Consider the following 255,186-nt stretch of genomic DNA (forward strand, 5'->3'; position numbering starts at 1 on the left):
CCAGCTGGGCCATTGCCTTATCCCCTGGCCTTGCCATTGTTTCCCCGGCACAGCTCCAACAAGCCTTGAACGAACGAACGGCTGTGCGAACGGCTGTGTGGTGCTTAGCTGCCGGCTGGGGGAAACCACGATGACAGCAATGTAGTCATGTAACCAAATTAAAGCCAAAACTTTCAGCCTGGTCCTTGACCTGAATAGGGAGTGAGGATCCAGATCCTGGCATTTATACATGATAGTTTATATGCAGCCAAAGTAAATACTGCAGTCGGAGGTCATGGCGCTAGATTTTGAGAAGTCCTGCATAAAGAAGAGATCTCAGAAAAGCAAATTTAAGCAACATTAATGTCAAGTAAAGTCTTTCTGATTGCTATATTCCTTATCTGTCGTGACTAGACAGATGAAAATCCAGGACGGCAATTTTGTCTTTTAGGTCATTTTCTTTTTTTCTTTTATTTATTTCTTCTCTTTATTTTGATTTATCTTATTTTAACAGGCTCCGTACTAATTTTCCTCACAGAATGACTAGCAGAAATATGACCCTTACATGCCTTTTGTAGTTAATTAATTAGGTCAACTCTAACCACTGAGCCCCTTGTCAGGTTCTTTCTGTTAGCAATAAGGAGCAATTGAACCTTAAACATTGAAACGAGCTTGTTGAGCCTATTCCACAAGGTCTCATGACTCCACACATGTGAAGTGAAATCTGCCAGGTGGGGATCATTTGACCTTTGCTATATAGGAAGCATGAGGAGTCATGTGAAGAATTGCCACTCCAGGGGAGTTTGAGGTTCAGGTTACTTAGGGTGCTTTTCTACTGTCGTGGAGAAATGGACTCAATGTTCCAAGATAGACTGCTTTTTCATCGTGTTTTCTGGCATCTCAGAGAAATAGCTTTGGAGAATCTATGAGCTAGTAACATCGGCAGTGACAACTCAGAAGAGGAAAACCCTGGTGGTGCTACTTCCCTGTGAATTTGACAGTGAGTCAAATTCAGAAGCAGGCAGGTAAGTGCTTTGGGGTTTAAAATTTGATTTGGGTTGGGTTGGGGAGCTGGAGGACTTCTTTCACCTTGTCCTGGTCCCCAGGCCTGGTCCATTGTGGCATCCCAAGCAAACTGCTCCAATTTCTTTCCATTGACAGAGGTGAGACTTACTGACCTGTAGTTCCCAGATCCTTTTTCCTGCCCTTCTTGAAGATCCAAATGACACTGGCTTTCCTCCTGTCTTCAGGCACCTCACCTGTTCTCCAGGACCTTTCCAAGATGATAGGGAAAGTTCAGTGATCACATCTGACAACATCTGACAGCTCCTTTAGCACACACAGATCTAGTAGATTTGTAGTAGACCCCTGCCATGGTGTCTCCCATACCAGCCCACCCCTTTTTTTTTTAATCACAAGCTTTCCACCTGTCCATCACCCTCCCCCAGCTGCAGCTGGGTATGCTCTAATTGCTCCCTCACATAAAGGGCAACCCCACCCCCTTGCTTCCCCAGCCTGTCTCTTCTAAAGAGGACATAGCCATCCATGACTGCATTCTACTCATGTGAGCTGTTCCACCACATCTCAGTGATCGCACCAAAATCATGGCCCCGCAACCAAACACAGATCTTGAGCTCATCCTGTTTATTTCCCATGCTCCGTGCATTGGTGTACAGGCACTGTAGGGAAGCAGCAGGTACAGTTACCCTGGGGGGATGTGAGAAGAATGTACTGGACAGGGGATTGGGAACGCTACCTTCTCTGAGGAGCCCTCAGACAATCCTATGGGAGAGCTCTGAAGTTTTTCCCTGTCTTCAACAGTGGCAGTAGTGTGAAACGTGTTCATCCGATTTGTGTCAATATGGAACAATGCTAGGGCCGCATGGTGTGATGAATGTGACCTTCTGTCCTACAGACCCTTGTATAACCACAAGTCTAAGGAAAAAGATTGCTTAATGTATATAGTTCTTGTACCTTGCAAAGGAATGTTTTAGCAATTCGTGTCAATAGAGAGCTTGAAGGGAAATGTATTTGTAGGCTTTTCCTTGAAGTCTCTGATATCTGGGGGGGTCAGAATAGCTGCTAACTAGTATGACTGTTGCATGGGACACTATGCAAGTCTCTGATATCTGGCCAGGAGACTAAGGAGATGGGGAAAGCTGAAGAACAACTAAAAGACAAAGCTTGCAGGGGACGCTGCACCAGTCTCTGCCATACAGCCAAGTTGGACAAAGGAGAAGGACAAGAGGTCTGAGATAAGGAGGATTGTTCACAAAGGGACAGGTTATGCATATGTACAGGAGCATTGGGAGACTTCATGTATATGTAACTCTTTACTAGATATAACCAAAGCAAGTTGCCACATTAGGCATGCACAACTTTGGTGGGACTACCCCCACCATGCTGCCCAGAACTGAGTAAGCATGCCTACTTTACAATCTTACTGATCGTGGAGTCAGCTTTCTGTGAGTCATTTTGTCATCTTTCTGTGAGCCAGGCAGGAGACACTCTGCTCAGCTGTGGGATCGGCTGCGGAGCAGACGCCCCTAGGTGCACCCCAAGTGTTTTGCTTGGAGGGGACTCCACTCAGCCGCTCACTGCAGGAGCAGACAAAGACCTCCTGAAGCTGCAGACAAATGGTATGTTTTCAGCTGCTGGAGGGATATTAACTGGAGTGTTAATAATTGTGTGTCTTATTCTGAAATGTCCAGGTATTTTGTGTTGAAAGTATTTGCATAAGTGGAAGGGTTTGAAACAAAGTGTTCCAAGTCGCTTCACGAAGAACACAGTCAGAGACAATACTTATTTGGGTTGGTTATTATTCTAAATTATGTTCTTGTAGTATGAATGAGATGCGCTAGAGGCCTCTTTGTGTGATTGCATGATTGTGCAGTGTGAGTGAAACACAGCATCGCCGCAAAATGAGTGCGGAGTTTCAATCCGCGGTTCCGTGTTCTCTGCGAGGGGACTGGGCGGAGACGAACGAAGTGCATGACAGACTGAAAAGAAGTGCTGTTTTATCCAAGGTTTGATTGGTGGTGCCCAATATATGGGCCTGGCGGTGTATCTTGTGAGCCTATTTTTGCTCTTAAATGCTTTGAGTGTGACAAGAAGAAAAAGGCGGGAGCATTATCTAAGTAACTAACAGTTGAGAAGTGTTGATGTATTTGCTGTGGTGTTTGGTCAGTTTCCCAAGTACTGTGGGGGGAGGGGGCTGACTGATTATCAAAGCAGAATTGAAAGAGTCATTTCTTTGGTGGTTCGGGCTTGAGCCCTGGGAATTTGGTAAGAAGGGGGAGAGCAAATTTATTTAGGCCTCAATACCTTTTTAAACCCCAATATTGACAGATACACAGGAGTGATTCCTTGTTTTGTATGGGCTTGCTATCAAAGTGCTTGAGGAAAAAAATGGCATTCGGCTCGAAATTCGGTCCTGTTGAAACATAAATTTTTGTGGAAAAGGTGGTAATGTTTGTCTAGAAGACAGAAGGCTGAGTGCTTCAGCTGTTTTCCTGAAGTTCCATGGATTTATGATTGGAACAGGGCTCATTAATAATCTGAAATAGTAAAGTTTGTATGTGGGAAGAAGCCTTTAATCCCAGAGAGCTGGGACACTGGGGAAGATTAGAAAAAGTAAAAACCTGCAGTGAAAAGGTTTGTGTGGAAATTGAAACAAAGGACAGTAACTAGTAAGGAATAGTAATAAATAAAAGGGAATGGGAAATCAAGGAAATGAGTAATATCCAAAACAAAGATGTTTTAAAGAAAGCCTCCTTGGGTGCATATTGGCACGTTGGAAGGATATTGTTAGAACTGGGGGCACAGAAAGCAAGAGGACTTTCACCAAGTATTGCAATCACTGGTAGCCACTGTGTAAACTAAATGGCCACTTTATGGATCAATCGACCGTAACGCTGTCTTGCAATTAATGTTTTGAGGAGAGAAGGAAAATACAATGAAATGTATTCTACTGACGTTGTTCCAGCATCTTAGAGGGAAAAGGAGTGGAATTAAGTTGACCCCTGACTGAGCCTTTGGTGTTGGCATGAGAAAAGTACAGGCTGGAGAAAGATAAAGGAAGGGTTAAAAGAGTTGTTGAAGGTGTTAAAGGTGTGGCATGTAGTATTTAACAGAGCTGTTTGAAGTACCAAATGGTACTTCAAAACTGTTTGGTACTTACCAAATGGTAAGTACCAAAATCTGGTTAAATTTGGAATTGAGAATCTGTTCCAACAAGATCCAAAAGAAACCCCTATGGAATTTCTGGACTGACTCTGAAATGCAATGAAAAACAAAACAAAGCAAACAAAACCGGAGAAAATAGGGGCTAAGTTAGAACAAGGAAAATGGATGCTACCAGACAGGTGAGAGAGATTGCCAAAAGCTTATGCGAAGCAAATATTGAGACGTTTGCATGCACAAACACATTGGGGTACAAAGGCATTAAGTGATCATTTACTTAAACAATTTGGTTGCATTGGGATTTTTGAAATAGCAAAGCAAATTGTACAAAGTTGCTTAACTTGTCAGAAGATAAATAAGAAAGTGTTTCGACAAGCAGCCACGGGAGGGAGAAAAAACAGCTTATAGGCCTTTTGAGAAAGTACAAGTTGATTTGACTGAATTGCCTAAGGTAGGGAGGATAAAATATCTATTGGTAATAGTAGATCATTTAACACAATGGGTAGAAGCTTATCCCGTAGCACGAGCTACGGCACAAATGGTAGTAAAAATTCTATTAGAACCCCTGATACCCAGATATGGGATAATCCAGTACATTGATTCCGATCAGGGCACACACTTTACTTCTAAAACAATAAAATTATGTCAATCATTAGGTATTCAGTGGGAATACCATACTCTGTGGCACCCACAAAGTTCAGGGAAAGTAGAAAGACCGAATCAAGCAATAAAACAACAATTGGCTAAATTAATGATTGAGACACAAATGCCATGGTCGAGATGCTTACCATTGGCACTTTTAAACATAAGGACTAAACCACACATTGAGACTGGATTGTCACCATATGAAACAATGTAGTTGAGGATCATAGCATCCAGAAACTTATAATTTATTGGAAGGAGATTACAAGAGCTAAGAGAAATTTGAATTGTTATAAATGAGGTCTCAAGTCAATCTGAATATTTATAAAAAATATTTCTAAAAGGTATAAAAGGCAAGTAAACAGCGCTGGGTGTGCGGGGAGTCTACGTTCCACCAACATGCACACACAAACATCTAACATCCTAAATATACAGAACATTGCTTAACATACTAAACACAAGAATGCCTATACATATGTGAAATCAGAAAAGGTAACAAAGAGTCCTTTAAGTTCCATGACTTAACAGTCTCCATTTTCCATTCCTTTTCTTGATTACTAACAAGTCTCCATTTTCAATTCCTTTTGCACAATATGTCTCGCTTTAAGTTGCCAAGCAACTCGGTCTTCAGGCCTTATGTATCCTGTTCTTCCCGAATTGAAGAAAAGCATATCCATCTCCTTTTCAAGGCCAATAGGCCTGGGTCAAAAGGCACGTCCAGGTCAGCAGGGGGCGTAACAGCAAAGGCCTTCGATGGCTGTAGCAGCAGAGGGGCCCATGGCGATGGCATAGCAGTCGGATCAATAAAGGAGCCCGCAGCTCCCTCACTATTTGGCAAGCCACACATTTGTGATTGTGGCTTCACATGGCTCTTTAAGGCCTTAGGGATAGCTCGCCAGGTGTCCAGCAATCCCACTGCAACCTTGCCATTTTTAGTTGCAGAGTCCCTCACCTTGACCTCAGTTTGGTCCCATATTTCAGGCTCATAAACTGTCCGATTTTTAATAAGTAGAATAAACTGTAAGGTTACCAGGACAGTCTTTGTTCCTAAGGACGTATGATTCCCCATAATGCGCAACTGCTTACCAGTGAGAGGCAGTTGTGTGCATGGGTCCGCTTCTCTCCAGCTCCAGTGCGCCTGTTTCCAGAAACTTTCTGTATGAGCTTCTCTGAGCAGTTTGAGTTTGGCCGAACCTATCTTCATGAGGCGATCAGTGTGCCTGTTCCCGTCCTGGTCTCCATTCTCCCAGCCTGTTCCTCTTCACTTCTTTGTCCTGCTTCTTTATTGATGTAACTTCATTGTGCTGCCTTTTTCTTTTTTTCTTCTTTTTTTTTTTTTATCTTGAGGGCAGACTCCCCTTGTATACCCTTCTCTCCACAGCAGTTCTTTTCAAAACAACTTTTCATTGGTCAAACAAATTTGAATGTAACAACAACAGCAAACACCCAGAAACATCCATGCCTTAATAGCTGGAGAACAAGAGAACCACCAGGAGAACAAGAAAGCAGAGACTGCATGGAGTCTCCTGAATCACCCTTCTTTGTTCCTTCTAAACTCTTTTATATTCCTGATGGCCTCATCGTTAAGAGTCTAATGTTATCTCAATCATGGGGTTTTCCAACACCCATGGCCACATTCCCAGATCTCCCCCTTCTTTATTAATATCAACCATTTTCTCGACACGAATTACCACTCCATATATAACAAAGACCTCCAGGGATGGTGACTCCACCACTTCCCTGGGCAGCCTGTTCCAGTGCCTCACAACCCTTTCGGTAAAGAAGTTCTTCCTAACATCCAACCTAAAACTCCCCTGGCGCAACTTTAACCCATTCCCCCTCGTCCTGTCACCCGGCACGTGGGAGAACAGGCCAACCCCCACCTCGCTACAGCCTCCCTTGAGGTACCTATAGAGAGTGATAAGGTCACCCCTGAGCCTCCTTTTCTCCAGGCTGAACAAGCCCAGCTCCCTCAGCCGCTCCTCGTAGGACTTGTTCTCCAGGCCCCCCACCAGCTTCGTCGCTGTTATATATGGAGTCCTGGTCCCCAGTCCGTGGATTGACTGATGGGAAGTAGTGAATTAATTCCCCTTTTTGCTTTGCTGTGTGCACAGCTTTTGCTTTTCTTATTGAATTGCCTTCATCTCAGCCCATAAGTTTTTTTTTTCATCGTATTTTCTCCCCCCATATGTCTACATACCTGAACATAAATGTGTACTCCTCTGAGCTAATTCACTTAGTAAAAATAGGCCAAAAAAAAAAAAAAAAGAATCATCCTTTCAGATAGTGAAAAAAAAAATATCTGAAACTTTAGGTTAGAGAATTGTTATCAATTCCTTGAACTTGTTATTATTATTGTTATTGCACTGCATAGAGCTCCCAGGGAGATAAGGGTGATAACCATGACAGATGTTGGCCAAATATCAGTGAAATACAGTCCCAGCCCCAAGGAGAGCACTGGCCTTGGTTGCAGGTCCCTAAGCAGTCAGGTGGCCCATGCTGTGCCATTAGGGACACCTGAGGAGATCTGTCAACATAAGTAATGGCAGCAGAGCCCCGAGTTCAGTGTGTACAAGACGTGGCAGATGGAGTACAAAAGCAAATAGGATGGCTGGCAGCAGGCATCTTGGTAATGAACCCTCATGCGAGATCCTCTCCCTCTTGCCAGGCTGTGCTCCAAATTGTATTTGCACTTTTTTTTTTTTTCCTTAAGTATCTGCAAATGTAAGCCTGCTAACCTCTTGGATAAGATAAGTGTCTCTTTAACTTCTCGGTGTCTTCTGAGTTTCAAATAGAGATTTTTTTATTATCTTAATTGGTGTCTGCCTGTTTTAATTAGGCATCACATTTAATCTTACGCTACTGACATGTGTGAATTTTGGTGCAGAGCAAAAGATGTTTTGTTTTTGGCATTAGCAGCAGAAGAAACATGAACTGCAAGAAACAAGATGACCATGTTTGCAATCCTAATTTTTCATTTTTTTTCCTTTCACCGTAGACATCAGAAATTCTCAGATATTTTATATGCTCATAGGTCCTGGCCAAGACATTGTATGACCTTAGAAAATGTTTCATCCTTTTGCAGCAATGAGAAAAACATTTCTGATCTAAACACCAACAGGCAGAAAGCAATGGTCTGTTCCTCTTCTCTGAAGGTCTCAAGCCTTTACCTGTCCAATTTGACCTAATATCAAAAAATAAGCAAATATATAAATGTAGAAATAAATCACCCCTGATCATCTTGTTTGGGAACATATTGCAACTTCCACAGGAGCTGGCCTGCATTCATGCCCCAGGGGGCTCAATGGAGCCTCCACAAGAGTTGTGTGGCTGATGCCAAAGCTCATGGAACTTGCCTGCTGAATTTGCTGGCTGCCAGAGGGTGGTGAGGAGGTAACCCAGCACCTAGGAAATAGGTTTTATTTATATATTAAACAATAGACACGCTCAGTGATAAAGCTGAAAAAACACAAAGGGGAAAAACAAACAAACCAAAAAGCCTTCAGAACTACTTGGGGATAAAAAAAGGGGGTAATATTGACAGAGGTGGGGGACAGATTTGTAGTGTACAATGGTGCACAAGCCAGGGCAGAGCAGCTGTGATTAGATTTTCGCATGTGCCTGCATCTGTGTCCTTTCAAGGGATCTGAGCGGTTACAAAAAGCATTATGTTTTGCTGTTGCTTTTTAAGGCGTGCACTGTGGACAGTCAGAGACACAATAATTCATCTCTCGCCCTCCGCAAGGTCATGCTGGAGCTCTTATTCACCAGCCCAAATTTGACAGGACCGTCATTTGTCCTAGTGGGAAAGCGCAGTTCCCGTGCTTTTCCCTCAGTAAAGTGCCATCATTAAGACTGCAAGAGGTAGCATCCCATCTGTAGGCAATTTATCACTGCCTGAAATAAATCTTCCAGCTCTATCTACAGCTGCCATGCCATGTGGCCCAGGGAGAACAGGTCACTCATGAAATCTGATGGGTAGGTACAGGCAAGCCAGCAGAAGAAAAGCCCACTCTGGGCAGGTAAAGCTCTGTGCCTCCAGCACCATCCTGTAAAGTGATGTTTTCTTTTTCTAAGAAAGGGGTCCTGGGAGCCAGGCGTTGTCAGAGCCAGGCCGTGAGAGGTCAGGCAGGCCCGCAGCCCCCTCCTCCTCTGCTGAGTATGAAGGGGCTGTGCAGTGACTTGATGGCATGTCGTGACTGCTAAGGCAACACGTTAGGGCTGCAGTCCCAAAAGCCAGTATGAATAGAACAAAACCCTCAGCCACAAGTAAATGGCTGTTAGTTAAAAGAAACCTGAAGGGTTTCCTGAGTATATTTATGTGACGGAACAAGTTGAAAACCTGATTATTTTCTTTGTTGTTGTTCTTGCTGTGGAAAAGTCTAATATGTCTGCAAGAAGCACGTTTCAAGTGAGCACAGGCAGTGAGCTCAGTCCTGTAGCATCTGAAAACCTGGTGTGGGAGCAGGGTGAAAGCCCAGGCCCTGGGTGCCCCAGCTGCATCAGCCACTGCTGGCAGGGGGAGGGGAGCCCTGGCTGCACCACAGCCACCGTGAGGCCAGGAGGGCCCCAATACCCTGCGGCCTGATCTGGGCCCATGGATGCTGCCTGGGAGACAAACATATGAGGTTATATCTCTGCATGAAAGCACAGAGATGTGTCGTTGTAATACACAATAAATGTTTGTTCATTGTCTTTTGTGTTATAAAAACAAGGAGTTCTGTTTGAGGAACGGGAGTTGTGAAAACTCCCTGCTGAAGTAAGGAGCTGTATAATGCTTGGCTAGACACTATGAAAATTCTTTTGCTTAATGTAACAAAAAAGAGAACCCCCTCCCCTTCTCTCCTTCTGCATCTCAGTTGCCTCTTTTGTTCAAAGACCCTGCTGCAAAGCTCATGTAACCATCTCCTGATAAGTTGCTAAACTAGTGTATCAACATCCTGCCTTCCTGTCTCACGCTGGGCCAACATGACCAAATAAAAAAAGAAGTTGAACCACAACGCCGAGGAAGACTACGGCCTTCATCTTCACGACCACCAGAGGGACAGACGACCCCCTAGCAACAGTGCGCGCAGTCGCAGAATATACCAGGATGTGCTGCGTAATCCCGGAATTACCAAGATATAAAAAGGGACCCCGGCGGGGGTGAGGTGCGCGCCGTTGGCGGAGCCGAGACTCCCCGGCCGCCCAGCGCTGTTTTGCTTGCTGTTGCTTACTCAATAAATTCCTTTCTATTATTAATGCAATGCTCTCTGAAAATTAATTAAGGGGGCAACTTATAACATCGTGACATTGCCAGCTTTGACAAACAGACTCTTTTTCACAAAAAGTGAGATTAGTCATGGTGGCTCTCTGCAGAAACCACTTACATGGGGATGCATGGGCCATAAATAGAAGCTTCAGAGTTTCCAAATGTAAAGGCTAGAAGTGTATTTTACATACTTACTGATCCATTTTCCCATTCTTCCTCCTGATCTTGATAAATACTAGCAGAAATTGACTGTTTCCAGTAAGAAATAGCTCAATGAAAAAAAAAAAAAAAAGAACAAAGAGTTAAAAGGGGGAAAAAAAAAATGAAAGAAAATAGTCATATTTTGCTCAAAGGTGTCTGTGGAAACAGTGTAAAAACCAAAAATTTTTGAAACTGAAAATTCCACCATGTGTGCTGCCAGTGTCCCTGTGGGGTCATCGGTATTTAGGGACAGGAGAACAAAGTGAGAACGCAGGGGACTCAGGACAGTCCAAGGGGCAGGCAGCAGCAATCCCTGCCACACCAAGCCTGCAGCTCCAGGACTCACACCCATAGCCCAGGGCTGGATCCATCTCACTGCATTTTAACTTGCAGTCTTGTGTTCACTTCTAGTGTTATGGGCCTGACCACCGCTGTCTTATTTAAGCTAAGACTTCTTAAGAGTAAGCACAGGTTCTGAAAATGGAGCAAGACACGATTGAATAAGGCTTCTCGGTTTACCCCCTGCTTTTTCCTGTATTAATTTACATAACCCTCCCTTGCAATCTCATGGGAATGAAGCATTCCAGGAATGGCCAGGCTGTACTGGGACATGATCCTGAGCCACGAAGGGTGACTCGCTGCCCAGCCCCATGTACGTGTCCATCCGTGCACCATCTGCTGCAGACCCGTAGGTCTTCCCATGCAAGGTCTGGCTTGCATGGTGTGGTAGGAGAAGGGAAGATGGTGTTTCTGAATAAACAAGTTTAGTGCAAAGTTGCATCCTGCAGTAATTTATTGCCTTGGAAAGCAGGAATATGAGGAGGAGGAATATGGGGAGGAGTATGAGGAGAAGATAAAACAGATGAAATCTGTTTATTGCTGTGTTGTTAGAAGTTCAGAGTAACTGCACTAACTCCAGAGACGTTAGCAGCGCAAAGTAGCTATGGAAAAGAGTTTTAATATAGAGCAGCTCAAGGCAAATTCCAGCCTGATTTATTCTGTATAAGCCCAGAGCCACTCCAGTGATCCTGGGACAGATAGCTTAAATCGAGAGTGCTGCCACTTATTTCAGGGGAAGCCCTCTCTGCCTGCAGGGACACAGCTGAGACCAGAAATCTTCCTCCTACGTGTGTCTCTAGGTTCCTTCCCAGCCCATGTGAATGACCAAATGAAGCCCTGGCCATAGGGGAGCACCTGCAGGACAGAAGGGGCAGAGGTGGTGGGGCAGCAGGGCTTGGGGCAGGTCCCAGAGGTGCAGTGGTCCCTGGGGGATGCAGGGGTCTGTGGATGTCACCCACCAGGGAAACACTCAGTGAGGGGGGTCCATCAGAACCATCAGCTGCTGGCACCAACTGCAGAAAGGTCAGCGTTCGGGGCAGGTCAGTAGATCAAGCAGCACTTGAGGGCCTCCCCAACACTGTTGCACCATCATCTGTAGTCAGTACAAAGCCGAGCTGCCCCTTCCGCAGCCTCTCTGGGCCGCTCATTCACATGTGTACAGGCACAGTGTGGTTGGGGAGGAAAGTCCCCAGAAATTTTGGTTCTGCTCCACCTGGAAACCCTGGCAGTGGAAAGCAGCTTCACCCGCCAGCACACCTCTCAGAGAGCCCCCAAGATCTCCCCACCGCTCCTGCCTCTGGTTTTCCCACTTGCCCTTCTGGCTTCTGGGGTTTTGTCCTTGTTGGGGCTCAGCAACCACGACGACTGCTCAACGTACACTGTGCGCAGTGCCACTTTCCCACAAGTGGTTCAGGTTTTTTTCAAGAGGAGGAGGAAGCGGGTTTGCCGTTTTCACAATGACTCTCAGCTGTCACGAAGCAGGGGAGCAAGAAGGCATTAGTTCATCCTAGAGGATTTTAGATGAGGGTCTGCAAATTTTAGGGCATTTCTGAGAGGTCTGAAGAAACAAAGGTCCGAGATTTTTAGAAACTGGTTTAATTTTCAGGTTGTGCTGGCTGTTGCCAGCTGAAATATCCAGCCATGTGAGTCTCTGCAGATGGCAAAGTCAAGTACCTGCAACCCTCTGAGGGATGTAGCACCTTGAGAGGCTTTTCAGATGAGTAAAAACATCATGTGTCATGGCTAGCCCGTCCAAGCAAGGGTGACTAAACTCTGATTTTTCAGTTTTTTTGATGCTGACCACTATTAGCTAACAGAAGAGTTTGACTTCTCTGCTAGTTTCAAACAGAAAATCTTTTGGTGCTGGAGTTGTTCTGCACTCTCAGTGCCCCAGATCCCACTGCAATGTGCACACAAGTGAGATTTTTTTCAGATTTTGCCTTCCATTTTCTTGATTTTGGCCCTTCTTGGTCCATATGGTCCAGTCTTCGTGCAGGTCTCTTTGCGTGGATGCCTGGGATTAAGTTCATGCCTGGGATTAAGTTCACTTAGGGAATTTTATTAAATAAGTGACTCCCAGTGAGTGCACCTGAAATTATGAAATCTGCAGATGTTGCTGGCATTATCTATTGTGTGTATTTGAGTGGGAGCGGGTTACACGTGAGAGTAAAAAGGGCTGGAGTTTAATGGGCACCAAGATATCTCCCATGAAGCAAGAAAAGATTTCTGTTAATCAGAGGAAAACTCCTGAAGAGACAAAGTGTGATGTAATCAGTAATCAATACTGGCACAGATGGGTTAAATTCTCAGCCCCTGGACCACAGGGTGAACTTAATTCAGCTCCTCCACACCTGCTGCAGTTAAAAGTTACATGTAATTTTTTTTTCCCACCAAAGTAGCAATAATTGGGAATAAAGCTTTTCTACACAACACAGCACCGTCTGGCTCAATAAAACAAATGAAGGTGAGCACTGTCTGCATGTAATTTGAAGAGCAAACACAAAATCCCATGGGTATTATTCTGTCCAGGCATTGCACTGCCAACTTGACTGTGTGGTGCCCACCCATGCTGGCTTCTTAAGGGGTTTCCAGAGAGGGCAGGGAGGTTTTATGGGGAACCACACAGGAGGCTGGGGAGCTGAAGATGCTCAGTCACTGTGAAGAAGCAGGAGGGCTGGGAAACATTGGTGCAGCAGTCCTGGGGGGCTGCTGGGAATTTCTCAGGGAGCTCTTCTTGCACTGAGGAGGACTCAGGCCAGAAGGAAGACATGTATGCTCTGTGCGGGAACACTTTCTGTGCCCCATCCCTGCTGCTGAGCCTGGGGAAAAGATAGAAAGGGCAGGCAAGCATCCTCCTGGAGCCCTGGAAGCCAGAAGGGGCTTGGTGTCCTGATATGACATTGGCCCAGGGGATTGCCCACAGCAGGGTGTCTGTCTCTGGCTCTCCTCCCTGCAAGAATGACTGTGGGTTCATGCCTTAGCTTCTCAAGAGGTCCTCAAGCATCTCATCTCAGAGCCAAGTCTATCTTGTATTTGGACTGGGAGGAAAAACATCAGGTCTGGTATTTTAACTGGTGCCAAAATGTGTGCGTGCACACACGCACATGTGTGTGCATGTATAACTTGAAACATATTGCTCATTTAATCCTTATTATACGTACTTGGTAGACGACATTGTGCCAACTCCAGAATAGCAGGAATAACAGCACCAGGAATGACTAGGTTTGTACAAATTCAGCGAGAGGAACAATCTGTTCTTCCCAACAGCAATGTCTCCCTGGTGATCCACCATCCCGGGCACCAGAGCATCGCAGGGAAGGCTGTGACTCCCTCAGCAGCCCCCCACATCTGCTCTGTGCAGAGCATGCCGCCAGGCTTCCCTAGGTGGGTTCAGGAGTGTTTCCTGACCAGTCTCTTGGTACCACTCGCTGGTTGCACTCAAATAGGATGCCATGTTTCCCCGTGGGCAGCTGCTATGGCACAGACCTGTGATTTAGCTGCACGCTGCAAAACCAGTGATGGACAGACCATGCCCCACACAGGTATCATATTTTAAACTGGAGATGCTTTTCAAGGAGCCTGCAGCACCAGTGCACAGCCTCCCCATGCCGTGCTGTCCTCTGCCATGAAGCTGGTGAAGCTGCCCCAGCATGAACAGAGCTCGTCCCCTGCTCTTAGCCCCAGCCCCAGGCTATGGTCCTGGTGAGCAAAAGCAGGAGGACAATGCCCCAGAATATGTTTGGAAAGAAACCTTTCCCCAAAACACGCTTTGCTCTGTGTGCTCCACAGTGATGGCTGTGAGAGCAGCTCTGGCTGCATCACGTACTGACCTTTTGTCAAGCAGCTGACTTCAGAAATCTTTATGGTAATAATGAGTCAGTGTTTATCAAAGAAAAACCTCCTGCTCTGATAACAGTAACATGTACGTAATAAACAATTTTAATGTCTGCGTTCATTTCTCTGACTTCTGATTTTGTGTTTTAAGGTGTTTTTTGAAATCAGGCAGCAAAAAAAGGCCATGGTAGTGCAAACACGGGTGCAACCGCTATGCTCAGAAGCCAGCTCTGCAGGTACGAAGCAGTGTCACACTGCTACTGCCTTCACACACACAGAAAGGCTGCATAGTCCCCGGGGGTAACAGAGGGCCAAGGACACCAGTGTGCACCAGTATCATCCCCGTGTCCTCCCACAGACACAGGGACACCTCAGCCTGCCTGCTCCTGCCACACCTTCATGGCAGCACATGAAGTGACACCACTTCTCCCCCTGCTGTGTGTTCTGCCCTGCTGGTACCACAGCCAGGAGCATCCCTTGGCTCCCCCGTGGGACCACGGGGCCTCTCCTCCACTTCTCCTGGGGCAGAAGACCTGCAGACACGGAGAAGAGGCCTTGTCTGCCTGTTGTGAAATGAGTGGGGTGGAACACCACTAACAGCCTTCGGAGAGGTAAGTGAAAGCTGCTGAAGTGCTGATGGATTTGGGACAAAGTTTTGATAAAAAGCAGATGGCACTTTTAGTCATTCCTTTTTTTTTTTTTTTCCACACAGCAAGTGGGGCCAAACATTCAGAAAGTTGTCTGTAAACATATCACTCTGTTTTACAACCACCTCAAAAACTACTGTGAATATGGCTTTAATAACACAGGCGTCCCCTGCGGGCCATGGCCTGCCCTTTATCGGCCTCATGTCTGTGCTTGGCAGCCCAGCACCATCACTTGTCTTTGATGCAATTCTGCCGTGCCAGTTGTTCCTGAAATAGCCCTGTTCCCTGGCAGTCAGGCTCAGTGCACGAACTTTATCCTCTTCCCATGCATGCTTTGTAGCAAAGATTCCTTTCCATGCTCAAAACCCTCACCTTTGTGGGAGCTCTGCTGGATGATAGAAACTGATAACACGTTCATCCTCATTTTCAGCCCCTCAAGACCGTTCCTGCCTGCTGGGGTTCGGCACCATCACTCTTATTCAATGCAGGTTTGAGCAAGCCATGGCTGCCTTCAGCCAGGTGTGTACATTGGGTGCCATACACACAGGTCCTTGGTGCCCAGGACCAAGGCAATGCACCTCGACCTGCCTGTGCATACATCGTGCATCATTAGCATCAGCATCCTGCATTAGTTATTAGTTATTATTAGTTATTAGACTGCAGGCTGGCTGTAGCAGGTGATGCTTGCCCAGTCCCACACTGTGGCTTCCCCCAGGCCAACTCTGCCTGACCGCAGGGGTCTGGGGGTTTCTAGCTAGAAAAACTTTGAGTTGTTGAGCATAATGGGGTTGGGGTATGCTGACCTATAAGAGCACTTGCAGTTAATTATTCTTCATTTATGCCTGTTTTTGGAGTGAGCACATTTTCTGCATTAATTTCTTGACATGAACATCAGGAGCTGTCAGACTGCGAGAAAGGCTGGGTTTAACACATTTTGCTTTTTCTGGAAACATTCCTGCTTGGAGCCTGCACAGCAGCTCTGCTTGACACCTCCTGGTTTGCCATACAGCTCTATCTCGCAGCCCGGAGTCATCCTGCAGCCAGGAGGGACAGGTGCAGCTCAGACACTGAATAAGTGTGTAGGAGACACTTCTCTGTTTCCTTTAATGCTGTAAATTACTATGTGATGCAAGCCAAAAATAACTCATTCCCCTCCTAAACCATACAAGCTCGGGGAGCAGAATAGAGGAGCTATCTGACCCTGCAGGGAAAAGGGGCTGACGAAGTCTCTATAGGAGGGAGAGCAGATCAGCATCCCTGCACTGGCTGGTGCTGGGTGAGTGTCTGGAGGGGCAGTCATGCCCTGCTCCAGTTCCAAGTCCCTGCCTTCTTCAGCCTCCACTGCTGGCTTCAGCAGGCAAGTGGTCTTGGTGCTCCATTTACCTACAGGACCTTTCTCTCATTTTTGCATTTCTGCCAGAAGCATGGTGAGGGGGGAACTGCCACCTTCCCTGCCCCAAGTCTTGCCTCCACAGCCAGCTTGGCTGCCCAAGGAACTGCTCTAGGCAATGTGGGCAAGAGAGTTGGGATGATTTTTGATCTGGATCTGCTCCCCTGGATGGCTGCCTGCTTCTTCTGCCCCTAGAGGTGGTGCTAATCCCACCAAACAGCCTGGGCAGAGCCTCAGCTGCTTCCCTGCCACCTGCTCCACAGTGTTAATGGCCACAGAGGCCCCGAAACAGCTCCTCTCACAAGAGGAAGTATCGCTGCCACATTTGGGTCAATGAATACACCAAACCCCTGAGGTGCAGAGGAGGCCTGAGTGAAAGTCAGTTAACCCAGCTTCCTCTGAGCCACAAGCGCAGTCCCTCCCTGAGACCTCCCAGCCTTGTGGCCAAGCTATTGTTGGCTTAACCATGGCGTGAAGCAACACAGGAGGCCCACGAGGCCCTAAGGAAAGAAATGTCTTTTGTATTCTGTAAAAGGTTGCCTGCGTGACAAGATGTCCCATCAGTACTGATATGCTGGAGTCTTGAGGCAGTGCTCCAGAAGTGCTGCCTGCAGACATGTGCTAGGGCCTCTGCACCTACAGGGGCATGCATGGAAAAGCTTCTGTTGCACTCACTAGCAGGGAAATTGCCTCAAGTCAGAGAGAAAAACCCACCTGCAAAAAGCAGTCATCTTTCAGGATTCAGAGCCATCACAGCTAAGAAAGTGGAGTATCTCCTGATTTCTTCTGTGAACAAACGTACTAATACCACAGAGAACTTGGTGGAGCATTACACTTCATAGCTGCTTGTCTGCTGGGATGAATTTCAAGTGGAAGCAAAAGGTTTCGTGATCCAATTGCCAGACCCATGGACTGTCCAGTCCTTAGGGTTCCTGGTCTCAATGATGATTTTCCCTTTTCCCTGCACAGGTTCACAAGCTACTTGAGTGAGCAAATGCAGGTGATTACAGCAACTGAACCATAATTCATTTCCAGAAAATGGATGAGTTTATTCACCTTGCAGATTCAACTACCTAGAGACCAGTTTTCTTCAGCTCTCAAACCAATTCCTGCTGTAGTAGCAGTTCCAAATTTGAAGAGTGGTTTCTTGGGATAAAGTCACTGCAGGTCTGGTTTCTGGCTGTGGCTTCAAATGCAGTTAGAGAAGATGTGAGGAGTGGCATACTGAAGATGGCACTGAACTGGGCTTTCAGGAGAGTGAGGCAGGTCTGATTCACAGCTTTTTTTGGTGTGACACTGGGAAAGTCACATAATTAACCACTGTCAGCATTCACTGAACCTCCCTGCAGAGATGCTGGATCCCATCCCAGCACCGAAGATCTGATTCCTGTCATCGTTCGACCACATTTAGTCGCCTTTTGTTTTTTCGTGTTGTCGTTGTTTTTTGTTGGTGTGACAGACTTGCCCCGCCAAGCTGAGAAAGCTCGGGGAAATAACCACATGGGTGCAGAGAGGGTGAGTCATGAGGAGCCCGGGGGCTGGCAGCAGAGACCCCTGTGTAGGGCTGTGGCTGTGGGAGGTGGGGACATGGCTTGCTGGCCGCAGGGATGAAGTGGGCAGGTGTGGGTGACTCAAGTGACGGCTGCTGCTAAACAAGAGCTCTGAAGGTGAAATCGGGGGGGGGGGGGGGGGTTACTGGTAACACCCGGGAGTTTTATGGGTCATCTCAAATCTTCAATTTCCTTTCTATACCCTCCTCCTACTTGTTCTTGAGAACCACACTTCTTCTGCCCTTCATTTTTTTTTTCTTCATTCACTCTTACTCTCTTCTTCCATGTTTCTTCTTTTCTGTGTTTATTCTAGCTAAATGCTAAATGCTCCTTCTTTAGCCAGCTGATGAGTGTCATGTGAGTTTTCTTTCATAGACAGACTGGTGGGAAAATAACAAGTGAAAAAATAATCCTATTACAGCACCAACTTCATGGAAGCATAGTGGGTAGGGTGCTGCCTGGCAGGGGAAGTGTGGGCCTCCATCCCCTTCTCTGCTTATTAATAACATAGCATTCTCCCTGTTTACTAATAACATAAGTAATAATTACCAAGCACTTCATATTAATTGAGAGCACTTTACTTGAGAAGCGGTTTTGTGAAAACAGCCCTGTTTATCAACATCTCTGCACACATACTAAGCTTCTTGTGTTGGTTGATTCAAAACAGTTCATAGAAACTGTTCTGATAAGAAACTCAAAAGCTGGCTGACATTATTACAGAAGACGTCTTTGGAAATATTATGCTTTCGTTGAAAATAAAATATTAAAAGTATAACCCAAACTAAAAAGATTTTCAATGGGGAAAAAAAAAAAAAAAAGTCATCACCATTACTACAGACTTTAAAGCTTTCACTCTACCCATTTTCCAACATTTCCATGAGCTCTAGGTACTTGGCCTGTGCGACTCTCTTTTGTGCTGTTAATGTATTACAGTTTCATGAAAGCTGCAGTACAAATTTGTTCAAAGAGCACCCAAGCCATGTTTTCACATCAGTAAAGCTAGGCACATTTTGAAGCAGCATGGCACTGCCACTGCCACCACACACACTTATGGCTCAAAGACCAGTTATTGGCAGCTGTGAAGTGTCCGGGTTCCCCACAGATGCAGGGAACCATCCCATCAGGGCATTCATGAAGCTGCTGGAGGGGCTTCAGGTGTTTCTGCCCTTTCCCTACTTGTCACCATTCCCCTTCTGGACCTTATAGCCAGCGATAGTGAGTGGGAGCTCACAGCCCTGGCACTGAGTCCGCTAACTCTGTGTGGTGGTGCAGGGGTTTGGTGGCTGAGCTATGCTGGAGGTTTTCCCCTGCCGAACATCTGGGAGCACTCGTGCTCTGCTTCACCTGCGGGCCCAGGGGAGCAGGGTGCTCACCTCGTGGGCAGGACCCAGCTGCTGGGAAGCACCCGTGTCTTCCCTGGTGCAGAACCGCACCTTGAGCCACACCGGGCAGTTTCTGCTTCCACCAACACAGATAGTTTTAAACCAACAGTGTCGAACTTTCATTATGCACCCAAGCCTCCGTTGTAACCTAGCTTATCCCTAAACAGCGACCCTTTCATTTTGTTTCAAATTGAAACTCTCAGGCAAGCCAGAAAAGGTTTTTCAGACCTCTTCTGCAAACACACAGCTATTCCTCTGTGTGTACAACAAGAAGTGTGCAGAGACGAATGCAACATCCTTGCTTCTGTGGGACGCATCTAGGACTCAGCTGAGCCCACTGTTATTTCAGACATCTGGGGCTATCACATCTGTATCCAAAAGCACTCCATGGCACTCACAAGCTACTTTTAGAAAACAAGGTTCTGTATTCTTTGAAAAGTGTCATAACTAGAAAAGAGACACTGTGAAATACTTTAGTAGGGTGGTGTCTTCAATGCTGTGTCCCTGTCAAAGGACCAGGGTGAGAAGAAATAGCCTCAAACTGAGACATATGCTGACAAAAATCAGGAGCATTGCATCCGAGGTCTTGATAAAAGCTAATTAACACTTGTGACAGCTTACATCCTGTCTGACGGTGGAAAGGAAACACACTGTAGGCGTCCCGATGCTGACATTCATGCCTGGTATTTCCCCAAGCTATCACTACCGCACATGCAGCATCACCGGCAGTGTGTCTGCGCACAGGCTGCCCACACCTCCTCCGGGCTGGGACAGCATCTTCTGTCTGACAGGGGTCTCAAAAGGGCGAGGTGTGTACAGCCCTGCCAGGCCCATCAGGAGTGTCAGTAGCCCTAAGCATTGCTTGGGGTGTGCCAGAAGCTCCTCAGGACCTCCAGCCAGGTCCTCCCCATGCTCAGCAGCACAAAGCTGCCCATGGAGGTTTGCTCAGATGTTCCTGGCATGGCTCTGCCTGGGCCAGCAGCTCCCCAGCACCATCTGGAGGCTGGCATGAGCTGGCAGTCCCCAGCAAGCAGCCTGGACTAGGTCTCCCTGCTTGGCAGGGCGATGGCATTGAACAGCAGAGATGTCAACAGGTCACCCCCGTGCCAGGTCGCCCCCGTGCCAGGTCCATGCAATGTGCCAGTGTTGCCATGGCTGGAGTTTGGCATCTCCCTAGCCTGCAGGGGAGGGCACTAGGAAAGACATCCTCTGCCATGGGCACGGGAGGATCTGGACATGCTGCTGGTACATCCTCACTCTTGTTATCTCCCTTTCCCACACAGTAAATTCACTTTCCCCCTGTTCATTGCATGTAGTTCCAGACCTGGACATGAGGCTCATGCTAGGGGAGTGTTCAGGAGGCTAGGGACATGATATCAGCACTGTCTGCTTACTGTCACTGGGGCTGTATGCAGCACCACAGCCCTTCAGCAGGTCTTGCAAGACTGCTCCTCATGTCTCTGGCACATGACTGCTTCTGGGGCATGTAGGGCAACCGTGGCTTCTCCACAGATGCTGGAGACTTTCACCTTGATCACTGGCAATGCTCTCCCCTGTGGGGATGAAAGGTTTGTTACCAAAGGCAAAGACAGAATGGTTTCCTTTTTGAAGACACATCACAGAGCTGCATGTTTCCTTTGCGCTCACAAAACCAGTGCTTGCCTCTTTCAACGTCACTGGGCACCAACCCCAGGTGAAACCAGAGCCTGGTGGAAAGGCAGGCTGGTGGAAAGCCAGGCTCTGCTCTGCTGGCTCTCATGGCAGTGGGCTAGGCCCGGTCACCTCGGCTAGGCCTGGTCACCTCTTGGCTGAACTGAGCCATATAACTCTTGTCCCCCCCTTGCTCAGGACATGGTCCCTCAGGCAAATGCCCTCTCCCTGACAGAGAGCTCCCAGTGCTCACTGAAACTTGAAGAGCCAGGCAAGTGTCATCTCAGCAGGGTGAGATAGGTCCAGGCTTGTTTGGGGGTCAGACTCAAGCTGTGCCATGGTGTCAGCCCGTACAGGCTATTTCAGCCACCAGCATGAATGGAGCCAAAGGATTTCCACCCACTCCACTGCTGTGCTCTCACATCTGGCAAGCTTTTAAGCCCCGTTTTAAGCAGTTAATCACTGCCAGACAATTTCCTGCCAGCTTAGCATCCAAACTCAGCCAAGCTCAGGTGCCTGCAGCCTCATGTGGCTGCGAGAGACCCAGACAGGCTCAGTCTGTAAGAAGACCAAGGTCGAAATGGGTAAGCATGATCAAACGACTCTCATCACTACATGACACCTCCTACTCCTACTCCTTCTCCCATCCACAAATCACCTCCCACAAACAGCATCTTTTGCTTCAGTCTCCACAAAGCTGGCTGATAGTAAATGTCAACCAAAGCAGTGAAACCTTTGCAAATTTGCCACAGGCCTGAGCTCCCTGACACCACACGGCCTGCACTGCAAAAGAGGCTCCAGGAGGAAGCAGCACATCCCGTACATGTGGGTGTGCTCCTCTCATTGCACGAGGGGAAGGTGTTACTGGAGCATTGCTTGTGTCTCTCATGCTGCATATGACTCTGTCACCTGTTCTTCAGGGGGAAAGATATGTGGCAAATTGTGGGTGAGGCGGGGGACAACCAAATGAAGCTGAAGTTTTCTGACGTGGGCAAACTTTCATGTGCCTTGAAGGCAGAGTTCACACCATATTGCCCTGACTCTGCTCTCTTTGAGGTCCCTGAAGATTTGAGTGTTACCAGTCAAGGAAACCACATATAAATGAGGCAGAAATTCCAGCAATGCTTCTTAACCTCCTGCAAAACAGACTGGGAGGTGTAGGATCCCAAGGCAGAATCAGCCCAGTTCACAACATGCTGGAGGTTCTCCTTGCTTCTGCTTCCAAAGATGTGCCATACCTATGGGATGAATGATGGAAGGCAAACAGGGAACAGAAAAGTGTCTTCAGCTATGAAGCCATGTGTGAACTTGCTGGATCAGGTGCCAGAATGGAAAGTCTTGCCATCCTTCTCCTCCTTTGAGGTAGTAGCTGCATTTTTCTGCCTTAATGTAACTGTCTATTGACTACCCAAGCCAACTGAGGACCCTGGCATAGTGTGAGTAGTCCTGCACTTTTTTATTATTATTATTTTTAATGGAAACATAGGATCCTGAGCTCCTCTGCAGTGACCACGTAGAGGCATCCTGGCACTGGAGGGTGATGGAGAGGTGCCTCCTGCTCTTCCTTGAGTCCATTGCTATTGCCAGGTTCAAGTGAGAAGATAAGAGCACAGCTGTCCTCCTTCCATGCCACAGCTCATGACCATCCCACAAGGCTTCCCTTGCCTTGCATTCACCCAGATGTTGCAGTGAGGCTTCCCAGCTGTGTCTGATTTCCCAGCATCACCAGAGCTGGCCTTTATCTGGTGACTATGGCAGCGCTATGTGTTGAGCAGGTGTCCTACAGTCACTTGGCCCAAGCAAAAGGTCTCACACTGTAGTCTCAACATAAATCCAGAGGTGTGGCACTGAATTCCTCCAAATCAGAGGTTGGACTTGATGATCTTGAGGTCTCTTCCAACCTAGAAATTCTGTGATTCTGTGATTCTGTGAAAGGAACTGGCAGAACAAGGATAGGAGTGCAGAAATTAGCCCTATAAAGCTGCAGCCTGAGGCAATGCTGCTCTTTTTGCACAGGAAAGAAATGGCAGTCACCAAGATTTCAAGCACTTGGTGCAAAGCAAGGGATTTGAGGAAGTCTTTGAGCAGGACAAAGTACTTCCCAGGTGCACAGCGTCTGGATGGCTATTTCATTTTAAACCAGTTACAGGCATAAAGGCAAATTATTCAAATAGTTAAAAAACAACAGCTTAAACTATTGTTTTTCTAAGCCTCTTGTACCCACTCTGATCCCAGAAAACTCATCCAAAAAGACTCCTTATCCCTGTCCTTGCTGTGTATCAACAGCATGCCAGTCCTTTCATTCTTAGAAATACTCTTGATCAAAATTGCTCATCTCTATGAGTCTTCATCTCTCTGCACTGTGCCTTCATATAGGGGAAATTTATCAACAGCTGTAGGTTCACTTTAGGTTTCCTTGAGATTGCAGGTGTGAAGCTGCACAGAGGTCTCCTGAGCCTACAGGTCTGTCAGTAACACAAAATGGGCTTTGCCAGAGGGTGGCACAGAGCTTTGCCCCTCCTCGTGTTGGCTGTCCACAGCCTCGTTTTAATTTGCATAGATAAGGGAAGCAAGGAGAGGCTACTTATTGTAAAGTCTCTTGCAGCTGTTTATTAGCAAAATAACTACTTTCAGTGAAGTCTCCTTTGATTTTACCACAGTCTGTGGATGGGCAGCCTGCAAATATTAGCTGTTTTTACTGCCTACTGCTCCTTAGTGAACTCATGGGGCTGTCGATGGTGCCTGGTCTCTCTCTCCTCAAAAAGACTTTCCCCCTCAGTGCGTGAACCTGTCCAAAATGGGGATGTGCAAAAGGGATTTGTGAGCCATGACACACAAACTGAATTATTGTGATGTCCTGTAGTGTCAAAACCCTGATGTTCAGGTGTATAAAAAACAATTAGCAGAAGTATAGAGACTAATTTTAGCTCAGAAATGTGTTTGAAGCATTGGATGTGAAAGACTGTGGACACTCTGGTGTCTGCACTTTCTAAAGGGCTTGGAAATTTGGCAAAACTGTAGAAATATCCCATAAAAAGCTGCTGCAGGCTTTGATAAAGCTCTGTAATGAGAATATAAAGGATATCAGCCCAGGTAGATAAAACAAGGAAGGTTAGGAGATGACTCAGGGTATGTGTGTGAATTTACTCACAAGGGGGAAACATCTGCCACCAGGACCTCTTGAATTTAGCAGAGGCAGGCATTAGGAGAAGTGGCAGCTGTCTGAGCTGGGAAAAGTAAAATATGGAAATAACCACACAGGTAATAAACAGAAGTATTTAACTACAGCCAGTGACACTTTTTTCTTGGCTCTGGATCTCAGGTCCAGAAACCTAGTGAGAAGCACCTATCTGTCCTTGGCTAACACCAATAACCCTACTTCCATGAAACAAGGTATATACACTGATTATGTCTCACAAATATCAAGTCAAATCGCAGAATGTTTTTTCTTACTTCTTATACTTCTGTATTTTTATCTCTAAAAATAGTCCCTGAAAGCCCCTACCTTAAGTGCTTTTTCAAAAAATAACAAAAATAACAAAAAAAAAAAACCACCTCTCCAGTCAGTTATAAACAGAGGATGGGAAAATCCTACACTTGACTAATTGTAGTACCGCGACCTGACTTTGTCTTTGGGGATTTCTCAAAGTTCAGCTTCTTCATGAGTTAAGAGCCAAACTGAAAGTGAAAATCTGGCTGTGTTTGGTTGGAGCTGTGTTACACGAACCGCAGGTGAGCTGGGCAAATCTGCCACTCCGCGTTTACTGACATGAACCAAGCAAAACAAACAGGTCTTTTTGGAGCTGGTTTGAGGAAGAAACTTGAAAAGAGTCCAATTTCTTAAGAACAGCTGGCTCAGAATCTCTGTTTTTGGAAGGCTGCTGGGGACTTTCTTGGTGAAAATGGAAGAGGTGCAGGAAGTTGACTTACATGGTAAATGGCTGGTTTTCAGCTGAGGAAACCTTAATATTTTTTTTCAGTGAAAGGATTTTTCATTTGGTTAAACCTCTTACAATGCGAAAGTCATTTCCAAAACAGTTTTAGTCTTCCCTTCATTTTGTAAAGAGACAAATCATATGAATTTTCCCTCAACACTTGTGTCCCTTTGACCTGGCTGGGGCTCAGCACAAAGCTGTCCTGGGGGAGCACCTGCAGCATCACTACTCTGCTCATGGACCCAGACCACGCAAATGGACACACTACTGCCCCCATCTCCACCCCACCAAACTTCAGAAAGCCTAATGCAGGCTTCTCTAGGCTGTTTTGGTTAGGTTGTGAATATATTCCCCAGGAAAGCAGTAGCAAAATCGTAGTTTCAGAAGAATTACTGATGTTACTCAAAGCTGTAACCTTTTTGCACCCGCTATGCTGGGGCTATAATCTGCCTACACAGCGACCTGGTCCCCAGTTAGTCGTGGTGCCCTGGTTTGGCTGAGCCCCAGGCACTGTGCTATAATAAGCAACATTTATAATAATTATAGCAATGACTAGATCAACATGAGCGTCAGTCAACCATACCCACCCTCAGACCCCCAGAGCAGTCTCTCTATATTTAACATACTGACACAGTCACCTTTCATTAGCAAAACAGTTGATTGACTCTTTATCTAGCATTTAACCGTCTGTCACTGGCTTTCGTATCAGCCATCTGATGTTGCCCATTTTATTTGTGAAAGGCAAGCATTCATTTCTGAAGGGTGACTTGTACAAAGCCTGCGCTCACTTGAGGAAGTCATTCACTGATAGCCACAGCTCTTGCACTGCACAGTCAGTCATGGGCAGCTCTTCCTCCTACTCCACTTTTGTGTTGGGACTTCTCCATTCAGACCCACATAACACTCTAGTCCAGATGCTACCTAGGGAGCAGGCCCTGCCAAACAACTGGGTGTGGAAGAAACAGCAACTCTGCTTATTTTATAGAGATTTTGAAGCATAATCATTCAAGAATATACTTAAAGCAGAAAGGGAATTTCCCTGGACAGGCTTGGTCTGAGGGGGGCTGCTAACAGTCCTACTAGGGAATCCACAGCACGGTAAAGTAAGGTCAAACCTTTAAATAGATTTCATCTGCTTCACAGACCATAAATGTTCCTCTGGATTCTGCCGAGTAAAGTGCTCATTCAGGGTCCCATTTGTTTGTTTGTTTGTTTGTTTGTTTTTGTATGTTTTGTAAATGGAGGCAAATGAAGAAAGCTAGGCACATGGAGGGAAGCTATGCTTCTTAAGCCCTTTATCCTTACAAAAATGCATCAAGAGTCTGGTACACTGTGTAGGTCAACATTCAGAAAATGCTGCCACTCAAGCCAGGTGCCAGCTGGATTCCTAGTAATCTAGTATATAAATAGAGCTGGTTAGGGACTTTCAGCAAAGTATTTGCCCAGCGGACCAGGACAGCTCTTTTGTAGCAATAAAAGGAAAGGTTTTCTGAACCCTAGCAGACAGCATGTGTTATGAAGTACAGTGTTCTCTAGCATCTAGGGGAATTTTTTTCTTCTTTGCATCTGCTCAGTATGTGCGTTTCTAAAGTCTGCATAGCTCATACATCTAGTAAAAATGATCACATCCTCCTTCTATGTCCTGTCCAGGTGATTGTTGTGAATGCACCACAAAACAGGCTTATTTCCCTGGCAGCACGGGAGAAAGGGACTCTCTGTCTCCCTGAAAAAGGGAGGATGGGAGAATCGATCCTGCCTTTCAGAGAGGGCTCATCTCACACAAGGTCCAGCCTTACGGTATTGATATCCTCACCTGGGCTGGTTACACCAGCTCCCTTTCTAGTGCACAGAGGGAGATCCCCACCTTTAAAACTTGTTTTAGACCTGCTTTAGGATGAGATGATTATAAACAGCTGGCTGGCCGTGTTTTGTTGTGTGGGTTGAATGCCTAAATGCATGCATGTATGGGTACACACACAGCCTCCCACCCACCCACACACTGACAATATGGCAGTGTACAGCAGCACACTCAGTGTTCATGTTATCCACCCTGGAGAAGATTTTAGCTTCCTACAGAGCTTCCCTGCATTCTGCCCTTTCATTCTTTCTTCCCCTTTGCTCCTTTCTGGCAGGAAGGATCTGCTTTTATTCTTGGGAAGACCCTCAGCTGGGGTAAAAGTATCAGCTAAGCTCTAAATCCTGGGGGGAGAAAAAGATACCAACTTTCTGAAAGAATTTCTGCCATGGTCTGACACTGAAAACACTTTTAGACAGCCTTTCTCTTTGCAGGGGTAAACATGCAGCCTTCTCACAGGTCAGCTAGCCCACCACAGCTCTCTGAGTTATCGCTCTCCTCCTACATTCAAACAAGTTGGCGTTTCTTCATCAAGCCTGCACTTCTCAAATTACTCAGGGGGAGCTTAACTTACTGGTCTGAAGGTCTGGGAAATAACAGAGGCTACACCTCCTGATTCAGCCTCAGTTGTACTAATGGACAAAGTGGCTCTTGTGTTTCTCATCAATACTATTCATTTCTGCTGAGAAGTGACTTGGCAGGGAGAGCTGACTGAAAAAGAGCAGAAAGATCTAAATGTATTCCTATCTAATTTCTTCTCAAAGTCTGTTCAGATGTAGTTTTTCATTTCCATTGTTTGGGGTAATTAAAAAAGTTTCAGTTATTGTATTAGATAAACTTCCCATCAGAAATCCCCTGATAAGCAGAATTCTTACAATTGATTTGCAATGTCACTTTTGTGATACTGAGATATGGCTTTGGTCTTTTTTCTGCTTAGAAGCACAAGGAGGAGCAACAGTCTTTCCTGGATCTTTAGTTGTGTTTTTGTTTGTTTGTTTGTTTGTTTGTTTGTTTTTTTCAGTAGAACTGTCAACAGTTGTTAATTTTGTCTTTGTTTTTCTTGACCTCTTCTTGGCTGACAGAAGAAGGTGAATGAAAACATTTTCATCTACCTTCTTGAAGCAGACACATGAAAAAAGCTGAATTTTAAAGAGCCTTCAAGGAAGAAATTGAGTAATTAAACACAGAATTTTGACTATATGGTAGTTCAAGCATTTTTCATCTTGCTTATGTTATGTGAATGAACTAAAGCAATAGTCAAACCCATTAACTCACTTTGTTAGTCATTCTTTAGCACCACAAGCACTGTTTTCTGTATGCTGCTCTTCAGAGAACAACCAATAAAGGTCTTTCTGGATATGACTGAGAAAACTGAGTGACATGGAAAACATTGGTTTTGGCAGAGAAGAAGCTCTTCTGCCTACAAGGACAGCAAACTCAGAGTCCTGCTGTGAATATTTAATGCAAAAGGGCAGTGTATGTGTCACAGGTTGAATAGATCAGACAATCATTTCTTCATTGATGCTCTTTGGAGGTAGGATAAATACAAGAAAAATACTCAGGGTCCCTACAATTAATCTGTCCTTTGAACAATGTCCTCTTTTGTGCACAGGACAGAAGCTGACATACTGGTAAAACTGAAATGATCGCCAGCATTATTATGATTCCTTCTTTTTAGGCAAATGGTTCCTAATTAAATAAGAACCTAGTTCAGCCTTCTCTTATACTTCTTTTGTCAAGAGAAAATAATGCTAATGAACCAGGGTCTTGGAATAAATAGTTTATTTGTAAAGACATGAGCATTTAAGTATTGCATCTATTTCTGAAGCAAGTAACAATAGTTGCCATTAAAGGTAGAAACTTGGATTAGGTGGTTCATCAGTCTGATACGATCTGCTCACTCCCACACTCCTACGTTTTACGGACACTTTTTTTCCCCCATGAGATGGCTTAAGCCAAAAAATTCATCTGTATTCAAGTCTTCCACAAGCTGATGATTATCTGGATACAGAGGTTAGCTGTGGTCACCTGTAGGGGCTTCCCACCACCACACGTCTTCAGAGATCTTACTTTCAATTGCAACTACAAGCAGAAGTTCCAGAATAGCACAAGAAAGGATGTTCCCCAAACTGTTTCTAAAATCAGGAAGTAGAAGAAAGCTGTTAAGACCTCCAGAATTAAAACAAATGCTAACCTCATTCACAAGGTATGCATTCTTGTTGGGTGCTTCTGCTACCCAGGCTTTTGGGCTTCCCCACTATTAAGTAGCTTTAAGGCTTAAATACAATGTGATAGGACCATTCTTGGCTGTTCAGAGAACCACAAAGCCTCATGATCAATCCACAGAACAGGAGTCTGCAGATTGTTTGAACCTGTTGCTTGGGGATTAGCTCCATGGACACCTCAACACAATCAGCATGGAGAAAGGTCGGGGTAGTCCCCTTACATGGGCTTTGTGTGGCTCAGAACTGGTTATGCACTGGTTTCATCTCCTTTCCAGCACAGAGCGTATGGGCTCAGGGGCAGGAGGTGTCTGGAGGTACCAGATAGAGCTCCCTGACCTTTCTCCTGGCCCTGGGTCCTGGGGTCTGGCTGCAACTGCTTCTAGGGTAGGAAATACTTGCAAAAGGCATGCAGGCCTGCTAAGTTTCATACTCTGGAGAGATTTGTTTGACTGACCTCCTCCAGTCTGTCTCCAAGGCTGTTTGTCTCAAGACTTCACACTAAGATGCCTCATATGGCAGAGACAAGAAGCACAGAGAGGTCTATGAGCTGGCTGGCAGGTCCCCAGGGACCATCCAGGACTTGAGGAGACCTAGAGAAGAGTGTGGCCACTCTGTGTGTGTCTTTTTGTCACCTTGCACAGCCAATCTTCTCCATCTCTCTTGTGTCCTGGAGGTGCGAAGTATGGCAGAGGTGCTGCTGTGCTGAGGTTGCAGTCAACGAAGTCTGTCAAGCAAGGGGAGGCTGAGGCTCCTCAGGAACACGGCAGGATGGCTGAAGTGCCCCAATGAGTTGGCTTGCTCAACACAAACCACACTCAACATATTTGAAATGCAGTCCGCACAAGTGTAAGCAGTAATCTGCAGAAGAGTTGTTTGTATCTGGGTTGACAAATACAGGTTTTCAGAATTTCTCATGTGTATTCTGATTTCTGAAGGTCTGCAAAGGCTTAAAGTCATTTGTGAAAGTAACACCACAAGAGTGAAAAAATTCAGCCAGGGGTGATGTTGACAGGGACACGAGAGAGAGAGAGATTTTGCTTCAGTTTGGGCTGACTCAAAGACATTTACTGAAGCATGAATTTGGCAACTGTGGATTTTTGTCTGAGATCCCAGCTAATCTGAAAACCCATCTCTGGCTTTTTCAAATATCACTGTGATTTGTAATTCTTGACTAAGTAGTCTGTTAGAATATATTTCCAACTGCACCCATGCTAGTATTTCCCAGCCCCAACGTGCAATGTAAAGCTAGCAGCTGACCCTGCCCCAGCTTTTGCCTGAGTGAACAAGAAGAACATCAAGTAGAAAACACAGCCCTAGGTCTGTGTGCACAGGGCTCCCCAGGACTTTCCTGAATGCTGACAGCCACGGGCATGGACTCAGGCAGTGATACCTCAAATTCCTCAGCACAAATGAGTTGCAGTGAAGTTAATCTCTGGCTGCAATTTTGTCCAGGCCTAACACTGTGCAAGTAAGTCTGACCCTTGCTGGAATAAACCTGGTAAACCCTGCCACAGCTGCTGTGAGGATAATGAATGATGCCCAACACGTACAAGCAAATGGAGAATTCTGGTCATGGGAATGGACAGGGATTTGTCAAGTTTCTCAAACAGCAGAAGTCGCAAAGTTGTTTTCAAACAAATAGCACAAGCCAAACTGAGTTATTTTACAGGTGACAAAACGAAGAACTCATTTAAAAGAAACCAGGCATTTAAAAGAAACCAGGCATAGCTAAGTTGTAGTAAACTTCAATGTTTGCACAATAAGCCACCAAGTACTGAAGCAAGACACCAACCAGCCGCCATGTATCACATGATGCTCACAGTCACATGAGCCAGCATTACAGAGAAAATCTCTCTGATGTTCCTCTCAGGCACATGAGTCAGCAGACCTGCTGCCACGGCCCTTGTGGAAGGTTATCTTCCCCATTTTGCAGCATCATGTATTCTCAAACCCCTATTTCCAAGTATCCTTATAAAGAAAGAGATATGCAAAGGCCCAAACAAGGGGATTACTCTTGACACAAACCTTGACCAGAGAGGAAAGATCCTTTCTTACAGCTGTCACTGAAGACAGAGGTCAGGGCTGAGTGGGCCCCCAGCTGCTTGCAGCTGCAAGACCATTCCCAAGGGGTTCCTGATGAGACTGCTCTAAGGTGGGATCCAGGATCCAAACATGGGTAGTAAAGGGTAGAGATAAGAAGAAGGATACCATCTCCTCTCCTTCTTGCTTCAGTGACTGGGGGAGCACAACAGATCTTTTTCAGCATTCATACAAATGAGTTGCAACAGGCACTGATGCTAGGCAACTATGGTTGAGCACTGGAGAAAATAAGGAGTCCACAGAGCTACAGAGACTGTCTTAGGAGAGCTGAGTGTTGGATGTTACACCCACCTGCTGAGAGGCATTTCCATGCCTCCTGCCAGGCCTTTCAACCTGCAAGCCCAACACAGGGCTTACCTATGGATGTGGCCTTTGTAAGGTACCAGCACAGTCTCAAGACCAGATGAAGTGGTATGAACAGGCTTTTCCAAAGAAGGGGAAGTTCACACTATTGCACTCATCATTCTCCCTTGGCCCACCCCAACAGTTCCCAGGAGTAAAAGGTAGGCAGACAGCAGCAGCAGATTTGCCATTATTTTATTCCCAAGCAGCTATTATAAACCTGTCAGGAAAAACAAACAAACAAACAAAAAAACACCCACCATCACCAAACCAAAAATTCAACCTAACCAAGACATGGGAATCCAAAGCTTCCTTTGTCATAAGGGAGGCATGAGAGCAGTACAGACCAATTCCACCGAAGGGAACCTTGGTAAGTAAATGAAATGTATCTTGGTGCATAAAAGAAGAGTGAGAACTACTGCTGAAGAGAGCAGTTTAAGAAGTTAGAGTTAAGGTGGAAGGAAAACAGTTGTGTTATTTCACTAGAGCTGCACAACGAGAATGTCCTTTATCAGGAACTGACAGAAGCTCTTTTCTATAGAGAAAAGCAAGATGAAGACTTCATTCACTTCCACTTTATTTCTTCATCTGAAAGATGGGCTTACTCCAGTTTTCCTCTTAGACTGAAGAAAGCATGCTGTGCTGTGTATGCTACTCTGAGTATACTACATGCGTACCATCCATGTATGGTGCTGTGGGAAATACTCAGTATCTGAGCCAATGGTGCAAGCCCCTTTGTAGTAAATGGGAAGAAAAAGTCATCTCCAGCTGCAGAAACCCTCTGATCTGACATAGGTTCCTACCTTAGGAGGCATGGGTTGCTTTTTTTCTGGACTGTGGAGGAAGTCTAGCTGATGAACTTGGATATAGATGTATCAGCTTAGACAGAGGAAATACCTGATATGTGTTATGCCCATTACCTTTTGCACTGGCACATCAGGTCTCTTTGGATCCTCATAACACCCCATTTTGTCAAAGGCTGAGATTGGCTGTGTCCACAAGCAATCTCAGACTTTGCATCCTCTTTGGGTGAAAGCTGTTATTTTGTGCTCGCGTTTGAACAGCACCTTGAGCAAGTAGAAGTTTGGTCTTCTTTCCTTCATCAGTTACTTTTGCCACACACAAAATTGATTATAATCATCATGTCCCAAAATGGAAGTATATGTCTCATGCTTCTGTGATTTCACTGTTGGGATACCAGAAAATGGCAGGCCGGAGAAAAAAGACAGAGATGTGTCATAGGTCAAAAACCATGGCAAAGCCAGCCAGCCTGTCTTCATAGCACCAACTGTTGTTGATTTCCACCACCTAAGACTCTGGGCATCCATTCCCAAGGCTCTGCCTCAATAAAATCACCCTCTAATAGAAGGCTGCCCTAAGAAGGTGACCTAGAAGTAAGTCCCTGCTGCTCCTCTCTGCAGATGTGACATGACTTTCTGCCTGAAGCACATGCTGGGTCCTGCTGAGGTACGGGTTTTGTGCAGTGAGATGGCAGTGCACAGATGTGAAGAGCACTGGGTATTCAACTTCAAATGTTGCAGTTCTCTTATCCTTGCCTGGCTCATCATCTTCTTTACTGTTATTTTCTTGTGAATTATGGAGTTATTTTGCACCATTGTACTGGATTGTATAGCATGACGTTTATCTACCATCCTATCTGGGCTATCTCAGGCTGGTGTCAGAATATGGGAAGTGAAAGTAGAGGCAAAACTTTTATTTTGACTGTGATCACATTATTCTGGATTGATCTTCTCCCCTTTGTAAACAGCTCATGCAGCAAGTGTGAAGCATCACAACAACAAGCCAAGTTTGCAGGTGGGATAGGCAAAGAGATGTGCATGTGTAGGCAACTGGAACAAGAAAGGCAGATGTGCAAGGGTGCATCATCTGTTTACTCCACACCAGATGGAAAGTGGTCAGTCTTGGTCACAGAAAACCACATAGTTGCTTTCTCTTAGGAGTTTTCTAAAACCAGTTAAGTACCAGTCAACATCATTCCTCTTAGCAATCCAGTCTTCTTCAATTTCAGGCTGTGACAGCTCTGGAAGAACTGTACTCCCTGCATAAAATCTAGAGAACATGACAGAGCTCACCAATAAATGGGATCTATACAAGTTGTAGAGATACAGGACTGAAAGAGACTGGAAAGACTTCTTCTGGCTTTATGCGCCTTTGCACCAGACAAGTCTTTAGTCATTTTGTGATTTGCTGCTGTTAATGTGCTAAAGAAGGACAAGCAAGTCTGCCTTTTACCCCACCTCCTTTGTCCAATGCCACGTGCAATGGAGAGCACCTCTGTGGGCACGACATTTTGGTACCACTGAGATGTGACCATGGTCCTGGTCTCCAGCCTCCCTTTCTGTATGATCAGGGAGATGACCCCCTGTCTCTGTTCCCCATTTGCATGTGGGGATACATGCAGAAACCGAGGTTTTTCCCTCCTCCAAAGTGCTGTGAGTTGAGAGGTAGGAGTATGCTCTCGGAGCACATCGCACCACAGGCCTTCCCCTACCCTTTAGCCAGCAGCAAGGTGAGGAGACTTTCTCTACGTAAGTATCTATGGCAGTCAGAGCAGAGCCCAGATGATGGGCTGTTGCTCACTCAGACATTGCTGTGACTGATCTAAGGTACTATCCTTACACTGCAGGCCTGGCAAGAATTATATGGATACAGAGAGGCTCAAGGTAAGCAGCAGCCTTAAGTTCAGCAGAAGTAGGAATGGGGAAATGGAAGGGAAAAGACTGTGTGTATTTCCTGCCTAAAAGCAGTGCTCCTTCATCCTGGAATGGGACTTGGCTGGTGCAGGCACATCCAGCACCAGCATTGCTCCAGGAGAAACTTACAGCAGGTGCTCGGAGCTGAAGGGATTTAGATTCACTAGCCCTTGGTGACTGGCATCCAAACCCAATTCTCCATGGCTTTTTTGGCCCCTATTCAGTGAGGAATTCCTGATCCTGTCAGATATGGGAGGAAGAATTGGCTGAGGAACACTTTATCTACCCCATGAAAAGTTTCTGAGTTGTAACATTTTTCAGAAGAAAATTGTATTTGGATCGGACAAAACTCCAGTCTTGCAAGGTATTTCCCAAGAAACAGGAAGCGCATATTTAAGAGCTGCACTCAACTAAACAACAGTGGGAAAACTAGGCTGGAGAGAAACTTAATGCCAGTCCCAGAACAACCACTATTGGGCCACTTCCCCGTCTTTTGCTTCAAACTAGAAAAATGAAAGTTAAATTCACTGGGTGCGTTTTTAATTGCAACATCGTTTTCTGTGATGTCGGTTAATGGATGTTTGTTACATTGGGCTGTTGAGATAAATATCTCCACAAACTGAGGAAGTAACTGCCTTACTGCCCTCTTGTGAAACATGTTCCAGGAAATCATGAGGGAAACAGTAAGTCTAGTGGGGAATCCATTTCCAGGAAAAAAATCAGTTTGGATGGGCCACAGACAAGAGAAGTTGAACAGTGTGGAAGGCAAACCTAATCACAGCAAACTGTGTGATATCTCAAAGCAAGAATAAAGATGGGTTAGAAAGCATCGCATGGGTTGCAATGAGAGGTATTCAAAAGTTCTGAGCTAAGAAAGGTACAAATATTATTTGTGTTTATCTTAGGCCAACTCATACATTCATTTCAAACACAGAATGTGACAGGGATCTTATGAAAAAAAGAGATATCCAGTCATATAACTGGAGGCATTATCAGAACTCATGGACACAGGACAGCTAACATAGTTTTGCCCAGGCAACCATAAAGTGAACGTTTCCCAGTTTGGCTCAACAGCCAGAATCACTTTCTCTTTTCAATGCAATTTCCCAGGTCTTTACTAGTAAGAAACGAAAGGTGTCTTTATTACTTTGTTTTGCAGGTACATGAATCCTTTTACTTCATCTTTCAATGTCTGGGAGCCTGCGTTTGAAAGCTGCATATCATTATATCTAACTTTCACTAGCATCTAATTTTCTTACTCCACTTACCCTCAGACCATGGTCTGAAAAGAGATGAGAGAAAAAGAGAAGAATATCACATTTTCATAGGTATTAAAGAATTACTTTTCTTTTCTAACAATTATTTGTCATATCCCTGAAGATGTCATCCAAATGCCCTTGTCACAAGCCCCCCCACTATGCACCATCTGAGACACTTGAACCTTTCATCATTGTAAGGGTTGTGTCAAAAACAAACAAACAAGTCATGGTAGCTCACACCAACCTGCTGTCTCAAAAATAAGAATGTGTATTTGCATCTGAGAAGTTAGCCCGCTCCTCACCCAGCATCTCTGTCAGTTGCTGCCTCCCTACCTCATGGCATTATGTATGTGCCTGAGTACAGGTGGAAGCTGTTCAGCTAACCAAGCCATCTCCCTCCTCCCTGATCTGTAGTGGCTGTTTTGACATCTCTCAGATATTCTCAGATCTCAGATGTCTTAGATCTGAGACATCTCTCAGATATGTGCTCAGATATTCTCAGCACAGCAGCTGCTGCTGTTGCTGGATTGGTACTGACATGAGCTTGGCCTTAAAAGTTCCTGCATTTAGTTGTTATTTGGACAGGCTGGTGAATAGTAATCATGTTAGCCAGTAACAGTGAGGTGAGGCCCTGCGATGACTGGGGAGTCTACAGCACAAATTAACTATGACACGTACAAGTGCTGTTAGGCATCATCAGATAATATTGGTTCATGTTTTTCTCTACATTTCTGTTATTGTTGTATATTTTAGGGGCACATCAAAACACCTCCTGAACTCCTGTGAATCTTTAGCAGGATTCATATTTTGCTCTTTGTATTTCAACGCTACTTATTAAAGTAAATGGTACGTTGCTCAATTTCCTTTTAGCACGCATATCACTTTACTACATCAGGTTTGTGTAGAAGGAAGGACTTCTTCTGCTTGTGCACAAGATAATTAACATGGTAAAAGTCAATACAGCATGGCACCATGATAGAGACATGACTAAGATCTCAGAGATCCAGTCTCCACTTATGCTAAAGGAAGCTACACTAGGGGAAACATCTCACTGTGCCCCCATATGTTATTCTAAGGCAGGGTTTTGAAAGTAAGAAATATGTCAAGACAATTAAGTTCCCAACTCCTATTTAAAATCGAGGTGCTTAAGTGATTAAAAAGAAGATATGTCCTCAGATATTTTGAGGATCTGGTCCTTGGCTCCACTTCCTCAACAGAGCCCTCAGGGGTAACTCCCCAGCACGATGTGGCCCGTGGCTGCCAAAGCCAGCTCCAGCCTCCTCCTGCTGAAATGGTGCGGAGGGCATGGCAAGGGAGATAAGATCCCACAAGTGGGTAAATACTGTTTCCATCCCCTCTTCTCTTCTAAGGAACAGATATTTGGCTATATAGGGTAGAACCCTCATGTGTATCATTGTGAAAGAGTCAGTAGTTTCTAATGGAAATCCCCCATTCTGAGGACAGAAAAAAAAAAAAAAAAACGGTCAAAATACTAGAATATTTCAAGACAGAAGGTTTTTATGGGTGTCCTTTCATAAGAGCACAACCTGACAACAAATTTTGGGATTTTTCCCCATTTTTGCTGTCACTTTTCCCTGTTTAAAATTAATTTTGAACACTACCTACATCAGAATGGTGGCACTTCTTTATCTGGGTTGCATGGGGACCAAGGCTGCAGGAGTCAGGACTTTTTCAGTTATACCTGCACCAATACAGACACAGCAGCACAAACCACTGTGAGGGAAGGTATTTTTGGCGGGAGAATTAATGCTGCAAAATTTCCAAATGTAGACAACTTGTGGTACCTTTCATTTTGAGAAAAAGAGAACCAAGCAAATTGCCTTTTGGGGAACTAGAGCTAGGATCTGCTAAGCAAAAATAAAGAAGAAAGAAAAAGAGAAGGAAAAGGAAAAAAACATAGTGTCTGACTGTAATTTCCTTTTTAGAGGATTACCACTGTGTAAGAATTTAAGCAATTATTTCCAAGTTGAAGATTATTTTTTTTTCAATCAATATAACATAATTCAGCATCTAGAAACCAAACCAGAAACTACAGACATCTTTTTTTCTTAGTTTCTTTAAAATCACTTTATCTACACAGAATACTGGCCAAATCCTAGCCAAAATTCTCTCAGTCTTTTTTTTCTACACACCAGGCACTAACTTCCAAAGTGTTTGTAGGAAATTCATTGCTTTGGAGAAGAGTAGATCACTTGCCTGTTGTGACTGAAATTAACCTATACACTAAAACTTACTGGGGGTGGTAGAGGGTAAAAGAACAGCTGGAAAAGAAGTGGAGTCACATAACTGTTGCCTGTGAAACTGGGAGCCTGAGATTAAAAACATAAAAAGGACAAAATCCAGCTAACTCTGGTAAAAGTTTTGTTTGTCTGAAGATAAAGATTTTGACATAGCCTCTGCTGTGACTGTGCAGGTATCCCTGTGCCAGGTCCCAAACCAAAGGGCAGGCAAAGGGAGGGGAGTTACCTGCAGAATTTATATAAAATGGTTAGGTCTGTTACCGTATTGAATGGTCATTTATTTGTGACATTGGTGTATTTCCTCATGACAATAAGCTGCATGCTTAAAATAAGTGACCATTTGATTTGGCTAGAAGGTTTCACATCACATTTCGATGTGGTAAGTAGAACTGCAAAGACCCTGAGGGACACAGGTAATGCCTAGAAAGTAACATATTGTCCTCACGGATGATGCATTTAAAATGCTTCCATTTGTCAAAGATTTCTCAATAAGGTTAAAATTAAGGTCTTCTCTTTGCTATGTGGAACATAGGAAGCAGAAGAGGCAACAGCTTCCAAACTCTTTACCAGGTTCTCCTGTATGTACCACTTTTCACTGGTAGATATCAAAGCATCCTACACTGTGCAGTGACCTTTTATTTTCTGCATGTTATTTAGGAGAAATTGAGACAGAAAGAAGGCAAGCTCTGTTGTGCAAAAAATCAAGGGCAAAACAAAGCATCTCCTAGAGTTAAACCACAGAACCCCAATGCACTGATGTAATTACAGTTTTTAGCTGGACTAAAAAAACTGTAATTGGGGTATTACTGAACTATTTGTTTCACGGGTAAGCCTGTTTAAGTATCATAGTAACTACTTGTTTTCTTGCCTGTGTCATTCTTTAGGATCTTTCTTTAAGGTCAATCCAGAAATATTATCTGCATTGCTTATTCATGTCAGTCTCACAGTTATGACAGGTTTACATTGCAGCACACTCTCATCCAAAGAAAACTCTGGGAATGTGCAGTTCTGGAAGTAAACAGAAATGTTGCAGGGAGGAGGGACCACTGCTGGGACATAACGCAGGCCTCCGAAACTCCTCTTCTAGCACATCTGTCTCTCTTTAAATAGCACAGACAGGAGTCAATTACAGTGATATGTTGCATTTCAGTGCCTGAGTTTAGCAAATGTTTTAGCTGAGTGTAGCATTGGAGTTGACTAACTCAGAGCTATCATAATTTCAGGGTGTTATGTTTGAAAGATACACTCTGGGCATCTGTGTGTACTGCAATAGCACTTGTTACCTACCGAGTGGAAGTAAGACCACCTTTCAAATGTAACAGCATCTTAGGTTTGGCATGACTTATCGAATAGTGGGTGTTCATTTTTACTTTCTGAATATTATTCTATTAACCTACACAAGGACAGGGAATACTAACACTGAAATGATATGGTATTTGGCCTACAGAAATATTACAGTCGTTGCTGGACTCCACATCTTTTGGTTTAGTATCTTGATATCTGATGGTGTGTAGAGGTAAGGGGGTTCAGTCTCCCTTTGGAAAAGGAGTAACTATCTTGTTTCTAGTAAATTTCAGAGCATTTACTCTCAACTTGTCTTTAGATTGAAGACAAGTAGGTGCTTCTTTTCAGACCTGGGAAAGGGCCTTGTACCTATATGAGTTGCTCTGATAAAAGATATATCCTCCCCATTGCAAACTTTCTTGCTAATACTAAATAAGGCAGTTCATGACTGTAAGACCACACGCAGTGATTGTTTTCAGAGTAAAAAAAATCCCAAAGAAACATGTTAATCTGATAAATTGGTGAAAAGGTAAAGGTCAAACAAGCCTTTAAAAGGAAGTGGAAAGGGAGAAAAAAAAAAATCTTCCATTCAAATCTCAGCCACCACTGAGCTGGCAAATGGACAAGGTGGCAAGTAGTTGCCTTCTCTTCATACTCCTTACTGTCATCTCTGCAGGACTGCAGATCTGAAAGCAAAGGCAGGGTTCAGAGCAGGAACACAGAGTGGAATAAGCAAATACAGACATAACAGCACCTGGTCTGAGTGGCAGCAGCAGTAATTAAAAGCCAATTTTAAGGGATGCAGGCCTGAACAGAACAGCTGTCGGGCTGAACCCTCTCGAGCAATGAGTCAATACAGCTGAACTCATCACAGAAGACCTTCCGACAGCCCCTGCTTTGCTCTCACTAGAAGGCAATCCCAGATCCTGCTCGGAAAGACCCTCTCTTTCCAAGAGAGGAAATCCTCTCTTGTTCCCAGCCTGAAAGAGCCACTGTGCTTTTGCAGATGCAGAGGCTGAGATCTGGCTGCCCTGGCTCTGCATGGTTCCAGTCAGTGCTGGTGCCTGAGGATGGTCTGCTGTGGTGTGGGGCACCTCCATCCTCCCCATGTCCCCTCTGCAGAGCAACAGGTCCCCTTTGCCCAGAGACCTCCCAGTACCCTGTGGTAGGAGCCAGAGCCCATGCCAGGCGAGGCACTCGCTTCATGAGATCCTCATAAGGTAGTCCCGCTTCAAAGTGGGACAGCAATACAAAAACGGAGTGTTTATAAAAAGCAGCAACACAGCAGCTGTTGCTAGTAGCAACAAAATGGCAGTCACCAGCTAATATGGAGATGTTTGCCTTGAATTTATCACCAGCTAATATGGAGATGTTTGCTTCGAATTTATCATCTTGATTTTGATGGGCGGCCAAAATTCATGAAGAACATTTTATTTTGCTGTGTGTGGATGTGCATACACAAGGACAGAGGGCACGACAGCAAATAAGGCTCCCAAGTACAGGACCAAATGTACTTGGGGGGGCTTGATTCCAGCCAGCAGAGATACGCTTGGAAAGATTTACCTTGCTGATGCTGCATTTGCCTGGAGGATTGAGTCAGGTCTGTGGTCATAAATGTTTCCATTCATGGTTCATTTAGTGCTGATGAGGATCTGGCATTTCTGCCCATTACCTAGGAAGCAGGTACAACACAGGAACAATGCACTCACAAGGGCATCGTTACAATGAAGAGTTTGGGGATATTCTGTCATAACGCCAGGGCTCAGGGAAACCCAACTGGAGATGAAATTCCAGCTACTTCTGGTTATTCCTCCTGGGTGCATCCAGTGAGAGCTGTGTTCAAGGAAATGGGCAGTTTCTGTGCCTGGAACAGCTCCCGTGCTAGCACTGGATCTGGGAGGTCTTGCCGCTCCTGAGCCTGGTTTTCTTCTCTAGCTTTGTATCTGCGTGATACATATACAAAGAATCCCAAAATTACACTCAGAACAAGTTTTCTTGGTTTTATTCTGGACTGGTTCCTAGGGCATTGGCAGCCTGCAGAATTTTTTTATATGTGTGTGTGAAAGTAGGATGACTTACACCTGAAAATCATGTGCAAGTCAGAAATCAATGTGAAATCCAGGTTCTCTCATTTCCACTGATTGCCATTTTGAGGTTTGAGATTGTTTTGATGCTGAAATTCAAAGCAAAACACAAAGTGCAGAGGCAGGAGAGATACAAGCCTATGTCAACCAAAATCTAAAAGGAAACACTTGCATTAATCCTGAAATGCAAAATCAAGATTCACACCTCTCTGGTTTCGGTAAGAAGTAAGATCTATACCTGAGAGCAAATGAACCTAGCAGAATAGCACCATAACAGTTTCTGATTCATGAATGGACAACAGAAAGAAGCAAAATAAGTGAGAAACCTACTGGAATAGCATTACCACCAACAAAATGAGTAGCATCCCACTTTTGATCCTTTTTGAGTACCTTCAACCAGAAACCTCAAAGAGAATTGAATTGAAACCTAATTACATGTATTCTCTACGGTTTACTTTTGTTGTTGTTTATTGTAAGTGAGCAAGGGCTGAGATCTGCATCTTCTCAGTCAGAAATAATGGGCAACCTAAATTCATGGAGGCCTTAGTGCTGGCCACCTCAGGCAGCCCAAGGAATGAGTGGCTCTCAAGTGCCTCTTGAGATATACCAGCAAGCTGAGCACCAGCACAAATCCTTTGAAAAATGATATAAATACACTAGTTCTCCACATCTAAAAAACACCCTGTGGAAATAGTCAGCTGATAACTTACAAAAATCTTTACAGCTGCCAAAATATTCTTGGGGGAGGAGGGAGTACCCATGAAAGATCAAACAAACCATCCTGCAAAACAAGAGCAAACAAGAAATGGGTGTCACGGGAAGGGCACAGAATACTCCCCAGACTGTATCTACAGCATTATTTTTGTTCTGTAACTTCTTCCTGTGCAGTAGTAAGCCAGCATACAGAAGGGTGGTGCACCCACATTGCAGTCTAACCCTGATATCTGATTAAGGATAAAAATAACAGAGCAGATCTGGGAAAAAATGACAGCGGGTTTCACTTTCCAAAAGCAAGGGTATCATGAACCCAGGTCCCACATGACTAAAACTGTAAGAATTCAGCATCATTCGGCTTCATGGATCTGGCTTTGAACTATTACTGGTAGAGGGTAGGGACTGGTCTGATTAGAGCTCAGACCATGCTCTTTTCAGTGATCAAACCTTGGACTGTGCCTGTGGGATGTAGGCAACACACTCTGGAGAGTGGCAAGAAATGACAGCTGCATTCAGAAGATGTGTAGAAATGTGCCCCATTCCCTGCAATCCTCACACTTTGTTCTTTGACTCAGTGCACAGATCATGCAGAGCTTTCATCCCCCTCTCTCCCCTCCCCAGAAGAAAAGAGAAAAAAAAAAAAAAAAAAAAGGAGAAGAAGAAAAAAAAACAACTCTGACTTCGGCATAATTGCTTTCCTTATTTTGGTAAATGTTCCTACTGTTCCCTTGGGAGACTGCAATTGTGCCAGTGAAGCTGAAGCTGGAATACAATTGGTTTTCTGTATTGAGAGGCGCTGGTGCTGAACTTGGCTCTTTCTGTGGGATTATATACGGGCTTGAAAGAGGCAGTGCTCCAGGCACATCTTGTTGTGAGCTTCTCACAGCTATACTTCTGCTGTTTTCTTGCTGGAGAGACGACAATGGCAGGTTTCAGGATTTGTTCACACACTCCCCCTTTTCTAAGAGCCGTCATGTCAAACATGCAGTACTGTGGTGCTGAAACAAACACAAGTGAGCTATGGCTGGGATTTTCCCATTTGTGGTTTGATAAGAAGAGAAGAAAAACAGACATTTCCCAGCCGCAGCAGATTAGTTGTGTCTTTGTTCTTTTGTTTACCACCAGCTCTTGATTCTTTCCTTCTCCCAGCTGATGCTGCCTCTTCATTGCTACAGCGCTGGGTTCTTTCACGAAGCCACTGCATGGGGTTGTTGCAGAGAGAGAAAACGTCTGGTTTGATTGCAGTTAGAAAGATTTAGTCACCATTTGGTCTGTGTTGGCACCGAGTAATGTATAAACCCTCTCTCCAAAAGCTGGCTGGACAAAGTGCTTGGGAGTGGGCCACAACAGCAGCCATGCCCTGGGAGGGAAAATGGGCTGCCTGAGCATGGTGGGAAGCAGAAGCATCAGTCTGATGTCCTGGCTCATACACAGACAGTACCTCAAACCCCTGTAAATCCCCCTGCCCCACGTCCTGACACTTATGTCAATGTGCCTGTGTCTTTGAAGGGGAGTGCATTCACTTAGGGATTGCTTGGGAGAAAAACATCACTCGCAGACAGCTCCAGCTCCGTAGCGTTACTCCATGGCTTTTCAGGATGCCTGCGGTTCGGATGGGCTGTGCTTGTTTGCAATGAAATAATCTGCTTTAAAATCCTTCTGGCACAAGTTGTATGTTTGTGAAACACGGCATACAAGAGTCATAAAAAACAAATGAATTCATGAGGGTGAAAAAACAAACAAACAATTTCCATATGTACAGGCAGGCCTATACACATGCCTTCCATGTACAGTGGCCATTATATCCCCCAAATTGTTAATAAATGGGAACTAATTAGACAGAGATACAGAAGAGCGTGCTAACTGGCAGTCTAGGATGTGCTATCAATACACCCCTCATTACCGTAGCTCTCCTCCTGGGAAATTCAGAGCATTATGCCCTGTGTACAGCTGTGTCCTATTTGTAAGCTGAGCTTCTGGCCCAGCTAATCACCCCCCATTAAACTCTCATTTTCTTCACCAGTCACACGTTTTCCAGATCAAACCCTGTGTCTTAACCGTGGAACAGGCTGAGCTCAGAAATAGGTCTGTATGTGCTGCTGGAAGTGAGGGCAAAGCAGAACTGAATGACAGAGGTCCCCTATCCCTCCTAGATGCTTAACAGACAGAAATATTCAGACACACACTTACCAGACACGTACTGAAAAATAGATGCTCCTTGTCGCAGAAGTCCTGCTGGGACTGTCAGCAGGGGTGCTGCAGCTGCCACCAAGCCTCAGAAAAAATCTATGAAACCTTTCTATGCCTCTTTGAAATGCTCAAGAGGACCCTGTGCAGGATGGCAATATTTTCCTAAGGATGTAAATCAGCCCATGGAATTTAGTAGGAAAATGACATATGTGCTTTAACATCTAATGGGGCTCTTAATTAACAAAAAATCAGTTACAGCAGTAACTAAACAATCACTATTAAATACGCAGTTCTGTAGAGTAATTGGTTTTGACTCATCTAACTCAGTTTTATCCCTAAACAAGACTACAGAATTGTGTACCTACAGAAGCACAGGAATTATGACTCTCCAGAGGACTTGAAAGGTCAGCCCCACCACCTCCACAAAACCAGAGTAGCTTTCCTTTTCCCCTTCTGGATGCATCTCTGTCTAACCAAAAGTGAATTTTGTACTCTGGATTTCTGCCAAGCAGAACCGAGCTGAGACCAGCTGTCTGCTTCACAGAGATGTACCTGGGCCAATAGTCCAAGGGACAGATCTGATGTGGTTATGCAAAGAGTGGCTCGCAGGGTGAATTCAGCAGCGGATGTAGCCGTAACGGGCTACAACACAGCCTCAGCTCCGGCAGATATGAAGCAGAGCATCCTCCGGAGGAAGCAGCAGAGAGACCACAGTTCCACACGCCTCCTTCCCTGCTAAATCCACTGCTGAAACATTCCCAGCCCTTTGGTGCCCAGCTCTAGCCCTTCTGCTTCATTAGAGGAAAAGACTGGTACCCAGAACACTGTATCACAATTTGCCCGTGTCAGGGAATCATCAGAGCTCACTCCTGCATTTTACAAATCACGAGTTTTCATGATAACCCTGTAAAGTAAGTCCTGCTGTCATTATGTCCCTGTCCCTGATGGCTAAACTGCAGTAGGGAAGTGAAGTGCCCATGCTGGAGGGAGTCAGTAACAGACCCTGAAAGGTACAGGGAGAGCACAGGCAGATTTCTCCTGGATTTTTTTGAACTCTTCATCTGAATTAATTATTTTTTATTTGGATATATACACACAGTTCTAAGAAATATTTTATTTGAGAATTTTTATTACATACTGTTATCCATTACTGTATTATTACATAACATCACTTCTATAAAAATAGAGTAGCATTTTAAAATTGGAGTGTTCTCCTTTTCAGTCAGTTTATTTTTTAAACTTCACTCATCTTCAGCAATGAAAACCTCACCACCCAATGTAACTTTATCAGATAATCCATTTCCAGCCTGTCCAGTCCTTGGATACTCAAGAACTAGCTGGCACTTGCAAAGTGTGTGCCTACATTTGCTTTCAGACATTAAGCCGTTGCCAATAGTTTTGCAAAAAAAAAAATATATATACAAAAACATTTCTCCGAATCTTGGCTATTCCACCCCCCCTTCTTTTTAAATATTCTAAGCATAAGTTGATTTGTCGGCGTGCCTTTATGCTACCAAATCTCAGGTCTCCGGGCAGTCAAAGAGCAGACGGCACCCGCTGCCCTTTAGCAGTGAGCAGCTGCCCACACTGCAGCCCCCTCTGCACATCCCACCTCACTGTCGTGATGCAAGATGGAACCTTTACCTGGCAAGTGTCTCATCTTTTCCATGCATAACAGCTACAAGCTTGTCTTTTTTTTTTTTTTTCTCTCTTCGTCTTCTTTAAGGAAAAAAAAAAAAGAGTAGCTCCTCTAAAAGGAAAGAGGAAGGCAGAAATTTCACAGAATCTCAGTCCTGCCCCATGATGCTGCTTCCTGCCTGTGAATTTCCACCTGCTGTTGTGCGCTATATAAGGCAGCACACGTGGGGTAGAACTGTTTAGTCGCCTCCGTCTGTCCAAGGGATTAGTAGCAGTGGGGAGTGATGCTGCCTCTCCTTTCCTCAGCAGTTTGCGGGAGGTGAAGGAGCTCTGGCAGGACTCGCTCCTTGGGTAAGTAAAGCCTGGGGATAAACGCGTGGTGTCGGGGTGTAGCCAGTGGGGTGCTCCAGAAGCAGCTGTACAGAGACACACACACAAATAGGGGTCGGGCAGAGGCACCCACCACAAAGTGCAGCTCGTAGGCAGAGCTGCCTGGCTTGCTCAGCCTTGTGCTGGCACGTTAGCAACAACCTCAGGCAGCTGTCATTGCCTGATCGCTTTTTTGCATGGATTAAAAATGGAAAGTCACTTTTTTTTTTTTTTTTTTTGATTTAATCAAGAGGCGCACAGAGCACAGGACTGGCTGCCTTACAAAGACAGGCTTCCAGCGAGCGCTGGTTTACGACTGACTTGGGTGGGATATCTTGCTAGTTTGGCATCATACTGAATTGCCAGCCTGGATTGCAGGGGAAAAAAAAAAAAAAAAAAAAAAAAAAAAAAAAGAAGGGTGAAGTTTTACAAAGCTCTGTGTCCATTTCTTTTTCAATAAACAGGCAAACAAAAGGACCTAAGGAAACCAGAGCATCCAGAGATCCCCCGATTAAACTCCTAATGAAAGTGTTAAGCAGCTGTAATACAGTGAGTGTCTTTATTTTTTTCGGCTCTGTCAACAGAGTGACTTTGAAAAGCCCTGATTCTAAACTGTAGCATTAAATTACTCACGCACGGTCTTTGTTTTCTTGCCTAGTCAAAGACACTAAATGCTGGCAACATGGAGAGTTTGATCGAGTGCCCGTCAGAGGTAAGCAGCCTCTCCAGACCCCAGGTCTCCTCCAAAGGGGTGGCCCCTGGGGGAGCGCAGTGGGTACGGGGCAGGGAGGAGAGCAGGCAGAGCCCTTCGAAGGTGGATGTGTGCAGAAGAGCCCCAGGCTCCCGGGCAGTTTTGGGCAGGATCCTAGCAGGCTCTGAAGCCAGTGAGGCAGCAGCCCCCTCCTCACTGGAGAAGTTGGGGAGGAAATGTCCAGCAGCAGGAGGAGGATGGAGAAGGGTGGGCTGTCCAGCTTGTTTCCAGCTTTTGTGGGTCAAACAGCAGCCTAAAGGAGCACTGGGGTTGTGAGTGGCTGGGCAGGTCAGGGGGGGCTGGCTGCAGCATAAGCCCTTGCCACCACCACCACGGTTGGGCAGTGAGGCAGTGGCACAGCTGGGCGCAGGGGTCGTTCAGCAGGTGTCTGGCTTGCTCTGGTCGCTCCCTGGAGCCTCTCATGTTTTTCTGTGTGGCTGTAGCAGCTCACTCACGGCCCTCGTGTAACCCCGGTGCTCTTCTTGCAGGCTGATGCCAAGAAATGCCCCCTGTTGGGACCAGCAGACCCCGAGGATGGACTTTGCCACCTGGCTGGTGAGTTTTAAAAACAGAGGAACTGCTTTCTTGTACAAAACGCTTGCAAGCTGGTGCTCCTGCAGAACTGCCCGCTCCACCTCCCCCGGCACAGCTCAAGCTCAGCACCGTACAGGGGGCGGCTCAGCCCCCGTGTGCCGCCGCGTGCGGGCGACCTCTCTCCCTTATGTACCGTGGCAGATGGCAGTGCTGGGTGCCAGCCTGTTCCTATTCCGTGCTCCTCAGAGCAAAGCCTGATTGTGTTGGGCAGCAACAGAAAGGAAACGTGCTGCTTTCTGCCACGAGCATCGCCGCTGGGGCGTGGGCCTGCCAGTGAGGGCCGCTACCAGCGGTTACGCTCCAGAGCAAATAAACCCCGCTGGCAGCAGCAACCGACTGCCTGCGCTTGTTTTCTCTCACCCTGCAAAACCTCAGCACCTGCAAAACAATCTGGAGGAGACCATTAGCAGGGCGGGTCTGGAACAGGCTTGCATGCCACACCATTTCTCAGGAGAGTCAGAAGCAAGGGTTTTACATGACCCTAACATTGGGTTACTTTCTCACAGCCTTTAACCCTTGACTATCGAGGACTCGTGCTAAGCCACAAATACAAGTCCTGAGAATTTGTATAACTTCATTTTGGAGTAGAAGACAAGTCTTTTAGAGTAAATTTGCAGAGGGCAATGCTTTTAGAAAACTTTCTAGCAAAAGGATTCTACTGATAGGGAAAAAGCACAGCTCTTAGCAATACAACCATCATCTCCAAAGTCCTAGCATGCCCTCCTCTTTAAGGTGCAGATGCAAAACCCATGCTATGAGATTTGTGACCCTGAAGCCAATGAGGCCCAACAGTGATGATCTGGAGCAAGTATCACTATCCAGTGGCAGACTGGCAGGGGGCAAGCTCTGTCAGGACAACTCTCATCGCAGCACTGCGACTCTGGAGCTGGCAGAGCAGGAGCCACGTGTTGCCATTGCAGCCTGTGGAAAAGGCTGAAAAGCACGAGTCCCGAGTTCCAGCCATGCCCTTAGACTGAGCATGGTCATGTCTGCATAGTGAGAATTGTTGCCATTGCAAGCTGCCCAAGTGACATATCTGCCTTAGATAGTTATCACAGAAACCTCTGCACTATCAAAAATCTCTATAAACATCAAATATTTGCTGTTATTGCTGTGCCTTTTGTGTCCCCGTTCTCTAAGAGGAAATAGTGACTAGAGAACAAGAAAGAAAAAAAAATCAGCAAAAAACCAACAGGAAAGGTGGTGTCCTTGGAGGGACGGTCACAGCCCCACAGTTTCAGCAGTGGTTTCCTTAGCAACAACTTGGTTTTCTTTTGGTTTAATTTGAGTTGCTGTTTCGACATACATCTCTGCTCTTCATTCTGCACCACACAGCGCTGCACACAGATGAAAGGCAGCACAATTGCATAGTTCCGTGTTGTTGTTTTTTTGTTTTGTTTTGTGTTTGTTTTTTTTTTTTTTCCCAGAAAAACATGTTTTTTTTTGTTTGTTTTGCTTGCAGCAGATGGAATGAAGAAAAGAAAGAAGGTGATATCGTGGCCGTTTGCTCTGAGACGAACTTCTGCCAGTGGGGATTCCCCAGGGCAGCTGGACTCTGGCCTCAAGATTGCTCTGTTTGGCCAGCCTCTGGCAATTATTTGTGGGGAAGATGACACGCTGCCCCAGCCAGTCCAGGTAGGCAATCCTGGCGGTACATTTATCATACTTCTGGCTTTCAGTGGGATGAGGGATCCCCAGCACTTGTGCTGCAGTGCTCAGGAGATGAGTGATTTTGGTGTTTCCCCTTCATACACACTTCTGGGAAGCTCATGGCCCATCCCAGATGTAGAAAGAGTTAGGTCTGTGGGTTTTGTCTACCCCGTGCAACTTTCACTGGAAGTAACTTTGAGTGGAGACAACCCAGGACCAGGAATTGGAGAAGCAGATATGCTGCTTGGTATAAACATCTGTGATTTTACAGAAGTCATGTAAATGAATCTCTCAGCACTATAAACATACAGAGATTTCTATATTTTCCCCAAAACTTGTTCAGCTATGGACTGCCACTGATAAATAACTATAAACTATCTTCTAGTTAAAAAATGATCTTGTGATAGTTCTCCCACTGAGATGGTTTTTCAAATTTTCCATGCTTTTTCCTCTTCTAAGCAATATTTGCTAGGCATTCAGCCTGGCTTGGGGTGGGGGGGGGGGGATTTGAGCCCAGGTTTCAGATTTGAGTCTCTTGTTTCCTTCTGGAAGGAAACAGGGATGGCTCCACTGAGGTTAGTGGAATTCACTGGTACAAAAGAAGTATGGATAAGGGGGAAAACAGTTTATTACCAGTATAATCTGCTTGGAGATAGAACTAGATGTTGACCTGTGTAAAACGAAATGTACCTTCAATCAATTTTTTTCTTCTACTTCTAAAGGAGTGTTCACCTGCCAAAGGACCTTTCTTCATTCACAGTAACAGTTCTCCCATCCCTGCCTGTTTTTTTTCCTGCAGGATCTCCTCACTATTTTGTATATGAAAGGACCTTCCACTGAAGGGATATTCAGAAAAGCTGCCAATGAGAAAGCACGAAAAGAGTTGAAGGAGGACCTAAACAAAGGAGAGAATGTTGATTTGAAAAGCAAAACTGTGCATCTGCTGGCAGTGGTCTTGAAGGTGAGTTGCTCTGACTTTCTGCTGTGGGTAACATAGCTAATCTGCACAGGCACAGTTTAGTGTTGCAATTTGGCTTAGGTGGGGCTCCAGGGTAAAAAACAGAGTGAAATCAAATGAAAAGTTTCAGACATGGGAAAGTTCGGCATTTCCCTTTTCTACTGGCTTTTCAGCTCCACTTCTTCTGCCACTGATTTCCTGTACACCCACAGGAAACTTGTTTCATTCTTCTCCTCAGCAAGGAATAGTCAGATTTAGGGGTGAACAAAAAGCAGAAAAGAGCCAGGACCTCTTAGTGTACCAATGCAAGTGTACTCAGCATGTACTCATGAAGCCCGCTGCTCCCCAGTGCTGATGGTCACCTTAGGGAGCAGACAGCTCCTGCTCCTAGGGAGCCCAAGTTGTGGTGATGCTGTCTGTGTACACAGAGGAAAATGTCCAAAGCTTCATCTGTATCTCTTGGCCTTGCAGGACTTCCTCCGAAACATTCCCTCCAAGCTCCTGTCAGCCGACCTGTATGAGAAGTGGATGCTAGCACTGGAGAAGCCAAGCAAGGAGGAAAAAATTGAAGAATTGAGAGAGTAAGTGTTGTAACCAACATGTTTTGTGACCATCCTCCTCTGGGAATCAAGCCTCATTTAAAATCCTGTGGTGCTGCTCAGCTGCCCTGTGGGGCTGGCTCAGAGGCCAAGTGGCACAGGGAGGCGCTCCTCTCGCAGCAGCACCTCCTGAAGGCATTAGGGCTCACCCTAGGGATCGAGAGGCCCAGCAGGAGGAACAGGCGTGGTCACCATGCAGGCCACGAGGTCGGCACATGGGGCCACCTCTGTGTAGTGCTCCTCAGACAGAGCTGAGGTGGAGGCTGGCCAGAGGGCTGTGAGAGCCGTGGCACGACCGCAGGCCTTTCACGTGCTGTCAGGAAGCCTCTGGTGACACCTCCTGACGCCACCTCAGCTGCTCAGCAGCACGGACGCTGTGACGCTGCCCTTCGGTCAGGACCGTGCAGTGCGAGACCTTGTAATTAACCGCACGCAGCTGCCGCTGGGGATTTCTGAATGGTGCCTCTGCTCAGCAGTGGAAGAAGCGCACGCCTTCCTCTTTCTGGAGGAAGCGTCGTCTGCCTGAGTTTAACTGAGACTTGCTCAAACCAAGAAGTAGCGGCCCCCGCACCACCGATTAACATCCCTTTGTGTTTGTGCTCACTTAGGGTGGCCGACAAACTGCCCAGACCAAACCTCGTCTTGCTCAAGCACTTGCTCTCCGTGCTGCACCGCATCAGCCAGAACGCCGCCAGCAGCAGGATGGACTCCAACAACCTCGCCATCTGCGTTGGCCCGAACATGCTGGGCCCGGGGACGGACAGCACGCTGCCGCTGGAGGTGCAGAAGGAGATGAACGACAAGGTACGCTGGGACAGACCCGAGCCCTGCACAGGGATCCCGCTGCCAGTGCCAAAGCCACACAAAACAAAACCGCACCGCTGAGAGGTGGGGGTGCCCCAGGTGCCTGCGGCATGACAGGCCAGGCTTCCCCTCCTCTGAGCACAAGCAGAGGGTGCCCTGCAGCCCCCTGTGCTGCACCACGGCTCCTGGGCACCTCGCACCCAGAGAGCACAGGGCACCCTGCGGGCATTGCCACCCACGCGCCCTGGCTGATGGCCTTCAGCTTGTATTGGGACGGGCCAGGCTGGGTGCACTGTCAGGCCTCACACTGTAGTGTGGACTCGGTCTCTTACTAGGCAAGGATTTTTGACCATCCTTCTCTGTGCTGCCTTTCATCTTACATTAGGCAGGAACAGGAAGAACCGTGCAATATGTTTTCAGCACCTTTGACTGAATTATGATTTTCTGTGTGCAGGTGACGGTGTTGGTAGAGTTCCTCATAGACAACTGCTCAGAAATATTTGGGGAGGACATTGCCTGGCCTGCCAGTGCCTTGACTGAGGAGTCAGCGGAGCACACAGACAGCTCCACAGGTAAGAGAACGGACTGGGGATTATGACAGACTGGTACTGCTGCTCCTAATTCTTTAATTTTATGTGGGAATACGTCTGTGGAAACATAGAGTGTTGCAGAGGCTTAAAGACACTTGTTCTGCACTTCCACATGAATATTTTACCAGTAGTTCCCTTTTATTCTCCAATGGTCAGTAAAAACTAACAGCTGCTTTGTCCCCACAGAACACCTATGTGCTGCTCATCAGAATGATTCCGCCTATGACAGCCCAGATCCTGAAGCTGAATGCAGCTCCTGTACCTGTGAGGTGGGACATCCCAAAGGGAGAAGCACTGGTGTGAGCAGAAGATATCCAACATGCATGTCTGCCAGTTCACTGACTAGCTGTAAAAATGACATCAGCACGATGGACAGGAGGTACTCAGAGCCAGACCTGTCCTTTCAGAACCGCTTTGAAAGCAGGATAAGGAAACAGAAACTAAACAAAAGTGAGGACAATTTTCCAGTACAGCAGAAACAACAAGGATTGGAGAATGCGGCACTGGAAAAACAGCTTGCAATCTTACCTTCCCAATTATCAACAGACTCTCTACCCAAAACATCCTCCAGTTGCTCCCTGGAGAGCTCTGATGGCTCAGTCTTCACCAGTTCCCCAGTAGTTTCACCCTCTAGTCCCAAAAAAACTTTTTTAAATAGGCCTCAGTCCTTTTGCACCAAGCCCAATGAAGACTGCAGCACACCTCGGCGAGAGATCAAAAAGCACTCTATGTCATTCTCTTTTGCAAACCACAGGAAAACACTAACAAACCCCCTGAGCTGGGGACCTGGAAAAAACACAGGCTTCCAGAGAGACAGTTTCACAAAGAAAGATCAATTCTCTTGCAGAATTGTCCAGGAAAACAGCCCTGAGGATGACAAACCATTGCCTGTGCCATATCAGCAAAGGCCACGTTTCAGGTCAGCTGATGAGGTCTTCAGAGAGGTAGACCAGAGGAATCCTGGAAGACCACCGTCTTACGAAGAAGCTACTAGAAACTGCCTGGCCACTCATGTTCCCTCCTGCAATCTCACGGTTCAAACTATGAGGTTAAAGGTTTCAAACCAGGACGCTTTGCTGCCTGACCCGTGCAGCAGCTGTGCTCAGGGCACAGCCTGTGCAGCTCCAGGGGATCTACCCAGTGAGAGAGTTCCTGCAGTGAAGGATTCTGATGGAGAAACTGAAACTCTCAGTGTTACTGTTGGAATAAACTCCCGCGTGAGTTTACCTGTGACCCCTGGAGTGTACCGACTGAGAGCTATGTCTGAATCCTGCCAAAAGAACAAACATGAGTACGTGGCTCGGAGGTGCAGCCAGCCAATTTTTGAGGTAGACCAGATCCAGTATGCTAAGGAATCCTATGTTTAAAGAGCCTATCCCCCCTCTTTGCACTGTGCAGAGTAAATATTGTAAAAACAGATATCTTGCTCATCCTTTGTAAGATTTTACTTTCAAGGGACCAAGAATAAGCTAGCTCCATATGAACTTTTTTTTTTCTTGGAGGCTCTTCTGAACTGTTTGTTGGTTTGACGTGTCACATTCATCCACCGTACAAGGTGGGGTGGGGGGAGACCTGTGTGTATTATTATGTAAAAATATGAGTAAATATGCTGTACATAACCTTTTGTGTTTGAAAACTAGTTCATAGTTGATAAACAGCATTGTATTTGTATCCATAAAAGGACAATTAAAAGGTAGGCAGGTCCAAAACCTGCCCCACCTTCCTTTTCTTCTCTGTATGGTCACAGGCTCTATGCCATGTGTGTTTGTCAGGCTGATACAGTGCTTTGCTGATTTTCTGCATTAAGAAGTGGGTTGGCAGTTACCCCAGCAGGGGAAGAGCTTTTCTGTCATCAAGGCCATTTCTGCACTCTTCCCTAAAGCCCTTTGTACCTGCTGCCATTCCTTCCTCCTGCTTGCTGGTCATGAGAACGATCTGACCACTAACCAGCATTAGTATTGTGTACTGAGCCTGGGTTTAGAGCCACCGAAGCCCTACAGGGTCGTTATGGGCATGTATCAAGTAAGCCTCATGTGGTCTGAGGTGCCTTTAGTTGAAATGAACTCAACAGCTAATCAGACAGAGAGAACATCTTCGGTTTTGCTCTTATATGAAAAAAGAAGAAGAAAGAAATCTTGTAAGGAAACATTCTAGATTCCAGCTTTAACTAGTCAAAATTACAGTTTATTTGTAAAATGAAAAAGAAAGAAAGAAAGAAAGAAAGAAAGAAAGAAAGAAAGAAAGAAAGAAAGAAAGAAAGAAAGAAAGAAAGAAAGAAAGAAAGAAAGAAAAAGCAAAGAAAGAAAGAAAGAAAGACATTTCCAGGTATTGTCCTTTTAACCTTGTAAAATGACTAGAAGTGCAATGTGTTTTTACATGTAGGAACTTGTTTTGGTTAGCACTTACTTTTATGGCTCAGTAAAGCCTTGAACCAGGAGCAGGCAGACTTTTGTTTTTCTCCTGTGTAACTTCACTACAATAAAACACTTTTCTGCATGACCACCACACTGTCCATTGTCTCCCTTTAAAACACTCAGGCACTGCAGGTATTGTACCTACTTTTATACTGTTTCATGGCACTGCAGTTGTGTGTGAATGACATGACATCTCTAAGTGGGAAGGAAAGAAACTGACAGGCGGTATCTCTGTTAGTGATGTTGTAAGAGACTGCAGGCTAGATTTTGGGAACAACTCTGTCAGGAAAACAAGTTACACTGCCACATAGCAGCAGCTGTCAGTAAGAAGGAGAGGGAGTTACAATGAGGTGATGCCGCTCTGAAAGTGGCTGGTTGGAAAGCAGTGCACAAGCATCTCAAACAGGGTATTTGCTATGTGTAGCTGTTCACAAGACAGAGAGAAAAGGGGAAGGGAGTCCCTGGTGTGACAGGAAAAATGATGCAAGGGCCATAAGGGTAGGTTGCAGCTAGAGAACATGCCACCTCACTCAGCCCCTGAAAGCAGTGGCACTCTGCTCCCAAGGAAGCCAAAAGACAAGGCTCTGCTGTGAGCTGCAAGAGGCACTGGCATTTTGTGGAATCCACAGCTCTTGCCTCACAAAATCACAGCATGGCTGAGGTTGGAAGGCACCTCTGGAGGCCATCTGGTCCAACACCCCTGCTCAAGCAGGGCCACCTACAGCTGCTTGCCGAGGGCTGTGTCCAGATGGCTTTTAAAAATCTCTAAGGATGGAGACTCCACAACTTCTCTGGGCAACATATTCCCATGGCTTCCAAAGCAAAAGAATGTTTTCTTGTTTTCAGATGGAATTTCTTGTGTTTTAATTTGTGCCAGTTGCCTCTTGTCCTGTGTCAAACAGAAATGCCACCTTTGTTTTGTAAAATACACAAGTGTTTTGTGGTTGTGGCAGAATGGGTGTGAGAAAACAATCCACATGCAGTGGAAAGACTCAGAAGGCACTGAACAGAAAACACAAATTTCAAAATATACTTAAACAACAACCCAGCTACTTCTTCAGTAGCTGACACATTCTTTTTGACTGTGAAGAAGAAAGGATTCCAGAGAAAATTAAGGATCCCAGAAAGAAGAACTCTTTCTTTCTGGCCCTATAACCACACCAGAAAACGCAGAATAAGTACAGACACTTCACCAGAGAAGAGGAAAGTCTCCCTTTAGGTCCAAGGAGGTGCCCTAAGACAGACATGACAATCATACTCAGAAAGCTTACCTGGGCTCTAAATACTCGATACACACGGGACTAAGTCTTTCAGTTTCTGGCTAAGAAAGTCCATTCAGAACTTGTTTTAGGGCACTTCAACAGAGGGGAAAAAAGGAAGATGAACATATCAGAGAGGAACTCTACACCTTGTTAACAAACAAGGGTAAAGTAAAGGAGTTTTATAAAAAGACTGGCCCAGTTCCCCTCACCTTGCTCTTGTATTTCTTCAAATCCACGAAGTACCATATGATTAAACAAAATCTGAATGTAAACAGACCCCAAAAGAGATGTATTCCCTCATTAGCAGACAACTTTGGTCTTCCTCCATCTCTGAAAACTTGCCTGTTCAATCAGCATTATTTTCATGTCCTGTCCCTTCACACAAGTGGTTTCTCCTCTGTATAAGCACTTAGGGGGCCTCAAAAGGCTAGGATGAAACACAAAACAGAGAGCTTTGCTTTAGCACTTATTCATCTGCCTTCAGCTCAGAAAATAGCTTTATCTTGCTACCAGTGCACCCTACTGCATTCAGGGATCCAGCCCAACCTTCCTGGCATCCAAGAGAGGAACATTTAACTGCAACATCTAACAAGTGAATTATCTAAGTGACTCTGCCAAAGCTACCTTTGACTCCCTAGTTAGAAGGATTAAGACCCCCTTTATAGCAGGGTCAGCTGGAGCTGGATTTCAACACAAGAGATGAGTGATAGCACTAAGGACCCTATTTTCCACATATTATTCCATCATTGGTCTTGCATCACGTGCTTCACACATACAATTTTCTAAATAAGTTTCCTGAAGACACTTCAAATATACAAGACATATAAGACCAAAAGAAGAAAAACAAAACAAAACAAAACAAAACAAAACCCACTATATTAAGTAGAAGTTCCAAGGCTTTGGATTGTAAAAAAGATGATGAAATTAAGTTTAATGGTGCAGCTTGAGTTCAGTTTCTCATGTTTGCATCCTGCTGCTGTTTTTAATCACATGCTGCACTCTGTTCTTCCCCACAGGATGCACCTGTTCCGGGGAGGAACCTGCACCGGGGAGAAACCAATGTTGTGCGGCAAAGAAGAAAATTTTCAGCCTGGGATTCCCCAGAATGGTTTGCCCAGCAGGGCTTTGGACATAGAAGTACGTCTCATTTCTAGGATTTGAAAGAGCCAACAGAAGAACAAAGGAGTTCTTCATGGAGCAACACACTGCTCTCCTTCCTTCCACATGTTGTGCACCAGTGAGCTGCAAACTCTTGTTCTCTGCCACTTGAATGAGGACTGCTACTTAAAGCAGAAGTCCATTATCATCAACTCTACGGCCAAGCATTAGCGAAGGTTGTGAGAAAAACCATGCCTGCAGGTTTCAAAAGCTTTTGGAGTGGGACTCAGGTGCAGAGTGCAGGCCCTTACATTTAGCTATCCTGTGTGCAAGCATTTGTGTGTGCTCGTGTCTCATCATCTGCATAGCCTTCAGTTGGTGATCCCTCTGGATTCCTGTGACTGAACTGAGCACAGGTGAAATTCTCTTGCCTGAAAGTAGGTTTCTACAGTCATTTGGGTATCTTAGGGCACCTCGAGGAATTTTTTAAGACATCAAAAGTGGATGCAGCTCTGAATGTTTAGGCAACTGAATCCTTCCCGAAAATCTTCTTGAATTGTGATGGGAACTTAGATATAGGTCTCTATAATCTAGGGCTAATACCTACCTTTGCTGACAGCAGAGAAATAGTAAAACTTAGGATTTTAATCTCCATCCAAGTCCTCAAAATAAGTGTTCTCTAGCTGGTGTAGGCCCTCCTGCTTGTCCTCCCACCAGAGCTTGAGTCCCTGTGTTCCACCCTACCCCAGACAAACCTGACTCAAGTCTTCTTGTTTCCCACTGCTGACTCTCCATCTCTGCCTCATTTTCATTGCCTCCCCACTACCAGGCTGCATTCCTCACCTTCACAAATGCTATTTCTCTCTTAATTGAACCAAATCCAGTCTATTCCTGTGGACTCACTGCCAAAGGTTTAATTCCATTTCCATTCTCTCCATTCTCAGACCCCCTCTTTTCAGTCAGCCAGTTTCAGTTTTCCACGTCCAATTCTTCCACATTTTTCCCTCATGTCTGCACTGGTTATTACTACAGTAAGCCCCACCAACACTTATCCTGTCTCAGTCTCACACACACAAACCAGTATCTTGGAGTTTTCCTGCCCACACTTTGTGTTTGGCACTTAGTTCTTTGCAATACAGACACACAGATTTCTTCCTTCAGGTGCACTTTGATCTTTAGGGTTTCTTACACTTCATCTAGCTTGGTGATACAAGGTTCATAGTTTTCTTCTTTGGAAAGTTTTCTTCATAGTTTTCTTCTTTGACCTTATGGAAATGGAGGACAAGACTGCATTCCCTGCATTGACCGGTATCACTTGGAGTTCAACAGTTAATATTAGCGAAGGTAGGGCATGGTGTTTGTCACCCAGAACTCTGTTTCTTTCAGGACTAAGCCACTCTATAGGATGTGGCTGTGCTCCAAAATGCTAACATCTAAAATAAAGACAAGAACATCAGATTTTTTATTTATTTATTTATTTATTTTGTAATGAAATTCTCTCTCTTCAGCCTTTTGTCTAGAAATAGATCTTTATATTTTCCTGTGGCACTGAAGTCAAAATGGTTTAGGGATTCCTGCCTGGACTATATATGATTTTAAAATGGTAAAAGCTAATCACAAAATTGCTGCCTTGCAATTCAGTGACAGATTGCAGGGAGTTCCATGTGGTCCATTTTCACCATAATGTTCCCTTTTGAAATCTGCTATCAAGTGCCTTCAATTACAAGAAAAAGAAGTATCATGTGAGACAAAAAGCCACCTAAGGAAAAACGGTATCTGATTTTTAGTCTGGGAACAGTTCTCGTTTCTCTACTGCCTGTTCTGCCTTTGGTGCTAATCCATCACAGGAGAGCGGTTGGTTTGCTGCAGTACCGCACCACCCCTACTTGTTCCCAGGTTGACTCATTCCTCACCCGTACACCACAAGTCACAATTTCAGCTTCCCCTTGCTCCCAGGCAGGTCTCTTGACTCAGGAAACAACATCGTTGCCATACTGAGGCCCAGAGATTACACCACTCAGTTAGCAGAGGGGTGAGCTTTGAATGAACAGGTAGGCAGCTTGGGACCCTGAATGACAGCCTACAGCAGATAAAAGAGTTATCAAATTAAGGAGCTACTAATTTCCAGTGCCTCTTCTCCAAGACCCTTAAGGGCAGGTGTTCCCTAAAAGAAGATATGATTATGGTGTCAGGAATCATCTCCTACCATCTGAATGTATCCAGAGACACTTCTTCCCACAGGATTCCTACAAATGGAACCCCTTCTACTTCATTAAAAAATAATAAATAAATCCTGAGTGGCTCACTGCCAAAACTGTGACAATAACAGGATCTTTCTTCCCTGAAATCCATTAATTTATTCCCTCTCTCAGGAAAAGAGGGTGTTTTCAGGTGTCATTCTTACAGTTCTGCATTTTTGTTCAATGTAAGTCTTGTTTTCAATAATGTGCACGAGTTATTTCACCTCCCTACTACAACATGTTCCAGACAGCAGTCCGGCATCTCCATTGCTTTGCAGACTCAGGGGGCAGTAAGAGCTGCATGGAGCAGACACGAAAAGCTGCTTTTTTGGTCAAATTCCCTCTGTAAATAAGAATTTGTTTGTCTCAGATGGAAAGCACCATAGAAACTCATTCATCAATCTAACTTGGAAACTCAGCCATGAGATTGACCAAGTTAGCTTTGAAGTTTGCTTGGTCAACTGTGTGACCCAGCAAGCATTTTATATCCAGAACTGATCACATCCAGCTGCAAAATTCAGGTGATTATAACGTGCTGTTAAACTGCTAGCTTTAGCTAGATCACAGTTACTGCGACTATCATGTGTCTCCACAAGGACAATTTCTGACTACAGGAAAAGGAAACCCACCTTGGTTAGGCGCTCTGGTTACATTTTTCTCTGAATTTTCTTACCAGTCAGTTCTTATCGTGTGTGTCATCAGAACAATGAGTGAAAACTTTAGAGGAACTTCTGAAGGCTAAAAATTCACAAGGGGAAGCAACTTTTTCAAATGGTCTAATGATAAAAGAAAGAAAAATCCAGGGAAAAAGGGCAACTAATAATAAAAGTCTAATGATAACAGAAAAAAATCCAGGGAAGAAGGGCATCCACTGCTGAAGAAATGATACAATCTTCATATGGGCAGCTGACTCTCGTGTATATAGAGACCGCAAGTCTCTTTTATTTTTTTTTTCATTTTTTTTTGTCTCTTTGATACTTAGAAATGCTAATTATCTTGTCATTTTTTTTTTTTCTGTAAAATGTGTCACTTATCATTCTAAATCAACCTCTTTCATTTGATGTGATAAAAATACAAATTTAAATCTCACTTCTGAGTGAAACTTCTACAAGGGTAGAGGAGATCAGAGACCATTTTCTGCTTCTAACTTGAGGTGCTGGCATGTGAATCTGAACAAACAGCTCACAAATCCTGAACGGGGTTTGACTCGTTGAGGTCTGCTTCCTCTGCTGGGTAATAATAAGAAAAGGTTTCTATGAAAGACCTGACACTTTCTAAACAAAACTTGCTCTTTAGCCAAACAGCTTTTTACAGAACTGATCCAACGGCTGCTTGAAACTCTTCCTTCCTACAACCCACAAACCTCTCACCAACTTCCTTGACAGATGCTACAGACCAAATCCCAGCCCTGCACCTTTAGTATTGCACAGGTCAAGTTTAAAATTATAAAACACTATTTTTAAGGTTTTACTTTATTTAATTTTAAGGCCAAGCCCAGACAGAACCCAGGTGATCAGAGAGGATAATCCTGTGATAAAGATGAGAGATTTGCCTTCTTTTCCTCATGCTTCCTGCACAGTCTTGGGCCATGCAATTCAACCTCATCATACACAGGGAATAGGCCTGTATGTTCCTCCATCCACTGAAGAAGAGGTTTCTTCACTCACCTTTCCCCCTTCTCCTCCAGGTGTGAATTCTGTCTTGCTGTCTGTGGTGGTTTTACTCAGGTGGGCATCTGAGCTCCACCGCAACTGCTCTCTCACTCCCTCTCCTCAAAGGGAAATGTGAAAAAATCTAATGAAAAGGTCTCAAGGGTTGAGATAAAGACAGGGAGATCACTCAACATCTATTGTAATGGGCAAAACAGACTCAGCATAGGGAGATTTGCAAAGTTTATTGCCTATTACTAACAAGCTAGAGAAATGAGAAACAAAGGAAAGAAACTAAAAACACCCCCTCATCCACCCTCTTCTATGTCCTCCCCCCAAGTGGCACATGGCAACAGGGGAATGGGGACTGCGGTCAGTCCTTGACGCTTCACCTCCACCACTCCCTCACTGTCACTCTGCCCCTGCTCCACGCAGGGTCCCTCCCACGGGATGCCATCCTTCCCCATCTGAGCCTGCAGGGCTGCCCACAGGCAGCAGCTCTTCAAGCACTGCTCCCACACGGCTCCGTCCCACGGGGTCCATCCATCCCCCAGGGGCAAACTGCTCCAGCACGGGTCCCCCACGGGTGGGCGGCAGCTCCCCCCAGACCCCCTGCTCCTGCGTGGGCTCCTCTCCACGGGCTGCAGCTCCGGCCCGGGGCCTGCTCCTGCGGGGGCTCTCCATGGGCCGCAGCCTCCTCCAGGCCACATCCCTCTGCTCCCCCTGGGGCTCCTCCACCCCTGGGGGGGCTGCAGCGTGGAGATCTGCTCCATGTGGGACCCATGGGCCGCAGGGGGACAGCCTGCTCCACCAGGGACCTCTGCACAGGCTGCAGGGGAACTGCTGCTGCCTGCCTGGAGCACCTCCTGCCCTCCTGCTGCACTGGTTTTGGGTTCTGCACAGCTGGTTCTCACTCCTTGCTCTTCCAGCTGCTGTTGTGCAGCAGTTTTTACCCCGTCCCAAATATCCTCTCACAGAGACACAAACAACATCACTTATTAGCTCAGCTCTGGGCAGCAGTGGGTCCCTTTGGAGCCGTCTGAAACTGGCCCTTATCTAACATGCGGCAGCTTCTGGATTCTTCTCACAGGAGACACCCCTGCAGCCCCCTGCTAACAAAAACTTGCCATGTAAACCCACTACACTGTCATAAAGTTGTAACTTCATTCAAGTGCAGCTGGAGAGCTTTGCATGCGATTCACCAACCAGTTCCCTTCAGCACAAACAGCTATGAGGTGAGAAAGTAACCACAATGTCATTCAAAAATTTTGCAGAGCCCTGCACTCAGAGGAGTACTTAACATTACAAGGTTAACATGACAAGGTATACAAATGCATATTTTCAATTTGCATAAAAGTAGCTCCTATGAGCTACAGACACCAGAAAACACAGCACTTGAGAAGTTTTTGGGTGTGTGAATGAGAAGAGCAGTCACTTTTTAAGTGATTGGGAACGTTGGTCTCGAGATAAAGGCTGGAGACTTGTTGTTCAATTATTTGATATCAGGGTCTATGCTTTCCACATGCCTCCTGCACTCTCTTGGAGTGTGCAGTTCAACCCCAGTAAAGCAAAATAGTACTGCTCTGTCTCCCAAGGGCAATTTATTTCCAGACGGAAAAACACAGATGATGCAGTGATGGGGCAACAGAAGCAGATCAGTCTTCTGCAGGTTCAGTGTAGTTGAACAACTACCCACAACTACTCACAATACAGGGAGATGGAAATTAAGGCAGAGCTTTCTGGGCAAAAGGAAGACAACTTGGAGTGCCTTGTTCAAGGAGGGTTCAAAGAGGCTAGAGATGGGGTAATGGTGCATGATTGACTCGAGTTTAAATAGGAAAGTCACCAACAATTGATTTTCCAATTAGCGGTTTAATGAATGATAGTTTAAAATTAAGTGTGCACCACTCCACCCTCTAAAATGCTTTCTCACTCCTCCCTAATTCTTTCTAGTCACTGTGTATGAAGTCCCAGGGTGGAATAGGGCAAGGATGCAAGCCTTTTAAGCAAGTTTGTCATACTGAAAGGCATACTTGTGGGGAAAATTGAGGGAAAATGGTGCTCAGTTAGAGGTCAAGTGGTAGGGGAAAGCAAAATTGATAATGGTGTCTTGAAATCATCAGTAATAAAATACTGGCTTTGCCTAGTCTTGGAGAAATGAAGGCTTTCAGAATGGGAATTTCACAGCCCTGCCCAGCCCCATCAGTACTGGGGTTAAGATAAAGCTGTAATGTTACAGAGACAAGGAAGTTCAACTATTTTGGCTTGAAGACACGAGTGATAGGATCTGCACTTTTTTCCTATCAACAATTGCAGATCAAGATTTGCAACCCAACTGAAAACAAAAAACAGTAATCTCACCACTAGGACTCGAGTTGTTTAACGCAGGTAGGATGGTGGCTTTTTTTTTTTTTTTTTTTTTTTTCCTTCTATGCCTCTCATTTGTCCAAATTTGCAAGCTTGCACATATTTTTTAAAACTAAGAGCCTCAGTTAGGGCTAGGCCTATGTGTAGGTAGTGGCTGTGTATCACAGACACATTAAACCCAGTGCCTAGAAACAGCAGCAAAGACGATATCTGAGGGCTGACAGTTACCGACCGTATGATACTGGAGCAGTATTGCTGATTCCCTTTGATCGTGTCACTGCAACAAGACAAACGCAGGTTTCTGTGCACTTCTAGTAATCGATGTCCAAAAGCATTGGGGCAAACAATACACATGCCCTCATCTGGGCTCTGTGATTCTTTCATCTTTGCAGTCACACCGATGGCTTCCCATGCTTATACTGTGTTTTTACGTTTCTGTCAGACATCTCAGGACATTGCTTAGCAGCAGCACAACGCCTTCCAGGATTTTCAGTGCCACCCCAAGCACTTCTAACCCTGAAGATTTGCAAAATTTGGCAGGGTAAGGCCCTGAACAATGTGATCTACCTTTGAATTTGTTCCTGCTTAGGCAAGGGGCTTACACTAGAGACCTCCAGAGTCCCTTTCAGTCTGGATTGCTTTATGATTCTGCAATGCCTGCTTGACACTTGCACTGTGTTCCTGCAGCCTCCTGTCTTCTTGTCCCACCACCCCGCTGTTAGCCATGCAGTTCACACGACTCCCGTTCCTGCACTGACTGCCAGCTGCCCGTTAACTGATTATGAAACCATTCCTTCCTCTTTTCCCTCGCCTCCCACACTTTGCCTTTGCTTGTGGTAGTTTTTATTTATCTGCTTATACATTTATTTTCTACATGGCTCTGTTACTACACAGCTTCTTCCCCCGTGCCTTGCAGGCTTCCTGTGAAGTGCTCTCTGCTACTCGGAGTCCTCATCTGTGACTGTCCATGGGGTGTTGTATTGCAGCACAGATCCCTGCCATAGTAACATAACTGAGGTAACGTAAATAGCTTTTCATCAGTGAGTTACGTTTGAACCAAAGATTTCTGAAACAAAGGCCATGGGTATTTCACATACTCAGCAAAGTTATCAAAGCTTTATATCGCTACCCACACAGATTAAGAAGGAGCTATTGTTATAAATTAGACCACACAATTTACTGGTCTATTGAAATTATTTTATTAATCAAGTAAGCAGACACAAGCAAAACAGCGCTGGGCGGCTGGGGAGTCTCCGCTCCGCAACAGCACACACCTTCCCTTTCCAGGGTAGCTATTTTATAGCAGTCGAGTTCCAGCTTATCGAGACCTATTGAACTGGCTGAGGCTGCGCAGTTTATTGTTGAGAGGGGGGGTCGTTGTTCCTCTGCTGGTGTTCACACGTTGTGCTCGTATTCAGGTGGGGGTAATGAAGCGGCAGACAGGATGTCTGGTTTCACTCAAGGATGTGTATCCAATACTCCCTCCTGTTATCTGCTTGCTTTAATCCTCCCCTTTACCAAGGCCGTTAATTTGTACAACCTTATCTCTTCAGCAGTTTCTCCAAATTCCTCAAAGACAATGAACAAACCCCCCACTAATTTATCACAATCCCTCCTTTTTCTTTTTCTAACATATTTTGTTCATTGAATTTTTGCAATATTTGCTTGCTGAGCATTAAAGTTTCTGTGTCTTCCTTCTCCTGCTCAAGAAATTCATACTCAGCACGCACGAGCATAAGATGAGCTGCCTCTAATCGGCTTTTCACAATTGCGATTACTCGATTGAATATACATGGTCCAAAAGTCAGTGCTAATATTAATAACAACAAGGGCCCCGCTATGGTTGATAGCAGGGTAGTAAGCCAAGGTGAGTAATTAAACCAGGATTCATACCAATTCTGACGAGCTTCATTTTCCTTTTTGCGTTTTTCTAATCCTTCCCTCAATTTAGTCATTGTATCTCTTACCACCCCAGTATGATCTGCATATACCCAACATTCTTCACGTAGGGCTGCACACAGTCCTCCTTGTTGTAAGAAAATCAAATCCAACCCTCTACGGGTTTGGAGTACCACTTCGGATAATGACCTAACCGATTTTTCCAGAGCTGTTATTGATTGCTCTATACGGGCCAGATCCTCATCTACGGCAATGCGTAGAGAAGTAAATTCCTGGCTTTGTTTTATCAGGGAAGCAATTCCAGTTCCTGCACCTGCAGCCCCAAGGGCCATTAAAGTGGCTAAGGTGACAGCTGTAATAGGCTCCCTCTTTACCAGATGGTATTCAGCCACTGTGTGATAGGTATACATATACTCTTCAGTGTGGTATAGAATCCTTGGTATAATGACCACCTGTACACAAAAATCATGAGATATGCTAAACAATTTTAAAGATAGGCAAGGAGTGACTCCCAACAATGAACATACCCACCTAGTGTTATTTGCAGGAATTAACCATTTGTGTGTTTGGTACACATTTTTTTTTTTTTTTTTTTTTTTTTCAGTGGCATGGCACAGATCATTTTATCTCTTGGAACTGTGCCGATACATCTACCTTTTCCCGTAACTTGGGTCAAAGTTATCCCGATTTCCTGACCCCAATTGCACTTGGAAGAATTTGAATATGGGGGCTTAACACTTACACATAGCCAGTACCCTTCAGTTATCTCCTCGGGTACAACCCCTTTCTTTTTTTCACAATGCTTGGAAGCAGTGTGGGAAAGGATAACTGTCAACTTATTAGAAAACACTGTAGTAGGTTGGGCAGTCCCAGGTATATTTACAGTCTGAACAACCAAACCTTCCCCTAGTAACTCTTTATTAGGCCCGACTACCTTGGAAGTCTCGGGTTTTCCCTTCTTTATTAGGATGAGTCCTCCCCTATCTGTTCCGTGTTCGTAAAATCTGACATTTTTCCTAGTACCCAGCTAGTATCGTCCGAGTTTGTTATATTTATATATAGAACCTTGCAAATTTCTTTATTTCCGTGGAAGGTTCCTGTATACCCTATACCATGCCCTCACCACCTGTAACGGGGATCCAATTGTCGGTTACAACTTTGCAGCCCATATCCCACTTGTAAGAATTTATCCCGACCAGCCCCGAGTGTCCAGTCTGTAGCAATGGTTTCACACCCCCGGTATGTAAAATAATACACGTTCAGGCATTTACAGTACCCCCTTCCCAGGTTAGAACTTGGGCAGAAATAAAATCCCACATATTCCCAGCATCGGGGCCTCGAGATCAGCTGACATAGTGTAGAAGTAAAGCTTGCCCCCCTGATCTGGGTTGCAATAACCTGTTGATCTTCGAATCGACTTAAAGTCCATTTAAAAGGTTGGTGAGGGTGGTGTTGAGTCGCTATGCAGGATGAAATCACTGCGAGAACCCCCAAATACCAATAGGAATGGCTGAGGCCCATTTCTTTCCCCACTTATTCACTCCTCTGCCTCACTCGTCAGTTGGGTTGCAGCCAACTACGAGGTTTTAGTTCTTCTCGGCAGCAGTAGTGTTCTTCAGGGGAGAGCCTCTACCTTAACCCACGGTACCTGTCGAGTTTGTCGCAATGTGAGCTCCAGGTCTTTGTTTCCTGGAGCGATCTCCCACTTCTCGTCACAGATGGGTCCTTTAACATGGCTGGCATGTGTCCATCCTTTCTCCGCAGTCCAAACGGCTGTTTCTGTAGTAAGCAAAACAACATGGGGGCCTTCCCCATCGTGGTGTTAAAAAGAGTCTCTTTCAAAGTCTTCATTAGAATTGAGGGTGATCAAGTGGCAATTCCAAGTCATAGGGCATACCATATAGCATTTCAAAAGGAGAAATTCCTACATCAGTTCTGGGCTGCATCCATATGTTTAACAGTGCAAGGGGTAAGCATTTTACCCAAGAAGCCTTAATTTCCAGCATAAGTTTTGTTAGTTGTTTCTTAATTTCACCATTCATTCGCTCTACCTTTCCATAAGGGGAGGGGTGCCAGGGGCTGTGAAAATCCCACTCAATCTCTAAGGCCTGCTTTAATCCTTGCAGTAAAGCTTTACACTCATTCAGTCACGTGGTCAATTAGGACAAACAAGTAACTCAGTAAAGTCTACCTGTATACTTTGGAAAGGTCAAAGCCCTGGCTCCCGTCCCCCTCTAGATAGGTTACAGAAGACCTTTTTTATTTACCTTTTGACATATAGTACATCCTCTGCATGTGTGCTTCCCTAAAGTATATATTGCTACACAGACATGCTTTCTTAGAACAACATCACACATTGCTTGCACCTCCCAACGACTCTTCTGATGTAAAACAGTTAATATTTGCCTCATTATCACTTTATTCAGCATTTCTCTCCCATTGGGGAGTATCCATTTTCCTTAAAATGATCCACATATTTGTAACATTAATACCTCCTTGGGAGGTTGTAATTGCTCCAAAACCTTTTTAGAATTTACCCAAATAGATAGGTGGCCCCTGTAAACCCCTGAGGTAAAATTGTCCACCTATATTGTTGCTTCCACCCCCATTTCAGAGTCTTTCCAGTCAGAGGTGAATATACGTTTGCTCTCAGGGCCTGAGAGCACTCCATTAATAACACTGTTATTCCAGTCTAACAATTTACTATTTGAATGCCCAATTTAATCATCAAATCCCTTCCCAACAAGTTAGTTTCCGCCTTGGATACATACAATAATTGCCCAGTGATCATTTTATCCCCTGGTCTCAGCTTAGTATTCCCCAAAAGTGGCACTGTTATCCCAGTACCTTCTACCCCCATCACATTTAGGGTTTCATTAGTTAATTTAATCCCTGAAGCTTTACAAGTCAGTAATGCCTTAGCTGCCCCAGTGTATTGGGTTTGCTGGCAAGGTTTGGGGGGGGGTGTGAGGGGTGTGAGAGTGGGAAACTTCAGTGGCAGCCCCCGTGAGAAAAACCCAGAAACCTCCCCGTGGTAGATAAGGGACAATTTCATCTGGCCCCAAAGAGGCCCACTGCTGCCCAGAGCCAAGCCATGAGCAACACAGTCCGTGCCTCTGTGAGAGCACATCCACGAAAACAAACAGACAAAGAAACGAACAGAACCCTGCGGCTCAACAGCAGTTGGGAGAGCGAGAAACCCCCCCGCAGACACCAAAGTCAGTGCAGAAGGAGGGGGAGGAGGCGCTCCAGGCGCTGGAGCTGAAGCCCCCCTGCGGCTGCTGGAGAGGCCCCTGGTGGAGCAGGCTGTTCCCCCCTCCCCGATGCTTGGGAAACTGAACAAACATCACAGCAAATATGCAAATATACCAAAACTTCTAGACTGTTACTTAGATAATGCCTACATCACCTTTCCCTGCTCATTCAATTTCAAACAGCTCTGTTAAATACTACATGCCACACCTTTAACACCTTCAGCAACCCTTTTAACACTTCCTTTATCTTTCTCCAGCCCGTACTTTTCTAATACCAACACCAAAGGCTCAGTCAGAGTCCAACTTAATTCCATACCTTTTCCCTCCAAGATACTGAAACAACATATCAATCAATATACCATATTTCATCCCATTTTCCTTCTTTCCACAAAAACAACATTAACTGTAATATGGTGTTATAATTAATAGTTCCATTTAGGGGCCACTCCGCTCCATCCTCTAGTTTATAAAGTGGCCACCATTGATTACAATATTTGATAAGAGTTCTTTTACTTTCTATACCCTCTCACCCCACTATATCCCTCCAATGTGTTAGGATACACCCTAGGGGGCTTTTCCTCGGGGTTTCTTTGCTTTGAACATTTCCTATTGTAATCTACAGTGGTTAATATTCCACTGTTTTCCTAGAAGCTCTTTACTAGTCAATCCCAATCCCTCCAAAATTCACAATATATAGACACACAAATAAAATCAAACCACTGTAAATTAACTGCCTGTTGACAATTACACTGAGGACATTTAAACCTGATGAGCCGATAATATGCCTGGGCAAATTTTGTTCCCTTAGACATACACCTCAATGGCAGTTCTTATATTTACATATTTACATATTAACATATGAATAAAAGAATACTTTAACAAAAATGCCCGGGCTTTTATATTTACAATATACAATGTACAGTTATTATTCCAGTTAGAATTATTCCTCAGCAGCTGCAAACACTATGCCAGTTGCCATTAAAGCTTGCTTACCCTCCTCCTGTCCTTTTCTTAAAATCTCGGACATCCCCAGAGTTAATGGGGATGGCCACATATTCCATTCCTGGCTGGGGTCCCCCCATCGCTATTTCTCGTAGGGGATATAATCCCTCCCTTAAAGCAGATTTCTGATTTCTTGCCCTGCTTCTGGTTACCGGCCCCTGTGTTTCATGATCCGATTCCGTTTCTCCTGAATTTGCTAATTCGGGGAGTCCATTAAGGACAGGAGCCGTTGGTGCGGGCAGTGGAATATAGGGCGGGGGCGATGTCGGGACTTCTAAGTCCTTTCTCTTTTTATCCCGCCCTCCTTTTTCTTTTAGAGGATATAGATGCGTCCTCGTATCTGAATTTATCCAGAGGTGCGCATATTCACTTTCTTCCAAACTAAAGGGCTCCTTAGAGTTAACATAAATATTGAGGGCTTGGCATACCCAATCCTCAAAGGAGCCGAACGGGGGCCAGAAAACGCTGTCCCCTTTGATGGGCTTGTTGCCCCACACTTCTATACAATAATAAATCATTTTAACTTTACTCTTTCCCCGCCTAGAAGGGGAATCATCCCAATTCTTAATCATTTGTCCTAACGGACTATCAGAAGGAACAGAGGGTATCCCTACAGCATTGGATCCCTCCCTCATGGGGCCAGAAGGCTTACTTTTCTTCTGTCCCATCTTCCGGAGCACCTTCACACACACACACACAACGCTTCCCCCTTTTCGTGGCCCAGTCCCTCGCGGGAGGTGGGAACCGCACTACCGAGGGGTCCGCACTCGCTTCGTCCGCACTTGGACGTCTCAAATGTCGTGCTCCGGGATACCCAACCCCAACCGAACGGAACACCGGCCTATACTTACCCACCCCGTGGGTCTTCGTTCGGGCTTCGTGCACAAAGGTTGCCTGGGGTTTACCGGTTTTATTTGCTTGTGTCTAATTTTGGGTTCGTCGGTGAAGGGTTTTGATTGAAAGTAGTCCTAGCGAAGGCCGCTGAAATCAGCGGGGCGCCCCCTCCGAAGGTCTTTCAATCAGATTTGCCTTCATCCGAGTCACAGCCCCAAATTGTTATAAATTAGACCACACAATTTACTGGTCTATTGAAATTATTTTATTAATCAAGTAAGCAGACACAAGCAAAACAGCGCTGGGCGGCTGGGGAGTCTCCGCTCCGCAACAGCACACACCTTCCCTTTCCAGGGTAGCTATTTTATAGCAGTCGAGTTCCAGCTTATCGAGACCTATTGAACTGGCTGAGGCTGCGCAGTTTATTGTTGAGAGGGGGGGTCGTTGTTCCTCTGCTGGTGTTCACACGTTGTGCTCGTATTCAGGTGGGGGTAATGAAGCGGCAGACAGGATGTCTGGTTTCACTCAAGGATGTGTATCCAATACTCCCTCCTGTTATCTGCTTGCTTTAATCCTCCCCTTTACCAAGGCCGTTAATTTGTACAACCTTATCTCTTCAGCAGTTTCTCCAAATTCCTCAAAGACAATGAACAAACCCCCCACTAATTTATCACAGCTATGACTATGACAGTAACACTTAATTGCTGTTATGTTTCACTTTGTTTTATTTTGTTTTATTTTGTTTATTTCACAGAATCTGCAAACATATTCTCGTCGCTTGCCATGACGGGGAGTACAGCGGGGGCACCAAGCGACGCTCACTCCCCTATTTCCTACCACACTACATCTTCGCCGTGTCCAAATCCCACGCCGCTTGGTGTGCGGGGAAAACAACACAGAACAAAACAAAATAAATAAATAAATAAAAAACCACCTCGGCGTGTGCGGAGAGCATTTTCGGCTGCCCTTCAGGCCCCGCCGTGCGCTCCAGCAGGCTCCCACCCCCTGGCACTGCGGATCAGGCTCAGCCACCGCCACAAGCTCACCCCGCCACCTCCCACCCCCTCGGCAGCTCGCCCACAGACGGAGGACCCACAGCGCCGCCCGGCGCTTCAGCTCCGCACTGCCCAAAACCCGCCCTAAAAGCCCGAAATTCGAGCCATTTCCGCGGCCCTCCCTCGGCCCTGAGGCCGCTAGGGGCGGCTCGGGGCCGCTGCCTTGGAGACGGTTGCGGCGGGGCGAGGCCCGAGGCCGGCGGCTGCCCGCCATGCTGCCCGCCCCGCGCCGGGGGGCTGCGGCCCCGGCCGCCGTCCCCTACTGCTACTGCAGCCCGCCCCGCGCCCTGCCCGCCCGCACCAAGTACCGGCCGCCGCCCGAGGCCGCCCCGCAGTGAGTGCCAGCGGGCTGCTCGGCCCCTGCCCGCGGGGAGCCGAGGTTTGTCGGCATCTCGGAGCCCCCCCCGGCTCCGAGGGGTTGCGCCTCTGTAACCGCGGGTGTGGTGGTGTTGTCCTTGCTGCAGGGAGAAGGAGCCCGTCCGCTATGCCAACCTCATGTACGACCCGAGGGTGGTGCGCGGCAACACGTACGCCCTGCAGGTCATCCCCGCGGTATGGTTTTGGTTTTTTAATGTAGGTCATACGAGCTAAAAGCTACTGCTTCTGTAGCATCACTTCTCGGGAAACTTAAGTCTTGGGGTAAACTCAAAGGAGGGGACTGACCCCCTCTGCTCTGCCCTATGCTTTGATCATATAAGAATTTAAAGTAGTCTGGTTTTAAAAAGTGATTTTGTGGAAATAGCTTTGTGTTGTTTGGTAGCTGTTTCTTATGGTAAATTTCACATATGTTCTGTTTACAAAGCTCCAAAGGTGTTTTCCTTTCAGTTGGCAAACACAGTACTGAATTTAAAAGTGAGTATGGGCTTCTTTTCCTTCATCAGCAATAAAGATCTTTTATCTAACAAACAACTGGACTTAAGTCCATTTGACCTTCTTAAAGGGTCACCTAGATACTCTCAACTGAACAAGAACATAACATTTTAATATGCTTTATCTTGCAAAGTTCTGTATATAATATCCACTTCCAAATAGCAGTTGATAGTTCTCGGTGTGAGATGCCGTTAGTACGTGCCTATAGGTAGCCACCAGACCTTATTAGTTTCATGCCCTACAGTCTTAAAGGGAGCTGACACTGTAGGGTCAGTCACCATGAGAAGCAAATCTGAAATACTATGCTTCTTGTGTTAAAAACAACAATGTTCATTTACCAACAGAGAGAAATTAGTAATATTTCCAAGTACAAACTGTATGGTAATGTATTTTTTACGTTCATCTCTGTCCAGTGTACCCATCTTGATCTGTTTGAGATTCAAAGGCAGAGAGAAGCACGGAGAAAAGCACTGGCTAGAAAGAGAGCAAAAGAGCAAGTGCAGCTAACACCTGAGCCTGTGGAAGGCAGAGAGCATGTTCACGTGCAGACAGGTAAAAGGACGGATTTTCTTTTCAGATCAAATTTTTAAAAAACTTGCTGATCTATATTCACTTACTAAGTGGATGATGCAATCAGTAGATTCACAGACAGCTAAGGTTCTCTAAGCCTCACCACTATAACCCCCCTGTTTTTAGTACTATCTAGTTATTTATAAACCATCTAAATAGAGTGACATTTTTGCAGAGGTTCTCTTTTTCAGTTCTCAGCATACATTCATGAACAGTAGTCAGGATTGCTTCATTTATTCTTTTGTTTTTTACTATCTTCAGAGATGTTCTGAATATGCCACAGGTAGAGGTGTGTTTTTTTTTTAATCATTATTTTTAATTTTTATTTTTCTAAAGAATGCAGTCATATCTAGGAATAAGATCACTATTGAAAGTTAATGGGGAAGGGGTAGGAGAAAGAGGATGGGCAGCGGCCCTAATTTAGAATAAGAGACTGCCCTATATGTGAGAAAATAATTTTATTTGTTGCAAAGCCAAAATATGGAGTAATCATGGGGTAAGTGTAATGCATTGCTATATTCCTCTGAAAAGCATTTCAGATTGGGCTGACTTACAAATGGTCAAACAGCTGTGGCACGTGCTAATCAGATATGGCCTTGGGTTTGTGAATGTTCCCTGTCCCCCAGTGCCACTGAACCTCCTATACCACCTCTGATGTATGCAGCAGCTTTTCACCATTGAAAAATGCAGAAGAAAGCTATCTGGTGTGGGTATCTTGGTCTCTTATCCTTCCCATTGACTAATGCTGATAATCTTAAGTCCTCCACAGACCTCATTTTATGAACCAGGCTATTTATCTCTGTAGTAGAGGACAGGTATAATTCAAGTTACGTGCATGCTGTTACAGATGTAACACGTGGTTACCTCAAGGTCGATGCTGGTGGGGCAAGAAGTAGACAATCATTCTTTAAACCCAACAGACACAGTGTTTTTCATACAGCGGAGAAAAATGTGGGGTTTTGTTTGTTTTTGTTTTTGTTTTTTTAATATTAATGGTTGGTAGATATATAATCATTGTCCCTGTTTGAAATTGCCATATCCCATTACATCTACCAAGAAATGTTTATTCTGCAAGGTGGGCTGAAATGGTCTAGACACTCCTCTGAAACCTGGTGATAGAAGTGTGTTTCTAGGATTCATTTCCAAGAAGGACGGGAGACATTACGAAGTACGTGTCCTCAGATGGCCTGCGCAGCAAACTGATCTATGCTTTAGGTCAATTTTTTTGTTTGTTTGGTTTGGTTTGTGTTTTTTTTTTTGCTTTATGGAAGACATTTTACTGCACTATTTGGATATAATTCACCCTGTACAGTAATAAGGAGCAGTTGAGACTTAAAATAAAAAAAGAATCCTATTTAGAGCATTCATTATGCTTTTATTTCTAGAGCTGTATTTGGAAGAGATTAGTGACCGGACAATAGAGGTTGATATGGAATGTCAAACAGATGCATTTTTGGACAGACCACCCACTCCTTTCTTCATACCAGCCAAAACAGGAAGAGATGTGGCCACACAAATAGAAGAAGGAGAGGTATGAAGCAAAGTGGAGTCCACAGGTAGTGTCAAAACATGTCTCCTATATGAAACAAGTTTGAGGCAAAATTGAGGCAAAATCAGGAGTGAAATTCTCCTCACAGAACATGCAAAAGAAACCATGCAAAACTAAGGACAGTGCTTCTCCATGTGCACTGGTTCTGACGCTTTCAGCTAGGAACTACAATGCTGAGAATGCTCTCCCCTGCAGAAATAGAGCAGAATAGCCCGAGAGGGGATTGGAAGGGCAGAAGGGAGCAGCAGTAGGGTGTAGGTGAGAGCTCTGCTTCTCCCTGGCAGTGCCCCGTGTGGCTGCAGTTTGGGGTGTGTGGTGTCTCACTCCAGCCCACTCATCACTTAATCCTGGGTGGCATTCACGCTTCCTGCCTTAGCTGACACTGGGCCCCCAGCTGCACTTCTCAGTACCCCCTTCAGCACAAGTGCTTTGTTCATGCTCCTTTGCTCCTTGCTGAGGTGTTGCGAGGGATTGTGCTCAGGGGTCATTTATCTCTGTCCCGCTGCCCCCCATCCCCAGCTGTTTGACTTTGACATTGAAGTCGAGCCGATCCTGGAAGTGTTGGTTGGCAAGACCATGGAGCAAGCCTTGCTGGAAGTCATGGAGGAAGAAGAGCTGGCCCAGCTGTGGGCACACCAGCGTGCCTACGCGGAACTGCGCAATGCCGAGCTGGCGGAGGTGCAGCGCCTGGAGGAGCAGGACAGGCGATACAGGGAGGAGAAGGTAAGGCTTACGAGGAGCAAAACAGGCCTGCCTGGGTGCCCATCAGGCAAGAGGAAAACACTTCCAGTACTGAAAGACAAGCTGTGAAGTAAGCTGGATGAATATGAAAGGGTATTGTCAAGCTTGATATTCCTCTAAGCAGCTGCACTGTTTGCTTTCATGCGCCAGCACTACCGTGCTGTTCTGTTCCTTTGGAGCAGTCATACTCGAGCAAACTGGCGTACTCAGACACCTGATCAGGAGGCCAAACCTGACAGCGTTTTCCTCTGTACCTGGTGCAGCTGTTACTCAAGACTTTCTTACGATAACTGCTAAATGGATAGTCAGAATGCTTGAAAATAAGAGGCACCTCCTAGACTTTCACTTTTCACATACCTCTCAAGATCTCCAAATGCAAAACTGCATTAGTAATATCTAGCAAGTAGGAATAAACAGCAATGGCAAGTCTTCAACAACCTTATATATTGGGGTTCTGAATATTTTCCTGGACCAATCTGAGTTTTAGTTTTTTCCTATGACAAATAGGATAAAAAATAGAAAAGATGAAAAGTTTAGGAAATCACCCAACCTCAGCTCATTCCTAGACCAACATTCAGCTCTATCTGCAATAACAAAGTAATGAGTCGAAATCAGTGCATGATACAATATCAGAGAAGGATTTCATTTAGCCAGCCGCAAGGCCCTTATTTAACAGACTTGACAAAATTTAAAAAGGTACACCAAAGGAATCCTCTAGTCCTTGTGGTACTCCATAGATTGAGTACAGGCTTGCTTTCTGTTGCAGGAAGCACGGCCGAAAGTACGACAGACACCAGTAGAGTCAGATCATGCTCCATTTTATTGCCTGAATAGCCTAACTTTTATAGTGAACTTAACAGGGGCAGACAGTGCTTCACACAAGATTTTTGGTCAAAAGCACTCAGACAAACAACTACAAGAAAACAACCCCACCTGCAAGAAAACAACACCCTTGTGATTAGCAGTCACATAGACCTTGTCTATGAAGCCAGCTGCTGGTCACAATATTTTTCTGAATTCCTCAACTGGGCGATGTGGGAACAGTCATGGGAACTTCTCATAGTTGCCCTGGTAGCTTGGTTTGCTCAGCTACAGCAAGTCATGGGATTTTTGCTGTTTCAAAAAATCCCTCAACAGCTTTCAAGCACTCTTTTTTTTTATGAGTTTTTGTGAAAGTAGGAGGCCACAAATACTGGCCTTTAGCTCAGGAGTCTTAAGTATTGGTACTCTTGTTTATCTTTACTATTTATGAATTTCACACTGTGATCATTCTTCAAAATCTGGATCAAAGGAGTAGCAGCTAAAGGGCTGAAAGTTTTACGTGCCATACTGTCTTGACAGGAACGTCGCAAACTCCAGCACATGCAAATGCTACAGAAACAGAAAGAGACGACAGAGAAAATTGCAGCTTGGGCGTTTGCTAAACGCTACTTGACTGATCTCATTCCTTCAGTCTTCAGCAATCTTCGTGAGAGTGGGTTTTTCTATGATCCTATAGAAAGAGGTTTGTCTTTTTTTTATTATTATGTGAAGTGAGTAATATGAAAGTCAAAACAGCCTTAGAATACAGTTTATTGTCCTATTATTTAGAATAATATAATAAGATTTCATTCATTTACATTTGTGGCTGCACAGATAGTTTTCAAACTCAGAGTTTTTTAAAAAGAAACATTATTGTTCACCTGTACAAGTTATCAAGAATAAGCAAGAGCTTACAGTTTTGCTTTAATGAGAAGAGGTGCTTTTGATTTGAGAGAAATAAATGGGTGGTTAGGATTGGTAGAGAAAGAAAGAGGGGTCCAAATTGTATTAAATGTATTTTGATAGGACAGACAAAGGACAGACATCATTCTGAATCTTCTTTAATGATTACCAAAGCAAAGGAAAAATAGTCAATAAGAATTAGGCTCTGAAAATAATTTTGGAGTTGTACCTCTGTGACTTCCAAGCTTTTAGAGTCAGCAGCATTTCTTATGGGCTACCTTGCTGCATCCCACTTCCCCAGTCCCTGCACGGATGCCCAGACCACAGCTTGGGAATGGAGCCATGGAGCAAATGCAGAAATAAGTGTGTTCTTCAAGCAGGACAGGTTTTGGGACCACTGCATACAAAGAGTGTGACTGGGGGAAGCAAGAGCTCCTTAGTTAGAGGGAACAAACGTTTTCAGCAGACCAGAAGCCAGATGTACTTGGAAAACAGAGCAGGAAATGTTATTCTCCTGACTTGTTCAGGATAGTTATTTTCATCTGACTGGAACATTACTGTGCTGCTCGTTTGTGCTTGCCGTTCGAGGGTGCCAGGCCCCTTTGAAAATCAATGGAGGTGAGAAGACTCTGGTTCAGGTCCGTAATAAGGAGGAACCTCAGTAAAGGAGGGAGGAGATAAGACACCCAGTAATGCCTGAGAGGGTTTCATCTGGCTCTTGCAAAGCAAGTGCTTTCTGGCAAGGATGTGCATCCCTTAACAATCACAGCAAATGAAAAACAGCCTTGAGATCCTGTTGTTCATCCTTAATAAACAGATACTTTTTCTTGCTTTCCTCCTGCCAAATTCATACAGATATTGAGACAGAATTCCTTCCATGGCTGATGACAGAAGTGGAAGAAACACTAGAGAAGAAGGTTCTGGGAAGGATGATGCTTGACTGTAAGTTACCAGATCCTGGAATATAGTCTGGGCTGCTTGTTTGTGGTTGTTTTTTCCCCAGTCAGAACAAATATGACATTTACAGGGTCAGTGTGGACTAAAGAAGGAATTAGGAAGAACTCCAGCGGCCAAGTGTGTTATTTTGTTTGTTTGTTTTGTTGTTCTTGTTTTTATTCTCTATTTAAATATGTTTTTAAAGTAGGGAAAACCACTGTGGCAGCCATCTGGATAATTGATTCTCAGCTGAAATACTGGAAGTGTCAGACATGCTGCACTACTGGCTTTATACTGTTAGAGATGTGTTGCTGCTGGAAGACACAACACCTCTGGCAGAATAAGAATAGTTAAAGCATGCCAATTCTTTTCTCTGCTATAAAAACTTGTTTTTCATGTGTGTTACACAGCCATCGTTGCTGTGTTGCTTTCTGTGTGATGCCTGATTTTGCCAATGGGACCAGAAAAGCCCACCCTTTCTAGAGCCACATGTATAACATGAAAGTCTGTTAGTGCATTTGTGTGAACTCCCTGAGCTACAGAGTAATGTGCTACTCCTTTCATCCAAAATGAAAGAAGAGAAGGATAATTTTGGCCATGACTGACAGAGAAGTCAGGTGACTGACACTTCTCATCAAAACGAGGGCTTACTTCTTCAGCAGTCAATAATCATGTCCTTGCTTTTGAAATAGATTTAAAATATCACTCTCTGCTGTCTTTCAGTCTAATTCAAGCTAAGTATGCAGGTTTGTCTATTGGTCAGTCTTCAGAGGCTGCTTTGAATACCTGGATAATATAAATTCTGTCTTGTGTAGAAGCACAAAATTATGATGAGTTTGTGTCCACCTTGGTGGCCCTAGGTCAAACCGCTTCTTATACTTGCATTGTCTTTATTCTTGTGGTTTTACCTCTGGCTGTGATTTTAGGTTTAAATTACAATCGTGTTCATTTCCTCTGGGTTAATTTTCAGTTTAACCAGGACCCTGAATTTCCTTTGTTGAGGTCCAGTTTGGATAATCACATCTGGCCTGTTAGTATTTTATCCTATGATACATGTGCTTATATGTTTACTCAAGGATTCTTAAAGCAGCTCTTCAGAAGGGAGGGAATTTTCTCTCATGTTAAGTAAGAAGTATTGTATGTGACCACTAAATAAACATCCCAAGGAAAATGTTGCTCCAGAATGCAGTCTTGATGAGAACATCCATCATATTCCTGTTAAATCTTTGTTTAATTTTTACTGCCAGTAACCCTGGTCTTGCACCAGTTCTTAGAAGTACAGAGCAGTTGGAGCAGGCTAATAAGTAATACCAGCAGCCCCTGTTTTGCTACTTATCCTTTGTGTATCCTGGCTTATACCCAATCACGCATTGTTGAATAAACATTAACTCTGCAAAAGGAACTGTGGATTGCCTTCTCAAACAAGTTTTGTAGAGGCAGACAGCCGCAGCTGAGATTGTGGCTTCTTCTCCATCTTATGCAAAAGCGTAGGAGAAATCTCTAAGGATACATTTTTAATCTATTTGAATGTAGAAGCTACTTAAATGGTTTGTTTATCCTATCACCATCCAATTAAAAAAAAAAAAAAAAAAAAAAGAACTACAAGGGAAGCACCCACAGTCTAAGGTGGCTGTGTTTGCCCTCTGATGACCATTCCTTCTTTTACTTGCGAAACTCAACCCAAGAATTAACAATGGAATTCCTTTTGGCACCTGTACATTGTCTTCTATATTAACACCTTCTTCCTTCATTGTTGGCCTTGTTATTTGCCATATTTAAATTATGTATTACAAAGTGAGTGTTGAGCTATTGTTGTGTTCATTGATTTGGAAGACATATAATGTTTAAAAAAAAAAAAAACTACAAGGGCTAAGTATCAAAAATAATAAAGAGCAGATGTTTTACAGCTGCTTTTCAGAAAGAGAAAATCTTTCTGATGACTCCCACAGTTCCAGTATTACGCTGTGCCAAAAACATCACACTGTACACAACCTGGCTGGTCCCCTTTCCTGGCAGGGTGACCTGCTTGAGAAGTGACCAGACAACAGTGAGGAAATGAACAAGGCAATCCACGTGAGCCATTTCAAATCACTGCTTTCAATGCAAACTGCTCATTTGGTTTCAATTAGGCTACAGCTACAGGGAAGATTTTTCTTATTCAAGTATTCTTTAGTTTTAGTGTTATTTCTTTTCTTTTTTTCCTTTTCCTGCGTAAGAATTCATATGTCAGTAACATATAAATAATTTCAAATTACAGGTTTTTTACACTGTGTTCGTTAATGGTATTTTTCTCTGTTTCAGCCTTGATTCGTACAGTGGTTGAAAAACGCTTGGATGCATTTAGCCAGGAACCTCTGTCTGGTCAGACCGAGGCCCCTGCTGAAGAGCCTGGGCCCATAGATGCAGCCCCGCAGGAGGCTGATGAGATAGAAGCTGCTGACCTGCCAGTCACAGCGAGTGAAGAGAGCGACCAACCTGTTGCTGAGGAACAGCTTTCACGTCGCATCTCTTTCCAGTTAGAGGAACACGATCAAGCAGAAACAGAGGACCTGGAAACTGAGTAACAAGGAGGCAAGTCATCGTCCTACCTATTTACAAGTGTCGTGCTGCTCATCCATTCTGAAGGATGAGCTTAAGCCACAGTAGAGCATTAAAGGATGTTTTCCAAATATTGGCCTTGCTGATTTCAATCTGAAAGAATCAAGGGAGGTTACTAGAGTAATGAGTGGCAGTGAAATACTATCCTCTTCTACACAATCCAACGCATCAAAAAACTGGGACATTTACAATTGAAAACTAATGCTGTCCTACAACCCATGCAAGGACATGAGAAGGGTGTTGAGAGCATCCTAGCAGCCTCTGCGAGTGCTTTGATAATATTTTCAGACCAGATGTCCTTATTTTGCTTACTTTGAAATGTAACTGCAAAATGTTACATTTTGTAACATGTTCTACAATGTGTAGAAATGTTCTGCAAAACTTAAATTTTCTTTCCACTCATGTTATTCTCTCTTCCCCTGACCAACTTCTATGGGCATCTCAGCAGGCGGTAGGGCAAAGGCAGCTCTTCCTGAAGGTCTTCAAGTTCAAAGTTCTGCCACTGGGCACTTGTGTCAGTGCAAAATCCCCTTCAGCCTCCTCCTGACGCCTGCAGCACTGGTGAGGGGCTGGAGCCTCGCGCTAAGCCCAGCCTCAGATTTCCTTCTAACCACCCTTCCATGCTGCTCCTCCACAATGGTACCAGACACAACTGACAGAAGGCACCTGCACTGCCACACATCCCTGGCTGCTCCCCAGGCAGCTTTACAAGTGGGGCATTCCTGCTCATAAATGTGCATCAGTGCTGCAATGCCATTTACTCTTTCTTTCCAGCACTTCTCCCAAACCAAAGCCTTCTAAGTTGCACCTCAGAGCACGAGAGAGGTGGTGGAAGGTGAAACACTGGCTGATGGCATTCTCCTGGTGAACAAGGAGATCTGAAGTTCTGTACTTTGGGTTAGAAACACAAAGAGGGGAAGCCTGCCAGTCTGTGCTCGCTATGCCTGGAGCTTTTGTGACCAAGTCCCCATGTGGACATGAGTAGAGGAGGCACCAGGTCCTGCAAGCTGCTGTTCCCAATTCCTGTGTGCTGCAGGGGGCCCACCAGACACAGCTGAATGCCAGAAGGAACCTTGTGCCTGGTTTCTGAGGGGGCTGGGAGGAGGACCCAGAAGCACCTGCCCTTCTGGGGAGAGTAACTCTGGTTTTAGAGCAGCTGTTATCATCCTCGTCCATGTTCAGGGTCCTGCAGCCTCCTGGTGCTGCAGTTTGTACCAAAGGCACTTGCTGAGGGTGTGCACCGCCTGTGTACTGCCACCAGGGCTGGGGTTTGGGCTTTCTGGGTCACCCTGCAGCACTTCAGTTTCACAGACACCACGGGGTGAGGGTGGGTGCATGCACACGTGTGTGCCCTCCCGTTTGTGTGCTGCCTGCTGTGTGAAGCTCTGGAGATTGTATCAGAGGGCTGGGAGGTGTGATCAGTTGATCCCTTGGCAAGGGTCCCAAAGAGAGGTGATGAGATATTTGTGAGAGAGTAAGTTGTCATTAATAAGGTGTCATTACTGTATTCCTTTTCTCAGACATGTTAGGCATTCATTGCCATTCATTCAGATGCCATTTCTTGAGAACAACCAACAGTCTGGTGGCAGGATGAGACGCTTTGTTCACCAGCCTCTATTCTTGGATGTTAACACCTGCTCTTTTTAACTTCACTTCTTTTTTATTTTTTTTAATTGAAAAGCAATGCCTTTCATGTTGGATATCTCTACATGTGTTTGTACTCACCCAGAATTCACAAGTGAGTGAAAACTGTGACAGTTACTGTCATTCCCACAACTAACCCGTCTCTTGTCTCTCTCATCTCTTTCAACCCCTTCTTTCATCTTTGAACTCCCTTACCTCACTCATCCTCCACAGGTACCTCCATTCTGCCTACCAAGAGGCTGTAATTGCTGGTTGGCTTTCGTGCTGAGGGTGATGAGGAAAAGAGGAGACATCGCCGATGAGAACCAAGAACACATGAGCCTTGTAGCTGACTTATAAGCATTCTTTATCAAACACCAGGAGCTGAATCATGCAAAAATCCTTGAGCAAGATTATCTCCTCTCTATTGCATTCAGGCTGCTGCAGAGGCTCTATCCTTCTGTTGTATTTGTGCAGACCTAGTTTAGACAGAAATAACTTAGCCAGCATGGCCTTGAAAGAAAGTTGAGAATACTTTTTTTTCTGTTTTTATAGACTTCCCTTTTCTTACAGGTTTTTAGAACCGTACTGCAACGTGCTCTATTTATGTCTTTGTTCTGATTTTAATGTATCTGTACCATTTAGGCATACTATTCTGGAGAGGAAATTGATGGTGTCATTTACTATTTATTGCCTGTTTCTTCGTTTGGAGGAAAGGAAAGAGGGGCAAAGGCTAGGTGATGAATTCTGCCTTGAATTGTAAAGGCTGGAAGGGAACTTTGGGGCGCTGAGAATTTAAAAACCTTCACACAAAGTGAATGTGAGGGGGGTTGGACCAATTACAGCCTTACCACAGAATGAGGAGGGCTATTTGAAGGTGGGAAGAAGCTCCAGTTGTAGAATGGAGCTTTACTTTTGGTGTTTGCATTAAAATCAAACACAGTGGATACAGTCACTACTCTGAGGTAAGTGATGAGCTGGTTTCCACAGGAACAGAAGGGTGTCCTAATGTGACTGGGGAGTATCAAGGTTAAGTTTGCTGTAATAGGTTATGTCTTACGGAACCGGAAAGCCATGGAGCAGAAACTTCATCAGACTCCTTATGATACTGTCCCCTCACAGCAACTCTCCCTGATCCCTGTTTTCAGCAGGAGCTCCTCATTCCTGATACCTGCTCACAGCCCCAGCGACGTCACACACGGGTGCGGGCAAGGGACATGGGGACAGTACATCTGGCACTACAGTGCAGGACAGGCTACAGCCACCCCACCATGACAAGGTGCAGGCGGGCACTGCTCTGACCTCTGGCAGGGTGTTCATCTGGCAGTGGGGGCTTTGTGCTGGGCCCTGGGTGTGCATTGGCCTTTTGCAAAGCCCACGTATGTTTACAGCGTGAGGAGCCAAGAGTGGTCACCCAGCAGAGTCCTCGGTGAGATCGTGGGATTCTGGGCTTCATAATTAATAAGCAACTTGATCAGTGGCACATTGGGTTAGGATGCAGGCTGTGGGTGCTCTCCCTGGGAACCACCAGAAACCAGGCACACCATTCATTTTGGTCAAAGAACCAGCTGTAGCTGTCAGGTACCCAGCGGGGTACTTTGGGGGTCAGTAAAAGCCCCAGACAGCTGCATGCATGCCCAGTCAGGCTGCTTGTCTTTGCATGTCTTTCCCAAAAGCTGCTGGTGACAATAAAACTGTGTCCACGTGGTTTCCATCTCTTGCTTTCTCTGCAAAGCAGAGCCAAAGCATTGCTCCAACAACCAGCTCAGCAGTTTAGCTTCATGTTTACTTCAGCAATTGTTTGAGAAGTAGGGAAGACATTGAGATTGCTTGTTTCTGATTCCGTTTGGAAATCCTCTTGAAATCCTCTTGATGCGGACGGACCGAAGCAGACTGTCCATTTCTCTGTAGCACAGTGACAGGCTGGGAGCAGTCTCAAGCCCAAAATTCATGGCTGGCTTGCTGCTGACAGAACCCACAGGTTTCAAAGAGGTGAGGAGAGAACGGATAAGGAAAATACGCCATGAAAACGCTTGCTAATATACACGTGCTAAATACAAATCTCGCCTTATCCATCCTTAATGGCCACAGCCTTGGGGGCCCGCAGGAGCTGCATTGCTCTAAGAGCAGCATGCAGCAACGGACAGCACTGGCTGTGATTCCTGTCCTGCCCTGCAGGAGACACCTTTACACCTCTGTGACGGTGCTTAGTGCCTTGAGATCCTGTGATCCAGTGCAGTTTCTCACTGCCGGGGTAGCTCCACTGGTACAAGGCAGAAGGTAGATATGGCCCGACAGCTCACTGCTCACTACAATCCCCGCGGCCGTAAACCTGCGATATTTCTACTTAATAAATAAATAAATAAATAAATAAATAAATCCCAAAACTTTCCAAACTGAGCAGGGCCCAGCAACCCCCCCCCCCCCCCGGGAGGAGGGGAGAGACGAGGGGGGAGGAGAAGGGGGCAGGCGCCTTGTCCCGCCCGGCCCCCTCCGCTCCCCCCCGTCCCGGCCCCTCCGCCGCCGCCCCGCCGCCAGGCGTCTCCCGGGGGCCGGGACGAGCCCCGGAGCCTCCGCTGGAGCCGGAGCCGGAGCCGGAGCCGGAGCCGCCGCTGCGCTCCCCGGCCCGGTGCTGGGGCAGCGGGCGGCGCCCGCAGAGCCGGGCCATGAGGTGAGGGGCGGCCGGGCCGGGCCGGGCCGGGCCAGGAGGGGCCGGGAGGGGCCGGGAGGGGCGGAGGGCCGGGGGCGAGCACCGGCCCCGGGCACCTGCACGGCCGCGGGGAGGCCATAACGCCACGGGAGCCCGCCGTCGGGTTGCGTGGTTTTGTGCTTTTTGCTGTTTTTTTTTGTTTTTTTTAAAACTCTTCTCCCCTTCGGCTGCCTCTGCCCCACGCCGGGTGTAGCGGGTGGGGGCAGCTCTCGGTGCCTCCCCCGGTGCGGGCTGCCCTGCGGCACGGAGCTGCCCGTGGGCTGGGGTCGGTACCAGGGGCAGCCGCGGGCTCAGCCCCTGCCCCCCGAGCTGCTGCCGGCTCGCCTCGGTCCCCATCCCTCGCTGCCGCCGGCCCCCGGGGGAGACCCGACTGCTTTCCGCAGGGGGGAGGAGGGATTTGCCGCACCGGACGAGTCGTTTGGTTGTTTTTTTTTGTTGTTTTGTGTTTTTTGTTTTTTTTTGAAGGGTCTAAGTTTGTTAATTTTTAACTTTCAGTTTTGTTTTGTTCTCGTTGCTCTGTGACAAGTCTGCGTCGCGCAACCAAATGACAGTTTGGGTTTGTGGTGGACAGGTGAGTGCAGGACAGCCAAAACGCTTCCCCAGGGGCTGGTTCCCGTGTTTGACCTGAGCATAACGTGCATGGATCTCCTTGCAAGAGGCTAACCACCTTTGTAGCAGACATTTTAATTATTTGATGAGAGCACAAAGTTGTATCTGTCTATAAAACGTGACCTTAAATATGATCTTCCACCTGCAGCTGATATCTTTAGATGTATGAAGGACAAAATCCAAGTTATGCTTTGGGTACCTGATACACGTGTATATATTGTATATATACATGTCTATATGTATCACCTTGATGACCAGTGTCTTCAGTAATAAATACAAATACCACCTACATCCTCTTTCCGAAAAGTGCCAGGAGAGGATGTGCATGGTGTTACTGCCAAAAGATTAGCAAATCCAGCTCTGGCAGAATGAGGAAGGAAGAAGCTCCAAATCTGTAGAGCACTCAAGTCTCCCAGCGCTGCAGTCACAGAACTGCCATCAGCCTGTGGGACCTGAATCTCTGTTCTACCAGTGGCTGGCAGAAGATGTGTTTCCAGTCTCAGATGCCTAATCACGTGCGGCGACGCAAAGCAACAAGTGGTGCTGCAAGGATTTGGCAACTTCTCTTAATTTCTGTGTGCTGGAGCCCTTGGGAGAAGTGGCACTGTGTGACATTGGTAGCACGAAGTGGTATCGTGATACTCCCTAAAGGTTTTGGATCAGAGGCCAGTAGGGTTTCAAAGAAGAGGTCTTGCTTCCTCTTCCCTCAACACCTGCCCTGACCCTCAGGTGATTTCTCTGGGGGGCTGACCGCTGTCCAGGGGGCAGGTTGACTGCAGCACTAGGAGAGGGCACGCACCTCTTCTCCTCCCTCACGTTGGGCATGGCATACTTCTCCTGCAAGACACCAGTATCTCATTTTCTTGCAGTGCCCACTGCGTTGTACTGACCCACGTGTGCAGCACCTTTGTTGTGCCCTGACCCTTCACTGGAGAGAAATACAAGTGTTGTCCTTGGGAATTCCCATTCACTGGTCCTTCCCATCCCAGCGAGGGCTTTGGAAAAGCTGTGCATCAAGCACCGCTCCACCCTTGTGCATGCCCAGCTGTAGCACTGTAAAACCCAAAACGGGGCTGTGCCAGGCAGGTGGCTCTGCATGCAACATGAGCAATTCCTCCGGACAGAAGTACGGATACAGTGACAGGGTCAGTGACAAATTGTGTGATTATTATTTGATATTGCGTGCGTTTGCTGCCGTGGTGCAGCTATGCATTTGGTATATTTTCCGCCATTAGTGTGCACTTACTTGTCCTGCATTGTAAGTCAAAGCAGTCAAAATCTCGTTTGCAAACCTAATGGGAGCTGGTATAGATCCTGGAGCAGTGTAACTGCGTAATAGGCCAATTGCCACAGGGTTCTCAATTTTTGCTCAGTGTCAGGGTGCATCTCTGACATTTGAACAGGACCTGGTCATTCAGAATTTATGGTAAATACTGATTATTTACGTAAGAGGTAGAATATGGGTTGAATGGGAATAAAAACAAGAAACAAGATCAGAAGAACTACTGGTTTCTGTGGCCCTACACGTCACAGTGAGAACAGCAGTGGGAGGTTTGGAGAGTTCTGTGCAGGAAAGCACATAAGCATAACAAGATAATTATTTCTTGAAGGAAGAAGGGGCTATTAAATAATATGCTTACACCTCCAAGTTTAACCAGGTTGAAGCCTTAGATTGGCTTCTTCAAGATAAATTAAAATTGCTCTGTTTTTAAAATATGAAGAGTTAAATTGCTTTGAGTGCATTGCTTCTAGGTAGACTTTCTGTTTTTTAACACAGACACTTGTTTAGCATTCATTTTGCAGTAACGTAAACCAGCAGGTCACAGATTGATGCTCCCTAACTAAAGGCAGCAACTTCTGTTTCCTCTCAGTTCAATAATCCGCTCTGCAGTGAGGATCTCCTTGTTGTGAGGATCTGTAAGCACACACGTTTCTTCTTTCCCTGCCTGCCCTTTTGTCAGGATGGAGCAGCAAGGAAGCAGCACGAGATAATTCCCCCCTGACTGTCACGACACGCTTATTCTGCAGTGTGTTTCAGGGGCTGGGACCTGGGCCTCTGCCCCTTCTGCTCTTTCCCTCAAGCACTTAATTTCTTGGCTGATTATTAAAAACCAAGCCCATCAACCTCCACCCCTCCCACAAGTGAATACACGCGCTGCACTTGAGGCTGCCTGTGCTGGTGTTTTGTATGTTTCATTTGCTTGAGCACTTGACGTTACACCTAACTTTATGGACATAAATAGTCCTCTTCACTAAGAGTAACCCTGCTCACAAGATGTTTGCAGAACCGGAGCGTATTTAAAGCATGCATTGCCAGCTAGTTCCCTACTGGCTCCACCGAGTTTTTATTTTAAGATGTTCCTGCTTTCTAAGATAAGCATGAATCAAATGAGACTGCTCCAAATGCCAAGGGAACAGCGGTCACACACCTACTTAAGCACATGCCTCCATACAACTGACCACACCATTTAATTGTCACTTAACCCAGAAGAAACTGTTTGTTCTTTTTCCATGTGTGTGTGTGGAAACAGGTAGGAAATCTCTTCAGAACACTGCCAAGGATACTGCTATTTTATGAGAACTAGCAGGAAATGACAAGGCTTAGGACAGACAGAAGGTCAGTCTCCTTGAATTCTGCATGGGGAAAATCCTGAAAGTTGATCGCAAAATTTAACTCTGCAAACGTCCTGAGAATAATCAAATATTTTGCTTTTAGCTCTGTTTTGCTGCTGACGTTTCTCTTTCTTAAATGCGTTCTTCTCAATGTGAGCTATTTGGATTTCACTCTGAAAGCATGTTTCGGGTCACAGATGTCTCTACATGAAGATGTAAAACAGACAGACCTTTCCACTTGTCCTTATCTGTGTGTGCCTGATATTTGCTCCTTTCTCTTGATTTTTCTGTCTGTACTATACAGATTGAGCACCCCTTGTAAAATGGCATGAGTTGCAGTGCTAAATCAGGATCAAGGATGGCTTGGTAAACTAATTCTGTCTTGGAGGACAGGGAAGATCTGCTTTTATCTTTCTCCTGCGCCTAGAACACTGTTTTAAGGAGAAGCTGTTTCACAAACAACTTGCGACAGGGAAATCTGTACTTCCCAAATGACATTAACTATTTGTAATTCCAAAATGGAATTATGATACAATTATGATACAGATTGCTTTATAAGGCACTGATTTACAATTGTAATGATTTGGAAGGGGAACTTGATCACACTGATTACCACCCAGTGTTTTCTCCCACTCATAATATGAGATTTTCAAGGGACATCCCTGGACTCGCTGACACTGTGTGTTACCTTGCCTAAACCTGTTAAAAACTGCAAGGGGAATAAAATGTAGAACTACAGAACATGCATTTCTAGTCCTTGTGGTGAGTTGTAAAAGTGTTTAAATTATTTTAAACAACCCAGCTCAGTCATGCTGAGTTGGTAATTCAACATCTGACTTATTTTTTGGTTTTCATCTTTTTTTTTTTTTGCTACGGAGAGGCTCAATTTCAACTATAGAAAAAAGGTCTGGGGATTTGAGTTGATAACAAATCTTTGAAGATATTAAGCAAATATAAATGAAAACTCTAGTTCTTGTCTGTGTCAAGAGCCTTGATGAGTAGCTGTGAAGCGTGGGATCTGTGTGCATTTCATCTTGCTCATCTCAACTTTGGTGCTGCTATTAGAGTATAAAAGAAAGTGTAGGGAGCATCTCAGGCATATCACTGTGGTCTGCTGCTAGGAACAGCACCTGGTCCTGACTCTCCAATGATTAAGTGCTGGAGAAGATGACCTCCCAGCTCTGCCTGACCTACAGACCTACAGGGTCAGAGAGTAAGTGCTGACATTCATCTCAGCCCAACCGCTGGGACTCCATCCTCCATGTAATGTGGGTGAATTCCCCATCCCGGTCATTTTCTCCTCCTCCTGTAATTTGAGGGAGCTAGGAATGGGTCTGCCCTAGCAAGATGTTTCTTCATTGCCTGTTTTATGTGTATATCCTGGGGAGGAACAGGGAATTTGTCTCTTTTGTATGTTGAGATATGATGGGAGAATGTCCTTCTCTTGCAATACATCCGTCTTGTCTGGCTTGGTGGTATTCTTTTTGCCTTAGGTGGGGCACTGGGCTCCTGTTGGGAAACTTGTGCACATGAGTAAGGTAGCTTAGCTGGTGGCTAAGCTGGTCCAGACCCCTGTGTTGCACATAGAGCAATTCCATTATGTTGCACATAGGCAAGGAAATATCCCTGTAGTCCACTTGATGCCTAGACCAGACAAAGGCAGTACACAGACAGCATTTCCTCCGAGTGTTGTGACATAGCCTTGTTCCTCTGCTCAGTCTCTTGATTCCAAGTCCCTGTTACTATGAACGGTGCTGAGGGACTGTTGAGGTATAAGCAAGGGTAACTTCTGCAAGAGTATCATTGATGTATTTCAGAGACAACTGCAGCAGCATAAGTCCCACGTGCTTTTTTGGTCATCAACTGTCATGGCTATTTTCTTCATATAGTCTAGCTGGAATGTTATTTCACTGCAGCCTTAGATGAACAGCATTTGTCTGTCCTGTCCTGTCCTGTCCTATCCTATCCTATCTTACACAAGTAGGTAACATTAGAACCAATACAGCTCTTTTAAAGATTAAAATGAAGAAAGTGCAGCAAGGCTGAGCAATAAGCAAGAGATTTATGAAGCATTACAATTCTGTTTTGCCGGTACCTTGAGGGATTGACACCCAAAGACATCGAGTATCTAAGTGCTATATTACCCTGCAATAATAAACAACTGAGGCACCAGTGAAGTCCACGTTAAAAACATTCTTGAGCTAGTTCAAATTTTGCCTTGTCCCCGTAGAGGTGGCTGTTCCTTCTGTGCCAGGTAGAATCACCTCCAGAGCCATCTCTGTTTGTGGTGTGCTGAATCTGGGGGCAGAAAGTCAAGGTGGATGTGAAAGGAGGGGAAAGTGTGATGACAAACAAAGGTTTGGAAAGCGACAGTAGGCATGAAGCAAAGGAAAGTTAATGAAATATAAGGAAGTATTAGCTGAAAGGAAGCAGTTACTAAAAACATAACTGAAGTTGGACTGAAGAATCAAAAGAGAAACTCTTAGATGGAAGAGCAGAACAAAAACAGATCTGCTTTTTTTCAATGTAAGAAGTTACACTTGAATTCAGTTTTCAGTTAGTCTGAGCAACCAGCTCAGCTTTCTGTCCAGAGAGGTCTCTGGCAGCCTTTTTTAATGTTCTAGAAAGTGACAAGCTCTACACATGCAGCCCAGGATGCTTTCTGGCCTTTGATTTTTTTCTTCCTTGTTAGTGGGAGTCATGGCTCACCTGCATCGTTGAGTAAATAGAATGCATTAAACCCTTCCCAATACTACTAATGTTTTAAAGCAGTCAAGTCAAGGAGCTAAGATCCATCATAACTCTTTTCTGCTTCAGCTCCTCTTAGGTATATCGTTGATCACTGATACTAATTAAATAGGTGACTCAATACGTCTCACAATGAAAGCGAGGCAGGTGATTTGCCTTTTGAAACACTACCTTTTTGTGTGCTCAGTGCTCATCCAAGAAAAGCGTTGGGTTTCTGGCCAGAATGAATCCAAATGGAGTAGAATAAAAGCACTCCTCCTCCTCCTCGTTCTTTCAGAACCCTTTCCGTGGAGGAGAAGTTTCACAACTAGTACACGATGTATCCAGGGTGAATGCATCACTTGCTTCTTGTAGACCTGGCAGCCAAAATGGTCCTTCCTTGTTCTGATGGTGCCAAGCACTGAAAAGGGATCGCTGTTCTCTCACAGCCCTCAGGGTAGGTGCTGATGACATTAAGAAAAACAGTGCCAGGTGAGGATTTCCATACTTGGTGGGGGTGGTTGTATCCCCAGTGAAGGAGGGTGAAACTAAGAATTTCAGCAAAACATCACACAGCCAATAGCACTGCTTCATCACAGTCAGTGAAACCAATATGTTTCTGTAAAATGTTTTAGTTTCAGTATCTGAGCACGTTCAGCCAAAAATAAGCTTTACTGGAAATATTCTGACTGGTACATGACTCATTTGTTTTTACAAACCTAACGCTGCTTTCCTCACAAAACAAGTAAATAAGCAGGCAGAGCTAGCACAAGTTTACTCTAAAATCTGAAAATCTTGAAAGTTGGTGCCTCTAAAAAGTACTCTCTGCTTTCCCTTCTGTCAGCTCAACAGGGGTAGGAGGAGGGATGATGGTGAAAAGTTTTTTACTGCTATAATTTCATTCACAATGTCCTGTTTTGGAGACTTGTTGCGTTGGATTTTAACTTATGCTCAGAACAAAAGCTTGCAGAGGAATTTTCAGTATTTTGGAGGTTGCAGATGGATCTTAATGATATTCTTATCACTGTTCATGCCCAGCAAGGCTTCTGGGCCTTATTACTTCTCGCACAACAGCTGCCAGTGACGAGAATAATTTTCACGCTTGGAAATCATCTTTACTTGACCTGTGTGCATTTCCATGCTGTTCTTCTCTAAAATATTCTGAGCATGAGTGATAGAGAGAATCATCTCCCTTTTTAATTCATGAGCTTGCTCTACAGAATTTTCACTGCATCTGCTAAGATACGCGGAGCTTTTTGATTAAGAAAAATGTTGTCTAGTTTTAATGCATTTATTGACTAAAATGAAGAGAGGCTGCCCTGGTCAAACATGGACAAAGAAGAAAAGAAGGATAAATAGGAGAGTAAAATGATTTCTCCCCCTTTATCTTATTCTATGAGAAATTAGAAGACTGTAACTGATTTTTCTCCTAAAGTTGAGCTTAAAGCTTTGGTGATTTGTCAGCACTAAAGCCTGAATCTCAGAACAGTGTAGTCTTTACATGCCTCAGCACCAATACGGGCAACTATTTACAGGCCTCTGTGAAAAACAAATTTTAGGTTCTGGACCCCTGACAAAGATGAAATCCTGAGTTACAGAGTGCATGCAAGTATGTAAGAAGTCATCAAAGTGACTTAGTTAAGAAGGGGTTTGGGGTCTTAGTTTTTATTAAAAGAAATCTGTCAAACTTTTACTAAGTTTTCCATAACATCTTTTATTACCATTTAAAATAGATTAAAATTGTAAGGAATTTTAGAATAAGACATTACAAAAATGACTATGGACTCCCTAAGCTAATTTAAAACAGTATAAAAATTAAGTCATTTTAAATATTTTGTACGCACATCAGTTGAACAGTTCACAAGATATTTGAAGACAATGCAGCATGTATTTTTTTAATTTATTTTTTTAATCTGTAAAAATATTAGGAGGGTATTTTTTTTTCTTATGAAATTCATTAATTCTTTGGGCTATATAAGTTTCTAAATTTTCTTTATTATCTGTAATTTGCACTGATTATTTTATTAATCAACTAATTTAATTTTTAAAGTTATAACCATGACTTTTTCTAAATTCCAGTCTGTTAGCAAAAGATGTTGTGGACCTATTTGGGTGCTACTCTTGCTGTTACAAGTCTAATAACATATTTTGGTTTCAGACTCTTAAATTGTAACAAATAGTCATTTTTCAATCTTTTAATTCAACAAGGGTGATCTTCAAAACTTGAATCTGTGGAGTTTGCAGGGCAACATCCAGCATTATCTTTGTGAAAAATGTGAACTCTGCCTTCAGCTTGTGCCTGCAGAGCACTGACATCATAAAGATTCTCCACATGAGAATCTGGTTTGCTTATCGTCAGTGAACAAATACCAGAAATCCTGTGGTGTAGGGTTTTTTGTTTGTTTGTTTGTTTTTGGTTTTGTTTGCTTGTTTGTTTTTTAAAACATTTTAGTGGAGTTGAAGACTGGTACAACAAGAATAGTACACTTAAAACCATCTAAGTATTGGATTGTGGACACTCTTAGATAGCCATAAGTTCTTCCACCTGCAGACCTTTCATCCGATATGAACACCTCACAGAATATGTTCATAGAGATTTTATAAATTGCTAAAATGACCTTTTGGTAACTTGGGGTGCAGATGTCAAATGTCTGAGTGGATTTGGGTTTTCATTAACTCACTGAACCATGCTGAATGAATGTTTCAGATGTCAAAGTTGAAGAGGTCATGCAACTGAGTGAAGAAATAAGGACAAATGACCTCTTGGTGAACTTTCAATGAAAGGCTGGAGATCACAGGATTTATTTTTTCTAGATTATCATTACAAGCTTTTCTGCATCAGGGCAACTTTTAACCAAAGAAATGATGTATTCCTGTACTTAGCATTCCTCCACAGTGCACCAAATTTCATGTAACTAATTTAGTATTGATATAGGAGTTAATGGTCACTTATTTTTAAGTGTTTTCTTCATTCTGTGGAGCCAGTGGCTGAGAACTCATCCTTTACCAGCCTCTACAAGACTATTCAGCGTTGGCCTTGTTATTCTGATTTCCTAATTCCTCTTGCATACTCCAGCACTGAAAAAAGAAGCTTGCTTAGGCAAGAGCCAGCCTCCTTTCATTTAAGTTTCAGTTTTGCCAGAGAAGACATGAGGACTACATTGCAGGATGAAATTACAAGGCTAAATTTTTAAACAAGCATTTAATGCCACTTTTCTTTTTTTGGCTTCTTATTTGAGTAATGTGTAAAGAGTGGCACAGGACCCAAGGGGGTTTGTGTACCATACAGTTACTAAGAAGGCTTCCAATCCAGACCTCTGAAAGGAAGAGGTCTAATTATAACTCTGTGCTACAAGCTGTCAGTCTGGGAAAACAAGAGGCTCAACAGATCAGTAGCTGACAGTGGGGACCAGCTTTTTCTCTTTCCTATACCTCTGATAGAGGTTATTATGCTAGATAGGAATGGTGATTCATTGTAGTGATTTTGTGCCCATATCTACATTTATTTAGCAGTAATCTGTGAGCTGCAACTTGCTGATTTTCAGGATCATTGTCTGGTTTCTGAATGAAATGAAAAATGAAAGAAACAGATAAAGAACATTTGGGAACCTGTGCAGCTTTCATTAGTGAAGTACATATGCAATATTTGGAGGATTTGTTTTTTTTTAGCATTTAGGGTTGTGCAGTGCAGGCATTGCAAGCATACTATGAAAATAGAACCCCTAAAATGAACATACTCTTTATGAGGAAAAAATAAAAGAAAGAAATCACTCCTTGAGTATTAAGCCCTGATGATTTATTGTACTCCAGCTTTGTAAACTAGGTTTAATAATTGCACTTTGCATCTGTATCGTAGGATGCAATAGATGGCATTTTACATGAAGTATCTCACTCTTGCCATTCCACGCCTGCAGATTGGAGTGAAAGGAAGGAAGGTTTTTTTGCTGCAGAGGTTGCCGCTGGCAAATCCAGCAGCTGCTGCTAAAATCTTAGGTTTTGCAGGTTGCAACAAATAGTGTGAGGATATGACAGAGAGCTTCCAAGCAATTTTTATTTATTTATTTTAAGTTTGAGTCCCTAGATTGAAAACAGGGAATATAGCATTTGTAGTAGACGAGATGCTGTTAAGAAACAGTGGGGAATATTTGGGAACAGCATTAATTGTGGTTCGATACATAAGTTACATATAGGGATGTCCAGCTTTTACAAAGCAGCTAGAGACAAAACCTCCAGACCTGTAAGACTTGCTATTAAGACCGCATGCTGCATCTAAAATACCTGTATAAATACCAATATTCTGTACCTGAAGTCCTTTTTCAAATAAAAAGTTCCTTAGTTTTAGTAATTTCTGATTGAAATGAGTTTCACAGGATTGAAAATTAAAGCTGTTTTAAGAGTAAGAGCAAGATTCTGAAAGTGATATTTGACCAAATAATTTGTATATGAGTATTTACATAATTTAGTAGCGATACTACATTGAAATACAGTGGTATAGGACACATCTGGATGATGTAGGTATGTGCAAAGTTTATGAATATCTGAAGCTGGGAGATTTTAAATTACCATAATCTAAGCAAGATGTGTAAGGTAAAATATTGGCTTGCAGATGATAAATCTATTTTAAAGCTTTCCTGAAATTTACTTCTGTTGCTGAAGTACTTACCAAATCCATTTACCTCCTTTCTGGTCACAGGTGTGATTATGGCTGTAAGTGGAAACGTGTGGGCCCGCTGACTCGTTGGCCTGCTGTAGGTTTCATTCATCATTTTTGGAAAGCTGGCAGCTTCTAATATGTTTTACTTGTAGTGAGCTTATGAAAGGAGATAGTGTTAAAGCCAAGACTTTCGTAAAACCTTTTTTAAGCTCCAGGAGGCTTGTTGACTTTTTGTGGCAGGCTGCATAAAGAGAATGCAGACAAGGAAGGGAAAATCTCTCTATCAATCTGCCCAACTGTCAGTGGCTTCCCTGGCCAAAAGCGGGTGCCTGTTCCTAAAGGGAAGATTGGAATTTGAGTCTAAAATGATGAGAATAGCTTAGCCAGTGTGTTGAGAAAGAACGTCTCACAGGAAAAGTGCTTTTTCACATGACTTCATACAAGTGGGTTTTGTGTTTGTTTTGTGCCAGCTCAGTCCTGAGTTTCAGCTAGTAGACCAGAATCCTCTCCACAGACTCATTGAAATGGAAATGTTTCTGCCCTCTGCTGTGGAATGCAAATTATTTTAGGAATGTTCCTGGGTCTTGAGGCTTTTTAAAACTCACACTTTTAAGATTATTTTTTTTTAGCTCTTTTTTTAACTGATTCTCAGAACAAAACAAGCATCCAGAAAGATGATTGGTGCCTAGAACTTGACCCAGCAAAACACAGAAGTGTAGGTTTGTCTTCACATGTACAAATAGTTCCCTGTAAGCCGGTGGTGGTAAGACATGGGAAATGCAGAAATGCTTTGCTGGTTCACAGTCAAAGTGCTGAGTGCTTTGCAAAGCCAAACAACACAGCAGCCCTCAGAATGGAAGACTGGTATGAGATACTATTTTGTGTCATTCCCTAGGATTTGGGCTACCTTTTTTACTATCTTTTTTAAAAAATACTATTTCATAGCGTTTCTTTGCACTGGAGATAGGTAAAGACCTATACTTGTTGCACTGTCTGCCATAGGTCTTTTGCTGACCAGAGTAGACCAACATCAAGTGGTACGATGTTAGGAAAATGATAATGAGAGACACTGGTGTACTTCAGAACAGAGAAAACTTCCTAAGGAACAAGACGTGGGAATTTTTGGTCTTTGTGTTTCTAGGGTTAAGACACAGAATATAAAATGATTTGCTTTAAATCAATATTGTGAGATATATTTTTTTTAAAGTTAAGGTAGACTTGAATAGGTTAGGTTTACATATGGACCATATTTGATAGTGCTACATGTTGAGATGATCATAAGCAGGTTAGAGTATTGATTGGTTGGTGCAAGGAATGGAAAGACAGGACTTTTTTTAGGTATTCTGTCCAAGTTTAACACTTAATGTAAGTTGTTCGAAATAAGAACCAACTGATCCAAAAATTGTTGAAGTCAATTAGATGTCTCTTTGCCTGATCTCTTGAAGTCACTGGAAATGGACATTGCACTGGATAGCTTACATAGGGAGGCATTTAATCCTTAGAGATGCTATAAAGTATCCTCCAGCAGCAGGCCTAGTTTATATATTTGTACCTGTGTGTGTGCACACATGCTTTAAAAGGATATTAAGAAGCTATACAAAGTATTCTCAGTAAACGCATTAGAGAAACTGTATCCTTGAGTGCATTACTTATTCTTCACCATCTCCCTTAAGATTTTGCTCCTTATTCTTTTACCTCTGCTTAGTCCTTTGTAAAAGAGAAATGTTCCATATGTAACTCCTGACTTTATTTTTTACATTCACACATAAAACTTCCATATGAAGAACTTCTGCAATGTCCATGAGCCAGATTTCTAGAGATGGGACACAAGTGTTGATATGTTGCTATATCCAAGTTATTTTCTTAATCAGGAAAAGATGCAGAATCCCATATAATAAAGAAAAATATTATAATGGTAGAAGAGTTGTACTGTTTTCTAATTATAAAAATAATTCCATGATGTGAAAAAATTACATAAGTTTATGAAAGGGACTCCATATGTGGTAGATATGAAAAGACACAAAATTTTACTGTGGGATGTGTTTGGTGAGTTGTAATCATCATGTGCCAAATCCTGATTTTGGGTGCACATGTGGGACTAATACTAACTTCAGAAAGTCTGTGTAGGTTTCTCTGAATGGAGATTTTGGTCCTTCGTATTGTTTCCTCCCCTGTTAATACTTAAATCATTTCTGTATCACTGAGATTTTCCTTCCTGTTCATGAATTCAAGAGAATAACTATGTCAGCAGAAATGCCCAGCACGAGAGCTAGCGACAGCCAAAAAAGAACAAGTGGGCAGCACTAATGGGATTCTAATGCGGTGCAGTAGATGCCTTGTCACCAAAAGGTGTGCTTTCTTCTAATGGATACAACTCGAGGCATAAGGTATGCTGACAGTGAAGCCCTGGCAAACAGTTTCTGTCAGGGGGAAGAAAGAGTCCTTCCTGATTTAATCTTGGTGTAAGTAGGTTAAGTGTGGTTTTCCTGTCACGTCTTTGCTCGTGTATTTTAAAGACATCTGCAACCGCGTTACTTAGCTTAAATGGCTTGAAAGAAAATGCTTTTACTTGCATTTTACCTCCGCTCAGTTAAAATGTCATGAACGGTACTTGGACAGTTACAAGCCATCTATTTTTACGTGGGGCTGTTGTGAATCTATAAACAGGTTGTACAGCACAATTTTCGGAGTATCTGAAATATAGCAGTATCCCCTTCACATCTCTATGAAAAGGGTAGAGAGATGGCTTCACAGCATCAGGAAAAGTCTTCCAGGGACTGATGAACTAATGCATCTCTCTGACATGCAGCACAGCACTGAGGTGCATTTTTGAGCCATGTAACGTCAAATCATTAGGCAGTGCCTGCACTGGTAATTAGCATTGGTTTTTGAGGCAAACTATTGTGCCGAGAGCAATGTAAGGAGCTCTGTACTAACCTTTGAGGGCTCAGGGGGTGGGAGATGGGAGGGGGGGTATATTCTGTAGTAGGTGCTGACTAGTTCAGACCAGCCAGACTTCTGAGCACAGTGGATTCATAATTCAGAAAGTATCATACGGGTCTTTGTCTCCTCAAGACATGAGTTTCTTCTGCAGACAGCATGTTCTCCTGCCATCTGCAGATGGCATCACGGTGCAGACATACGAGTAGCACCCACAGCATAAGCATGTTAAGATGAAAGCTTTTCCTGTTGCTGATACTTAGCTCTGTCCATGTCTGTGCCTGCTTTTCCTCCGACTTTCTGGACCATGATGCCAGGGAAGGCAGGTGTACATTTTCTGAGAGAGTCAGGTCCTAGGTAGAGCCCTAACACATGAGCCCATGTGACAGTGCTGTGGCATTGCATGCAGGACAGCTGTCTCGAACATTGAGCTCTAGGCTTATGCTGCAGATGTTGCAAAGGCTCCTCTCAGTCAGAGCAGTTTCCTGGCCTGCCTTGCAGTGGAGTTTGTCATCTCTAGCAAAGGCTTTCATTGAGAATTGCATTCAGAAACCTTAACCAGGTGCCACCATCGTATTTTCCAGGCACAGAAGGACTAGAAAGGGGAACTTCTGTTCCCCCTTTTGCTGAGCTGAGCTGTCAATGCTCAACCACTGGTATGCAAGGTAGTTTTCTGTTGAGGGATTTTCTGAAACAGCAAAAATCCCATGACTTGCTGTAGCTGAGCAAACCAAGCTACCAGGGCAACTATGAGAAGTTCCCGTGACTGTTCCCACACTGCCCAATTGAGGAATTCAGAAAAATATTGTTACCAGTAGCTGGCTTCAAGGACAAGGTCTATATGACTGCTAATCACAAGGGGGTTGTTTTCTTGCAGGTGGGGTTGTTTTCTTGTAGTTATTTGTCTGAGTGCTTTTGACCAAAAATCTTGTGTGAAACACTGTCTGCCCCTGTTAAGTTCACTGTAAAAGTTAGGCTATTCGGGCAATAAAATGGAGCATGATCTGACTCTACTGGTGTCTGTCGTGCTTTCGGCCGTGCTTCCTGCAACAGTTTTCAAGGCCACTATAGGCAGCCCTCACATGTCTTATCTGTGAACAGTGCCAGAGGTCCTGTGGGGGCTGGTTTCCCTTGCTGTCCATTTTCTTGTGGATCTCACCTTCCTTCTGGTGCAGCAGGGGCCCTGATCCCCACTCAGGGCCTCATGGACCATACCTGGGAACTGGCTGGCTGATTTAATTTCTCCTGCATCCTCTGTACCAGAACAAACAGGGGAACGGGTGCTCCTTCCCAGTGGGGAAACTGCCACAGTGTACACCCACCCCAAATCACACATGCTTGCAGAGTACCCACTGCAGTGACTTGCAAAATACGCTATGCATATTCTGTAAATTTTTGGCAATAGTAGAAAACCTAAGAAAAACAAAACCTGAAATCCTGCCTGGCTCATATACCAATGTACCAATATACAACATGTCCTTCTCCTCAGTAGGCAGAACCAAATGCACCTTCCATTCCTCTTACCAGTGCATAACCCATGTTTACCACCACAAGGCATTGAACTTTTCCTCATCCAATATGCCTGTAGTCTGTGCTTCGCTCTCTGTAAACATTGCTAACCATCTATCATACCATCAAGTCCTACTCATCTTAAATTCATAAGCCGATTTCCTGATACATGAAAGCCCTCAAGAACCTCAGAATGTTTTGCCTCAAATTAATTCTCGTGGCTGCAGTTTCCAGGTTTGGGAAACATTCCCCTCTCTGTTCCTCCTCCTCTTCTGCGCATCCACTGATGAAAAAAGACAGTATTTAAGGGCAACCACAGTCAACTTCTGGTTGTGTGGGCATCATAGCAAGTTTGGCTGATATACGTGCAGCACTCATGTACAGGCCAATATGGTGTACAAGGAGTAAAACCACAGAAGACTGGCCAACAGGAATGTCAAACTGAGGCCAAGGTGGCCAGAGGCCAACCACCCAAGTTTAGATTGACGAGTAGCCAACGTGGCCAGAAACCACCAGGCACTGTGCCTAGCTGGCACAGCAGAAGTGGCTGCCGTGGTTGTGCATGTGCCATTCTGCATGTGCTGCAGCCCCCTGGGACAAGGGGCAATACAGCGGGCAAGAGGTGCCCTCATGCACCAGAGGACTGGCCTTGAAGCAGGAGCAGGATTTTGGTGGCTGTTCTCTGTGGCTGGGACAGGAGCTTCTGGGTCTGTGTTGAGAGTAACTGCAGGGAAGGGCTGGCACAGCTTATGAAGGAGCTTTTAGTTCTGGTTACACTCCCTTGCCTCTGCAAATACACCTTGCTGTGCTTATCTTCACACCAGCAGAGATAACATGACCGGCTGCTGGAAGAGGAGCAGGTGCACCCACTGCTCTACTGCCCTGCAAGTGGCTTGGGTTGCTGGGACTGGGATGCCCTCAGGAGGTGTTTGCTCTTGGTTTGCACTCTCTATGCCCTCCCCAAGTACGGGACTTGGGCACTGTGGGGTTGCTGCTGTTAATGCTTGCTCACCAGAGCACCGTACACAGGAGAATAGAGGAAGTTGCTCAGGCTTTTGGAGCCTATGTAGAAACACACTTTGGTGATTTATGGTTATCTTCTTCATAGTGCCCTCATTGCCTGGGTTGAATCTTCCGCAGCAGTCTTGTACCTTTGGCCACATCCTATAAGTGTCACTAGAGTGACAAAGTCACTAGAGTATGGCTGGGTGGCAAGCATGTGAGGGACAGGGAGAGGATGGATCGAGGCTGGACTTTTTCCTGGCAAGAGACTGTTGGCAGACCAGATGTGGGAGGATGAAGGTAAACTGCTGACTTACACTGTATGGAAGGGGATAGCTTCTTGTTTTGTGATGGTTTGCCAGGCAATTGCCCTGCAAAAGGAATGCCAGCAAAATTAAATCATTTTGCCTCATAATTCAGTGGGGGACTGAAATCTTTATTAGTTGATGGCACTGCTTTGATAGTGATAACGTAGTCTGCTGTGTTTGGGGGTGACAAAGGTTGGCATGTGTATGGTCACATATGGGTGCCATTAAAGGCCACTGTTCCTTCTGCAAGACCTAAATTAATGGAAATTAATACCACAGACAAGGGCCTCACTCAGAGTGGAGTCCAACTGCAGAGTAGTTTTGTTTTGTTTTGTTTTGTTTTTCAGAATTAAAGTATTTTCTGGTTGGTGGAAATCGGGAATAGAAACCCTGCTCACAGCATTACTGTTTTCATCTGGGAAGGAGGACTTGTTCACGTCCTTTGAGCATCTAGGCCCCTTTACTGCTTCTCTCTCATGTCTGCACACAGTCCTAGTCTGAGACGAAAGCAAGTCTGTACCAAGCTCTGTATTCACTGGAGACAGCTGTTTTGGCAGAAGACAGAGGTTACAGAAGAGAAGTTGATGTGCAGGCACTTCTGTTTCATGCCCTGTCCTCAGTCTGCTTGATTTCAGAAATGGTGCACTAGCAGCCTGGCTGTTCTCAACCTGGCATCATGTAAAATGAGAAACAGCAATACTGTAGGACTTGATTCATTTGCTTAAACATAAGCGTCCAGTGAGTGCTGTCTGAGCTGCCCTGGGCAATCCTGCCTGGCTTCGAGCTCCTGGCCCAGAAGGGACTCATTTTCCTGCATAACCAGTATGATATCTATCAGCCTCGTGTGGATGCTTCAGGTATCCTAGCACATCTCAAAGGGCACTGGATGCTTGTGTGTGAGCAACTGAAGCATCTTTCCTTGTAGTGTCTTCCCTGCTGAAGGTCTCTGATGATCTGCTCCCCATCAGTTTTATCCCCTTGATGTTAGGGAATGTATGCTGCCCAAAGGTGGGAGGAATCTTTTTGGTTTTGTGTTGAAAAATCTGAATTTTCAAGAATAAAGACTGCAATATACCCATCAACTACCCTTCACACCCACCCCTTTAAAATGCAAAATATGTACTTGTCATCTATTTGGTGAAGGCAGCATAGGCTTGAAAGACATGTTTAAGCATGTGGGAAGCGAAGACTAGGCAGCTGTTCATATTTCAAAGTCAGAACTCTTCCAAATTCTAGTGTAGAGCATCTATAAAATGTATTTTCTTTACGTATCACCCTTTATGCTACGATTGACAATTTAAATCCATGGTGGGTTATGTTGTGGTGAGAGACGTGGTAAAACAGCAAGTCTGATTTACTAGCTTTGTGTGTCATGGTTTGGGGTTGGGTCAGTGAACACTCACAGATGAGAATATGTATGTTCACCTGTTGCTAATTTGATAATGTCATCATCCAGCAGATAGCTGGATCACAGCTTCTTTCTTGGCGTATTCTCATCAGCAGACCTCTGACTCCTCTCTACTTCATCATCATGCTCTGTCTTCTTCCTATCTCACCACTTCTGTACTCCCCTGGCGTCCATTTCCTCCTCACTTCCTCATTCTTCCTTGCTGTCTGTTTTTCCTGCCATCTCTATTGACTTCTTCCAGGCGCCTCTTCCCTCAGTTCTCCCAACTAGTATCGATTCATTTGGAAGTATCTGACTAAAAATCGTGGTAGTTTTGGCCAATTCCAGTCAGCAACAAAATACCCTTGTCTTCACAAGGGCCAAGTTTTCACCCTAAATCATGTGCACACACCTTAAGTCCCTGCCTGAAATTTTCAACACTTGTGCAGGGCAAGGCAAAAAGGTATATGCTGATGAAATTTTTACTGTTACTTGTGAAAGTACTATTATTATTACTTACTATTACTTGCTTTATTATTTCTGTTGCTCCAAGCGGTCTCATCCATGCATTGAGATCCCACAGTGTTTGAGACTGCAGACAGCTACAGAAAAGCACTCTGCTCTTACGGTAAACTCTGCCTATAGTAAAATTTCAGGCAAAAAAAAACAGTGGACGAATGAGAAGGGAACCCAATGAACAGAGTTCAGCGGGAAGCTGGAAGTCTACAGAAGTCTTTCAAGAGTGCAAACAAAATGCCTTATCCTATGTGTAGTTAATGCTCTCTTTGACTTTGCTGCTGTGAGGACTCTTAAGATGAATACCAGAAATAGCAGGCTTAAACATAAGATGGCATGCAGTGGGGTAAAATATGCAGCAACTGAAAATTCTGTTTTTATAATAAATATCAATGAGGAAGTGGGATGTAGTGAATTGTGCTGACTTAATTACTTTGCATTACTTTAATGTCGTCAATTCACATTGTGAAATGGACTCATTTGTTCTCGAGTTAATAGATGGATTTACCCTTTTCCTCCTCTAATTTTAATTATTCCTTGCTAGATTTCCCTGGATATGTTCTCCACATTTCCTAAAGAACCAAAAAACTATGGATATGATAACTAGCATGAGATTTGAATATGAATGGCACTAGTTCATAAAACTGATCTTTCTTTTTCATTTATTTTACATAGGTTTCCTTTGCCTGATCTGTAAACATGTCCACAGACCTGCTATGTAAGTACATTTCTCTCATCCTGCAGTAATTTTTTTGTACCATATGTTTATATCAAATTCCCAGATGTGCTCATGGTTGATGTCTTTTATCTTAAGTATGAAGTCTGCTTTTACATATGCGTTTGTTCTGAGACATCTGTGGAACAGTATTGCCATCATAATCAATGGGATTATTCTTGGAGTAAGGCATGACTTAATGTGAGTAAAATTGTAAAAATCTGTCCCCTGTATAAGAACAGACTGATTCATTGAGGCTTTAAAAATCACAATTCTATTTTAAATGTTTTATCTATCATTGGCACAAATGCCATCTGGGATTACTACCAAGTGATATGCTTGGGAAGTTTTAATCGCTTTGTGAATTTAACTCTTGTGTTTCCAGGGCATCATTTTCCATGTCACATCCAAATCTCACTCACATCACTGTTACCCATTTTTCTTCTTCAACAGTAAATAATATGCAGGCATCATAACTACTGCAAAAAAGCTATTTCTCGGGTCTCCTTGATACTTGCACTCTCACTACAGCTTATCTGCAGCATTAAACGTGTTTTCTATGCTTATTGCTCTATCTAAGTACGTTCTTTTGGAGTCTCTCCAGTGCTCAGCTGCCATTTTTTAAACATTGCCTCCAAGTGTTGCCCAACTGCGTGCTGTACAGTATAAGAGAAGGGGGATTTTGGGAAACCATTTTATCAGTCTTCAATCCTTCCTAAGAAGGAACAAGGAAAATTATATCTTTTTTGGTCAATAACTTCAATCAATTGTAATCAATTAATAAATATAAAAGCATCAGCAGCTGACTGGCAGATAGCACCTGTTTGCGGAGGCAATATATATAGTTCAAGATCAAGTTATTTGAGAAAGTGAATTTTTCAACCTTTGTTTGCCAGCTGGCAATTCTGGATTGTACTTAGGTTCTGTTAGATATAGAGAGCTCTAAAAAAGATGGATAAGGAAAGTAATATGCCTGACTGTATTATATACAACAGGCAAACAGCAGGAGTGTAATGTTAAAGACAGGAGAGAGGGTAGGGTAGGGTAGGGTAGGGTAGGGTAGGGTAGGGTAGGGTAGGGTAGGGTAGGGTAGGGTAGGGTAGGGTAGGGTAGGGGGACTTGTGCAGTAGTCCTGGTCAGATTTGCTTAAGACTCTTCAACTCTGCTTGGTCGTATAAGCTAGTTCATCCATTTCAGCTAACTTATGCTCTAGCAATTTCTTTTTTTTCCTCTTCAGCTCAGTGTCAGCACCACTCTCCTGCTTTCCTTAATGATCAGTGGTTTGAGATCACTGGAGAAGTGAAAGCCTGGGGGAGCTGATCTTGTCCACAGTATAAAAACATCGGTTATGGAGAAGAAGGTGGAAGCACTCTCTCCACGAGAATGCACCATGGTGGTACAAGAGGCAGCAGCCACGAGTTGCTTCAGGGAATATATATATTGCCTCTGGATATAAGAAAAAAATTCTTAGCCATGGGGTCAATTAAACATTAGAATAGACTGCCCAGGGAAATAGTTGAATTTCCCATGCTGGAAATATTCACGATGTGGCTTGACCAGGCCCTGGGTTGTTCTAATCTAAGTCCCTTGCTTTCCGTAGGAGCGAGGGCCAGTTGACACTCGGTCATGCTATTAGGACAGACACTTGTGTCACTCAAAGGTGTGTGAATAGCAGTGCTCAGGGGACTTTCCAAGTTCCAGCTGGTGGAAAAACATACACATGTGGGGTTTGTGGCAGCCAGGTAGTGCCTTGGAAAAATGTCAATACAGAGAAGAATGCTAAAGAGAAACATAGGACATATGTACAGATGTGAATTGACTCTAGATTTTTATGCCTGCTTTTTTTTGCATAGATAGCACAGAGTCAGGTCATGAGCTTAGTAATTATGGTAAGATGCAACACCAAGGTGTATTTTGGGGATAATGTCTGCCAGGCTCTGCTCCACGTAAGGAATTTGGATGTAACCAACCTGTTTGTGGCAGAAAGAGAAGGCAGAGGGAGGTGTTTAGACATGTGGACCATGTGCCAGGTGGTCTCGGCACCAGGAAGCAGTCTCTGCTGGTAGCAGTAGGCATGTAGCCTTAACAATTGGTCCCTAAGCTTAACCACAGTCTGTCACCAATACGTGGTTCAATACAAGGTCAAATTCTAGGACTAGAAATCTTGTTCCAGATCACATTAATGAAGACTACGTGTATAAATAAAAATACAAAACCTAACAAAATATAAAACCAGAACAACCCCCCTTAGATTCCTAGAGAAAAAAATACTGCAGGTGGGGGCAAATTACACATGGAAAATGTCAAGGCTACACAATGCAAGGGCTGCCAGGCCTGAAATTCCAGTAGCTATCTCTTCAAGCCCATGGAAATAATCCAGAAAAGCCAGCATCCCAATGAAGTTTCATCACGACAAATTGGAGATAGTGAATGTTTCTTCATTTCAGATGGAGAAGCTGGGGGCAAAAAGGAGAGGGGAGTTTATAAAATGTCTGGCAGCTATTGAGGCTCGACCAGTCAGGGAAGTAGCGGACTTCCCTTGGAGCTTGTTTTTCTTTTTATCCTTGGATGAACTAGCGTGCAGTACATTATGCTGCCTGAATGTAGGGGTTTGTCACGGTTGGCGCTGGGGCTGTCCCGGGAGTGTAGGAAGGCGATGAGTGTGAATGGAGCATGCGGTGGTCGCTGGGGCTCCAGCCCTGTCTTCAGGAAACCTGTCGCTGCTTCTCTGAGAGCCATGCAGGAAAGGAGGTGGGTCTTTGATCCCTTTGTTGTTGCTGCTCCCTGGGAATTTGCTGAAATCAATGCCCTGTTTTCCTGGAGAAATGAATGGCTATGCCTAACTAGCTTTGTGAAGCTCTGGGGAATTCACTGCCTCTGTTTATTGACAGCTGAAAAGGAGCACATGGTGCTGAATGGGTCCTCTTGTGAAAACAAAACAGAGCAGAGCTAGACTTAGTTGAACGCAGGGGCATTGGGAAAACTGTGCTGAAGGAAGATGGCATGTTTCCTGCCACCTTCTACTAGAATAGTGTGACTTTCTACTAAAAGTGCAATTTAAATTAAGGTAAGGGCTGTTTTGAATTCCTACGCGTAGTATGATTATGAAATGTTTGCATTTGTATTCTTGAGTGCAAAAACAGTGTTTGCATTGTGTTGTGTCATGGGAAACACCTTAGTGACTCTTGTGCTGTTTTTAGCCTTTGTGTTATGTTCACTTATTCTTTAATTAACAGTGGTTAATGAATATGAAAAGTAATAGGAAATAACTTGGTATTTGAGTCTTGCAGTCGGGTCCTTAACATCAGTCTTTTATGTAGGCTATTATATACAGAGCTTTATGTCTCTGAGAATCAACTGGATTGCATCAGATGATTTCTTGACCAGTACAAATCACTGTGTTAACACTTATGCACGCAGCAGCTGAGTAACCAGTGGCCCTGTCTGGCAGAAAATCTGGGAACCTAAAATCCCTTGAAATGTAAGTGCGTATTTCCAAACCTCCGTTTCTGTGCGTCGACTGGAAGGCAAGAGATGGATTTACCTTTATGTTTGCTGATTTTAGGGATATGGGTTTTTCATAAAGACAACAAAGAATAGCAAGAGGAGGATGGTAATGAAGAAGCAGTATTTGCTTCATGCAAGTCCAGAACAGTTTATCAGACCAAAGGAATTTGGTGTGTAATTCATATGTAAATTTTCTACTGAAAACAAGAGAACAGATCACCAGAGTTTCTATATTAGTTTCTGCAGTGACTGAAGAAGAAAGTTTCTGAGCTCATGTAGCTACAACATTCAGGTGTGGACAAGTTCTGACTGCAGGAATAAAGTTAAGAAATGTCATCTCTTCATTTGTGGGTAAGCTCCGGGTGGAGTACTGACTATCACGCAGCCTTGTTCTTGCAGGGCAGCAGGAATTGCTGTTTTTGTGTTGTAAACCTGATTCAAAGCATCTCTGTGTGTGCTGTTATATGAAAACTTTTGGGTAATCCCATAATTTCAGTGGGAGTGTTTGGAAAGTTTCATGTTTTATTGCAGTTGCTTGTGTTGCTCAGTATGGCATTTTTCCCTGAAGTGACTTTAAGCTACTAATCTTACTATTTTTGTCTCATTTTGCTCTTCTCTGCAGCAGATAACTTATCTGTTTTCCTTGGAAGCATCGAGGCTGCATATACAAACATGCTTTCTTTAGAATCCTTTTGCTGATCCTGAAAAGGAAAACATGTAGTTTAACTGTAAGCCATCAGCATTTTTGCATGTGGGTTCTGCTTTTAAACTTCCAAGATTTTCAGAGGAAAAAGCAAAAAAGCAAATTCATTTACGATTTTGAAAAAGATATAAAAAATATTGATGTGAAGCAGCCTGATATTTATATGATATTTATATCTGTGAGCTGCCTAATAACAATTATTGTTATACAAATGTTTCTTTTTTTTTTTTTTTGGACCGCATATAAGTGTATTCATAGTTGGAAGGCATTGGAAGGCACTAAAATTTAGAGCTAAAACTAATTTAAAGCTTAACATTTAAATTAGAAAGCAGATACATTTGTTGGTTGGTTTAATAACATAATCTAGATATGTTATAAAAATATTGGCCAGTGAGGGTTTTGGTTTCTGGGTAGTTGTAATGGTGTAAATAAAAAAGAAGCACGGTCTTGGAAAGCTTAGTTGATCACAGCTTTTTTTCGTGAGTATAAGGGAAAGAAAGTACATTCACATATGACACAAAAGTTAGCATTTGTGTTTGGTTAATTGGGTGATAAGGCAGGGAAGAACCACTTATGCCTAACATAATTGACTGGAAAGCGTTTAGCCAGATGTGTGAAGGAAACTGCATGAGGATGTTTTGGCAAGACAGTTGTATCTTCTAACTTTAGGGATCTTTGTGAAATATTAATATTGCTGTGATCTATTGGCAACGTTGAAGTACAAGGCATATAAAATAATTTATGTCCAACCAATAGAATAAGGTATACTGAATACATCGTGGAGTATGTGACCATATACAGCTCCAAGTACATATGGATGTTAAATGTTCGCGTTATATGAATACATATCTGAGGAATGGTGCATTTCCCCCGAGATAATGCCTTTAACACCTGTTGATCTTATTCTTTGAGTTAGCAAAATACAAAAATGAATTGTTTGCAATTTTGCTTTGCAAGATTGCTTCTTAGATTCCAGTAATAGACACTGTTGTTTTTATATATATATATTTTTATTTTTAGAAATAGTTTAAAGAAAATAGAAATTAATCAGAAACAATTGTAGATGGAGTGCTCGGATTTTATTTGGTCACAAACTAAGACGACTGTCAACAGGAGGATAAGTAGGGCTTTATGGAGATACGTTGCAATCTGAGTTTAGAGTGCTTCATCTGCAGAAAAAAATCTGTAATCATTTCTAAACTCACAAATTTTTGCAACTTTTAAATGTAATTCTCCAATAATACTCTAATTGTGTGCTCTGTAATTCTGTATTTCAGAGAAATAGATTCAAGGTTGTCCTTATGCCTGAGGAGAAGAATTATTGTAAGGAAAATATATTATACTGCTGCCCAGTCTATTTGATGCTATTTTTAAAAACCTTTTCCTAATCAGTCTATTAAAGAAGCTCAGATGGATATAATTTCTTTACTACAGTATCACTTGAGGTATTAGATAATTATCCTTTGGTTCTTATTGAAAATCTTCAGGGTAGAACAAAATAAGTTTGTGTTAGATCTCAGGAAAAGATAACAAGTAAACGGAAACACAGATACGACAGTTGTATGTGTGGATGTTCTTTTCACAGCAATAGAGTCTTGTGTTTGTTCAGAGGCAGAGCTTCCCAATGTCTATACTTCTTAAAGAAATCACATCATGCCTTAGAAGAGGAAAATAATGGGACCATAAAAGCTAGGTTTGAGGGTCTCCTACTGACTTAATTCCCCCAAAATGGGGATTGAAGCATCCTCTGTGTTCTGGAAATCAGAAAATAAAGGCGCTTCATGCCATAACAGAAATTGTTTGCTATGTCCTCTGTTATTCAGGTGATGCAGAGTAAGGGTTAAAGATGTTCTGCTAAGCAGTTAGTGACCCTTCATTTATAATAACAAATCTTTTAAAAAGGTACCTATATTTCAGTATTCTAAATGTTTTTCAGGATTCATGAGCTCAAAACAGAATTTGTTCTTTTGGATGAATTAGAAACCTCCCAAAGGAGGTTTGGAATGAGAAAATTAACTGGTTCCACAGTTTTATCCACACTGTTTCTCTTAAATGTGGTGCAGGTAGTGAGTATTATTTCAGGTTTGGCCCTCCAAGGTCTCAATGCCACAACTTGTCCTAAGTGTCCATGTATTCACTTCTCCACATCAACTTCCTTTATTCCTAATGTGGCTAGTCACACAGCAGAAGAGCTAAGCATATGGCCTTCTGCCTGCAGAACTGGGTCCCATGGTCTTAAGACTGATTTTATTCCCACTAGCTGTGCCTTGCTTCATTTAGTTAAAACTGTCCTTAAAGATTCCAGGTGCTCCAGCTGCAGGATGAGTAGAGCTTCTTTGTCATGCAACTCTTCATAGAATCATTAAGGTTGGAAAAGACCTCCAAGATCAGCTGGTCCAACCATCCCCTACCACCAATGTCACCCACTAAACCATGTCCCTAAGCACCAGGTCTAACCTTTCTTTGACCACCACCAGGAACATTGATGCCCTCATTATGTCCTACAGCAAGCACGTATTTCCTTCTGCAGAGTCTGTCTACCTGCTTCATTCTTACTCCCAGGAGAGACAGATTATGTGAGCAAGCCATCTGTCATTCTCCTCCGGGCAACATCTGAACTTGATGGCCAGTAACAACCAAGTTCAATGGAAAGTTTCATGACAGTGTGTTTCCACATAAAGGAGAGAGAGACCCAGTCTAAGGTTCCCTTTTAAGGGAGTGTTGCAAGTGTTGGAAATATTTCAACAGATTAATATGAGGCATTAGTCATTAGAATCTCTACACTTCATTTATCAGAACTGAAACCATGGTGTTGACCAGCTGTGAATAAAGTTGTTGGCCGCATTCATGCTCTTGATACAGTGTGTGTGGTTGTGTGCATGTGTATTTATACATGCATACATACATACAAGAAGACATGCATGCTTTTTTGTTGTTCTTTGTTAGAATAAAAAAAATAATCGTAGAAATTTCTAATGTCTCTGTTAAATTACAACAGTAGCATTAGCATTATCCGCTAAATGATCTCACACTAAAATAAATCAACCAGCCTGCCAAAAATCTCCCCCAAAGAAAAGTGCTCGAGACCAATTAAAGCCACTTCTGCTGTGGGTGGTGAAACCTCTGCTGTGAGGGGCATAGAACAGGGAGTCCAAAATGTGCCCCCAGAGCCACGAGGTGCTTACGAGCAGTTTGGCTGTGACTTCTCTTGATGGTTGCCTATGTTTCTGTGGATGGAGGGATTTTATTTCTGCTGTCTGCAGTACTGAAGCAGTGTGGTTTGGGTGGTGCTGGCAAAGACCTAAAGCAGGGAGGTGGCGCAGCCAGGGGCCGCTGCCTGCACCAGCACCGGCTGCTGCTGGCTGATATGGGGGAGACGGGAGGACTGCAGCAGGGAGCGTTTGCTTGGCATTTTGTGGGAGCACGCTGCACGGGCTGAGGCTGTTTCTTGTAAAAAAAAAAAAAAAAAAAAAAAATGCCAGTTGTTTCTGTGAATTTGCTGTTAACCACCTTCTCTGTTTCTGGATCCAATTTTATATGACTTTATGCCAAGCCAGTGGAGGGAAGAGAGAAGGAAAAAAAAAATCAAAAATCGAACTGCATTTTTCAATTTGATTGTTTGAAATGCATTCAGCTTTCAGCAATGAGAGAAGTCTCTTTGTTCATGCTGATTAGAAGCTATTACATGTAAAGTACAGGAAGTGACTTCATTTGAACTGTACATTCAATATATGGATTCTGATAGCAACCAAACCAATGTGGTGTACCAGAAATGTGACACATACATTTTAGTCCTGAGACTAACCAGAAAAAAGTGTGTGTGTTTTTGTTTTTTTTTTGAACTTAGCTTTCAATCAACCAGTGCTTTTATGTGAAGTCATTTTAGATGAGTGAAGCTAACAAGAACTTTGATAAGCTTGTTGTTCAGACTGGAGAGTGAAGTTAAACTCGATAAACACTCCGGCGTGCTTTCCCTGCTGTTTATTTTTTCTTTTCTCTAAGTTTACAGGAAAGTCCTGCAAGGCACTGCCCTTTCAGGCATTCAAACAGTGAAGGTACCTTTCAGTTTCTCCTCCCCGTGAAGTTTGTAATATACAGGAGAGCACAGGTATCCTGCTGCTGCGCAGCCGTCATGAGACCCTGCCGAAGCTGCTGTGTGCAGTCCCTTTGTGAATATCACAGCCCAGTTGTGCTCCTTGAATCTTCTCTAATTATTTTGCTCCTAAGACTTGCTCGACGGAAGGACCACAGTAGAAAGCCTCGCAGGGGTCAGTGGAAGGAGGGCCTTTTACGGGAGGCTGGGTGAATTCTTCCTGACCATGCTGGTGGTAGTACTGCATCATCACCAGACAAAAACCTTACTGCTCCCAGATGTTCTCAACTGTCATTACGGTTACTCCCTCTTAGGAACTAGGAATGAATCACAGTCACTGTTATCATTTATGTGTTTGTATAACACATAGTTTTGGAGTTCTGAAAAGTTTACGTGCTTGCACTCATGTCTGTCAGGAAAATGCCATGCATGCTTTGCACTGGAAGGTTTCCTTACAGCCAGAGAGGAGCTCAGCCCCCCTGGGTCCTTTCTCAAGCCATCCTTTCATCACAACAACCGTGCGGGACAGGGTCATACCTTGGTAAGGCAGGAATGGGAGCCTGGGCTGATCACCACTGTTGGGGTACATGGAGGGTGTGCACTCCATACGAGTTGTCTTCCTTCACAGGCAGGGGCACAGGGGCATGACAAGGGCGATGGGAGGGAAGACATCTCTCCAGACACGTATCGGTGCTGAGGCCTGGGCTCACCTGCAGCGCTGCTGGTCCTGGTGCCAGGGAGCAGGCACAGCTTACCAGTCCGACCTGAGGCCTGGGGTGGCAGTAAGGCACGTTTCTGTTTTATTTCCATCTCCAAATATAGTAACTCGTTTTTTAAGTTTTACATTTTCGTAGAATGAGGTCATGTTACTATAAATGTGCTTAATGTTAAGGACGATTGCTGGGATGTTTGCAAGCCAGCCACCCACCGTTCCCTTCCCTGGGGTGTAGGGGCCCTAAAAAAAGGCAGAGGCCCTCATGCTCACAGTGCTGCTCATCCCTGCAAGAGATCAGGACTGCTCCTCCACTGAATTTCCCAAATAATACAAATTCACATGTGTATGAATGTGCAAGTCTGCAGTCTTTGCTCAGGTGAGCGGTTATGATTGCAAAGTCAGCCCTGACTGTGGTTTCCTGATCCTTTTTTTTTTTTTTTGTTTTGTGTAGCTGATCAGTTGCATCTGTCTGCTAACACAAGGTTTTCTTTTATGAGATAGAAGTGATACAAAAAAGAGAAATTGAAGAAAAGTTCACCTATTTTCATGCTGGACTAGAGATCAGTTATTACAGCTAAAGACTGAAAGTCAGTAGAAAATTTAGCAGGACAAAATATTAGAAGGTAAACTTTTTAATAAAATTCTTATATTCTGAGTTCTGGTAATTGTAACTGGAGTTCTACTTTAGTATAACATAAACTGGATGAATTATTTATCAGTTAAGATAAATAATCAGCTCCCTTGTAAATGCACTTTCTACATCAAACTTAGGACATGTAAGGCTTCTTTCATAAAGTTTTAATTTTTTTTACAGAGGAAATGTGTGGCAGTGGTCCACAATAATGGGAAAATAACTTGGGATTAAGTGTTTGCTAATTGAGTACTTTGAATTTTTGCCAAATAAATAATATTCTGGAACAAGCTTTTCAAGCTTGTCCAGCAATGGGTGCTTCAAAACAAAACACAGAGCAGGGAAACCTCACATACTTTTATGTAAGAAGAATCAAGAATTGCATACTGCAAATGCAATATATGTTAGAAGATTTCAGTAAGGTATTTATGTGGCGTTCCTCTACATGAAAGCCGCACGAGGGTAATGGAGCAGTGCAGTTTTACTTTGGGGTAAATTACTGTTGTTTGCTATGCAAATCTTATGACTGTAATTAGACTTGGATTTGGAGTGCTGTGTACACTGATCTTTGTTCCCTCCGTGCATGGGAGCTAGTTTTAATGCTGCAAAACAGCACAGCAGATCTGGAGCACTGCTGGGCCAGACAGTCACTTCTCGCCACGCATCGTTGCAAGCAATGGGTGTTGTAAGAGGAATGGTTTGCCTCCATGCTCACAGCACACACGTGTAGCACTGCAGACGCCTTCTGAGCCGCTGAAGGATTCAGGTACCACCATGTCACTTGACAGCAGAGGTTGAAGAAGATGCAGGAAGGCTGCCCTGATAAGGATCTGGTTGTTAGCAAACCATTTTTTAAAAAGTTTTGCTCTACGGCTGATTAGCCAAGGAGCTGGTGGTATGCTCAGGCTCTCCCGGCAGAGATTGCTGTTCCTAGTATAGCTATGTATAGCCCCGTTATCTCTGCAACCGGACTTTGTGTAACCGTGGCCCGTGGCGCCTTGCCCACGCTAATGAGCTCTCCCTTGAGGCCGGGCTTGTGCCTGTGGGGGTGGCACTGCACGGGGACCGTGCCGCCGTTTTGGAAATACGAGGTTGGTAACCGTGCTCGAGCCCAGCTGGCTGCTTCTACCTGCAGGAGCTCGGCCCCAAGCAGGGCAGGCGGCCCTGTAGTCATCCGGGGGGAAAGGGAAGCAGGCTGGGCTGTGGTCTGCAGTGCTGGCAGAAGAGAGCTGTCACCTCCACCTGGAGCAGGGGCAAGCACCACCACGGTGGGAAAGGCGCAGGTGAGCCACGGGCATGGTGTTGGTGTTGCGGTCAGCCCATTGCGGTCAGCTGGTGGGTGGGAGCCTGTCCCGTGGGCACTGTGGCTGCTGGCAATGCCTCCTAGCAGCAAGGCAGAAGCTGGCCCCATGGCATGCAGCAGAATAAAAATCCTACCAGGTACGGGATCTGCAGCTTGTGCTGTTTCATCTGCAGGTAGCTAAAAAGGGCATTATTTGGATCAGTGTAAGAATCTTTACAGGCACAGAGAAAGAACCAACAAGTACCCTGTAGGGGACAACATAGCACTGCTGCTCTGAAGTTACAGTAAATGGCATGATCTGTTTTTTGGTGTTTTTTTTTTTTTTTTTTTTTTTTTTTACAGCTTGTAGTACGTGTGAATTTGTTTCTATTATTTTTGTTGCCTACTCATTTAAGTAGCAGCAAAGCAGAGGAACAGAGGCAGTTCTATTAGTCCCTTGCAGGCTTGTACATTATCAAGTATTTCTGTAAACATGACACGGAATCCATCAATCTTGTTTGTGTAAATATAAGTTACGGGAGCAGGGAAACTGTAAAACCACCAAGCAATATACGAATGTTCCCAACAAAAAGCAGAAAAAAATCTTCACTAAGAGTGAAGAATTTCTATCAGACTGCATTTCATACCTAGTGCTAATGCTGCCAGGTGTGTGTCGCTCCTGTAACAGGATGCTTCATGGTTCTGAACACCTTAGAGGGTGTGAAAAATATATATATAATGTTTTACCTAAGCAGCCAAGTGAAAACAGGGCATAAAATCTGTGTGAGTGTTGCAAAGTGGTGCCACAGTGTAGCTACAATAGCCGATACATTTTTTGCCTTGCAATTTATCATTGAAATACAAGGGATCCTGACTGAGCTGGTCCTTAACTACCTCCAAGGAAGATCATGAATTTGACAGTTTTGCACTGTTAGTTATTGGGGAAGAAATAGCAAAGACCCCCACTCCTCAGGGGAACTTTTTAAGGCAGTAGGTGCTCTCAGCAGTTATACTTGCAGTGGCCCAATCCCATGTTTCTGGCACACCCAGCAATTTTCAGTGTGCAATACATTCAGAGTCTGGCTACCAGCATGCCAGCGTGGGGTGAGAAGTACTGTGCGGTACATGTAATTCCAGGATGGCTGTTAAACTGCTAAATTAGCTGGTAATCTCCACATCCCACATCAAAACACAGGCAGTCCTAAAGCAAGCGTTGGGCAGGTCTGGGTGTTTTGAGGTGCTGCACAGAGACACCGGCCCAGAGTCACCCCCAGCAAGGTGCTTAACAAGTACATGAACCCAAATGTACCAAGCTGCCAGGGTGTTGGCTGAAGTGGGTGGGAAAGCTAATTAACTTATAGCAGTGTCCTAACTCTGAGCTGCTTCCAGCTATGGAGTCTGCTGTTTGGTCATGTTCTCCAGGCCAGCACCCTGGTGTCCCAGGTTTTGGCTAAGCACCTTTCTGGCAACTATTTCTTTGCGCTAGCCTTATTTTCAGTTTCAGGGAGCATCCTCCACGTGTGCGTTTTAAAATTCCATGTGAGAGTGTTAGATTTCTGTTTTGAAACCAAATCCTCCCCCAGTGTGGACGGAGGCTGGTTGGGAGGTCAGCTCTGTGGTTGTGACGGCACCTGCAGGTGGTGGTGAGTGCCTCAGTCAGGAGTGGGGGTGTCACCACCCATCAGCAGGGCCTTCACCAAGCTCATCTTGTGGTTGCTACTGATATCTCTGGGAGTATTTAATCATGAGCTTTCCCAGTCAGGCCACTTCAAACCATACCATCTGCTTGCATGGCAGCAGAGTTTAACTGACAGGATACCAGTGACAGATTTGGAGGCAGGTTCAAGGGAGGCCTGCTGTGTTCTTCTCCCCTGCTTTCTGCTCCTCGTCTACCCGCTGCCTGCCCTGGGGCCTCCATGGTGGCACTGCCCCGGGAGGGCTGCAAGGTTTGCTCAGGAGCTGGGCATTCAGGCGATGAATCACAGAGGCATGGCAGGGAGTGATAAGGTCGTGTACTTTATGATTAGATACATCCTCCCTCTAACAGCGGCTCTTTGTCTCCCTTTTGCTTTTGGTAATGTTTTTCGGCTATTTGCATACAACAATTCTCCAAGCAGGAGCTGTGCAACTTGAAACAAAGTCGCTATTATTCTAGGTAAGCCTAGGGAGCTGGTAGAGGACCCCTAATAGCTTGGTTGCCCTCAGAAGACATAGATTGTTGGTAATTTATTTAAAAGCCTATTATGTTAAATCACCATGAAAATATTTTATTTTCCTTGCAGCCTAGCTGTAAAGGACCTTCAGGTACATAAAATGCTGTGTAATTAGAAAAATCTGTCCTGCGGCTATATTTAGGGTGGGTTTTTTTTGTGCATTTTCAGTGATAACTGAAAGTATGGCATTTGGTGATGCCACAGTGATGACTATAGAGTGGCATGTTCTTTATCTGTAACAGTAGCAAAAAGAAAAAAAAAAGTCATGGATTTCAGTTATTCGTAGTGCTGGTGTGCCACCTGGGAGCCATGACAAAAGAAAACTATTATATGGTCCCCAATGTATTGAAAAATATGGACTACTGCCATATTGTCTACTACTGTAGACTGACCAACATTTAGGTCTACCTCCTCATTTACAGCTAGTGGAGACACCAGAGAACTCAGTAGGAACACTTCAGACTTATTTGGGGAGGTTTTGGACCAGACTCTTGAGGTGTGTCTATTGCCTTCTTGTGTTTTCAAATGGAAACCTTTTGGAGCCACACTGAATATTGCATCTGTGTCACTACCATCCTTTCTCTAAGCCTGTCTTCAGTGTCTCTCCAGATGGTGTCTTCTGAGTGCTTATGCTTCCCTGAACCTCTTTGGCTACTAGCTCCCACCTGTAGTGAAGCCTCATCTCTCCCAGCCCAATCTTTGCTACAGCTTCCCATGGCTCCCTTGAACTCTCTTGGCTGTCTTGGCTTCCCCCTTCCATTGCTTACTGCCACTTACTTGATCAGACTTGCTCAACAGAGTTGTCAAAAGTAGAACAAAGCAAGGTGGTCATGGATGACCAACATCATCTTTTCCTTTTAATCATAAAGTGTTGTTGGTTTGGTTTCTACTGTCTATAAAAAGGCTTTGTGCAATGTTTTCCCCATCACCCTGCATAACTCCACTGCCTGGATGACTTCTGCTGAAGAGTATCATTGCTGGGTTGTGTCCCTGCTCAATTCAAGTTTCCCTGGCAACCAGTCTGAGCTACACTGTGCCAAAAATACCGTACTGTGCTGGGAGAAAGTCAGTGGTTGCAGACATGTATTTCTCATTAGTGACTTCTCTGGATGGTTTGTATGTCCTGCAGATGTGATTACTAAGAAAAGATCACTGGGAAATGTGGTGTGCCCTTGTGTTTTCCATAGGCTGCCCATGCTAAGAAGGCTACCTTGTGTGGCTGTTGCCTGAGTTGTGGCTGTAAACACCTATCATATTCATTTCTGTGTTACACCAAAGGTCTCATCTCCAACTAAAAAGGGTCTGTGTAAGCTCACGAAGTCACAGTGATCTTTCTTGGGCTGCTTGGATCTCTGTGAGTTTCTTTGGTTATTACTAGTAACATTGCCTTTCTCATATACACCTTGATTTAAAGGTGTGCATACTGCGAGCTCCAGTTTTCCTGTCATGCTGGTCTCCAAAGGGACTGTTTGCAACACCTCAGAGTGAGCTTTGTATAAGTTTTGGAGTCAGGACCTACCAATGCGCACAGGAGGGAATGCACAAACTGGAGGTCTTATTTCAAACCTTCCTATTTCATTTTTGGTTTGCAGATAATCTTTTCACTACTTAATGTAGAATAGTGGTATAAAGAGGAAAAAAAAAAAAAAGGAAAAAAAAAGATAATTTAAGCTGTGTTTTCAGGTGAGAAAATTAGAAGAGACAAAATTGGAGAGTAGCACAGCATTTTAAATAATGTGTTCTCTTTTCTGGATTTTTAGGGTGTGAGGATTGCGGTAAGAGCCTTATAGGAGAATGCAAACTCCATGGACCACTCATCAAGGCTAAAGACAGGGTTATTCCTAGCCGAGCCCGTCTTACCCTACCTCATTACCTTACTTTGCGAGTGTTGGAGCTGCGAGCTGGAAACCAGCAGAGTAAGTATTGTTGCTCTTTTCCCCACATTTGGGAAAGAGGAGGCCACTGGCTGTACTAACACTTGCTTGTTTTCATGAGTAACTTAATTGGGTATTGACTGTGTGAAGCTGATGTTACCAAAGCTCACACTCAGCTACTGTTTTTTATGACTGATTGCTAGTAACCTCAATGCATAGACTGATGTCAGGACATTAGCCAGAGCTGGTGTGACATTGAACTGTGAGCAATCAGTTGGTTCTCGTGAGGTGATATGCGTCTAATGAATGTTGAATTTGTATCTAATGGTAACAGCCATGTACTATATTACCTATCTCTTTTTTCCCCAAGCATGCAAAACAGGAAAGAGTATTCAATAAAAGGCCAGAAACAAAATGGTAAATAGCATCCCTCATCCACCACCCACCCCCTGCAGACTCAAAAGAACACAAGGTGCTAATGTACCTTTTACAGCATCTTCTGTTCACATTGTTGAAAGACAGTTGTCTGTTTTCTTTAGATGGCAGGACAGCTCAAATGCCCACATTTGAGCAAGGGAACTACATGCTCAAATCTTGCACAGATACCTGTGTAACATAGTTTTGTGTAGATAACATTTCATAAAGAGAACGGCAAGATTCCTGTTGTGTTGCTTCATTGGTATTAGAATGGGCAAGATGGATAATCTTGATTTTTTATAGATCCTCTCCTCTCATACTGGGAGATGACAGCCTAGTCAATTATACCAAGAAGTACAGCACTATGATAACATCAGCTTGTACATTGAAGAGTATCAGCACATTTGAGCATTGCATGTTAATGTTTTGTCATGGGTTTTATGTACTTTTGCAAATTGTATTCAGTGTAAGTCCCATTTTTAAAAAGCCTCTTTAAAGACTGGGATCCTTTCCAGACTCTTAGCCTTTGAATGATTTACCTGGTTTATTAGTTTAGAAGAAAAACTAATATGTTCAGCACTATTGTGTGTCTCCATTTTCATAGTTGTAATTACACAAGAAATAGCTCATTACACCTGTATTAATATTAGACTGGTCTTGTTTGTTTATTTATTTATTTGTTTGTTTGTTTGTTTGTTTGTTTTTCATTCACAGTCCTCGGAGTATTTGCGAAGAAAGTAATACAGAAGAGAACACAGTTTGGTCCTTATGTTGGTCAACTGTCTACAAAACTGACCCGCTATGATGAGAGTAGGCTAGTCCTGCAGGTAAAAGCCCTATGACTTAAAGACACATATGTACTTCATGTTAACATTTCGTATTCATTTTAACCGGGCAACTTGCCTTCTAATCTATTTAATTAATCGTACTTCTGATCTCCATGTATGAAGTTAAATCATATTACTAGATTGCACAGCATAGCCTTTCACCCTCCAAGAGAGGCTGGCAGCAGCTGTCCCACGACATGCTGTATGTCTTCCTTTGAACTTCCTCAGAAGCTTGGGACTGGAAAACAGTCTGCTGTGGAGGAAGCCATAGATGCAGATACTCCTGTAATTTCATTTGAGAATGAAAGCAATAGTTTCAGTAATTGCTGTAGATTTCATTTTTGCATGAAATTCATGTGAGTGGTCTGCCAGGAAAGGAATACTATTTTGCTGTAGGATTTTCCTTGCACGTTGATACCAGTTCTTCTCCATAACTAAATTTCTTCCATCCTTACATGATGCTGTAATTCTTACAAATGCAGAAAAGGTACATCTCTAGTGAGTTCGTGAGCATGGATGAGCTAATCACCCAGTTCCTTCCTCTCCACCAAGCCATTGTAAACCACACCCTATGCTCTATCAGTCGGCCCAGTTTGCTTTAAAGTGTACTCTGATAAGCACAGCTCTGACTGATGAAAGGGCTGTTTCTTCACAAAAAGAGACTGCAGTCCCAGATTTTCTACATGACAGCAGTAGCTACCTTGGCATTTCTCTAGCAGCATTTTGAATGCAATCAAACCAGGACCTGACCGTCAGGAAGGTATTTTCATTGGAAACGTGACAAAGTTAGGTAAAGTAGTTCCCAGAATCAATGGAAATGAAACTTGTTTTGCAATTAATTATTAGCATAGTTACAGATTAGAACAGATACATGCAGTGCTGACATCTGTGTTGCAGCTTCAACTGTCCATGTTCCAGAGAGTGTGAAAAAGCAACTGTCTTGTATGAAAAGGTCGGAAGCATTTGCCTTGTAGAGGCATTCTCTTGCAAAGGAAAGGAGGAATGAAGTAAAGCAAAAAGAAGGATCTTTCTGGCACAATTGTTCATTTGTATTTATTTTTACATTGTTAAGGAGAAAATGAGATGACTGTTAAAAAGTCATTATATTGTATGTTGCCTCTTTGGACTTATTACACAAGCTGCATGATTGTTCAATGCAAAACACAGCATTAATGCATCACTAAAGTTTGAGATTATCAAGTACTCAGGAAGTACATTAAGGCACAAAGCTTATCTTCCTACCTGCTTGCACTTAGTTCTTATAATACTATCTTTATGTAACATAGAAAAATGAGAAATATAAACTGGAAATACATACAAAGGCCTACAGCTATTGTAGTGGTTGGGCGCCTCAGAAGGTACTCATTCTTCACTTTCTTTTGCACATGGTGTTCTCTGAAAGTGATCTATTTCAAAACAACCATGATTTCAGCAAATGTATCTCTGAGAGAAGGTAAATAACTAGTAGCTCTGACTCCAAGTTAAAGAAAATTAATATTTCTCTGTACAGGACTGGGTTTTATCCTGTTCTTTCTCCCATCCTCCACCTTAATTTCAGGTGTTGAAAGATGGAGGGAAGTACTTTCTGGACACTCCCAATGAAGACTGTGGAAACTGGATGATGTTTGTCCGGCTAGCCCGGAACCAAGAAGAACAGACCCTTGTGGCTTATCAGCACTGTGGAGAAGTCTACTTCACGACTGTTAAGGTACTTAAACCCATATTGCTTCACCTGTCACTCACATGGCAGTTCACCAACAAAGATTCTGAAAGACCAACCCTTTTACAGATGAAAGATTTATTATATTCAACTGGAGCTTTACGACATACCACCCTTTATGTCACTTAATCCATAGTAAAGCAAGCAATCTATGGGGTTTTCCAGTAAAAGGCAATGTGTACATACTGTTGTGGGCAGTGAAGAAACTGAGCAGAGAAATACCATTTGTGGTGGAGGTGTTTAAATATAAATGCTGTAAAGTCTTACCAGTCTTCAGTTCCTAGTAGGCACATGGAGAGATTATCTAGCAGTGTTATATTCGACAGTACTTTTTCTAGGAAAGCACACACACACTTCTGTCCTTTATTACATTGTCCTGTATTACAATGTGTTTTTGGACACATTGTACGTTCTGATCACATTACCAGGTGCTCAGAAACAGGATACTAAATAGCCTCTTTAAGTATGATTTTCCAGACATATTTTTATTTTTATTTTTATTTTTATTTAAATCAGAACTTGAACTTTTAATCAGAACAGAATTTCTAATCAAAGCTTTTTTTTTTTTTGCCTTTTTTTTTTTTTTTTAAATCAGAACTCTTTCGTTTAGGAAACTGAAGTCTGTATTTTGAACGTTCCTTAATTTCCTCTTTTATATTCTAAGTAAATACCTGTGTAGTATAGTGAGGAACATAAAAGTAAGTATAGGATACTAGTCAAAAGAGGTTACTGTGGGAATATTTATCACACAGTGATGGTGTGAGAGTAAGTAATGGTGATAACACTTCAAAGTCTTTTATAACAGTGTTAGGTATATTTGCCTTTTGATGAATAATAAAGCAATTAAAAAATCAATGTAAAGCAGTATATACCAATCTGTGACAATGTTTAGGCTGTGCTTCAAATTATGATACAGTCAATACCTTTTCAGATTTATGATGTGATTTTAGATGCACGCTGTACATGTAAAACTGATAGGATTAATAATACTGTATTTGAAAAGCATGCACAGCTGCTTTTCTAAGAAACTGTAGTTACAAATTGATAACGTAAAGTTTCTGTTTCAATTTAAATACTGTGTTGAAACAGCTCACTGCTGTTTTCTACAGTACTGCTCATTGGCATTAATGGAGAGTTGCATCCTATATATTAAAATGAAAAGTATTTTAGGATGAGCAATGTGTTTTGGAACCCTTACTATGCATCATGGGGAGTTACTCTCCTTTTCTCACTCCTAAATCCCAGTACCATTCATGGTGCCATCACATCCTGCAGACAGTGTCCAGGTCAGTAAGGTGATGGCCTTTTGCTACACTTAGGCACACCCTGCTGGTCACATTGTGAGGCTGCCTTAGGGCTGGTTATGAAGATATTTTCTCAAGATATTTTGAATATATTCTGTTAAGTTGGGAGTAGAAGTATCGGCTCCTCTCTCCACTTTTTTTACAGAGATATCAGTTTAGAATAAAGGTAGAAAAATTTCAGTAACATGAAACTACAGCACAAAAGCATACAGGTATGTATACGTCTAAGTGGCCTACTGACAGCACTGTTGGTGTACTTGCTGATCTAATGACTGCAGTCCCTAGAAATGAGCGGTTTTTAAAAGCAATGAATTAATTATGAGGAAGTAAAAATAATCCAGGCTTGCTGTCTGTTTGATCACAGGAGAATCTCCTGTGGGTGCTGTCATAGGTTTCTGTTATTACCGCAGGTGAAACTGTGTAAATGATATCCCGTAGAAGATTAGGACACTAGAGGTTCAAAACTGAGATTAGGGCTTTCACCTTACTTGATTATTTCTCACACTCATGCCCTTGCTTCCCCTACAAAGTCACATTTGCTAGGTCTCAACTTCCCATGGGGGAGATCGCTGCTGGTCCAGGAGGGTCAGGCAGGAAGTCCTGGCGGTACCGTGCTGTGCAGCCATTTTGTGGTGTCACAGCCCCAGACATGTGTCTCTGTGGATCTCCCCCATTTCCAAGTTTCTCTTCCTGATGGCTTAGTTGTCTCCATCTAAAAAGACTATGCAGGAGCTCAATGCGTGATTGGCCTCCTAATTGGTGGTTCTGCTTCACGTCCTTTATTAATTGGAAGATTCACCACAGACCACTTCAGTTTAGACTAGGTGTTATTAGAACATACAGCCAACCCATAATGGCTGTAGTTAATAAGTAGGCTTGTGCCTGGGAGTTCAAAAGTTCAGTTTCGGACATTATGCGCACAATTATCTGTCACCGTTTAGTGTTCACAGCCTGTTATCTTTTACCTGCCATGCTTATGCCATACTGATGTTATATAACAAGTGCACTTCAAGACGTCACATTATGTGAAATAAGGCTTGGCTGCTGTCCTTCCAGGCTAGTTTGTTCTTTTCAGTGGCACAAGTTTAGTTTAGCTCAAAATAAAACTACAAGTACAATGCAGATTGGCTGTACACCTATTACAATGTTGTGTGATTGCTTTTTTGTTTGTTTGATTGGTTGGTTTAGTTTTGATGATAGATGAATAAAACAGTGTACAGGGCCAGGAAGTCATAAAGCCTTTCTCCTTTGCATCTAAGTACATAATGGATTTTTAGCCAGTGAGTATAACCATTCACCTTTCTTTTTTCTGTTTGCTGTATAATTGGCTGAAAGCATTTGTAAGAGGAGGTCATAGTCCAGTCCCAAGAAGATCTGTGCAGGCATGACTGGATGGGAGACTGCAGAGTATGGGCTCCCTTAGTCCTGCGTAGGAAGGCTTCAGCGAAATAAGAGCAGAGGTACAATTAGCACGTGCGTAGCAAGCCTGGCCTATTAGAGCCAGCAAGTGTGAAGAACTTCCTTAGCTGTCTTGCCAGAAATGTGCAAGTTTGACTTGCAGTTCACATACTAATTCTGCACCCATGCTCAGTAAGTGTGACACATCCAGGAGGCATCCAAGCTATTGTGCATTCACTCTACATTTTTCTTTTTCCTGTACCCGACAGTTAAGTGTTATGTCCAGGGGGCTTCAAGATATCAAGGAACAGGCATGGCATATTGCTTAGAAAGACTGCTGGATGTCTGGACATCCCAGACAAATACTTCTCTCTGAGCAACAGTCATGAGGCTGAGGCACCCTTACTTCTACTTCTCCGCGTAAAATCTCTGTACATACTCATATCTGCTTTTAGAAACTGTGAAAGTGTCAAACCCCAGTGGATAGTAATGCTCACAAAGCATTTGACTCTTGTAACTAAGTTATCGATAGTTTAAACAGATTCAATTGATGCAGCTTGGGTAATGATAACAAATTGTACCTTCTCCTCCCCCCAGTCTTCACTACAGTGTTATTTTTTAGTAGAAAAATTCACACAAGTAAATGTGAACTATTTGTTTTCCATTCACAGCCAATTGAACCCCACACAGAATTGAAAGTATGGTATGCTGCCGATTATGCCAAATTTATGGAAGCTTCTGCAGTCTTCATTAAAGAAGAAACTGATGTCTGTCCTTTGCCTCCAGTAGCAGTAAGTACCTCTAATCTGCATTCAAGCCATCGACAGACATAGTAAATTACAGCTTACTTACATGCTCAGTCTGATTATGAAACTCTGGTGATGTTAGAGCAAGTCATAGAATAGGTGGCTAACACAAAGCCAAGAGCAATTTTAAGCAAACGGCTATGTGTGGAAAGGCTGCTCATCATCTCCTGTGTTTGTTATCCAGTGGAGCCATTAGAAGTATCCAGAAGCAGTGATTCCAGTGGGATGTGTTGGAAAGACTTAAGTTTTTTAGGTAACCAAGCTGTCCAGCCTCAGACTTCTCTCACCAGTTCCCTTTTGTTACACTGTGATTGGTTGGACAGATAATGTATTGGTTATTTCAGTCTTTCCTGGGTTAAAAAACTCTTTTAATCCCAATACCTTTCCCTTTGGATGATAGTAAGAAATCCTAAACTGATGCAAAAGGTACCTAAGTATTGAAAATGTGACTGTGAATATTGATACGTAAACTAGAAGGAAATGCTAAACAGGGAGTATGATTGAATGAGGAATTCAGAGGTGCTCCATGGAGGAAAAGTAACCCCATTGATTCATAGGAGCATAGAATAGAATCACAGAAACATTAAGGTTGGAAAAGACCTCCTAGATCATCTGGTCCAACCATCACTCTACCACCAATGTCACCCACTAAACCATGTCCTTAAGCACCACGTCCAACCTTTCCTTAAACACCCCCAGGGACCACCTCCCTGGGCAGCCTGTTCCAGTGCCTGACTGCTCTTTCTGAGAAGAAACCTCTCTTAAATTCCAACCTAAACCTTCCCTGGCACAACTTGAGGACGTTCCCTTTAGTCCTATAGCTAGTTATCTGCAAGAAGAGGTTGACCCTCAGCTCCTACACTTTCCTTTCAGGCAGTTGTAGAGAGCAATGAGGTCTCCCCTGAGCCTCCTCTTCTCCAGACTAAACACCCCCAGTTCCCTCAGCCGCTTCTCAGAGGACTTGTGCTCCAGGATGCACTTGCATTGAATTCACTTGCATTGAAGGTTTTATACGGTCTGCAAAGAAGGACTAGGAGGGCCATAGCATAAGACAGAAATGAGAGAGAAAGGCTCTGTCTGTGAACAAAGACAGAGTGGGCATAGCGTTACCATATTCTCTAAAGCAAGCTAACCCGAGAGCAAGGGAAAGCAAAGACGCTTTATAAGAAGCATGAGTGAAATACAGAGACAGCTAAGGAAGTACACAGTTGTGTATTGTTTCAAAGTCTATTTCATCAGTGACTGTTGGTTTTATAGCTTTTTACAATTGTTTTTAATTTGAATTTTTAAAATGTCTATATTCAAAGTAAATTCAAGCGAATCCAGTAGAGCTCTTATTTCTACAGAAATAATAATTCCAAATAATACGTTGCATAAAATAAATTTTTAAAAAGTTGTTTTAATGCCTTTAAGCTAGGATAGGTTTGATATCCCCAATGCTGTAACTTACTGAGTTTAAGAAAGTCTAATGCCAAATGTCAAGCTGAGTGAAGAAATCTCTCCTTGGGGCATTGACAATTGCTTTCTGGTAAAGGGGCAAGCAGCATGGAGTCAGCCCAAAACATAGAGAAAACGTGTGTGGCTAAATTACATTTGTGTGCAGGAACCCATCCAATTAGACAGGTCCCAGCTCTGGGATTTTTGTTTGGTTGCAATAGCAAATAAATTATGTCAGTCCAAGGTTAAAGTACAATTCTCAATTGCTTTTATAAGTAATTCCATAATAGGAACAAATAGACTTTGGAATTCAGTACACAGAGATGAACAAATGTGAAGGACTCAGTACTACTGCAGTAAATGCTAAACAAAAATGTGAAAATCAGTATTCAGCCAACCATTTTCTTTTTTTTTTTTTTTCATAGTTGCTAGACTCCTAGAGAGCATCCATTTCCAGCTGAACAGCTGTGTGGTAGTAAAATCAAGTAAATATCACTAAGGACAACAGGTCTTAGGAAAGCCCGGGAGAAGATGTAGTGTCAGTGAGAAGAATATGACCTTTCCTTAGAATGGCTAATAAGAAAGACCTGCTTCTGTTCTCATTGCAGAAAGAGCCTGTAGACCCTTGGATATGCTCCAGTTGTAGAAGCGCTTTTGCAACTTTTGCTCTGCTGGAATCTCACCAGTGCATCAATAAAGACCGAGTCCTTACCACAAGGTTCAGACCACCAAATAAATTGGGACCTGTAAAAGCAAAAAGCAAACTTAAAGGGAAACTGAGAGGATCGGCATTAGGCAAAAGCATCACTCAGTGCTATGGGACCATTTCTTGTTCCTCGGCTGCAAAGCTTAGCTGTGCCAGCTCAGGAAGCACTTGTGATGCTCTTGTGAGGTTTATACCTAAATGGAGAAATGGCCGGTCTTCACTGTTGAAGGGAAAAGAAGTGAAGCAGCCAGACAGTTACTCTTGCCGACTTTGTGGGAAGATATTTGATTCCATTGAAAAGCTCACAGTCCACACTTACGCGCACAAAGGGGAGCGCCCCTACAAGTGTCCACAGCACGGATGCACAAAAGCCTTCATTTCCAAATATAAACTGCTCAGGTACAGCTCTGAAGGCAATCCTTTTCTTGTGGGTGTGTGGGGGAAAAACAAGGACATCTTTTGTCTCTTGAGTGTCTTAGTGGCAGTTAATCACAGAGTTCCAGTTTTCATATTCCTGCGTAGGAAGAATTGGTGAAAAGTAGTCTCTCTCAATTGCAGTTGCTACTCAGATTATGTTGAGCAATTTGAACTTTCTCTGTGCTTTATGATTAACACAACTTTAAAAAAAAAAAAAAAAAAAAAAAGCTAGGCTTTTTACTAATAATTCAAGAACTTGCGAAAATGCCTTTCTTCTTTCTGTTTTTGAGTCTTGAGCTGCATTGTGTACTAGAACAAATGTAAATGCTGATAACACTTTTTTTGTGTGTGTGTCTTAGGCACTCAGCCACTCATTCTCCACAGAAATCTCACCAGTGTGGCTACTGTGAAAAGACCTTTCATAGAAAAGACCATCTAAAGAATCACCTTCAGACTCATGACCCTAACAAGATGGCCTTCAAGTGTGAAGAGTGTGGCAAGAAGTACAACACCAAGCTAGGTTATAAGAGACACTTGGCTCTTCATGCAGCCACCAGTGGGGACCTTACCTGCAGGGTGTGTGCCCAGGAGTTTGGCGGTACTGAAGTTTTGTTGGAACACCTTAAAAGTCATGCAGGGAAACCAACTGGCAATACCAAGGAAAAGAAACATAAATGTGACCACTGTGAGCGTCACTTCTATACCCGGAAAGATGTGCGACGGCACATGGTGGTTCACACGGGTTGCAAAGACTTTCTATGCCAGTTTTGTGCCCAAAGGTTTGGGCGGAAGGACCACTTGACTCGCCATACTAGGAAGACTCATCCACAAGAACTGCTGAAGAGCAGGTTGCAGAATGGTGACTCAGTAGGTCTCCTTGACCAACTTTTCCCATTCAGACTGAAGGAAGACACCAGCATACCATCCCCTTTTCCTGAAAGAGTCTCCGCGCAGAATGGAATTTTGAATAGTCCAGAACCAGAGGAATACAACTGTTCACATCTTCATCCCCAGCCAAGCTTACAAACTGCTCTTCCTCTTGAACCTTCTCCTCATTTGCAAAGGATGGGCTGTGCAGACAGCCTCGCAGCTGTCCATCCCACACCGTGCTCAACAGCCATTCCTGCCAACCTGAACCTTCATCAGTCTAATAAATATGACCTTAGTTCTACCTCATTTGCAGCAGGATCCCTCAAAAATCTTCCAATCAGAGTGGATGTTAAAGGTTACAATGTCCATCTTCTAGAGGACCTGCCATTACCAGAACCTCAGTCTCTCCACAAAATCAGTCTGGAAGAAGCTTCCTCAGGGCCTGTAGGTGATACTCACAAGTACGCAGTGCACAAGGAGACAGAGACAGCAGCTGAAACTACCAGCATGCCTTTCATGGATCTCACTCATGTGATGAGTTTCTGGCAACTCCCACCAGGTGACAACCAGAACACTACTGGGGACATCACAATGGCATTTGGTCCAGAGGAGCCATCACATAGGCTGAATGGCCAGCAGCAAGGTCTACAGCTAGCAACTGGTGGCATGGCCATAAACCAGCTGCATCATTTTCCTCGCTCCTTTCCATCCACTACAAATTCTGTAACGTTGCCTCATTTTCATCATGCCTTCAAATAACTATGCCTTTAAAAAAAAAAAAAAAAAAAAAAAAAAAGACTGGTTTACTTAAATCTGTTAGGAGAGGGTTTTGTTTGTTTATTTGTTTTCATTTTGTTTTAAGAAAAACTGTCCCAAATGTTTTTTAAAGCATGTTATGAACACGGTAGTTCAATTCAGAATGTTAATAAACAAGAAGCTCTATTTTTCATACTACTATTAGTTTTTAGCATATGACAATAGTAGGACTAACATATTTCCCTCAACATCCTCTGTATTTTTGTTTCTTACCTTTCAAACAAACAGCTGAATAAATATCTTCAATAATAGCAAAGCATCATAACAGGCACAATGAAACTTTGGCTGCCGCAGTAGGAGAAATAGGTTTAGGGTGAATGGGAAGAAGGGGGAAAATCACAGAAAAATAATTTTAATGAGCCAAGAATCACAATAAGTGTATACACATGGAAACCGTAATATGAACAAGTTATCGGTGTGATATAGATTTCTGTTAAGCACTTAATTACTGAATTTTAGGAATCTTTAATTTAAATCCAAATAATTCCAAGAATAAATCTTATCTCCTTGTTTCAGTCTTTTAAAATGAAGAAAATTACTGCTGTGATTATGTTTAACTAGATTTCTTTTTTTTTTTTTTTTCCTGAAGCACACTAGCACACTTCAGCTGTGTGCATCTCCTGCATTATTCCAGTGGCTCGAAGTAACTACCACTGCTGCATGAATGTGCCAGAGCAGCTGTCTTGTATGGGTGTGCTTTTCAGAATGGGAAGTGAAATTTCTCAAAGGTTAGAGCAAACATTAATTTTCACTTAGAACATGATCATCTAGCAAGATACAGGAACCTGGGTCTCACGCTAGCAAAGCACTTAAGCATTTGCTTATATTTAAGCATGTGTAATCCCATCGGGTCAACAGCTTGCCTGATTTAACACTCAATAAAAAATAATGCTTCCTACCTAAGGGGCCTTTATTCACCTTTTGTTAATTTTTTTTAAAAAAAGGCTTTTGTTTAGCATGGGAAATTATTCTTAATCATAGCCATCAGACATGGACGCCTTGACAGAAAGCCAACCCTGGCAAGGCAGCCTGCCTCCATCCAAGCTTAACCTCCATTGAGTCAGGGGTAGATCCCTATGCAGAAGGCTTGTGGTAGTTACCTCAGGCTGTGCCCTGGTCATAGCCACAGGTTGTGGCTATGCCTCAAAACCATCGTATGAAGTTAGTGGGTATGGTAATGGTCAAAGCCATCTTACTCATGTTTGTTTTGCTCATTAGTATTTGGGCAGTTAGAGCTGGGCGTTCAGCCTGTGTTTCTTCCAAAGCAGGTTCACAGGGACTTCTCTTTGTTTCCTGTGGTAAATTGTCCTTGTATGTTTCCAGTTTCCAGCTGGAAAGTGGTGTGACAGTCCCATCACCTGACCAGTATGTTAGCAGAAATTGCAAAAAAATCACATCTCCCAGTAGATGACATTAAATAATAAATAGATAAATAAAAAGCCTTCTGAATTTACTTTCTTGCCTGACCCATACTTAAAAAAAAAATAAAAAAAATCCCATTTTACTGTATGATGCCATTATTAGTGGATTTTGTCACAGCAGAAACAGATGCAGAATTTCTGAATCTGAATACACAATCTCTTCCATTAAATTAAAAGGTAATTAATTGTACCTAATGATCATTACAGATAAACCATGAAACAAGTTTGTTCTCGTTGCCCCCATTAATCACAGAAATATTTCCAGATAAGTTCTAATAAATATTTTTTAAATGATTGCTATTTTGCTGTTAAAGAACTATGACAGATATTAATATTTTTACAAGTTTATAATTATTTGGATTATGGAAAGGTGGTATTACTGCAGTTTGTGCAAGAATATGTTCTTCAGATCCATTTTTATTTCAAATGTTTTTGGCATAGAACAAAACAAAAGGAATTTTTAGATCATTTGAATTATGAGAATAGCAGTAGAAAAAGTGGGTAGCTGCACATTCATGTCCAGCTAGGAGTTATTTAAATTGCAAGTGTCAGAATAGTGAAAAAGTTTAAAACATGCACAATTTACAACTCATCTCATAATTTTATCCAGACTTGGAAAGGTGTGTTTATATTCATTTACTGCATTGTTTGCCTTGTTCATGCAAATTGTACTCAGTTGCCTTTGTTCAAACATGTACTTGTGAAAAAAAAAAAAAAACACATTCGTGTAGCACTGTCTGATCATGTTATTAGTAGACAATTTGTCCTTTTGGTTTGTGCTTCTATAAGAGGTGTAACTAATTATGAAAATAAGTGTCTTTGAATTAAAAAATGATGTTAAGAAGGAACCATTACACAAACATTAAGCTAGCCTGACACCCACGCTCTGTGAGCTGCTCGACTGCAATCAGGAACCAGAGCACTGGGCTGCCAAGAGATGTGTTGATCCCTGGTCACAAGCTGTTCTGAAACATGCAAAGTTATGTTAATGAGAGGCGTTTATCATATGTAACTATGGGTTAAAGACCGAGTCTCAGTTAAGCAAAACGAAAAAAAGAAGCCTTGTAATATTAAAACTCTTTAAAAGCGCACTATAATGGGGTCTACAAGTAAAACACAGAAGCAGACCTTAAATAGGTGGTCCTGTTGGTTTAGCTCTTCAGTCTATTCAATTTTTTTTCCTAGATTCTCGACGCTGTAACTAAGGGAGGTGCTCAGCAGTATTCTGTATACAGCATATGGTAGAAATACCCTAGTGTGCAGCAAATTAAAGGACCTATTTTTGCCTGCAGTTTAGCTGTTACCACTTCGTTATAAGTTTTTATTTATCCATTACAAAATTGTGTCTGCATTAGAACGTGGCTTATTCTAGGCTGACATGAAAAATGCATGTAGCCAAATTGCAGGTCAAATATATCTGTATTTAATTTTGCACAATTGTGGCTTTGGGTACATATATGCTATGCATACATCTCTTCCTTAGACCAAGATAATTGTCTTTCAAAAGTATCCTAGCACCATCACATATCTACTTCAGAAAAGATTATTCTATTCAGGCTCCATTCATTAAAAACCATGGTCTGATCACATTAAGCCATCTCAGCATAAACACTCAATGACAGTACCCTAATATAATGGTGTTACCGTGTTTTTGCCATACCACTATCTGTGTCCTTGATATCATTAGGTCTTGTATCCCTAATATCCCTATTGCTGTAACCACGAGCACAATTCCTAGAGGCCAAACAGAGAACTATAACAGTTCAGTGGTCATCTCGTGTTTGACCACAGTCAGTGCCACATACTCCACACACAGACGTGCTGCAAGTTGTGCTCATGCTGAGCTCTGCAAGAGTTTTGTGGCTGACGTCAATGTAAGCAGGAGCAGATTCCTGTACTCCAAGGCACAGAGTGTAGCCCCTTTGATGCCCCATCCCTGGAAGTGTTCAAGGCCAGGCTGGATGGGGCTCTGGGCAACCTGGTCTGGTGGGAGTTGTCCCTGCCCATGGCAGGAGGGTTGGAATTAGATGGTCTTTAAGGTCCCTTCCAACCCAAATCATTCTGTGATTCTACTATCTTGGTTTTATTTCTCTCCTGGAAAAACATTACCTTCCTTTAAGAAATGAGCTCTTAAAAGCACCACATTCTGTGCACACTTTTGGAAGAAAAACATTGGGAAAATATTTGGCTCTGTAGATAACTGACCTGCAGAACAGGAAGACCTGGTCCAGGTCAGGCAATGACCTTCTGTAACATCTATGGTTATCTTATCTCACATTGTAATAAAAATGAAAATAGTTTATATATCTATCTGAACACTGCTTGGAAATCTGTAGAAATAGTGTGATCTGTGGCAGCTAAACAACAGAATTACTACAATCAAATCCTGAAAAATTGAAATCTTGGTGAATATTTGCTCTCACAAAAAGAAAAAAAAAAAAAAGTAGTACTCATTTAAACAAGAACATGGAAACATGGAAGCCACATAGACCTGTTGAAATAATGTTAAGGAGCTAACACTATATTATGTGGAACAAAAGAATCGACAACCTCTGTGCACACAACTATTTCCCATCCCATATTAGAAAACATGTTCATTTCTTTTTTTTCTTTGGTTTTATTTATGAATTGTTCCTGTCAGACTCTCCTTTTTCTTAACCAGTGGTTTGCTGTTAATTCTGAAGCATTTTTTTTTTTACAGTCAGTCTGAAATCGCTTCATATATTGATGACTGTGTGATACATTTTCTGCTAGCAGAATTTTTAACTGTTGTTGTTCAATAAAATATTTCTGCCCCTAGAATTCGGTTTTCTGCAAGACATGGGAAAGTGATCTGTGGAATCAACACCAAGAAGTTCTAAACATATACTAAATATACAGGGGGACTAAAAAAAAAGACATAGAAGCACTGCTTTAATATTCTTGGGCTAACTTCATGCCCGTTGTATATTTCTAAGACAGTCTAGCTATAGGAATTGCACTGATTTCAGTGTCATCCTTTTTATAGTTACCTAATTGCTATTAGCTAGTCTTAGACTAAAGTCTCATATGTTACTGCTGTGTCCAAGTACTTTTCATCTTCATTTGCTCTATAAACATTTAATAGGAAAGAAAAATTCCTTATGGGTTTTAAGTGAAAGCCTTATTGGGAATTGTTGGGCTAAAAAAAAAACAACATACTGCATACTGAAAGTTTATGCAAGGTGGTCTAAGGCTGCTAATAAATGAGGTGGCCAAAAATTAAAGGGTGATGTGATCCACCATATTTCTGGCTTACTACTAATCAATTTCTAATAGCAATTACATTTTTTTTTTTTTATGGGAGAGTGAGATTTGGTTTTCGGCTGAACATGAAGTGCTTTGAAGCTGATGTACAGCATATGTTCCCATATATAACTTATTTATCATTACCATTTATCCTTTATTGGAAGATTCTATAAATACACAACTTCAAAATGTTCATTTATCTTGTTCAATATATTCAAACCAAAGCTTTAGGAAAAAAAATGCATGACACTGGTTCTTACTACATTTTGTTGAAACTATTGCATGAAATACTGGTAAGATCCATCCCCTTTTAGGTGATTATTTAATTAAATTTTGTCATCAACTGCAGGTAATCTCACAGGATAGCCTAATAACCCTTTTAGCCTAGGAAAAAACAAAGGAGAACAGTGAACTTCAGTTTGCTTTCTTTTTAATCGAAGGTGGCAACCATCTTGTTATTATAGCCGCCTTGCAACGTATTGAGCTTTAGCACTCAAAGTGAAAGAGGAGCTGGAGGATTGCGTTGTTAAGGTCTGTAATGCTTCAGTAGAAGGCCTTAACACATCCTCGGCAAGCAGCCACTCTATCTTCTGTTGTGCATTTGCAGTCTGAAAGCAGCAGCAAGCCATATACTTGTTACTTGTATAGACACATTTAACTCCATTTTACATAAGATAATTAAACCAAAGCAATAATACATAAAAAGGTTTACTTTTAAATATTAATGGTTAATATCTTTCAAGCAAATGTAAGTATTTACTATTTTTTTTAAATGTTTGGCATTTAAGCTTTTAATGGCTACCCTACATTACTTCCTCTAGCAGTCTTCTTGCCCCTTCTCAGATGTTTGCTGCGCCTTCTCCCTCCTCCAAATAATTGCACAAAGGTTAAATTCATAACATTTTTAGGTCAGTGAAATCAACTTTATGAAACCTTTTTTTTTCCATTAGCTTAAATACAGTCCGTGAGAATTAGACAAGTCTAAGAACTGGTTGTTTTTGTCATTGCCTTTCAGACTGAATAGTCCTTAGAGAGATTTGCACTACTCAAAGCCATTGTTTCTCACGTCTGCTTTCTCAGCTAAAAAGCACTCTTGGTTTGCACTGAAACTTAGCTCTTAGTAGCCCAAAGTGCTCTCTAAAGCACCTGGAAAAGCTCAAATTTTATAGAAAACACAGCAGTTTCCAGCAGCCCACAAGGTGACTCTTCATTTCCAGGCTGGGGGGAAACTGCCCACATTCATCCCCAGTGTCTCTGGCTGTGACTTCCCACCCACTGCTCCAGGGCTTGGAGCAGCAGCAACTCAGCTCTGTCCCAGACAAAATGGGAAACTCAGAACCAGGTCCCTCCTTCACAACATGCCTGGGAGAACAGGAGTGGGGACATGCTTTCTTCCCAACACTGCATCAGGCAAGTCCACGACCATGGCATCTCTGGTGTGTGTTTTCCATTGCTTGTCCCATCGTGATAGCCCATGCACATAGCAGCTAGCAGCCTGGACAAGTCCTTCTCTGCGTTATTCCATTCCACAGCCTACACAATTTCTAGCAAGAACATCACACCACACAGATGCTGTTTGGATGGGACAGTCACTAATAGCCCTTCAGAAGAGAGAGAAGGGGCTGAACGCTTGGCTAGTAACTGGCATGGGGAGGTAAAAGGTGATGTCTGAGATGTGGAAAGCAGAAAGGAACACCAGAGGGAAAGCACACAGTGCCAACGGACAGCAAGAGAAAAATATTTCACATTCTCTTTCATCAGTGCCACTAGGAAAAGAGGAGCCTTCTCCCCGAGGCTATCTAGCCAAGAGTGTAAGTGTTCAGTGACTAAACCCTGAGAATGATGGTGGTATCAATAAGTCTCTGTTGGTGGTCTGTGAATCCCTGCATGAATAACCATGAGTTACTGCACTGTCCATATAGACACTCTACATAGATGGGCCCTGCGAAGACTTCAAACTTGAGTTCTTGCAACAGAATGTTCTGTGTGCATTCCTGGTCATCCCACACTCTAACAGGAGTGCCTAGGCACTCCAACAAGCTCATCTCCCAAGCTCAAAATATCTTGCCAGATACAGGGAATCCTTCTTGGCCACATTCTCTGCCAAGATCTTGGTTTCTGCTCTGGTGGGGGTGCCAGATGCCGATCATCCGAGCCGTCCCCTTGTACAATGGTACCGCCGCCATCTTAGGCAGGGTCTGTGAGGCCTAGTGGCTGATCTGGAGTGGCTCTGCCTGGACCAAGATGGGAACAATTCTGACTGCATGATCTAAAGAGCAGAAGCACCAAACATCATGGTTTGGGAAAGGAAACAGTGAGGAGAAGGAAGAACCTCCACACCATCATCCTGATACCATGATAATTGAAAGAGATACTGGCATCTCCCTCAGACAACAGAAGCACAACAGGAGAGCACAAGACCAGCTAGAGAAGTCTGCATTGTCAAGAAACAAAGCCCCTCGAGATGGCTATTAAGGCAAAACATGGTCATTGCCTACTTGAGATGAAGCTGCTCCAAACCAAAGAACATTTCATACCAAAACAACAACTCTCAGCAGCCTACACTGGTGACACGATTTGCTCTGCAAAAGTATTTCAGTGCAACCAACTGCTTTGATTAAGACAAAAAAAAAAAGTTGATAATGTAATCAGTGCACCAGAATATTGTATATACACAAAAGCAAATGAGGTAATACTATGTTATTGTGTTGAAATAACAACAAAAAAAAAAAATATATATATATATATATATATTCTTACCTGAACTCTCCTGAAGATTTTTTTCCAGGAGACACAGCCAAAGGTTTTCTGGGTTTTTGCAGTGTTCCATGAGGAGTCTCTGCAAATAATTTTGTAAAAATATTATTGGTCATAAAAAAATTCTAACATACATAAATTCAACATAAACTCCAGAAAGGCAGAGGTAAATGATATCAATATACAAAGATATTGATTTGTATTGGTAATACAAAGAGCAGTATATATTATCATTCATGGATTACATTACAAATAGCCACTAAAATTACTTCATAAATCATCTTCTAAACAGACGGAATGCTGGTCATGATTACAGTGAATTTGTACAGTGAATGGTAGCAGTGAATACTAGCAAGCATATTTTGTCAATCCTATTTAAAGGGAACCATTTTAGGGATGTGGTGGTATAAATTTTAAGACTGAATCAACAAGGGAGAGTCCTATCAAATGAATGACATGCAACGATGTACATGAACATGAAATGAACGACGTGCTACACCTAAATGAACTTAAAAGAGAAAGAATGTGTAATAAATCTTATCATCAACAATTAACATTTATGGAATCATTTATGGGACAGAGGGAACTGGACACCCAGACTGCAAATTTTAGGTTTATGTTGAAACTTCTGTTTGAGAACCTCTAGTCAAAAAGCTAAGTCCCTTCTTAGAACCTACACGAAACCCTCTATCTATACAGTTGGTGCAACGGACCAGGATAATGACTTGTAAAGCCATTTGATATCAACAACTACCATTTGGTAGTGGTAGACTTTGTTGTAAGACAAATATAAATATGGTTGGTTGAACTCCTTACCTGGACTAGGTTTATCTGTATTGGCAGCTTCTTGTACTCTCTTCTGAAGTGATAATGCTGCAGTTGTTAAGGTTGGTTTTTTTCTCTGAGTCACTGGTTGCTTGCCCTAGAAAGAGAGTAAGATGCACAATGCACACTTAAGTCTAGCAGGAAGTATATGGAGCCCAAGAACAACTCTCTAAATCATTGATAAAGCACCAATCATTGATGAAGCAGTGCTAGGAAGGAACAGGAAAAAGTGCACCCCTCCCATTTGGAAGCTGTTTTTATGCCTGAAATAGATAACAAGGTTTTCAAACATCTTTTTTATTATAATTATTATTTTTATTTTTTATTTTTAATCACTATCCTCACAAAGGAAATGCTTAAATATTCCTACATATATATTTTTAATTACACTAAAATAGGAGCTTACTTCAAAACACTGCCAATAAGCTCCACTTTTCTAGTTCCCCAAAGGGGACTAGCTCTTTGGCCTTGAGCTTAGTGATCAGGAAGTAAATCAGCTATACATTTGCAGGAAACAGCAAACCTGCAAACAGCAGGGAAACCTAATGAATAATAAGATATATCAATATCTTGCAAAAGCTGCCCAGATTTCCATTTCCCTGCAATTGTTATCCTAGAATCCATTCACAGAGGAGGATGAAGAAATTGTTGTCTAACATTTTCATACTATCATATTCTATCAGTTTTTATATTAGACAAAGGACTCCAGTTTCAGGTAACTCCTACCTATCTACTCCTATCTTGTCTTAAGAGTTTACCAACTTTCCTCTAACCTTAGGTTATATATTAATACAGGTCTTCACTCACCATAAAATACTTTTTGGCAAATCTGTCTCCAGGACAATGCAAGTATGAATGTGTTTGCTTACCACAGCCTGTCTGGTGGTCTTTGCAGCAAAGGCATGGCGAGCAGCTTGTTCTTCACAAAACTTGATGTGCCTTTGTGCTGCAGCCTCATTAAATCTTCTTGAGCAGTATGGACATTGAACATAGTCTGATCATAAGAAAGGAAAAACTTATGTCACAGCTTATATACTGCAACAGAGGAATTGCCTTACTTTACTGGAGCACTCAAGATGCAGTTCAAACCTGGCTCCATCAGATATCCCAAACTGGAAAATTAGAACTACAAGAAAAGCACCTGGGACCCTAAAACCCTTGCTTACAGTATTAATACAGCAAACAGTAATTGCTTCCAGAAAGAAATCTCTAGGGATTAATAAGAGCAAATTTTACTATCTTTGATGTAGACCCCTCCCCTCAAAATCTCATAATTAAAAAGTCTGCAGGAAAAGCAATATTTAAAAATTCCTTGAATAGTCAAAAATATTTCAAGACTATTATTTAAGGGTGGTTATTAAGATTTTTATTTGTTTTCAAGAAATGCATTGCCTTTGGACGCTGGCAAAATGCTGCTCAAGTTGTGCCTACCAGACACCAAAGAACCAGGTTTCTGGGTGTGAAGCAGTACTGTAAAGAACACACTGCAGTGCTTTTGAGTTGCTTTTGACAGTGCTTCTGCTGAAAGTTGTTGACCTACATTTAGTACTGGTGCAGTCCTACTCAGTTCAATGAATGGTCAGTGCTCAGGGTCAGTGTCCTTTTAATTCAACACAGTTACGTTTAGCCCTTGCTTTGCACTTGTCATTCTCAAGTTATTCCTACCTGCCCAACACCTTTCACAAAAGTATCTCAGTTGTTCTTATCTTAATATTATTTGGTACAAAGCCTTTGCAAATCACTTTTCCAGATCAGCTGCGTGGGCAAAATGCTTCTGAAAACGGAAGAGGGGAGGGAGAGAGACAAGGCAGCTGTCTAACTTTGGGGTTGTGGTAGTGAGAACCAGAGCAACCCTCTGATTCCTTTCTCCACAACTCCCCCTGCTCGTGCACAACTCCAGTTTGCTCAAAGAAGGATAAGGAAAGGGAGGGGTTTGCTCTTGGAGTCAGACAAGAAATAACAGAGTAATTAAACAACTCAACAGTGGAAGTTCAGAGGGGAGCATGACCCCAATCAAGGAAGGAAAATGTGTCCTGCTGCTTATACTGCATTGCTGTTATCTATAAGAGGAGGAAGACTGGAGTCCTCACAGCTGGTTTTGATATCAGTTGTGAATTCCTGCTCCGTAAGGGAGCCGAGAGAGCCCTCTGTCCCTCTGCCTTTATTGCTCAGGAGGGACCCCACAGAGATCCTTTCCAAGATTGCTCCCACATTTCATAAATCACTCATCATGAGAAATATTGGCTGTATATTTCTGGATCCGTAATTTCTAATACAGTGAGCTCTGCATAGAGACCACACCTGCTATTAGGAGTAAAACAGACTGTTTAATTCTTCTAAATGACTTTCCCTTACTGCAGTTGGGGTGGGGAGGTGATAGTGGAAAACCTATCTTATGGAAGTGGGGAAGCCTGTGTACACTACACGCAGTTTGATCGGTGAGGGGATACATGTTGTCTTTTGTTATATAAAGGTACAGTTCGTGCTAGAGTACAGGCATCCCAGCTTTATTCCTACAGCAGGAATTATCAGACCCCAGACTTGCCACCTTCATAAGCTTAAAAGGTATAATTAGTTTTCTCATCCTCTCCACCACCTCTTCATTGCTCTCCCACTCAACTTCAGCCAATACAGCTGAAAAATAGAGAGTATGGATGGAATAAATGTTTGCATTGTTTTCTGCAGGGAGGTGCAAAACTGAAGCCCAGCTGTGAATAACAAGAGCTGACTGCTTTGCTAAAATTCAGTACAAGATTAATAATTAGATAAACCAAACCACAAACCTGGATTGATACTTGGTGGGGGAGGAGGCGGAAGAGGACGGCCTTCTTGCATAGCTTTTGTGACTTCTTTGGCTGATTGAATAGCGTTAATAAAATCCTCATGCTGCTGTCTCCAGTTAGATTTCTTCACCTGCTGATTCTGTAAAGGAAATAAAGGAAGATACAAACAATATTTTCTCCCTGCAAGGGGCAGAGAAGTGTCTTACAGTGAGGGTTCTTCCTTTCCAAGAGAAAGGAGAAAATGTTGCAAACAAAAGAAACCTGATTTTTTGAAAGGCACGGGAAAGCTAAATTAGCCCTTTGCCATCCATTGACAACACCAGAAGATGGATAAAAGAATAATGTCTTCCAGCAAAAATGCTCTGTTTATAGCAAACCAAAGGGTGCTTAAAAGGGAATAGAAAAGATTCTGTGACGAGTGCCTTCCCTTCTTCCCCACTTTTCAGATTCTTCTTCCTTTAAACTTGTGTGCACTTCTATTTCTTTCCACAACTGTCTTTAAAGGATATTTTACAATGTCAGCCTGCATGGACACCAAATCAGCAATCATTTAGTATTTCAGGGTAAAAATATACACATATATGTACATGTGTATTCCCTCATCATCGCCATTACATGAAGAAAACCTTGAAGAGGAATATGTCAGAGATTTGTGTAGTCTTTAAAATACATAAATGTTCCTTTCCTAGAAAAGCAAAGACATGCTCCCAGAGTAGTCACAATACCTACTACTTTGGCTTCTGAACTAAGAAATGTTTTCAAACACTAGCAGCACGGAGAGGGGGAGGAAAGGATTTGGCACTGAGTCAAGCACATATGTGAGACTCATCCACAACATCCAGGCTTTGTCCTGGGAGGAAACAATAGTTTCGCTGAATGAAAGACTTCATATGGAGATAACACACACTCTTCAGTTTTAACCATACCTTTTGTGGGGGCTGCCTCTTCACAGTACCGATTTCTGTTCCCTGCAGTCTCTGTTTAAAAGAATTGAAGGGCTTGCGCTTCTTGTTGAAGACTTTCTTGCATATTGGCTCATGTCTCGGCTGGGATGCAAAGAAAAATAATTGTTCGTGAGCTGAAGTCATGCTTTGTTAATGGTGCTGCTTAGGCTTTAAAATTACTCGTATTCGGGGAGCTGAGGCAGTACTTCTACCGAGTTCAGTTTTACTCCTGAAAGAGTTCACCAAAACTTACAAAAATGTTCAAGTACAGCTGCAGATTAAAAAAAAAAAAAAAAAAAAAAGAAATTGAACCCATTTCCAGTTTGTTCTGCTCAGTGACATGCTGGAGTAGAGCACAAATAAATATTTGCAGAGAATACCAGAATGGGACCGTGAACAGGAACTCTCATTGGACTCTCTCCCTGGCCCTGCCACAATCAGTTTTCTTTCTTTCTTGGTTAGGAGGGAGAACAGACTGCTCCTGTTCGAAGGGCTGATATTTACATTATTAGTTCTTTGAGTTTAGATAAGTATCCCAGACTCAGGGATCTTCTGGCAAACAACAGCACTGTTCATCCCATCAACGCCACTAAAACAGGGACAGCCACAAGCTGAAAGGGAGCAGCTGCTTAACAGCATGCAGTAACCTGACAACTCAGAATGTCATCTGTAACTGGAAGTGTACAGAAGTTTTAAATTTCATCTGCCGGTCTCTTCCCTACCTCATTTGAGTTAAGCCTCTGCCTGAGCAAGGCATTTCAGTTCCAGTTCACTTGGGCCGAGAATTGCCTCTTTTTACCATATCATACCTTTCTAATTACTCATTTCCCTTTGAACCTTTCTACTCTTGTGCTTCAAGTCCTCACCATCTGTTTCTAAAAGTGCTCATAAAAACAAACAAACAAACAAGAAGACGACTCCTCTGCTGGGCAAACAGGGTAGCAGATACCTGTGTCTTGCTCACAGATGAGCACACCACTCCTGTATCACCAGAGGCATTGCAGGGCTTGTACCTCAGGCTACTCATCCTGACAAGAAACTTGCCCCCTTCCCCCACCCCAAAACCACAGAGAAGCTGTCTGTTAAAAGAAATTAGCCAGATTAGGCCATCACATGCTTCGTGCATCTAAGGTACCAGATGGGGAACTACTGGTTCCACCTTTGCCTTGATGCTCACTGTTACTCAGTTTTGCTTTTTTTTTCCCCATCCCTTTTTCTTTTCTTTTCTTTTTTTTTTTTTTTTTTTTCTAATTCGGTTTTTAGTTATATCACAGAGCTGATCTGAGAGGGGGAGGGGCGCGTGCAGAGCCAGCCCTTTCAGAAAAATCCTGCAGTTGGGTTGTTTTAGGCAAATTGTGAAGCCACCCATTTAGCCTGTAATCCAGGGATCAGTGAGGTCAGTAGGAGTCTTTTCTTTCACTTCAGCAGGCTTTGGAACAGAGCCTGGTGCCTACATTATGTTGTCAAAGGGACTACTTATCAGATGGTTTATTAGTCTATTTTTCCCAGGAAGCCTGAAAAAACAAATTCTGTCTGGAAACCTGGAGCACAAAGGAAGCTCCAGGTTAGCAATTGATGTCTTACCAAGAGATAATGCAATATTTTAAACGTGACACGAAGCAGGCAACAGTTTTTGGAAGAGCAGGTAAATTAAGATAGCGCAAGATTGCAGATGGAGTCATGATATTTTTATGAGCACTCACCTATTCTCTAATCAGTTTTACTAATGAAAGCAGCTACTGGATCATTTGCTCTTTTAAACATGTGTTCAACCTATTTCTCCACTAATCAGCCACCTCCTCCTTCCCCAGCGCTCACCACCCCCTTCAGCTAACTGCATTGATGCTCCCCTTTAAAAGAAAAGTATTGTTTTACCAGAACATCTTGTGCAAAATGTCTTCCACAGATTCTACAAGGAACCAAGTCTTGACTTCCGGCAGCTGTATGAAATTCAAACCAGCAAAGTCTCAGTTACACGGTACAGGACTGCAATAATATCAACAGTACATTCGATGTTCAGCCCTTAAGGCGCTGAAACCGATTGTTTCTCGGTCAGAAAGGGACCTCTGCAGTCATGTGCCAGGGCTCCTTTTTGCACAACCATGTTATCATCTTGCTCCCACGAAACACAAGCTTTCCCTTACTATGAGTGACAGCTTTTTGTTCTCCACATGACTGCTCAAGCACGTCCTTCCCCAGTGGCATCACAACTGGGAGAAGGGATGATTGAAGAGGAAAATCAAGAGCAGGCCATTTGCACTCAGGTTTCTTTTTTTCTTTTAGGAAGTCATTAAGTAACAGCAGAGTAAACATTTACCACTCCAGAAGCTACCAGGTGTCACACCGAGTGTGACACCACCTTCATTCTGAAGACAGAATGTTTCCATGAGGCACTTAACAGCATTCCAAGATGATCTTTCTTTCTAGATTATTTTTTTTCTTCTTCATGCTCTTAAATCAGTAATTTTTGGGAAAACAAAAAACACAACCTAAGTTGTATGCAAAGTAGTTCTACACCTTTATGATTCCACAGCTATTTACATATTCTCTTTTCACTGCAGGGATGTTTCCTGTATTAAACAAAAACAGATAGCTCTTAGAAAAACTTGAATTTAACAAAGAACCCTTTTCACAGGACTTGTAATCTAGAGGGAAGGACTTATACATTTAAGTGTTCTTTACCTGCTTTTGCTGAAACAAAAGAAATCTTTGTATTGCTGAGCAGGAGCAGATGTGTGACCGCTTTTGTTACCTTTTCATTCATGTTACCATACTCCAAGGCTCAGAGTAAGGTTACTACAGTAATTTCACTGATTAGAAGCGTAGATGAACAAAAGCAATTCTATGACGTTTTTGACTCTACTACCTGTTTAAGTTTCATTCCACTTTTGTTTTCAAGAAATCTCTGTGGGTCTATGCGTAGTCCAGACTACATTCTCCAAGTGTCTTCCTCTACCTTTCCCATTTGTTTTATCCTGCTCTCATCCCCTCAAATTTTGACTGATACAACTTACTTTTTCAAACAAACTTAGGTACAAGCAAAATATCACCGTTACCAGCAATGAGAAGTGAGGAAAAAGGACAGCCTGCTTCAAATGATCAGTGACCTTAGACATGTTCAGTAGGAGACGAGGTAAGGACTAGTAAAGAACACGTGCACCATCTTCAGTAAATGATTTTCCTTTTTAGTAAATCACAAAATTACACTCCACTTAAACCACTGAACAGCATCTGTTACTCACATGTTCCGTTTATTTCCTTTGCTGGTGTCTGACTCATCGTAGTGTGATAGTTTTTCAAATTTACTCTTCAGCACTGCTATCGGAAGTCATGAGTGCTAGGTGGCCAGCCTTCGTTACTCAGAAGCTCAGAATTTGTAGTAGCTCAAGTTCCAGGCATCAGCAAGCGCATAATAAACAATTATGACATAGGCAGCCCCTGCTAAAGCTTGTGAAACATATGAAAACTAGCACATATATAAGCTAATTAAAAGCCCCAAACTTTTTATGTAGCAGATAATTTCTGCTTGTTTGAACTTCAGCAACTCTATAAAATGCTTAATTTTGATGTTAATACTGACACTTCAGTATTCTGAGCAGTGAGGAAGAAACTTGCAGACTTAGTTGCCTCTTTATTCCTTCTGTAAAACCACATTACTTTATCAACTATCTCCAGAAAGCTTTTTTCCCCAATATAAGGAAGTACTTTGAATGCTTTCTGTACATTAAAGGTCCCCCAAGCCCTTCTATTACCTAGTCCCTATTTAGTATTCAGAAAAAAACAATATTTAAGATACTTTGAATTTAGTAGTATTTGACCTGCTCTACTGATGTGTTGGTTTCTGTGTTTCTTACCAGTAAAACAGGTAACTGCTCATCCAACAGCAGATTTCAAGGGATTGACTAAAAATCTTGTTCATTTCATTCAAGTGTATGCACCAGTCACAGTAGTTCATATGCATTATAAAGAAATATAAGATCATACCAAATCCACCATACTCGTCTTCTGCCCACCTTCAGAAAGTTTTTACAAAAAATGTGTTGGGTCACACATTTGTGTTTCAGTGAAACCACACTGAATACAAGACTTGAAGAATAGTAGTTCAGGAAAATCAAGGCAATGGCTATCTGCAACATATTCTTCTAAACATTTGCTGTTCATTACACCTTGTTTGCCACACTACTTGGACTGGCTACTTGCAGCAAAGTTGCTTTCAAAAGCAACACTAACGGTTGACTACTGCAATTGCAATGCTCATTGCAACAGCTTTTCAGATACCTGTTTATAAAAGGTTATTTTACCTCTTTCATTATAGTATCTAAATTATAAATAAACAACCTTAGAAAGAACTAAGGAGTGGGTGAAAAATTATTGATTTACAAAACTGTACAATATCAAAGCACTATATTTAACCATCAGTATAGGGGAGAGAAGAGAAAGGGATATATTCTGTACAAATTCAAATAATTTAATAGAAAAACCTAATCAAATCAAATCTGTAGGATTCTGCTGATGTGCTGAACACATTCAAAAATATATGAAACTTTTTGTTCAGTGACAGCTTATAAGAAAAATACAATTTTTTAATTTAAATACATTTCTAGTGTAATGGAAGTTCACAACAGTTGCCATGTCACTCGTGACAAAATAGACATTACTAGCGCATTGTTTCAGAAATAAATTCATTTCAGAAATTCAGAAAGAATGACAAGACTTCTGGTTCTCGTTACAGTAATATCTGAATAACCCCCACTGTAAGTGACTGGCAACTCTATCAGTTAGCAGTTCCTTTCTTGATACAGATGCAAACTTGAAGATGTTTCCACAATGAAAGTTCCTCAGTTTCATTAAGACAGCTTCAGTCCTTGAATGTTTTGTTTCAGATTCAGCAACTCTTTTTCTTGCCTTGTTTTCTCCACTTTGAAGGCTAGCTTGTTGGCTTTCTTCTCCATTCTGCGCTCCTGTGCATATGAACGATTACAAATGTACAAAATAGAAAACATTGTAATTAATGGTTCCAGATCATGAGAGCAGCCGCCACCTGGCCAATAATCTTATTTATGGCATTATTTATTGGTAGATTAATCTGTTTACCTCCAGAACTATCATCTTTAATTCGCTGAAGTTTCTAATATGCTTACAATTTCTGGTCCTAGATAAAACAGCTAGTTTATCAATGTGGCCAATCAGATTTTCTATGTTTCTTTTGGAAATTTTTCATTTTCTGTGATATGAAACATTACTACTGTTTTCTTTGCTTCCTTAAATAAGTGATATAAAAGGTCTCCTTCCAAAGTTACCTACAAAATAGTGGCCACAGTAACAGACCCCAAATTTCCATATAGTAAATTAGAAAGCTATTGTTATAATTCTGACATTTTTTTTTTTTCTTTTTTTGGTCTTCTTTTGAGAAGAAGCAATAATTAGCCCTTCTGACCAGGAAATTTTGCCCATTAATTTCTAGACAAAAAAACAAAGGGGGTTTAAGGTTTGTGAGACAGAATTCAGAAGGTATAACACGTTTTCATAGGGTTCATTTAAAATAGGGCATACCTTTCGCTCCTCTTTTATTGCCTGTTTCCTGGCTTTGCGCTCCTCTTTACTTTCATTTTTGGAACGAGGCTGTGTTGATGCTCTTGGCAGGTCACTGTCATTAATCATTTGCATTCGCTCAATCTGCTTAGCAGTGAGACCTTTCTGAGGCAAGACATGTAGAGGAATTCCAGTCTTCTGGGAAATCTTTATTGGTTTGGGCTAAAATAGAGAGTGCGTATGTATTAATGATCCCCCAGTCTTCTCTGCAGGAAGTGTAGATTGCACTGCCTTATCTGCACAGGTTAAGATTACTGTCAAATCTGAATCTAATAAACATAGCATGAGGAACCTTGTATGTTCTTCCCTCAGAACGATGTACATTAATCTCGAAGTAAGAAACCAAACACACCTGTAAGCAGAACCTGTCCCCCAAAACCAAAAAGTTTTCTCCCTTTATTTGAATATTACTGAAAAAGGACTTAAGCAGGCATTTAATATTTCCTTCATAGAGTTTCAAGAAAAAGGTTTCCTTTAAAAATCACACAGCTGGAACATCAAGCTGTGCTCTACTTCTGATGGGGAGCTTCTGGACGGCCAAAGAACAAGAGTGCATTGTTTCAAACTGTAAAATGGAAATAGAAACCTATTTTCAAGAAAATAAACTTAATATGTGGTTGTAAGAAATAAAATTGCATAAAGTTGTATCACAGAGAGTGACACAACTTACTTCCTTGTTAAGTTTCTCCTTAGCTACTAAAGGAATTCTGAACTTCTAGTGATATAATCAACCAGGTCTTAGTCAATTTCCCTCTACTGTACCTTTGATATGTTTTATATATATATATAGCCAAACCCTTCTTCAGTGAAGAGCTAATACCATAGGCCAATAACCTACCCAACCCTTTTTTCTGCTCACACCTTCTTTTAAAAAGAGACATCCACTGAGAAAGCTATCACTTCTGTCTCAAGTTTTCCCAAGCCACAATGTTACTTTGAATAAGTTTAATGATTTTACCTTTGATGGCTCCATAATAAGCTTCGGATGATTATATAAGTTTGAATATGTACCTAGGTCACACACACAAAAAAAAGTAGCAATGAAGAAATTAGACAAATATATTATGAACTGTAGTACTAGTTAGACTTTGAAGGCATAAAGTTGCAAGAACTCAGTAATCCACATAAAAGCAATAGTTTTATTTAGCAAGAATTCTTGCTGTTGTGCCCCAGAAGCATATACTATTTTACCTCCAAAAATTGTTAAAAATTACAAAATCACCTACCATTTACTTTGAAATCATAAGAACAAGTAAGAGAGCTCCAAAATACTTACTCAAAATGGATTCACAATCCCACTTTTCTTTTGGTTTTTCAATAACTAGAGTTACTATTTCTTCTTTTTCTTCCTCACTTTCTTCATTTGTAGGAGAGTCTAAATCTTCACAGGGTTCAAGAGAATCAAATTTCACACAACTTTGAAGAATTCCAGATAAAAACAGAGACAAAAGAAAAAAAAAAAAGTGACCAAATTAATTTGACATTGGAAAGGAAAAAAAAAAAGTTCACCTTTTCTTGAAAACGCATGATTATGTAAAACCAGTCTTCCCTTAGCAAGACCCCAAGCCAAAGGCAAGCTATTCCTAATACAACTTGCAACAAAAATAAGCATATTCAATATAAACAAAAACTTTAGGCAAGAGACTGATGACAAAGTAACTACTTCTGCATATCAAAAGCATCTGGCACAGAATATTTGTGAATGGAGGGAAGGAAGAAGATATACTTTTTAGTTTGTAAGCACTGCAGTGCTAGAGATAATTATGTACTCCACTAGTGACCAGTCATACTTCACTACAAGGGACACATTACCTTTCACTCCCAATCAGGGAGCGCAAGGCTGACATGTGAACGTTTAGACATTTAGCTGTGAGATAATATCACTTGTTTTTAAGAGGAAGTGAATATACTGTGGAAATTCAGTACATCAGCATGGGGCTGCTTGGCTACGCTCCAGTTGCACAGGAATAACAGTCACCTTGGAGTTTATAATCACCTAAGTAGGTACACAGTGGAATCAGCTGCGTACCAGCAGTGAAAGTATATACTTAGCTATAGAGTCTGTTAAGTTTCACGTTATAATGTAAAGTTTGTTTTTAAGTTACACTAAAAAGGGTAAGGAAGAGTGCCTTTAGACCTTACTTATACCAGATGAAATAAAATTATACAAAAGGAGCATAATGTCATATAAACCAACAAGATGTCTCCACTTAATTTTATCATCTACTAACTTCAGACTGATATTTAGTGACAAAAAAAGGGATAATACTGAAATGAAAAGGTTTTCGTTGTGGTATGCAATCTTCAAGTCCCTGCACAGGAAATAACATACCCAAACTTTCAGCACAAATCTCCAATTACATAACTATGTATGCAGAGCAGTACACCTGGGATTACATACTTCTTTGCTTTCTCTTTGTAGTAATCATTCAAGACTTCCTGCAACCGAGCATTGTCCGTGTTAATATAGCCTTCTAATTCCACATTATCCAAGGCTCCAATTTCATCTTCATCAAACTGTTCAAAAAACTAAAATAAAGAAGTGGATATCTTTAATTAGACCACACTCATCATTTAACTTGTTGGTAACTTAAATAATTACATGTTTCTTTGTATTTGTCCCTTTTTCCTCTCCTCTCTCACTTGCTGAACACCTATCGAACACATCTGTCGTAGGATTTCCTTCTTACTGACTATATTTTTTCATTATGGGAGTAATAAAGTTACTGCTAGATAATATATATTATTGGAAGATAGCATGTAAGTCAGCTTCTGCAAAATGTTTCTTATTTTGATTAATTATCAATTGGTACATTAAAAAGCCTGTCACTACTCAGAAAGAAAAGTTACACCCTATTTCCACTGCTCTGACATCATTTATTGAATGTATACTCGGCACAGTGGGGAAAATGGGTGAAAGAAGTGAATCCGCATCAGAAACAAACATTGTTTACTGTGCCGAACGGAGCCTCCCAAAGAGAAGTGTAACAACAACTGTGAATGCTGATTATAGTCACCAGAATAATTTATCAACATTAGACCTTTAACACCGCAACCTATTTAATACAAGCCACTTAGTGCGCACAACATTAAAAGCAGAGTATTTGCAGGTAACGGCTGATAGAGGCCCCACCTACAAAAGGCAGGAAGAATTGGCACAGGCACACAGGACACCACCTTATGAATGACCCAAAGAAGCGTTAAGCACCCTTATGTTTAACAGTTACATTCCTGAGCTGCTTTACCTTCTCAAATCTGTCATCCAACAGGGTTAACTGCTCGTTCCTTCTCATTACTGAAGATGTCATAGAATATTCTGTGAAACGACTCTTGGTTTCTTCTTGCATAAAAAGAAATTCTTTTCCCTGTCCATTAACCCCATCATCTGATAAAGGACCTTCTGAATCATAATCTTCATCATTACAACTATCCTTTTCATCACTGTCATCCTCCACATCTTCCCATTCATCGTCATCCTCAGCATCTGATCGCCTAAATGAGAAGTATGAAACAGCTTTAGAACAATACATGGACCTTTCCACAACAATGCCCAATGTTAAGTTATCTGATACAATATGTCAACTACAGATTTAAGTTTTGAGAGGCAATGATTTAAAAAACTGATTATTCTCAAGCCAGTAAAAGAAAAAAAAACTAGCAATGGAAGTGTTGCCACAGTCAGCATACTACTTTTGCCTGAAAGACAGAAATGTTTCTGGTAACTGTTGGATCACACATCTGTACATTGACAGTAAGGTTATGTTTACTTTCTACTAAATTTGTCAGAGTGGAAAAAAAATACTAGAACTAGTAAAATTTATCACTGCTCATAAAACGTTAAAGATACCAAAATAGAAACAATATGCAGCGGGGTACAATGTGAAACATTTCTAAAGGTCCTGGAAATACTAGTATTATTGATCAAGACTAACAGAAGTACTTTAAATGTGACAGATAGTTGTTTTTATATGCAGTTCAGGAAGCCTATGACATACAATACGTATATCATACATACATATGTAAACAACTACTCAGTGTGTGAGCTCAAGGTGCCAAGGTCTCTTAATCTTGGCTACCGTATGAAATTTTGCTTTTTTAAGCTACTACCCACACAATACATGGTAATACTTTATTCCCTTGACATACATGTATTCTATTTGAAATCTGAGACCACTCTTGCTTCCTACAACATAACCACAAGAAATACCAAATAGTATCATTCCTATTCACTTGTGGCATAAGCAGTTTTACAAAGCTGCACCTTTTCTTTGGTTCATTTGCTTGTAGAACAAAATCATCTTCCAGAATATTTTCTGGATTGTCAAAGTCAAAATCATCGTCAAGAGCTGCAACAATATCAGGGTCAAAATCCAGCCGCGGTCCTAGAAAGTTAAAAAGAAAAAGATACAAGTATATAAGTTGCTGTGATATCATGAAATTACTTTCCTGTATGAAAAGCAATCCAACTAGACTGTTAATTTGCACTAGGAAAAGATTAAGCTTAAGAGTCAAAATAACAAAACATTTGTAGATTTGATTCAAATTGCTAGGCAAATCACCACCCTCTTGTCAATTTTCCTCATTCAGAAATGTCTTAACCTTCCAAAAATGTATTAGAGGTTACTTAGAGGTTACTTACAATATTATAGAAGAAAAATTATCCAAATTAAGAGTACTGTATGACCAGTAGATAACTAGCAGTGTGGAACTGCCAACCCTAGTTGGCTCCTACCCTCTAAAATCCCTTACTTTAGGAAAGGTCAGAAAGTATTTCTCTACTGCAATTAACAGAAATGTCTCTTAGCACCCTGCTGTAAAGACAGAGAGAATGATCACAATTAAATACAAAAAAAGTAAGATAGCTCAAAAGTGAATGTTCAGTACAAACATATATTCATAAAAAGCACACTTTAAGCCTGTAACACTGAAATTATAATAATGAAGCAAAGGAAACACCTTTCAGAATTTAAAAAGGGGAATTTTGAGTAAAAATCCAGTTCTGCACATGCATTCAAACAGATTGAGCAATAAATCAATAGCATTATGTATAGAGCAATGTTAGAACTATAAGACAATTTTTCCCTGTTCATATCTGCTACATAATAGTAATAACTCATGGCTTTTTTCTCCTCTAAGCAATACTGAAAAGCTATTACTACTGACTCAGAGAAATAGGTCTCAAATGGAAACGTAGATCTCCTATAGTTTATTCTTTATGTCTACTCATGAGTCAGTTCTAAAACAAAATTAGTAGCACTGCAATCAAAGCCGTAATTACCGAATAGTACCTAGATGGCAAATCATGCTATAGAAAGGTAAAAGACTTTCACGATACCTGAAACGGGAGCAGCTTTATTTAGCAAGCCCACATCCTCTTCAAATTCTGTGGCAAATACTGAGGAAGGCAACTTAATAGATGGAGCCTTAAAACAAAAAACAAACAAAAAAAATCCATACCACAATGCACCTGTTCTCAGTTGAGCTCACTTAACAACATGCAGATAATCATGTGACCAAAAGAAACTCTGCAAGTGCTACTTAAATATTACAAGAACCACTACTTCATTGGTGTCAAATTTTCAAGTTATTGAAAATTTTTATTTAAATTTTTCAAGTTATGCAATGAAAGCTAGGTTCAGCATTGGCAGTATTCATTCTGATATAAATATTTTCTATGTACTGAGACAGCATTTTTGTATCTCTGAAGATTTTTGAGGAATGGAAAGCACAGAGAAATTTTTAATTTTCTTTAGGAGAACAATAACATACATTTGAAATTACCACTTTATTGTAAGGCTTGCTAACATGCACCTCTAAAGTAACTTTAAATCTTACACAGTGTCACCAAACCATACCTGAAAGGTACTTCCAACTAAGAACATCACTGGGGACTAGAAGTACAGTATTTTGTTAAACCACACTCCCTCAATTAAAAGCGACTGACTGGCAACTGCATATTTTATTGCTTAAAATGACATTTCCCACTCCAACACGATCCAGTTATGCCAGCAATAGAAAACTTCATTTATATCCTCTCTGGGTTTTGATACACTCCATTAAAAAACAAACAAACAACAGGTTATATTAGCAGTACCCCATATTCCTAACTCCCAGAGCATTCAAAAGCTTTAAAATTCTTCAGAACAAATGCCAACCCCAGAGCAACATAATTTGTTCAAATACCTCTGTAAGAGGTCAATACTCTATCAAGAAAAGCTTATCATGAGCACATAAGATGTTTTAACACTGGGGTAGCAAAATACTGACCATCAACAGATCTTGGCTTGTCAACTTTTATTTTTACTTGGAGGAAAGTCTGACTGTGGATCAAGAGCATCCTTCACGTATAGGCCACAGCCACCATAACACCTGTTGAATATGATTAATTTGTCTACAGGATGCTACTCTCAACAGTACAAAAATAAGACGATTAGTAGCAAAGTACAACTTACTGCAATTCGTTGAATTTCATCCTCTATGTGACCCTCATTCGTGATGATAATTCTGCTTTGCTGTCCACGCACAGAAGGGACAAGCTCTGAGGGACCAGAGGCTTCTTTCAGATGCTGCAAGTAATCATAGTCATCATCGAAGAAGACTCCATACTTCCGCTGCTCTTCTCTCCTCCGCTCATCTTGACCCTCGGAATTGTAAGAAAAAATTCAATTAGTTATTCAAGTCAATTTAATACTTATCAGCAAAAAGAAGAGCAATGCATCCACTAATAATGCCACTGATGATGACCAACCAATTAAGAAAAACAAAAACCAACAACCACCCTAGTTCCTCCCTGCTGAAAAAAGCTTTTGGAGAAAAAAAAAAAAAAAAAAAAAGCAGCAATAAAATTAGGTTTAAGATACGTACATTGAGAAGGAAGCCCCTGATTAAAACAGCACTGGTTATGTTCACTTACGTGAACAAAATGTATTAGGAGTAAGAACTAGAGTACTGTGAATTGGATCCAAATGAACTTGGAGGTGAACTTGGATCCAAGTATGCTGACTCCACAGCAGTTCTTAGTCACCTCTCTGCTCATTATGCTAATACACTGTAAATGAGAATGTTGTACCCATCTGCTTCAGCACTTAAATAACTCCTTCTATACACAGCAAAACTAACAAAGCCTGTTTTTTCCAGGCTGGGTTGGTCAATGTTTGTGGATACGAATGTATTTTAAAAAAGAAATAAAGCCATGCCAGTTACCCCTCCTTAACCCATCAGTGACTCACAACTACCAAATCCCTACCAGATCTCCTTCTTTTTAATAAGCTCGACTAAACCCTATCTCCTTTCAGGCTATGGCTTTGAGCTGTCCGATTGCGCAGCACTTTTCCCTCCTGCAGCCCTTTTTTGCCTGAAAAGAGCCCGAGCGCCGAAGCCCAGCGGTTACTTTCTGTGCGGGCAGCAGCACTCTCTGCGGCGCGGTGTCATCAGCGGCGAGCGGGTCCCGCTGGCTCCTGTGCACCAGGTGGAACGTCACCGCCTTCTTCTTCTCGATGAACGGCCTCTTCTTCTTGTGAGGCTGCGGGAGGACACCTGGTTAACCGCCGCTAAAACAACACAGACAAGCGCGGGCCCCTCGGCGCTGCCGTTAGGGAGCCGTTAGGGGGCCGTTAGGGAACCGTTACGGAGCCGTTAGGGAGCGGCACGCGCCCCCCCGGTACTCACCATGGCGGCCCGGCCCCGGCCCCGGCCCCCTCACGCTCACGCGGCGCCGGCCTCAGCACGGCCGAGCTGCGGCCTCCGGTTTGGGAGCAACCACCGGCCGAGAGGGGGGAACCCGATACGGTGCCACTGTGGCAGAGGAGTCATTTTTCCTCAAGGAACAACAACGACGAGCTTTTTCTGAATAAAGCTGATATTTAAATGGAGAGCGAGCCCCTTAAACTTATGAAGGGTACCTGGCCAATCTCCACAGATACATCTTCCCCCACTTCCCCCCCCCACAGTTAGCAAGGAATGGTTCCGCCCGCGGGCGGGCCGCAATGGCGGAAGAGGTGGAGCGGGCCAAGGGGCCAAGCGCACGCGCAGTCGCGGGAGGGCAGGGGCGAAGGAAGGGGCTAGAGCGGGCCGATGAGGGGGCGTGGCTATCCGCCACGGGGGCGTGGCTTAGTACTCAGGCCCCGCCCCCGCCGCACCTATTCGGAGTGGTGCGGAGCGGGGGTGGTGGTGGTGCGGAGCCCCGCGCCCCGCTGGCAGCCCACCAAGGGCCCTGAGTACACTGCCCACAACAGAGCTGCCAGAAGCCTGAAGGACTCCCAACATGTAGAGGAAGGTTTCAGGGACTTCCTTTCATTTCATTTCCATGTAACTTTTAATTCCACCTCTGGAGATTGCTTCCCAGCGAGGAACTGCTCTCTGAATGTAACTCCCATTACACATACCCATGTGCTTGCCAGAAGATTCAAGAACAGAAATGTTTTCTGTAAAGATTTTCTGAACAATTTTATTGAGGTAATTTGCTTCATTTTATATTTACTTATATTCATTCATATATCTCTATAAATCAAAGAGCTTGTCTAAGGCACTTGGAGCTGTGCACAGCAGAGTATCCCACAGTACTGTACAACTAGGCAGCACATATTTTTTTGCTTGTGAAATAAAAACACCATAAAAGAAGCATAGTCTATGTCATGTACAAAAAAAGATAGTACATATTCTATTTTTCAGATAACATTATTGGAATATATTTGTGTGTATGTGTGTATGTGTTTATAGGTATATACTACTGTACAGATAAAACCCCAAGAAGCAGCTATGATTTGTAACATTTCCAGTTATTTACATTCACAAATATCCATACACCTGTCTAAAATGCAGTATCAGACCAGCCACTTCTTTAGAATTACCATATTCAATCACTTTAAGTCAAAGAGCTAAAATATAAGTAAATGCATTAATTTTATAATTCTTATTTAAAACACCCTCTGCATAAGCTGAAAAGTTTGGGGGTATTGATTCTCCATAGCCTCCCATCTTCTGAAAGTCATTGAACATGTGGAAAGTACATTTCAAAAGGCCAGGTACATTTTTTATAGTCATCAATAACTATCCAGCGTGATGAGCAGTGGGGAATGAAGTCAGGAATTTTGTTTGCTTTATTTTACTTGTAAATGGGAGCACCTAGTGAAACTCAAGCAAATTACTTTGAGCACAGTTTGTTTCTATTATTATTCATATTAATAAAAACATTAAAGAACTGGCCCGATGCCTGTTGGTAGGTGACAGTCTCCATTACATGCTGCAAAATACTAGTTCTGATGACTTCCCATGAAAAGGCAGTACGATCAAAATTTCATCTCAGGCAATTGTAGCCACAATCCTCCTCACAGTAAATTCAGCATGTAAGAACCTCCTGGCTTTACCAGAACTTCCAAAGACCCTGCTGGAGCTGAGCCACCAGCACCTGCAGTGGATGGGTCACCCAGCCCTTGGACTGGCATCACCTCTCAGAGGTGCCCTCGCAGGCTGGAGTGAGAATTGAGGGATCAAGGGTGCTCAGTACTGAGCAGTGCCCTGGGCCTGGCCATCAGCAGCAGCTCTGCCACAGAAAACAGAGGTTCCTGAAAGCTCTTTTTTTAAGGTAAGTGTGGGTCTATGAAACATGGCATATTAATACTGCTTTACAGAGTAAAGCAGTTGGATGTGATAGTCTTTGTAGGTCCTTTCCAACTGAACTATTCTATTCTATTCTATTCTATTCTATTCTATTCTATTCTATTCTATTCTATTCTATTCTATTCTATTCTATTCTTTCTTCTCTTCAAGCAATTGCTCTATAAAAAAATGGAAAGGGACATAAACTTGAGCCACCTCCACACCCTTCCCACCCCAAATCATCCAGATGCCTGTTGAGACAATCCATTGACATCTTTTAGTTTTGTTTAAAATCATAACAGCTAAAATAATTGTCCAAAACACAGTATTTCTTTAATTCCAAAATTTATACAAGTTTACAAATCAATATACCACCACACAAAGTAGTGAAAGGAAGAGAAGATATGTTTAGAAACATTTTACTATAACAATGCTCAAATATGGTTAAATTTGACATAGTATTGCAAGGCTTTTTATATAAAGAATTAATGATTGAACAAGGAGATACAGAGAATACCATTAATTTCTTTGTTCCTATCCAATGCAATATTTAGCTTCTAGAAAACAATGAAATATTGGTGAAATGGCGTATCTAGTTCGTATGAGCTCTATTTCCATTAAAATCCTGAAACGAGATGGGAACACTGACAAAATGAAACAAGACCTCATTAATCATTAAAGTTAATAAATAGAAATCTGTCAAAACATTACAGTGAAATGTTTTTACTCTGTTCCTCCCTTTTTCTATATAGATACACTTCCATATTTTTTCCAGGTGCCTGTTAAATAGAAACTTTGATGTGTTCTGGGGAATTTACTTTTCTTTTTATTTGACCCTTGAAATATTTTAGTATCAACCTAATAAAAACTTTCAGAATTGCTTTTGTTTTTGTTGTCTATCAAAAGCTAGGTCCCAGCAGTGAATATTGCACTGAGCTTTGTACAATAAAAATACAGATAGCAACAATAACAGAGTTAAATGTGAGAGCTCCTAAAGGCAGGAGGCAAGTTTATTCTGTTTTTCACCCTGAGTACATCTTTATTTTAGTTCACAGCAGCGGCACAGGTCTTAACTCCATGAGATACAAATAAAAAATTATGATGTGAAAGCAGTAAATGTCATAGTCCTGGTATACCTGGCAACTTAATGCAAATGTAGGCTTTGAGCTTGGTTTATGTTACAATGAAAGCATTAGCATGCACGTGAGGAGAAGGGCTCTCATCCCTACTTTGGACACCAGCAGTGCTCAGCTGCTGGGGGTCCCTGGGGTGCGGGCTGTGGGCACCCAGGCTGCCACATCCCAGCCTGGCCTGATTAGACATGATGTTTTAATCATCTGTTCTGTTATGATACAAAATTGGGGCTCAGGCCATATTTATAACCAGGCAGAGAGCTGCCCGAAGTACCACCCTGCAGCAAGGAGCAGGCAGAGCTGTAGGCAAATGATAAATCCAGCAAATAAATGCAGCCTTGCAGACTGGCAAGTGGCTGTGAATACATTCAGTGATTTGGAAGAGACACAGCTCCTGGTCCTACATCATTTCAAACCATGGCTTGAAATGGTTTTTAGCTTAAATAATCACTGGCATTTACCTTTTTTTTTTTTTTTTTTTTTTTTTTTTCCCTACTTCTTGACTCTACACATTTATCACATTCCGAGGAACTTCAAATACTCTGTTTTTCATTTGAAATAATATATTTCAATTATAAGGACTAAATATAAGGACTTTCATACTACCTGAAAGCAGACAGGCATCCTAGAATCATTTCAACTGGTTTTGTGAAGAACAAATTAGGATTCGCCTAAGTATCCATTCCCCTACACCTACAGCTGCAATGCACGATCACGCCAATAAACATGACCCAGAGGGTTGGTTCAGAAAACACAATTTCAGGCCACTCGTTTTCTCTTGTGTGGGTGTAGACATCTGAGTTCATATCTGACTTTGTGGAACATAAGTATGTGCATAAGATTTCTCACAGGTTTTGGATGACATTTAAATGAACCGTCCAACCTCGTAAAAATTAACATGTTGATCTCTTTTAGCCAGCTCAATGGTACTACTTGTTGCATGAGAAGTGCTGTTTTTTTCTTTGCCCTTTCTACATCTTCTGATTTTTTTCCACAAGGATTGCTCACTCAGGAGTTTCTCGGAACTTGTCCTGATTTTTCCCTGCTGACAGGCATGCAGCATCATGGAGAGTTAGTTACATTACATGTTCTTTCCAACAGGCTGTTGTAGCAACTTGAAGATGTTTAAAATCATCAATTCAGAGGACCAGAAGATACAGCAGAAGCTCTGCTTTAGGTAGATCAATAAGGTAAAGCAAACTTCATAGTGCTTCATAGTGACATACCAAAATCTTACTTTTTATTGCACGGGTAACATTTTACATCTGTTGCTGTCCTGCCAGTTGATATTTAGAATACAAAAATAATATGTACAATTCTAAGCCTGTGCATGAGTACAATACACAATGGATAGTTTATAGTTCTGATTCTGCATATATACTACATTTTTTACAAAGGTCCCAATAAAGGCAACTCTTTTTGTCCAGTTACATACATGTACATTTGCTTAAGTAATTGGCTGAACCATGGGCCAAAGAATGCATCTGATTATTTATCATGGAAGTATTAAGAAATTACATGAGAAATAAAGGATAACTCAGCATCTCCAGCCAGGCTAGTACCCTGCCTGTAGCAGTGGCTTGTAGTGAATACTTTGTTGTTGTTGTTTTAATAAAAAAAAAAGAAACCAGGAGGAGGATAGCCTAAGTGATGCCTCACCTATGTATCCTCATGCCTTATGGCAAAACACAGCTTGAGAAAGCCTGTGCCAGAAGTTGTATCCTCATTGCTGTGTCTTAGTTCTGAAATGAGAAGGTGGCATGTTTCTTGCTGTCCATGTTCCTGGTTTGGTGTGGAGGAATGTCTTCTTGCAGTGTCACTTGGTTCACTTCATCCTAGTAGCCTAACAAATGTTAGTTCACTGTTGTATGCACTGCTTCTTGCATACCCTGGCATGTCAGTGAAATAGCTACCTTTTGTCAAGCTGATATGGTCTGACCTGACCTTGGCCAAAGCGATTGGTCTGTACCCCAGCTATCTTTCTGCCTTGTGTATCTTGGCTCCTTCCAAATGTTTGAAAGTAATTAAGGCAGCACTGATGTCTACTTAATTGTTCCAACTTGTTTTCTTTGAAGTATTGTGTTTTATACTTAAAAGTCAACATAGTAGACCTTTATAGGATTTTGGACACACACTTCCAAATTTGGCAACAAAAAAAAGAAGCCTTAGGCAGGAGAATTATTTATTAAGTGCTAGTGTAAGCTTTTAAGTTTGGTCTTCAAATTCTAAAAATAAGAATAAGGATTCTACCAGAATTGCTGACAAACCTTCACTCTAATGCCCTGATCATTTCTGTATAATTTAGTGCCAAAGAATACATTTTCACTGCTTCCTTGATGTCAAAGTGGTGTTTCTATATTTATAAAATGATGGGACACGCAGAAGTTGAACTCTTTTCTGCAAATGGAATCCTAATGCCTCTCATTGATTCCATTAAAAAAGGAAGGTGCTCATCCCTCTTCTTTGCTACAAGCATGTAGATGGCTATTTTATTTGGTTATTGATATTTTTGGGTTGTACGTCATTGGATTTTTACTCAGATGGAAGCAATCCTAATAGTTATATAAATCTGTTGTGTTTTTTTTAAAGGTTTGTCAAATCATTTAAAAATAATGGGATGCCAGCTGTTGGAAAGCACTCTCCTGTTACTTCAAGTGCTCTTTACTAAAATAATCCACCACATTTATGCAAACCTGATCTTGCTGTAAATATCAGGAAAGAGGGAGATCTAATTAAAGCAACTAAATTGCCTTCCTGCCTTTAGGCTGACATCTAAAACAACAAAACCGTCAATTCTATAACGTAAAAACATTCCACAAGAATCTACTGCAGGTTCTGAGGTAAGAATCACATCTACACAGACCTTTTATTGCCTGAAAAAGAAATACTTACACTTCATAATTAAAAAACTAAACAGGGCACATAAAAGACAAAAATAAATTGTAATATGTACACACATTAGAAAGGATAAATAGCATATATACTGTAATACTGCATTAAATGTATGCATATGTGAATTCCAGGAACCCTCCCCCCCCAAATGTTGTGTACATTAATTCAAAGGATAAATAAGTGCTAATATATGACAGAGAATTCCTTAGTGTAAACAATGCCACAGGCTTTTTAATAGGCTTTTGTGCCAACTTACAAAAAGCATGTATTGCCTTTCACACTCCATACCACTTAATTTGAATAGCACTGTCTTCACATACACAATTTCAAGATAGTATAAAAAATTATGGGTCTAGGAAGCATTCTTCACACTGAGCAACAACAGGCCGCAGATGCTCTAAGGATTTTCGGTTAGCTTTCACAAGACCGCGGGCTGAAGACACAGATTCCCCCGCGAGTCCTTCCTAAAAGCAGTGCAAAGGTTCTTACATGTAAAACATCACATCAGCAACCACTGCTCAAACCTGCCAGTAAGGACTTCTGTGCCCCGTTCCAATTCTAAGTTCAGACTCACGCTAGCGTGATGTTGAAGCTGCCACTACTGCCTGCCATAGGTGCAGAAGATAGCGATCCCTCTGGTTTGAATGACAAATGACAGGTGGAAAGGAGTGTTTCTAAACACGAATCGCTTCATTGCATTCATAGTGTCGCGTGTCCTTTGTCCTTCGAATCCTGTTTACGTATTTCCGAGGATCCAGAGCACATCAACATTAAAAAATGAAAAATATATGACTTGTTCTGTATGAACATTCAATGTATTTTCTTGAAGCATGCTCATCAGGATTTTAAAAAAGACATCTGAGTTATAATAGGACTAATTTCTGGCAACTGTATTTACTGGCACCAGAGAAAATTACAGTTCTTCACTAAAGTACTGATGACATGAGGACTTGTGGCTTTCTGTCTTTCTCAGACAGGCTGTGGCCACTAAAAACTACATGCACAGCTGCTCATACTCTCCTTTTTCTTTTTGTTTTTTCTTTTAAATGATTCCTCCCACTGGCCAAGTGCATCCCTATGCAGTGCCACCCACCCCGCTGCTCTCTGCTGACTGACAAGGGAAGTCTCTCCCCCAGCTCTCCCAGTCCTTTTCACACTCCCCTGTGAGTTACCCTCAGTCACAATGCCACAAGCTCTGATGAGTTCTTGGCCGCAGGCTCTCAAGCGATTGTCTTCTGCTCTTCCTGACTTGTCAAGCTCCGAGGAAAAAGGCCATCAACGTCTCTCTGTGGGGTGGCCACAGGACTACGCTCTGTCTTAGCATCAAGATGTATCTTTGTTAAAACAAACACTTCATATGGGTTCTGCTCCTAGTCAAATCATTTGTTCATTGATAAAGACAAGGGCCATATCCTTCATTAACCTCAGGGCAAGCTGCAAGACATGCTCACACTCAGTCAAGTTCCAGTGCAATCTCGGGTCTTCAGGACGCAATGATTTCCCCAAAGAAAATTGTTACATGAAACATGGGATGTGGTCGAACAATTATGGACGATGAAACCTGAAATGATAAACCATTCAGAATTATATTGCTGCAGCCGACACAGGGCTACGGTGAGGCTCAGGAACCAGAGTATGTCTGTCCATATCATACTTGAGGCCGCACCTCAAGTACTTCAGTTTTGGGCCCATCACTACAAGAAGGATATCGAGAACTTGGAGTGTGTCCAGAGAAGGACAACAAAACTGGTGAGGGTTCTGGACCACAAGTCCTGTGAGGAGCGGCTGAGGGAACTGGGGGTGTTTAGTCTGGAGAAGAGGAGGCTCAGGGGAGAGCTGACTACACTCTACAACTTCCTGAAGGGAGATTGTGATGAGGAGGGGGTTAGCCTCTTCTCTCAGATAACTAATGATAGGACTAGAGGGAATGGCCACAAGTTGTGCCAGGGAAGGTTTAGTTTGGATATCAGGAAAAGCTTTTTCTCTCAGAGTGGTCAGAATCACACAGAATCACAGAATTTCTAGGTTGGAAGAGACCTCAAGATCATCGAGTCCAACCTCTGACCTAACGCTAGCAGTCCCCACTAAACCATATCCCTAAGCTCTACATCTAAACATCTTTTGAAGACTTCCAGGGATGGTGACTCCACCACTTCCCTGGGCAGCCTGTTCCAATGCCTCACAACCCTTTCAGTAAAGAAGTTCTTCCTAACATCTAACCTAAAACTCCCCTGGCTCAACTTAAGCCCATTCCCCCTCGTCCTGTCACCAGGCACGTGGGAGAACAAACCAACCCCTACCTCGCTACAGCCTCCCTGCCCAGGGAGGTGGTGGGGTCACCATCCCTCGTGGTGTTCAAGAAGCACCTGGATGAGGTGCTTCAAGATATGATTTAGTAGCTACAAGATATGATTTAGTAGCTTAGTGGGTAGTATTGGTGATAGGAAGACAGTTGGACTAGATGATCTTGTAGGTCCTTTCCAACTTTGTGTTTCTGTGATTCACCTGTTACCATGGTCCCTAGCACAGCTTTGCTTGCGTTAACCACCACTCTTCCAGACGCTGCCTCGGCATGGCGGGGTGAGCGCAGGCCAAGGGGCAGACTGGACATTGGAGGACACCACGACAACTTGCCTGGTGGTGGTGGGGAAGAGGTTAGCCCCAGGAATTCAAGCCATGCCAAACCTGCTGGCCTTAGGGCTGGAGAAGAGCTTCCAGTCCGCTTTGTCTACCAGCACAGCCTGAGTCACATTGCACGTACTATTTGGAGATACTGTCAGTAAATCAGAAAAGCCTTGCTGAGCCATAAAACTTAACTTTTAGTATTTCAATCCTTCTGCCAAATAAGGCTAACAAAATATTTTTTAAAATTATTTATTTATTTATTTTTAAGGAAGAAACAGATTTTATAGCACTGCAAATGCCTTCTTCCTATTTTTGCCAGCTGTGGCAGATAAAGACCCAAACATACCTTGCTGTTTTTTTTAAGAGTTTTAGGTAAGGCCTGTACATCACTGTATGAAGGACAGAGAGACGTGGGTTGCACAAAGGGTGTCACCAATCTTTTCTAGAATAAGTTGGGAGCCTACTTGAAAGGCTTTATGAAAATTTTTAACACATTTTCTCCTAACAGATCCAGAAAAAAGAAAACAAGCCCCACATGATCTCAGCGATGTGGTACAGCACAATACAGAGATGCAGTTTCCAAATACAGGAGATGCACACAAAAGCTGACATTCACAAGGATGCAGCTCATCTGCTACGTGAGGGTACAGTGCATTGCAAAAAAGACTCAGGGTTTTTGTATTTGTGTAGAACAACAATATATTGGACTATATATAGTATTTCCATTAGAAGCATTTTATAAACATCTGCTAATGTCCTCTTCCCAAACTTTTGTTTATTCCTGTATTTTTAGAAACTCGGTTTCTTGGATTGTGTTACAAAATAACAGAAGGAATCAATCTAAATTACTAGTAGAAAAACCATTCCACTGACAGTCATTACAGTAAATCATGAAAAATGAAAAACAGTGGCTTTTCTTTCCCAAGTTTAACATCAAATTTGAACAATTCAAAGATACTGTGAATAGTGACTATAATAATAGAGCTTCTTATACCGATTAATTAATTGTATGTTGTAAGACATTTTTGTTTAGTAAGAAGCTTTATTTTTGTCTCATTCTATCACAGAACTTCACAAATAAACATTTGTTAACCTGCTGCACATGCAAGGTTGCATTATCTCAGTCATCATCCTTCAAAACATTTTTTTTTTTTTTAAAAAAAGACTGACTTCTTCTCTGGCTGGAGACTTTTGTCTACTGTTTTCATAAACAAATCACTTTATTGTTGCATCAATACAAATATAATTGTGAACTACATAATTTTTAATAAGAGGTCCAGGAGGAAACTGAAGCTCTATATGTTCAAAACTGCAACTGACTTAAAACATCTGCATTAATTTAACTACCTTAATGGGCTTTTCCTAGTGTGACTCTATTTAGAGTTTTGTACAGTGGCTCCACAACACATCCAGTGAAAATAAAGGGTAGGGAGGGAGCAAGGAGAATCTGATCTCCCTCAGGTTGAAATTCCTCCAGGACCCTACAGATTCATTGGCTGTATTTATCACAATCTGGCCATGCCTATTTTTGACTCTATTTTTCAAGGCCCTCCTCAAAAAAAGTTTTCACTTAAAAAATCCCTGAGATTTTTGGTTCAGCTTTCAAGAATACAACTGTAACCAGTCTCAACTGTTTTCAATTCTAGTGAAAAAGTATCTGATTCTTTTTGTGTGACTCATGCATATCCACACTTATTCTCCTATACTGCAGTGCAACTCAGAAAATCAAACAACTTCAGCAAGAGGTTGCACTTCATCTCTCTCAGCACACAGAAAGATTTCTATTCCTGCTCATTTTCCTTTTTTCACTTGTGAAGTCTATTTTTTTTTTTAACTACTACTGCTATCGTTCTGAAGAAGATACAGTTCCTACTACCTGAAAAGATAATGACCCCCAGAAGCCAAATGAGAATATAGAAATCCATATCCAAATCCAAAAGGACATTTTCTAATTGTCAGAATGTGACACTTCATTAAAACCCTGCCTCTTTTTTCATCTCCTGGCTTAGTTTTGCTCTCTGTGAAAGTGTTTTATTTTTTGAAAATTATTTTTTTCATATTATATCTACATGGAAGTGTGTATATATTATTACTTAAAAAAACATTTTTTTTGGTGAAAAAAGATCAGTAAAGTTGTGAAACCAAGCTCTAAATTAGGAAATGCCAGAAATCACCAAACACCCATTTCTCGTTGTGAATTTTAATTTTGATATTCTCTTTAATTACAGGATTCACACTCACCTCCTAGGATTTTAAATTTGACTGAAATAGTGAGACCTAGTCTAGGCCAGCTGTATCTGCTAACTCTTTGTGAAAGTGAAAATAGTAATACTATGTTTGCAATGTTGGTTGATCCTAACAGCAAGTTCTGCTTGCTGGTGTCAGTTTTCAACCTTTATAATTTCAAAAGATATGAACAGATGCCATGGAGATGGCAGGAAGCACCTCTCTCCTCCCAGGAATAACTCTGCCAGTTTTGAAGTCCTACTAAAAACTATGGACACTTAAGAGCTCTTTAAACAATAATGCTTCAAACAACATCTTGGTGTTATCTAAGACATAGAATGAAACAAGTCCTGATTAAAATATTACAAGCAACAAACAAAGAAAATTAGAGTCTGCCTTGTTTCACAGAAACTGCTGTCAGGAGTCTACATGACTCATAGGAAGCTCCCCATAATATTTTAGACTTCTCTGAAGTTCAACACATCATCTAGTTTTCACTTACCAAACATATCTGCAAAAATGCATACTTCCATCACCAAGGCAGTACTTCTGGAAGACCCTTTTTTGTGCTTGAGTATTGATAAATTCATCTGGGAGAAAAGCTGAGTCCTTTCAATCTGTTATTGTGTAGGTTTCCCAATCTTTCTCCATTTAGCAACTAATCCACTGCTGTTACCTTCACTGCCCTACCAACTTCAGGGACTGCATCAGCAATACTGAGCATCCCACCAGAATCAGCAGTGGAATTCAGCTGGAAAATTCAAGGAGACTCATGGCAGGAATGTGTTGATGGAACTAGTTATGAGACAACTGCAGAGGACCTGTAGAAAGGCAGATGGCAGCTGTCATCTCTCTGACTTACGCAAAAAGATGGATTCACCCACCTGGTAAATTGCCGACTTTCCTCATGTACTTCCATTTCTGTGCTTTTAAATTCATTCAGTTCTTTCCTTATTGCTGCCTGTTAAACAATAAATATATATTCAACCATAAGAAACATGAATTGTAAGGAAAGTACAGAGTCTGAGAGGAAGCTAGCCCTACTCTGGTAGCTCTCACACCTTTCTGATCATAAACATGAATGACTTCTTTCCACTTACAATTATTTGTGGCAGTACCTTACAAAGAAAACCAAAGCATCAAACAACGACAAAGAAAGACAAAATCTACTGCAGTGGGCAAGCCAACCTCTCACTGCAATATGGCACTTGGCACAGATGAAAAAAAGGAGAAGGGACTCTGTTACCTTAACAGTCACCTGTTGAGTATGCACCTGCAAGGGGACTGAATCTCCATGCAAAGCTCCAGAGGAGCCAATGAGTCACAGTTCCTGCATGACAATTGTACAAACAGCAGGATCCTTGTATCTCCCACTTGGAGACAGGACTTCAGGGATGCAAGATGAATAGCACTTTTTAAGTGGGAATTGGCCACTTGGCTTGATTAATTTTATGAAAAATTGCACGAAATATTTGAACATTTCAGGCTTGTGTTTTCAGTTGGCAAATACTAAAGAACAGCAGAAATTTAGTGCGCTTTACAAATGCCAGTTCTTGTTGCTTACATTAGAAGAATAATAAGCAATTTACTTCATTAGGTAATACATATAATTTCTGAAAAATTCTAATGTATATTGGGAAGGTCTTTGTTTCTATTACAAATGATTTCCTACCTTCACTGCTAAATGAAATGCCAGTTTATTTTTGCTCCCTCTTTTCTTTCCCCATTTTAAATAAAAACAGTATCATTTCATTAATCCCTAAAGAAATCTCATCTGGCATGCAAGCCTTTCAATGCAGAACAGACACAGAGTATGATAAAATTACAGCATCACCAGACTGGGGTCTCATAAATGAGAAATTTCATTTTAAGCAGGGTATGGTTCTGTTTAGCCACAGCAGCATGCTTACACGAGGCTGCTGCAATAACTAGGAAAGAGAGTGTCATTTCTGAGCACCAAATCAGCAGCAAAACCACCAGAGCTCCAGTTCCATAATATTGTTACAGTACTATCTTCTGCTCCCACTGGAATTAGAAAAATGAATTCCTTGGGAGAAAAGGGCAAAGGAGTTTCCAGGCAACCCAGGGTCTTTGCCTTTCTGCTGAGGCCAATGAGCACAGGGATCAGAAGCAGCCATGGACATCTGTTCCTTACAAAATGAACTGAGATTAAAACCCATCACCCTAGAGTAGACAGGAAACTCCCCTCCTTGTTCTAGTGAAGCTACCCAGGTTTTCTGGGAAGGTGGACCTCAGTGAAAGTGGAGGTGCTGGGTGCTCTAACCTCCCACAGAGTATATAAGGACTAGAGAGAGCTCAGTACCTCCCAGAACCAACATCTTGAAACATCTTTACATACATTTTTAATGTCTCCACCTTGACTTGCTATGAGATTCTCCCTTGAATATCAGATGAGCTGTCATTAATGCTAAAATACAAGCTGAAATAAAATCAGTGCCTCACAGTCCTCATCTAAAAGACAAGGGATTCTTGCACACATAACTTCTCATACCAAGCACATGTCATAGGATTTCCATAAAAGTTGTTTCAAATCCAGTACTAAAAGGGTCAGAACTTTTTGAAATGTAAATCTAACATATAAAACTTTCCTTTTATGAAGTGGTGTAGGAGGAAAATGGAAAATATTTTATGGCAATCTTTGACTGATTTATCCTTTAAAAGGGGAATCATAACATAATTTGTCCCATTCCTTGTAGTTAGGCAGAGGAACTATTAATTGCAGTATGTTTGGAGCAAACTTTCCAAGGACTGCTGCCTACGTAGAATTATCTAAGTTTGATAGTTATGGCCAAGAATGCTTAGAAAGAAGGAACAGCTTCTACCTTTTACACTTGAATGGATGGCAAAAACAACTCTTGGTGATATTGATGCAGGCTTCTGCATGCAGAAACTTTGCCTGAACTCCAATGATCATGGCTATCTTTGCCAACAGCATGTACTTGGCTTAGCAAGGCGTTAAAAGTGCAAGAAATTCTGGCCTGCTCTGTTGTAAAAATGCTGGCAAACACACCCTTAACGGGCACCTGAGTGAGTTTTCTTAGCTGCAAGCAGTAAATGCACAGCACCATGTCAATTTTGCTGCCTCCAGCAGATGCCGCACATGATGTTTGCACCAAGAAATCGCAGATCAGAGGAACGAACCAAAAATGAAAGATGTAAGAATTTAATTATAATCTAAATCTGCCCCTTGCCTTGTCTGCGGGAGTTAACCTGGCCCAAGGCTTGTCTGCACGACGATCATAATCCGGAGAATCTGTGACCTCCACGTACTCATTAAATCGCAGGATTCGCCTTGCTTGAAGTTCGGCCACTGTAGGCCTCAGGCTGAGCTGTAAGCGGGAGACAGAAAATAGTACACTTAATAAGACATAATAAAATAAAAGCTGAGGGTATGATGTAATCTCTAGAGAACTTTAATGATGTTTCTAAATAGGGTCACTTTCAGGTGTCTAAAAAAAGGCACCACCATGGGAGCACTGCATGGGAATGGGGGAGCAGCATAACCTAATTTCTTCAATTATAAAAATAGTCTTTGTCAGACAGGTCACAGAGAATCTTGACAGTTATCCCTGGAATATTAATTGTGACTTTGCAAATGGCACTCTGTTTACCCCACTAGATGATAGGTCTGCATTAACGATTACACTCTCTGCTATGTTCAACTATAATACAGAAAATAAGCCTGATATGGAGGGACCTGCCCAACTAAAAAATAAAATAAAATAACATCTGGTGGTCAGGCATTCTATCTTAGTCATTATGATGCCCAGCCACAGGGTTCCAGTCACCTCAAACAACATTCATTTTAATCAGCTAAAGACAATCACATTAAGGAAAAAAATACTGTAACTATTTTTGCAGAGAAGGACAGACAAAGGAGACATACAAAAATCTTTCCCATCCTCTCCCACAATGACACCCCCAAGCTAGAATAGCACATCACTGTTTTGTTTTGTTTATTTATTTATTATTTTTATTTCGCAGGGACAATGAGCACAATCTCATCTGGAGCAGGCAAGCCTGCTGATGTGGCCAGGAGAAGGGTGAAGGAATGGGCACACACTGCTGTGCTGCCCTCTCTGCTGCCCAAGGGAAGAGTGGATCTATAGGTGTGGCTGCCCTTGAACATATGTGACAGTGGTGGTCATGCTCAGAGGAAACGCCCAGATCATTTCTTCCCCCTGCTTACATGGACAAATATTAAGCATGGGCAGACTGTATGCTTTTTTTTTTGAGGTAGAGGAAACTGGAAGGAATGGGGTTTCTTCCTAGAAGGATTTGGCTGGTACTGCCTTTTAAATGGATTTCTAATACGAGGACATGACTAACGCATATTTGCATTAATGTATATACACTGGATTTTTGAATCTTACAAAAAAATAATCCTATGCGCACCAATACACAATACAAAACAAAACAAACAAACAAACAAAAAACACATCATCACCTTTCTACTGAGTCTACGTTTTATTTCTCTTTTGGCTTCCTGTTCCTCTTCTTCATTCTTCTCTGTTTTTGGAAGAGATAAAAAGCAGTGAATATTTACGTATTATAACTTCACATACTTAATTCTCTTGGTTTAAAGCTTCAGGACTTCAAATCTTGGCTCATGCTTGCTCATATTTTGGGGTGATTCTACACGTATTCTCTACTTTTTGATTTTGTGTGCTCTCATTTCTTTTCCCTATCCTCGTTTCCCCCCAGTTCTGTAGATACCTCGAGTCACCAGGATGAGTCAGGAACGTAGCAATGAGAAGGCTTCTGTGTAACAGTACGAGAGAGGTACTCTGAAAGAGCTGTCTAATGTTTCAATTACTCATCCTAGTATTAAAATCACTATTACTTTTACTTCCAACATGCCATCTCTTGACTAAGAGTCTAATTATCCATAAGGGTCAGAGAAAAAACTTTGCTCTGAGTATCTGAATCAGCCAAGTGTCCTCTACTGCTACAGAATGGAATGAAGCAATGACAATTCTTTTTAATGCCAGCTGTTAGTGCAAATTACTTTTGTTACTTTAACATTTTTTCTGACTTTATAATGAATGTATATGATTCATTACTCAGATATTCTTGGTTAAGGTCCACTAGCTAAACCAAATGCAATGTGTAACTTCTGTGCCCTGAATGGGTACAACACAAAATTGCACATGCATTTTCTCAATGTACTTGGGAACAAAACTGAAATGTGCTATTAATAAATTTCTGAGCAAACCAAAATTGATTTCTTGAGTGCCACTGACAAGAACACTTAAAAGGGCACATTCATAAGGACTCAGCATTTTTTTAATTTGATGTGTGTTCTGAAGAATATTATCTAATTTATTGATCCACCTCATAGTTACATGCAAGCTTAACTTCAATGTGGCTGAAATATACCACCTAGAAATATTTTTAGAATTCAGATCCTGTTTTATTCAAGGTTGGTGGTTATGGATTCCAAGCTGTAGTTCAAGGCTAACTATAAAGCTCATTTGTCTATTGTGGATGCAGCCAACCTGCATAGGCGAAAAGGCACTTTTAAATTCCAGTGTTGTTCAACACTCTGTCTGCTATGGCCAGCCTGCAGTGTTACTACAGGCAACCTAGCTGCAAAAAGGTTCCATGTTATGGCTGGTACACTGGACACGTGTTAGGTGACACGTCACCTAACAGCACTTGCACATTTCATTGCTCTCATGTAAGAATAATACAGTGGAAAGAAGGACAAGTGACTTTAAAAAAAAAAAAAAAAAAAAAAGACAGTAACAAGAACCAGCCCAAGAACTGTTCTGGGAGAAGATCCCAACACCAACCCCAGATTTCTATTAGCAAGATGCAATTGCAAGGGCTTGCAGTGAGAATTAGGTTGTATCTATTGTTGATGGTGCTTTTATTGATACTGAAATGTGAACATAATTCATGGTCTATTAATAGCTTTTCTCTTAAATCATGAAGAAATGGATCTGTAAGGATCTGTAACTGAGTAAACTGAAAAAATTGAGAGTTAAAGATAAATTTACTTAAACTTTATTATTATTATTACTGACATACCTAGTAATAAATAAATTGTGTATATTTAAGGATTTGACTTTAGATAAGAACTCTTTTTATGACATCTTCACCTAACAAAATCAAAAGCTCTCTAGCTTTTTTAGGACAGGTAAGTCATCTGTAGGGTTTTGTTTAAGCAACTCAATGCACAGTACTTAAGCACAAATTATTAATCTGGGGTTCCATTTATCTGGAATTTGTTTGACATACAAATTTTTGCCCCTTCAGGAACTGAGTCACTTCAGTATTACCTCATAGAAATTCTCCAGTAGCAAAAAAGATGCAACTGGATAATGCACATCAGTGGATATACACACACAGTTACATATTCAAATTGACTTACTTCTAGAAAGAAAACTCAAGAGCTGAAGTAAAGGGACTGAAATCTGGTGGCTGCTGTTTATATTCTGAACGTGCTGTTAGGCCAAAGGCCGCTAGTTCCTGGCACTGACCACTCTCCCTTGTACCTAAAGCACTTATTGCATCTCTCCAGACTGCTGAGCACAACAGAAACACTGCCCTGACACAAATTCTTACTAAGAATAACACCTATAATGCATTTTTTTTGTCTTGTAAAGTTTTGAAAGTTGCCACAGTGATTTAAGAAGATGCATTGAGCTAAAAATAATGGGCCTTGTGCTCCTTCTCCTTCAGGTGTCATGGACAATCCCACCCAGAGGCTGTTCCAGCTGCAGGTATGAACTGACTGACTTGCCCAAACAGAAACACATTAACACACTGAAACACCTTTCTGACTGCATTCCACCTTAAAAGCAGATCTGATCTGTAGGATGTGGAGAAGGAAAACATAAACAGTGTGTTCCCAGCTCCAAGTCCCCTCCTCAAACTGCTGCGGAGCCGCACTGGCAAAGGACCAGCTGAGCAATTGCCTTTTGCTTGCAGCACTCTCTGGTCAGGTCCCAGCAAGCTGTGCCTTTCCTCCTTCCCTGACTGCAGCTCCTGGGAGGCACAGCAGCACACAGGTCAAATGGGCACTTGACTCCCAGCTGAAACCATTTTATTTAGTATCACGGTCTCCGGTTAAAAAGCCCAGTGGTCAAAGTAGAATAAACGGCTTCCCTGGCATCTATATGTTATCGCTCCTGCAACGTCTGCCTCATTAAATCCTGTCAACTTCTGTTTCTGCAGGACATCTGCTTCACAGCAGAAGGGGGGAAGAGAAGAGAGGATTTGCTCTGCCCGAGGACTGTTCTGCTCTTGACCAGAAAGCACTCCAGGAGCATGAAACTGAACTTTCCATTGTGTCCCTGTGGGGATTAGCTATGTTTAGACTTCTCTGTGGGCTTGCTGAGGAAAGAAAAAGAAAAGACAAACAAAGCGCCTCCCTCTTGGAATGCTGTGGAACACAGAAAGCGGCTTCTCTTTCCCGGTTTTACAAGAAAAGACAATCATTAATATTCCCTAACTAGCACCAAGGGCTAAACACTGCTTTCTCAAAGCCAGTACTGGCAAGTGTGCAGGTGCACCGGACAAAAAGTTCACTATCCTTTACAGATACAGAAAAAAATACAATTATCTTAATCTAAAATTCCTGGAAGAATAAAGTGTTTTTTTTTTTTTTTTTGTTTGTTTTTTGTTTTTTTCAATAATACAATACTATAAATACTACCAGCTCAGAGCCAGTACACAAGAAACCTGTCTGCACTAAAACCACAAGGCTCTATCTATTCCTTTGAGTGGACTCTTCAGCTATCATAACTCTGTTTTAGTGTGGGAAGACTCAAAAATTCAGATAGTTTTACCCAAATTGTTTTTACACAAAGCAGCCTGCAATGTTTTGCAGTTTTACTCAGTTACAGGATTTTCAGCAACTGGTTTATCTGGTAATATTATCAAAACAAATCTTGCAACACAGATTTCCTCATTTTAAATGGAAATACAGAAAACATTCAGACTTTTTCTGAACCTCTTGAAAGATTTGGGCTGAACTTAATCCTGAAATAAACATTTGGACCTTTACCACTTAATGTAACCTCAAAGTCTGATAAATATTACTCAAAACAATACTTTTCCTTGGTTGCAGTTTACATACAAGCAATAATTTTCCCCACGCAATACTTAAAAAGGAGGAAGGAAACTTTATGAAAGGAATCCCAACTTATTCACAAAAGTTGCCTACAACAACAAAGGCATTTAAGAGATGTAAACATTTCTGAATGATCCACAGGAAGGGAATGCCATAATTTTGATAAATGATATGCAGGTTTTAGAGCTGAGAGAAAACTTGCACACTCGAAGGGCTCTGAGTCAGACTGTCATCACAAACACTGTCTTTTCTTGTGTTTGCTTTGCTTTTTAGAGATTAACTTGAAATATTTTATATCTCTGTGATGAGCAAAAAGCAGTTGTGTATTCTACATCTGCTTGTCAGTGGTTCTGCTTTTATTTATTTATTTTCCACTTATACGCCTGTGTTTCAGCACTTATTTTTGCTCTCCCTTGCACCATTAAGCCAGACACAGGGAAGCAGCAGGGAAGGATGGCTGGCTACAGAGGAACAGCGAAGAGGTATTGAGTGCAAAGCATGGTTTGCTGCCAAAAACATCAAGTAAACAAGCTGAAACAGGAGTAGAAATCTATTAACTGCTTTCCAGTCTTGAGCTACTTATTGCAAAATCAGTGACCAGAATAAACAGTGGCAAAGGCGATACTAAATACACTATAAATATGTTGGTAGATCAGTTATCTAGAGATTAGCTAGACAGAGAGCATAAGAAGCCCAGCTGCTGTTCTCACCTCAGTGTCCATATCCTGAATCACCAAAGATGTTTTGGAATTACCTTTCTCACCTAGTTCAGCGTGAGCTGCTTGTCACGTAAAATACTTCTGTATTTCCCATTTTATCTTTATTATGACTATGCAATGTACAGGTTAAGAAATTATGCCCTTAGAAAGCTCATTCACATTATGGATTGGACAGGAGTCCCTTGAACTTGTGCACCATAATGCAGAAACAGTAGCTTCCCCTTTTCAATAAGGCATGACACTATTTGACTTTGAAGAGCTTGCACAGCAGCAAAATGATTTTATTAGCGCAGATAGTTGCCCTAAAGCCAGTAATTCTTATTCCTCCTTGATCTGCTGGCCTGAACAGGTGACAGTGATCAGTCCGTAGACTTTGTCAGGAAAACAGCCTATTAGCTTTTCTTCCCTTGGCATGCTGTGTGACAGGGTTACACAGACGAACTCCATAGTTTTTGAAAAATTGTTGGAAACAACTGCATTATAACTGCTCTTTCAGCTACATCAAGTATAGAAATTTATATATATATATCTATATATACACACACACATAGAATAGATGAGTTCTGAGATTTGTTGCTATGTGTGAAACACTTCCAAGTGCATTTTCTTCCTTGTAAATGTTTGTATTGTTTATTTCTTCATCAACTACTAGCCTCTCCTGCAGAAAGAATACAGGGCTAGCTGGAGCTGGGCATGGCAATTGTTACAGTGCATGATTAGATAATATCTATATTATAAAAAGATTCATAAAGACAAAAAATGTGTGTTCTAAAGAGTTTACCAGCCTAAAAACAAAAACAGCATAACTAAATTGGAAAGTAAGTATAGAATGTAAACATCTAGTTTTCCAAAGATCTACCCCTATTTGAATCACAGACTTAAATTTTTCTACAGGGATACTGAAGAATGATTAAATCATCAGAAAGATATTAAATAGGAATGTACTATCCAAGTTTCAATACACAAGACAAATAAATACATTTATTTCAGAAATGGATGTAAGGACCAACATGCTGAAGCAGTTGGCATATGCCTGTCCCCTTTCCTCTAAATACTTCACCTTTCTTCTTAGTTCACTTTCCAAACTCTGTCCTTGTATCCCACCTCTAACTCCTACTGATATTCCCTCTTCCTTCTCAGAAAAAATAGGTGGAAGTTTAACCAGCCTTGAACTACTTCTAAGGGGTATCTAATTCATTTCTGGGCTTTGTGACTGGTTTCAAGAAGTGGGATTGTGACAAGAAAAATGCAGCATCTTGAATATATGCATTTTTCACAGCTACAGGTTAGCATATAAGTCTAGTGTTGACTTGTGATTTTAAAGAACATAATTACTCTCCAATTATGGATCTAACACTAGAGTAACAAGGACCAGGCCACCATATGAATCCAAAATATGCTGTGATCACTTTCTAAGTATTAACTTAAACCTGAATAAAATACTTACGCTTTAGGATATTTCTTTGTTCTAGCTCTTCAGTTGTAGGCCTCTGGCTAAGTCTCCTGTAAGAACAAAGTAGGTGACTGATTTTAAACCAGATCTAAATAACACCTGATGATTTGTAAAGCAGCTTAAAAGATGTCTTACATAGCCATTCTTATAAAGCTATTCATTTCCAGTTGAGGTATTCAACCACAGACAATTTCCACATGTAGTTATAATACCTGGGCATGTAACCTCACTACTGACTGGGCATTTATTTTAACATTTATATTCTCACCACTTGAACACATAAGTGATACTTGCACAATATTACAGAAATTGTACCAGCAAATTTAAATTCCTCATTTAGAGGTATAATTTTATGAAAGAGTTCATAAACCTTTTTTGTCCCCAGGTATCACAATTATGATAAGCTGTGCAAGCATAAGATTATTCTCAGGTGTTTTGAATGCAAATCGTGTGTGTTTTGTTTTGTTTTATTTTGTTTTAACAAAACATAAGCGGAGCATTCCTCATCAATTTGCAAGCACATTGAAATTATGGAGTTTCTATCAACACTTGATTTTATTTAGTTACTTATATATAAAAATGACCATTTAAGAAATATCTGAGATATTCATTTTCTGGTCTATATAGTACAGAACGTGGTGGATGTTGTCTTTGTGTTTAATAAACAAGTTCACATGTTTGCTTGAGAAAAGGAGCAAGAAAAATTTCAGCAGTAAAACTGATGTTGCAAATGTCTTAACAGTTGGAAATCCCCTCTGCCCAGCAATCCTCCTAGCTCACTACAGACCATTTGTGGCCTCATGAAAGCCACCTGATTCCAACAACCCTTAGCATTTCTGTGACACCTGGAGACAAAGAGGATGGTGTGGAGTGTGCTTGTGGCCATCAAATGAGACTGCAGAGCTGAGTTTTGATTTAAACAGGGACTTTCTGGTAAGGAATGTAGAAAAAACACTGTTATGAAGAGACTGGTTTCCAGTTACACTATTGGGGGGATCATTTCTGGTAATGAACTGCTTCAGTAGCAGACCTTCTATTTTTTTTTTAACAGCTCCAGGTCTCATTACGTACAAAATTTCCATTGTGTTCATGTGATTTTCGGATTGTGAGGAGGTTTGAAAGGAGTGAGCAAGCCCATGCTGCAGGAAGTTCCTGACCCAGCACTCACTGGGCTGTGGGAACAGGACTTCCACTGCCTTCAGATACTTTTCCACCAGATCTCTGCTCTTAGGTGCTGACCACGACATTGGGAATTTTAAAAGAAGATGCCATAAACTCAGTTGTGATTTCAAACCTCTCAGCACAGGTATTGCACCTGGCATTGTACCAGGCACCATAAGCTTTACACATCTATTTTATGACTGTGTGGTGAGGGTGCCAGCCTGGCAGAACTGGCAATGCCAGGCAGGAGAGCTGAGGGCAGGAATCAAAGAGCAGCTTGTTCACTGTAAGCCCCAGGGGGAATACAGATAGGCAGGATGTGATTACCAGAGCTGGAATTTGGTTAGGAAAGCACTGATAACAACCAGGCTTCTTTATTAGCAGGAGAAAAATGACCTTTGGGCTCTACAAAAAAGATGTATGCCTCTCACAGTTAGGGAATGAAATAAATTATTTAGCTAGCCATGCAATTCACAGAGCACCTCAGCACATGTGCTAAGTGCTGGGCCCGGGCTGCTGGGCTTCTGTACTGGAGTAGCACTGGCTGTACTGCCCAGTATCTGGAAATCTAACAAACACAGGACATCCTCCAAGCCTGCCTGAGCTACATTGCTGAGCACAAGAGAAACAATGACAGGCCTGGGAAAATCCACATGTATTGTGGTCTGTTCTCAGAGACTTTAAAAAAGAAAATTAACACTTTGGATGATTTTTTTTAAGGTTTGTAAAAATAAAAGTGAAAACTTTTTTTTATTTACTTGAAAAATTTTTTAACGCAATGTTCTCAAGTTCAGGAGCAGAAAGTAATGTATGTCCCACAGCAGTTAGGAGCATGAGAAAGACATGCTCAGAGGTGAGCACACTACTGATCTGCAGTCAGTCTCTATTTATTTCTTCTGTTGGAACCAGTACATGAATAATTAATCATTTAGAGAACAGGAGAAGGGTGGGAAGGAACATAAGGGAAGAACATGCACAGGCATACTTTGTGTGTCTGAAACTATAACTCTTGACTAAGAGGGGGACACATAAGTTCAAGTCCTTGCTAACCAGCATGAGGAAATGCTTGAACCATGGCACCAATTGTTCTGGAGTCATTTTTATTCCTATATAAAACAAACAATCAAACAAAAACAAACAAAACCAAAAAACAAACAAACAAACAGCCCCTGAAGCTCTAGGTTTGTCTCCTGCAGAACAAAAATCTAAGATGGACATTTTAAAGTTTTGTGAGAAATTAAAATACAATTTTAATTTTAATTTTTCCAGACAGTTTTACCATGAAGATCGTGCACTGCATATTGGGCTGAATTTAAAATATGAACCTAATGTTATTCACCATCTTCCTCCACCTCCACCCAGTAAAAACACATTTACACTGCAACTAATACCTCACTAGCTTTGTTCCAATCTGATGTCTGATTTCCTGCCTCTCCTCTTCAGATGTGCACTGCAAGATGTTTTTGTCTTCTAATTCTTTCTTAGATGGTCTGTTGCCAAGTTTGATAGCAAGAGTATCCCTACGACGAATTTTACTTGCCAAAGAGCCTGAGGAAAGGAAGAGGAGGGTAAATTTAGTTCATTCATGCTTAGGTTACAAACACAAACTCTGAGTAAGGACTTTAATACCTCCCCAAAGCAGCCTTGTTCCAACATGCAGGAGAAGAATTTTAATTAACATCAAAAGGGAAATAGTTTCAACTCAGCTCACAACAATAAAAAGTTGGAAGACTTGCATGAAAAAGCTAACAGCCTAAATGACAGAGGAGCTTTACAAGGACAAATTTACATTTATGTGTCTTTGAAGTCTGATACGTTACAGGTTGATTTATTTATCTACTTAGTACTGTTAGCAAAATGCTGCTTTCTTCTTAATCTTTAAATGAAAATGAGAACAAAGTCTTGTTCTCTCATCTTTCTCATTCTTTTCTTTTTAGTCCCAATGTAATGCTACTTATTTCTTGTATATTGCTTTCATCTTTAAATTGTTAAAAAAAAAAAAAAAAGTTGAATAAAATGAAAAACTCTCTGAGAACTTGTAAAGTATTCTAGGCAGGATGCCCTAGGCACTGAAGCAATCTCTTCACCCATAAAGCAGATACAGTAGGGAAAACAGACACACCATCTTGCCTGTGTTAGCATCAGCCAGCTGTGGAACAACTTCCCTTGTCTTTCATTATTCTGACCGAGAGGGCTACCTATGTCCTATGATGACAGAATTTTATGATGTATGACAGTTTGTTAAGGTCACAGGCTCCCACTTCACTTCTTATTAAGACACTGCTGCTGTCTGAATTGATGAATTTTTAGTTGCTACCACTTTGGATGGTATTCAGACCAAAGGGAGAACTGCAGAAGACTTCAGTGTCTCAAGCTATCTGGCACTTCACCTTCTGCTGCACCAGTGTTCATGCTGTTATGTGCCTTGCCCTTGGATCTCCTGCAGGACTTTCCAGAAGCTGCTGAGGACTGTCCAGTGAGAGCCGGTCCTCTTGGAGGCAGGTGTGCTCCGCTGTAAGCAGCAGCCTGGAATGGTGGCTACATGATGCTGAGCCATTTGGGGGCTCATGTAGCATTTGGGTTGCCATGTAGCAACTTCCCCAGTCACCTCATTCCCACAAGATCTCTAGTGCAAGTCAGTTCAAAGCCACACTGGTGCTTTAACGGTAAAGATTCATTACATGGGCAAGCCCCGATCAATAAAACTTAGGGCTGATGCCCTAACGTGGAGGCCTTGTCCTACCCTGTTCTCCTGAACCCACTACTTCCACCTCCACTCCCAACTATGCAATGCTTGATTTGGGGCCCAGCAGGTTTTTGATCACAATTGTCTGGGAAGGGAGAAGGATACTCATTTCTCATTCACCACAAGGTACAACACTACATCATCTAAAACCATGCCATGCAGCCATATTCTCCTCTCTTTACTTTGCTAAACAGGGGTCAGGCATGGTCACATAATGTAATGTGCAAAGGGTGGACTGCAACGTGTTGGTGGGATGCCCTGCAGTAGCACCACATCCTGGAAGAGAATCACCCACAGACTGATAGGCCTGCTTGCAGCTCTGTCCCAAAGTCTTTGCTCTCTTGCAGGCCACAGCTTAGTGGGGTCATCTACACAACAACTCATTGGGCGTAGGAATCATGGACTGCATGCAACCAGCGAGCTCCAGTTAGCAATCTGGCAACCACAGCAGCTAAGCAGGCTCCCTGAGCCAGCCCAGGACAACTGGATGTTAGATATACCGTAAGATGGCCACCCCTCCCCAGCATCCTCTTCTTGTTAGGGGCTTACTTTCAGCACTAGCATTATCATCATCGTCGTCATCGTCATCATCTGTGTACAGGATCGGCCCGTCAGAGTCCGAGTCGCTGCTGTGGCTCTCTCTGCTGCTTTCACTCTCAGGAGGGGCAGCAGCATCAGATGCCTCCTCCAGTGGTTCAGAGTGGGTCTGGTCAGGTGCCTCTGCTTCTTGGTCATCCTTGGTAGCCAGGCTATGAATTCATAAGCAGACACAGTGTCACATTAACACAAGCAGTAGAGAACATGAATGGGAGAGAGCCTGCATAAGCAAGCATGAAAATAAAAGTTCTGCTGCTCAAACTAACTTCTTTCTCTAAAACTGTATGTAGGTAAAACATATGCAATGTATATATATGTGCATGGGTGTACATATCTGTCTATGGATAAGCGTGTCAAGAAGAAAGATGCAAACAGTCTAAAAAGATGAGCTGCAAAGTCTGTACAGAAACATCGTTGTTCTTGTTTATTTCTTGTGGGATAGTACCAGCTACATAAAAGCTAATGAGAGGAGAGAAACAGCTCATAAAGTTGGGGGTGAGAGGACTCAGTCAGAGAGCAGGCAGGATTGCAAAGCTTCCTCTTCTGGAAGCCTGACTCTATTTACTGCAAATATAGTTTTATTGCTGTTGGGTGCAAAACATTCATTTCTATCACTGATGAATATGGAAATCGGCAGCAGAGGGCCCTCTGCCTTGGGAAAATCCTTTGTGTAAACGAAGGGTAGAGAAAAGGGAGAAGCAGCACAGGAATGCAACATTGGCACAGATGTACCAGCAAGGCTCCCTCTATTTCAAGGAAACTCTCTCGGTCACTGGCATCTAGACCAAAACCTCTTGGGTTGTTATGAAAGACACTGGATCTTGTGGCAGGGAAAAGACAGATTAATAAGCTAGTTGCTTTTTTGCTGCCAACTATTTTGCGTAAAAAATATAATTATGACTTTGTTCTTGACTAGATTTTATAATATCTGATACTTAGAAAAGCTATTAGGCAGTAACAGACCAAACATTTACTAACCAATGCTTAAAACTGTCATTAAGTCTGCAAGTGAATTTAGCTACTGAATCGAGAGCTTTATCAATGAGATTTTAAATGATATTCCCCCCAAAAAAGATATATATATATATATTTTTAAATAACAAACTTTTAATTAAGCATCCTTTCTTGCTTGCCTTTATGAGAGAGAAATAAAAGTGTTATCTGTGGCTAGCTGAGCTGTTGACTGCAGTGGTCAGTATTCAGCCAGGCAGCAATACAGGTGGCACATGATGAGAAATGCCATCATGGGGAATCATTAAATATTATGGGTGAATGGCTCCAAGATGTTCACAAGGGCCAAATTGTGCTGGGATGCCCCTAAGAAATGGACACACATTACCAGTCAGCATGCCTACAGCATCCTTTATGCAAAGGTAACACTAGAAACGTGGGTTCCTGCAGGTTTCACCACTTACCCATGACAGCAATGACTTACCAATGACCATCTCACCTTTTTGAGTCTTCTCCACTAGCATCTGGACCACCGTCTTGGGCTGTACTGCTCAGGTTGTCATTTGTGCCTTGCTCAGCCTGGAGAAGAGGTTTCATGTCTGATCCAGGGATGGATGGCCTGGCTACCGAGCCCTCTGGTGCATCTTGGGCATCTGAGGAGACAGCGGGCTGACCAGCTGCAGCAGGAAAAGGAGGTGGAGGTGGAGGAGGAGCTGTGGTGGGAGGAGGGGGGACAACCAGCTTGCTCCGTTGGTCTACGTCCTCTGTTTCAGAAATTACTATGGAAGGCTGCTCAGGCTCAGATTTTTCTGCCTTCACTTCCAACCTGTTGGCTGTGGCACCTGAGGGGGAAGAAGCTGCCCCATCTGGTGCTGTTCGTGGGGCTGACTGCTTGCCAGCTTTCTTCTTGCCCCTGGGAGTCCCTGATGTGCCCGATTTGCTGGAAGTCTCCTTGGAGGCTTTGGAATGAGATGATGTGGACGAAGGAGATGGCGATGAAGAAGACTTGGAGACTGGTGCTTTTTTAGCATGTGAGGAACTAGAACTAGCTAAAATAAGAAAAGAAAAAGCATTTTACAGTCTCGCAACTATGCATTTTTTGCACCTTTCTGCATGAATTGCTTTGTATGCAGATAAAAATGAAAAAACTACACTTGATACTTCTATAACTCTTCATATATATGCTTGAGATGAGTAAAGGTTGGAATTCACAATTCAGCTTTAGAGATGGGAAGACTGAAATGATGAATACTTGTCGAAGATCAGTGAAGGGGATCAACCTTAGAAATAGGTGAGATTTTGATCCTAGCATTCTGTGTTGGCCCATTAGAAGTTGCCTGGACATCATCCACTACTTTTTTTCCAAAACGTTTCTTGCCCTAGTTAAAAAATAAATAAAAAAATGCTACTGGACCAAGAAAATTGTCTGACCTTTTCTATTATGTGATTTTTATGGTCTGAGCAGTAGGAGAACAATATGATTTTCCTCACACCTTTCAATGAACATCAGGACCATTGAGAGCATCAGTTAATTACATTTCACAATGTTCTTGCAAGTGGCATGCTCTTAGTTAATGTCAAGCAGCAGAGGGACAGTAAAATGAGACGTAATTTTGAGTCCAGATTGGTATGTCCATAAAACAGAGTTGGAAACCAATGATCTCATTCTGCACAAATGATGTCCAGAAGGAAAGAGGCACTGCAGGCCTTCTGTATATACTGGAGCTCTTTGTCTTGACAGTGACCAACTCAAGTAGCCTTGAAAATGTGGTAACACAAGATTTTGACACTAGTTGCACAAACTGGCTGGTAATGTTTCTGTCTGCTGTTGTGATACTATACTGAAGCATATATGGTTGCACCTTGGCTCTAGTCAGTGCCCAGGTTTGCAAGAGAGCTCAGCTAGCAAGGTATGCCCCATGTGCATCCCAGCCACGTTTCTGATGGCTGTGTTGATGCACACATCACTTGGACTGGGAGCTTCAGAATTCTGACTTGCATTTAAAAAGCAATAAAACTGACAACCACCTTAAAATTCAGTCCTCTTCATCAAAATGCATCCAACTCAAACACTTCTGCTGCAGTAAAAACGCATTAACCTCAAGAGCGCAAATGAAAGCATTATAAAGCTACACGGCAGCCTTGAAGCTAAGCTTACCGAATAAAACAGAAAGCTGTAATAAAAATCTGCTGAAAGGCCTACTTTACTTATAAGCATTTAAATAAAAACAAAACCCCAGCAGATTAGGATAGAATCAAAATACAGATACAGGCCATAATAAGCTCACGATACAAAAATAGCTTTCACAGTGTGACTGCTCTTAGTCTAAAAGAAGATGGAAAATAATTCAAAAGACACATTACACTGTTCTCTCCTGCAGCAGAATGTTATGGTTTATAAACATTTATAGAGCCGTGTGGCTTTCAGTACATCTGGAAAAATTTGCAGGAACTCATGGCTTCAGGCATATCAGTGTCCCTCTTTGTGCCGTGAGGTAACTGTACGGGGCACGGCGTGGGATCTACTGATACTGCAGTCACCAGCCACACCGACTGACTTCACTTACCAGCAAATCAAAAGGAAACAAAGAAATGGTACAGGCGGCAGTTCCTAGTTGCAATGGAAATAAATGGTGGCTCCAACCTGTATATTATTTAGCAGAAACCTCAGTGAGTAAGTAGATGGTACTAACAAAGGGCTCTGGTTCTGATCCAGCAAAGCACTTAAACACAGGCCCCAGCCAACAAAACCAGTTATGTGCTTAAACTTAAGAACTCCAGCACAATACAAATATACAGCTGCACTATAATTATCACTGGGAAAACGTCAAAAGATGTTTCCATTGAATGAAACCTTACATTATTCTCAGAACCCTCCTGGACTTGCAATCAGATACAAAAACTTGAAAGAATTCTCCCAGAGAAATTCACCCCCACACACTTTCACTCAGGTCAGAAGTGCTATTGCTATTGTTGCTTTAAGCTGGGCTGCCTGACAACTTCCTGTCAAGCCTCTTTTTCAGTAGAAAATTTGAATTTTGATTAAACACAGAAATTTCACGACCATTATTTGCCTTTTGGCACAAGTACATGCTTACGTTCATGTCCCCTTTCTCCCAGCTATACTGTTTCAGTTTGGAAACCTTCTGAGTAACCTCAGTTTCTCAAATCCTATTCTCCTTCATGGGACTAGATCACTGGCTGCACCACTTGTTCACTTTCATGGGGATCTGATAAACCTTGTGTATTAAATACTGTTCCCGATACGTTCTCCTTATGAATCATTGCCCCTATTTAAAATGAAAACAATGTACCTAATGCTGAAAGAAATTACTAGTAGAAAATGTACTATTTTATACAAGAGGTACATTGATATATTTTATAGCTGTATGGTCTCAAGTACTGCATGAAATTTCAGCAAGGCTACTAAAAGACAGATCTGGAAATCGAATGTGTTTTAATTTAAGAACTGAGGTACCTGAGAGCTTGTTACCAACCACTTGCCTGAGCATTTCTCTATCTGATGGGTTGTTCTGTTTCTTAAAGGTCTGCTGTTATTAGGTTCCTTCACCTGGGAGGAACTGAGTTTTCCAGCTGCAAGTGAAATACAAGGAGCAAGTTCTGGGTTTTCAAAATGTTTATTCTTGTGGTCTATTGATGTAGTAGGGACAGTTAATACCAAGTTAATGGATATTTTATGGCAAAGTTATTATTGTAACTTTAGCAGTCTTGCAATGTTTTCAAACAATCCTCTTCTGTGTGCTTCAAATACAAAACTTGCCAAAATGTACAAGTTATGAAGAAGTATACTTGGAGAGAAAACTGGAGTGACTGAAGGGCTTTGAAAGACTCAAAGAGGATCGAAAATACAAGGTTTGTATAAGTTGGCCAGTGCACATATATATACAGTCCATTTGTCATAATACTTCTTGCACTCAAATTATATTTGAGTGTTTTCATTTTGGTTATTGTCTAAATTTCAACCACTCAAACTCCAGATCAGTACCTTAGAACAGCTACCTATAATCTAGCATCGTTGCAGAATTTTGGTTAAAAAGTGCAGTAATAAAAACATCTATTATGTGCCTGATGACTGACATTTTCCATTCTCAGTGCATATTTAGAATCACAAGAAGCTATCAACAAGCTCAGCAAGTCTGACTATTTCTAAGGATTTATAATTCTTATTATTTATTTATTTATTTATTTATTTATTTATTTATTTATTTTTCTCAGTTAAAACAACCACTACTCAACAATCTTTAAAGATCTCTTCCTGGTTTTATCCTTTACCTCTTTGAAATCTTCTCATCTTTTCATGTTAATTGAAATAGTTGTTACTTCCAGCAGAAAGTTACAGCAAAACCAAAAAAGTTTTACTTTGGGGCAACTCAGATGTATTTGTTTTCAGAAGTCGCCTTTTCCCCTGCTGATTCTTTGGCAGTTCTCTGTGTTGTTTTATTACCAACACTTACATGTCACCTGGGAATTCGATATAGTCTCCGTTGTGCTTGGTTTTGTGCATACATTTGTTAGACAGCGAAGTGATTCATCTGATGTCTGGGGTGTTTGCAGACAGCAGAACCAGAGCTCAGTGGGAAGCTAGCTAAAAACATCAGAGGCATGCTCTTTAGTAGCACCACTATTTACAAAAGCAAAAGTTCTCACCAGACAAAGTCAAGCACCCCCATGCACATGCACCCACTGCAGCAGGCACGGCCTGTGCAGTACTCACCAGCTTCCCGATTTGCACTGTGACTTGTTGGCTTTGGAGGTGGGAGAGGAGGCTGCTTAGCAGGAGCCTTTCCCTTTTTTTTAGCATGAGATGCTTCGTTACTCTTATGGCTGGTGGTGGTTGAAGCAGCAATGGCATTTTTTGGTGGTAGCGGAGCTTTTTTAGATTTAGGCTTAGACTTGGGTAGTGGTGGAGCATGGGATGCCGGTATTTCTGGGCAGTGATCAGTAGTGCTCTCTATGGATAAGAAAGTGAATAGAAGCCAACTGACACAAACATATGCCACATACATTTAATAGCAAGCTTGACAATGACTACTTTTTGCTGCTTGAGCTCTTGGGAATCAGTACAGACTTCTTCATCTTCTGAAGTATTACTTCAGAAAAAAAAAAATCGCCATCTGTCTCCACTCAAGTCCCTCTCATTGAAGACTTTTGCCTGGCTCTTCTCTCATTCTCGCCTATTCTAGATCTCCAAGAACCCTCCTTAACTCTCAACATCCCCAACTAGACTGCTGCCTGCAAACAAAGCATGGGAAATACATGTACCATTTACTCCTCTCACAAATTCCCTTAGATTCTTTCCAGTCCTCTTGAGATCAACAGGCTATAAAACCCAGATTCATGTGAATCTGAATGTGAACAGGGCCATTCCCTCAGCCACAGGTTCAAATATGGCTATGCAGCTGAAACTATCCCCTGCAGGAACCCATTCTCCTAAGCTGCAGAGTGCTTGCTCAGAGAAACAGCAAATTTATTTTGGGTATCTTCCCCAGGGTATTTCTACTCTTCAGAAAGAGATGAAGCTAAATTAAATAGGATGTCATTTGCCATGGGAATGCTCTTCTCTCCTGCGTACTCCGAGTACTGTCACCAGACTGCAGTTTTAAGAATCATCAGTACTTAGCCCATGAAAATCCCGACTTTATCTACATCGTGTAGTCCAGTAGGAATGGCTCTGCAGGGTGAAAACTGGTAACACTGAGGACCCTATAACCCCAAGTGTGTACTTCATGAGATTTTATGTTGGACTAGCTTCAGCCTGGTTCTGTAAACCACATGCCCAGATGCGGTGGGAGCACCACCAGTTCCTGAATGCAGCTTTGGTTTTAGTTTCATTCAAAGGGAAGCTGGTTTGTGTGCTCTGCAAACCAAAGAATGGTAAGCAGGGATGATCTGGAAATTCACTTTGGAACTGCATTCCTAGCACTAATGTAGATGAGCCATTTAGAGTCAGCACAACATTTTGCAATATAATCTCTACAGTTGTTAGACTGTAGCTGGTAGTCAGATGGGAATCTTTATTTATTCCGTCACACCAACTCTGTGCCCATTTGGGCTCAAGATAGCCTTTCCAAGCCTTTTGGAAAAAGGATGTTATAAAACCAAGAGCATAAAATCAAAATCATATGGGCTTTACATGCATGTTAGTATAAATTACAATGGTCAGGGAACAAAGAAGCCAAGCACATATCAAAATTACTTCCAACAATCTCTCTCTCTCTCTTTTTTTTTTTTTTTTAATCACTAAAGAGGAAACCAATTCACTTCTTGAAGTATGTTCCTACAAAAGCCTTACTCTTACACACATTAAGTGGCCATTCCTGGATCTTCTGTCCATTCCTCACCCTTTTCCTTCTTCTGTTAAAGATTCCCAAGAGATAAGCAGCATCTTTTCATTTTAAGATTAGTAAATGAAAAATAAAAATTGTGTTGGACAATGACGACATTCTTTATCTGAGAAACAAAGCCTTTTCAAACTCTAGTTTAAGGATTGTTAATATGAACCTAATGCATCACCTGCAGATATTAAGAGCAACATGCACATGTGTCTCTTTAACAACCAAAGAAATTAACAGTCCAGCATCTTCCTCCTTTATTTCCAGCCCAAATAATCACATGATAGACTAATATGTTTTTGCTAATGTTGTACAAGAACCATTGTTTTACAGTTAGCAAGTAGATTCTTTCGAGTACAGATCCTTGTATGACCTCTTTGTTTTCCTACCTCTTTCTTCTGGACCAGAGAAAGACTTTGGAAGAAGAAAAAAACATGTTTGTTACATTTTGCTTTCCTCTTTTATAGCAAACAGCATCTCCTTGTGAAACTCTACTTAACTTCATTCAAAGTTGAAAACCTGATTTAATTCTGAAAAAGCAGGACATTTTAAAATTTTCGTTCCATTATAGTAACATAGCAAGAGAAGGTAAAATTTTGAAGGGCATGATGATCAGAAATAATTTTAAGTGTAAACCATTCCTTGATATACCTTTTCCTTATGGGTCCAGCATGTTAAAACTTTATTTACTACCAAGAAACAACTGTAAATTTGTGTATTTATACATTGCCACTGTGTTCTGCTTCCAGTCATATTCATACAAAAAAATCTTTAGGAGAGAATAATAACCTATTAAAAAGAAATACTCCACTCACCATATTCTAAGGAAATGCAGTGCAATTATTTAGAATCTTGGTCGATTAACATTCAACTATATAAGTGATTAAATAATGTGTCACAGAATTTATCTTATGTATTAGCAAAAAAAGTACAAAATACAAGGCTAAATCTTTACTTAGTTGCAAGTAAGAATATCTTAATGACACCAAACCAACAATTTTCAGTTCTGTAGAAAAATAACTAAAATGTATAAATGAAAAACAAAATTAGAACAGTTCATTCAAATCAAAGTCTCTGCTTGCAGACTTAAGTTGTAATTAAAACTGGTAATTTATATAATATTGATTTTAACTGAAATACCTCACCATCACTGGGATATCATCTCTTTATCTAGGACAGTTCTTTCCATACTGTTATGTACATCATAACAAAGTCTGGCAGACTCTTTTTGCACAGTAGAACCCTATTTGCTCAGATAGTTACAGCTCCCTTTGAATCTTGACTGCACCTTGATTACATATATGCCCTTTTCTTGGCCTTGACTAGTGAGTCATCTTGTATTCACAAGGAAAGCCATGGTGAAGAGAATTGCTCTTCCCATTGCTTTTACCATGTCGTATTGCCATATTATCTTTGTCTTTACTAACTTTGTTAGCTTCACTTTTTATCTCATCAGGTACAAGCCCAAAGGCCCTCAGCGTCAGTCTGATCCTGCCCAAACTGCTGTTTCTCACTTACTCTTGAGACACTGATTCCCAGTTCCCACCTGACTAGGCCATTACACTAGCTTTTGCTGCCAATAAGCCGTGTGTTGAAGTAGACAATATTTCATTGATTTTCCTCTGCTGCTCTCAGGTTTGGAAGGCTCTCCTTGTCAACATTCACAAATATACCTATCAACTGTCGTCTCCTACATTACACTCTATTATGATGCCAAAGCTATCAATTTTTAAGCTGCTGGCATTGTGCTTGTTTTCCTGGTGTAGTGTCCTCTTGTTTTTCAGTGTGTCACTGAAAAAAAGAGAGGACACCACTATCTTTTACTGCAAGTCCACTGGAACATTTCTGTGTTTTTCTGTATTTATGTAAGCCACCATAAAATAAATTTCTGGTCTATGTGTGAGTACTGCAGTAGTACAAACAGCTAATAATAAAACACTGGCATGCTCTTGAACAGCAACAGGAATGGTCTGATGTCTGTAAATGGCTCAAGATAAAATTATGTTGTAATTGTACCTCCCTAGCATGACTGCTTGAATATGGGTCCTTGGTCTTCAAGCCTGTTCTTTCTCATCTCAGTTGTGACTGTCAAATCAAGGAGCTGGCTGAATCAGCTCAGTTCATCTATTTGTTCAAGCCCATCCTCAAGGTATCTCAGTACCAGCTGTGATGCATTTTTATTGCTGTTTCTTTTCTTAATTTACAGATCTGTTCATCACAAACTGGACTTTTAACAAAAGGTCTCCAAATGACCATCAGATAGGAGTATCTTTTATTCACTTCTGCCTTCATCAAGACATCTGCTGTAAAAGCAATGTCCCCATAAATTATTTTTAATAGGAAAGTAAAGCAAATGTTAATATCTCATTAAGCATTTGGATCAATAATGTGTTTATACTTGGAACAAATTTTCCAAAGACCAGATTTTCAAGAAAGCTCACTTTGAGATCAGATTTTTTTGTTCCCAGAAACTGTGATTGAGACCAGGCTTTTAAGAATGCTGTTTTCTCATATAAACACCTAAACAATGGCCAGGATTACAAAATACTCAGTGTACAGCAGCTCTTGTAGAAACCCTTCAAGTCTCAAAGATTTTCAGAGATTCCAACATGCCATATTCACTGGAAAATCAAATGGCTTATATTGGAAGCTAAACGTGACACCGTTTGTAAACTGTGGACCAAATGGTGGTTTTGAAGAACTGTGTCAGTCTTTAACGTAGTCTCAGAAAACATACACAACCGGTTTGTATAATACATGTATGTTTTCTTTACTTTTGTGAATTTCTAAGGAATTGAAGGTCCAAGCTGTTTTACCCCAGGATTTTGTCATACAGTACTGATGCTTTTGTTCTTACAGATAGAGCAGTGATATGAAGATAGCTCACAGAGAACCAATACTGCTGCAGTGTAAGCATATAATCTATATTGACTGCAAAGCACCCTTCTCCTGGAAGATGAGCATAACTCAGTGGAATAACACTACATAAAATCGAAGTAGGAAATAATGTATGATTTGTTGCCTTTCGCAGAATAAATCCCTGTAAAGAGAAACTCAGTATGTTTTGAGAACTGAGAGTTTCCTTTCCAGTCTATGCAGAGACCTGTGTTATGATTAATCAAAACCCAGGAAGTTGTCATTCAGAAACGTGGGACGACAGACAACACAAGGTGTCTTTTGTCTCATTTTTGGACTCACTGACTGTGCTGACGCAGGTGGTCAACTCATTCAGATGCTTTCATAAACTTCAGATTTAACCAGCTCCATTTTTTGTCCATGCTATTGCTACTAAAATTGTTTGAGAAAACACCCATTTTAATTGTTAGAAAGTTTCCCTTAATTTCCAGTCTAAACATATTTCAAGCCACTGTTTATTCCTTTCTACTTGTGCCAGCATTGTCCTTCAGCCATGCTCTCTCCTGGCTGTATACCAACTTGTCACATTCATTGAATGCACTCAGACTAAGGCTCTGTTTTGCTAGGTTGAACAAGAACAGCTGTCTCATGACACTCCTAGCAGCCCTATCTGCATTAATTCGAGTTTTGAATTCATCCTTCCTGAAGACAGATGAGCGGATCTGTACATATGCAGGCTTCCAGATCTTGCTTACTGTACAATGTCAGCAGCACCCTGTGCATGAGGCCTTCTAACAGAGACAGAGTAGAAATCAGAAGGAGAAGGAAGAAAGGGCCAGGTGTAACATCTGACCTAAAGTAACCATGTTCAAATATTTCACATTGGTTCCAAGATAAAAAAGGAAACACACAAAAAAAAACAACAGCCCAAACCCACTGACTATCATTTTACACTGCTAACTGCCCAACTGCATTGTAAAAAGTAAACTGTTAAGTCAAGACAGAATATCTGAAACATCTTCACTGTTAGCTGCAGATTTTATTATTTTCTTATTCTACAGAAGACTTGTAAAGTGAATAGGCATACTGGTTTCTATGTTCCCTTATGCTTTTTGTATAGATATTTTCTAGCAATTCAATGGTTACTCTTCTAAAATCCTGTCTTCCTCCTATTCCTGAAGCCATGTTAGGATATCTTTTCTATAAATGAAAAAAAAAATTATAAAAATGGCAGCTTTATAAATTAGGAGCTTTCCTCTGCCACTAAACATATGTGGGTGAAAGCCTGCACCTCTCACGTCAGTCTACTGGCATGGGATAGCCTGGCTGACTTGGCGAACAGTCTCTGACCAAACAGAGCGTTACCTAGAGTAGCTTTCCTTTTAAGAAGACTTGGATTCAGCCTCATTTACATAGTTCAGGTGATGAATAGAAGATATACTATTCTTAGAAGAACTGTTTTTAGCCAGCAAATAACTCAGATGGACTGAGACCTACAAGAAGATTCTCGCGAGCCAGGCAAAAAAAAACCCACAACTTTTATGTATTGTGCTCATAGATGTTATACAAAGCTTGGGGTTGTAGGAAGCCAACAAGACACAGAAGAGGGAGAACAGTCTGCCTTGTCTCTCACAGGGAGTGGTTTGCAAAATTGGTCTGTTGAAAGACTTCTGTATAAGACCCTGGAAGACGAAATAAAGCAAAGACCTCTGAGAAAAGGAACCTAGAAAATTTGAGTTTGAAGAACAATCCCTTGTACACAAACTGGAGTGTTGGTCAGCGAGTATGCATACTCAAAAGACCAGAGCTTATGATTCCCTTTTTCCTTTTCTGTTTATCCATCAGAAAAACAAAAGATTAAATTTTAAGGCAGAATTAAGCGACAGCTGATAAAGCGTACGGAAAAGGACCTCTGAACCCAACATACTCTGACCTGAACGTTTGCCAGCTCTCAAGGTCAGTTATCAGGTGGGGGAAAAGCATTATACACATGGATCCTATGAATTCATTTGGAAACAGGACGACAAATTGTTTCCTTCACTGAAACACGTGAGAAAACCTAAGAGGATCTCAGGTCTGCTATAAACGGTATAGGAACATTTCAGAAGCTTATGCTTCATGTCTCCCACAACACCCACAGCACCCACAAAAGAGCTCTGGCTTCCTGCAGTGCAGTTATTTATCAGAGTTTTATCACACAGACCTGACTGATGGTATGCAAAATGAAACTTCTGCTTACTTTTTTCCAGGCCATATCTTACAAATGGTTACCAAACCTTTCACTTCTTCAACCCCAGGGTAAAAATGAAATGTGAAATTATCTACCAGAATCATGGAAAGATACTTAGCTTCCCATGATTTAAAAAAATAAATTTTAAAATAATACAAACAGAACTCAGATACAAACTCAGTGTTCTCTGGTATTTCTGAATGCCAGAGACATCCTGGGAGGATAAGAAGGAGTTCTGACACAGTAACAGGGGGTTTTAAAATGTGCAGCAAGCATGCTGTATCATCATACTATGTCCCTGTACCTACAACAGCTACAGTTTTGACATCTATTCTACTGATGTTGCTTTTGCTCTTCTCTACCACTATTGTAGGGGACAGGAGGCAGAAAGCCTCCTTGGATCCCATATGCGATGCTCATACCCCGCTGTGAACCTGGAGCGCTGGGGTCTGTAAGGTCTACTATAAGACAAGTGCCATAGGTCAGGAGCCCTGGAACGACAGCATGGTCCAGACTGCTGGCCAGACAGCCAGCAGGTACTTTGGCACACTGCCTGTCCACTTGCTGCTCTGCACCCCTTCCAGGGTGCTCACAGAGAATGGCTACAGTTTAACTTTGTGTTTTCTGCAAAAGACAAAAGATGGTAGGCACTTTTAGTCAAAGCAGAAAAAAGGATAAAAATCAGAATTTGAGCTGGTACATGTGTAATGTGAACAAATGATCTAGAAAAAAAGATCCAGGCTCTGGTTTCTCCTCTGCAAAGTTTTATCACTCAATTACCTGTTTTTGTAAAACTGTCACCAGCTTCTTATTATCCTGCCATAAAGGAGAAATTTCCTTTTAAACATCCCACTCGGATGACTGACATATCATTACTACAAACAGTAATAGTTACACTAAGAAATTTCCAAAGGGATTTTTCCCCCAAATATGAAAGGCACCTGTAAGCTGACAAGCAGCAGAGGGGGGCAAGGTTTGTAGAGCTGTCTGGCAGCACAGTGAGCAGTTTTCAAGCTTTTTCTTTATACCCTTGTGCTTAATTTGTTTCTGGGCTGTATGGCTGGGCCTATCATTTGCCCTGTTGACACTGCGTTTCCGTGGCTCATGCTGAAACAGCTTTTTTTCTGTAACTTAATTTAACCCCTAACATATTCCCAGTTCTTTCAAGCATTGTGCCAGCTCTCATCACTTGATCACCATGCATGTCACCCTTTTTGAACTTTCAGTGTCAGCAGTTATCATATTTATATTGGAAGTTCATTGTCAAGACCCACTTGAACTGGAGAGCAAATAAAGACCACCACAATTTCATAGAAGAGTTTTAAAATAACCTCATAGCTTTCAGGGGCTAGGACACATTTTTAGGAACATTTTGATTTGGCAGGAGTTTGAACTGCAGCATAGCGAGCTACTAAACAGCAGGAATTAATCCTGTCTTCAGGTCTTATAAACATGCAAAGTGTATATAACTTCCTTTAAGATTTACACACAAGAGTTCATGACTCTAAAAAGCCTAACATCAGCCTCTGTAAAGATGAACAAGAACCCATTTTTTGTGGCAGCCTGGATAGTATTCATTCCACCTATCTCAGTTCTTCTGACAGAGGACTGTGATGTGAAACAGGAGCATGCTTTATGGTCTGAGCAGAATATACCACCCTAGGTATTCCTGCAGTCCTGCTGCAGCTCTGGTTTTGATGCTCTGTGAGGTGGCAGGTAAATATTAATATATAATCAAATAAATATAAACCCATTAGCAGTTCATTTCTCACTCTGTCAGTGGCTGTATGTGCAATGCATGCATATGGCACCTGCTATAAAAAGCACTGAGGATTAATCTGCTAGGTGAGATTACTCTGTGGTCCTTACTCTTGCACTGAGTTAAGAGACTGGCTCACCTTCTTGCTTAATGTAGTATGAAGGGACTGGAGCGATAGTTATATATTCTTTGGCACTGAGCCGACTCCTGTACGGCAATCATTTCAAATTTCTTTAAGGTTAGTGCAATATATAGGGTGTGCAGAGTGTAATAATGTGTTTGAAACAGATACTGAACTTTTCCCTTTTCATTAGAGTTCTACATTCTGCAGAGTCAGCTAGATGGGATTTCAGAAATGGGATTTTAGAAATGTGTATTTCCAAAAAAAAAAAAAAAAAAAAAAAAAAGCACCTTAGGAAAACTTCCAAAACCTGACAGTTCCAGAAGGCTGTATTTAGGGATGCATAAAATAATAAGTGATCTGATCTAACCCCAAAGTTAACCTGAACCATTTTAAAGGACTTTTCCATGGCTTTTGCAACTCTTTTTTCCTGACCCAATACACATCTGGTTCTAGTTGGCATCAAAAGATAGATGTATTTAAATGTCATGAAAAAAGCTAATCATGTATTTCTGGCTTGTTGGGAGACAGGAAGTACTAGAAATCTCATAAGAAAGGCAGTTCTCCTTGGATATCCAGCCACTTTTTACATAGTTAAGTGATTTACATAGTTCAGAGAAGAATTCAAATTGTTGTTAGCTGAACTGGCCCTCTCAACCTCCAGAGGCTCATTCATCACTAGGTAGAGGTTACTAGAAAATATTGGAAAGACTGCTCAGTCTAACAGCCAGCCATGAAGTTCTTGGTCTTTTGTATCCTTGCTCTTTCCTGTAGAAAAACCCAATAAATGGAACAGCATTTACGAATGCTTTTTTTTGGGGGGGGGTTAGAAGAAGTGGTCCAGTATTCAAGATGCTAGAGAAAGAAGTTTATAAGCAGTCAAAACCCGTGTGATTCCACCTTAGTGTTTACCTTTTTTTTATTCAGTCAAGCTCCTTTACCAAGGTGAATCTGAATACAAAATTAATATGGACCTTGGGATTTAGTGCCTAATAAATATTATCAGTATTATGTGAGTTTTATTTATAAAAAAATCCTAGGGTCATAAAGTATATTTTCTATAAATGACCTAGGTTCATTTTGCAGTAGCAAGATATTTCCTTGAATATTTCTGAAGAACTTGGAATACAAGTGTTTAGGATGTAATCAAAACCACTCAGAATGAGCTGCTGAAGTTATTTTCAAAATGACACATAGTTTTTAAGTAGCTTAAACACATTTGAACATTTACGCCACAAGCCACATCTGCAATGATATTGCAAGGTGATGCATATGCACTTAGTGTCTTCTTTCACAAAAGGAAAACCTGAAACCAGAGCTTGCCCTCAGCTTCAAGGAAATGCTCACAGGGAATTAAGAAATCAAACATCTGTGTGTATTGTCATGCTCAGACCATGCTTCTCTTTATTACCTTACTATATCCACAGTAAAAAGCATGCCTACCAGCGATGAAATACTGATGTTTCACATGTCTATCTTCTCGGCAGGTTCTGCTGGCATCCTTGTTGCAGAACAGAACTCACAGCATGTTAGTGTTAATGGAATAACATGTTAATATTTTAAGCAGGTGAAAAACAGTTTGCGATAAATGTGTTCATTTACCTTTTTGATCTTCTTTTTTTCCTTCCAATGCAGAAGCTTTCTCTGATGAAGTACCATTATCTCCACTGGCTTTTACTATGTTTTCTTCTTGTATGGTTTCTTCACCAATGGCTACGGTGTGTCCATTTGAAGTTTCAAAATTTACTGTTACATCACCATCTGAAATGAAAATTAAAAAGCCATTGTCTAAATTAACTACTTGCTTAGCACCCATTGACAACACACAACATCTCTCTACTTTCAAGTTTCCATGGAAGCAAAGCAGAAAGATTTACTGAAATGTAAAACAGGCTATAAATATGCTCTGAAAACTAAGGACCTCTGTAGGCTGTCAGCCACTTTGGGTGGGTACCTCTTCTGAAGCAGGCCTACTTTCCAGGTCTGTCATCATGATTCCATCTTGGGGTATGAACTCACTACACATCAGCATCCCATACTCTTCCTCCCCACATCATGGTTTACACAGCTAAGAAACGTGTGCGTGTAACACAGTGTAGCTGCACTGTGTTTCCATAGGTCCCAAATCTGGACAGTTATTGGGTAGAGTTGTAGGACTACTATGGTGCATCCCAGTAGGTAAATCAGGCAGGAATTCTCAGAATGTGTGTACCCAGCTAATGAATGTGACTTTATTATTAATAAGTAAATATCCAATCTTAAGAACCAAGGTAAGGTCCTCCTGTATCATATCACATACTGCTATTAAATTTTGCAAGCCCAATTCTTTCCCAGCTCTGATGATATTTTACTCACTTACCTGGACTACCCCAGCTGTTTTCTTTTTCCTCATGAAAAAAAAATATAAATTCTTGTCCTTATTTGTATCTGTATTCCTGAAAAATGCTACATACTCTTGCTGGCTCATAACTTTCTCTATTCCCTGATTGCTGTTCACTATTCCATGCATTTTAAAAATGTTGCTGATTTTCTTCTCTGTTTGTTTCTCAGATTTGTTATCTTTATGTTGCTCGCACCTCACCTGCAGTTCACACAGATGATTGCTTTCCTCCTATAAGGCGCTCTTGCCATCCATTCAAAAATTATGCAACTTTACCTGGCATTTCTTCTGTTGTTTCTTCATTAATCATGCATGGTTCTTCTTCTCCTCTTCTTCACTGCTGTATGCTGTCAGACTTGGATTTTGGCAGTTCCCTTGTTTCAATACAATTACGTAGATTTTCTCTTACCCCCTTAGGCTGCTCAGGGGGTTAAGCTGATGGTTTCATTTTCACCTATACGCTAACTTTATGTATACAAACAGCGTGTAAAAACTAAGTTCTGCCTTCTTAACCTTGTCTCATTCACTATAGCTGCTATTTGCACATGGCTTCCTTCTTACCTGACAGCAACATTCAGCGTCAGCTTTTTCCTCCCAGATGTTCATAAATCCACTCAGACCTTTCTGCCTCCATTTGTAACACTTCCACTTTTTTGACATTCTGCAAACATCTCATCTATGCCCCTGCCGTTTTCCACCTCCTCCTTCTTCATCCCTTGTGAAACTGTCACTTCTTCACATTTCTTACCTCTTACTTTTCAATACTGCATGTCATTTCTTCATCTAGATTGCATCTCTGTAGTTATTCCTTCCAACTCGCTTCATTGCCCAACTGCTACCTGTCCTATATCTGTTTTTAGAGATTCAACCTATAATCTGTCCTATATCTCTGTTTTTAGAGATTCCTTCAAACCAAACCTATATTCCTTCAAACTGCTCCTTAAAGATTATCATTTTCATCACACATGATGCACAATGTGATGAAGGCAGCACAGACTGGACTGATGGCCTTCTTAAGAGGGGTGGAAGGGGTGAAATTTGTTCACCATTACATCCTTCTCTCACTTTGTTCTGAGCCAAGAGAACTGTACAGTCTCTGTAAGGGATACAAAGTGCCATCCCCTTTTAAGAGTGGAATAGCAGGTCGAGGACACTAATGACCAAGTAACACATTTCATTAAGTGTCCCAACACTCTAAATGCAATTTGCAACCATCAGTGAGCAGAGTCACATAGCTGCCCAGAAAGCATGTAGCAAAAAATATACACATTCACAGATGGACAAATAGAGGTATGGAGAGCTCACATTTCTTGTTTTGAGTCAAAGACAGTGGCAGAGACAAGTTAAGAAGCCAGCTGTGCTGGACGTCATGGTCTAGTAATTAGACAAACACTGTAAATACAAGTGACATCACGTGTCAACAAACAAACCCTTTACTTCCAAATATCAGTGTGCACGATTCTTCAGCTGAGACAGAGTAATATAATTTCTAGGTGAAACCTGTTTTTGGAAAAAATGGAGTTCATGGAATTCTTGGTAAAATGATGAATGCTTCAATTTTAAGCTACTGATAATTATTTCAATCAATTGTATTTTAATTACATCTAGATTTATAGAAGCTCAAGAATATTAGAAAGAATACCACTAGGAGCATTTCAGAAACATAATCAGACCTAGCACACAGGTATTGACCATAGTTTACTCATGCTTTTCCAAGCACAAACCCTGGTTACCTGTTATTAACCTCAAATTATTTTGAAACTAGTAGTGTCTTCCTCACAGACTTCTGTTTGTGCCATTTGTGAATACGGTCTGTGCGATAGTGATGGGATTTACATGATCCCAGCACTGGTATTTTTGATATGTGAAATATCTCTGTTTACAGGGAGCATCAAAATTCTCGAGGATATGGCCAGAACTCAGACAGTGCATCCCGGCAGGAGCAGTTATAGAACGTGTATCTCTTGACTCCAACTTTAATTATTCAGCTGGCTCAAATTACCTTTTACACTTTTCAGCTTCTCCTTATACCTATTTATACTACACAGAAACAATGCAATAGGGGTTTTACCATCCATTTTTAGCATTTAGGAGCTAATTTCTAGGTAATGTGTTATCACCTTGCTCGGGCATTTCCTTCAGCACTCCCCTTCTTATCAGCTCCTCTCTGCTTTGTCTTGTCGAAATCTTCCTTTCCAACACTAAAGAAAAAGCACAGTTAAGAATAGGTTTATTCTCATACTTGTTGATGCTTGTGAAAAATGTAGAAAAAGACTTCTAAGAAACCCTGAGAAATATTGTTTCCTCTGACTCTGCAGGAGAAGTGGCCTGGGTTTTCATGGACACCCTCTGGAAACATACTCACACAACTTCAGCCACGGAAGGTGGGAATCACCTGATCCAATGTCTACAGCTGAGCCAGACTCCATGAGGCTTCCTTTACAGTTAATAGGAAAAGGTGCTTCCAGAGTGAAACTCGATTCATCCTAGTTTAGACATTTAATATTTAAAGGCACCTCTTTCTCACTAACTAGGGTGATTAGGTCAACCAAAGATACAATCATCTGTTTTTGTAGATGTTTTGAGTTGGGAGAGAGTGCTCAGAACAAGCAATATCCTCAGTCAAGTCACAAAGATGCTCACAGAGTAGCCTTTACGACCATACAAGATGTTTTAAATGAAAAACAAAACAAAACAAAAAAAAAAACAACACACAAAACAAAACAAAAAATCTTAAACAGAAGTTAGAAAGTTCTGTTCAAAAATGGAATAACATTCTCATCCAGGCTGGTCGGCTGTCATGGAAAAAAATGCAGCATCCTGTTTTTAGGTTTAAAAAAAATGCATACAACATACACAAAAAAAGACTGCGACATCAAACATTTTAATTATTATGTTTATTTCCCATGAGAAAATGTTAAATAGTTTTATAGGGAAGAGCATTTACAAATGGCAAAATAGAGTAATCCCCCACTCCACCCCACCCCCAAACCAATACGATTTTGGTCAACAATCTGGGAAGCCACTGCAATGATTTATAGAACCATGGTGCGTGGTCCAGAAAATGTGAACATCACTGTTGTAAAATCTCCTTTTTATTGCTTTGTTAGTAAAAGTTAATCACCCATCCTGATTCTGTTTACATATGGGCATCGAAACCCAAGTAATGTTTGGAGCACAAGCTGAGATCACACAGCAAAACTTCAGCAGTGCTGGACTTCATCCTATTAATGATGTGGGATAGGGTGATTTATCTCATCAACTAATTCAAACACTCTGGTAATCCAATTACTCTCTAGTGCAAGTCTAATTGCTGTATGTAGATTAAATGCTGCAAGAGGTACTGTCCATCTCACTTGAGCTGGCCTAGTTCGAAGGAAGCAGTCATACGGCAAAGTGAGTGCTACTGTGAGGACACACAAGAGTCCTCAGAAGTGCCGAAACGTGGGTGAGAAATTTACCCTGTGTGTATAACAGCTGACAAACACCTCTCCCAGCAGCAGGTAGGTGTGGCTGCTGGCTTGCAACCAATCTGGCTGAGCTCAGACACCTGAAGGAATTGCAGCTCTCCAGCAGAGACTCCCCTTCTCTGCCAGGGAAGGGGGTGGTTGAGCAGAACACGAAGCAGATTCTCCACTTCTCAAATTTACAGCACTAGTTTTATTTCTCACACTGCAAAATGTGGGGATTCAGCAACTGCTCCATGCGGGATACATTTGCCTGCCAAAAAAGCACCAGCTTCTGGAGGAAGAATTGGTGGTAGTAACCATTATGACCATCCTGGTTTAAGCTACCCACTCCTTTAAAATCAAGAGCTCATGAATGAAAACAATATTGGCTCAAGCACATGTAAGTTGGTTTCAGTTCTGTATTTGTATATACATTGTGAAGTCTCTCTCTGAAAGGTCTAACTTTTGCTGTGTTCAGATAAAATGGAGCCCATGAGCATCATTGCACAGCTGCACAAGCCAACCTATGCCAGTCTTGTTCCAGCTCTCCTCCTCATCTGCCCACTTCCGTGTCCTCCCCAGTGCTGTTAGTGGGACCTGAGCCCACAGTTAGCCACCACAACAAGCTGCCCATTAAACCAACACACCAGGAGTGACTTTCTGCCAGTCTAACTCCCTCAACTGGCTCCCGGCACGATTGGTTGAACAGGAGTGTGGCCATAAGGCAGGGCACTAGAGAGGTAGGAGCACGGTGCTGCCAACTTAATTTGGCTTCCTTTATGCTGGAAATTGATCCTAACCCTGATAAGCATCTGCTTGGACTGTACTGCTCACAAAAACTACTGTTGGTGCAAAAGTCACAGCAGAAAGGCATAGCTAGGAATGGGGGAGAGGATGGCAGCCCAAATGCAGATCAGTTGAGAGTGCCCTGGGTTCGATTCCTAAATTAAACAGTAGTTCTTCCATTTTTTCCCCATAACTTTTAAAGGTATATATCCTGCAACTGTGTGCCGCACAAGTTATTGGCACAGCAAACAAAACATGGGAATGTGCCCTATTCTAGCAAGGAGCTTTTCATGTAGGTCAGCTCTCACAAAGACTTCCGGAAAAGACAATGGGGACAATAAAGCCTGAAGACTGCAGGCAGGCACTGATTGAGAGCTATAATCATTCCAGAAAGTATGTGTATTTATCAGCAGAGTGCAATTTCCTTTGATATAGACCCCAAGGATGAACTCTTTGTGCATGTACTTTATACCTGTTTTGTCACTGGCAGTGTAAATACTCCCTTATTATTATTTCAACTTTGCAAGTATAATTTACTTCCTACCTTTTTTCATCTCTGCTTCCTTTTTGCATCTGTTTTACTGGGGACAATGAAATCAGATGCTCTCTCAAGTATTTCTTATTGTGAGATTTAATCCAATACTGGTTGAAAACAATTACGTCCTTTCCCTCAAATTCAATAACATTGGATCTGATCCCCTCATCAATGTCTCTCTCTAGTTTTCAGGATGATGTGTTTGTTTTTGTTTTTCTTTTCTACAACACTGAATTAATAATTGTACCAAACTAAACAATGAAGAGTCATGGAAAATGTCACATGGAATTAAAAGACATTAACTCCTTACACTTCCACTGGAAGATCTCAAAGCATTTTATTAACATTATAAAGGTCTTGTGACATCCCTTAGATATAACTATCTCCATTTTACAGATTAGAAAATTTATGAACAGATAAGCAGCTTAAGCCCCAATCCTTAATCATCTAAAATGCTAGCCACAAGTGTTGTTTTTATTTAAACTGATAAAGCTCAGTTAATTCAGCTTAAAAAGATAATTTATTTAAAATTCACTAGCTTTCGTTATGAATATATTTTAATTCCTACAAACAGGCAGAATTTAAATTTAAATAAAATTGATCAAAAATATGTACTCTTGTGTAAGAGGAATGAGTAGACTGTCTATTTATGAACCTGCACTGGTTGCTGTTTAGACAGGTGGACTCATTATTTAATGCTTATTACAGTCTTTGGACTATATAACATTTCATAAATAACTATTTTGATTATCTAGCCCAACTGCACTGAGCTTTAAGGGTCTCAAACTATTTAGTTGTGCAGATCACATTAGGCTACTGTTATGTTTCAGTAAACTCTCCTAAAATAATATTCTTTTTTACAAAGTCAAGCATTCAGAAGTTAAAAAATGTTTCAATGAGGGCTGACAAGTGTGCAGATGGTGCCGCTTTTATTTGCTCGTTATGTTTTACCTTTGCCACCCCTGCCTCATTTAGTATACAGACTGCACTGTGTTCAGTGAATAGTTTCTTTGACTAAATTTTTAACTTTACCTTACCTTTTGACTGTGGCCGTGACCTAATCTGAGGAGCAACCTAAACATTAATTTGAACAGAAAACTATTAGTTTTACCAAACTGAATCAAAGAAAGCAAATTCTTCTCCTTGATGCCCACGTGAGATGCAAATTGGGCAACTTTTGGCCATAGCATAATTGAGTCATATTATCAAACATTGTTGACATTTAAAAAGCGTATAATTCAAGGTAAATTTTCAGGTATAATTTCCCACTTAAAATTGTGATAATTCAACCAACAACAACAAACACAATAAACAAACAACAACAACAACCACCCAACAATAGAAGCCATAGGAATTCTAGTTGAATTGTTATTTATAAAGTCAACAGAAAGAAAGTCATAAGCATAGGTGATCTCCTGCTGAGCTAATGCCATAGACAACTGTAGAAAAAGTTATCATCTTTCTGAACCACCTGGGATAGGCATCACTATTTGTCACCTTTGAAACACTTAAGTCTCCTGAATTCAGTACAGGAGGAGGACTGTAGTTTGGTGCTTACACCACTGTCCCTCTTGGCATGCTCCCTCCTCTCATCACCTCTGTAACAACTTCATCAGGGACTTTCTCCTTCACTTGAAGAGCTAATCCTCTTTAGTTTCCAGACCTAACTCTCTTCTTTCCTTCTTCTATCAGAACTTGCCGTACACTTTTCCTGTGCTTCTCCCATAAGCACACCTTTGTCTCTTTCTTTCTGATCTTCATTCCTGCAATCTCTGATCTTACAGGTTATTACCTATTCCCCACTTAGGAGCAGAAGGCTAGTACTATCCTTGAAGAAATATATGACAAATATTGTTAGCTGTACCACCACGAAGTGGACATCCTTAAGCTGAGTAACCCACTGATCTTATTAACACAAATCTTTTCTGTCACAGGTGTATAAGCTCTTGTGAGACCCCACCTAGGATAGTGCATTCAACTCTGGGGCTCCCAGCACAAGAAGGACATAGATGTATTAGAACGAGTCCAGAGGATGGCCACAAAGATGATCCAGAGGCTTTAGTACCCTTCCTATGAAGAGAGGCTGAGGGAGGTGGGGTTGTTCAGCCTGGAGAAGAGAAGGCTTCAGGGAAACCTCACTGTGGCCTTCTAGTACCTAAAATGGGCCTACAAGAAACACGGGGAGGGACTCTTTGTCAGGGAGTATAGTGATAGGACAAGAAGTAGTGGTTTTAAACTAAAAAAAGTGTAGCTTTAGATTAGATATTTAGAAGAAATTCTTTACTCAGACTGTGGTGAGGCCCTGGCACAGGCTGCCCAGAGAAGCTGTGGATGCCCCTTCACTGTGTGTCCATTCATTGTTGGATGCTGGGTTGGATGAGGCTTGAGCAACCTGGTCTAGCGGGAGGTGTCCCTGCCCATGGCAGGGGGGTTGGAACTGGATGGTCTTTAAGGTCCCTTCCAACCCAAACCATTCTATGATTCTATAATAATAATATGTGTGTGTGTATAAATATATATAAAAAAATATATAAATCTTATAGGCATCTGTGATATCTATAAGTATATAAATGTGTATATAGAAATATTACATATATGCACACTTTCCAACATTAACAGTAATATATTGTCTATAACACTAGGCAATAATGAAATGGGAATAACCATTTCTCCACCTGTGTACGTGTGCATAGTGAGATCAATTACACAAACAAGTCCTGACTGTAAGTGTAATTGGTTACCATCCCTTGCCTGCTGAGGAAGTTGGAGGTGAGGCAGGCTTAGCTCTCAGACATCATCCTCCAGTAGATTTAAAAAATCTCAAGTCAAAATCTTTCTCCTGTTGCAATCAAGAGGGAAGTTTCCACTGACTTCAGGTGTAACTACCAGAAAACATGTCAATTTATCACACTGTACGTTGCCTTGAACTGCAGCCCTCATTTACTTGACAAATTTTACTTGATAAATTTTACTCATCCAAGGGATCCCACAAATGTGTATTTTTAGCCCAATATAAATAATAGTAAACCCAATAAAAATAACAGTCTACCTCAAAAGGCAGTTTCCATCACTTCCTAACTGCCTCCTTAAAAGAGAAGTATTCAGCAGTTACAAACCTCAAGCAGTTTAAAAAACTATCCTCTTATTTAAAGAGCAATGTGAGATTCTGGATATTCTCCAGTCATTAGTTTTGCCCGTCCAAGAGAAGCAAGAGAGAATTCTGATTTTTAATTTTTCTCTGATCCAGTAAGAGCTAAAATTGCCTCCTGCTCCCTGTCTGCACATACCACCACACCAGGGCTTTGAAGTGGCATCTACTTCATGCCAAGACATAAACTGCTGCCTTGCTTGCCTTCAGAGTAACATATTGAGACAGGGAACGGGAAGAAGCCCTTTGAGATAATGCCATCTCTTGTTTGATTTTACTTAATTTTGAAATCCCTATGGGCAGAAAGTATACAACCAGTGCCTTGAGAACAGATTTTCTGAGATGCAGCATGGAAAATATGTTGCTGAAGGAAAAAAATCCAACCATCACTCCTACATTGGCCCAAATACTTCCACATCACATCTAGTTCTCCATGTTTTTTATTGTTCGTGGTATTTGCTGTTTATGAATATCTTTCAGTTGCTAGCATAATACAGGCAGATGAGATTTTGTCAACACGCTGCATGGTCCAGCCCTGTCAAAACTGTAACAAGAACCTTTCCAAAAGCTGACTGAAAATCCAGTTACAGCAATAGAAATTCTTTCCAATATCCCATATTCTGTCTTAGAAGAAATGCTTTCTTCACCTGCATCCATACTTACTAAGTTTCGGCCCTGTTAAGAGAATAAGCAGTATAAGCAACAATCATCATACTGTCTACCATGGTTTCAGAACAAGAGATTAGCCTCCTGCATGTGAGATACTCATATACAAACAACCTATTCTGCAATGTAAATATATCTCTGTCTGCGTTGTCTGAGGAAGAGGATTTCCTGTAGGAATTTTATTTTGTACGGATGTTTTCCCCGTTCTCATATTAGATAAGCAAGTTTCTTCTGCTGTGTCAATTAACCAGCAACACGGGGCGACTTGCCAAGTAAATGCATCTTTTTAATCTCTGTTGGCCCTGGGTCTGTTTCCTCAAGAAATAAAAGGATAACATTTTTTTTTTTTTTTTCCCTGAAACAACCATCTGAAGCAGGATGAGCGTAATCCAAATTGGTTTTCATTTCAAATTCCAGCCTCACAGGAAAGACGTATACAAACATAAGTGGTTCCATACCTTCCTTACATAGAGCTTAAAAACAAATGAGTATCTCCCTACAGCTCTGGGGTTTCCTGACAGCAAAATAGCCCCCAGGCACGTCAAGATATGCTTTCAGTGCAGGCTAACCCAATTTGCACTGAGTAGCTATAGCTCATTCGTGATGCAGCTGGGGCTGGCACTCTGTCTGTTTCTGGGATTTCTGAGGACACAGTCCCCTAGTGCTGCAGAAACAGCAGAATTTACCCCTATCATTTCTCTGTAAGGAATTATGTGAGGAGGTCATCTGTGTTTCTGGCCAAACAGAGGAGGAACTGCAGGAATACACTGGAAGTCAACACAAATGACTTATGCTGGTGCACTCCTGCCAGCACTACCAGTATTATTAGTAGGCAATCAGGATGAATGAAAGATGTATCTAGCTCAAAACAGGCTACTAGCATAAGACCAGTACAGCCAGGCTTGGAAGAAATAGTTCTGATGGTAGACAAGAGAGTAAACGACAATAACATCTAAACAAGACTATGAACTAAATTTGCCTTGAAGATGTGCTCAGAATCTTCACTCTGCAGAGATTAGTCAGTATAGTCAATTAGGTACCACTTTCATCTAGCCAAAGCTTACATCTTGGAGAGCCACAAGGGGTAAAACTCCAACATGACAAGTAGAGGGAAATTGATTTGGGAACCTTCATTTATTTTTAAAACTTACAATTCTTGTCATCCAGGTTTACTTTCTTTTCATCTCCCCAGCTTAGGAAACCAGACTTTCTATGTCTTAGGTGAAAGTTGAGACATTCAGATATTACATAACTCCCAGCATTTCACTTTTACAGAAAAAAAAGCACTAAATACTGTGATGGTTGGCAAAACGCATGTAACCTTACAAATACAAGCTGATGATATACTGAATGTACAAAAGAATACAAAAGCTTTCAAAACCTGAAATCTATTCCCTGTATCACTACATTAGTACAATCCCACTCAAATGAGTGAAGTGTTACAGCATAGTGGGATAGATCATTAAATCCTTATTAAAAATAGAGCATATGGACTCTTTAGAGAAAATAAAAACAATCTACTGAATAATGAAAAAATATAATAAGTTCCCAAGCCTGCATATAAAATGTTCTATTCACCAAAACATGCATTGAATTTGTAGTTTGTATAATTTAGATTATTAGAATGGTTTTGTGTTTTACTAGCTGAGTTTTACATTACTTTATGTTATTAAACATAAGAGCAGCCTTTACAGTATAAAGGTTGGGTACACACTACATGGTTATCTAGCCGGATGTTATCTAAATGATGATATAAAAAATGATTTTTTGTAAGGATAATTTATAAGTATATATAAAGATATTCAACACAAGATACATTAGTCACTCTAGTAAATCAGTTGTGCTAGCAGATTATTTTTTTTTTCAAAAAGAACTATTAAATATAAAGTCCTGTGACTGAACTTAGAGTGGGGACTTTAATTAGTTAACTCTTACCTCCTCCTGCACTGAACTTTTCTCATGCCCTACAACATTTACAGAGATACTTCATTTGTGCCGATAATTAACTTCCACTTTTCAATACATAATTATATACAGTCACATATTCAATTGACCAAAAGAGCTCCTGGTTACATGATCTATGGACTGCATTGATCTTTCACCACTGACTCTATTAGTCTTCTGCTGATTCGTAGTGCAAATTCTCCTAACTTTTATGGATTTCTGTTTGCACACCGGTGCTCCCCATTTCGAATAAAAGATTTATAACAAAAATAAAACTCTAACCTTGGAAGAATAGACAAGGAAATCTACATTAATTTTTTAGCTTCCAAACCTGAAAGACAGTGATGCATAACCGCAGCTGAAATAAAAATAATCAGTTGTCTGAATTTTAAGTCTTCCAAAGAGCGTCTCTGTGTTTTCTCTCTGCTTCAGTATGCTCTATTGACAGTAATCACAAAGCAAGACCACAAGTGCAAGTGGTAACCTTTGCAGAAAATTAAAAACTACTACTTCTTGTTATGGGTCACTGTATTAGCTTTCTGCTGGATCAGGTTTGCAATCTACTCATCACAGAACTGGTGCCACTGCTCAGGAGGCAGTGGAAGCAAGCAGACACAGCTGAGCTAACTGAGAAGACAGAGTACCCCCTTAAAAATTAGCTATAAGGTAGTTGAGATAGACTCTGCTTCCCAGTAATTACCTCCTTTAGAGTAATAAACACAGCTATGCATTGAGAGCACACAGGGGCAAAATCAGAGACTCAATCTAAAGTGCTCAACATATTCTGCTGTAACGCGAACAATATTGTAGCTCTCATGCATATAAATGCAGCAAACTTCAATGAAAGAGGTAGCATCCCTTATTACCAACTTGTGTTGCTGCACAGCACTTGAAAAAGGCATTTTGTGACTTGGAGTTTATTTATACCTACAGCATAATTTTAAACCCAGATTTTTATTACAGTTCTGAAACTATTTATTTTTTTCTGTTCATTCCATCAACTGTTAGGCATCTCCAGCGTTCAGGTGCTCAATCTAAGATGCCTTCATCCTGAATAACTTCATCTGAAGTCAGTGCCAGTGGGACCTGTAGATTCTTCACACCTGTTGAAAAACTTCAGGGACTATGCTATCATAAACAACACAAGCAAATTAAGTATAAACAAGTAACTACGCAGGTACTTTTGGAAATGTTGAGCTCAATTGCTTTGTGCCTCATTTCCTCCTTTTGTAAACGAAATACGAACGTGTGTTTTGCCTTGGTATTACATGAATTGATGTCATGCTTGTACGATTGTATTGAGGCTGCTAAAGATAGCATAATGTAAGAAATACTGTATTTAACATAAATTTACCAGATATTAATTTGTAAAAAATAACTGCAAAATGACACATGCATTATTATTTAATGGCTTAACAGTTTAACATAAGGTAATGTTTGGTGACAGCTTGGGGAATGTCTGTATACAGCAATAAAAATACTGATTACTCTGAAGAATTTGGTGCATATTAGACCATGTACCTCCCTAAATGTAGCTGCAGGAGTGATTAACTAGGAAGATCTTTGCCCTAGAAATATGATAAAAGTACTAGGAAAGTTGAACAAAACTGGAAGCAAGGCAGGAGTTATCAGGCTTAGGGGAACTTTTTGATTGCAGTAGTAAAAGAAATTGTGGTGGGGTTGTCACAGGGTACCCAGAGGAAAAAGATGGCTTCTTTTTGCCTTCTGAGTAAATATAACATGTTTTAGTAGTTACTCTGCAAAAACAGAGTTCCCTTCTGTAATAATTATCATTTGCTGGGTTTAAAATATAAAACAGTGTACTCCTGACAGTTCAGAAGAGCCTACTAGGGACATTTGGGGAGGTTAATACTGGTTTTCTAATCTAAAGGCATAGAAGACAGCGGACTTGTGGAAATGGATCTGAAAAGCCCATAGATGCTCCATGGACTCTGATAAAGCTCAAGTTGAGAAAAGCATAGCATCAAATATGTGAATCCCAAAATAGAACTTTGGGATTTTTCTGGAGAAAGCTTGGACAGAGCTCTGACACACAGAGACATACATGCATGGTTGGGCTCAGTTTACTCAGCGTGACTTTCTACAGCCACTTGAGTTGCCCCAAGATTTTGGGGATATCTGCAAAGGGATGGCAAACATAATGCAAAACCTTTAGGGAGAGCAGCCAGGATGTCCAGAGCACCTCAAGCGGTACCAAGTACCTGTGTTCAGGTGACCAAATCCCAGCCTTCCATCTTGCTCATTTTCAGAAGGAACATAACTCAGTCACAGCATTTTATTTCAGACTGTTCTTCAAGCCTATCCAGTTGGGGAGTGAAGGGGCTGAGCAGCCAGTACGAAGGCAGTGGTTGCAAATCTGATCCTCATTCTCTTGCTGGGCATGACCACATCTGCTTCTCACCTCTGAACAGACCAAACTTCTGTCTCCATGAAAGCAAGGTTCATTTCATAACCCAAGCCACTGGCCATTAGAAGACAGAGACACTTCCAACATTCCTGAGAACATGTAGCATACAGTCTAGTGTTTCTTCATTAAAAATAACACTTTCAACATCAAAAGAATATAATATATAATGAATATTAAATGAACAAATTGCACATTTTTGATGACAGGTTCAGGACAGAAGCTGAGTAAGGTTTTCCTTGCCAAGAATCAAACAGTTTTTGTATATGCAAAATACTGTGCTTAAATAATTTCTGCCATCTAAGACCTTTTCAAGTATTATCCTCAAAGCTATTACAGTGTTTCTTACTATTTGTCACCAAAGGGCCACTTGCATACCTGCCGATGTTTCTCTGAATTTGTCACTGGTCTTCTTCTTCCTCCATTTCCAAGGTTTAAAGATTTTGCCAATGGTAGAGAGTTTGCCCTTTCTCTTGAAGGGGGGAGTTTGCGATCCTGGGGCTGGTCCATCGGAGTTAGCGATTGAAGCCTTATCCAAGCCATCAACTGAAAAACAAACAAAAAAAGCAAAGGTAACTGAAGGATGGAAAGCAAAGTGGTAGCTAACAGATAAAGCACTCCATTATCAGACGGCAAAAGGCTGTGGGGCAGTCCCCATTTTTCTCTTCCAGAAGGCAGTCAACAGGCATTTTATCACACCTGTAGTCAGAAGCCAGTCCTCACCTTAGCTAGCCCCATGCTTCATTTCTGCTCAGCATCCCCACTAGAGCCAGCCAGAGCAGGCTGCTCACAACACGCCTCTGCCACGTGCACGCTTCTCTGGTTCCTTATCGCTATTGAAGAACTCCTTTCAACACATGTTTGTGTGACATTTTCTCTATCTTTGGTAAAGCTGAATAACTAGCTATCATGATACAGAAAACAAAATCCACACAATGTAAAAACATAAACCGTTTCTTTGGAATAAAACACATCCCTTTTTAAAAGAGCTCTAATGATAACTGTGCTGGCAGCAGAATGGAAATAGTTCGGTTTGATATCCCTGGTAATCAGTCACGCACAGTGGAGCATGCCATGAGTTAGGCTTCATACCAAGAAAATGTATTTAACAATATGCTTTTGGGCTGTAGCCAAAATTTAAAGAAGGATTACTTTTCTGCAAAAACATATTGAGTGATATCAAAGCCAATATTTATAATCAATGGCTGTAACACTGAGTTTTGTGAACAAAATTAGCACTCATTGAACAACACGCAGCAACATAGAGTTCAAATAAATTTCCCAGAAATTTCCCTGAGAAGTCTATTATTTATTTCTATTTAAGAACTAAGGTTTCTTAGAGCATTCCACTCCTGATCCTGCAGACACTTCAAATGAGCTTAATTTTATTCACGTGAGTAGCTTCACTGAAGTAACCGCGATTACTTACATACATGAAATTAATCACAGGCTTAAATGTTTGCAGCATAATGGCCCTGTAATTGCTGTCATTCATCTAAACATTCCAATTATAACCAATTTGGAACAGAGCTGATGCCACTGTCAACAGTGATAATGATAATCATGGACCATTAAATCAGAAAGTGCTATTCAAAGAACAAAATATCACTGCTCCCATTTTACCGATGGAAAATATGAGGCACGGAACAGTTAAGTTTTTAATTTCACATTTGTCAAAATGACTTCCTAAATCCTGGTGCTGTATCTTAGCTGCTAAGAAGATCCATATTCAGACACATAACATTGTAGTGAAATCTTATTACTCTGTTTCTCAGACAAATGGCATTTAATGAGACCTATATTTGTCCTAGACTTTAGATTGATCTAGGATGCTAAAAAAAGTATCTTTTCTGTGAGAAAGCTGATGTCATGCAATCAGAGTCCAAGAAACTTCATTCCCAATGTCTTGAAATGAAGTACTGGGAAAAAAAAGATCCATTGTATAACTTCATTGAAATTTATGAAGTTAAAATCAGAGATGACTCTGTATGAAAATGATAGCATTCAAATCAATTAGTTATCAATGAGTTACCCCATAAAATGCAACAAATTCTGCACTCTCAGAGAGATGGAGGAAACAGCTTAAGAAAACTTTTCCAGCAGAAATTACTGTTATTCAGATACATCAAAATTGAAAGTTTTTTTTCCAAGTGTTTTCCTTGAGTACTTTTTGGTCTATAACATAGAGATAAGACGGAAGAAAGGTACTGAAACAGGCTTTAAATATAAAAAGCCATGATTTTGGTAAGGGCCAGGCTAGGTCTATGGATCGCATGGGTACAAAACCCCATCTTCCTTGCTTGCACATCCTGGAAAATGTTTTCAGGGTGATCCTTTGGGAGGTTTAAGATGACACTCCCATACAGCGGATGAGCCCCTAAGAGGTGGGTCTGAGAGTCTGGGGATCAGAAGACCACTGACACAAGCCAGCAAGCAGCTTGGCAGGAAGAGAGGTGTGGGGCAGCAGCAGAACCTCTGCAGGGGTGCCCTGTCTGCAATTAGAGATTGCATTTCACTGAAGGTTTGCAGTCACTGCCTGTGGAGTATAATCCCGTATTGAATAGTGAAGCCTCTGCTGCAAACTGTGGACGTAAGGGAGAATTACTGGAAGGGTAGTTACAAAGGTAAGAGAACTGACTTTTTCTTGGCAATTCCAGGTGGCACGAGGAGGTGCAAGGCCTGCAGATGGTGGCTGGGGAGAGCCAGGTTGGATGGACATAAAGAATGCACTTCCAGGAGGAGGGTGCAGGGTGGGGAATCTCTGCCTTTGGAGGTTTCTAGGGCTTAGTCAGGGCTGCCCTCATCTCCTGCTAGGAGTAATCCCGCTCACAGCGAGAGGCTGGACTAAGTCACCTCCCAGTCAATGCTTCTGCAGCACTCAGGGCTGTGGAAAACCACAGCTGCTTGTGAAATCTGTGCTAGCAAGCCCAAAGAATCAGGAGCGAGGTGCTGAAGGAAAGAGATGAGGATCTGGTGGCTGAAGAGTTTTGTCCCGGGACAGGAGCCAAGCATTATCTCATTTGCAGAGGCAGTCCATGAGCTCATTAGTGAAAGGCTACCCGCTCCTTGGCTGCAGCAGGACAAAACCCATGTTCTTGTCTTCACTGGCTTTGAAAGGCTGGGTTATTGATGTGAAGAGCCTGCGCCCTGGTGATAGACAGCACAGTCTTTATAAATACTGGAACATAGCTCTTTTCAACTCCTCCTGGGTCATGGAGTCCAGCCTGGTGCAGGCAACCACTTTCACAAAACGCTCATCTGAATTTTTTCTCCTTTGCCTGCCAGAGGGACTGGAGGATTACGGCTCCAATAGTTCCCCACAGAGAAACATGGATTTGGATCACTCCCTCCTCTGCCCTCTGCTGAAAATATTTAACTCTGAAATAATGATATTCATCCCCGCTAAAGAAATCTGCCTGCTTCAAATTAGCCAACATACCAAAAAAAAAAAAAAAAAAGAAAAAAAAGAAAAAAAAAGGATCAATTTAGTGGTGAATAATTCTGTCTAGGAAGACTGCATCTCTTGAAAAGGGGATTCAACATTAACTCCTTCTGACCATAAAACATGAGGAGTCTATCAAATGAGCTCCGTAAGCGCTCATAATTGGGAATTTACTCATCCATTGACCTTGTACCACTTCCTTCATTTGGAAAAAAGGGATCTAAATATGTATCTGAAAAAAAAAAAAGAATAAGCATGGCCAAACATCATAGGTTGGCCTTAGAAATAATCTGAGATAAACTAACACTTCTAGGAAAAATGACGTATTTAAATTCAAAAGCAATCATAAGGTAGCATATTTTAGCAACTACTAAGTTGCCTAGAGGGAAAAAAAATAAAAAATGCAGCAATGACGTTCCACAGCATATATGGAAAGATCTTTTCAAAAGCTGTTAGTTCTCATCTGTGAAACACTCAGCAGGAAAGTGGTGTTTAAGATTTACACTGTTTGCTTTGTAGGTCATGTATTATTTAGGAATAAAGGAGTGTATTTTGCACCTCAGAGAGCTTATGTACCTTCTATTAATCATTATAAGCACTATACGCTCAGATGAAAGGAAACACCTTAGTTTTCCAAGATGAGGAATTTAGTCACTTGTGTTATTCTTTCTATTTGCACAGGGTCTTGAAGACCTCCCTTCTTCCCACCATCGTCAGAAAGCCAATGAGTCATTCCATTGCCTTCAACAAACATAATTTTTAAGTTTGACATTAGGACTTCTGACTGTACTATATACTGCATATAATACACTGCATAATCTATTTTGTTATATCTTTGTCCTTTATCCTAGATGCAGATTTTACATCTAAAGGTTAAGTGTCTTACACGAATATTGGAGAAAACATAAGAAGGTTCATTTAAATGAAGTTTGTTTTTAAAAAAGAAATAGCTTTTATTGTTGACTAGCCAGACACATTTTGAGCTTGCGTACTATTTCACTTGACTTTCTTTATGAAAAGTACTGACAGTGCTCCAATGCCATTCATGCTTTGATTCCAGGGGACAAAAAAGGGTGGGCTGGAGAATTATATGTACGTTCTTCTGAACTGAGAGTCCAAGAATAAGGATGTTACAAGATGGAGTTTAAGAAACAAAGTAAAAACAAAAGGGTTATCACTGGAGCTTTGGATATTAATATTCTAGCTCTAAGTTCCTGGATGAGTTCTGAGCTGATGTTCCCCACTCACTGTAAGCAATTGTGTGCCTCTGTCAGTGTTTCTGTTTGCATCAGGACTTGCTTCCAAAGGAAACCTCCAGACTGCTTCCACTTGCTGAGCTTTGCTTTGTATTTCACAGCAGCTACAAAGAGCATGAACAAGTTTTGTTAAGCATGCAACTGAACTGGAAGATGAACTCCAGGAAGGCATCTTGTGCTCCATGTGCTGAGGAGCAATCAGTCTGGGGTACCAGGCTACAGCCAGCTAAAACCAAAACAGCTGCAACTGTTTTACTTTACACACTCATTTCCACCACACTGCAGTGCCTGCCAATGTAGACATTGTCTGAATAAACTGAGACAATGCACTGGTACCAGCAGTGCTTCAGTCAAGTAATTTGAAAGGCTCGAGGCATTTGATTCTGCAGTGCTTGACACATCTGTTTCTGACCTTTCTTGTTAGCTAGAGGGTAACATTTAAATCAGTACCATCAGGGACCTATTACTCCAGGTAGCAGAAGATGCAAGGGAAATAAGTCAAAGAACATCATCCTTTAAGTCTATTAACCATTCCTGTTGATGTCATCCCAAGCATTATATCATAATCTCCAAAAGGAAATCGCGTTGTAAAAGACCAGCTATGTCACTGAGACACTGCAAAGCCAAATAACACTGGCACAGACTCGAAGAAAGAAATAAAAAGCCCTTCCCTGAGCTTCCAAGCAGCCAGCAAAGATTAGATTGGTTTAGGGATGACCTTAACTTTCCTATAAACAACCAAAGATGGAAATGCCTGAACACATCTGATCCTAGCAAGGCTACTTGCAAGAAACAACTTTGATCTCTGCAGCTGCCTGGGAGACACTTTTCTGCTCTGAATGATCTCCAGAGGTGTTGTGTGGCTGGAGCAGCAGCATGGATTATATGCAGTTTTTCCATAGCATGGTGCATTTCAGCACTGAGATGTTCACGTCAGCACTGAAACACGCAAATACCTTCTTCAGGTAAGAATTTAGAACACGTTACAAAATTCAACAAAAACTATCCATCAAATTGTTTCAAGTGAGTCCACCATAGATTACTTTGAAATAAATAGCTGTGATTCTACTGGTTCCATGCCTTTTGGTCTAGAATGCATTTAGACCATCTCTTTTTAAAGATTTGGGTTAAAGATAATTCATGAACAAAAGGAGAGGTCTATACTTATGCAATAGGTTGTACTGTACTTTTTACTCTTGGTAATGAAAGTGGAAAGCCAGCAGAAGAATGTAACCTCACTATTGGATAATCAGAGTCATGCAGATTATATATATAAATATATATGATGTTGTTATGGTATTCTTTTTCTAGTAGAGCCACATTTTAATAGGTAATGGATCATAATTTGTTGCTTGTAGTTTATTGCTAGTAACTTCTGTCAGTGATGATTTAACAAAGATAAAACCCAGATAGCTTAAGTAGTTGGCAGGTATATACTCAGATTGTCTTTCAAAGAGTCCTTTATTGAATCTGAATAGCTTTAATTAGTCCATATTCACATTGAGTCCCAATGAGAAGGAGTTTATTAGGTAGACTTTGCTGTTAGTATGAAATATCTTTCAAAACTGCTGATTAATAATTCTCATCTGAAAGGTGGTTTAAATAACAAGTACACTGGAATCAATGCCTCTAAGCAAATTTTAATTAGTTTATTCTTGTCACAACAATTCTTTTTATCCTGGAGTAAAAAAGCTCTTACGGCTACACCCAACAAAAGAAATAAGGTAGAATTTAGGTCCCTAGGCCAAGAATTGTGCTATTGGGAAACTGAGGAACTCTGATCAGAAGTGCTCTGACTTTGAAAGTGCAGGTGCTGCAAGTCATGAGATTAAAATTATCTGAAAACTCTGCTGTACTGCACATAAAATATAAGCCCAGACCAGACTCTCACAGCAGACTGGCTTTGGTGATGAAGGAATTTTCTTCTCTACTCTTCCATCTGCTCATTCCTGACCCTAAAAAAATATTCCATCCTTTCAGTTGTAAAAAAATACAACTGTTCATTGGGCTTGATCTCAAGTAGATCTCAATGATCCAGACCAAAATTGTCTCCCCTTTCTACCCTCTTTCCTTTTTAAAAATATTATTTTTAATCTGGGCCACTGTAATGATATAGTATTCAGCAAAATCCTACAGACGCTTGAAGTGTCGGGATCGGATAAGGAGAGAGCTGTGGCATGGGCCAGATCGGTCTGGGCAGACAGCCTAAATCAGCTGCAGCCAGAATACCATGAAATTGTAGCCATGAACCTGACAGCACTAAACAGCCTAGCACATACCACGTGCCTAAGCCCAAATTAATCCACTAAACGAGCATGCATTTGCCTAGAGTAGGCAAATGGGCAGGCAGAAGACTTGGGTTCCTCCTCCTTCCCAAATGAATAGCACTGAAACCTCCTGTCCTTTCCTTCTCAAAGAACACCCTACCTGGTCCTCTGCAAAAAGCAGTTTGGAAGCCATTCAGCCAACAGCAAGAGCTGGAAGAAGGTGATGCTGTACTTGGGTAGCTAAATTGATTTGTAGAGATATGGGAAATCACATGTACATGGTTGATGCAATAAGTATGGGCTTTCTGCAAGAAAAATTGTGGCTCTGCTTATAAGAGAAAGTACAACATCACTTGAATCACTAAGCAGGAAAAGACACAGAACCAAGTGACACTGACATGCTATGGTAGGACCAATACCTACTATCTTCACTGGCACTGGATATCTCAGTTGCAAATATTAGTGTGGTATCACCCCATCACCCTTAAATTGTGTCAGTATAACCTTCATCGCAATATGGGTGACTCAGGGAATTGCCATGTCTAATCATGAATGAATTGAGAAATGCAACTGAAAATGCAATGGCTCCAGTTGAAGGTTACCTTAGGTGTGAATTTAGGTCTGCAGGATTTCTACACTTTCTACCTACCAGTTAGTTGGTTCAGTTATTTTTCTCTTCCTCTCACTGCACCCAGCTGTCCTGCAGGGATGTGCTGCAAAAGTCATCTTGGTTTATTGAGACCTCAAAACCTCTTTCTGGCAGTGTTATAATTTTCTATACAGTCTTGCCAAAGGGAACAGAGTTTGAAGTCACGGTTTTCATGCCAGCAAAATCAACATGTTTGTGCAGCTGTATATTATCCCAATTTAGTGACAAGAACAATAACTCATCAACTCACTATAGAGTATGGTAAGCCACTTATTCCTGGAGCTTACTGGAAAAAAATCAAGACACTGCGTGGTAAAATGTTTGACGTGGTCATTAAAAAACAGAAGTCATTCTGACACTATCAATGTCATTTTCAATAAATCTCTCAAGTTCTGTAATGTTATATCAATTTTTCTTGACCAAAACCAGATGGAAAGACAGGTCTTTTTTCTTTTTCTCTTTTTATTTTCTACTTGGAAGGGGAAAAAATGAAACTAATCCCCAGAGGATAAACTGACAAACGGGAGAGCTATAATCTACCTCAGAGCAGCACAATGAATTGGCATCTGAATGCTTTTGCCTTGCCATACATCTGGAGTTTAACTTTGGGGAAACTCTGTCATGAGCTAATTGACTTGATTGTGTTTTAATTAAATGAAAGGAAAGAGCTGAAGTTCAAATGTAGGCGGCTGAATGGTAGTTTCCATATGGAACTGCCAGTGTTGCAAAATGTTAATTGGGCCTCCTGCTGGCAATGAGCTAAACAGGGTGGGCTGCGGCTACTTCAGATGGATTCTGGCTGCTGCCTGAAAGCAGCCGGCATGGCTAGCGGGGGGATTCTCCTCAGGTAGCTGCAGCCTGAATGCCCCTGGGCTTCTGCAAGGGTATATGTATGCAGTGATGCCCTTTGGGTTGTCAGAGTCACACATGGACCGGCAATGGCAAAGTTCAGAGAGCTGAACGTTTATGGGGTGAACCATGCAACTCCCATTTCACCACAGGCAAAGCGTTACCTTGCTGCAGAAAGCCAGAGCAAGGGAAATCCAGTCATTTTGCATCTGTGGACAAAAGGCCATATTCTGCTCTCCCCTTTGGTGGGTCCCTGCCTAGGCTCTGCAAAAAGCACAGCCAGCACCGTACTAATCCTGCACAGGCACTTCTAAACCCTTCAGAGAACAGCATGTTAACGTGGAAGCTGGGAGACGCACACCCTGCCACCCGCTCCTTTGATGCTGTGCACAGGAGAGGAGGATCACGAGCCAAGTCACACGTTTCAGATTTGCCTGAGCAATGGTGCAGTCTCCCGCATGCATTTATTCCAGCTCTCTCTTTCAGCTGTACACTTGGGATTAATTTCTTAGAGCCTGGAAGAGCTTGTTTAGCTGTCTGTCTTTTTACCTTGCTTGGCTAAACTGCCCGTGCCATACCTGTGCTAGGCTCCCAACTACATCTACGCAGGCATTTAAGCAAGTGGGGGGTGTTCTGTGGTGCATTAATGCAGTGGTTTTACCTCTGTAATCACATCTACTCTGTTTTCACCTCCTTCTTGTGTCAAAATGCACTCGGATTTTGCTTACAGATTGAGTAAGGACCTGACCTTATGGTTGTATTATGCCCACAAATGTGTTTGCAAATTAAGAATTTACATTTTGGCATCACACAGTCCGTATTAACACATCTGCACTACTTCCTGCTCTCCAGCCCAGTGTTTAACTTCTTGGTAAGGCAAAGGAATGGAAAGGAATAAACAAATGCTTAGCAATCCTGTTATGCAGGTCTGAAAGTGATCTGGCTGCAAACGTCTCGATACCTGCTCTCTGACTGGAACACAGCTGGCTCTGACCAAAAGAAAAGGGATCTGCAGTTCAACGTGGGTTGCTTGTTCCTCTCTTCTCAACCCCAATACTCCAGTGAAAAGAAGCAAATGGAAAATTTCCAGACAGTTACATTTTCCAGATATATGAAACATCAGGTCAAAGGTCACCTTCTAGGTCCAAGCAACTTCTCCACAAAAATGGGGAAAAAAACTCCAAGCACAGTAACAGAGATGTGGGAGGACAGAAACAACAACAACAAAAGCAGCACATGTGAAAGAGCATCCAAATTGCTTTGAAAGGCTGAGGATTGAAAACTAATGCTATGTATCAGAATATTAAGGAATAAATCTCCCTGAAGTACAATGGTATATAGATTTCTATTTATAGTTTTAAAACCTTTTTGGATAATTCTGTAATTCAACCTAGAAGTGTGCTGCACATACTCATCTTGTTAAATTCCCTAATGATATTTTTAACGTCACATTTGAAAACCAGAACTGCAGAACTGGAAATATTTCCTTGCTGACTGACTTTTCTTGATGTAGTCTTAATACAGGGGAGTAAAATACCTACAATAAATTTACTATGGATATTTTTATCTACAGGCAAGTGATAAAACTTCCCAGACACTGGCTATTGAATATAATCTGAAGTGAGTACATGGCCCCTCTTCCTATGTGGTAATAAGCAGGAATAAAAATAAAAACATCTTTTGCAGTAATTAATACATATGCACTACTGACGCTGAGATAAAAGCATGCCAAGTGTGCCACGTGGAAGCCTTTGGCCCTGTTCCCACTCCTCCAGCTAGCTGCAAAGTTACTCCCCATCTGCTCAGTGGGGCCAGAAGCTTCTGTACCACCTGTCCTAGCTGCAGCCCCTGCCAAGGAGAAGGAAAACAGGGGAAGGCCATGTCCTTGCTGCTCCCCGGTGCTGGTTTGTCCTGACAAAAGGGGAGCAAACGTAATAGGTACGCTATGTTGCCACCAAACTGGAATGTGCCATCCCCAGAGCTCCCAGGAATTTGATGAGAAATAGTCAGCAGGAATTTGTTGGAAGAAAAAATGAAAGGAGCACAGCAAGTGACAGCCCAGTAGCCTGGTGCGAATTGTGCTGGGCAGTCCTTGTGCCCTCAGCCCGCTGAATCCCTGCGGCTCTAGCTGATAAACGACAGCTCCTCTCGGGAGCCAGCCCAAGGAGTGAATCAGCACACCCTCAGACAGTCCGAGCGACCCACTACTAGAGCTGAGTCAAAAACCTCGCAAGAGGCAAAGCACAGCCAAAGTTACTCTGGGCTTTTCCTCAAAGGCTGTCTGGCTTCACTTCCCTCCATACCTAAGCAGCCACAAGCTCGGGGCTGCTTTGGATCTAAGCTGGCTGATTCACCTGGAGCCTGACATCACCCCGAGTGAGAATTTTATGCTGCCAGCAGCTCATCTGGCCTGCTGTGCGGGCTAACCAACTTGGCTGCTGATCTCTCTCCGATGCCTTTCTACCCTTCCCTCAGCACACATGGAAAGACAGAGTTGTGTCCTCACAGCTCGTGGCCAAAGAACTGCTTCCCACGGTGCTATGAGCAGTGGGATGTCTCCAGAAAGCATCGACACCGCCAGTGGAGTAGGTACACAGATATGGTTTTCTAGAGATGCTAAGCCCACAGGCATATCTCCAGCTATTTCAGCCTGTATTCTCACAGCATCTTGGTAGAAACATCAGCTGAACATCCATGTCAGTCGCTATTTGTGAGGCTGCACTTTCTCACTGTGCTGAGCCAGCAGAAAAATAACTTTTTTGTAAAGGATTTTTAAAAATAAATGAGTTCCTTACTACTTCACAGGAGGGCCAGCTAAACAGTGTGCTGACATGACTGAGCTGGGTGGTGTGCCACGGAGTTCAGACAGGAACAGGCAGGAGGGGACAGGAGGGGATGGGGACGAGTTTGGGAAGAGTTTTAGCAGGAAGAGTGCCTGAGTTCACTGCCTGTTGTGTAAGATCTCACACGAGGGTACAAGAGCTGAGAGGAGAGGCCCTCACAGCAGTGTGCCCTGACCCCCACACCACATCAAAGGCTCGCGTGATGACCGCCTGAAGCACTCACAGTGGTGGCTGTTTCCTTCTTCCACATGAAGGAAGCCAGGGAAGGTAGTTACACGTCTCTCCTCCCCCGTCCACCCACCCCAATTCATTCCTGACAACCCAACATCCTTTCCAAAAACAACTCTGCATTAACATTTCATGTGTGCTTTTCCCATTATCGTACATCTTTAACCAAGTCTTCCACAGTCAACATGTTTATAAATCTAAAAGCAGGTTTGGTTTTGGGGGGCTCCCACCCCAGCGCTTCCTCACATTTAGATAAAATAATAAGGAGCTTTGGATCTGCAATTAACAGAATATTTACATACAAAAAATCCTAGGTTCAATCTGATCTGCTGTGTAATTAAATTCCCTGCACACAGCCCCGAGCTCGAGCTCACTGTACTGCCATTTAAAGGTGATGTTTTCTTTCATACTGGCACTACTTCAACACCTTTTTTCTAGTACAGGAAACAGCACATTGCACTTGTCCACAAGCACACAAGTCAAACCTGAAGCAAATAGTTTCTTTTTGCAACCCAGCTGGCCTCTGAACCCAGCAGAGGTCAAGGACACTTTTAAATCCAGCTAGCAAATTTCTGAGTGTTGCTGTCATTGCAAGCGTTTTTGCAGGCTATTAGTCCTGCTGTCTTTGTAGAGAAAACTGTGTTTATTTTAAGTTTATTTTTCATCTGCCTTTAAACTGTTTGCCTTTGTTGCTAGATACTAGCTTGGATAAACAGAAATAATACAACTCCAACGCACTCACAAGAAACTACTAATGATTAAACATAGCTCCTCTCAGTCAAAATGCCAATTTGTCAATTCTAAAGCTACAACATGCAAAAACTGTTCATATTTTTTCTGTGTGTATAATACCAGGATCCTGAATACAGCTGAAGTTATCTTATTTGCTGTGAGAAAATGGGAGTCGCCAAGTTGCAGCTGACTTTTCTTCAGCATCATGTTTCATTACTCTCCTCATGCCTCGCTGCACAGCACACAGCTGTTTTATTCCCTGCATCTTGCTCCTTATTAGGGCCAGGGTGGAGAAAATCAGACACAAGCTGACATATTTGTCAGCCCAGCTGCTCTTCCTTTACCAAATTAAACTCTGAAGCTCAGGGGCATTTTTCATGAGAAAGGAAAAAAAAAAAAGAAAAAAAGAAAAAAAAAAAAGAAAGGTCCATATGCAATTTGCGATAGGATTTAGTTATACTTTAAATAAAAACAGCATATTCCCTTTCCTACAAAATCAAGAAGTAGCAATTCCATCAAGCAAGCTAGTGGCACCGTAAAACACCACAGAATTAGAGAATCATCTTTAAGCAGATTTGAAGACTGATCTGTATACATGTTGAACTTTATTTTTTCCATTGAATCAGCATTTATGGAAGATGCCCCATGAGCTGCCTCAGGTGTTGAGCCTGGAGAGGTGAGCAGAGCAGGGGCTGAAAGTAGCCTGGGTGCCCCTTCAGGTCTCTGGTCCTGGAGGACTGTGACAAAGTCAGCCAGAGGGTCTCATGGCTTGGTGAGGCCTTGGGTGGGGAGAAGCCATCCTGTCATCAGAAAAGGCACTGAGAACATGCTCAGCTTTTACAGCAGAATTTTCCTTTTCCCTTCAGGGAAAACAACAACTCTAAGAGCACCATAAACACGGCAAATACATAATTGATACATTCATTTCCCCACTTCCTTGTTTCATGCTGTATTTCAGGTCCCCAATTCTCTGCTCTCCATTAATAATAAATGACTTGTATTATCACAGTGCTTAAGAGGTATAGTTATAGATCAGGACCTGTTTGTGACAAGAGCTGTACAAACAAAAAAACAGAGACTGTTTTTACACCAACTCTAACTACAAAATGAAAGAGAAGAGCTCAAACAACAGAGTTCTGATTTTTCAACAAAAATGTTTAGCTCAGCTGTTGCATCTTAAAGATTTTTTAGATATCCAAAAAAAAACCATATGATTATTTGTTTTTGCTTTTTTACAGCATGTCGTTTTCTAAAACCTCTTGCAGTCATACACTGGCATTGAACAATCTTTGTAATCCATAGGCTAAAACAAAGCATCAACTTGAATTTCTGTGAACAAGTTTAAGCTGAATTATTTTAGTGGGAAGTGGGTGAGCATCCCTCAAGCCTCAGAGTAGCTATAAAACACAAGACCCCATCTCGGTCCTGACGATGCATATTCATGCTACACCATCAACATTCACACAGCCCTTAGTTTCAGCAGTGATGTTCGTTTGCCTGGCATGGAGGAACTGCAACCACCCAGCTCTGTCAGCAGGTAGCACTGCTACAAACATGAATATTCAATTCTGCAGTACCTTAGTGAAAAAAAACTTGAAATATTGTGGCCATTGCAAGCAATACAAAAATCAACTTAAAACCAGCTATAAACATGAGTAACTCAACCTCAATATCATTCACTGTCGTACTTTAGTTAACGATAAGATCAAACTTACAGCTACCCTAAACATTGAAAAATTTCAGTATATTGCTGTTTAATGATTCAGAAGAAATAAAATATCATTGGAGAAGTGAAGCGAAGCAAACCAGGATGTCATGGGCCCAGAGATAGCTGAAGTTCTTGAGTATGTTGGAAGTACAGCTGATATTATTGGATATTTCTATAAAACAATCTGCTGGGAAGAGTCAATGTTTCTGGTAGCACATCTTCAGGAGGATAATACTGTATTAAAGAATAACCCACTCATACTTGAAATATAACACACTTCAAAGTGAATTGAACAAGCATAACATTTAAGAACTTACAGAAGAAATTCACACACAATCTTGTGCCAAAGATAGGAATAGGATTAGGCAGTAAGAAGTGTGTATAAGGTTAAGGACAAGGCTCAAATTTTCCCACTTTGTGAGCACTGTGGCCACATAGATCCAGATGAACAAAACTCAGAAGTGTTAGTATATAGTTGTGTGTTTAAAAGGAAGGATTTGTTAAAAAGTACAAAAGCTCGAGTGTCACTGAAAAGTTCTGCAACTATTGCTAGCAGCTCAAACCAGCACTGGAAATTCAACATCATCCCAAGTAAAGTATGTACGCATCAGGGTTCAACAAATTCACTTTGGCTTTACATAAGCTCTCTGAAGTTTTCTTTTTTAAACTACTACCAAATGTTTTCCTAGGGAGGGAACATTATGTGATAGAGCACACGACTGTTTCCAGAGGTCCCTGGGAACGTGAGCCATCTCTTCGAGAAGCCCACAGGAATACATCAGAAAGTGCCACTTGCAGTTTCTTCCTGCCCTGACTGCTCCTCACACTCTCATCATGGGCTTTCACGTGACAGATTTGGCAGTTTGCGGGCACCACAACAGAGAGCGCGAGCTATTTATCCATTCATTTATAAGCTATTTGGATTGGTTCTCCTCCAAAGAAATGAGCCTCAAACGCTGAGTTTCCTCCGGTGGTGTTTGCACCAGTGTCCTTCTCCGGGGTTGCTCCCAGCAGGCTTCTGGGGTGCCTGCTTTCCTGCCTGGCAATAGTTCCCTGTCATTCCCTGCTGTCCGACACAGCTGCACAAAGCAGCCGCAGGGATTGCATCCCGATCGCATTCCTGGCCGGAACACAGCAGGCATCACAGCCTGGCTGTTCCCCCAGCACCCTGCTCACCCCCAGAACAGGAGGCAAAGGAAAGCAAGGAGCCCACAGATGATGGACACCCTTGCTCAGGTGGGTGCTGTAGCTCTGCAGTCTCATTTTCTTGCCTGAAGCCCACTCTGCTCTGTGCTTCCCTGCCTGCCAAAGGCATGGGGCCCCTCCAGCAGCCAGCTGCAACCTGCCTCCCTGAGAAAACACCTCCCAAAAATCCCTCTTTGACACGGCCGAACAAAGCTGATGTGTAACTTCAACTCCAGCTCAACAGGCTTGGTGTAAAAGCAGGTTAGGAAACAGAGAGGCTAACAATTATTTTTTAAAAGAGCGCTTTCAAGCAGCTTGCAAACAAATGACTGCAAGTTTCCTGAGCTCAGGGGAGTGGTTGTGACATTCTGGAAATGAAAAGGAGTGATCAAGGGTTCAATCACTTCTCTTGGCTTGAAAAACGTTTATAATTCCCCCTAAACCTCCCTCCTGCTCGTGCAAACATTCAAGCACTCAGCATTTCCAAGCCCAGCGCTTGCTCCCCAGCTTGCTTCCTTCCACCCCAGCTGGCTGCTGGGCTCGGGCTCAGCGAGAGGGCGGCAATTTTCACCCGGCAGGGACCCAAAAGAGGATGGGCAGGGGACCCCGCACCGCTCCCGCAGGGCTCCTGCCAGAGGTATGCATGATGTAACTAACTCGAAGCTTCTTGGCAAATCTTACGGCAATTTCATGCTTTTATGAATAGCAAGTCACTGGGAACCGGTTCTCTATTTAAAATTTTTCACTTAAAAATAAACCCAAAAGTTTTCAGCTTCGTGTTTGTAAGAGACAGCTTGAGATAGCAACCTCCAAGTGGCAAAGAAAGAAGAAAAGAAAAGGAAAGGTCCAGAGTTTTATTTTTGATTTGTCATGATATCATGAACTTGACCCATAACTTTTGAATGTCTAGTGTCAGTAGTAGCATGGGTACCATTTGATGGCCATGAGGGAACGTATGGGAGCCAGCAGTGACCATATTAACAGGGCCATATAACCTCCTATTTTAAAGGCTGCCCTATGGGGTTCAGACAGGTGTCCAGCAGCAGGAGGCCCAGCTGTGGCAGGGAAATGATGTTAACAGGATCATCCTGCCATTCCCTTCTTCTCATCCAGCTTTGTGCTTTGACTTCACTGCAACAGCTCGGCCAGGTTTCTCCCATTCCCTGCCACACCACCAGCTCTCAAGAGGGCTTCAGACAGACACAGCCCTGTCACACTGAGTGAGGCTCCCGGTCCCACCAGCAAGGCCCATCCAGCTCCAGCACCAGCACTGGCATCCTCCACAGTCAGCACCCCCCTGGTCTTAAACCTGTCTTCAAACTGATTTCAGAACCACAACTGCTCTGTGGCTCACGGCCCTGCATGCTGGCTCTTGGAAAGGACCTTTGTCTCCACGAACTATGTTGATGAACCCACCTATTTCCTGGCTAAAACAAGACAGAGCTTAAATGCAGAGCCGAATACACACAGGCAGAATACTGCCCTTGGTGTGCTTCATACAAGCTGTTGAAAAGAACATAATTGACATTTTATATGGAGTCAAAGGACTTCTGGGGGGGGTTATTTGGTATTTTGTTTATAAGCATGAAAGCACCCGCCAGTAAGAGCAGGTGACTAATGGGTGAAAATGCCTAGTGGACAATAAAAAAACAAAAACAAAAAAACAGAACTTGTCTGTTTGTTTGTTTTTTAAGAACAAAGTTCTCATCAACAATTTCATTTCAGGTCAAATTTAACTTTCACTGTAACGCAGATGGCTCTCTTCTCAGGTAATTACAGCAAGACTAGGTGACACGGAGGGCTGTGTCCACCAAACTAAAGGACCCCATTTACCTCTTGTGGCATCTACCCAGCTTTGGTGAGACCTAAGCAAAACCCTGCTGTAGCAGAATTTACCCTAAATCCACTATATCCTGCTACAGAGGAGCTCTGAGTGCTGCTCAGTGTCTCATGTCCCAGTTATTTAAGTGGTTTTAGACAAAGAACCATTTGCAGTGATCACTATCGGAGCTCTGGCATTTCTGTTTTAACTGATAAGAGACAAGAAATACTTTGAAAAATGTCAGTTTTCTTGAAAAGTTCACTACAGAAGTTTACACAAAGAATATAATATAAATCTTAATCTGATAGTACAAACTTCTACAAATATATGTGACCGCACACACGTCTGTATCTCTCTGTGAGACTCCAGCCCCAATCCTTGGGTTAGAAAAGGAAAGTTCCTGTCCCTATGTCAGGAAAAAAAAAAACAAAAACAAACAAACAAACAAAAAAAAGACAACAAAAAACACACATCAATACAACACCAGCCACAACAGAGATGAACTGATGACTGTCTTTCTCACGTAACTTCACAGCAAGCTGCTGGCTAGAACGGGCTGCTGGAAATCCTCAGAAAAGACTCTTCACTTCACTGTCTCTTCTTGAAGGGTCACCTGGTGCACCGTCTCAGTATTACCCAAACTTCCCAACTCTCTTACCCCAAACACATTCCTTTTTTCTTTACCCCCTAAAGAACAACATTTTTTTTGGCTTGTCTCAAAACTTTTGCTACCACCCCATGTGTAAAAAAAAATAAAAATGCCAAAAATGGTAGGAGCACAAAGTGAGTTATAAAGAAATAGAGTAAGACAAAATAAACCCCTCAAGAATCACAAGTTTTCCTGTGTTAACATCTGGGCATGGAAGTAACTGCTTGAACCAATAAAAATGGGCTATGTGCTGGCATTTATTTATTTTTTAAATGAGATTGAACTGCCTGGTATTTATTTGTTTTAAGAAATGGCTAATTTAATTAGTTCTGCCTCCTCTGTTGTTCCTCCACTCTCCTCTCACTCCCATGTGGAATTTAGTGCATAAAGAGTAAAAAAATAAATTGGAACATAGTAATAAAACCTGTGGCCCCATAAACACAGAGGGTGTGTCAGCTCTTAGGGGTTAAAAAAACCCGGTCTGTGCCACCAGACACCTTTGTGCTGAAGGCTCAGTTCTGCCCTGCTGGTATACAACCCATGAAACAAGCCCTCAGGGAAAAAACAGGTTGCCAATTATGCTAAACAGCAGCATTCCCATCCAGGGACTGTCATGATGTAATTATGTTATCTGCTAAACCACAGGCAGAGTAACAGAGATGTGGGAGGAGAGAGGAGGTTGTTCCCATTGACAAACTAAGGGGATAGCAAGCAAGTTAACCCTGTGCTGTGGCTAACTATCTCCAGATGCAGTCCTCCACCACGATCAACTCGCTTAACGAAGGACTTTATTTGTTTTTTGGTTCATCTCATTTTCTACGGATGTTTCTTGCAGTGTTTTTCTTCTGCGGTTAAGCAAACCCTGGATGTACTGCAGGCTGAGCGACACGGAGAGAGATGTTTTCTCTGCAGGGACAGCTGGCTGAAAGATGTGAATGCAAAAATCCAGGGCCTGACTTTGTTCATTTCTGCTCACTTGGTTACTTGGTCTATAGATTTCAGTTCACCGGGTCTTGCATGCTCTGTTTTTAGTGAGGAGAGAGGATGACAACATTTAATTACCACCCAATGGACATTTTCAGGACTGATTAATGCTCATGGAAGTCTTCAGAGCTGGGAGACACAAACCTTCCTAGTCCATGCCAGGGCAATGAGCTGTGGCCTTCACTCCTGTGTGCTAAGAGATCACACGAATGTCCCCTACCCCACTTCAGGGCAAAGTCAGTGGAAAAGCTTAAATCACCTTGATGCAGGGTTTCAGCTAGCTATGCTTATTCTGCACTAGGACATAGCTTGGGAAACATGCTGTAAGTACTCAGGATGTGTTTTTCAGTTTCAGGTCTCTGTGAATTCCCCCAAACTCCTCCAGCAAAAACTTTTGTTCTCTCTTCAGAATCATGTTCACCATACAGTAAACGTGATGGCACTGTCAAACAACAGGCTTTAAAAGCCAAGCGTCATGGTCATGTAGTTTCTGCAATGCTTTGTAGTTCACATCTCCTTTTTCTTGCTGGCTCATGTTCTGCTACTCTCTCTGACTTCCCTTCCAACTAAACTATAGACCATCTTTCATTTTTGCCTGGTGCTTGTCCAACTCTTGACAACTTGGCTTTATCCACAAACTTCAAGTTGTTCGTGTTATTGTTCACTCACTTGCACATACATAGCTTCTTTCACGTCTCACAAATGGGCCTTATGTAGTTCTTCCATATTCCATTCCCACGTTTCAAAAGTGGCAATATTCAAGTAAGAAACAACAACAGCATTTTCTTCCCAAATTACCAAATCTGTTATCTTCTAAGAAGAGTTGGACCAGCCTTCAAAATTCCGCAATTGCAGTATTTAAGCACAGGAACTACTCTACAATTAGTGAAGTTGTTTTAAGTCACATATGGATTTTTAATACTAATTATTAATACTAGTATTTTCCTTATTTTTATGAATCACTTGAACAATTCATCAGAAGAGGAGGCCCATGCATGATGGTATAACACACAGGACAACAAAACCACTACACCCTTCTTTGTGTCAACATAAAAGAGGCCAGATTAACAGTGTACTAGAACACTACTTCACATTTTCAGAACAAGAATATTCGTAGCATCTGTGCCAAAACCAACACTTCCTTCCACTCAGAAATGCAATAAATTTACAAAACTGCAAGGAACAAGCCAGTAATCTTCAGACACATTGAATACATTTACAGGAAAGGAAATACAGAGCCACTTTTGAGCTATTACCAATGAAATGAATTATAACACATTATATATGTGTACTTTAAATGTGCCCAATTTCTTGGCAATTAATTGTTTGGTGTTTTTACTGCTTGTCTCACAAAGACAGCCAGTATCTAACAATCATTCCCCACCAGCTTATAATGACTTTAAGTGGTTACAAGTCAAACTGCTTGACTGTACCCCACTGAATCTACGTGTTTCATAAAGACGAAATGAAAGTGTCAGTTCTTTGATTACTCACAGGATTTGGGGAGGGGGTGAATGGAGTGGGAGTGTTTAAAGAAAAAAGCCCCCAGGAGGTTAGTTCTCAGCCTGGCTGACTTTATATTGCTTGTTATGACAGGTAAGCTTCAGGTAAGTTGGTCTCTGGGGGCTATAAGCAAGGAAAACATACAAGATAAAAGTCACAAAGCTGACACTCCCTTCTTATTTGCAGCTGCATCATGTTTTTGCCTCAGGATGCTACTGCGTTGGTTAACATCGCCTGCTTGGCAGCCAAATATTAGAAATCTCCACGCGTCCATTAAACAGCAGAGGCTGGAGACCTACAAGCCACACTGAGGTTTACCAGAGCCTCATGGGTCGCAAAGTGCTGGTTAGGAATAAGTATCTCAGGCCTTTCACTCGCTATAGTATCTGCAAAAACTGGCTAGGGGCATATTAGGACGTAACTGGGGCCTACAGCATTGTGACTCCTCCATGAACTGCTGTGCCTTTTGGCATCGGTGCAACAACACACATCGACATAGATTAGGATCTGGGATACATCAGCAGAGGCAGCAGCTTGCTGAGGACAAAGACAAGGACACTGGCACACAGAGCTGGCTTCCCAGACCCAATTTCACTCCCGCTAAGTGCTATTTTATGTAGCTCAGGTAGCTACCAAACACAGGCTTGGATCCAGACCGCTTTCTGTTGCCTGTGTCTGTAGTTGCCTTGATCACCGTTTTCTGCTGGTTTGGGCAGTGAGAGTGTAGACATCTTGCAACACGAATTAAAAAGCACATTTGCAGGGAGGGGTGCAGGTTAAGCTCTAGGAACAGGACTGGCCTTCCTGAGAGCTTGCAGTGGTAGGACAGCGGTACCACAGCCTGGTTCTGTTCAAGGAAACATCACGCAGATTCGCTGGTAGCCAATTATTGGAACCGGGAAGGGAAGAGGCAACACACACTTTGCTGTTTACATCTTTTCAATAAAACTTCATTTTCATAAGGGTATCGTTGTCACAGGCTTTTGTATAAATAGTCAGACCTGCCAAGTAGCAGCGTTATCACAAGTTCACAGTATTATATAGAAGCGTGGCGTCCAACTCACAGATAGCCAATCACCACAAACCAGACAGTAAGTCAGTACTTTCACATTTTTTCCTCATTTCACTTGCATGCAACCTGCCTGCATATCCCTGGCTACCATACAAAATGGCAGTGCAGCCGAGATCCTCATTTCTCCCTAGCTTTTCTTCCCCACTTGCACTGATCATCACGGCTGTTTAAAGCAGTGAGAAAACACAAAGGTAAACAGGACTTTCACTTTGGACAGAGACATTGTTTCCAGATGCCTGAAAACCAGAACAAATTCGTTCCTACGCAGTAGCCTTGTATAAAGGCTGTGAGCAACTCCAGTCTGAAATCAAATTCCCTACTAACGAGCCTCCACGTGATGGAGGGAGGTATCTGCATCATCTGTATAGAGTATTAGTCCAAAACACCGTATGGATTGCAAATAGGCAAGGCTAAATTGATTCACAAAGTGTAATGTTATAACCCAGCTCAGAAAATAGAAAAACAGCATCAAAAACAACAAGAGGTACTCCGGCAAACTTCCACCTCTTTTTTTCCTTTATGCCTAGCACCGGCCCTGCCCAGACACACTCGGATGAAAATCCCTCTATCACACTGTCGCGGATCTCATCAGAAAGAGCAGAGGATCAGGAATCCCACTAGAGAAGGCAATGACGGGACTCTTCAAAAAGCACTCCTCCTCCATATGGGGCTGAATGGCACCTGGTTTGGGCATTTTTGTGGATCAGAAATGTCTTTCTAGCCATTGCTACAAATTACACCTGTGAAAAACTACAGGCAAAAGTAAATTCCAGAAGCAGGCTAAGTATTGGCTGAAGTATTTGTAAATAATGCGTCTGTGATTGCTCCAAAGCATTAAATGCACTCTATTTTTTAATCATCATGTTCTAAAAGAACTAAAGCAAAAAAAAAATAAATCCCAACCCAGCAGTGATTCAGAAGTACTTTTCAGAAATGTTACCACATCTTCATTTTTAACCCTAGAAATGCATCATTGTCCAAAACACCTAAAGGATAACTTTAAGTAGGTAAAAACACATGAAGTAAGGTATTAACATTAAAGCATTTCCTGCTTTTAATAGGTGGGTCTGTGATAGGGCTCAAGCACTGTCAAGGACTTGGGAGATCTTTTTTTTCTCCTTCTGGAGGTGTCTTAGGCCCACTGAGCGATTTCAGGTAAGCTGTCCTGCTTCCTCAGGCTCAGTCTTCCCATTTAAATCAGGGAATATTATGAAAACAACTGGAAAGTATTTTGGAACCTGTAATTAAAAAATGCCATCTAAGAACATTATTATCCATGAGCAGTAAGAAAGCTGAGGCAGAGGATCTAGGAAGGAAGGACAACTGATCCAAGGGGCGGCTAAGATCTTACAGAGTGGGATCAGTTTGCAGCGTGCCTTAGCACAGGGGGCTCAGGAAATGAGAGCTCCTGGGAGCTTCTGGGGGGAAGTATCGGGGTGGTCACCTGGTAACACAGCTCCATACTAACACAGTCAGCACGCTGGGCTTCACAGCCCCGCCGGCACTGACCTCCTTGGGGTCGGTTCTCATTCTCATAGCAGATGAGGAAGATGATGGCTAACACTGCAAACAGGTGATTAGCAACTACCAAACATCAGCACATGAAGCCATCTCAGCCACCGTGCCAGAAAAGAAAGGTCATCTCTGCTGGCAGCAAAAGGGACAACTCTTGGTATCCCTGAAGCAGCTTCAGTGTGAGAAGAGGCAACACACTGCCCCATATATAAACAGTGATTCATTTCACATGGTCACACTTGGACCTTCCCTGACAGTGCAAACCAGAACATGGTTTTGGGTACTGAGACCCACATTTACACAGGAGTTTCTATTATTTTGGTGTTTCAACTCACGACACACAAGGACCAACTTTTAAAAGGTCTAAACACAGATCCCATTAGCAATAGGTGAATTTGTGGTTACCCATTCTGTCTGAAAACACGGGCTTTTGGGGCCTTTGACAAGGTATCTAAAATATCCAGTCCCTCAGCCCAAATTCTGGGTCAAACTGCCCACTTAATTAGTCCAAATCCTGGAGCTACCGCATCTTTGGCCCCATCTGACAACCCAGGTAAGATGAGAAAGAGTTGCCCATGCTCAAGATCCAGAAAAACAGAAAAGCTTTGGATGCAAACTTAGCAGAAACTGAAAACAGATTTCCCTTTACATTGCAGTTATAACTCTCCCAGAACTTACAAAAGCATAAAAAAGGAACAAAAAAGGAATAGGATTCCCAGTGCAGTACTGTGAGGATTCAGCCTCAGAGCCCTCAGTCAATTTAAATCTGGGAAAAAAAAAAAAGCACCAAAGATGATGCTCTCTGCCAAGAATTTCCTCTGAGACTGTGGGCAAGTCATTTAGTGCTTCACCTCAAATGGGACTTGACTCTTCAGCTGAATATCTTGCCTTTCCTTTCTTTAAAGTGCACCAGTAACTGAAATGACCGGCTAACAGGTGTGTTGTGAGTAGCTCAGTGCACTTGTAAATGCTTTGAGATGCCCTGCTGTAAAGTGCAATGATGTCAAAGTTCCTCCACTTTTAAAAGGATGAGAAGCTGGAAGCGAAAAATAAGCTTTATTTTTTTTCCCCCCAATTAGGAATTATTACTACAGGGGCTTTGTCTGTGCCTTCAGATTTGCAGTGGGCTGAGTCAGGATGAAAATTTAAGGCTGTTGCTGAGTATCTCCATAGGAATTGAAATTCTTGCTCCAGCACAGCATCATCAGTAGGGCTCAGAAGTAGCTACTACTGAGGAGTGCTGCTGGAATAACTTCTCTTCCACGACAAACCCTGATAATCAACTAATTTGTCTGTCAACACCTGGAACTGCTGAAACAAACATCAGTTCTCCATTTCATTTCAGAATTAAGATAAGTTTGCACAGTTAAGGCAATTACAATTTCTCTGCACAGACACAGGTGAAGCTGCTGGTTTCTTGTCAATTAAGAGGAAATCCCATAATGCCAAGAGAGATGAAAAAGAACAGTCTGAGAAACATGTTAACTTTTGACCTATGGTAATTATTTCACTGAGTGCCAAAATCAACAAACAACAGGATCCTGAGAGTAACTGCTTTCATCTCATGGGGTGAGCTGGGTGGGAAATGGTTTTCCTGTGCTGTCGAAGTACATTTTCATGTCCTGGAAAAAAAAAAATCTGGTCTATAACAGGATGAACCCAAGCCTGACAATTTGTGCTCTGTTTCTGCTAAATGTATAAGATGAAAGGAACTCCCACCCATCCCACAGTAAACAGACCCATGGACTATGCACGTACGCAGCTCTTTGCAGATCAGTAGAGGGATCTGGCCCCCGTCTTCAGCTCACCCAACTGAACACATCAGGGCAGGAGGTTCTTGAGACCTGCCCTTTACAGCCTGCTCCTTCCCCTCTACACACTCAGCTGTGCTCCAAAGACTCCATACAGAACTGACAGATGCCCTTCTAGGAACACCTGTAGACATGTTTTTACCATGTCTCATTTTTTGACAAGTCATAACCATGAAAAAAAAAATCACCAGAAGTCTTTTCCACCCCATTGAAAATACCATTTTCTTTTTTTTCCTTTAAGTGTTTGCTTTGCAATATGACAATCACGCTTCCACTTGAGGACTCAGCTGTTTGCCAGTACTCTGTGTGGTACTGAATCACCCCAGAACAAACCCAAAAGGAAAAAACGCACAACTCTTATCTTTTGATAAGCTGTTTATCAGAAAGAAGTAATAGCCTTTGCATATGAGAGCTGATAACCCCAAAAAGCACTGAACCCAAGCCAATGAACTAAGAGAGAGCACTTCAATCAAGTCCTGCCAGGCATAGGATAATCACAGAAGAGGAAGGAAGATGAACAAGGACAGTATGCACTCATCCTTTTCCACGTATCTATGCTGTCTTGCTATCACTGGCCAATTCCTTTTTTCTCTTCACAGTTGCAGAGCATGACAAATAACAAACAAGCTTTAGAAAATTAATCTAAATGCCAGAAAAGTTAGAACTGAGGGAGAGGAGGAGCAACAGATTGCCTGCTGAGTGTTCACAGACAGCTAAGACCTGCTTTGCTGTCCATCTACCCATTACAGTTAGGGGAGGAGACCAAAGCCCAGATTCTCCTCACCAAAATACTTGAACACCCACAGTGGACAGCAAACCCCAGGGAGAGAGCATTACTGCACACAAACATTGCATGTACTGGAAGCTGCTGGAAGGCAGTGGGACACAGAAACATGATTCCTTCTCTCTGGATAGAGCTCTGCTCTGGCTGGTGTGAACATGTATTTGCTGTGATGAGAACTTACAGTTTTATAGGAAGGCCTCAGTCTTGCACTTCACCCAGTGGGAAAGTGCCAACAGGACGTCGGGCTGTTTAAATATTTCAGTTTATATTTCCCTTTCCAAGAGTAAAATCTTTTATTTAAAGTAAATCTTTAAAGAAAAGAGAAAAAAAAAAAGCAGGACATTGGATTGTGCTCATACTGAGTATTAATTGTACAGTATATTATATTTATTATAATACCCTTTCAGGAAAAATCTTTTATTTGAGTTTTCTGTATCAAACCATTTTCAGCCTACCAGCCCAGCTAAGGCCCTGCTGTAATTCACCAGTATCGTGCCCAGAAAACAGTCCCTCTGAACCCCACATGGGCACATGAAGGGCATGAGAGAGCAGGATCACAACCCCTAAAGGCTGGCGTGTTTGGGGAGAAGAATGGAGCCAACAGGCAAGCGACTTCTCACAGCTGCTTTTGTTTGGCTCACGAGGGATCTGAATGCACTATTGATTCCTTGGCACTAAAACACTAAAACTGTGCGTACAAGACAGGGATCTCCTTCAACTCTAATCTCTAGCAGCTGTCAAAGACTTAAACAGCTTGTCGTTGGCCGGCATGCCAAAATCAATGAAGATTTTAGGATTCCTTGTGTAAGGGGCGATCAGTCTCAATCGGAAGCAACAGGAGCCAGCCCCCACCCTGACTGAGCTGGACCAAGCATCCCAAACTTCGTGATTTATTGAGCATTCAGGCCATGTCCACACAGCAGATGAGAGAAAATACATAGCTCTGCCCCTCATGAATGTACCTGCCCCAAGGGCTTCTCACTGAGGACGTGCTCTCCCAACATTCCCAATGGGGCTGAACCTGCAGCAGGACTGCTCTTCTGCAAGACCTCCTGAAGGCTCCAGCAGTGTCTGAACCCCATTGCTCTTAAATGGGTGATGACAAACATTTACCAAGGTGACATCATTATAATCTACACCTTCAGATAACAGCCTCTTACTGCTGCTGATTGGAAATATCATTTTCTGTTAGGGAAATATTCAAGGGTGATGTTCTTTTCTTGTAGTTAAACCTACAAATCCAGCCCAGGTACAGTGCAGTCACATTCTGCGGAGACAATGCGAGCCCCACAGCTATGATTTGTCAAAATACAGCCCCCCTCCTACCATAATAACCTCGAAATACACTTTCGCACATAGCAGCTCTGACACATTTTGGTACAGGATGTTTAACAAAAGCTTTTAACCCATACATCTGTTTCCTCACAGCTGTTTCCTCAGTGCCTACCTCGGTACAACCCTAACGTGCTGGCTGCAGGGCGAGACCTTCCGCAAGATTTAGGCATTGGAATGGGCTGCACAGGGAAGTGGTGGAGTCACCATCCCTGGAGATCTTTAAAAGACGTTTAGATGTAGAGCTTAGGGATACAGTTTAGTGGAGGACTGGTTACCTAACCAAAACTGTACTTGAACGTCCCATGAAGAGAAGAAGGAGGGGAGCGGAAGGGGATAAAGGAAGCGTGTTGTACTGTCTCCTAGCAGACAGAACATTCCTACATGAAGAGCAGTGAGAGAACCGAGAATAAAGTTCAGAAGATACAAAGGACTACAATGGGATTTGTTTGTTTGTTTTAAACGAACGCAAGGGAAATAGACGCGGAGGAGAAACGCGTGCAGCGCCGTTTCTGCAGGAAGCCTCAGACCTGGCTGGCACTAACCCAGCCCCTACACCCCATGGCTGCGGGAAGGGACCCCCAGGTCCTTCCTACCTCCAGAAAGCCCCTCCGCAAGTAACCGCGACTCCTCAGTCCCAAACAATAACACTGAGAAGAAGTTCCCCTCGCACGCTCTGCCTTTACTCCCAACAAATCCCGCTCACACCGCGACCCGTCCCGCAGCCAGATGGGCTGGGCGAGGTGCCAGCAACCCTTTCCTCCCCCCTCTTTTTTTTTTTTTTTATTTTTTTAATTTCTCCCCGTTTTCCCCCCCTCCCATCAGTTACCCGGGGAGGGTAGGGCAGGGAAGGAGGAGCCCGTGGCCGTGCCGGGCAGAGGGGCTCAGGCGGCTCCGCTACTCACCGCCGTGCGAGGAGGGCTCGGGCAGCGTGGAGACCGAGGTCTGCCCCATGGCTCGGCCGGGAGGCGCCCCGCCGTCACGCCGCCCTCCGGGGGCGCAGCCTCCTCCTCCGCCGCGGCTGCAACCGGGGGACCGGGACCGGGACCGGGACCGGGACCGGGGCCGGGGCCGCGCCGCCCGCCGGCGGGCGGGGGGCGGCTGGTCCCGGAGCGGCGGCGGCGGCGGTGTCCCGGCGGCCGCCCCTCATGCTGCCGGGGCACGGCTCCGAGCGGGACGGAGGCTCCGGCGCCGCGCCCACCGCGGCCCCCGCCCCCGGCACCGCCTCGGCCCCGCGGGGGCCCTCCCCGAGGCCGGGACGGCAGCCCCCGGCAGCCAGCGCTGAGAAGGGGCAAAAAGGGACACTGGGATCAGCCGAGGGGGAAGGCGTGGGGCAAAGAGGCATCGCGTAGCACCCGGGCAAAGGGAACTAAGTTTCTAGTTTTCGTTAGTATTTTTCTTTTGCTGGATAATCCGAGCCCTGCTGTGGGCTTAATCCTAGAACAAACAGGTAACTGTTGGCCAATAGAGGAAAAAAAAAAGAAAAACGCACACAAAAACCATCCCAAGTGCTTAGTGGTTACTGCTGCTCAGTACCTAGGAACAAGCACGAAGATGCATCACACGAGGGCACAGAAAGCTCTTGTGAAGAACACGCCAGAGAACATCTGTTAGTGAGACCTACGCTGAAGTTAGCACGGTTTTGAGTGGCCTGGAAGTCCTAGAGAGGGAGGCCGAGGAGATTTCTGGCCTTCCTGTGTGTTGGTACTGCAATGGTGTTTTGGGAGCTGCAGAACTATGAGGCCCGTGCTCAGGAAGCAAATTCAGTAACAGCAGCAGCCGCTTAGCCTGGCATCAGTCACGGCCAGAAGAGTCTTGCAGTCAACTAAAACACAACAAATAGTCAAGAATACAACACCAATCTTCATAGTTTTTTATAGAAAACTAGTCCTGGTAAACAAACTTATTCCCTTGTTGAATGCAATTAACACGTTCAGTTGCCAAAAGTACTGGCTTGAGTCTAACGGACTTCCATCAGGTACCTGATTTATTACAAGAGGAAGAAGTGAGGACAACTCCAAATTACTAAAGCACAAACAGATGAAGAACTAGATAAATGAAAAGACCAATTGCTTGCAGGGCACTAACATTTAATGAGGGTGCTTCTGTTGGGGAGCTGTAGGGACTCTCAGTGCTTTCATCGGCCATCTAGAGAGGAATTATTTCAAACAGCTCTGAAAGGCCAAATAAGTCACTCCTGGCAGCAATTTTAGGTGGAGTAAATATTACCAGAGTGATAACAAGGACACGGCAGTCACAGTTATCTGGATTATTTAATGAACTCAGCTCATTCAACCAAGTGAGTTTGAATAGGGTCAGAAGAACAAAATCAGACCTGAAGGACTAAGTAAAACAGCCTGCAGAGCTGTATCTGAGAAAGCTGCTGTGTGTGAGCTGCTGCTGATGCACAGGAAAGGTAATGTTCTCATTTGGATGTGCAAATAGGAAAATGGTAAGTAGAGATACAGTTACATCATTGTGCTTCTTACCAGACAAAAAACAACAACACTATAACACTATACAGTTTCTAGTGCTGCTGTCTGCTGCTTTAGAAAAACCCTGAAGTTAGGAGACAACTCAAAATCCACAAAATGAGATGCAAAGAGCAACAAGTGCTCTCCAGCAAAAGGCTTGGTGTGGATGTGCACAGGAAAGACTGACACAGGTGCTGCATTTCAATATACAAGTGCAAGAAGAGCAAGTATTACAGTGCTCCTGGCAATCCAGGAGCCCCCTACAGAGCACTGCGTTGTAGAAAAGTGGAAGAGACACCTACAGAGACACCAAACTGAGCTATGCAGCAGGAGTTAAGAAAGAGGCTAGAGGAGATGCTCTCATGATCCCTCCTTCCACACAAGGAGAAGCTTCTTAAACAACTGAATCCTAGCACTTCTTTCTCAGAAGATGGTGGGTTTTTGTTTTCCCAACAATTGCCCACATTTATTACCTTGAAAAATGACTTTAAAAGGGTTTGTTTTGAGAAACCTGAATTCTCCCTTTGGAGTTACTTGTAAACAGGAACATAAAAGTGCTCCTGTCTGCCTCCAGTGGATCTCATTAATTTTATCAAAGGAATTTGTGTTCCCCTACCCAGTTTACAATGCAAATGTATAGATCATCTGTCTACAATGATTCCTGTGAAGGTAATAAACTCCTCAAAATCTATTCATAAGCACATAAAACGGGTATAGCTATCACATTCTCCAGTCCAGGTGAATTAAATGTCAGTACTTTTCCCCCCCCAAAAAAAATAATTGATGGTTGTAACTTTATTTTATATAACTCCTTTGCAGCCATCTCATTGCAAGGGTCCTGTCACCACCATACATCAGTGGTGCTTAGCGGTACGTCGCAGAACTACTCAGGTAGGATTACTACTCTACAAAGTCAGGGAGTTCAATTCCAGTTTAGGGAAGATAAACATGAATTTATAATGCTAACAGGTTGTAGGCATATCATATAGAATAAGAAAATGAAGCTTCTGATTATAAAACTTACCAAAAGAGCAAGTTTTCAACAAGAAATAATTTACTTGCATTAGCACATTTAAAGGTGTTATTAAGGAGATTTATATTTGTGAGGGACAAGGTGCTGGGAGCATCCAGCACTATCTCCATAGATCCTTTATTCAGCCTTTGCAAAGTGGGCAATAGCAAACACTCTCTCTTGTTTCCAAATAGGGAATACTAGTTAAATATGAAATATTCATTAAAAAATAAAATATTTTAAATAACACTGATCTATAGAACATTTACATGTATGTCTCTTTCTGCTTTATGTCCTGCCTAGAGATGCAAACAAGTAATATATTTGTTGGGCTACTCAAGTTACAGTCATTAGTAATCTTAAATTGGGGAAAAAACAGCACTTTTCTGCTTAAATCTTGCTTTTTAAGGTGTTAGATTTAAGAATTCACCTTATGACTCACTAATGAGAGGGTACCCTGAATCCTCAACAGTGTATGAGAAGACATCTACCAGTATCAACTATGAAAGAAACTGGACAGTCAATTATATATTACATTTCTCATATGTAGAGCTATATTTCTGCAATTGCCTCCACACAGAAGAGATTCTAGCATCCTACTGACATTCCCCTATGAGCATCTACACAAAAAAATATACATTTAGTACTCAGTTGTCTAGAGACTTTCAATCTACAGTATGTTAGAGATATTTTAATCTGTGCAGTAAATTTCTTGCCATGTAGTTGGCTTTCAGAAAAGTTAAGTTTACTATATTACAATATATATGTCAATATGTATTGTACATATATATATAATATATATACATAATATACATAATATATATCAATAACAATTGATTCTAGCAGAGATTTGAGATTGCAATTAATACATCTGTATGAATGCACTTTTTTTTCTCTTTTTTTTTTTAGGATTTATGTGATTTATTTATGAGGTGTTTGGATGTTTTTTCCTCTTCATCTTTAAAAAACAAATGAGAAGAGACACAAATGGACTACCTGGTCATTTGTAGTTGTAATGGTCTTTATAAAACTGTGGTTTCTTGAAGTCCAGACATACACGCAAAGCTAAGAATGTCCCAAAAGATAAAAGTGAGTATTTCAAGATTAAAATTTCCACTTTAATTTTAGCCAGGGCTAATCTTGTGCTGAAGGAAATGCTGCAAGAAGATGTTGAAACATGGACATGTATTCCAGCCAGGTGGGGAAGCTGAGGTTCACCTGATGGGTGGCACAGGTGCCAGTAAGTGGTGCCTAACTGCCCTGACACAATGCTCACATAAATGTGGTCAGTGGATGTGGTGTCCTATTTAGGTTTTTGTGTCAGAACTGTGGTTATCTGATTGCATCGTGCTACCTGCACCTTTCTTCCCTTCTTGTCCCAGGTTATTGTGTTGGGTACCATAGGAAATTCTGTTAAACTCTGCACTTGCTCAGATGTTCCACCAAAAGAGGAAGAATAGCTTCTTAGTGAACTTCAGAAGGTTTGTAGAACACAAACACTGCACGTTGTATAAATGGCTAGCATGAGATGTCTGTACTGGAGAGAATGTAAAATTTCAAAATAGTTCCCAAGGGAGACTGAAATAATGCACAGCTTTTAACCTCTCTCACACATCAAAGAACAAACTCCATCCCATCGGTAAAGCTTCAAAGAGGGCTGTATTTCAGTGGGCTTATTATACTGGAATGCCTGATGGTAATGCATGACCTACAACATGTAGGATGCCATTGTCCCATCTTTAGAGCTCTGTAGGATCACATTCAGTAAAGAGGCATTTTAAAAAAGCGAATTTATATTTCTCTTCCTTCAGTTACTGAGATTAAGTTATGGCACTAAACATAACAGAAGCTCTAAGGAGAGGACACCGTGTTTAACCATAGGACTCAGAATGCAGGACTGGCAAAAGCATTCCAACTTGTAAGAGGAAAAAAATATTAATTAAAATACAAATATGAAATAAAATTATATGCAGAGCTGGTAGAATAGGAGCAGCACTGCATCCTACAGACTGGAGAACTGTATAATTAAGTGAACAAAGCAAAGGTTATGACATGAGCAAACATGAACAAGAAGATAAACTTTTTTTTTAGTCATGGTTCACACTAAGGTTTATAATAAGGACGATGAATTTGTGCCTGCCTGTAGAGAGCTTGTAGCTACAAACGGGAAGAGTGGAAAGGGCACTGCACGAGCCTGTTTGCTCAAGACCAGAACATCGACTGGATGTCGTTCTTAAACAGGCGCTGTCAAAATAAAATAACCCTAGATTGTTCTCTCACTTGGAAATAATTTTTAAAAAATATTTTTAAAATATGGTAAAATGCTTGTCCTTTTTTATATTGAATAACCATTCGATAGCAATTCTGTGTCCTTGCAGTGTCACCTCCCATTTCCTATACACAAATACAGCACAAAAAGAGTTTGAAGTCTCTTTTTAAAAAGAGGCCATTGTGTCCGAGTGATCATCACCAATCTGTGGCTTCCCCTTCCCCCCTCAAAACAACCCCACATACATACTTTCTGCATAGTCGAATGAAAGGGAGCTATGCAGAGCAGCTAGCTGAGAGGAACCTCTGTAGTTCAGTCTTTAAATTTGGAAGCTAGGGGTTCAAAGCCTTAGGCCAATGCAATTAATATGCTAATGAGGACTATTCTGATTAAAACAAATAGCGGGCATTCCTTGGATGAGATCTGCTTGTACAGCAGTAAGGCTGCGCTGGTTGACAAGTAGGCTGGCCGTTACCTATGAGAGATCTGAGGGGCTGAGACTTTTATCAGTATTCAGGTGACCTTGGCTCTGTTTCAGTGTCTCCTCGTATTTGTCCTCCCCAGCTTGTTGCCATCGCAAGCACAGCTGGGCAAACCTATCCGTGGCAATTTGGCCCAGTCAGTTTTTCTTTCTGCTCGCAAATCATCTGCAAATAGGCTGTGCATTTACGAACGCATTTGCTAGCCTAAATTATTCACCAAACACTTTGTAAGCAAATTTCAGGCCGTGGTTAATCACGTAAACAATTCATTGCCACGGCAGCTCAATAATTTATTATCCGGGCCGTGTGCTGGGTACCCTCGGTTATGTGGCCCTGATGATGCTCTCTGACTCGGTGCTGTCTGTACCTAGAGGGAACTTTCACAATAGCTGCATCAATATGATTTTAAATGGTCAGTGATGAATGCTTATAGATCTATCCATGTGATTGTCAAAAAAAAAAAAAAAAAATAAAAAAAAAAAAAAGGAAAACAGAAAGAGCATGTTCCCGGCACAGATGTTTCTGGAGGCATGGAAAGTGAATGTGCTTGCCTCCTTGCATGCACCGTGCTCCTTGGCTTCGGAAACTGCCCTGCTCTCCTGCTGCGCCTCCTTCTAATAGCTTCTACATGCTTTCCCTCCATCCCTGTTACTTCCCACAGTGTCTTTACAATGTTTTCCTTCTTTAATGTTCTTTAAGAGCAAATTCTAAATTCTATGACATTTCTTTATTCTGTGTTTGTTGCCAATCTTTTTGTTTTTTTCCCTCTTGAAAATATGTGAAGTCAGTTGCTGTTTTGGAAACCTGACCTACACAGGAACCTTCCATTACTCACAGACCCAGAGTATTTCAACATTTACTTGGGGCATTATTACTTTCACATCTACTATTTTAGGTGTTACTGGCTGCCTAAAGCCTTATGACACAAGTAGCAGGAGAGGTGTAATCTAGGTTTTAGAGAATGTCTTAGCCCAATTGTGCAAGATGTGATCAAATGAATTGTGCAAGATGTGATCAAAAAGGTGATCAAATGAACAGTTCAGATAATGATTAATTAGGCCCTTATGACACCAGCAGAGTTGTGTAGGTTTTATTTATTTATTTATTTATTTATTGGATCTTACTGAAAAGTAATACTCTATTAAAATGTGTTCTCAGGGCTCAGATTTTGTTTTATTGTTTAAACAAGACCAAAGCACTGTGCTGTGCCCGCAGGGAGAAAAAAATAAAAATAAAAAAAATGCTAGCTTCTGCCTTTGCTTAAAGCACAAAGGGGAACTGACATACTGGATCCCGTTGTGTCCCTAACCCTATACCAGATATTCCTGAAAAAAAAGACGAACCCCGAAGAGATGCCCCATGATGCCCCATGATGTATTATCCAAAGTCTGTAAGGTCTCACCCACATACTTAATAATTGAAATGCTAAAGTTTGGGTTTAAATTGTAAACTTTAAATGTTCAAAAACTCTTCTATGTTTTTACTATCATCGGTAACAAGAACAATCAATATTTGTGCTATTCCTATGTGTCCAGTCTCTTTGTGCAGTCCCAGCAGCTGCCTGCTGCGCTGAGGTTTGTGACACGGTGACAGTGCTATGATAGCACACGGCAACATTTCCTTTTTCCAAACAGAAAACAACTGCCAGAAATTTTCCAATCAAGCATGTATTTATCACCGGGTATCAATTTTGTCTTTGTTTCCAGATTTACGATGAAAGGCAAAAAGGACTGCATTAAAAATTATTAATAGCCTTCTGCCTGTCCTAGTTCAGGCCACTGGGGAAGAAGAGAGCGCTGGTGTAAAAATGCCATTCCGGGCTGTGGAATTCCTCAAGAGCTGGGGTTTTGCCAGCTTTCCAAAGACTTCAGCCACTTGGAGTTCATATCGGTAGTTACAATAAATAGAGAGAGCAGGCCCCGTTACTGATAGAAGCTGGCATAGTCCCAGCAGAGAAAATGAAGCAGCTGGAGGTCTGTTCCTACTGTGGGACACCACCTCTCCTCCTCCACCTCTTCTTCACCATAGCAGTGCTCCCTGCACAGGAACACCCCAATTCAGCACCACAAGGAAAGGCTCCTACCAGCTTCACTGGCTCCCCGTGGATACTTTTTCCCTCTCCCACTTGTGCTTAATGGCAGCCTCCTGGCTGTTGCTGCCGCAGCAAAGCCCAATTATCCAGGAGAATTATCCATCCTGTCCAGCAGTGCCTCTTCCCTTCAGTCAGCTATGACACCCGTCCCACTGCACCAACCATTTTCCTTAGGAAAACATGGCTTTCTGTTCTTCAGAGCATGTGTGGTGGTTGCTGGCTGCAGCTTTCCCTCCACATCTCCAGGCTTCTTAATGAATCACTGCTTTTTGGCACCGGAGCAACATAAACACATCATTTGGGATGTCTCTGCCAAACATACATACACTTAAAGCAGGTTTTGAAGGATAGAAAGTGAAACATTTAATGAAATGTTCAGGCTGCATAGCTAAAAGTTGCAAAAAAGGCCAGAAAATGCACATCTGAGGGTCACAATGGTACCATCAGCCCAACAGCGGGGCTCCCCTGGTATCTTTTGTGAGACATGTGGAAGGGGATTTACCAGGAATGCATCAGCTACAGCTCCCACCAGGAAAAGCAGTAACAGAAAGTAGCCTCGGAGCAGAGGCCCACTGACCATGGTGGCTGCTAGATGCCTCTCTCTTTCCTTCCTCGTCTGCTCATTCACTGATTCAATGCAACTATACATAGCACGGCAGATTTTTACAGTGATGCTTCCTAGCCTATATGAAGGGGGAAAAAGAGACATCATCAACAGTAACAACAAGAAAATAGCAAATTAAAAAATGAAGTTTCTCGGCTGCTTAAACCAGCCACATGTGAACACCCTGAATGTCCTTTCAAGGTGCCTAAGCTTGCCCATGGCTTCGACACATCCACTTGCTCTTTCTGGCTTGAGCGAGAATTGAGAAAACTCTCATCTTTGGAAAAGCTGAGAGTGTTTGGCACAACTGTTCTGCTAGTTCCTCTCCATTCAATGAGATTTTGGAATGAATTTCAATGTGCTGCTGGACTATAATTAGCTCCGAAGGGCAGGAGACCACAGGGGACCAGCTCCTTCCCCTTTAAATGGACAGCTGTAAAGACACAACCTTAAATAATATCCCGAACACCAGCAACGCTTGAAACCTGGACCTGGGCCTGATTAACTGCCAGAAGTCAGAATAATCTCTGCCTTTGTTAAATCAAAGTCATTCCCTATGATGCGAGTTAACTACAGGAATCTCTAGGCCAAAAATACAAGTTTCAGCCTTCAGTTTCATTTCCCCCTTTTTTCTACTTTTACAAAAATATGCATCTTTTTCTTTCCCTACTGGGAAAATGCATTTTTTTTCCACTCTCCCATGACTCAAAAACATCCTAAAGATTCTTCCTCTAAGCTTAAGAAAAAGAGGGGGGGGAAAACTTCACCTTTTGGCAAAGATACAGTATGGAAATTTTTTTTCCTCAAAAAATCCTCAAAAGAGGATTTTCAAAAAAAAAAAAAAAAAGAAAAAAAAGAAAAAAAGAAAAGTAAGAAGCATGTGAAAACAAGGGGTTATAATGGAAACTATTTTCATAGCCAGCTCTAAAGTAAGCACTGCTGTTCCAGAGACACATGGTACTGATGCAAACATTGACCTGGTGCCAAAATCCCTAGCATGTTAGAGGAATCCGGAAGCGCTGCAATATTAAATACACCTCTAAATGTATGTCAGACATCTCCCTGTGTCTGGTCTGCTTACTCTGCACAGCACGGCACTGCACGCTCAATTCATTGGTACCTGCAAAGCAGCTAACAGGCCAGCAGTGGAGGTGCTCCCCAAAGGGTCTCCTGTAAGCCTGACCTTACTGTTCCCACTTGGCAAATCCTGAACCCGTATCCGCTTTCCATCTGCGGCACTTATACAGTGTGTTTTATTGCAGTGTTTGAGCACCCCTCTCCGGTCCTAGGGATATATTATTATCCTCAAGGTCAGATTTCCACATTTCATCGGGAGCGTTGTGGGGAAAAACAGGGGAAGTGCTGCCAGCTCGTGTCACGAAGGGACAGATCTGCTCCCCAGCACAGGCTGGGCCACCCAGACAACATCCAGAACAAAAAATTCCTAAATCTCTGTCTCAACCTCATCTTCTTCGGGGTGTCTGACTGGCTACAGAAGTAGTGAGGGTATTGTGCTCAGCTGCGTTTCCTTGCTGGCAGAGCCTGCCTGCTATTTTCTGCCTGCTTATTCCAGCTGCTCCAAGGCATTTAGCCCAGCCCTGGGCAGTTTTCTCCTACGGCTATCAAGGAAAACTCCCTGTTTGCACCTACCACAATTACAGCTGTGGTACTTGGCCTGCATCTTTGCCGATTCATTAGAAAAACCCACAACAAGTAAAAGGATTCTAAACAAGGGTGTAAAATGAATCTCCTGCTTTTGTGTAGCCTGGTTGTTTATTTGTGCTTATTTCGAGTGGCAGGGAGGGATGCTCCCTGCCACTCACTTCTCTGCAGGCTTCAGAGGGGAGTGACATCCCCTCCAGGCTGGCTCCACTGGGGTTTTCATGCTCTGCAGAGGCAGCTGAGTGCCTGCAGAGCACTGATCCAGGCTGGTTCTCTGCCAGGTCTGGTGCGAGCTCCCCATCCATTGGTCTTCAAAACCAGTCACCGTCTTTCAGTATCTTCAACAATTTTCCAAACTGGATGTAGTTCTGCTGTTGACAGATTTTACCTAACAGCCTCTACTAGAGCCATCCTCGATGCCAGGAAGCACATCCTCCCTGCTGAGGGAATGACTGTGGATAGGGCTGTTACTGAGGCTCAGGCTTCACACCCTTTCTGATGGGTGTGGAGGAATGCTGCTCTAGTAACCCAACAACAGCTCCCTTGAGAAGGTTTTCTATTTCTAAGGGGTCAGAAAACATGGCAAGGTTTTCCTTATAATGACTGCCATACACATCACACTTGGTCTCTGTGCACTGATAGTTTAAATCAAATGTAAATCTGTGGGGCTGATTTTGCTTTTTAAATTCTCATGCATCATTCGTTTGCATGCTGGTGGCCAGGGAACCAGCACGCTGTAATCACACCAGTCATGTTGTTTTTTTTTTTTTTTTATGTGCTGATCCAGATCATTTTTAACTCAGGTTCATTCAGTTACAAAACCCATGCAGAAGGAAACTAATTACATGAGCTGAAGCAGGAATGTTGTATTGTTCTTGTGGGAAGTGCTTTTACCAATACTAAACATCAATATTGCACTTTTTTTTTTTTAAACTACCTGCTTAATACAGCTGATCGTTAATGCAGCACATTTAGTTAGTTAAAATGAACAAATTTCATTAAATCAAAATTTAGAGGCATTAAAGCCAGATGGGCTACAGGGGAAAAAATGCAGAGACTTTTAGAGCTAATGTAAATGTAATATTATTGTTTTCAGCTACAATTCAATTAAATAGGGTTGACAGAAGCTTTCACAAAAATGCCCAGGAAGAAAACTTGTCTGTAAAGAAAATCAATTTAAAAGAAACCATTCTTCAGATACATCCATAGCTCTGTGGCTCACTGAATTACAATGTCATCAGCAAAGCTGATGGGGGAGAGCCAGCACTGAGATCTTTACTGGTATGTTACTTACTGGGAGAAAAATGACTTAATTTTACAGTGTTTATTATTGTGCTAAAATGTATTTGAGTGCTGAATAAAGTTAATGCAACCAGACCCACTCCCAAAGGAAGAAAACACACATTTTCAAGAACACAGACTGCCCGGGGAGGGAAGGGGACTCCACTGCTTCCCTAGGCGGCCTGCTCCAGTGCTTGACCACCCTTTCCATGAAGAAACCCTCCTTAATATCCAACCTAAATGTCCCCTGGTGTAACCTGAAGATGTTTCCTCACTTCCTGTCACCTTCCACCTGATCTGGGCCCACTGGCTGCAGCGTGGATACCTTCAGTTGTGGTGTTTGATCAGCAAAGTCCAACATGTCATTGTGCTCCAGCATTTTCTGTGAAGTCCCTTGAGCCAGTGCTGTGTGGTGTAGGGCTTTCCTGTCACCAGGGCATGCGATGCTGGCTCCATGATTGCATTTGTCCAAATAGTGTTAAGAAAAAAAACAACAACAACAAAAAAAACTAAGACACCCAAGATCAATCAATTTCTATTTTAAAACAGTTGCTGTGTACCACAGTAAATAATTACTTTCCACCAAAATAGCAAGGAAAAGTCTATATAAAGTCTCACCTAACCATACGATGTACCCAAGTACCCTCAAGCCCACATCCCACTCACTCAAACTCCTAAAATGCAATGCAAGATGTCAGAGGCTCCAATTTTCTCATGATCCCCACAGCAAGTATGAAACTCAACCTTGATTTACACATGGTGATAAAACCCACTGTCTGCAAATTTATGAATGTAGCTGGCAGTCGTTAAGTGCATTACGCAGAGGTCAAGTTGATGGTGCCTTTGTTTATTCCTCCTATCTAACGATCCATTGCTGAAGATGTGCCGAAAACTCTCAGCATGTTTTACAACTTATTTACATGACTGAGAAGCGTGTACTGTGTTTGCCATCCTCATTGTCCCAAAATGAGGAAAATAAATTGGAGTGCAGAACTGGCAGCTGAGGAAAACACAGAGACTTCTTTTTAATATGTGCAGAGAAAATTCTTGTCCCTTTCAAAAGTTGCTCTTCGGAGAGAGCGCCTTCTAGTTGAGTGACAAAGCAGGGCCACCTTCATTTTGTGTAGCTGAATTCCACAAAAGCCACATGTCTTGGCATGGGACATGACATCTGTGGACAAGGGCTGGATGATTTTAAATACATTTATTTAGCAAACATATTTGCTTAGACTTATGCTTATCCATGAGTAGGTATGCTAAACTAATGCAAGTCAGTTGAATGTTGATGCAGGTGAAAAGGCAGACATTTTCTAGTGCAGCCAGCACTGCTGAAAAATTTCTGGGTGCACAGATTTGGTGTTACAGCATCCTGTTAATCCTAAGCCATTTTTATAGGTATGAATAGGAGTTCCAGCAGAGAGACCTGGTGCCATTCAGATCCACTGGAAAAGTGTGGAAATGTATCATAGAGACCTGTTTACCAGTCTAATATAAAGAAAATTAAGTAACTGAGTGTTTTAAGTAACTGAGTGTTGAGAGATTACGTTAGTAAACTAGTAGGTAAAGAAATTATGGTTCAGGCAGCCTGACAAATTTGTATTTGCTTTTCATGTGATAAATATTAGGTGGTTTTGTAAATAATTGTCCCTGTCAAGTTGACTTTGCTAATATAAAGGAACAGAATCCACAATTCAAGCAATTTTTGATTTGTGTAAGCTCTCTAGTAACATTGGTTAACTAAAGGACCACATCACTTTAGTCAGGAAAAGCCATCCCCTCAATGAAGCTGGGCTTGTCTCCCTGTTAATGTTCACACTGAATGTCATTTGTCTGACAGCAAAGCCTTCAAAGTGCCATGATATTTTGCACCTCCCAGGTTAAAAGCTCGCTAAAAGCTAAGCCAGCCCTAAAGGACAAATGAAAACCCCGAATATGAGGATTGTGACCTTCTCTGCAGACAGAAAATTTACATGCTTATGTCATTAGTCTGCTGCTAATAGCTTGTTACTGAATTGCCCAAATGAAAGCTGAACATCACTCAGTGCATCTTTGGTGCCATATCACTGAAGTCACTAAAGTGTATTTCAGAGACAATCGGTTTTATACCTAATATATTACAGACTTGCTGGTGCACAAATAATTGTAACACTTGAGTAAGCTCACAGAGCTGTGCTGGGACTGGCTGGGATGGAATTAACATCTCCTGCAGCAGCCCACACAGTGCTATGCTCTGTACCTGTAGCTAGAGCAGCAGTGATATCACACCAGTGTAGTGTCTGCTGCTGAGCAGTGCTGGCACAGCATCAGGACTCCCTGCAAGCCCCCAGAGCCAGCAGGCTGGGGGTGGGCAAGTGATAGGGAGGGGACATCACCAGGGCAGCTGACCTAAACAAACCAAAGGGATATTCCATAACACCTGATGTCACACTCAGCAATGAAAGGTGGAAAAATGATGGAGATGTGAGTGGTGGGCACTCGTGAAAACATCTGTCCTCCTGAACAACAGCTACGTGCAGTGAGGCCCTGATTCAAGGACATGGTCAAGCATCACTCTTTGGTGGGAACTAGAGAATAATTCCCTTTTCCCTTTAGTTAAATTATTTAGTAATAATTTTCCCTTAATAGTTATTTTTCCTTTAATTAAATTATCCTTATCTCAACCCGTGAGTTGTTTCTTTCCTTTTCTTCTTCCCTCCTCTTCTGAGGAGGAGGAGTGAGAGAGCAGTTGTGGTGCAGTTCAGCTACCCAGCAAGGTAAAGCCCCACAAGAGCTCACATCTTCCCTCCCCAACACCTTCAGCTGGTGCTGCCAGCCAAAGACAGACAAGAGGATCCCACAGCATGGGGCATCTTCTCACAATCAGATGAATTCTACCAACATTAGCCTACAGTCATTTAGAGAAGAAATTTACATATATAATCACCAAATTGTAAAATAGTTGAAAATAACAGAAGTGTCATGGGCCCTAAGGTATAAAATCAATTTCTTCCAGGAAGTTTTCAAGTTTTGAGAGTTACAGTGAAATTCCTTGTACAAGAAGGCAAATTGCATAAAATAAAATACATTTTTGATTGGCCTTTAAAAAGCTGCCACATTTTCTTACGTTAGAGTTCAATCTAAGAAACCCGAGCACTTTTCATGCCTCACTGCTGGCTGGTTATTAGTATAATCTGCAGGAAACAACATAACAATAGGTCATTGTTCCTGAATGTGAGCAAAAGGTTAGAACAACAGCCTACACTCAGGCCTGGCTTCTTGACTCCTTTTCCCTTCACAATGAGCAAAGCATATGATGTGTGTAGCAACTCTGAGGGCATTTCCACTGTGTGCATGGTCTTTTATGCCACTTAACTGCAGGCTGAAGGAGAGCAACGTATAGGGGCATGCTCCTCCTGAAAGCACGTGTAGCTGAAACGGTGTGAGATGTGGGAGCTCACCAGCTGTGAGGTAAGGCATGTCTCAGGCCCCCCATCCTTGCAGTGTTTGAATCCCTCACAGTACCCAACAAACAGGCCTGCTACAGGCATAATCTAGGGGGTAGCAGGATATCCGCTTGATAAATCATTCCCTTCCACTAAATAAATCATTCCCTTTCAATAAATTATTCCCTTTGTGGTTAGACCCACAAACACTCAGCTCTACAGCCCCCAGCCCTTCCCTCCACTGCTTCTGAACCACACAAGCACCACCAAAAGCTTTCCTCCTTGGTACCAAAACATCCACACAGGTCCCACCACGGCTGCCTGCCCCACAGCAGTGCCCTGTCATCACTTGCACTGCTGGATAAGTGTTGTCCAGTCCCATTAACACAGTCCTGGAGAGCAGCCTGGTGCTTCTGGAGGAGCCTGCCTGCTTTCAGGTGATACAGGGCTGCCAAAGGAATGCATGTCTGGGGGAAAAGCCTGTAGACAATTAAGCTTATCCTCCTCCCTCATAGAGTGTCTCCAGCTCTGCCACAAAGGGCCTCTCCTCAAGGGGTGCCCCTGACTTAGGAGCCACCCAGAGAAAGACATTGTAAACCTGAAGGATGACAGGGCATTGAAGTTCCTCCTGAGGTTCTTCCCATAAAAAATAAAATGTAAGTAAACTCTCACCAGCTCAGAGGAGAAAAACACAGCATCTACATAAAACAACAGCAATAAAGCCAGGAAGTGGTTCCTTGCAGCCTGAACAGCAGCACCAGTAATTTGCCTTTTAAACAGCCAGATTTAGTCAGCAAGCTCTTCCTACCAGACAAAACAGCAAAGTGATTTATTTTTTTTTTTTAACCCCAGTTTTCACTGCAGTCCTGTCCGAGTTCCAACTGCATCGCCAGGCTGACAGCAACACTGAGAAATGGGGATGATGCCTGATTTCAGACACTGGAACAGCACCAGAATCCGCCCTCCAATGGAGCAAGTGGAGATAATTGATCTAATTGGTTCTGGCTTGCCCCACCAGCCCCACTTGTACTCACTGCATAAAAGTACCATGAGTTAATGTGTTACACGTGAACCCTGGCCAGTGCTGACTCCACGATGAGAAAGAACTGAGCATCTTTCATTTAGCTACTGCACATGCACTGAAAAACACTACAGTGGGCAGGATTTCAAGAAGCCTTTCTCATGCTGAGAGGTAGCCAAGACTTGTATGCCTCTGTGTTACCATGCTGCAGCATCCAACAGCTGGCAATGAAGGCAGATACAGCTAGCTCCCCTGTAAACAGGAGCTTTATTAAACTGGAAGGAGGAATTGTGAGCTTTCATTAGGAAGCATCCTGCTGGAGGCTTTCTAGCACCTGGAACCCTGACTTTCAGCCTATCTAGCAGTCTGTCAGCTGTAACTTCTGAAATACTGTTTTTCCCCTGGTGGTAGTCAATAGTTACATTCCCTTTTCTAATCTGTACCATTCCCAACAAGGTACTTCTACAGATAGATCGTGGTGATACATAGTCACAGATGTGAATGAAGAGGCACAAACTAATGTTTTCTAGTAAGAAACATTATTGAGATGTTTTCTTTGTGAAATTATACTTACAGAAGTGCAAAGGTGTTTTATGGTGAGATGCAAAGAAGGTCCAGAATATCAGAAATTAGCTTTGGTCAGTCCTTCACTGTGACTCCAGTTGCTGAGTTACAAAGCTTTCCTGAATAGTCCCCATGTTTCCATGTTTCAGGCAAGATGGGGGACACCAGAAGTTACCTAACACCTCAGGAGCCATCACTCCAGTGCTCAGAGCAGAGTAAGACACTATCTTTCAGTGTTGCAACTACATTTGAAGAGTGCTTTAGCTCTCTGGGACACAGTTCATTGGCTGACTGTGTGCTTCCAGCATTATACTATTATGCAAGTATCCTTCAAAATCACTGCTTCCCAATGCTGTGACTCCCAATCTGTAACTATGACCTAATTATTTCCCTCCCTGATTATAGAGCCTTTCATCCATCCATATTGAATGCATTGGTTTCTCATCTGAAAATACTTTTATATTTTCTTGCTAGTCACTTCTGGTAGCACTACATAGCATGGAGCAGAGAACCAGCTCTTGCTGGGTACCTCCAGAATCACACCAGATGGGTGGCAACAAATTCCCAAACTACATTTGTATTTTGAAACCCAGTATTTAGGCACTAGATAGTTCATTTGATACATAACATATTAATTGTATAATGTCTAGGGTCTACACAGCAGAACCAAGCCAAGCATCTTCCAATGCAGCAAGTTAGATGTATGAAATAATTCCCCCAAACCTGTTTTTCCTCAAGCCCATGTTAATTGGAATTATTTATATTCAGTCCCTTCATTCATTCTGGCTCAGTCTCTGTATCATCTGTTCCATATTTTTGCTCGGGGTGGACGTCAGACTCACCAGTTAATGATTACCAGTGTACCTCATTTACTGCTTTTAAAAACTGGTATAACAGATTAATAATCACTTCTTTAAAAGCATGCAGCTTTCTCATGAAGGAGACAAAAGCGCTCTTTGGTAACAATCCTCCATCCACTATGATACACTAATACATGTTGCAGCAGCCTGGGACCTCTCCATCTCTCTGCTCGGCCTGTGTTCATCCTACACATAGAGGAAAGGTCCATCCAGCCCAGCACTCCACCTCCAGCAGTGGCCCTCAGCAATCCAGCTTTCCACAGGCTCCGTGTGGTGGCTAAGCATCACCTCCGCAGGTCAGTGCTCGTGTGCTGCAGGGTGCCTTGTTTTGCTCGGGAAGCATTTTTGCTCCCATGCATTTGCAATGCCTCCTGCACCACGCAAAGCATGTGATGCAGCTGTGCACAAATACGGCAAAGAGATAGCTTGTTCTATAAATGAACAAGCAACAGAATGTGATTTAATGTAACATTCACTAAAACGGGAGGGAAGAATTGGGAGCAAAGTGGAGGAGCCGATATGCTTTTTTAAGATGGTAAAAAATGATTCTTTTTTAAATCTTGGACTAGTCATCTTTGACATGGCAAATTCCAAAATAACTGAGAGACCACTTCTCAGCTGTGGGAAGTAATCTTGTACCAGTGATGAATAACATCCAGTTTCTGAGTGTTTGTGCCTAGCCAATGTGATCAGGGAGTTGACAAGGAGAGAAAAGATAGGGCACATGAAAACTTTCTCTGCTATTTCTCTCCACTGAAAAGAAGCCCAGTTTGATACAAGTAAGTTTTCTCTTCCCAAATTTGTTTGTTCTGTGTTTTTAGAGACCAAACTGGTGCTAAAATTTCACCCTCTCCCCTTGTGAGACAGCAATGGGGCTGCAGCTTAAGCCCCCAGTGCAGGTGTGGTCTTGCCAGTGCTACAGCTGAACCTGGAAGATGATGTGCAGGCAAATGCCAGATCTGAGCACAGCAACCTACTTCCATGGCACCAGCTGCAGAGCTGGAGCTTTACTGCACAGTGCATAGCACAACTCGTGAAAGTACAGGAAATAAGTACTCCAAATCCCTCTGCAAAGCCTCGGGAAGCTTCAGCTGCCAAGCTACTAATATTTTCAAAACACTTTTTTTCCCTTTTTCATCCTGCCTATAATACAATGGGACCGTGAAGGCCGGCAGAAGAAGAAAAAACAAACAAACAACAACAAGCCCCCCAGTTGGGCAGGTTTGCACAGAGCACGCAGAGCAGCGTGGAAACAGGAGCAGAGGGCACCAAGGGACTTATCTGGACCAGTCCATCACAGTAGCAGGCAACAGACA

At 42.3% G+C, this 255,186-nt stretch overlaps 6 protein-coding genes across 6 annotated transcripts; 3 read left to right on the top strand and 3 right to left on the bottom strand.

Annotated features, from left to right (window-relative positions):
* The first annotated feature begins 45,886 nt into the window (after positions 1-45,886).
* TAGAP (T cell activation RhoGTPase activating protein) lies at positions 45,887-54,462 on the top strand. Its single transcript, XM_084283348.1, has 10 exons — positions 45,887-45,999; positions 46,482-46,566; positions 46,676-46,729; positions 47,257-47,323; positions 48,825-48,997; positions 49,812-49,973; positions 50,442-50,551; positions 51,178-51,373; positions 51,828-51,945; positions 52,150-54,462. The coding sequence occupies exons 2-10, from the start codon at positions 46,540-46,542 to the stop codon at positions 53,328-53,330; spliced, it is 2,088 nt and encodes a 695-aa protein (XP_084139474.1). The 5' UTR covers positions 45,887-45,999; positions 46,482-46,539; the 3' UTR covers positions 53,331-54,462.
* A 16,699-nt stretch (positions 54,463-71,161) lies between these two features.
* RSPH3 (radial spoke head 3) lies at positions 71,162-80,050 on the top strand. Its single transcript, XM_084284314.1, has 8 exons — positions 71,162-71,371; positions 71,502-71,589; positions 72,321-72,459; positions 73,863-74,008; positions 74,546-74,749; positions 76,109-76,271; positions 77,327-77,413; positions 79,709-80,050. The coding sequence occupies exons 1-8, from the start codon at positions 71,250-71,252 to the stop codon at positions 79,969-79,971; spliced, it is 1,212 nt and encodes a 403-aa protein (XP_084140440.1). The 5' UTR covers positions 71,162-71,249; the 3' UTR covers positions 79,972-80,050.
* A 4,185-nt stretch (positions 80,051-84,235) lies between these two features.
* Positions 84,236-128,997, top strand: PLAGL1 (PLAG1 like zinc finger 1; the record flags this gene model as incomplete). Its single annotated transcript, XM_084283932.1, has 8 exons — positions 84,236-84,299; positions 103,279-103,321; positions 118,223-118,378; positions 119,468-119,580; positions 121,139-121,288; positions 124,674-124,793; positions 126,854-127,350; positions 127,728-128,997. The coding sequence occupies exons 2-8, from the start codon at positions 103,303-103,305 to the stop codon at positions 128,995-128,997; spliced, it is 2,325 nt and encodes a 774-aa protein (XP_084140058.1). The 5' UTR covers positions 84,236-84,299; positions 103,279-103,302.
* A 4,509-nt stretch (positions 128,998-133,506) lies between these two features.
* On the bottom strand, positions 133,507-144,330 carry ZC2HC1B (zinc finger C2HC-type containing 1B; the record flags this gene model as incomplete). The annotated part of the gene is made up of 8 exons (XM_084284426.1): positions 133,507-133,564; positions 136,503-136,581; positions 137,316-137,421; positions 138,194-138,318; positions 140,108-140,246; positions 141,034-141,153; positions 142,927-142,991; positions 144,294-144,330. The coding sequence occupies 8 exons, from the start codon at positions 144,328-144,330 to the stop codon at positions 133,507-133,509; spliced, it is 729 nt and encodes a 242-aa protein (XP_084140552.1).
* A 1,071-nt stretch (positions 144,331-145,401) lies between these two features.
* On the bottom strand, positions 145,402-154,411 carry LTV1 (LTV1 ribosome biogenesis factor). Its single transcript, XM_084285224.1, has 11 exons — positions 154,312-154,411; positions 154,034-154,165; positions 153,096-153,284; positions 151,979-152,066; positions 150,905-151,025; positions 149,889-150,135; positions 149,045-149,172; positions 147,920-148,059; positions 147,602-147,654; positions 146,605-146,805; positions 145,402-146,012 (listed from the first exon to the last, which is right to left on the bottom strand). The coding sequence occupies exons 1-11, from the start codon at positions 154,312-154,314 to the stop codon at positions 145,899-145,901; spliced, it is 1,416 nt and encodes a 471-aa protein (XP_084141350.1). The 5' UTR covers positions 154,315-154,411; the 3' UTR covers positions 145,402-145,898.
* Positions 154,412-156,573: 2,162 nt separating this feature from the next.
* PHACTR2 (phosphatase and actin regulator 2) lies at positions 156,574-237,256 on the bottom strand. The gene is made up of 12 exons (XM_084283548.1): positions 237,033-237,256; positions 209,875-210,042; positions 198,664-198,744; positions 195,766-195,924; positions 181,344-181,893; positions 179,846-180,045; positions 177,942-178,098; positions 175,384-175,439; positions 169,585-169,646; positions 168,329-168,466; positions 166,001-166,077; positions 156,574-161,826 (listed from the first exon to the last, which is right to left on the bottom strand). The coding sequence occupies exons 1-12, from the start codon at positions 237,079-237,081 to the stop codon at positions 161,811-161,813; spliced, it is 1,713 nt and encodes a 570-aa protein (XP_084139674.1). The 5' UTR covers positions 237,082-237,256; the 3' UTR covers positions 156,574-161,810.
* Positions 237,257-255,186: the final 17,930 nt, after the last annotated feature.

The sequence above is a fragment of the Netta rufina genome, assembly GCF_964035555.1.
Source record: "Netta rufina genome assembly, chromosome: 3".
Lineage (NCBI taxonomy): Eukaryota > Metazoa > Chordata > Aves > Anseriformes > Anatidae > Netta > Netta rufina.

Excerpts from the sequence above, each read along its gene's own strand:
- TAGAP (XM_084283348.1), top strand. The coding sequence starts at position 46,540 with ATGAAAGTGTTAAGCAGCTGTAATACA. Across the intron at positions 46,567-46,675 it reads TGTTAAGCAGCTGTAATACA|TCAAAGACACTAAATGCTGG; the intron begins GTGAGTGTCTTT and ends TTTCTTGCCTAG. Across the intron at positions 46,730-47,256 it reads TGATCGAGTGCCCGTCAGAG|GCTGATGCCAAGAAATGCCC; the intron begins GTAAGCAGCCTC and ends CTCTTCTTGCAG.
- RSPH3 (XM_084284314.1), top strand. The coding sequence starts at position 71,250 with ATGCTGCCCGCCCCGCGCCGGGGGGCTGCGGCCCCGGCCGCCGTCCCC. Across the intron at positions 71,372-71,501 it reads CCGCCCGAGGCCGCCCCGCA|GGAGAAGGAGCCCGTCCGCT; the intron begins GTGAGTGCCAGC and ends TCCTTGCTGCAG. Across the intron at positions 76,272-77,326 it reads CTATGATCCTATAGAAAGAG|ATATTGAGACAGAATTCCTT; the intron begins GTTTGTCTTTTT and ends AAATTCATACAG.
- LTV1 (XM_084285224.1), bottom strand. Across the intron at positions 152,067-153,095 it reads ATGAAATTCAACGAATTGCA|GCTCCATCTATTAAGTTGCC; the intron begins GTAAGTTGTACT and ends TTTTGTTTTAAG. Across the intron at positions 146,013-146,604 it reads CAATAAAAGAGGAGCGAAAG|GAGCGCAGAATGGAGAAGAA; the intron begins GTATGCCCTATT and ends TCATATGCACAG.
- PHACTR2 (XM_084283548.1), bottom strand. The coding sequence starts at position 237,081 with ATGGGGCAGACCTCGGTCTCCACGCTGCCCGAGCCCTCCTCGCACGGC. Across the intron at positions 178,099-179,845 it reads TGATAATGCTAGTGCTGAAA|GCTCTTTGGCAAGTAAAATT; the intron begins GTAAGCCCCTAA and ends TCCTTTCCTCAG. Across the intron at positions 169,647-175,383 it reads ACAAAGAAATATCCTAAAGC|AGAAGAATGAAGAAGAGGAA; the intron begins GTAAGTATTTTA and ends TTCCAAAAACAG.